General features: G+C 39.3%; 4 protein-coding genes across 18 annotated transcripts; all 4 read right to left on the bottom strand.

Moving 5' to 3' along the window:
• Positions 1–68,311: 68,311 nt before the first annotated feature.
• CYP26A1 (cytochrome P450 family 26 subfamily A member 1) lies at positions 68,312–71,490 on the bottom strand. The gene is made up of 7 exons (XM_084526464.1): positions 71,207–71,490; positions 70,777–71,001; positions 70,379–70,666; positions 70,123–70,272; positions 69,657–69,791; positions 69,300–69,452; positions 68,312–69,108 (listed from the first exon to the last, which is right to left on the bottom strand). Exons 1-7 carry the CDS (start codon positions 71,393–71,395, stop codon positions 68,767–68,769), a joined length of 1,482 nt encoding a protein of 493 aa, XP_084382590.1. The 5' UTR covers positions 71,396–71,490; the 3' UTR covers positions 68,312–68,766.
• A 3,315-nt stretch (positions 71,491–74,805) lies between these two features.
• On the bottom strand, positions 74,806–81,497 carry CYP26C1 (cytochrome P450 family 26 subfamily C member 1; the record flags this gene model as incomplete). Its single annotated transcript, XM_084526839.1, has 6 exons — positions 74,806–75,263; positions 75,359–75,853; positions 78,776–78,931; positions 80,606–80,881; positions 80,999–81,223; positions 81,306–81,497. 6 exons carry the CDS (start codon positions 81,495–81,497, stop codon positions 74,904–74,906), a joined length of 1,704 nt encoding a protein of 567 aa, XP_084382965.1. The 3' UTR covers positions 74,806–74,903.
• A 656-nt stretch (positions 81,498–82,153) lies between these two features.
• Positions 82,154–205,802, bottom strand: EXOC6 (exocyst complex component 6). 15 transcript variants are annotated; one of them, XM_084525694.1, is made up of 26 exons: positions 205,729–205,802; positions 179,113–179,169; positions 174,542–174,918; positions 155,379–155,550; positions 153,989–154,036; positions 153,792–153,882; positions 152,857–152,902; positions 145,063–145,267; positions 143,589–143,744; positions 142,517–142,585; positions 138,857–138,940; positions 138,713–138,759; positions 138,223–138,343; positions 136,196–136,267; positions 135,398–135,495; positions 134,177–134,282; positions 131,659–131,768; positions 130,538–130,649; positions 129,324–129,458; positions 125,233–125,412; positions 122,291–122,320; positions 115,525–115,666; positions 107,913–107,986; positions 84,145–84,257; positions 83,768–83,779; positions 82,154–83,298 (listed from the first exon to the last, which is right to left on the bottom strand). In XM_084525694.1, exons 3-26 carry the CDS (start codon positions 174,661–174,663, stop codon positions 83,166–83,168), a joined length of 2,478 nt encoding a protein of 825 aa, XP_084381820.1. In that variant the 5' UTR covers positions 174,664–174,918; positions 179,113–179,169; positions 205,729–205,802; the 3' UTR covers positions 82,154–83,165. The 15 variants fall into 15 exon arrangements, with proteins under 15 accessions (XP_084381820.1, XP_084381822.1, XP_084381821.1 ...); XM_084525696.1 differs by lacking the exon at positions 122,291–122,320; XM_084525695.1 differs by lacking the exon at positions 83,768–83,779.
• A 15,988-nt stretch (positions 205,803–221,790) lies between these two features.
• On the bottom strand, positions 221,791–227,069 carry HHEX (hematopoietically expressed homeobox). The gene is made up of 4 exons (XM_084526238.1): positions 226,571–227,069; positions 224,861–225,039; positions 224,644–224,694; positions 221,791–223,041 (listed from the first exon to the last, which is right to left on the bottom strand). The coding sequence occupies exons 1-4, from the start codon at positions 226,950–226,952 to the stop codon at positions 222,808–222,810; spliced, it is 846 nt and encodes a 281-aa protein (XP_084382364.1). The 5' UTR covers positions 226,953–227,069; the 3' UTR covers positions 221,791–222,807.
• Positions 227,070–244,004: the final 16,935 nt, after the last annotated feature.

The raw sequence follows: 244,004 nt of genomic DNA on the forward strand, positions 1-244,004 counted from the left end.
CCTCCTAGTTACTATAGAACATAAAATAATCTGCACTAAACTCAGGTTTATAGGCTGGAATTTCACCTTGATGTTATGGAGGACCAAAGCAGAAGCACTCTCCAGTGCTTTAAATGTAAAAAATCTGCAGCAGAACTTGAAAACAGTATTTTGTATGATAGTCACACTCTTAACTGCATTAAGATTCCTGCTGTCTTTAGAAGGATGGCAGTAACAACTGCAAGAATTAATTAGTCCTGAAAAAAAATCTGTTGTGTATTTAATGGCACACAATGCTTTTTACAGCACTGTAAAATAACCATGCACTTGTCAGGCAAAATAAAAAAAAAAAATGTTATTGATTTAATTCTGTAGAATAAGCTATAGTAAAGGTATTACATAAATGTGAAGTCCTTTTGGCAAGAAGGGGAGGCAAAAGTAGCAGTCATCCTGTCAAAAAGATAATAACACCCATATTTTTTGGTTAAGAAAGTGTCAAGCATCTTGACCTATGAATGAGAGCTCAGAGCTGGAACTAATCACTATCCAGATGGATTGTCCCTTCACTAATGATGAAATAGCACTCCAGAAATAACCAGTAATTGTGTCACCTAATGCTTGATCATCCACTATTAAAATCTGTCTCAGTCGATGCCATAAATATGACAGAAGGTAAAAATCACAGCAGCCTTATTTTCATTGTATAACAAGAAAGTGTGTTACTTGTAATGGTTGTCAAATGCACAGCATTTAACTTTAAGGAGGTATTTAAGAACAGCATTCCTCAGAAACCAATTATGAAGCAGAGTATAGATATGAGCAAGCCTCTTCACCTAGTATTTGAAGAGGGGCAGATATTGCCCCTTCTGAGTTCACTGCCTACCAGATGCCTCTTTGTATAAGTATGCATAGGCTTGATAGTTTCACTATAATTATGCAAATGACACTTAAAAACATAACTGAAAAGTTTGAGAAGCCATTCTGCCTCCCAGCTTATCCCAGTAACAAACAAAAGAAAACACATGTTCACGTGCAAGAAAATGAGAACATTATCATTTACATACAATGCTAGTCAAATCTGTAATGCAGTGTAGTGGACTGTGCATGACTCCAAAGTAGAGTAGCTTTTTACCTAGCTCACACAGCAGCAAAGATTTAGCCCTATGTAGAAACAACTTTGTGCCATGCTTGCTGAGCCCTGGCTACTTGGATGCTCACTTAGGTCATGTTGCTCCCCTTACCAGCAACTGAGGGAAACACCCTCAGGATACAGTAAAAAGGGCAGAGTATACATGTACCTAACACTCTTCCTTTCAATAGGAAACAAATTAACCCTAGGAATTCCTCCTCCTGTGAGGTTGCTTTGCCTCAGTTAATAACTCAGTTAATAATAACCTGTTGAATATAAATGTCGATGATTTTTTAACTACTCCATAAAAATACAAGATTTTTGTCTTACTATCTTCAGTACTACAACTAAGCATACATCTCTAGTTGATCTTCACCCTCAGTCTGTGGTTTGGAACATAGGAGTCACAAGTCGCACATTTTTCTGATCAAATTTTCCTTCATGCCTGGAACAGGTCTATGCCACTCTTTCCACAAGGTGTGCACTTCAAGTTTACAACCTTTTAAAGCAGGTTGGGAAGTATAGCCACACAATCAAAAAAGTCAAATCCACCCTTCATCCACAACAAAGAAGAACAGGTCACGACAGATGATCAATATTGAGTTCCTTTCTTAGTAGTCAGGAGAACAAAGTGAAATAAACTCTGTTTTTCACTTCAGCAATTCCACAGGCACTGTCATCCAAAATATTTTGGGCTGTGAGCTGATGTGCCCAGTTCAAGAGCACTCCTGTCACAATTCCTTAGTGCACAGACTCTACGTTCCACAGAGATGATTATCTGGGTCCAAAGTGACTTCTCTGTTTTGGAAAAATCTATTTGATGAAGCTGCCTTCTCTGCACCTGACTGTCCTTAAAACATGAGATGATAGCTGGCTGAAACAGCCTGGTAAAGGCTAAAGCTAGACAGGAAGCACTTTTAACAAAAATGGCTAAATAAAAGCACTATCTCACTTGCCAACAGTACATCGGAGTCCTTCTGGCTCTGACACTGTGTTATGTTCAAGAAGCAGCAGCTGCATTCTTTGATACATTCAGCTTTCCAAGAAGCATGCTATTTCTTATCAGATGCCCCTCAAATGATGGTAAATGCTTCCTATATTCACCCCAAAATCTGACCACTGAAGCAGGCTGTAAGAAGGTTAACAGCTGCTGTCACATACTTTACAACTGCACAGATTATACAAGAAAAACTCATCATGTAGCTTGAGAAAAAATCAGCACCTAAACCAACTCAGGGTAAGATAAAGAAGGCCTAAACTCACCAACACCCACAATGTTCTTGCATTTCTTCAAACAACCACAAGATGACATCCCAAGTCTCATGTGTTCACGAAGACTTTGCAGTTTCATTCCTATCCTGAATATGGTTCACATACGAACAGTAACATTATTTAGTAGTTAAGGGAAAACACAATCCCATCGAAGTCCTTTGTTGCTAAGTGTATTTAGCAAGCACAGTTGTAAATGCATTTGGGACTTACCAATTCTACAAATACATATATATAATATTATACATAAATATATGTATAAATTATATATTCTATATATAATGCAATATATATAATATATTGATATTAATTATAAATAATAAATGTATATATAGTTATATATAATATATATACAAATAGAAAGTGATTGAAAGAGAAAGGCTTGTCCCCACTGACTAGTGCTGCAGCTGTGAAAGTTTCCACTCTGTGCCACCAGATGCCTAAGTATCTACCAGCAACTTGAAAGCAGAACCAAATAGTGAGATTGCAGCACTCATTGCTGAATCTTGCGTATGTTATCTCAGCTAGTAAATAATACTCAGGGTTTTACTCTTGTGTAAAGTTGTGCGCGAAGAAAGCTGTCATGTATATATACAGGCAACTGAATTAGAAAGTAAATTCTCCAAAGGAAAAATAAAAGGGAAAAAAAATAAAAAGAGGGAACATAGACACTATGTCCACTGAGTCCAATAGCACTCTGACCACAAATCTACCCTTCAAAAAAGTTTGTCTCTTTTGTAAGCTTTTGCTATGGCCAACAGATGAAATCCGTTGACAAGTGCAAGATGAAGAACAGAGATGGGAAAACACATACGTCCTTGAAGCCACCAAAAAGCTCTGAATACACTACAGTTGCTTATGAAAGACTCCAAAGCAGTTGTATTCCTTTCCTAGCCCTAACAGGTGCCACAACTAGCAGCAAAAAGCACTGGGACACTCAGAGGTACACAGATGCCCTGAACAGAGCAGTGGGACCACCAGCCAGCTCAAAAGGGATCTACAAGTGCCAACACAGAGTAGTGAGGCATTCACTGACTTCCTTTAGGGGAGTTACTTCATCATCATTGAGGGACAATGAGCCTATAGCATCTTCCCCCTCACAGCTCAGAGCTGCAGCAAGGTGCCAGCACTCATTCGGGACCCACAGACCAAACCACCTCTCCTCCATTCTTTTCTGCATCTGTGCTGCTACCACAATAGTGGTGCTGGAGGGTGTCCCCACCAACACCCTACCAGTAAGGGCACCCTTAGCAAGGTAACAGATTCAGGCTTCAATCTTTCAGGCAGAGAAGTGAACTGAACCTCCCCTCTGACTGTACTGCTTCAAGCACAAGCCTTCACAGATACTGAATCTTTTGGCCACGACTAAGCTTAAGTGTCACACTTCTCAGCTGTAAGAAGACACAGACACTTCCAGAAAGGAGAAGATGCAGAACTAGTAGCGCCTGGTGAGTTTATATTAACCTTAAGTGCAACTGCTGTTAGGTGGTAATGAAACAATTACAGATTTGCACCTAAACTCCTCTTGGTAGTACCTCTTTAAACAGCCATGCCCTCTAATCAGATCTGCCAGTGAGAGCAAATGAAGCAATGCAGATGAGCAATATGAAACAGAAATTAAAGAAACAAAGTTGTACCCATCATCAAACAAGGAGCAATGAATAAACCAAGGTCATGCTGTTACAATGTTTGACAAAATTTTGACAATGAGAATAACCAATTAGGCCTCCTGTACAAGAAAAGATTAAGAGATCAGCACTAGCCTGAAAAGTGACAGAGTAACAAGAAAATACATCTAAAGTAAGCTACAGAGAGGTAGAGAACATAGAAATCAGATGATTTTATTCAGGGAATGTATTAAAACCATGTAAAACCATGCATGTGCACACATGAAAACTCCTTTCCCCTCAAAACCTTCAACTGAAAAGGCAAAAAAAAAAATTACAAAAGGTTAGAGAAGACATTTTAGTGCAGATTTTAACTGTTGGAACAAACCGTCAGACCATATAACTCGATAAGAACAAAAGCTAAAATACCTCCCTACATTTACATATTCGGACAACACTACAAAATGAACAAGCTCTCACACTTCACTGCATCCCGTGCTTACTGGGAGGAATCCCCAGGAAGGCATTCAACTCGGGCCACACTGCACAACTGGGAGCAGCAGGATACACTCACAGCTGTGAGAGACACCCTTCCTTGCAGAATTCCCAAGCTTTCCTGCCTTGAGTGTATATTCCGTCTTGCTACTCAGGTTATCAGATAAAATACCATGAAGACACAATTAACTAAATTCTCTAAAGACCATGGATCAGCTTCAGAGTCACCATTCTAGCAGAGTACACCTCACAGTACACTGGCAGCATTACTATTTACTCCTATTCATTACCATGCCCTCAACCAACAAAATCAGAACACCACCGACTTCTTCCTTCACACTTTTTGATTGTTTTTAGTGTATGACTATCATCTTATTTGCTTCAAACCATAGTACTATAGAGTATTGACACAAATCGTGGAGGGTATGGCCTACAGAATAGTATCTTACGCTGATTTAGACATCAAACAAGGTATTCTCAAACCAAGTCCTCAGTTAGCAAGTCCCCTTGCCCCAAAGCTCTGTTTCAGGACTTCTGGCAGACTCAGTGGACAAGAATACATCTGTCACATAGGAATGACCTTCAGAAGAATTTATTTACTCATAGGAGGACAAATATAATGGGAAAACAAAAATAAAATTAAACAGCAAAAAAGTGCTGAGCCACCAGTCCACACATACTAGACATGAGGACAAACCTTGCAAATATGTAAACTAAGCAGTCGAGATACAGAATCCTTTAAGACACTCAACAGCTACTCTAAGTGTAAAAGACAGATATAAATGTACGCTAACCCAATGAAAGCTCCAGTTTGTAGCATACCCTTAGATATCACTATCTGGGAGAAAAGCATCAGGGCTTCTGCAGCAGAATTCCAGATTTCCCAACATTCTTTTTCCTGATTTCGAGGGGAGAAGCTTTGCAGAAGTATTCTGTACATGAGTATGCTCTCCTGGATATATGAAGCCTTTGTTTTAATTAACATGCCTAACAAAAGTTTACTTCAGACAGCTGACAGTTTTCTGAAAGTTTTGTTCTGGCTGAGAATTGGTAACAGTCAATCAGTGCCCTCACTTCAGCCCCATGCTCTTTCTACTAGGGTGCAGGGAACACACTGGATTCAGCACCTCTGGGAACTCTATAGCTATTAGCTCCTACTCTAAATCTCTGACACTCCCTGGCCTGGCACAAAAGATCAACTTCAGCAGGCTTTTTTTCCACAACTATTCCCATTTTGGAGTAGAAATGAAATTTCTAAAACAATTCTGCCCACATCAGATCCACCTAACCCAAAACACATATGCTCTACCACAGAATCCATCAGCCCTCTTGGCAAAGTCTGCACAGTGTACCTGATAGTGCTAGAAAATTAAGAAAGAAAATAGACTGAAACAAGTATTTATACAATAAACAAAAGTACTGGAACACCTGGGCAGATGTTCATCCTGGTGTTCCCATACAGAGGCTTTGTCACAGGGGAGTTGTTTTAGCTCTGGAGTCTGTTTCATGCATTGAAAATCCTGAAATAAAATGGTGATGGTCCCACTGTGCTGAGAGTTTAAACACACACACACACAAAAAGTAGACAGGTAGAAGCAATCAGCTCTGAGAAAGGATTTACTTGATTTACTTCAATTGCATACGTATATGTGCTGCGTGTGTTTTTAATTAGAAATCAGATGTCTCCACTCATCTTGCTCTGATCCATGCTGTGCCAACTTAAATCCTGCCAATGAATCTGAATAGTCAAACAAACCTCTGTCCCTCCCCAAACATCCACCATTCACATTAAATAAAGCACATAACAATGGAGGGAAAATAGACCTGAAAAGAGCTTATTTCCAAATGTAAAGGTCTAACCTGAGGGTAGCTATTTTCATGTAAATCAGAATTCTTCTCGCTCATATACATAGACCAAGAATTATCTGTTCACTTAACACTCTAAACTTCTCTTATGCGATTAACAGGGAGGAGCAAATTAAAGGAAAATGGAATGGAAATCCCCCAAAGCAATAAAAGAGAAATGTAGCTCCCAAACTATCAAAAGACCCAAGAGCAAACTTTTGCATTCGAGGCAATAAGGAGAAAAAAAAAAAAAGAAAGAAAGAAAAAAGGGGTTGAAACCCCAAACACATCTGGCACAGCACAAACTAGGCCAGTCTGGCAAAATATCGAAGAGTTCTGCTGTTAGCATCAGTTCTAACTGTTGATCTGCTCTTTGTCCCTACTGGAGCACATAGGAAAGCATCTTCAATTCAGTCAGCCTTACCTTTGCTCACGTAGTAGAGATGCTGATGCAGGGTTTCTGTGAGGAAATTACCTTTAAAACACCTTCCCACAGCAACTGTTCAGCCTCTGGTCACCTGCTCCATAAAACTTCAACTATATTGCACATTTCCACTGCTGCATGTCACTTCTACCTCAAAAGCTGAGTTTCTGGTTTGGAAACAGGAATTCCCAAATGTCATTTCCAATATTTTTGGTCTGAATGCAATATATATATTATATATATATATTAATGGTGTGAAAGGAATTAAAGAGGGAAAGAAATCTATTACCCATCTGTGACAATAACATGCATGTTGGTTTTATCATAAATACTAATTTCCATGAAAAGCTGCAGAAAGCTACACAAAGTGCCTGCAGTAGTAGTAGCTCACATTTGAAGTAGGCAGAGGAACATGCAGAGGAACATGCACCCATGGGTGGCTGGAGCTGTACAGACCCAGGATTACAAACTGGAATAGTACATTGTCCCATTATCAACAACAGATGGACATACTCACACTACCTCAAATGAAATTTCAAGCTCAATGAAATTATCTTCTATTATGCATAATCCTCCTAAAATGAAGTGGTTACACTGTCCCTTCTTAGCTGATTTAGAAAAGGCCTCTCTACTGGTGTTTCTAACCCAAGTAAATTACTCTCAGCCTTGGGCAAAGTAGAAACTGTTTCAATTAGCCCATATAGACAAGGCTATGTCATGCAAACTGCCAATTTAAGTGCTACTCATTTTTTTTTTTATTTTTTTTTTTAAACTAGGATCATGCCCTAGATATTTTCCCCCAGGGACAAATATCGAAGAGTGCAGATAAGAAAATGAATATATATAAACAAATCTGACAATATAACTATATAAAAATAACAATATAAATAAATAACAAATAAATAATATAAAAAAAATCTGACATAAAAATCTGACCTACGCTATTTCCCACCCTATAAAATGTGAAAAGATTAAAGTACTTACTGTAATTTCAACCAGAAAATCATCTGGACCTTAGAAGAATGATATAAAACATTGTCAGAATATCCTGACCTGGTCTACTCTAACACTTCCTGTACTACCCAAGTTGTAAGAGAACAGTGAAAAAGCATACGGAAATAGCTGGCAGACATGACACCATAGAATGAACTCTGACATGGAAGCCAAGCGCCAACATGAAGAGATCTTGGTGAACTGTAGTCTTATTGAGTTGGCATTTTTCAGATGAGCCATTTGTAAATTGCTTTCATCTTTGTCTGCATTAAATAAGCAAGAGAATGAGTAACAGTGAAGGAATCAAAAGGAGACACAAATTAGCAGCGTATTGAATTATGCCATATGAGCTACTGCCTTGTAAAAATGTGGATGGAGTCTTCACAGAGTTTTCATGCTTTGTGATGTCACTAAAATATATATTAGGAAAAAGGTTAATAATTTACGTTTCTAGGAGGAAAAAAAAAAGCACTAGAAAATAGCAGTCTAGTAAGAATATTTATCAGAGAACATAACTGCTTCTGTGGATTGCTATCAAAGGACTCTTTCTCAAAAATCTCCTTTTCCCAAAGTCTACGTTACTATTCATCCATGACTGTAAAACAAGAAAGATCACAGCACACCAAGTTTCTCACAAATATAATACCAGTTTGACAGCTACGCCAAGAAGGAACCTGTCTGTTCTTTATGTGCAGTGCATTTCTCATGGCACAGTAAATCTGCCTGCACAGATGTCTGTATCTTCTCCATTACCACTTTTATTGTGGATAATCAGCTATTAACCATTCCTGACAGTTAAAAATAACCCCCAAACCTAAAACTTTCCTTGAGTTGCTTAGTTCCTTCAGGTAAGTACGTATCTCTGGAAGAACCATGCATGACTTCAAGAGGAGTACTTTTAACTAACAACAAAGCAAAAATGGTATGTCTCAAGGACACATAATTCATTTGCACTCAAATCCATAGGCTGACTGCCCCCATATCAAACATTCAGACATTTCATATTCAAATATTTTAGCTTTTTATTCCCAGGGCTCCACCTAAGAACATAGTGCCTTTGGTCTGGAAGCCTGGATCACTGCATTTCGTTTTATTTTTGTCAGTCATGTCTTCTCTTATGGTCCACATACCTCAAGATAAAAGCCTTAATCAACCCCTTGCTGTTTAAAATCCAATCACCATCCTGTTCGCATTATGTGTGGTAAATTTCCACTGAGCTCAGCCTGCATACGGTAAAGAGGGTCTGAACTCTAATTAGCACAGAATGCAGTGTGATACTTACTAGTATTTATTATGGCACTTAAGCAAGTATTTTTCTCAAGGGATGTATCACTCAGGCTGTGGATTCATAAGCTCCTACCTTCACTCAGAAAAACTTGGCTGCAGCCTCAGCCCTTGAGCATGTCACGCAGAGTGCATACTTCACTAAGCTTGGAGAAACCTGGGAATACCTTACAAATGGTTGTCTACAGCAAGCAATGGCTCATCTGCTAATTTTGCTCTTTCAACACACACAGTATCCTCAGTGCACTACCCTGGATGTTGGAAAGCTAACAGCAATTCCATACTGCCGTGATGGAAAGGAAAGGGAAGCATGATTATTAGACTGTGCTACATGCTCCACTAACAGGTAACTGTAGGTTTGATCTAGCTGTCAGTGGAAATGGCTAAGACCCTCCCAGAGAGGGCTGATAAATGCTTTTATATGTGTATTTTAAAATAGTATCTCCAGACTATAAGAACAGTTTATCAAATGAAATACATTCTACTTAAAAATTCCATTATATGCATTTCAAGGGAAAGAAAGACATTTCACAGAAGCAAACACACTACCAAAATGTTTCTGAGGTACAAATATCTTGTCCTCAGTTCTTTCAGAAACCGCAAACAAATAATTAGCCCTTCAGAACTCAAGAGTCTTGCAGCCTGTAGTTAATGTGATGTTACTAATGCATTTATAAACACCAGGCTCCAAAGCAAACAGTGAGATATTCCATCACAATTTAGATCTCTCATTAACTTCACCACCCTGACCAACATGCTGTCACTGGCAGAGTGTTTGACAGTTTACATTACCTGCAGACATGAGTTCGTGTCAATTCAATTAAGAAAGATTAATTCCAGAACTGACAATGCACAAATATTTTTAAATTACACCTGGTCTTGTTGGCATTGCTTACTCCAAGACTGACTTCAGAAGAGAGAACATGTCTTTAGCCTCCTGGGCAGAAAGGCAAACTAGCAGGAAGGTGAAAGAAAGAATTTATTATGAATTCAGTATTCCATTATACTGTCCAAGTCTATCCTTTTTTAATCCCTCCCTCTCCCCTCAAATAATTAAACAAGCTTATCTCTCACTGTCTGTTACAGAATGAAAGGAAACAGGGAAGATTTGATTCAAACAGCCAGTGCCAGAAAATTGTCAGAAGACATCTTTATGATCATCCTTTGCTGACTGGTTTAGACCTAAATTTGTGTACATTATTGCTTTGGAGGCACATAGATACCATGGTGATAGACACCATATGAGAATGGAGATAGATAACATTTGACATTTATCTTCATGAACAAAGGCCTGGGTAACTCCCCACTGATCGCACTTCTGATGAGTTAAGATAAATGTCACATCAGACTAAGCCATCTCACATTCTGGTGAAACACTCTTACCCTTGGCTCTGGTGTGTAATAATGATATCTAGCTTCAGTGCATATGAACATGCTTTATTAGCTAAGTATCAAGCACAGGGTGATAAGATGATTTGCTCATTGTCATCAAACAGGTCAGAAACCAGAGGAGCCAGATTTCTTAAATACTGATCCAAGGTTAATCCACCAGAACAAACTTTCTCTGAGACTTCAATGTAACAATTAACGAGTCATTGCCTGAGAAGAGCATTTAAAAAAGCAAAAACTCTCTACTACCATAGCCAAAACAGTGCCATACTCAAATATACAAACTCTGTTGAGAAAGAGTGCAGCCCCACATTATCATCAGTACTATCCTCCCCTTTTGGGACCTGAGTCATATCTTTGTGCTAAATTATACTGAACTATGCGAATGCACCAAGTTCAATGATACTAACCTTTGCTAATGTTAAACAAGGCAGATGTGTCCTTAGGATAATAGGATTGGGAATCTCTACTGAGATAAAGACTAGGAATACAAGAGGGACCAAGCATTCAGCCAGCAATGGCAAAGCCACGGAGAGGTTACATGTTCCCACCATTTTTAAGATGATGTCTGGCCCCATGAGCTGCTTCTTCTGTTCTATTGAGCCAGTTTGGTATTACAGTTCAAAAGGAAAAAAAATCTTTAATCACTTGTAAACATTCAAGATTATGATGATCAGACAAGACTTTTCTTATTTTTAAGTGCTGACTGGTTGAAAAGATGGATTGAGTGTCTTGCAAGGTACCTTAAGTTCATCAACGGTGAGTATGAGTACTTCATCACTTAAGCTAAGCAGAATGTAGCAGCTTAAAAAAAAAAAATATGTAGAAAAAAAAAAAAAAAAAAAAACACAACCAAAGTAATAATGTATTTCTAATCTCATCTAAGGTCAATGATTTTTAAGATGTGTCAAGGAAAAAAATGTTTTAAAGACTAAACCTTTTTCAAGTCACTTTGGGTTTAAAAGTCCAAAGGAAACATGCACACACAAAACAAACAACAATAAAACAACAAGCAAAAACATGAAGGAAAGAGATCTCAAATGCCACTAAGGCAGCATTTGAGTCTTTTCACAAGCTTGACAACCCCCTTACCTCACCTCCCTAGAAAAACCCTAGACAGAAAAATAAAATTAAAATATATATAACCATTCATCCATGTGGAACTACAAAAGTGGGCCTCCGTATAAACCCTAGATGCTTAGTGCATCAGGAAAACATGCTATTTGCATGCGTATTACAGTTCTCACTTATCCAACCAGTCTTTACTATAACACTCTACATCTGATCTGGTCATAAAACATATCAATGTTATTTTCACCAGATGCCATTATCCTGTCTGACCACTGCACCCACTTGTGGGCTTCCTGCTCACAATGAACGTAGACTTGACCTCGTTGACCCACTGACCTTGCCAAAACTTACAACTTCTGAAAGCCTGCTCTTCAGAGCTTTAGGCCAGGACTCCTGAATCAGAGCAAGTTTGTCCTACTGCTGTAATGTAGAATAACTGACAAATCTCTTCATGCCAACAACTTAGTAAGAACTTTTTAAGGACTTCCGAGATCCAAGCCATTTTACTCATATTGCTCCCTGCCCTGCATAGTCTGATTTTCCATGCAGAAAAGAAGTAGCTATAACGAGGAGAAAAAAAAAAAAAAAAAAAAAAAAAAAAAAAAAAAAAAGGCAACCTAAATGCAGTAGCATAAAACGTCAGAGTCTTTGGATTTAAGCCAGTTCACAGATCTTGAATTTATAGCTGAAACATGGCTTTGCCAGCCTAGTTCTTTGGTTCATTTAGTAATAGTTCTGAGACTATTAATGTACATTTCATTAACAGTTTGACAGTTTGCAGAATAGTATAACTTTTATGAAGTGGGGCTGGTGGGGGGAGCAATGCAATTATGAAATAAGCCATGAGTAGCCACTGAAGAACATGGCAGTGCTTGTCAGTTCGGGGGCCAGCTATCAGTATTCCTTGAAAGACTGCATTTTTATTTTTTTTTTAATTCATATTAGAGACAAATATCAGCTAACATTACAGGAGTAGAATGATTTATTTTATGTCCTCCTCCTCTGCAAATAATCTGTCTCTTAAGATATTTGAATTGCAAAACCTAGTGCCTACATTCTTTGCTAACTTCTCTATAACCACAGAAGAGATCAAAGTCCACTGTACTTTTCTACTTAGGGACACCAGCATCCTGAAAATGGGGGTAGCTGCCTGTGTTTGGGGACACACGTAGATCACAATGTCCATGCTCTTGCAAGCAAGTAAAAGATGTCTCAGGCTGCAACACCCTGAACTAGAAAGCACAGTGTAAACCAGGAGTAAGCACAGTGAGGTTTTCATTCTTGCTTTAGCTACATCTTTCATGACCATGACAGACACCCAGCACAGCAAGACCACTAGTAGACTAATGAGCACTTTTAACAAAAACCTACATGCTACAGACTGATTCTCCAAAAGGCTTGGGACAACCAAACAGTTTGAAGCAGAACACTATTTTTACAGCTGAAATAAATGTTGTACACGAGCGTGAAAATGGAAGAAAACTAGGAGTAAATGGAAAACTTCATAAAAGTTGCATGACAGATTAAGAAAGGGTTACAAAACAGACCAGGCATGTGTGTGCAATTAAATGCCCAGTTGCTACAGAAAGCAGCTAGAAATTAGAGTAACTACATAAAGCGGCAGAAGGGGCAAAACAAAATAATAGAAAAGGACAAGGAGAAATAAATACAAATGTCCTTCCTCCCTTTGTATCCCATTTGTTTGGCTTTTAACGTCTTTGGTTACAGCTTCACCATCTTATGTGTTTCTAACATACATAGCACAAACTTGCAGACACTACAGAAATAAATACTTAAGAGAATTACAATGCAGCATGTGGCAGATGGTGCGGTATCAGAACAAAGAAGGCACTGAAAGGCTAACACATTTAAGGTATCTTATATTTTGATTTTGGTCATGGAGGGGTGGTTTTGTTCTGACTCTTTGAAAAAAGGTATAATCTATTGCACTACGTGAGCAGTCTCTGCATCAGGCAATAGAAGACCTCCCTCTGAGATGTTTAGACCCCTCTATGTTTTCCTGAGTCAATCCAATATGACCACAGGGAAATCTAACTTCCCTAAAAGAGGGGCCATGAATGACATCAAACAGTGTATCTTACAGCCAACTTTAAAAGCAGCTATTTAAATTCTGTGTAAGCTTTATCCTAATATCAGGTTTTGATACAGGCACGTATTAGCTTTTTTTTTTGTTGTTTTTACTATTAATGAATAGCAGTGGATAACTTTTTTTTGATTACCAGTTTTTAATGCCTCCAGATATTACAAGTCTCTTAAATTAAAACTGTCCCTCCCATTTTAAACTATTTTCTCATCTGTACATCTAAGGCTAGCATCTTCCAAGAACATATGATATTTATCATCTTTTAAAAGTCCACCCTAAACTGCTTTAAAATAACCATTTTTTATTATCTTTTAATAATATAGAGAAAAATAAGTCTACCTTGCTCTTTATACTTTTCAGTTTTGCAAGGCATCATTTGCTTTTTAAATTGCAGATACTTTCTGTGTTTCTTAAACACTCCTAAGAGTCACTTGTCACCAGCCATGTTAAAATATCACACTGATTAAATAATGCAAAAAGATGTGGCTTAAAATGAAATAGGCAGGAAATTAAAAATTACATTTGACACCTCACTTTTTAACTCAAGCCATTGAAAAGGGGAAGAAAGGTTAAAACTACAAAAATTCTTTTATCTATCAAATTCATCTAAGAGACTGAAGAGGGAGACAGAAGGTGGTAGACTGTCTGCAAGTTGTACCATCACACTGTCACCTAAATTTACCAACAGGCTGTTAAAGCCTGGACTGACAAGAGAACACACAGGACAATCCAGAATGCTGTAAGCAACAGAAACAGTGGTTCAGGTGACACTACTCCCACCAGGCAAGGAGAATGTGCTCCTTTTGGCTTTGGAGCACTCTGAACCCTACGCTCAGAGCAACAGACAAAACAGTATTCCTGATCACATAGATTTCAGGCCATTTATAGGGGTAAAAAGATACTGATTTCACTGGGCAATTCTGTTCATTTTTCTGCTCTCCTAATAGAGTGCACATCTTCTGTGCCCTTTCTTGGAACTGATATGGCTTCATTTTAGGAGCAGATGAAGTGATTTCAAGTGATTCATACATCTCTTCCAACTGAAAAACACTGTCCTAACCCATTTCTTCAATAATCTCTGTCTGGTGTATTTCAATGTTATTGAAAGGCACTTCCAGAAGCTGCTGCTAAGTTCCAGCTGTTCTCATAGAAGCAGAAGTAATCAATAAAAAATACAAGAAGACTAGCTGACCTGCTCTGCCTAGAAATGTCCCACAAGAGAATCTTGAAAGGAGCTGATGCTATCTAAAATACCACAGTCATCTATGGACTAAGTAGACTAGAGGTTTAGCAAGTAGTGATGACAAATGAGCTTGTGCCCAATGAATATCAAAAAAGGTCTGGTAATTTGCTGATTACACCAGTACCAAGGGGGGTGCTCACTCATCAAAAGTATCTAAGTAACTGGGGTCCCTATCTTAACAGTAAGATTGCTTAGACACTTCTAGCAGAGCAGATGCCTATAAAAGAAACAAGTCCCCCCTGTAGAAAGCTGATACATTTTGCTGACTCACTTCATAGTCAGGTAACAAGAGGATGTAATAAACCACAACATGCTGCCTTGAACCATTAAAGCTTCACTAAGTGGAAGTACTGCCCTACCAGTTAATTGACCACAAAGACAGGTCCAAAAGGTTATGGGTGAGCTTGGCTTCCTCCTTAAGTGGAAGCCAGAGCTAGCAGGAAGCTTTCACCAGCCTCTGCTTTTTTCCTTCTGTAGGAGTTCCTCACACAGAGTTCAGGAATAGTACAGACAAATGGCTGACATCAAACAACTGCAATGGATCCATTGGATACATTTCTGTGGTGATGAACAACGAGACATGAGGCTGAAAATGAGGACATCCATTACTCTTCTTACAGTGGTGGCCAAGGGAGCTTGAACATTGCTGGGTATGGTCAGTGCTATCTACACTCAAGGTAGACATACTTAACTAATGACCGTAATTCCACTTTCTAATAGTGAAAATTATTTCAAATCTAAAATACTAACACTCTTACAGGAAAAAAAAAAAAAAAAAATAGAATAAGTAATCACCAGGACTGAGACCAGACCGGAATCAAAATCAAAATCTGTCTTGAAAGCACATAAGACAGAAGTTCAAAAACAAAGAGGAAGAAAGGCCTGTAAGAGTAAAAACACAAGAAAATAGGGCACAACTAGATGGAATAAGTCCAGCAGCTGCAATCAAGATGGGCCAAGTAGAGACAAACTGTAGGATATTGAAAACAGGATATATGCAGCCTGTGGAGAGACTCATCCCTAAAGTCTGGACAAAGAGAAGGGTAGTCATTTTGCAATAGACAGCTATGGTCAGCATTAAGCATGATGCTGTCATACAGCATAGTCACAACCGTTCAGCCTCCACCCTTCCTTTCCTTTGTTTTCCCCATTTAGACTATGGTTGAGTTTGCACCAGTAAGGTAATAGCTTAAGAAAGAAAAGGTTTTTTAAAAAACAAAACAAACAAACACCACCTATCTAGTTTAGCCTCTTTCCATATGTAGCTCCAAGCAAGACTCCTTGTTATTCTGTCAAGCAGGCATGAGTAATCTAATGAAGTCAGAAGGTGCTAGGATCAAACCACACAGCAGAATTAGTAAGACAGATGTGAAAGGTAGCTGGTCTCCTCCTGGCTTATTTACAGGAATAGCAGGAGACACCTAGACAAAGAAGACACAGAATTCTACAGAACAGGGAAGATGACACTGTATGCAGTGCATGCATTATGAGCAAATAAAATCCAACAAACTTAAGAAAACATTTCTGAGAAGTCTGAAGTTTTAACTTGTCAATGATCTTCCCTAAAAATGAGACTTCAACAGAGTGATTTTTCTTTCCCAAAGATTCAGAGACCAAACAATTTAAATGTCATCTGTGGAAAAAAAACCTCCTCTCATAACCTGTGGGTAATCAACAATTTCATGCATTAATAATGAGAGTCAACCACCACAAGCACTTCAGTGGGTGAGTAAGGCATAAGGAAAACTATCCATCAGTGGGAGATAGTATCAGCTTTTGTGTATAGGTTATCTCAGAACAGCATTACACAACCCCAGCCAGCAGATTTCTAAACACAGGAGAACAGCTTCTGCCCCACATGGCTCAAATTTTTCCTTCTGCAATTTCTTAAGATATTTCCACAACTCATTTTACAAGCCCAGAGATATATTCCTACTGCAAAATTTTTTAAATCCCCATACTTAAGTTAGGTCAGATCCCAAAAGAATTGTCTGAACACAGTTATAATACAAGGAAGAAGTCCAAATTACTGAACAAGAATCATTAATATTATTATTTGATGCATACTGTATTTCACTGATTCAAACTTCTTATCCCAAATCCATGTAATTAAATGTATCATGGCAAACACACATTCACAAAGAATCTGCTATTTGTACATAATAAAGAAATCTTATATGGCACTCCAGTTAATAGTAAAAGATCTTATCTCTAAGTCTCATTATATGGGTCATGACTAATATTAGAAAGGATTGCTGTGTCTCAAAATTGAACAACAACAAACAAGGGAGCTACAGAAGAGGGATAACAAACACAATAGACCAAAAGAGAGAAACATACATCCAAGGCACTATGTCACTGCCCTACTTCATTTATAAAAGACAGTTGGGCTAGTAATGAGCATTAATTTAGTTTACTTTTTTTTTTTTTTTTAAATGGTATGACATTATTCTAGACGTATGTCACAGTAGCTTACTTTTGTTAGTTTTACATCCAACACAACTACAAAACTGGTTAAGAAACAAAACCATTTAGGAAAGATATAAAACTCAAATAGGACACAGGGAAGATTCGTTTTAAAAACAATTTACCCAAAAATAAGTGCAAAATGAACATAAAAAGACCCATTTACATCTTGACTCTCTGTAAACGTTTAATGTGAAAAAATGTGATAATTAACGTTTCTATACTCTTATGCTTAAGGAGTCATTACAATCAGCCTTTGTTTGCTACAGAGTTGGCAGCAAGGACCTGCTGCATTTGAGAAGGGAATGTTTTAGGGTCATTTAACATTATATCACTCTCGGTGATCCAAGAGCTGCCATAATTCTGCCAAAGAGTATAGAGGGTTTCCCAGTCAAGTTTCATCCTGATTTTGATTATTGTTTATCTCTAGTCCATGTCTGAATAGTTGTAGTAAAATAGAGGAAGTTTTACTCCTGAATTTGAGGTCAGCTTGTAATGAACCATGGTTTCAATCGCATGAACAGCTGCTTCTTTTATAAGCAAAAAGGGTTCACTTACAGTTCAGGGTAACACAGTAATAATTTAAGGAACAAGGAAGCTTCTATTCATTTCTTTATTTTTTATATGTTTTTGAAACATTTTGACATCGGAGTGCCTATAGTGGACTTGTCTGAATAGAATGTAATATTGACACTATTCTTTGGAGAGAAAAAAAAAAAAGAACAAAGTGAATTTCAAAACCAGAAATACAGTAGACCTATCAATCATCGTATAAAAGACTTTTTCATTGAGAACTTTGTTTTTTGTAGCAAGAAAAACTATTATTGAACTTGTAAAACTTTGTAACTCAAGTTAAAAGGGACATAGTAAATCAGGTAGGCTCCTTGAAAATATGATGGAAAATATCTCGAAATGACAATAAACCAAACAGGGAAAATGTCCCAAAAAAAAACAAAAAACAAACAAACAAACAAAAAAAGGTATCACTAAAATTAGTGGGACATACAATTTCTCATAATTAACTAAGATCTCAACAGAAGTGTTTTCTTCCCCATCTAGTTCGCAAGTGTTCTTGATAAGCAGGAGACATTTGTATGAATTACAGAACTGAGTAACTAAAAGAAGATTAACTAGGAAATTTACATTTCCTTACTTTTGCTCATTTGTCCAACCAAGATTTGTTAATGTACTTGTAAGTTGAATGTGTTTAAGAGGTGAATTTAACAGACTTCTGGCATTTGTCATCTCAAACATATTATGGCTTCCCATTTTTGCCAAAATCCATGTTGATGCTTTTTTGTTAATCACCTTATTTGGTTTTGGCAGTGGACAAGGCACTGGACTGGAAGCCAAGAGACCCAGGCTGTATTCCTGGCACAGCTATTAACTTGTCATATGATCCCAGGTAAATCTCTGTGGGCAAGATTTCCTCATAGTGATTCTTAATCATCTAAGAAATCCTCATGGCAGCTCACTGAAGCTCATTCTTAATTTCATGTTTTAGCATTTGCTGTTCTGCATTAAGAGCTCCTTAGTCAGTCCCAGAACTTCTTAAAACTCTGTTTCACTAAACAGAGAATGCTCACTTCAGAAATTCCTTTAAGATAAAGCTGTCATCTTTTCCATTTTTGTTCTACTAAAGGTCTTAGACACCTTCATGGATATATAAGGGTTTCTCCCTTGAGAAGCAGACAAACTGGTTTGTCGTTCATGATCATGGGCTAAGCGTGAACCTGAAGATTTTTAACTTCCTCCCCAGGAATAAATAAATATTCCCGTTTCCCACTGAACATCCTTTCTTGAAGGTAGCCAGCTACTATTCCAGCTAGTATTCCAGTTATTGAATATCTGAAATAGACTAGTATCTCAATTCTTAAGACTAAAATTTAAATTGATTTCTGAAGTCTTCCTTTACTTGTCTTTTCCTTTAAATACCCATCTGTTTCCAAGAAAACAAAGAGTACCTTTAATCATATGCATAATGCAATTCAGGAACAAGCATGAATCCAGAAGTATCATGAAAACAAAGAGAATTTTGTAATAAGATTTCCCCAGAAGCTTGCAGAGACCTCATCTCAAATCAGTGCCATTCTTTGGATCAAAGCAATCTGAGCTGTTCTGAAACCGTAATGCACTTTAATTTCTATTTATTTCTTTTCTTTCTTTAGCAAGTAGCCAAGTTCAAGCATGAGTATTGCTAGCACTAGTTTCATAGATAACTAAATGTTCAATAAAGTTTAGTGGCATTGGGTTTGGTTTCTTTGTTTAGTACTTCAGTGCAATGATAGCAATGCAAATCCAAACCCAAGTGTCTGAGAGTTGTATTTTACCTAGCTGACAAAGCTATGGCAACTTCTAACTCACCTTAAGGAAGACTGACAATGAATTCTGAAACCTGAGCCCAGTTCTAGATGAGTCAATGTCAGAATTTAGGAGTAGATGGCTTCTTTATCTCCCAAGACACACTCAACAGGAGGACTAATTGATGGAGATAGACTCCCAGAAGGAAAGTAACAATAACATTAAACATTTGAAAGGGTACATGACTATCAGGTTGTGCCTTTAGTCCAGTTGTGCCTTTAGTCTGCTTCCATGGTTGAACTGTTAGTTGTCAGATAACTCAAACACGCTCTTGGCTCCTCTCTGAAGTCATTGAGGTAGGGATGAGCTAATTCAGCATTTCATGTGACCTAATTCAGAAAATATGCAGCTATTCCACTATCATATACACTGTTCTCTAAAGTTACTTTATTCAAGTCTATGCATCTCTAAGGCTTTAAAACACTTGGAAACTTGTATTTCTGAGACCTGTTGCTCTCCACATGTCCTCCTTCCTTTCTAGCAGTTGCTGTAATTCACATCTTTACCAGATGAGAAAGTAACTCACTCATCAAGGTACACTAAGCTTAGATTTCATGTTGATTAGCCCTTTTTAAAATATCACAGAAAGACTGGCAGGACACACTTCCTGCTGTACATTCAATGGCACAATACATGAGGTAGAATAAATAGCATGATGTAAGTGACCTCTCCAGGTCTCCTATCCTAGTAACAATTCTTGCCAATTCATGGAGAACAAATATATGTCACTGGATTACTGAAAGTTCCTTATTAAAAACAAATTTTCTTCCTTCATTTTCAATGGAGAAAAAGTCTTATGTTTCTAATACACAACGTTTTTTATTCTCACATCCAGCTAGATTCACTCCTATTCTTCTCCTCCCTATCATCTCATTTTTCTATTTTTGATGCTTCCTAAAGTAAAGATGACTTCCTGAAGCAAAAACACAATCAGCAAAGCATTGCTGTTGCTGCTGTCCCTTCGTTCTTGCACTATGCATTACAAACTTTCTTTTTGCTATACAAACCTAAGATAAACCTTTGGTAAAGCAGACACTCCATCCCACAGGTCTGTATGCCTCTTTTTACTTAAAATTTAGCTTTGGTATTCTTGTTTTGAACTCAAGGAATGGTGATTATGACTGCACTAATGCTCTGTGTCAATCTAGGGAATAAGGTACGGCACTTATAAGGTACACTATAAGGTACAGACGTGCAAAAGCCTTGCAAGGTAATGCAATTTTTGCTCCTGGATCTGTAAGGTTTCCAGCAGGGAAGTTGCTCAAGTCCTTATCAAATGACAAGCTGTACTTTCATTTTTCTGAACAAGGCTATCTGAATTTTGGGGTAGACAACATCCAGAGTATCAAGTGATGAACTCTTGGAAAGTAACACCAATTTTTGCTGTTTTCTGGAATAAGTAGGGAACCAGTGATTAACAGGTCTGTGTGATAAGAAACAGGTTTGTGCACAGTACATGCTTTTGGAAGTATGATTAAAGAATTCCTAATGAAACTGTATCTAGAACACTTGCATTTGAATTGAAAGACACACTTCACACTTTCACAATACTTGTGCGGCTTTAAATGTGATCCCCTTTTGACTGCTTTACCTTTGTGCTTCTATAATATTTGCTTTTAAAGGATCCTTTCATTTCCCCTCAATACACCTCATCACTGTTTGAGTCTGGATTTTCTTATGAGTTACATAACTTCTGGATTCAGAAAGTACAGGCCAAAAACTGAAGTTTAACACAACAATCTCAATGACAAGGTGAAAGAAAAGAGAACAGACATTGTATCACTAAGCTGCTTTCCATGGTAAACCACTATAGCCTACAGTTGTGTGAAAGACTGACAGTATACCCCACTCAGATTAACATGGCCTTTTCTCCCCCTCCTTATTTCAATTGCTTGTTGCATGAGATAGAAGCTGGTGAATAAATCAAACCTTTGCAGGATAACATTAAGGAAAGCTATGCTCATTTGTATCATTCCTATATTCTAGGACTGCACAAAGAATTAAAAAACATACATGTGGCTTCATGTTTGAGTTTCTGCCTGTTCAAACACAGTTATGCCAGCTGCTGTTTTCATCGTTATACACCAGGTAAGGAAAAGGCATGCAAAAAAGACATCTTCATGAAAAGATCACCAATGGCTATATAAATGGTACCTGCCTGTGCACAAGTGCAGTGGTATATTTTATTGCTAAGGTTTAGTGGTTTCTCTATGTAAAGTAGCCTTTCAAAAATTGTAGCAGTCTAGCTCCTCCTGATATGGCTTAGAAATTTGCAGAATTTATATTTTCACAAGTTCCCATGCAAGCTCATCAGCCTACAGAGAGGAATGGATCTCCCTTTTACATGATACTGACAACCCTACTCTTGTTTTGAGCTGCTGCAGAGTTTATAGGAGAAGCACTCCTAACTATGTATTTAAATTGCAAGAAAGAAAATAGGTTCCTTGTGAGCCTTTTAACTCTGTTTAGGACCAAGTAAGAACAGGAGAAAACTGAGGTATAAACTTGAAGGGTGAATATTTCCTCAGATTCCACAGCAAGAATGCTGCTTAGAGACCAAAGTATTTGAAGAAAAAACAAATGGACTTGTAAATAACAAGGATTAATAAAAATAATAATAGCAATTCCAGCAGAGCATACAAGAACAAAATTCCTTAAACTCTTCATTGCTAGGGAATGTGAATTCAGAGATTTTGACAAAGTAGCTGCTGAAACAGGAGCACAGAACTTCAACAGCCATTTAATTTCTTTTGTTTTATAAGACTCATCCATAGCTGAAGTGATTGAGTATGGTAGGAGAAGCTCTCCAAGTGATGCTAAAAGTTTATCAAGTGTTCTTGAAGCAGAAGAATTTTTGGATTAAAAGATGTTTTTCTAATTCATTTTCATAAAATGAGGTTCTTACTATTGTATTGTTTGCATGTTTTCCATTCTTCCCCATAATGTTTATTCCTGTTAATTGGATTAAGCAAATTATGAAAGCTAAGTACCAGTCTCAAGATCTCAAACTCATATATATTTCATGAATTCAAAAGGTGAGTAAAGAAGCATTCACCAGCAACATCATTGAAAGACAGTATCCTTTATTTAATAGCCACCTATTCTGCATGGCCTGCTTGTTGATTAATTTGAACACATGAAGTAACTAGCAAATAAGTACACTTTTGTCTAAACCAACTAAGGTCATGCTGCTGCTTCTTGTACTAGCAGAAAAAGCCTATGTGAGTCACAGGTGTTTTTCAACAGAGAAAAAACTGTCTGAGGCAAGGAAACCCTGTAGCACAAAATGGAGTTAGAGTATGGCTGGGAACTGGGGACACAGGACATAAATTTATAAGAAAAGAACTTTCAATAGTTAAACCATCGACAGAATGATTTGTTCACTGTGGTCAAAGATATCTCAAATCATGGAAATAACAACATGCTTCTATTTGTTGTTCATTACCCTCTAGCTAAAAAGAGGAGTAACAATTTACCTGATACCAACAGAGCAATGCAGCTCCAGCAGCAAAATTTAAACTCATAAAACCTGTGCTACAAACAGTCTGAATTTGGAGAACATAGCAGCACTTGTGACAGAGAGAACGTGGCAATTCTCTTCTTACCGAAGAATGAATGGTCAACAAGAAGTAACGATTTGCTTGCATTTAATTGCCATGCTCAAACTACAAGGCATACAAATAATCATTAATTGTAAATAATGATTTATATAATAGTTTTTCAATCTATCACTTTACCTACCAAAAAAAGATTTTTTTAAAAATGGAATTTGACTTTGTTAGCCTTGGAGTATAAGAAGTATTTAGTATTGTCTCAGTAAAATCCTTTTTCTGAAGCTGAAAGGTTCTTAAAATGCTTTCACGCTGTTAAAAGTTACTAATTGTTTCAAAAAATGAATGCACTGGCAAAAACAACAAAAAAATCCATACCTTTAAGAGTAAATTCTATCCTATTCTTAAAGCCTATAGAATACATCATTTACACTCCCATCTCTCATACAGCAATGAAAAGATTACTTCCATAAAAATAGAATCCTATGGATTATAGAAATGCATTAAATGATAATTTTAAGGTCATACATCATCTTATTTGTACACAAGGAAATCTTCCAGATGTATTTTAATGTATTAAAACTTTCAATTTTAAACAAACTTAAGTTTACATAAGAATCATATGTGTGAAGGCAGTGTAAACATACATTTGAGATCAGAATATAGGCTATGTTTAAGGAAATGATGTTTTTTGTTTTGTTTTGGTTTTTAATATCCTCTAGAAAATTCTGCCTCATAACATGCAGTGTTCTTCAGGCTTAATTTAAAGACCTCTTGAATTTTATTTATTTATTTATTTTTAAGCTAGAAGATCTTCGACTGCCTTCTTTATTAGCACAACATGGACATGAACCAAAGGCCATTTGGGTAAAGATGTATGCGAAAAGAGTCCACTCTTCCATGAAGAGAGATCTATAACTTGGCCTAAAATTCCAGACTGGAACCTTGTGAGAGAGACAGAGAAGAAGGAGATGGAATTAAAAAAAAAAAAAAAAAGGCAAATAGATATTGCCATGCAAATCAAAGGGAAAAAATTATCTCCCCTGTTACAACTCTGGAGCTTTGCAATTTCACAGGGTCTCTTGGATGGTCTTTACAAGAACACACATTCATACACGGAGAATTTATCTGCCTTGCAAGAAGGAAACTTCAGGTTCCAAAAACATCTGGAGGGACACTGTACTGTGAGCTCACATTGGAATTCAGACCATGTCACTGCATTCTACTCTCAAAGTACAAAGCATGTGTTAAGATACCAAGCAGAAGAAGCATGTATCCAACAGAGCAGGGACATTTTTTTAAACCTAAACTAACAACAGTACAAACAATATTTAGACACAACATAAAATCACACTGATACCACACAGCAGTGATAAAATGTAAGGATGAAAACAAAAGTTTAATAACATTCTATGTGTGTAAAAAGAAAGAGCATCAAGAATAGTGCTTCCATATCATGCCAAATACAGATTCTTAATGTTTTTAGAGAGCTAAACAGGAAACTCATCACTTAGAAAGGTGGAACAGACTTAAATAAATAGATGCTAATGTCTCAAACTTAATGCATGGAGTGAAAAAAATAATTAATGCACACAATGTTTGATTTCTTTTGCTTTACAGTGTTGTATGTTTCCATCCTCATAAGTTACAGCAAGCAAATCCAACTACCTTTAGTGTTAAACCAAGGAGTCAGCAGGTCACTGAAATTCCAAGTTGAAATCCACAAGAGTTAATAGAAGTTACTGCTGCCTACTTTCTCGTACCTTCAGTCACACAGATTAGTACCATTAAAAACACATTTAATACAACAGCAACACAAGAAATAGGCAATAAAACTTTGAAGAACTACAGCAGTTAGATTTCTTACCGCATCAGGGACCAAGGTGAATATACAATCCACTCTTGGCCTAGTATAAAGATTCATCAGATAGATGATGCTTTATTTATACACCTTCACTGAAGAGGAGTTTTCTTTACAGAGGTAAGACTGCAGCATGCACAATCATGTATGAGTTCATATGCACAATGAAACACATCTCAGGACCATGGAAATCCCATTAGACTGTAAAGGTTTGTGAATGAAATCCAGAGGCCCCACAGAAGGCTATCAATGATGAGCCATTTTATAGACTGGGAAACAATAATATGAATTTAAAAAACTGGATCCTGTAGCTAGAGCCACACTAACACAAGACAGACTTCTTGAATTGCATGCTTTTTCGAACCATTCTGAAAGCTTCTCTTAACAGAACCATTCACAAACTATGCTCAAGGACCTGCACTCTGCTGTTTAGAAAATCAAATCAGTTCTACCTACAACAGCAATTGCTATTATTCCGTTATGCACCAATTTTCCATTGTGCACCTATTACGCTATTATAATTTTTTAAAAAATATACCAGAAATACCAGTATTCCCATACGTTCCTATACTTTGCCCTTCCATTCTGCCTATTCTCATAAAACAGTGAACTATGAGCAAAAGATGACATTTTTACTTCTGTGGATACACTCAGGTTATCCAGACCAAAGTTCCTGCCAACATATTTCAGAAACTATTGTGTAAATTCAAGTATTGTCCCGTCACTCTGATCTGTTTTAGAGATACAAAATTACTAAACCAGGACTCAGCTATGACTTTCTTTAGGATAGTCAAGTTACATAAGGAAGAATAGAGACACTTGATGTAACTAAATACTAGCTGGAATAAATGGCAAGATTTTTTGTTTAAACAGGTCAAATCCTGTGGTCAGCATTCAGAAAAATTCAAGAGTAAGGTTAATGGGATTCCTCCCTGAACAACTAAAGCAAATTCCTCTCTCTGATACTGAAAAAAAAAAAAAAAATTCTGCAATTTCAGAGATTTGAAGCAGATCAGAACAACCGGGATATGTTTTTATCTTTTCATCTTAATATACAGCAGATTGCATTGTATTTAAAGGATGACAGTTTCTTCAAGGCTCTCTCTCAAAGTTAGGGCAGAACATGATAACATTCACCACTGCTTCAGTCACTAGTCACGCTACTTTAGTCTACATTATTTATTGGATCACAATGATCAAATCCTTCTTTTGACCCCAAACTTTGAAAAATACCACAGACTGTTAAAATACTTACAGTAAAAGCATCCATCTAATCTTTCTACTCCAGCAAAACAGAATGCTGTATCACGAATGAAAAACTGGTTTCACTGAGGCTCACTTGACATAGGAATGAACCCACTGAGTATGGAAGGTAAAGACAAAGGGTGTTAAAATAGGAGTGAAATGTTGCAAGGAGCGTTTCCCCTTAATGAATTACTGGGAGATTTGTAGCAGGCCAGCCAGGGTAAGTCTTTCAGCATGTGTATCCAGAAGTGTCATGGACTTGCTGCACTATATCGTTGCTGCCCTTTCCATGAACTGGGCAGTTTCCTTTCACCAGTTTATTTTCACTTCTATTCTGGCAGCTGTCTACAGCAGTAGACATTTATCTTAAATAATTTGCTACTTGTTGAAGAATTCATTGGGGGAGGTGGGAGGGATATAGCCATTCTTGGTGCACCATGTCATAACTGATTAAAAAGAAAATTCAATAAAGATAAAACAGATTTCCCACAGATTTTTTCCTCATTTCAGAGGAGATCTTGCACGTGTAGGAACCCTCCTCCTTTCCCCAAAACAAAACAATACTAGAACATGCTGGATTTAACTTTTCAATTATTGTATGTAACAAAATTCGTGGAAATTGTTTGCTTTTACTTAAATCCTCCAAAGCATTTTCTTTGCAGAAAAAAATCAAGAATGACCACAGTAAAAAATTAAGCCAACTAATTAAAAGAAGTATAATACAGGTTAAGGCTTTTCCTTTCTTTCTCACACTACTAACTTATTGCAGTTATTAGGCAGTCTTCAATGCAAACTGTTCAGCAGCTAACCTGAAGAGCAAAGTTTCTGGAGCAATAGATGGGACAGTGGAAATTCAAAGAGGTAAGAGCAGGATCTAATAGAGGTAAGAGCAGCATTTAATGGGGAATGTGAGTTATGTGTATAAAGCCTTAATTTTTGCATCAAGCAAAATTATCTTCTGCCCAGTTTGTAGAGTACTGTGGAGGAAAGAAGAATTGTCAATGTCAAGTGTTAATGGCAATATGGATGTTCCAAGCAGAAAGAATAGAGGGGAGAAGAAGAGGAAAGATGGGAGAAAACAAATAATTAAAACAAAACAAAACAACACTGAAACATTTCTAATCTCCTTAACAACTACAGTTCTGGGAGGCTGGCAGTGGGTGTTGTAAAGCAGTTTACAGTATGGTAATTTTTATTAAATAGGAGTTAAAGCAACATGGAAAAGAGGGAAAATAAAATTCTGTTCTTACATTGCACATACGAAACCCAGGAGATCAACTAGTATTTCAAGCACTGGTTGTTACAAATGATTTGATGAAAGACCGGTAGCTGTTAAACTTTAACGGTTTTTGAGTCTTTATACAAATTCCATAAAGTCAGAAGTTCACTGCAGCAGGTGAAAAACCAGGCAAGCCTCCCTTGCCCTCATTTTCTGTCATTTGAATGCAACAGTTTACGCTGCAAGTTTGCATACTGTAGTCCCACAATAAAGTAGGCAGAACTGTAATTCACTATTTAGAGTAGCTCATCATTCCAGACTGAGCTAGCACTAAAACTATCCATTTCACAATTGCAGAGCTAAAAAATCCATTGCTTACATAATACATTTGGTATATTTGCAGTGTGTACTGTTTCTGTTCCACTACCTCAGAAAAGTTTAAAATGCAGAAAAACAACAGGTAACATTGGAAAACAAAATATTTTCTTTTCACCATAAAGACTGAGTAATAACTAACTGGCATTCTCTAAATGGAGATTAACAGTGTTGAACCAGCTGTTCCCCATTTCACAAGTGTCTGTGTCCCAGAAGTACCCAGGACAGATACTCTTTGGAAAGTTTTACCTCCAGAGTTCAAATTCAAGTTTAAACAAAACAAGAACAAACAGAACCCACACCCCAACACCCTCCCTCCCAAAATCTCCACAACATGCAACAACACTTCCTCACCCTCCATTCATCTTCAACTACAGGTATGAATTGGTAAACAAAGTTAGTAAGAAAAAAAAAAGTAAAAAAGTTATGTGTAACACAATTATGGAAAGTGTGTTAGGAGTTATAATCAGAACCTCATCTGAAATGCCCTGATTCAGCCAAACATTTCAGCAGAAAAATGGACTTCAGATATGCGAGTCAGACTCCCTGAAGTTGCACAATACTAAACCAAGGGCTTTGACTCCAGTTAAAATCAACACCAGACAGATTTGCTCCAGTTATAATCTGTTGGTTGAAAGTTTCATGAGAATATGAATTTCCATGAGGCCTGTGCTTCAAAGAGCAGACATCTTACAAGACTTGGTAACCTTGAAAAATTTCCCTTGGAATCTTACAGCATGTGGATGCTATTTCTTATGTGCCCATTTTTCAATCCAACCTTAAATTACACTGGACCTAAACCTCTTTACTCATTATTTTTAGGGGTGTGACAGTTGGAGTACCATCTGTATTCCTCCCCTTACAATATTTAAATTTTAAATTTAAATGTGTGGTGGAAGGGCCACCGATCTGCTTCTGCTATGTTTACCTAGGACAGAGTATCTAAAAGGGAGAGGAACACCAGCACTGTGTTATAAATTCTGAAGATAATCAAAAACTTTTGACATAAGAACCAATCAACTCAGGTGATATGCTTAGCTGACCAAAAGTAGGATGAAACAATCATGTTTAGGTACTTTCAAAACTAGATGAGCTTCTGTCTTTTATTTTGCAAAGGACTATCTAATGCATCATCGTAAGTGGGGTTACCATTGGTTTGTAGCAATACAGACATGCAAGTCAAAGTGTTGATGAGACACTTATCAGTGCTTTTGAACTAAAAGCAAACTCAGACCTAATCACATACAAGGTAACAAAAAAGGTGGAGGCAGTCAGGGGCCTGCATATTAGTCAAAAGACAACATGAAATACTGTCAGAGAGCAGGTACCTAGCAAAATTTGTGCAGTCAGTGAGTCAAATCTTGCTGCTTTTCTTCAGAACTCGGCCTGATGGCCAGATTGCTACTGTAATGGTGGCTCTTGCCAAACCAACATACCATTGTCAGCTTCTCTATTCACAACTGATTCAACATAAGCTAAGGTTATGCAATATTTCACATTATATTATCAACTGCCTATAATTTTGCAAATCCTCAAATGATTAATTTGAATTCTCTCGTTCTTCTCTGCCCTGGAACAGTCTTCTGTAGAACTTCAGTGCAGTTGTACCACTGCTCCTTTAAATGAAATTAGGAAAGGAAGAATAACTTTGCCCCACCAAAACATGCAGATGACAATGCCTAGCACAATCACATTTAAGAACAAGGACTTAAAAACTCGTCTCGGCAGACCATTATTTTGTAGATGTATAAGCTCAGTATGGAGATCAAGATGAAGAATCAGTGGGTGGAGGGGAAGGCAGAAAAAAGGACCTTAGCAAAAGGATTCATGTCCACAGATTAATTACTGCTTCACCAGTGACTGAGGACAACAAACTAGATGCTGTCAGCCCAAAAACTCTGTCAGAAGTCTCTGTGGGATTGATACCTTGAAATTCCATCTTGTGGAAATACACTGATGTTGTTCACAAAGCTTTTTTCTATTCAATTTCCTTTAAAAAACAACCAGCCATCTCTTTCTTTTCCTTCATAAATCAAATCTAAACACATCAGACTGGAGACCCAAACCTAACAGACACTCTTGCACTAATTTCCCTTCACCACAGTCATACTTCACATAAAGGCTGGAGTACCCTGTCACCTTGCAGAGCTGCTCTGAAAGCAAAATGTCTTAACTGTGGTTAAGCCTTAGCATTCCAGAAGGCATTTTTGAGAAAAGTCAGTATGCATCACAGATAAGGAAGACGATTTGACCTTCAAACTCTAAACAGCAGTATGCTCCAGTTAAATGGAATAGGCAACCAACTGTCTTTGCATGCAGTTACAAAAGGAGTCTGATTTAGCAAGGCAGAAAAAGAGAGAAAGCCAAACCCAAAAAACTCTTGCATGGTTTATTTAATTAAAAACAGAACAAAAAAAAAAAAAAAAACATGTTTTTATTGTAATCTGAACAAGGCTCAGTAACTACATTCTGGGAATTAAAGATTCAAACTCTGTGTTCTTAATTTCTTTTATTTCACAGAGCCAAGCCTTTCACAGATGCTGCACGGTCTAGCAATGGTCGGAGAAGACTGAGAGCCATTAGGATACTCAGTCCTAGTCCAAATTCACAGCACTGACTCATAGTCTGGGACAAGTCACTTGACCTCCTATGCCTCAAACAGTCCAGCTGGAAAATACAGAAAGAAAAGCAGCAACCCTGAATGAGAAATAGTTATTATGACTAAGATCAGCTCCTGGATAAATCAAACATCAAATAAAATGTGTTTTCCATATGGAAGCTGCTTTCCTAATGTGGAATAAAATGTAAATGCCTGTCAATTATAATTATCTGAGAGGCAAGTGGTGAGAAAAGCAGCTCTGGGACAGGCCAACACAAAAGACTCAGCTAGGAATGAAGGACAGTTTTTGAGGTATAGAAAAATGAGAGATGGAAGATAGTCGGGCATCTGGCACCAACAGATGTGAAACCATGATTTGAGGAGGTCAGAGAAAACAATGTGTCTGAGTCAGAAAAGGTCACTTATTCAATATTCCAGCTGTAAGATGAAAGAATGCAAGTGGAGATTTTTCACAGCAGAGATCACAGATATAAGAACATCTAAAAAGTAGATTGTTATTTGAAAATGCCACTGACATATGTTTGGCCTCTCAGGCCAAACAATTTCTCATCAGCTCCCAATTTTACCTTTTCCTTCTCCCCTCTTTCACTTCTCTAAGCAGTAATCCCTGTTTTCCCAGGTTTCCCATTCCATCAAGTAATCCAGTCTTTTAACTAAATTACAATGCCCCGATCTTAATTTCAATAATAGTGCACTGCTTTAAATATTGGACCATCTCAACAATCCTGGTCTTCTACAATTCTGTTAAATACCCTAACGTCACAGATGTGCCAATACAAGGAGATGAAATATTCCCTAGGAAACAGTGGATACATTGCAGCCAGGTCCTATATTTGTACATTCACCAACAGATAGAAGTGCTGTGCATCCGAAAATGATCACTGCTGCTCTGCTGCTATAAAGACATCCTCACAGAAGCCCAAGACAGAAAGCTGTATGTTTTCTTCCCATATAGAAGATGAGCCAAGTCTACTTCCCTGTTCTGGACCACACACTAGCTGACCAGCAGTCATTCAAGATTGCTACAAGCACATCTGTGTCAAAAGCTAACCAGATCCCAAGTAGCATAAAAATGACATTTTGTCTGTTCTGTTTCTTCTTAGCTGTGCTTTCTGCATGTTTTTGTGACAGAAAACCATTCCATTAAAATACAGTGTTTTTGAGAGAAACATATTTCCCATGCTTAAGGAACAGCTAAGTGTCAGTGTCATTTCTTACTGGTATTTATGAGGTTAATATGAAGGTGAATAGGTGACAATGCAGGTAATACAGATGATTTTTAAAGAATTAATACTTTCTAGAAGCATGTAGAAAACAAAAAGCAAAGGAAAAAAGAACAACATCATCTGAACTTAGAATAGGTACTGATTCTGCAGCATTACCACAAACTTTCAGATTTACCAGCCACAACTTTATGATTTTAGAGAAAACAAGAACTACAAAAAATTCAGATGTCTATAGAATAAAACGTAGGCTGAACAGACAGTCAATGCCAGTAGTGAATTGTGAACTAAGTGAAACAGCTAGAGTCTGCGCAGCATCCAGCTACAAATTACACAGTGAATCATTTAAAGAAAGTGATTTCCTTGGACTGACTTCGTAGAGCTAGAACAAATTGTGAGCACGCTGTATAAACAGCACTATCCAGTTCAAGCTGGAAACATAACATCAGGAAGTCCATTAATATAACTGACCAAGGAAGCAACCCCTATGAAAATTGGTAGAGCTTATTCAAAACATTAAAAAGCAAACACATGCAAAACTTGAGTTTACAGAATTTACAGCACAGAGATTTTAGCAGATGACACATGGATATGCCTTGGTTTCGGTAAAGAATACCATCTTTCACAATACAATTAACCTATGTAATAAACAATATTTAAAGTCAAAAGATATTTACTCCACGTAGATTAACAAGGTATCACCACATAATCTTTCATTTCTAGTAGTCAGAGGAAGGTGGTCATTTAACATTGCTCATATACCAATCTGAGAAAAAGCTCCAAAGAAAATACAAGCATAAAGACAGGCAAGTCCGGGACCTGTATACTAAAGTTGCCAGTGGTAGAGGAGTTATCCATTAAAATGTGTTCTCAACAGAAATATATATATTTGTATATGAATACTGTTGAAACAAATTCAAATAAGTAATACAGAAAAACACAGTAGGTTAATAAAAGCAAAGTTCCTTTCTGAATATAATGGATTCATCTGAATGGAGGTAGAAGATGTGACAGATTTATTTGAAAGTGGGTAGCTGCCTGTTTTCTTCTCATTCCCACCAGACTTCTCTGAAATAAATTGTTGATGTCACTTACTACACAAGAAAAATGTGACTCTCTAAAGGTCACTCCCAGTTATTTTTTGGTCATTATAAAATTTCAAGGCCATGGCACCTAACAGAACACTCAGTTCCAAAACCACCTCTCAGCCATACAGTAGGGGTGGCTCCAGCCATCCTGAGCACAGGGATGGCTCAGCCTACTCTGAGCGTATCGGTAAGCAAGCAAATGCGGGCAGCTTAGCATAATTACTGGATATGACTGCAAGTAGAGACAATTCCCTCCAAAAATCCTGAAAATCTTGAAGTTATGGCTTGGAAAAGGACCCAAGAGTCCCTATTAGCACAGAACATTTCAAAACAGGCCCTCCACCAGAAACAAAGCTCTATGCAATTGAGCGTTGCTTTTGAGGCTCTTAAGGTGTCTTTTAGACACCTTAACAAATATGTTGCCTGCATAAATGGCACCTGAGACAGGGTGATTTTTTGCAGCTGCAAGAAAGCCTGAAAAGATGCTTTTTTTCTAATCTATATTGCGTCAGTCTGCTTTCATGGGTTCTCCCTCAGTTGTATAGATACACCTATTGACTTAGTGAAACAAACTAAAAAAAATGTTGACAAGCTCCATTTGAAACTCAACTTCTCTTCAAAAACAACTAACTGAACAAGACCGGCCACATCAGAAACCCTGCAGCAGTGACAAGGCACCAGCATTCTCACTGCAGCAAATTAGTTAATCCTCTGCAGTTTTTGCTGGGGTGGGATAACCTGCCAGGGCACAGGACAAGCCAGAAGCATTTATGGCCTACCAAGGCGGGACAAGGAGTGTCACTTTACTGAGTGGCCTCAGGCTGCTCCACAGGGTATATAAACCCATGCTGGCAGCTTTCTACAACAGTACAACTTCCAAAATACTGCAGTGAAAACTATCAGTAGCACTGAATATTTTATGGTCTGCGAAGCCACTACTGACAGTTTCTTACTTCCATATAGCCAACAGAAAATGGAGGAGAAATTAAAAAAAAAAAGGCTTTAGAAGAAAAATAGGGGAAGAGAGGGTAGCAGCTGAGTAAGCGATAGAAGAACAGAAGGCAGTGCTGAAGGCCTAAGCAACACAGTCTTGCAGTCAGCAAACAACCCAAAGAACTAGACTTGCTAACCACAACTCAGTGGGTTATCTGATCTGATGATGAGGATATGAAACATGGAACTATGCCAATTTATGGCTAATCTGCTGTCAGGGACTCTCATTTAGCAGGAAAATGGCAGTTCTTTAAGATCAAGCAAAGACCTCTCTTGACAGTATCCTTAACAGGATGTCAAAGAAAACATTTGGAAATCTCAAGGCAGACAGAACCAAGACAAACTGCGTGTTGGAATTATTACAATTTAGCATTCCCATTCTTCTCTTCCCATTGTTTTGATCGCGTTTTTCTTTACCATTCACAAGTAAGCTGCCATGTATTTGAACACTCCTGTTAAATGCTTTGGCAAGTCACCAAAAGGAATATCTCACTGCTCCTACACACCAATGGCAAAAATGAAACTACTGCAGCTTTTTGCCCATAACAGTGCAAAGTTTGACCACAATCACTGAGTCAGGACTCCAATTTACCTCTTTCCTGTTCCCTCTTAGGATCACACCAATACTACTCTATTATTTTCAGACTTGCATGCAGAGTATCAGGTTCTTACACCTTTTGGTGGGCTATCAATACAATAAACAAGTGTACTACAGTGCAAGCCCCTTCTCTGTCATCTCAGATTTTCTATTGTTTAGCCCTTAAGTAACTTAAACTCCATGTCAGCCCCCAAAGACTGGTTAATCTGGTAACCACCCAGAGTAATGCAACATTAATGAAGGAAAAGTGTGAGACTAATATTTATTCTCAAAGGATACTACTTGAAAAAGAAGCTCAAAACCTCTACTGCATTGTATGGGTAAGATTGCACTGAATTAGTGATGGTTCAACCACTTTGGAAAAAATGTACAAATTTTCCACCACTGTCATCCAGAAATATTTTAAATGTTTTTACATCAAGTCTAAACAGAACGTTTCTGAAATAACTTTAATGATTTTTCAATCTTACTTACCTTGCAAGCAGAGCCAAAAGGCCAAAATAACACTGAATATTCTCATCACCAAACGAATAGACAGTAAGAGGTTAATATCAGAAATCAACTTTTTGTTTCAGCTTTTACAGCCAACATTTAAAGTCTAAAGAAGCTTGGAAAAACTGACAGTATTTTAGGTGCTTAAATCAACAAATCACAACTTTAATATTTCTTGAAACAGTCATGCTTTCTTTCTTTTTATGTTGATACAGTGCCAGTACATCATTGTAAGCAACAAATAAAATGATTCATACAATTATAACAAGTAAGTCTACAAAATTTGTTATAACAAATAACAAATTATAATAAACAATTAGAAAGGTCTAGTAATTCAAGCTTTCACAATGAATACAAGATCAACATCAGTCTCTCTCTCATCCTAGAGCCATTTTTGTTCACTACATGATTTGATCACTCCAATTAACAGCAACCTGAATGGAAACACGGATTGTAATTATCACAAATAGTATTTTCAGTCAAAAGAATGTGAGAAATTTATTGAGAGGGTTGTGAGGCATTGGAACGGGCTGCCCAGGGAATTGGTGGAGTCACCATCCCTGAAGGTCTTTAAAAGACGTTTAGATGTTGAACTTAGCAATATGGTTTCATGGAGGACTTGTTAGTGTTAGGTCAGAGGTTGGACTCGATGATCTTGAGGTCTCTTCCAACCTAGACAATTCTGTGATTCTGTGAAATTAATATAGTATAATCTGTAGATTGGTGCTAGGTGAGTTTGACTTTTTTTTTTTTTTTTTTTTTTTTGCTGCACAGCTTTAGTAAGAAATCTGAGTGCCAAACTATAGGAAGAAAATTCTAACAAAACGTGCATCCCACTTGGTTTTTAATAGTATTTCAATTTTCTCCTTATAACTCCAAAATACTTTAAATGCACTGTGTAGCAATTTCTAAAACATTTAGAAGAACTGATAACAAAAACACCCTCAACAACTGGAGGCAAAGAATGGCTACCTTAGTATTAAAGGACTTTGGCTCAAACTATACACTGCAAAACAAATAAACAACAACAAACACTGCTTTTATCATCAGCTCAAGTTATACAGCTCTTCAGAGAAGCCATACATAGGTTGTACCCCTGTGTGGCCTTGCCTAGAGCTTTCAGGGAAGCGAGAGAACTCCCGACTAACTTGGAGCTGTGTGCGAGAGCTCCCTGCTGCTGTGCCACAGCCCGCTGCCAGGAGTTTCTCACTGCCCACATCAATAAAGGCTGCCCAGAACCTCAGTGATGATACAGCCTTCATCCTTCACCTCCAGAAACAATCCTACCACCAACCTGTCCCCACAAGTGCTGGAAGAGAAGGCACAAGATGTCACAGAAGACAGTCCTCACCTAGACCTAGAATTTTTGTACCACTCTATGATTTTTACCCAGTATAAAGGACTGATGAAAGATTTACTTGCATTTACATAAAATAGGTTATAAACAAGCCATTAAACAAGTTCTGTGGTATATCCTGATCCCTTCCTGATACCATTAATAAGAATATATTGCCATTACACTGCTTGTATTCTGGAAAATTCAATTTTTCCTTCCCTGGCTTCATCATATATCCTGAAAGTAAGAAAAAAGCTCATGCTTGCTGCAGCAAAGCTATCCCCATGAGATAAAGACCACCGACTACTGGAATAGGTGCACTCAGTTAAGATACTGCAGCCTTTTCTGATGTGGCAGAACTGTCCAAGACAATGAACAATTGCAATTGTTCAGAAAGGCTGAAATGCACTCTTTCTGAGACCATGTAGTTTTTTCCATTTAGCAGAAGCAAGAGGGAGGAAGTAGGGTTATGAGCGTTGTAACAATCACAACTCACATCACAAACTTGATCACAATCTGAATTAGAGAGATTGGCTTAGCAGTGTAGATCTTGAACTACTGCAGATGTCCACCAAATTTGACATTTCCTCATTCTCCCCTCTTTGTTGTTCACAAAGGACATGACTGCTAATTTCTTCCTTATGTTTATATCTGTTCTTTGCTGAGTAACACAACAGCGATGAATTGTTTCAATACAATTAAATGATGCCTACTGCAAAGAACACACACTTCATACAGTGACCAAATATAGCAATTTTAACCAAAAAAATCCATAAATGTGACATTTTCCTTAAAAGAGAGTTTCCGAGAGTGTTGTAATTATAAGCTCTTACACAGCATAAAGAGAAATTCAAAAATTCTGTTTCTAATGTAATAATCAGAAAATGTGATATTTAAAAAATACACATAAAATAACGTCATGGATTTATTTATTTATTTAAAACAGATGCAACAATTCTGGGAGTTATGAATCACAATTTTTGAACAGTCAGGGATGACAGACTTAAAGCAAGACTTGTTGTTTCTGATGCCAAATTTAAGTCTGAAAAAGAAATGTTGCTTATTCCCAACAGATCGAGTCTCCAGACCTACTAGAAGCAAGGAGAGAGTAGGTATAAGGAATTCCTTTTCACGGAAAAGAAACTGAATTTATTACAGGCTCTTCAGCCTGTTAAGTTTCCATATTTAAAAAGTGTCTTTGCACAAACTGTTTTAGCTGACACATTTTTATCTAATAAGTAGCTGAAAATTGCATTGACGAATTTTTCATTACTAACAGTCCTATAATTGACATACACTTGTAAAACCTGCCCAACTCAAGACTGTATCATAAGATGACATAGATTCAAACTTAAACAAATACATAAAGCCATGACCCATTTGTTTTGATATTCTGCAGTGTTCCAGACAGGGAGAAAAGCCATCACTGAAACCATGAGACATACAAGACTTCACAATTTATTAAGAAGATTAGCTGGGTTTAGTTTGTGCAGTAATGATTAGTCACTGAATATGTGTTGGTTTGAAAGCCTAAAAGGTCAGGGATCAAGGAATTATTTGGCTTAAATGTATTTAGTTCCTTTTTTCCATCTTTTAAATAGTTAAAAGTTTCTTTAAATCAAGCAGAACTTTGCAAACACGGAACTCCAAATATGTTCTGCACAGAACAACAAATGCACCTTAAATATTGCGTGTTTTTTCACTTTCCGATTATATTTGTAGAACTGCCTGCTGTGAAATGACAAAGTTCATGGTTCATCTGAACTTTTGAACTCAAGTGAGTATTTGACACAGCAAAACAATCTAAATGAACCTAACACAAAGTTTTCATAGTTTAAACCTAGCTTTCAGGCCTTTGTCTGGGGCAATTGGGTAGGAAAGTTCTTTATTGATGTTGTAAAAACTACCAGTTTAATAACAGGCAGAGAGAGTGCAGAGATCAGTGGAAAGAGCACCTTAGCATTTCTGAAATAGTGCTGGTTTGGTAGTTCATTGAACTTTACCTGACCCCATTACGAAGGCTTCCCCAGGACAAGTTGTAGCTGCATTTGTGACAAGACTGAAGCTTCCTATCTTATTTCAAATAGGCTCCAGGGCTGGGAGTTCACAGATAAAGTTAGTTTAAAAAAAAAAAAAATACTCTGCACACATGAATTCACTTGGCTCCCTACACTGCAATTTCATTTTTATGTTCAGGCTAGATTCTCTTTATTCTGGAGAAGTTGAAATATTTTTTTCCAAAGGGAAAAAAAGTTTGTCTTGACATATACCAGAATGAGAATGAGTCCTTAAAAAAAAAAAAAAAAAAAAAAAGAGAGAGAGAGAGAGAAAATAAGGTGCATTTAAGATCCTTATGGCAATGCTCCTCACAGCCGCTAAATCTTGGTCTGCTTGTATCTAACTGCTATGATCCCTTCTTAAGAGTTACTAAAAATTCTACAGAAGGAAGTCTCACTTCACACGTTACCAATTTTAGACCTACCAGCCAGCAAAACTTGGAAACTATTTTGAGGCTTTTAAAATTACTTTTAAGACCCTGGAAGATGTCCCACACTTCAAGTTCACGATCAGTTTCATAATTCACCAGCATTTATGAATGACAAAGATATCTGACCACACTAACAGTGATGATTGCATATTGCATGGGGTTCAGATGGGCCTTACAAAATCAACAGATGGGTGATGAAGCCCTACAACCATTCAGTCCTCTGTAAATCCCCAGTGAAGATAATCATACCGCACCAGAACCTTTATTTCACCATCCCATCAGACTAGCGTTGCTCAGGACTTCCCTTCCATGCAGAAGAGTGGAAAGACCAACCCAGAGATTACCTAATTATTTACTTTCAGCAGCTGTAACAATTGCAAACAATGTTAAATTTAATGTCACCTCTCCAATAAAGCTTACCAACATAGTTATATACGCTTTTACCCAGCTGAATGATACCAAGAAGACAAGCTCAAGTACCAGAAAACCCCTGAAGTATTTGCTATTCCATTATTTTCCCCCTAAACCTCTCAGGATGACCATTGCGCACCACAGCCCACTCACGCAGCTCCACTTTAAGCCTTCCACTTCATTTGTGGTGGGCAAGGCTCCCTTCCACCGCACAGGTTGTTTTTTTGGTGGGTTTTATTTATTTATTGCTTGTTTGTTTAAACCCCCTGCAAGGCGACAGCATCCTGCAGGAACGAGAAAAGGAAACGCCTGCCCCCCCGACACGTCGTGGGGCTGCGGAGAGCACGGCGGGCATCTCCTACCGCCCCCCCCCCCCCCCCCCCCCCGCCACCTGTCCGCGGAAAAATCGCTCCCCTGTACCTGCAGCAGGTGGCCCCGGTGTCTTTCACCGCTCCCTTCCAAACCCAGCACCGCCGAGCTCCGGCCACCAGCCCGGCGGCGGCGAGGGGACACGGCCACGGCGCTGTGTGTGGGGGGTGGCCCTCATGCCGCCGCCGCACCTGCCCCGCCGCGCACACCTGTGCGCCGCGCGCTGCTCCCTCAGCCCTAACGGCCGCGGCCCCCGGCCTCAACGGCTGCCCCGCTAACGGCCGCGCTGCCCCCTCACACGCGCACCCCCGCCTCAGTAACCGCGGAGCGGGGAGCGGGCTCCCTGCTGGCACGGAGGGTGGCAGTACTGGGGGCTGGAGGTGGCCTCACACCTGTGATTTCAATCCAGCCCTCCATGCTAATCAGGGGCGCCAGCAGTGATGGCAGAGCCATTTTTTTTTCCTTCTTTTTTACGGTTTTGGGACACCCCCCCACAGTGTTCTACCGTGTCCTTAAGTATGTGAAGAAACTGACAGCAACACACAGTTTGAAGGTCAGTACCCTCATTAAATTCCATACAGGGATCTGATCTACATATGACACGAACATTTTGTTCTCTCCAGTACTCATACTAATTTGAAAAAATGTAATAAAATCAGTTGAACGTCTGATTGGCTCCATGTACTCCCCATGAAGTGGAGAATTCACACCCTATATGTTCCATAAACTAGCTTGATGCTTTTTTTCAAGGGATAAAGTTACTTTTCTCCATCCACTGACATTCCAGTAGAAATGCTACCGCAAACCCAGCTCAGCCTGGACCCGCGGAGCAGCTGCACCTTGGGATCCCTCTGGGCTAGGGGTAGAAGAGTGGCCGTTGGCACCCATTTTGTGAGCCCGGGAGAAAGTTACTTCTGGCATCCGGCATGATAATGGACAGGAAAGATTTTGTTGCCAGCCCCCCTGAGGCTGCTGTTACCATCACAGTGGCAGGTGTGGATGACCAATATGTTTAATCCTTCACATCCCCTTGTTGTTCTTCTGGGAAGTTCAGAACAGTATATCAAACCCATTCCCCAACTGAAACACTGAATCCTCTGTGAGACTTAGGAAGCTGACCCTTGCTCTGTAGACCCTGTGTGTGCCCCTGCTCTCCCATTTCTTTCTAATTTGTTGTAGGACTTAGTACTGGCAACCTATTACAGAAGCATCAATCAAATCAGCTCCTAAAATGGCTTGCTAGACTGCTGTGTTGATGCATACATTTTTAAGAGATTAGGAGGGAGAAAGTTTAGAAGGGAGCAGTGCCACCGAAATAGGTTGGGGCCAGTTTTTTAGGTCTGTTTTCAGACACGGCATCTTTAATCACCCAGGATCTCCCTGCTTGGTGCTAAAGAAAGGTCAGGTCTTTGAGATAACTGGTAGATCATGTAAAAGTCATCTGCCATTTATTGTAAAAGTTGTCTTCCTGTGCATAGCTATCCATAAGCTATAAGGTAGCAAATAACTCTGCCCTCTGGGAGTCATAATTCCGGATGCTGTCTTATTAATTATTCTTCTGTTAGCATTACTGTAGGTCCTACCAATGTTGCATAAACACAGAGCAGTAAAAGTCCCTAAGTCCCTGCCCCATAGACCTCAACTGTTCCATAAAAGAGAACAAATTACAGAGAGCTTTTCAACAGAACACCAGAGCAACACTCATCAGTTTGAGGAGCAGGCGTCTCAGGACCCCAGCAGTCTGTTGATGGCAATTTTTGTGTAGGCATTGTATCTAAGGGCAATGAAGATAAATAGGTTGCACTTCTAAAGAAGTTCTTAATGACGCTTCTGCCAAATATATGGATGAAAGCACTATGGTGCTCTTTTGAAAATGTAACAAGTGGAAAATAGACACCGGCATTATTAACGGGTTAAAAATAGGAGTCGACCTTTAGATGCTGAATGAGAAGCTCAGATAAGCTATGAAACTCCTTAAAAGAAAAGACAAATCGCTTACCCTGACTTACGCTACAGAGAGAATGCTTCTGAGAGAGAGATGAGTGAAATAACAGTCTAGGAAAATAATTTTTTAGCTGTCTTTCTGAATGGAAATGAACAGGGAAAAACTGAATTAGTGAAAACCTGACAAAAATATATGTTAGAACTGAGATATGAGAGGGTGAGAATTTTATGAAAAGGTTTTAGCTGTGTAAGTATCTGGATGATATGGACCAGGAAAAAATCGGTAAGATAAATATAGTGTCATGTTCAACGCTGGTACCAACTCAAGTACCTGGTGTCACACAGGCAAAGGGGTAAGGGATTGTTACATGGAATTCAGCTGGTCAGTGGGCCAGTTCCTTCAACCAGAATCCAGCAGTTAGCATCTCCTCTTTGGCAGCTAATTGTAATGATTTGTTCTTCAAATTGGTTGTTGGCCTGAGGATTTGGATTTTCTCTACCAGTTTTGAATCATTTCAGACGGTATTAGATGTTAAAGTGTTAACACAGATAGAAATATAGACTTGGCACTCAGTTCTAGGCTATAAACTCCAGGGCTAAGACTATTATGTTTCATAACCGTAACAATGTATTTTATGTCTGGGATTTGAAAGAATGTATGTTAGGTCTGTGCTCAGATTTGTCTGAAAAATAAAACTCTGAAAAACATTGTATGGAACCTAATTATTTGGTTCCTCCCACTGATCTCATTGTACTGCTCTAACCACCAATTACACCTTTTATTTAGTTAGGTTTAATGTAACTGACTCATGCTCTAAGCACATTATTCAAAAACACAGAATCAGTATATTAAAATAAATGTAAAGAAATGCACTAAGACCTTCCACAGTTATCACTATAACTACAAAGATGCATTTTTCATACATTTAAGCCAAAGGACATTTTTTATCTTCTGTTTCTGGTATTTCCTGTACTGCTTTTATGTAATCATTACCAGCTGTATTGTTAATACAGCTCCCAGCAAATGTAGATTTCCAGCTCAAATAATTGACAGCTTTCTCCACTGACCTCATCCTCTATTGATGCATCGTCTCCAAAACACTTTCCACAGACACACTCTTGCTGTTTGCATACTCTTAACTCTTGCCTCTGGTTTCTGTATTGCCAGATTAGATTTGGGTCTCTGTCCATCCATTGTTCTGAAGCTTCTGGAAATTAATGTGTCGATGCTACTAAAGTATTATGAAATGTACATATCTTGGCCATTCTGTCATCTATCGTAAGACCATGGATTCTTGTAAAGCATCCTTTTTATGGAAGGCTCATGACTGTTGTGTCACCGACTGTCCTCTGTAATACTGCTCTTTTATTACACTCTTAACAAAATCTTAGGGATCTATATAGACCACTAAGATTTTGGTGAGATGCCAGTTGACTTTAATCAATTTGTGGTCTCCTCTATTGATTTTGTTTTGTTTGTTGCTCTCTTAATTCTAACAGGAGTATAGTTGCTCACTTAAGGACATTGCTGACCAAAGTTTGCCCTCCACATGAGTTTCAAATGGAAAAGGTAACACTGCAGTCATTTCAACCCCTCTATTTGTGGGTGGTGTCAGCACTGCCCTTTCTGTGATACATATTGCCCTGATATGCTCTTGGATAAAACCCTTAAGAATGACTTGTTGAGGTAGCCCCAGTATTTCCTCTGCCTTGTCATTCAGCAAATGTTTCCCACAAGATGCGCTTACTTCTTTTATCTGTAGTAGTGTAACTGCCTCCCCTAAGTTGTTTGCAGCAGCACCTTTTCCTTTAAGGCCTTTGGATTATAGACTTTATGTTACACATTTCACCATCCAATCATGTTTGTTTTCAAATCTGTGTGCAGTCTTTAGAAGTACTGTGTTGTTAAAAACCTCTAGCACCGATCACTGTTAACTGCTGCCTCCTTTTGCAATGAGGCATGCTGTGCTGTCTCTGGCTCTATTGCCCCAATAAACATCACATCTGTGACCTCAGTTCATTCTGTTCTATGTACCTCGGTGTTTCTCTCTTCTTGGGAAGCACATTTTTGCAGAGAGGCTTTCTTCACCTTTTGAACAGGGTTTACCATAGATTACCATGTGCTGGCAGTTTTGTTTTTAATGGGATGATTGGTACTCCATTATACACACTCCACTTCCCTTCCCTCTTGATTCAATGGGCAGTTTGTACCAAACTCTGAACTTCTTCTCTCCTTCAAGTAACATCTCCTCCAGTCAGATTCATTTATGGGCTGCTGTTTAAGCAAAATCATTCACCTGGCCTTTCTATCAAGAATAATCCAACACTTCTCCCCCCCCCACCCCCCGCCATCCCCCACCCCCAATTGATTAAAAGACCCTTCCTGATGTATGGGCAGTCTGGGCTGGACCTTTTAGTATTTAACCTGATCAAGTTACATTGTAACTTGCAGAGGAGTTGATGACCTAGAGTTCTCAATTCTTTTTATCTATTTACAGCAAAAATAAGTTCTATTTCAAAATACCTCTGCTGATATTGCAATCACAAAAAAGCAAACTTTATCCTACATGTCACAAAAAATGCAAAACAAAACAAAAAAGACACCAAATCCTTCTGTGAGCTGACCTATAAAAAGCTATAGCATGCATATGTATCATTCCTTTTCACATAACAGAATGCACTTTGATCCATCAGCTCTAAGCTGTCTTGGCACATCTGAAGCAGGACTTTGTTGTGAAGTCTTGTGCCTGTAATACAAATTACACATAGGATCAACATTTCGCCTTACAACCTATGCAGTGCCATTAAAGATAGCAAGAGTGCATTATGCCCTTCTCTAGGGACTACTACTTTCCATCTTACAAACTTCCAGTAAAATAAATGGGTTTACTCACATAAGTAAGGCAACCAGTACTCATTCTCAAATGAATGCTTTCAACAGATCTTTATGTAGACTTCACAATAGACTGACTATTGTAATATTTTTTTTTCAACAAATATCCATATTCTGCTGCTGGATTTTCTGCTTAATTTTAAATTTTCCATTTAGTATTTTAACATTTTTATACTACCCAAAATGTAAACAAAGGAAGAGGTGAAGGTGTTTCACAGACACAATTGCCTGAGGGAACTGTCAAATGTAAAATTCAGTGGAAAGCTTCAGCATGTCTCTAGTTTAACTGAGTTGAGGAATGCTGCAAAAACAGGTGTTGTCTGACACAAGCAATAATTATCTTTCACCTTGATGGATGTTAGTTTAATCTGTTTTTTACATGGTAGCTAGGTCTCAGCTGGGTTAACGCCAGAAAGCAGATGAGATGTCTTGCGTACTTTGTATATGACAATACCCCAGACAGTTTTTACTCCCCTTTTTTATTTATTACATGGAACAGTTTTAATATTTGCTGTGGTTTATCCATTAAATTTAACTCTAGACTTATTGTATGTCACACCATCAATATACATACACTTCCATTAATGGATGTTAAATGAGTTCACAGTTAAAAGCGTTGGCTTTTGAGGATGTTACTGGAAGAAAAGAGACTAATGGAGAGAATATGCTTCTAAAAAATGGATAGTTACCTATACTCATGAAGAAAAACAGCTTAAAGTACAAGGTTAGAGGAAGAAAGTTAAAAAAAAAAAAAAAGTTACATTTCCATCGCATACATGTGAAGTAGAGAAAAGAAGTGTAAATTCTATCTTTAATCTGTAATGCTTTATTACTTTCTAGTATCCAGTGATTACATTACATCCCTCATCATAGTAAGCCATTCCAAATGAGGCTACACCCTTCCTATGCCTTTGGGCAGGCTTTCTAGCCCTGTGGACACTGGAATGGTCTACAACCCATGCTAACATTAACCTTGGCACAATTTCAGGGATTCTCTTTGCATAAAGACAAACAGTTTTTAACAGTTTCTTCAAGATGTTTGGCAATAAATACAGCAAGTTCAACATAAGGCACACAGGGCCTCCTGGTTTGGCGACGTTTGCTACAGAGCTGAAGTTAAGAGATGTATGATACATCACCTCTGATGTAAGGTTTCTTGCTTGTGCTCATGCATGGTGTTACATGTTGCAATGATTTCATAGTAGTACTCCACTGGCTGGTGACTGATACCAAAATGTATATAAGTACATGCTACTTTCTGCTAGATTACATTCTTCTAATCAACTATCCTCTATTTCTTAAGAACTTCTGATAGATAGATTTTCTGAACAGCTTTATGAATCATCCACCTTCAGAAACGAGGGGAGGTCAACACATAATGGTGCTGCACTGCTTCTCTAATCTCATTCCATCTCTTAATAGATGTCACGATACAAAATTGCAGCATAACAGTAGATTTATGCACTGAAAATGATAGTTTAATGTTAGCAGCATTTGTTACCTCTGAACACATGTCCTACTTCTGCCACAGTACAGAATAGCCAGTGGTTTAAGTATACTTCTTGTAATACAGACTGCAGGTGAGAGCTATGAAGCTTGTTTATCTAGCATTAAAAATGTACTTCTATTGGGCTCTCAGCTCACAATTCTTTATTTTAAGGAGATTTATGTTGACAATTTTAAAATTTTTAATATACATTTAAAATTTTTGATATACATATGCTTCTCTACACAGTCTGGATGTCCAAAGATTCTCACTCATTTTACCTCAAGACAGTTATTATTACCCTACTGGTGTTCTGCTGTTAGGCTAAAACAATGTGAAGGACAGCACAGAGCAGAGCAGGGGATGCGACTGCCTCAAAACCTGCATTGAAAGCAGACACTAGTTTGCAGAGCTCACTGACACATAAGGAAAAATTGTCTTGAAGTGGTATTTCTGAAAGAGACCATTAAGAAGGGATTTCTAAGCTGACAAGTAAATTCTCCCATGAAAGCAAAGCATGGAAGGAACATGGATAAGTTCCTATAAAAAGTGACCAGTAAATTTGAATGCTCTATGCTAGCGGTCTAGTGGTAATTTTTGTAGCTGTGCAGTTTCCCTTACACAAAACAAGAGACAAATTGTTAGAAGAAAGACCAAAATAGTAGGCAGAAGCCTATCCATTCATCATAGAACAGGACACTACAAAAACAACAGAACCTTCACAGTTGAGGAATGAGATTTTAGTTTGGTACATCCATGCAAAGAATATAGAAGCATAGTTGAGCTACTTAGGAATCTTATTCCACATATATTTTCATTCTTTAATATTAAACTGTATATAATATTTTTGCTTTATAATACTCAGGCTTCTAGGATACAAGGATTATAGTGAAGACAGATTAAAAAAAAAATAAGTGTATGCATTTGAAGGTAACACTGTATGCATTGAATATACATGTGTAGTTTCAGAGTTGTGCATCCATTTTTTCATCTGTCAGGTTTCCATTTTAACCTGACCTTCAAACCACAAACTTTGCACAGCTCACAATGCTTGGCAGGTGATTTTACACACTACAGAAAAAAAATAAAAAGAAAAAAAAAATAAAAAGAGATGACCACGTGTGCTTAGGTATTTAATAAAAATACTTATGGATATCTTTTAATTAAAAGTGAAGAGTAAGTCTTATAACAGGTGCCCAGGAATTTCTGTGAAAGACATCATATGAAACATTGGCCAGCTTTCAATATGGAATCTGTTTCTATTTTGTCAATGTTTTTAAGATGGCATTATGATTTATTTAGTGGCAGCTGGAGATATCATTACTAACATATGTGCCCCTCCCAGGGTAAGTGTTGGAAACACTCAGCAGGCACCTCAGATACAATACTAATGTTTTTGAATGTTGCTGCAATAGACACAGAAAGTCCATATACATGTATGTATGGCAAGAGGAAAACAAACAAACAACAAAAAAACCCTCCCAACCTAAAACTGCACCCACACAGACAGAAAATAAGACAAAGCAGACGGAGTCAAGCTCATATGTAAGTTTGTGCAATAATTTCTCAGCACATTTTGTCCAAAAACTCAAGAATTTGGGGCTGTATAGACTCCTATGTCTTTAAAGAGTTTTCCTTTAAAAAAGTTGAGGTAGAAACCCAACATAAAACATAGTAACCCTACTAAGACTCTATTAGTTACAGCATAAGTTGAGGAGTTGAAAATCTATGTTGAAGTTTGTCATCCACCACAAGACTGAGCCAGTTACAAACTGAAGCATGATGAACCATATGTGAAATGAGAATAACAATGCTTACTTTCCTTATTTAGGAAAATGCAAGGAAAAAGCATTGAGACTACAGTAGTCAGGTAGTATATTCATAGTGACCACACACAGGACAGACCAATTTTAAAATATGTCTCAGACAGTGCTGCTCAGGAAGCCTCTTAGCAGTTTGGGAATGAAAGTTTGAACAGAATGATTGAGCTCTGTGTAGTCAGGGCGCAGAAGCACAGCCATACACACTGAATTAGCACATCCTCTCCACATACAGATGGCAAATGAGGAGTAAAGCTCTCATGAGCATATAAAATATTTAACTTTAGACAGCTACCAAAAAAGCCATTCAAACCCTGGTAAAATGTTGTCCTTTGCCCCAGAATGACACAAATAAAAGAGTTAACAGAACCAGTGAACTCTGAGTTAAATGTTTTAAAGAATAAGGAATAACTCAAGATAACAAGGAAATGTAGCACGAGTTCTTAAATGTTTTTAAATAAATGTTAAAGACCAAAGGAAGAAGGAAAACAAAATACTACTCAGAAATTTACTTCAGGGACCTCACAGAATATATGGTTGAAATAAGCAATCATTAAAGTTAATGAAGAGTAGAAGACCAGTGTGAGACAGATAATCTTTCATATATATTAAAACATAAAACACAAGAACACGTTGTCAATCCAATACTACTCTACACACTGTGTAAAGGAAAACTCTAAAATTCTTTATTCAAAATCAACAAAAAATCAGAATTTAAAAAAAAAATAAAAAGAATGTCAAATGTTTGTGGAAAACTCAAAGTAGTATTGCAAATTATAATTTATTTTTTTTCTCTCTTCCATTTCCTCAATAAGGCCAAGCAAAGACTTGGAAATTGGGGATTTCTGTAAGGAAAAGAGGGTAAGAAACAGCTTCCTACTGCAGGAGCAATACAGGGAGAAGCAATGTAGCCAGTCCTGGTTGCTACTGCATATTTGGGTGCATGTGCCTTGGGGAACACAGAATACTGATCCCTGCTCATGCCTTAACATAACTTGACTGTTGAATAGCAGCTGCTGAGTGAGTAGACTCAAAACTTTAGAGGCAAATACTACTAAACTTTGAGAAATTCCAGCAATGGAGTAGGTTTCCTCCTCCAGTACATCTAGATTTATGTGAATATACTGTTAGCAGTACTTTAGACTCATATAGGATAATGAGTCTCTAAGTAAATTATATTGCATTGACCAGCTTGAACGTTTTTTTTTTTTTTTTTTTGGTTCGTGGGAAGGGTGGGAGATCAGAAGGGCAGTAATGAGTTGTTTCTTCTTTATTTTTCGTTCTTTTCCTTTTCCATAATTTATAGGATTTTATTACAGATAGGGCTTAATGGTTATCAACAAACATACTACTTTTCACTTGTGAACAAAATGTTCGCTATTGGAACTGGACCAGAAGCAAGAGATTTTTCTGCTGTGCTGGTTGAAAGAACACATTCAACACACCACTGACTTTCTGTAGTCGTTAGTAGTCGTTTCTTGTCTGTAGTCAACAAGGCTAAAATGAATACAGAAGAGAACAATTAAAGCTGAACCTTAATCTGCTTAGATTTGGCAGGCTTCAAAGTAGATGACATACATTTTTTTTTTTTTTTTTTCATTCCACCCTTCCAAAAACACATACTGGAATACATAAACAAATAATCGGAAGAAATGTTGATAGCAGGCAGATGTTGTATTCAGTTTTGTGAAACAATTGGATCTGTGATCTTGGCACAGTATCTATATTTTCAGACAACAGTCTCACCCTTCCTGTGCTAATCTAATATTCAGATTTATGTTATATTTTTTATATTTTTAATTTATATTTTTAATGTGATATTACAGCTGATGAAGACTACTACCTTTTGTTTCCCACTATTTAAAGAGATGTACAGTAGTGAAGAAATCTTTTTTTAACTACAGAACCTTGTCCTAGCATAGTTTCAAAGCACCAGTCTTTAAAATACAGGCATATATACAATATTTAGAAATAAAAAAATATTTATAGCATTTATTCTGTATAGATCTCATTATAAGTTATAGATCACTCTGTGAACTGTGAAGCATTTCTTATAGGCATGATACATACCTAAAACTTGTCATTTTAAATAAGTAAATTTTAACATTTCCAATTTCTTCTGCCTGAACAGCACATTTTTACTAGAAACATACTTTGCTTACATAATTACAATATTTATCTATCTAGTTAACATCACCGGCATTTTATTGCTGAACAAAGCAGAAAAGGGGAAACATTTTTCACTTAAATGCAAAACCCCAAGTGGAAATATGCTTTCTGTTGTTGTAAAGAAGAAGCTGCAACATTACAAAAACAACACAAAGGTGTGAACCTTTTCCTGCCCTTGTCTTGCAGCTGATCTATTTAAATGGGTCATTTTGACATCCCTATGAAAGGTATGAAACTGCTGCATCAAGGAAATTGCCTATGATTAAGGGATAATGTGAAAGGATGTTTAATCTTTTTTTTTTTTTTTCAACCCTCCTAACACGTGTTAATGACCATCAAGGGTTTTTACCCTTTCTTGCTAAATGAAAGACCAGACTTTTTATTCCCTTCTAAAAAAATGACCTTAACTATTTTTCCTTGTACATTTGACAGAAATGTCACAAATACACAAACACTTGAACAAAATAGGAAGTCTGTCTGTTCGTGCTACATGACCCTAATGGCTAGCCAAAATTATTTATCTAGCAGCAATTTGTATTTTTTTGAAAGAACAATACATGTGAAAAATCAAATTACATACCTATTAAGCACACAAAATTTGTACATAGACACAACTATGTTACAAATGTGTATCAGTTATAAGAAATGATTTTACATTTATTTATTTTTTAATTTCTTATTTGGAAAATATTTAAACAAAATTAATGGAATCTACTGGTTTACTAAGGGGGCTACAAAACAAGGTGTGCTTAATTTCGTTCATGTTTTGCACGGATTCTCAATGTTCCTGATAACTTCATTAATTTTGAATTCACCCCATCATAGATCAAATGTGTATAGGCTCGCTTTGCTTACTGACAGAGTTTAGATTATCCTAAACTTATGCTTGTGATTAGTTTTATATAACTATCATATCCAATCACTTCACGTTTTTTTTAATGATTCATAGGAAAATTTTTCTTCTAAGATTTCAAGAGGACAGTAGCTCAGATCGAACATGTAAGAATCCCTTTAAAACTATTCCCCTAACAAAATCTGATTTTAAATGCTTGCATTATAAAACATTGTAATGACTGTCTTTGGATGATGACCTATCATGCACATTCAGCAACATACTGCAGGAAAAGATAAATTTTCCTTTATCAAATGTCAAAAAAAAAAAAAAAGAAAAAAAAAAAAGAAAAAAGAAACAGGAAAAGAGAAAGCTGAGTCTTGGGCCACTCTGGAAATGGATTAAGTAGTTAGTCCATTCAGGATTATGGAAAAGGAGAAATATACCTATACCACAGGAATACAGACATTAAAGGTTAGTGGTAAGCAATATGTTGTCACTGTCACAGAAATTTTATCAAGTTGAATGTTTATCTGTGCAATTATAGTATTGACATACTTCATAATTTCTTCTTTCTTTTTAGAGAACAACTAGGTCAAACAAAAATGTGCCCAAAGGCACATTTTTTTAACACAAGTAAAAATTATGTTTTTTAATTATTTACATTCAGACTGTCTATGCTATTAACTGTACTGCCTTCTACAGTAAGTGAAGCTGAGTAACGCAGGTACAAAACCTAAAGATTGCTGTTTCATACCCTTGGTCTCAAACATCTCTGAGTTTTAGAAGCAGGACATTTTAAAAGAGAACCATTCAACTCCATACTGAAGGCGTAAGACTAATATTTTGAAAACCTCTAATTCAAAGACCTGTTATCTTTACTTGACCTTATTTCCTGTCATTGGCAAGAAGTAAGCTGCTTCTATTCACTCTAATAGCCATATAGTATAACCCTTGCTGTGAACAACTGCTATTTATGCATCCCTTTGTAGAATGCTCCAATCTTGGGAAGTCATATGTCTGCCTCAGAAGGGTCATTTACAAACAGCCTCTTGTTTGACCTAAGGGATACATCACATCACCTTGCCCTGTACTTTTTACCTTGTATACTGTACTTCCTTCCTCTAATGTTTAACACTGCACAGGTGGTTTTGTGTTTCAAAACCAGGTGTCTGAGTCTAAAGTCTGAATGTTTACCTTATTATTATTAGCTGGGTTTTATAACCTATAAAAATACGGATATTTTTCTTTGAGGAAGAAAATCCTATCATTCATGGCTTCTTTCCATTTTGCAGAGAAAAGATGTTGGTGCCTTACCAGATGTATTTGTCATCTGAACAAATACGAACCCTAACCACATCCTTACTTCCTTTTCCACAACATTATTAATGATGGAATTAATAAAAAATATATATAAATACACACACACACACACAAAAAAAAAAAAAAGTACTAGGAGGTTGTATCTGAAGTACATTATTAAAAAAAAAAAAAAAAAAAAAAAAAAAAAAGCTAATATATAAATTACAGAAGGTATTTTACAACAGAGCCCAAGAAGGGAAAAATGTTGAAGCCTAATTTTTTCAATGGTATACAGACAGTTTTGTATAGGTAATTACATCTGCTTGTAGTTGTCCACAGAAGAAAAACAGACAATTCCTCTTTTCTTTCGCAATTCAGTAGTGCTTCATCTATATTCAGATAAACGTAGTATCATGAAACAATACAGAAATGACGGTATTAAAATGTACCTCAACTCCATGTAATTAGGAGAATATTAAATTTACTTGAAATATATATATATATTTTTTAACTAGGATAGACCAGCTATTACAAAGACTTTGTCAGTCAGTAAATAAAGATATTTAGTCATGAAAATTTCTTCATCAGCTTTGAAAGAATTTCATCACACAGTCTGGAAGAAACCACCAGACAATAAGCAAGTCAGAGAAGCATTTAAAAGAAAAAATAATAATAATAATATTTATCCTGCTACCACATTTTATCCCCTCTACAATGGAATAATTTTTTTTTTTAATATTTCACTAACATATTGCAAAGCTGTACCTGCTAATAATACTATCACCAATAATTGAAATGCATACAATTGCACATCTCAAATAACATTCACTAGAATATCCTTTCAGTTATGTCTTTGTCCCAGTAGGACGTATGATAAGGTTCCAAACTTGAAAACATTGATAAAATTGAATCTGTATCATTTGCTTTGACAGAAAGCAATCTCTTCTCCTCTTTTGTGTTCTGTGGTAGTCTTGAGTCAATTCTTGTATGATTTCCATTTTCTTGATATATTAAGGATCATTTTGTCTTGGGAGATTGTACAGAACTAACATAAGAAGCTCAGCTTTACTTGTGAGAATTTATAGTAAATATACCAGAGTGGATGAGACACATTATGATAGCCTGTTTTCAGAAAATAGTAGAACTTGTGGGCACAGGCAAGGCTTATGGCATACTATTTGATGCTATGCTTCAGTCCTGTCTTGAGCAGTTGGTCATTAAGGTAGAGAAAGTGTGGAGCAGAGAGAGTTGTAAGGTGGATGAAAAGTTGCTAGGGGTGAGGTGCCGAAAGGAGGAATATTTGCTTGGAGGTGCTTTACTACTGTAAGTTTTCAATTATGAAGTTTTGTGACCTATCTTGTTTTGTAATATGACAAAAAGCTTCAAGGCGAGGGTATGCACATAAAAATGATCAGAACAACACGAGAGAAACAGATGCTCATGAAGTTTAACCTAATAGAAGCTGGATGAAAAGTAATATATAAAGTACAAGAATATATTTAAAAACTTATAATGAAAGAGTAAATTAAGTTGAAGGGCTCATCAGCTGGAAACAACAGAGGGGAAAAAAAAAAAAAAAAAAAAGATCAGGAGGTATTACCTGTTCATGGAAAGACTGAGTCAACAACATGATACAGCTGTGAAAAGCCAGAAGTGATCCTGGAATATATGAGGCAAGGCATTTCCAGTGGAAATAGTCAAATAATCAGAACACTGGAGAAGGTGTTGTTCAAGCCTCATCTGGAATATTGTTCATATTAGCCCGCTTTTAAAATTATTTTTCGTTCACAATTGAATGACTGGAGAGAAGACTTGTTGTACTGACAGTATCCAGGAGATGAGAATGAAAAGGCTTGCGTAGTGCAACAGAGTGAAGGCTACTAGGATGATTCTCTATAAATACATGAAAAAAAAATATTACTCAAAATGAAACAAACAAACAAAAAATTAATGCAAGGATAAATAGATATAATCTAGCTCAGCATTTTTTTCCTGGATTTCAAAGAAGGTACTAACTGTTAGAAAAGAGACAGTCAAGAAGAACTTTCCATTAAGAACAGAAGCACCAAAAATCTTTACTGTTGTTAAGGCTGAGTTTGACGCATGTTGAGGATGGGTTTTGTGACCAGATAGTAGTTACCTGCAACAGCAGTATCAAAGAGGGTTTCTTCCAGCTCATCACTATAAAATATTGCTTATGATAAAACATACTAACTCTGATATAAAAATTACTACACCATTGCCAAAATAAAGTTATCTGTAAAATAACACCTGCAAAGTATTTACATACTCATACTGTACCTCTCAAAGCTAAAACCTAGGAACAACTGCTCTTGCTCTCACCACTTGCTTCAGCAGGTACTAAACTTGACAAGAAACATTTCACAAAGCAATAGCAATGATAGGAATATATTATGCAAAATGTTGACCCAGTTTTATTGAAAGTTCAATATGTCATTGCTTCCAAAAGAAAACATAGCTTAGGATGTGGTGGGATGTAGAAAGATCTTTTTACAGTCGATGTGAATATTTTAGTTCTATTTTTTTGTGGCATGTAATAATATTATGCTAGGGAGTTATTAATCTGTAGTGTATGACTTACTACCCCATCCTGTCTTATTTAACTCAGACCTATCATAACTCCTTTTCAGACATTGTGATTCTTTTACATTAATTGTGCTTTTCATTAAGGACTACAAAACTGGATCTCTATGTACTACATTGAAATGAAATGAACAAACCAAATAGGATATAAAGGCACTAGGAATTTATATTTTGCATCGATTCAGTCCATAACGCAGCTGTTTTCCAGATTTAACCCTCATATTCCACATTCTCCTATGACTTGATAAATCACTCTGAAAGCTTCAGGTCTATGAATATTTTTTACTCAATTCCTCTTTCCAGACAGAGATAATAAAGTGGACAATGTTTGTATTCAGACACAGAAACATTGACAGTCCATTAGGAAATCTGAGTACATCTACAGTAAGCCAGTGTCACTGCTTTTTGCCTCACACATTTTCATCAGTTTTAACTACTGTTCCCATGACCACGATGTGCATATATGCTTTCCTGTGCATTGGTCTTTAATGTCATCATAGGAAAAAATTGAACTAAGTCATGGAGGGTAAGGCTTAAGCCTTTGGGAGTACACTGTCCTGGCAGGTTAGCTTTCATTCTCTGAAATATTCTGATCTCAAAAATTAAAACCACTCATCATTAATATGTTTGGGTGTTTTCCAGTGCTACGGTAGATGTAAAAAGTACATAGAGGTAAAAACATCAGCTCCACACTTCTCTGTACCTCTCACCACCACGCTAGCCAAAATGGCAGCAACAAAATCATCATCAACATAATCAGGCTTTCATCAAAAGGCATTCAACTTTATAAAAGGTGTAGCCAAGCCCCCTCACTTTCAGACGAGCACCCCAACTCCCATGTTAGAATCTTGCCTCCTGGCCATCCCAATACATCTTCATAATTCAGAAATGAAACAACTGAGCATCAGTTTTTCTCAGTAGAACTAAGCAAGATTTTGATCTCATTATGATCTTCAGAAACTACATTGGATGTGAAAGCTTTCCAGAAATTGATCGTCCTGGTTTTGAAGTGATGTAGTTACCCCATCCGCTTCAACTTGTTTTGCTAAGGCCTTCAGCGTGGTGGAGACACCGTTCTGATATGGCACTGGGAGACCTGTGTAATGGATGAGAAGGCAAGAACAGGATAAGGAAAGCAAGAAGTTAGTCAAAATACAACAGTGTGCTCCTCAACCTGCAATTCTCCTCTAGCCAATGCATTTGGATAAATGGCCTTAGCTTCCTATAGGAACTGTTAGACTGGGGAATGAAAGCCATGCAGTTTTCCATAAATGAGAAAATAACCATGCTGTCTGTGAGACGTGATGAGTGGGAAAGGATCTTTTGATCAAAAACATATCCTACAAGTTTAGCATTGGTAACTACCGTAGTCATACAAAACTAGAGGTGGTGTTTTGTACCTAATATCCCCAAAGAAAAAAATGTTCCAAATGAAAAGCAATCTTTAACCAGCATCTCACATACCTACAGCTGCAGGTAGAGCACACTGTTTGTCTAATATCAACATGTAACATATGAACCTTCTCTTCAATTAATGTCTTCTATTACTCTTTTCAGAATGTTATGGAGAGCTGATATCCCAACCATAATTTTACATTCAGATTAAAATGTGTAAACACATTTTTCTGTGTTTTTTGTTTGTTTGTTTTTTGGTGAAGCAAGATGCAAGATAAAAAAAATGGGAAAGAGAAATAAAGTTCTACCTTCCCCAAAACAAGCCATTGACTTCATTTCTCTGCCTGATGAGGTGAAAAAATACACGAATCCAAGACAGGTGCTAGTGTCATAATTCAGTGCACTTCTGAAAGATGATGAAAGTAATAAGCAGGACAAGAGAATCTACCTAGACAATAATAGAAGAAAACACAAATGGATCTCTGGACTCAGGCAGCTAACATGAAAGACATTCTAATAACTTTCAGTGGAGAAAGCTTCATAGTAAGGGAAATCTGAGCAATTATGTTTAAGACGTTTTAGTCATATTACTGCATTGTACACCTACTAAAATATTGCCAACCATCCAGTTATGTCTCCACAGCTCTCATGCTTTTGAAGGAGAAAAATGCTTTCTGAAGGGGGGAGAAAGAGGTGAAGAGACGTCATGAAGGTGCCAAGTAAGGAATCAGCAATCCAAGGAAGGGAACTCAAGCCCCAGCTGAGCAGTCTGGGACCTACTCACAACATGTGGAAAACACTTTTCCCCGTGGCAAAGAATGGTGAAAAGGGTGCACACATTTGTCAATAGATACTGCTGCACTCCATGTCAAAGTGGTGCTATAATTGGCATCCAGCAGCCTCTGCATAAGGCCACATGGTTGGAAGAAATTGCTAAATTATTTGACTTGTAAACCCAGTTTGAAATGCTAACTGCAGAGTATTTGTCTGAGTGATAAACTCTTTAAGGAGAAACCTTTGATCTCCAGTCAAGTAAAGACCCTTAAAAGTCCTGAAGTCTGGGGTAGCCAGCCCTAAAGACCTTTGTTTGCAGCCATCACTGGAAGGGGGGGAGGGAGAAAACGCAGTGATTGCCCAGAAGTTTGGCTTTGCTTGTAAAGCTGGAGGGTGAAAGGCCGTGCAGCTCCCTTCCCTCCCCCCAGCAAAATAGGGTTATCCAGCTTTATGGTACAAGGCAGTTCTTAACTTTAAACTAGTGACTTGGGCTTACCAAAGAAGACTGCAATCTGCAAAAATTGGTTTATAGACAGTGAATTTTCTTGTTCATGAAAAAAAAAAAGGTTTTAAGATCAAATTAGAAGTGGCCTGTGGTATCCCTGAAGTGCAGCATGTTGCAATACCTTTCTGGTTCCTAGCATTGAAATGGGAAAGTTCAATCTGCAGGCCAGTTGTGATAGAAACACTTACTCACTTCATCACTGAGTTCAGATCAGCAAGGCCACAGCCACGTGTGCTGTTATTTTTTAGCATCCCTCTAACTAAAAGCAGTGATGTTAGACTGCCACTACAGTCCTCTCAGCAAAGGACAGTTGAACCATATGACCTCTCTCTTGCCACCACACAGGTAGCCTTTAGGAGATACAACAGGGAGAGTAACCTTTTCTGCCTCCAGAGCATATCCATGAATAATGTTTTTAATTTCCAAAGTATCTTGTGATAGAAGGAACTACAGGTCAAAAAAATCTGCCAGAAATTATCAGGCCCAAATTTCACTCCTCCTTCTTCCTCCTGTGTCCTTTTACCACCACAACCCCTGGACAAAAGTTCACAGCTGACTAGTAATGTCTGTAAATGGCAGATCTTTTACTGCTAGCTTTAGCCTCTGCTGAGCTCCCAAATGGGATGGTGTTGCTTGATGGGGTCATCTGTTTACTTAAAACAGAACTGGGATCAAAAGTTCATTTTCATTGACCATTAAAGGGCAATGATATATTAACAACTTCAGCCACTGCTGAGCTGGGCTGGATGTGACTCGTAGGTGACTGACACCATATGCCAGCCACTCTGTTTCATACAAGATTTATTTCATGTCCCTCTCAGAGAATTTGGAAACAACCATCTTCCATACCAATCTAGAAGATGTACCTGTGGGCAATCTCTGACACATTATTCTCCCCTTAGAGGTCACTAGTGGTTCATTACAGCACATTTACAGACATCCCACCAGCCACTTGGGTTTGTTTCGATGAATCACTAACATTCAATTTCTGACCAGCAAAGTCTTACCCATATTCCATATTTCTGGTCACAAGGAAAACACTGTTGGCCTCTCTGATAGGCTTATTACTTGTGGAGGAATAAATACCATATTCAACATTTATGAGACAGACAGAAAATAAAGGGGAGAAAAAATAGGAAAGGGGGAAAATGTAAGTCATTTCCAAGTCTTCAGACAGCAGAACTGAAAACCTGAGAAGCGTCAATTCACATTGCTTCCAAGAGGCAGACCCCTGAAAAACTGAAGAAATATGACAGTGAATGATTTTTGGTGTAAAAGCCTGAGTTAAATTATAATATAGGCTTTCAAATTATTTGACAGTGCTCAATCCAGAGTTAAGACAAATTTATACAGAAACACAAAGACTTCCTTAATCAAATAAGCAAACATACAGCTGACAGACACATCTGCTGAAGGCTCTGCATCTTCCTGTGAAAAACGCATTTTCTCTTGAAAAAAAAAATGTTGTTGTTTGTTTGTTTTCGTCATAGCTTGTTTAAACACTCAAGAGAAAGTGAGGGTCTTCCAGGCCACCAAACCACACTCTCCTCCACACATCCAGCAAGTGCACAGCTAGCTCCAAGGGGACATGGTGGGAGCCCTGTCTGCAGCTACAGCCATCAGTCATTCCCAGGCAGGGCAGCTCCTGCCATCGCCAAATCCAGGGCCTCTGGTCTTTGATGACAAATTGTAAGACCTTTTCTTAAGGGTGTTTCTCCCTTTGCTATGGTGTGTCATGACTACCCCATCCAATCCATTTGAAAATGCCAAGGAATGATGTAGATTAGTGCCAGACCCTTCTTCAACGGGAAAAAAAAAAAAAATAAAAAATAAAAATCAGAGAAACGGGAAGGGAGAAGTGCCCTGGGCAGCACCAGCACAGTTTAAGGGGCTTCTGCAACGGTCTGTAGATCACACAAGTGTCTGGTGGCACCCATTAACTGCTTTCAGCATAACAATAGCTCTTTCTCATCTCTGCCCATCCTCCCTGTCCCAGTTAAATGAGCTATTTCCCAGACAAATAAAGACTGGAGAGACTGCCTTCAGCAAGGGTAGGAGACTGGGAATTCAGATGGGAGCCTCCTGGCAGAGGTGGTAGCCAGGGCCACCCAGAGCACTGTTCTGGGCTGTGAGAGGAAAGGGAAAGCCTGTGAGTAGGAAAGCCTGCCTGCTACAGGGAGAAAAGGTGCAGGGAGCATGAGGGGACATGAAACCACATTTACCCTCTGCCCAGGGATCTGAGGGAGCACAGGGAAACCACTGGCAGCACAGTGCAGGAACAGGTACCGAGGACATGCAGGGGCCAGGGAAGGACTGGAAAGGAGGCACAGGGAGCTGACAGGGAGGTGAGGTCTCACACTGCCCCAGATCCGCTACAGGAGCAGCAGTGTGCAAGTGCCAGGTTTCTGCTCTCCCTGCTTACTGTTTCCTCAGTTTACCTGAGTCCTCTCTGTCCAAAGGTGCTGAGCAGGCAGGAGGCCCTCATCCCCTCGTGGCTGTTGTCCCCAGCTGGTGGTCTGACCTCACTCCTGTCCCTTCCCTGCTTCAGCTGCAAGGTCAGTGCATCTCTTCTGGAAGCTTCTTCTGAAATCTTTGGGCTTCCTCCAGCCTTCAGGGAAAACAAGTCTTGCTCGTAAATCAGAGGGCTCACTGAGAACATGTCCGCTGTCAGGGGAACGCTGTGGCTGTGGCACCACTTCTACCATGCACAGGGTAGAGGTAGGACATGTGGCGGCAACCTGGCACATTCTGGTTTAGTAAGACTGGCTGCCCAGTTCTGGGGAAAGTGAGAGGTAATTTTAAGTCCTGCCCAAGTCTTTGACACTGTTCTTTCCACTTCTTTCCTAAGCTCACCACTGCCCCACAATAGAGCAGGATCTTCTGAAGGGAAAGAGTCTCACACTAAAAGTATGGCTTCATAGGCCACTGCAGTGAAAATTCCGTTTTGGCAGAAATTACTCATTGCCCTCCATATACCTGATCTGGAAGATTAATGTACTGTTGTATTGTCACAAGCCAGAGAGTGCAGAGAGCTTTGGGGAAGACAGGAAAAGCATATTTGGAAGCACCTTGAGCATAGACCTCCTCAAATATAATTCTCTGCTCAAAGGTTGAAATTGATCAGCACAGGCTGATTCAGTGCCTGCCAGTAATTTCTCAGATATCTCCTCCCCAGTGCAGCTGCCAGTTACCTCACCATTACACACATACCGATTCCTCTGTATGCGAGACAAGCTTGCTCATACACGCATCTCTCTGCTCACTCTTTCAGCCAGCTGAGGCAGCAAGGAGGCCAGCTGAGGCAGGGCGTACTCAGGACATACCCTTGCAGGAGACAGTTTGCAGCACAGTTCTCCTCTTTTATCTTTCAAGTGCACTCTCTTCAATACATGTAACATTGCTGTGACTTTCCTTTTCCCTTCATGCTGTAGTACTGGTGCTGAATTTTGATGAGAGAAAAACAGGTGCATCGCATTTATTTATTTAGAAGCAAATGCAACATTCAGTAAGGACCAGATAGGTATTTTAGAGTTATGCTAGGTCAGCTCCTTCTCTCAATCCAGAATGAGTTCTCATATTTTATACGGTTAATTAAAGGAAAGACTTGCCTTGAATCTACAACCCGTGTTTTTTCTCTTAGGTATTCTGGACACTTTTGGTCTTATGCTGAAATTAACATTAGTGCTTCATATAAATTCATACAGTAGACACAGGCACAGAAAAAAAAAGTTAATTTCTTAACAGTAGCTTTCCTCTTTTATGCTTGCAATTTCAATTAACTGTTCTAAGTAACTGACAACATGGAATATAAAACATTCCTGCAACAATGTAGGTCTAACAGCAATTACGTTGATTTACTCTGGACCATGTTAAGTTCAGGGAGTAAGATAAAGAGACAGGAGTTTAAAACTTCTTTCACACTGATGTAATAAATTCAGTACATTGCTTTAAAGTTAGGGCAAAATAGCTGGTAACTGAAAGTCAAAAAAAAAACCTTGTTTTGTTTTCCACTGTGATAGAAAACAATAGATTATGGGAAAGTTCTTCAGAAGGTGATCAGAGGAAAAGTTCACCAGCATCTATCATGGACTGTGTCTCTGTGGCCTGCTGGGATAGGAGGGAGGGACATAAAGGTGTCAGCAGTTGAGCTGATACGGTAAATCACACTAGTGCTAGTAAAGTGCAATGGCAGCCTAGTGTAAATGCCTTCAGACTTCTATTTCTTTTCCGAGGTTGTGCTCAGGACACGTCCCCTCTTTGTGACCTTATCTCTGGGGCAGTGGGTTGTGCACTGGTCTCTCCTCTTTAGTTTACAAGGACTAATCCATTTGCAGGTTAATAAAAGGTGAAAAGAACAATCACCACGGAGGCACCAAAATAAACAAATAGTACCTTTGACTGATTAAGGATTCTCATTTTTCCTCACCCAGCGTGCTCTGTCCATCTCCTCTCTCTCCCCTAGTGAATACTCTAATTACAAATAATAAAAATAAAAATAAAAATAAAAATAAAAATAAAAATAAAAATAAAAATAAAAATAAAAATAAAAATAAAAATAAAAATAAAAATAAAGAATTGACACTGTGCAAAACAGGCAAATGATGATTCCATAAAATGCAGTTGGTTCCACTTTGTGGGCATGTAATTTGTCTCCATGAAATGCAGTTTTCTGTGTCTGTCTCTTTTGGAATTTCTGATCTTTTCTATAGATGCTGAGTGATAATTAGTACGTTTCAGGGATCAGCAGTCCCTCTGTCCCAGACACAGGAAAGGCTCCCTCAAAAATGACACAAACCTGAACCATTTCATTTCATACAATGATCAAAAAGGTCATGACATGCTGCTACTTCAAGCAATCTGCTGATAAGGTTAATGAACTTTATAACTGCAAGATTTATAATGCGTGCACTAGTTTGCTACAGTGCTGTAGACAGCATCATTGGCATCATCAATAATGTATATTTACTATAACTACAGACAAGGGTGCAAGAAGTTGGGACAAGAAGGATGACACCAGAGTGAAAATCACCTGTACATCATGCAGCCAGGGTGATGGAGCAGTGCTGCAATGCTGGGGCTGTTTGCCTCCCTGCACGGCACGGTGCCTTCCCCTTTGTTCCCACCCTATCTCCTTCTATTCCCGTGGAAGTTAAGACCAATTCACAAAAAGGAGGCTATTGCCAGGTCAGGGAGCATTTTCCATTTACTATGTGGTCCCCAGGCTTCCAAGGGAAACATTTGAGAGAAGCGTGGTGGTTTATGACTAGGTGGACAACGTAGACTTGCAAGAGGAAACAAAACAATCCTATTCAGGCAGGCTGGCGCTGCTATAGCTGGCAGGGCATCACCCTGTCCCCTCCTTCCTCTCCCGTGGGATACAGACAGGTTGTTAATTCAGAGGGGCCTTGGTATGAAATAAAGGCTATTAGGGCAAAGCATGCCACAGCCTTTTACTTCTTTCAGTCAATTAAGTCAGCCAGCCAAGAAAGCCAAGACCTACCATCATTCCAGTGCAAATTCAGGTCTAATCCTGAAAAGATGTTTGTTCTGCTGACATTTTATACATAAAAGCAGTATATTTCTGAGATACAGACATATTAATTTAACAATGACCTTATGCATATAATTAAAAAGCAGAAAATAAAACAACCAAGTTGGTGTTTTTCCCTCAAAATGTCGTTTCCTGGAGGAAGCTCTTTTATTTTAAGTAGCATTAACAATGACGACAACATAACCTTGGTACAAGCGTATGCATTTTATTTGCACATCCTGAACTGTCTCAGCTGTAGCTAGACCACTGCTCAGGACCTAGATCTCTGTATCAATACTGATCTTTTCAGCTCCCAGCCACTGCAAGAAGTTACTGACCTGCCTCCTACCCTAACGTGTGCAAATGGGACTGCCTTTTGGTTACTTTTATCTCTTGAAAGATCCTTTGAGGGGCCCTCAGCTCTGGAATTTATTCCCCACTTTGCTCAAAAACAGCCTCCCATAATCTTTGACCTTCTGAGTAAGCTGTGAGGCCCAAATCCAAGGATTTGTGCAGGGAGAGGCATGAGAAAAGTTGGCCATTTGTGGGTGTGGTAGGAAAGCATATTGTCAACAGCTGATTCAGTTTTTGGTTTATAATTTTCTTATGCTATGGCAGTTATCCAGTATGGCAGTGTAAGCTTAACCCGTGGAGATTTATGCTTTCTTAAATAGTCATAAAGTGAAAAACAAAAATGCATTGAAATCAACCTGTCTGTGAATGATTGTGTGTTTGTGAACAAAATGACCTTGCAAACAAGTACATAAGTCACTTTTGCTAAAACGATCCTTCTACCTTGCAAATCACCCAAGTTGTACATGTCGCTTTGGGGTACTAGCAACATCCACAAGTGAAACAACATCATAGGGACTGCTGATAAAGGAATATATAACACTTTAATTAGCTGAAAATACTTAAAATATTGCCCTGCCTATGTTACAACTGAAAGATCATCTGTAAAAATCTATTAAAACAGTACTACTATGCTGTACTACCAAAGTTCTCATCTGCCACCTTTTAAATATTTTAATCTGAGATTCATTAAAAGCTGTCTCTGCTTCTCTTACTCTTTGAATATAAACAGATATGTTAAATATTTTATTTCTAACCCACCCACGAAGTTACATTCATTTACATAACTTAATGAAAGCTGCATTATTCATTGAACTTCTCATATAACATTTTTCATAAGACATTATTAAACAAGTGAAGCAAGCCAGTCTAGTAATGAGCCTTCTCTAAACTTGCTGCCAGTTATGTTTCCTTTCTCCTAATCTATCACTCTAATGGTTGCAACTAATAAACTTTTCGAATCTTTGCTGCTAATCTGTATATGTTTTGCATTGCATGCTGGATGTATAACTTGACAGAGAATTTACAATACAAACCACCTGGCAAACAAAACTATCTGCATTAGCAAATAGCATCCAAACCTAGGCACTCTATTTTGTTACACTAGAAAAGACAACTACATGTAACACAGTACCTTTTAGCGGTAAACAAAAGTAACTAATCTGGGACTGGAACATATCCTACTGAGCAATATGTCCCAAACACAAGAACTGTGACTGTGTTTTGTAACTTTGGAAACATTACCAGAAATATATAGATTGATCTTTAGTTTCTGTAAATGTTAAGCAGAGACATAGTCCTGTATGGGATTTTATGAAAATGTCCTAGCAAAGATGCTATGTAACATTTTGAAGATAAAAAACTTCTGAAATGGGTGGCTTGCATTTAGGCTGCTTAATTCGAGAGAAGTAGTTGGATTTTCAGGGTTCCTCAGCAGCGCAGCTCTCTTTAAGACAGATAGCTTTTTTCTCTTTTTTTTTTTCTTCTTCTTTTTTTTCCCCCTTTTACTTATACCTCACAAAAGCAATTCTAATATCAAAGAAATAAAAGTATCAAGGTGTGAACCATAAGGTCCAATTTTATGCACATTGGTTTTTAACCAATTGGTTTTAACTCTTTCATCAGCATCTACACTGAAAACTTCTGTCGATGTGCAGTATTAACAAAGCAGAGCAGTATTCTCTTTTTCAAAGATAACTAGATGCTGGTTTGTAAAAACAATCAAACATCATCAACAACAAAAACAGTTTAAAAAACTTCCTATAGCTCTTAGGTAATTGCCACTTGAATGTCAAGGATAGAATATTTTACATATTGTTGAGTATTTTTCTGGGTAACCCTCCAAAGTTCATTCTAAATCAGTGACCAGAGTAAAATAAGAAAATATAAGCAATTGAAATGGATTAGAAAGAAGAGCAATCTGATTGTCATCCCCTCATTTTGCAAGGTCCAGGAAGACTCCTGAAGAAAAGACATAAAACAACATAAACTCAAAGCATCAGAAAAGTGTAAAACCTTAAGTATTATAACTTTAAAAAGGCTTAAAGTTATAATGTTCCTTCAATAGGTGCTTTTAAGAACTGAAGAGAAAAAAAAAAAATCATTTATTGGCTAAAGGTAACATTTTTATTTACATATAAATAATAATTTATTTGATCTTTTATTATTCAAACTACATACTCTTATTTCCAATAAACCTACAGCATTCAATTACAATTTTTTTTTCTTGTTTATGTAACTGTCCCCAAAAGTAAGTGTTACCTGTTCTGTCCTGAATTGGAAATACTACTGCCTTTCAATAACGAATTGATTTACCCATAACATTCCTCTGTCAGTTTACACCGAAGTCATTCTTCGATGTCATTTTGGTTCAAGAATGGATATAAATGTGCGTTATTGACACAAACCACCTCATTAAGCATTGCATGGAGGCTTCAGAAATTCTAAGTGCTGGGCTTCTGCAGGCTGGCAGGAGCTGCTGTTACTTGGGTTCAGGAGAGGCGTGTGTCACAGTAGCCTCAGAGAATTAGGACACTACAAATAAGGCATGGCTTTTTGTTCCAGGACTAAAATGTAGTACTGAGAGTACTGAGCCATGTGCCTTTTTTTTCCTGAATGAGAGAGAAACTAAAAAGCATATTTTAAATGACAGACTACTGAAGAGAAGGAATATGAAATATCCCCAAAAGGCCCAATTACAAGACAAGAGTAGTAAGTGCTCCCTGCCAGATGCAGCCCTTTGGTGTGTTTCAGTCTGTAAGTCTTGGAGCACCGGGAACATGCAACAGCACATGGCCACATTTGCGAAAGGAGCTATAGCAGGGCCCTGTTAGCATCAATGCAGGCTGAAGCAGCTGCTTCCTCTTCCTACCTCCTCTGCCTGCTGTAACACCCCAGCACAAACTACTACTCCTGCAGTCAGCTGAGAACCTGGTCTGGCTATAAAAAATAGAAGTCATAGCTTTTTGGGTAGGCAATTTTTCAGCAGGATCAGTTCCTGTATCCAGCATAACAACAGGAGTGAGGGCTGAGGGTGGACAAGCAGGTCTGCCCCTGAACAGCAGCCACAGTCCTAGCCTGTACCCACACCAGCTGCTACTGAGCAGGCAGAGCTGCATAACTTGTCCAGAGCTCACCTGAAACTGGTCTGCAGCCAGCATCCACACTCTGGAGATACAGCTGCATAGAGGAGATTAGCAAGGGTTGTAAAACCTGCTCAAGAAGTTGGGCAAATATTTTAGCAATTAACCTACGCTGAGCTCCATATTACTGCAGCTACACTGCTACCATTTTTTGGGATAGCTTGTAGCTTCACAATGCCTAAATTATACAGCAGTGACAGACCATTTAACTGCAGAGATAAATTATATGGGGGCAGTGGCTAACATAGGCTATGTTGTCATGATTTACAACAGCTGAGGATGTGCCCCCAGATGTCAAGACAAAATAGAATTAAGTGTATGATTTTTTTTCTACAAATATAGTAGCCTTGTAAACCAGAATTTAAATAAATAAATAAATAAAATGAATAGATAAATAAATAAATAAGGAAACAGAAATGTGCATATTATCTTAGGCTTACACAGTGAATTAAGTATATATTCTCCATATACCACTTAGATTCCCACTCTTCATAAAAAGCCAGTATAAACTAAAATAATCCAAATAACAACAAGCAAAGAGTTCCCACATATGAAGAACTTCAATTAAGAATAAATAAAAAAAAATCTAGGATATCAGCATCTATCAGGATTTGTAGGGTGTTGTAATGTTAATGAGGAAAATGTTAACAAGGAATACCAAAACAAGAGTCTTGATGCTTTCCAGACTCCAGGATCACCTCAAAATCAGGATCAGTTTGCAATTTTCTGCTACTGCATTGCTAATAAAGGGGGCTTAAACTGAGATTATTGATCAAATCACTGAAGAGCATAATGGTACAGGAGGTTATTATAATAAAAATTATTTAAGATTCTAAATATTGCCAAGAAGACCCAAGCACAATCTAAAATGAATGTCTCCTGTATTTAAAGACTACAAAAAAAAAAAAAAAAAAAAAAAAAAAAACCTATGAAAAAGTCTTGATAGCTACACTCATTTTTGTGTGTAAGTCATGTCTAAGGTATTACACAAGAAGTTTTTGTTTCCAGCTAGCATTTAAATACATATCAAACACATAATAGAACAAGTCCCTAAAAAAATCCAAAAACATCATATGTGCTATTAACCACCTGCAGTGATTTTGATTATCTTAACATCATCCTTAATTCTGATCTTGGGAGAAAATAATGAAAAAGTGACTTTTCCAGAAACAAACAAACAAAAGAAAAGTCTATATACTTTTATAAGTGATCATGACACCAAATTACATGAGTTTACTTTGTAGATGTTTACAGAGCCACCCTATGTTTGACTTTTGAGAGAAGACTAATAGGTGTAGTAATAGGGACAGGGGTGGGGGTGTGGTGTGTACAAAAAAAAAACTTATGGTTAAGCCAAAACAGGGGTCATGCCTAGGGCATTTTATCTGCCCTGCTTACACACCCCTGGGGAATTACATCTCAACAGTTGATTCCCTGTTAATCAATTCACATTAGTGCCTGTCTTTTAGTTTTCACTTTGCTGAATTCCAGGAAAGTTCTTAAACCAAATGCATACTCTATTTCTGCCCTATGCAGAACTGTTGCATTTTAACAAGAAATCACAGCAGATTTTATTTGCTCTAACAGCTGATAAGAGACACCTTCGTAAGTAAAGATTCATAGACTGCAGACTCAACACAGAACAAAATCCAGTGGTCTGTTTATACAAGTCTGTAGGAATATGGGAGAAGAGAACCTTTATGGATTTTTCTCCCCCCAACCTATTTTCTCTAGTTCCAGAAAAAGCCTGTTACACATTCTTCTTCTCTTTTGCTTCTTATTTACTATGTCTCAAAATTATGTGCCTGGCAAAGAGACCTCTACCACTTGCTATTATTCCATATTATTACAACAATTTACTATGCACAAGTTGGAAATATACGGGTTGGACGGGAGGGTAGGGCAGAGGTATGAGGACAGTAGAAATTGGAAACAGCTCATTCACAAAAACAGATCCAACTTCATATCCAAACACTTTAGACCTGTGTGAGATGGTTATGCTACTCTCTAGCATACAGGCAGATCTTCATACAGAGGATCTTCAAAAATAAACTTTATTATCAAACTTAAAATTCACACATTAAATGTAAGATCTAGACACAAATAATACTGAAAACATTCTCAAACAATAACCGTTTAAGTAATTTGGATGAATAGCTAGTTACCATTGTTTCAAATTCCTTTGAGAATATTTAATACATACATCATTGTGAAATGTCTTCAAACACTTATCTGGCCAGCTTTCAATAAGATTTTTAAATAGGGGAAAAATTATTTCTATAGAAATAACATTATCTAATTATGAATCAGAGATCCATAATTTTAGTGCTTGGGGAAAAAAATATCATAGCCATTTAAAATACTTAGAAGACATAAATAACTATTGTACATTTACAAGTTTAAATATTTAAAGGCCTTTGTTACTATAAAAATTACTATGTACATATTAGATGCTATATAGAAATTCATCCAGAGGCAAGTGTTGAACTCTCAGATTTGGCCGCTGAAACCTATGAATTTGGTAGGCAGATTGTCCACAGGGTACACTATGGGTCCTGTTTTCATTGTAGGAGGTCCATTCAGCAGCTGCCAGTCACAGCTCCGAGCCAGCTCCACTATAAATATTTTTAGAAGGACTTTTGCGAACTCTTTGCCCACACAGCTTCTCAAGCCCCCACCAAAAGGAATGAAACTGAACCTAGAGGAGTCCTCTGGAGATGGAGACATGAAGCGATCCGGATTAAATTCATCCTTGTTGGTAAAGAGATCTGCTACATCGTGGGTATCACAGATACTGTAAATAACGTTCCAGCCTTTTGGGATCTGGTAACCCTACCAAAAGAAGAGAGAGAAGACATGAAATGCCTTGCTGTGTTAAAGGGGCTGAAATATCAGTGTGGGACATGTTAGCGCACCTCGCCTTCCCTCCTGGCTTCCTGCAGGTCACTGTGTGGTGGGTACGCTATGTCAGTGTGCTCATAATTTTGCAGGTGATTTGAGAAGCAAGCCCAAGCCCCACTTACATTCAGCTCAAGGGTCTTGAGTGCAATTCGAAATCCTCCGGGAACAGGAGGGCTCAGCCTGAGGGTCTCTTTGATGACACAGCCGGTGTACTTCAGCTGCTCCAAGACCTCCATGTCCAACTGCTTCTCTTGGTTGGGACTGCATAGTAACCCCTAGAAAGGAAGATGCTACCATCACATTTTTGGAAGAGGCTCCCGGCAGTGCAAAATGGCTGCCCCCCTGCTAGTGGCATTCTTCTGCCACCCCTATAAGTTGGGAACCTCCTCGGTCAGGGGGAGCCCTGTCTGGAACACCTTTCCTTGGGGGGGCTGCCTACCACCCACCCCTGTGAAATGCCTCAGGGGGAAGACACACACCTTCACCTGCAGCTCTTTCCTCACTTTCTGCAGGACATCGTGATGGAGCCCAAGGAAGGCAATCAGTGAAGTGGCAGCGCTAGCGGTGGTTTCATGGCCCCCAAACAGCAGCTCCGTAGCAGACTCTTTCAGTTCCTTATTGCACAGGACAGAGGAAGGATAAAACAGGCCCCAAACGTGCTGTCTTCACTAGACCCACCCCGCTACTAATGCTGTAATTGCACCCAGGCAGGAGCCAAGGTGGGGGATGCTCACTATAGGCATGGCCTTAGTCCTGCACACCCCATCCAACAGCCTGGCTGCATCGTCCACCCAGAGGACCCCAGTGCACTGCACAAGCTGGTTTATTGCCCAGGAAGGGGCAATACCTCCTGCTCTCTCCTTCTAGCCCCACAACATAAACGTGCTGCTGACTGGGAAGACAAGCAGGTGGGAAGGGGATGGATCTGGTCCCAGGGAACCTCACCTGCATGTTGAGCTGCTCCCCGTTGCCCTGTGTGTGCTCCATCAGCAGCTGCAGTGCATCCTTGTAGCCGCCCTCGGGCTCCTTGCGGGCCATCTTGGCACGGATGTTCTCCTCGATCTTGGCGTGGATGATGTTGCGTGCCCGCAAGCCCTGGACGGGCAGTGGGGGGGCAAGGTGGGCTTTGTGCTGTGCCACCATCCCTCCCACCCACTCCCCACTGGCACGGGGAGTGCTCCCAGCCGACAGGGAGCCTTACCCGGTAGAGCCCGCTGAAGGGCACGTCGATGGGCAGGGAGAAGAGGTTGCGGATCATCTCCTCAAAGGCCTCCACCAGCTGCTGCTCACCATCGGGGCCAGCCTGGCGGGGCTGGAAGCCCAACAGGATCCTCATGGCAATGCGAAACATGAGGCGCTTCACCTCGGGGTACACCAGGAGGCAGGGCCCAGCGGCACCCAGCCACCGCGCCAGGCAGGCGCTCACCTCCTCCTGGATGACGGGCACGTAGTGCTGCAGGGCGTCCCGGGAGAAGGCCCGCATGATCACCTGCCCGGGGGGACGAGGAGGAGGAGGAGGAGGAGGAGGAAGGGGACACGGGCTCAGCCACCTTGTGCAGGGAAGCTGCCCCAGCTCCCCGCCCGCCGCCGGGGCCGTACCTTTTTGCGGTGCTTGTGCTGCCCGTTGTGGAGGTTGGAGAGGCAGCCCGAGCCCAGAATGGTGCGCACCGAGGCCGGCCACTGCACGGAGACCAGGCGGTGCTCGCCCAGCAGGATGTGCCGCACATTCTCGGCGCCCATCACCCGCACCGTGGGCCGCCCGAAGAGGTGAGTCTTGTAGATGAAGCCGTATTTCCTGCGCTTCATCTGCAGGAATTTCCGCCGCTGGTGGACGGGAGGGGTGCGAGAATAAGTATATTGGAGAGGGAAAAAATAAATAAATAAAAATAAGGCGGGGCAGCGGCTCATCCCCACCTGGGCACGGGAGCTCGGCAAAGCCGCTGCTCGCCCCCTTCCCTAGCAGCAGCAGCAGGACGAGGAGGAGGAGCCGGGGCGCTGCTCCGCTCCCCGCGGCATCGCCTCGCCTTACCTGCAGCACCATCTGCAGCGTCTCCCCGAAGAAGGGGAGCCCCATGGTGCCCGGAGGCAGCGGGAGCGGGCAACTGGGGTCGCGGCTGCTCACGCAGTACAGGTCCCAGAGCTTGACGGCGGCCAAGAAGAGCAGCAGGGGCAGCAGGAAGGTGCACAGGGCGCTGGCAAGCAGGGCGGAGAAGCCCATGGCTGGGAAGCGAGTCCAGCCCGGCCCCCCGGGAGCTCCGAGTGCGCGGGCCGGGCTCGCCGCGGGCCGCCTTTTATACCCTTCCCAGGTTGCTGCCCACCCTACCTTGGTCCGATAAATTAGTTCACCCAAAGTTCATCTTTAATTGCGGATTGGGGCCTGGCTCCTCCCCCCGAAATCTTTAACCGTTTGCTCGGCGCGGCGCATCCTGCCCGCCGCAGACAGCCGCCGGGGAAGGGAGGGAAGGGACGAGCGGTGCCGGTGGGAGCGGGCCGAGGGACGCTGCCGACAGCCGACGGCTGGGGCCGGTCGCCTCCTCCTCGGATTTATCGCCGATGTTCGCTGGAGCTCCGCAGGCTGCGCCTGGCACAGAAATGCCCCGCTCCGGAGGCAGCTACTCCCGGGCGCTGCCAGCCCGGCGCCGCCGCTCGCTGCCAGCTGCGGGGCTCTCTCGCCCGTCCTCTCGTCGCCGGCCGGGGACGGCGGGGGAGCGAGAAGCCGGAGCCGGGGGCAGCGGGGCCAGGGGGTGCCCCTGCCTGGGGCGCGGAGCTCCGGGCACAACCGCAGCGGAGCCGCCGCGTCGACGGAGGAGCCTCCTCCGCTGTCCTCTGCTTCACCTCGAAAGGGCCGGCTTGTGTTTCTGCCTGGCTGCGGAGGAAGGAGCGGCGGGCAGCAGTCCGTCTTGGCCTCCCGGTGCAGGTTCACCCGCGGGTCACCGAGGGAAAGGGAGGTGAGCGCGGAAAGGGAACACCCTGCCCTGCGCCCGGCTCCGCTGCCCGCCCTCGCCCGGGGCCGTCGGGGCTGCCGCGGCCGGGACCCCGCCTGCAGCCGCGGCACCGAGCCCGGCCGGGTCCCGCTCCCCTCCCGGGGCCGGTGGCAGGTCCCGGAGCCCGTTCGGCGGGAGGACAGCGGCGGGACAGGGCTGGGGGAGCGCTGCGGTAGCGCCGGGTCCCGCTGCAGGATGCGCCGTCCGAGGGATGCGATCGCCGGTCCCTGCGGGGCTGCAGAGGGAGGGACGGAGCCACGGACCGCTCCGTTCCGCTGCTACCAATAAACTGGCGTGCCCGCTTTTTATGCTTTTTCCTTTTTTTTTTTTTTTTTACCCTCCTTTCTTCCTCCCCGTTCCGTGTTTTTCTCTTCTCTTCTCTTCTCTTCTCTTCTCTTCTCTTCTCTTCTCTTCTCTTCTCTTCTCTTCTCTTCTCTTCTCTTCTCTTCTCTTCTCTTCTCTTCTCTTCTCTTCTCTTCTCTTCTCTTCTCTTCTCTTCTCTTCTCTTCTCTTCTCTTCTCTTCTCTTCTCTTCTCTTCTCTTCTCTTCTCTTCTCTTCTCTTCTCTTCTCTTCTCTTCTCTTCTCTTTTTTTTTTTTTTTCCCCTACCACAAACTCAATAAACGCTGGAAGCTGTGCGTGTGTTTGTGCTGGGGGGATGAGGTGTCATTTTTAATTACTACTTTTCCGACAACCAACGCGTCGGACGGGACCCTCCTTCCAACTGCGATGCTTCGCGGCGCTGCCCGGTCCCCGCAGCCCCCGGCTCCGGAGGGAGCCCCCCGGGGGCATTTCCGCGGCACCCGGGGCCCGGCGGCGCTGCCCGGGAGCGGCGGCCGCGCCCTGACCCGGCGCCCTCCCCTTGCCGGGCGCTGACCCGCTTGTGACCTACAACACGGACCGTGACATCTGCGTGAACCCGGCCGGCAACCGCGCCAAGTTCACTGTCTATCAAAATAACGAGATACGGTGGCCTGAGCACCGATAATTGCCGCAGGAAGGCTTTATTATCTCCCCAGCTGTGTATTCCGCAGCCACCGGCTCGAAAAGAATCAAATGGTAAAGAGTGAAAGGGATAATTAAAAACATCTTGGAAGGAGGTCAAGAAATTAACAGCCTAATATGAACAAACTTTGATTACAAGTAACAATTATTACACTTCATTTGTAAATGCTCGTGTTTATCTGAAAACAAAATCAGTTTCAAGTCTTTTTTTTTTTTTTTTAACCAGATTCACGTTACATTTTTCAGCGGGTGGCTGTGGGGCTCGTTAGTGCCCATGGTAATTTTTAAGTACTCTGCTGGGGGAGCCCTCCACACTCCTGCACCCGGTACTGCTGGCCCAGCCCTGCCCACGGCAGGACCCCGCATCTCCCGCGGGTCATGGCCACGCCAGCAGTGCCTGCTCATCAGAGTTAGTCATTGCCACTTGCAGCCACCGCCTACTGATTTCACCTCTGATAGCCAGAGAGATTCACCTCTCGGGACAAGGTCAGGAGGGGCAGAGGCTCTGGTTCATGACGGGGTCGAGCTGCCAACAGCACTTAACTCAGCACCGTGGTTCAACCTCTTCCAGATTTGACCTGTCACATTTGGGAGCCACATTTCTGACCCAGGTAGCACTGTGCTCACTGTGCAGCCCTGACGGCAAGAGGCAGCACATGCCCTACTGCAGTGCTCTAGTACAGACCTGGGCAGGGTGGGTTTTGGCCTGGTGCTAAAGTGGGATGTTTGGAGTGCAGGTGACAGCACTCACGTCATTTTACACGGGAGAGAAACATCCCGTGCCTCAGCAGTGCCTGGGAAGGTGCCCTCAGCCCCAGGGACCACCCATGGATGAGCTCCTGGCTTGGCACTTCCCCAGCAGGGCCAGGCAGGAGGGGCACAGTTGTCACTCGGCCAGACAGTCATTGCAGGCCCATGCCCACTCTGCCACTGTGATGATGTCCCTTCTACCACATGAGCAACACAAGCAGGAACATGGGACATGCCACCATGAAGCAGGCATACTCAGAAATGTCCATTTCCCAAATGTTTATTCCCCATAGGTCTGGTCCCTCCCCTGCTTCAGGCCGCTCCCTGACTGGAGAACACATCCTGTAGGTACCCTGCAGGGAGCTTCACGGCAGACCCCGAGCAGCAGCATGGTGCTTATGCCACTGCTACTATGATCTGGTGAACAAATGTCCTGTTTGTGCTGGCTCTAATGGGAAGTGCAGGAAAGAGATGAAATATTTACAATAAAAAACATGTTACAAACTATTATTCTAGCTACAGCTGATGCTGTGGATTAGGCAGACCTGGTTTGTGTTTTCCTACAGAGCCCCCTCTTCTCCCCCCTTTTTACATTTTCAAAAAGCCCCGGTGTGCAGGATGTTCCTCCTGCCTCTCCTACAGCACACCCATGGAAGAAGGCCATGAGACAGAAAAGCTGTGGGAGCCTTAGCTATGGGCCTGGGGATTTTCTCCCCAGGGACTTGTGTGTGGCAGGGGCTGGCTGGGCCCCCACAGGGCATGGTCCTTGCTGGCAGCTCCTGTTTTGCCCCTGCGGCTGGGGGTGAGGCTTGCCCTGGTGCTCAGGGCTGTCTGCGGGACTCTGTCTGCGGGACCCTACTCTGCAGGATATCAGGAGAGTTAAAAAATAATAATAATAATAAAAAGAAGACCTTTAGGGTCTTGCTCTGCAGTGACCCAGCCAGCCAAGGATCAGCACCACAGCTGGGGCTGAGGGCAGCACCATGGCTTAGGCCTCACTGCTGCAGCCGGGCCGCAAGGGGTGGAAGTAGAGCTGCAGCCCGTCCACGGGGTGCACAATGGGCACGGTCTGCATGGCAGGGTAGGCGGGGGTGGCCAGCTCCCAACGGGCTGTGGTGACCAGCTCGATGGCCAGCAGCTTGAGGATGGCCTGTGCCAGCTCCTTGCCGATGCAGCTCCGCGCCCCACCACCGAAGGGGATGTAGTGGAAGCGGCTGATGGCCTCTGGCCGGGTTGCACTGAAGCGGTCAGGGTCGAAGCCACCAGGGGGGCTCTGGTAGACGGCGGCTGTCTCATGCGTGTCACGGATGCTGTACATCACGCTCCAGCCCTTGGGGATCTGGTAGCCCTGTGAGGGCAGAGGAGAGGAATGTTAGGCACCTTGCGAATGGTGGCAGCCAGGGACAGCCCTCCCTCCCTTTCCTCTATGTGCATAGCACTTACATCCAGCTCGAAAGTCTGCAGCACTGTCCTGTAGCCTCCGGAGACTGGGGGCAGCACCCGCAGCACCTCCTTGATCACACAGTCCAGGTAGCGCAGGCGGCTCAGCTTCTCCAGGCTGATGTCTGAGGGGCACTGACAGGCTTGGGGCTGGGGACTGCTCTGGGGTTGTGTGGGCTCTGACAGGGCTGGGGGCTGAGGGGAGAGGCCACTGCTGGGCTCTGCCTCCTCCAGGGGGCCTGAGCACTGGCTCTGGTCCTCATGAGTATCTCTGGCCACGGCGGGGAGCTGCTTCTTGCTGTCCCTGCCCTGCGTGGGCAGGGTGTCCGGGCTGGGTCCTGCAGGGCAGCACTGGCACTGTGGGTACAGCTCATGGGACATCAGCTCCTGCCTGATTTTTTTGATCGCTGAGGGGTGCTTTAGTAGCAGGAGGATGAGAGAGGTGCTGGCACTGGCCGTCGTGAAAAAAGCAGCAAATATGAGCTCAATGGCTGATTCCTGGGAGGGAAGGAATGTGACAAGTTTGAATGTCAGTCTAAGCTGGTTGTGATTGAATTGCCTGACTGTCCTCTCCCTTCACAGGTTCTGCCCCTGGGCAGAGGGTCCTCTCCCTGCCTCTGCCCCTGCTCTCCACAGACCCGCTGACCCTCTTCCCAGCTCTCCTCCCAAGATTTACAAACCCTAACAAGAATTTTAACACACATTTTATCATACAGTGACATTCACTTTAAGCATTATGGGTTTTACCTTCATCTGCCGATTCCCTGTTGCGCCAGCTTTTGCCTCTCTGGCCAGCAGGGGTTATGAAGCATGTTTATGTATAGAAAACAGATGCACTAGCAGCTAAAATGGGCTGCATTTAATCCATCTCCAGTTATAATTGACCATTTACTTATGTGGAAGGTGACTCAAACCGACACTCAAGAGCAGGAAGTTAAAGAGTTACCCACAGCTGGGTCTGGAAGGAGAAACCAAAAGCATTGGAAAGGACACCTGATGTCTTAAGGTACCTGGAACAAAGTCTGGTAAGGTCAAGGGTCATGTAACAAGAACCGGTCTTTGCTATTCTCCCCAGCACCATATATTGACTGAACTACACGTTTTTGCCAAAGTGTAGCTCTCAAAGGCATCTTTCAGCTGAACTGAAGCCTCTGAAATAACAAGTCCCTACCGACCCCATCGCACCTCCTGCAGGCATCAGTAGGAACTTTTACATTCAAGATAGCAGACCCAGATGAAAATAAATCTCTCAGTTCCACAGCGTGCAATTAAAAGCCACCACAGTACAATGTGAGACTCTGCATTTTGAAACAATGGCCCTTATGACTCTCTGCATCAACCTCTGATGGTGCTGCCACCCCAGCTGTGACACAGCTGCTTACTTTCTATCCCAGCTGTTACAATGCCAACATGAGCCATGACAGTGAGGCTGCACCCTCCCACAGTCGGTTCTGTCCCCATGCTGCAGCCCAGCTCCCCGTCCTGTGATGCAGGACCTACAGCATTGCTGCTCAGCCACTCAGCCAGTGACAGCATGGTTATGCAGGATGCTTTTTTCTATCCTTCCAAGGTTTAAAACTTTCTAAAAAAGTAGTTTTGACAGAATGATATATTTGTAATATCCTTGATATTTCAAGGCTCTTTCTGAGTTCAGGTCACTAGTGCAAACCAAAGCATATTTAGGAAATTTTTTGAGAAAATTTTCCTCACAAATCATGCAAGGGAAAAAAAAAAAAATAAAATAAAAAAAAAAAAATTAGTAACTAGTGTCACAAATTTTGCAGTGTCTCTCAGGGTTGAATATATCCATGACTCTAGGACAGTTTTGAACTTTCTACCCAATTACACCTGCAATGGATAAGAGCTCTACAATAGCAGATAATAGAGCTATATTTGCAAGCATAGGCGTTTGATTTGCAAGTCATTTTGTTAAATGTAGGCAAGATAGAAAGTTTTATAACTGTAAAGGTACCAGACTGCACATAAATATACTGTCACTTGAACCAGCTGGCCCTAGGTCACTCCATGCTATGTTTAACAACCCTTTATTCCTACTGTTATTGTCTCACTTGTGGTCAGAGCCAGAGCCAGAATGAGAGATCGCGTAATTATCCTTGTGCAATATACATGTGAATACTAACAGAGATTAATCAAGTCTTATCAATCACATTTTGAATCCGGAAAATATTTTCAATAATTATATTATTATAAAAAATATTATAATAAATAATATAAATAAATATAATGAAGCCATTTTAAGAATATACGCTATTTCTAATTGTACTTGATAATCTCTGTAATGTCTTTCAAATACTTCAGAATTTAGAGATTACATTTTTACAAAATACATACAAAACATTTGTCTTTAGATAACTCTCCTTAAATATCTAAATAAACACTAAAACTGTGTGTCCCTTACTTTTAAACTATATTCAGCTGCTGTACCCATACAAAACTGCTTCAAAACTTGTTACATAAATGCAGCGTCATGTGTTGTTGACCGACACAGAATGACCTGGACATATGAATGATGCAGCGCTAATGACAATTTTTTCCCAGGATCTCTGGCAAAGTACTTTTCACTGGGTTTTGTCTCAGTGAGGACTGCTGGGTTCATCCCTAAGTCACAGCGACGAGTCATGTTGCATCACAGCAATCCACAAGCTACGTGATATAATTAATGAGGTGATAGGGAATGACCCAGAACTCATCGTTCCATCCCTGGGCCCATTTTGATGTACTGTCTCAGTGATTTCTGGGCTCCCAGCCCTGAGGAATACAGTGACATGATCTCCATGCCACACTGTGCTAGATGTCAGGGGTTGCCTGAGGAACACACAACTAGCCCTATGTATATCCAAGACTTTATCTGGGAGGTTACCAAGTTCAGAGCCTGAGCACAGCTTTATAACCCTAAACACACACTAAGGCAGGCTGAAGCCAGGTGGCCACAAAGAGGAAGGCAAAAGAGGTGTTTGTTTCCTCTTTAAATACCAGCTCTGTTGCAATGCAAAGACACAACCCTATGAGACCATCTGAGTAGTGCACCACCCACCACCTCTGTGCTGGCGTCAGCGCTAGGGGCTGTTTACACACCTACCCACCCTGGCACCCACTCCAGGTGAGGCTCCCATCCTCCCCAGCACTTTTCACTCTGGAGGCAGATGAGCTGCTTTTCACGCGTGCTGACACTGTGGCAAGCACACAGCTGAGCTCACTGGGCCCAGGCTGTCTTGCTCACACTGGGGATGGGCTCCTCGGGGTTGGCAAGAGGCGGGAGGGAGCCAGCAGCTCACAATGGTCCCTCCACACCGTCCTTGTCCCACCACAACTGTCTTTGTCCCAGCACAGCCCTCCTTCTTTCTCCTACCCCTCAGCCCAAGCCTCTCACAGACATCCAGTCTGAAGGGTTCTGGTTACCTTCAGCTCCTGCATGGTGAATTCTTTGCCATGCTCCTTGGCACTGTTTATTATGAAATCCAGAGCATCACTATGGTCTTCTGAGTTGGTTCTCTGCAGTTTTTCCTGTATAGCCTTCTCCATGAACTCATGTAGCATGTCCCGTGCTTTGATTCCCTGTGGGAGGCAGACACAGGTCAGGGGAGCCCTGGGAATGCCCCCCTCTCCAGAGAGACCAGGGGACCCCTTCTGTGGTCATCTTTAATCCCAGGATCTGTAACAGCAAAAATTGTTTAACCTGTTGCCCAGCCCCAAAGCCTCACAAGAGGTAGCAGCTCGGTGAGAACTGCTGCAAGTTCTTTCAGCTTTCTGTTGCTAATCAAATACAAGTCCTAGGAAACATTTGGAGAGGAAACAACAGCAGCAAGCCCACAGCACTGAATCCAGGGGGGCCTGCAGTGAACAAACTCACGGTCTTGTCAGGTCCAAAGGAAGCTTGTCCGACAGGGGGGGAAGCAGTAACTTAATAAAACTGAGTCCAGGAGGCAAGGCACATCCGACAGCAAAAAAACGAGTAGCTTTTCCAGATACATGTTAACCACACCCAACTGATCTCCGGCTGTGTTGCACTCCTGTGCAGCAAAACATTAGGAAGACCTTCGTGAGCCAACTGAAAAGCAACCTACTGCAAAGTCACAGAGTGTGGATCTGTAGCAAGAGGCCTCCTGCAAAAGCCTGGATCGGATAGTTAGGACGACCAGAAGCTGGGAAGAAGATGCAAAGGATGGGAGTTGAGTTAGGAAGGACTGGACAAAGGAAATGGGAAAGCAAGAGGAAAGACAAGAAGAGATAAAAGTAAGTTAAAGAGGTTGGTCTGGGGCCAGACAAGCTGTGGCTGACCTGAGACAGGATGGAAGCTGGAAGCTCACAGTGGTGTCAGCCTGCAGGACAAGGGGAACAAGAACTTTAATCTGGTGAGAATAGCCACAGGGAAGATGGGGGAGAGCTGGGGCTGGCCGGGTAAGGTGATCCGGTGGGGCAGAGCTCCCAGTGGAAATAAGAGATTGAACAAGAAGAGGTGGAGAGTTGGGCTGGGTGAATGGCCCAAAGCCAGGGGAGGGACAACAGATTGAAATGGGACAGGAGAGGTGGGACACAGGACCAAAACCTAGAGTGGGAGTGTGGGGAGGCAGGTAGAAAGGGGCAGGACAGCAGGGAAGAAATTGGGGGTTGTAAGAGGCAGAGGAGGCTGTCCCTCTGCCATGATCCCCTCCAGGACTCCTCACTGTCTGTCTGCTGCTGGGGGACAAGGGACCATGGACCGTAAGTGGATCTCAAGTCCTCAGCCTGCCTGAGGTGCACAGGAAGGTCCCTGCTGTGACCTTTTTCCTCATGCCCAAAAATGCCTCTGCCATGGGCAAGCATAAGTCCAGGTGGGATGAGATGGGACAGGACCAGGTGTGATGGACTAGCCAAAGCCAAAACTAGCAATGTATGTAGCAAGTGAGAAGAGGCGAGGGGCATGCTGGCAACCTCCAGAGAAGGGATCTGACAAGCCGACAGCTGCACAGCAGCAGAAAACAGAGGTTCAGGGGAGCTGGAACTCATCCTGGAGAAAAGGCTCCAGCAATGCACACGGCAGCCCTGCATTGTACTGGAGGCCATGCAGGGAGGTGCTGGAAGCAAATCAGGAGCAGGACGAGCAAAACATCAGGCCCTCAGCCCGGCACAGGTGCTGCAGCGGTCTTGGCCCTTTGTGGGTCCCCTTAGCAGGCCTGGGGACAGGGGCTCTGTGTCGCCACAGCCTGGCCCCGGCCCCCACACAAGAAGGCGCGGGGCAGGCGGCAGTACCTTGCGCAGCCCGCTGAAGGGTATGTTGAGGGGCAGGGAGAAGAGGTTCTCCACCAGCTGTTCAAAAGTTTTGGCCAGGTCCTTGAACTGCTTTTCCTCTAGGCGGAGTCCCAGCAGAATCCGAGCTGCAATGCGGAAAGTTAAGGTTTTAGCGGAGGAATAAACTGCAATGGAGCCCGGCTCCATGCACCAGCCCCGCAGCTCCCAGCTCACAACCTTCTGGATCCGCGGCAGGTAGCTCTCCAGGGCGGTGCGGCAGAACACTCTGGCCAGGATCTAGGAGCAGAAGGAGGGGGAAGAGAGGCAGGTGGTTAAAGCAGGGGACCCACATGCCACTGAGGCCCAAGCCTAGGCAGGAGGTACCACCTGGGCCGTGTGCCCTGCAAGGCTCACCTTGCGGCGCTGGCGGTGCAGGTCGCCAATGGAGCCGAGCAGGGTGTGGGAGCCCAGGATGATCTGGGTGCTCTGGGGCCACTGTGCGCTGACCAGCGTGTGCTCGCCCAGCAGGATCTTGCGGATGTTCTCGGCACCCGTCACCCGCACCACCGGGCGGCCCAGCAGGTGGGTCTTGAAGACATTGCCGTACCGCTCCCGCCGGGAGCTGTGGAAGCGGGAGCCCTGGGGACGAGCTGTGGGTTACTCCCGGGCTCCCAACCCTCCGTCCCCGTCCCGTCCCCGCACCCGCCGCCCCGCGCCTCACCTGGAGCAGCCAGTGCAGGGTCTCCCCGAAGAAGGGCCAGCCCATGGAGCCCTTGGGCAAGGGCAGGGCGCTAGCGCGGTCCCTGCTGAGGCTCCAGCGCAGCGCCCACAGGTGCCTGCACAGGGCGAGCAGCAGCGCCAGAGCCGCCAGCGCCAGCGCCGCCGCCGCGGGCCAGGAGAGCCCCGCCGGCATCCTCCTGCGGGGGCCGCCCGGGGGCCGCCCGGTCCCTGCCCCGCCGCCAGGCGAGCACCGGGGGAGGCAGCGAGCGGCCGGGCGCTCCGCCGATGGGCCCCTGCCGGCTGCCGGCCCGCCCGGCCCCGCTCGCCTCCTGCTGCCGGTTCGCCCCTCGGCCACATTTATATAGATATTGGCCACTTGCGCCCGATCCACCTTCGGAGATGACGTCTCCGCTGCATATTTAAGCAGCGCGGCCAAGTGCGGTGATTGGAGCGGGAGAGCCGGGGGGATCGATCGAGGGGGAGCGAGGATGGCGGCGGAGGGCGAGCGGGGGCGGTCGGGGCAGCTCCCCCCGGGGACGGGGGCCCCCGGAGCCCCTCTCCCGCCTCCCGCCCGGCCCCGAGGGGCGCCCCCCCGATGGCTTGGCTTGGCTCGGCTCAGCTCGACTCGGCACGGCACGGCACGGCTCGGCACGTCGCCCCCCGGCCCCGATCCCAGCCCCGGCCCCGATCCCAGCCCCGGCCCCGATCCCAGCCCCGGTCCCGGCCCCTGTCCGCCCCGCGCCCGGCCGCCCCGAGGTAAATCAGCAACGAAACCGGGACCCGGGCAGGTCCCAGCGAAACGCGGTCCTAAGGCGCGTTTTAAGGCGTGAAATTAAACACGAACACGGGTAAGGTTTATATTACTGTATTTAGACCGTCAATAACTTAAAAATACAGCGAAATGTACAGTATTTTTTACACGTTCCATTTGGTTTGTATTTGCTAGACATTCTCTTCGTGTCTAAAATAGCCAGGAGGGGACGGTGCAAAGAGACCGGCTGTGGGACAAACGCTAAATAGCGTAAATAGCTAGGATGGGGCTGGCTCTAGGAAGCGCATTCTGACAAACAGATGCGGCACGAAACCAACAGTGGCAAGTCTACTCCTTACTGCAGCCTGGGGAAAGAACCCGGGGTCTTAAAAAAGTACAGTTAGAAATGGTAACCCTGAGGAACAGAAACAAAAAAAGTCACATCATAAAGAACTCAAATGGTTATTTACATTCACAAACTCAAGATTAAACCCTTTCGGAGAATAAAGCCTATAAGTCCTAACGCTAAATAAATATCAAGTCTAATTCTCAGGTAGTTTTCAAAGGTACTAAAAATCAGAAGATTTTTTCATACCTCCAGACTACAAAATGTGGTATACAAAATTATGTCCAATCACGTTAAGGCTAGTATACATTTAATGCAGGAAAATGACAGGCAGTATCTGAAATGCAAGTATCAACGCCAAAAAAAAAAAAACCCAAACATTTAATTAGGAGTCATCCTGAAAACAGCAACTAAAGGATCATTTCTCAAATAATTCCTACCCAGAGCAAAATTTTGAACATCTTGTCTACAGACATTTAAATAATGTATTTACAGTTCAGCTGTTCCACGTACAATGCGACTGAGCTGGTTTTTATTGTACAGTCTCATTTTTCACCATTTGTTTACAATATATAAAATAGTATTCGATCCATTAAAAATACGTACAAAGAACTGTTTACTGAGGAATCTGTATACAACTAATCTACTGCATTTTTCCTTTACTTGGCCAAACAAATGTCCTAATTGATACCACTCTTTGCTTAGTAGAAATAGTGGCTAAGAAATACCTCTTGGCATGATGAGATACAGTTGATTTAGCAGGCCTATGTGTGCTGGGACATACCATTCACTAAACTCCTAAGTTGCTTTACTACAGTCTCTATTAGCTTCTGCTTGTCACGATCATTCTTCCTGAACTGAGCAAAAATGTTGTTCTTTTTGCTAGAGTCTCTCATTCTGGAGAAATAAAAAGCAAAAGATACAAACACATTGGAAACAGTTTGAAAAGAAAAAATCCATCTTTTTTTAGGTTTACTTCTGTTTCTCTTTTGATCTTTGTGCTAATAAGAACCAAAAGGTTACAAAACCTGTGGTCTTAAATTAAACTTCCACCATACAAAGTCATTTCAACAAATATTACTTCACAAATTGCATGTAAGTACTAAGCAAATATCTTTTTATCAAGTATCATTTTAGCAAGAAACAGAGTCTACCAATTGCGTTAGGAGGGAAGCAAAACAAAATTTGTACAAATCATTTGGCTCCAGGTTAAGTTCAGACTCAGTGAACGGGAGTCCTTTAGTTATCATCAAATTACCTGATACTGCTATTGCTAATCTCCAGCATCAAAGGAGTTTAAAACGAAATTTGTGAAATAAAATAAATTGAAGCAACAATACTTTGTAACAATAGCGGTGATACGTACCCTCTGTGAACCCTGCAAAACACACATTCGCGGCAGGCCAGAGAGGAAAGAAAACACCGTTAGAAAATGCCTTTGCATCCCAGCGCGCGGATCCAGCTGTATAAAACAGGCTGATGCTCGGCTGGTGGAACCGCGCCGTCCCTTGCCCCAGCCCACTCGCGGGGCGGCTGAAAGCTCGCCCTGGCTCCACGACAGCGACAGCTCCCGCATTTCTTGCCCATGCAGCGGCAGCTTAGGAAGCCGTGGCTCCGACCAGCGCTCAGGCTCAGCCAGCAGCTCTGCAGGGTCCTAAGCATTGGGCAAGCACAGCCGTGGGCTTTCAGATGCTGGGGAGGGTGGCCCCGGCCCCAGCCCCAACCTCACAGCCCCACACTTACTTCTCCAGCAGCGTGAGGGCTGTGCTCGGGTTGACCCGCAGGTATTTGGAGGTGGCCTGCCCGTAGTCAGCCAGGTAGGTGGACCAGTCCCACACCATGAAGAGGTCCAGGAGCTGGGGGGGAAACGGCAGGTGAAGGAAGCCAGTATGTAGCTGCAGCCTGGAGCCCCTGCTCTGTGGGCAGGAGGCACCGGGCCAGGCCCTAGAACCCCTGCATCCCACGCTGGTTTCTCTCCTGAGCGCCTTTCCCTCTCCCTCTGTGTGTCGGGAGGCGGCTGTGCAGGGTCAGCCCTGGGAGGGGATGCTCGTGGCTTCCCTCTCTGGTGGTCTGGGGGCTTGATACACCGTTGGCAGGTAGAAGGGGACACTCGCGGCTGGTGCTGCTCTCAGTACATTAAACCAGGGGGGCAGGTAGTCTCAATTAAGTGAATTAAACAACCCCTGCTGGACTCTCCATGGTGACTGATCTCCATGACTCAGCCCCGAGTGCTGGGCACACTTCTGGCTGAAACAAACTCAAAACACTTAAACTGGGGGGTGGGGAGTGGGGTGCGTGTGTGTCAAAAAACCTCCAAGCACAGCCCCATGTCTGGCCGCAGTTTCAGACTGGGCCTTTCATTCACGATCTTGGAGCTGCCATTCAGCACAGCAGCTCACTTTTATGAGCAGACACAATGCCTCACCTCTAGCAGCCCTCAAAGCCAATTCACCCCTCAGCCAGCCCAAACCCCTGACTCCCCCAGGACGGCCATGAGACAAACAGGCCAGGCACTGATGGGTGCAGGCAGCCCCGCTCGGTGGAGCCTTTCCCACAGCTATCTGCAGGCTGAGCCGGGGCCCCGCTCCCAGAAACATCAACGGTAGGACACCCCCAAGCTTTCCCCCCTGTGTCTGGTGCCCGGCCTCATCCTGCTGGTGCTGAGGGCTAATGTGGGCTTGTTCTCAGGCTGCCCTGTGTTAGCCAAAGCTGCTGCTACAACGAGCGTGGGGAGCCATTAGCAGCGCTATGTCCCAGCTCCAGGGGCCCAGGGTGGCTCTGCTGAGCTGGGGCCTCAGGGCAGCCCAGAGCCCCTGCTCGCCCGGAGTTGGTGCCTGGAACAGTGAGGTGGAAAAGGACTGCCTGTGACAAAACCACTCTAAGAAACTTAACAGACTGCTGCAGGTTGTATAATTTCACTGTTTAAATAAAGAATCCTTGCCACTTCAAACATTTGCTTCTGCTGCCTCTAAGCCAAACCAGAACTGTTACAGCAAGGACACACTCTGCAGCTTCAAATTTACATGGTTTCTAACTGTGTCACCTTTCTAACCCCCCCCTTATGTTCTTTTCAAATAAAGCATCTGATTTAAATTAATTACTTTATAATTAATTAATCCTCCCATATATGTAATAAAATCTTTTATGAACACGCAGTAACATTTCCTGGCTTTATAACAGACTTCTGAAATAATTATTGCTCAGTCCTTCCAAAGTCCACCAAAGACCATTAAAAACCTCAATGACACCCCTAGCTTTACATTTTCATACCCCATTTGGGTGAAAAGCATATAAAAGGCAAGGAGCCCATTTCATTTTCTATTGACTACACATCCATGATAACTGTCAAGGTCAAATACAAGCAGTTCTTTCTCATAACGTCCTTTCTCAGGATGATCACCATCAATTCTCCTATTGATCTGGAGAGAAGAGACTATGCCTTCAGTCACTAAGCAAACAGACTTGGCCTGAGCTATCACACTCTGATAACTCAGGAATTAGTGGCATTTGTGAAACCCATGGCCTCACTTGCTGCTGCATGTTACTCACCACTTATTACCTGTGTTACACCAGTCAGTAGCGCCCAGCCACAGAGGCTGTGCACTATATTCCAAAGCATGATCAAAAGAGCAGAAAGTAGGACAATCAGATGTGCAACACAAGCTGGAGAGGACAAAGCTGACAGCCACAGGAACACAGACCATGTAATCTGGAGACTTCATGTTCCCTCTCTCTCACAGAGAAGCAAATGGAATGTATTAATAAATTACTACCAACTACAATGCCATTTGTCATGGGCTCCACATGGGAGAATGCCAATGTTCTCAGCAAATCAAAGGTGAAAGATTTCATTTCTTAATCCCATTGTAACATTGATACTGATTGTGGATACATTCTAAACAACTTTTTCGGTGTCCCTTCAGCAACAAAGCCACTGATCACTGATAGTGTTGTCAAGTTCAAAGAAACTTTCTTGTCAATTTTGCATGAGTGATTTTCATATCACACTTCCAGCATCTCAATCAGCCATCTGATTGTCTTGTGGCTCTGGGACATCTTAGTGCTACTGATGGTGGGGGTGGAAGATTAGACCTAATTTGTCACCTGATCAAACACAGATAGGCATGTAGGGCTCTAAACAGACCATGCAGTCTGTTGCTTTTCAACTCGTGAGGTAAAACAATGTCCCAAGACAACATGAAGCACATTCTGTGTGCTCCAAGGCAGTCCTGGCTCTGAAGAGTGAGCACTGAAAACACTATCAGCAAGGGGGATGTGCCCAGCACTAACACAGCTCCCTCTTTTCTCCGCACTTGGTCAGAGCTGCACACAACCAGCCTCATGCTAGTAAGTCTCCTAAGTTAAAGCAGCTGTCATGACATGTGGCAGGCCACGTGAAGGACCAGGGACATGCAATCAATTGACACATGCTATCCTATCATAACTCCCTTCCCTCCTGCACACGTTTAGGGGCTACATCATGACAAATGTGCCCTGCTGCTGCAGTAAATGTGACAGAGGACCGCAGACATTGCTGAAGATTGGACTGCTGCTGTGCACAATTACATACTGTGTGTTTTGTCCCCCTTACAGCTGCAGTTCTGCACTGCAGCATATTGCTGTGTGTAATGGGCTTTGACAGCATGTACTGTACACTGTGGGTGGGCAAGAGCTGCCTGGTGTGCAGCTCCTCGGATCTGTGTCCTGGCCATTCATATCACCTGCATCTGGCTTGGCACTTGGCAGACGTACAGTCAGCACAGGCGCTTTGCGAGGGGACTGTGCTGGCAAGCAGCCACCAGCAGCCAGGACTGTCTAGCAGAAATGATAGTTCCTGGATCACCACACGTATGGGAAATAACTTCAGTCCTCCCATACGCTTCCCTTTAGTGCCGTCACGAATTTATCTTCAATCCCCCAGCCATGCTGCAGAGGCATCAACTCCACAGTCTGCTTCAACTTCTGCTGCTTTGCTCATTTACACTGTCTTCTACTATAAAAAATGTGTGCCTTATATAAAGAATATTTCTTTTAGATAAAAACAGAAAGACCTCTATTAAGCTGTGACTGTCTTGATCACAGGCGTATGATCTGGAAAACAGTCCATCCATTCAAAGACACAGACAAATATTTGGACTACTACATATAATTTGAACATAATGAAACATTGGCCTACCTAATTCTTTGGTAGATGAATATGATTTTAGTAAAGGATAAAGATATCTTGAACTTTATGTACAAAGACTCTTGAAAATAAGAACAAGAAGATACAAAAAATCTAAAAATCTTCTTTTTTTTTTTTAATTCATGCAAACAAATAGCTACACTAAATCTATCAAGAAAACTAACGCACGGCCAACTCTTCAATAGAGAATTAAAAAAAAAAAAAAAACACACAAGGTTTTCCCTATATTTTTGCTGTATTTTCATTCAAAATAGACATATATTAAAATAATCTTACAATGTGTCAGGGCCTAGGCGTGGACAATACCACAAGGAAAGGGAACAGCCTTTGGTAATATTACACAGTATTCAAGGTGAAGATATAATGGAAATATTTTGTGGATTTGGCTTGACATGCTAATGTAACTCATACTACAGAGATGTAATATGAGGGGTATGTTAAATTCCACTGAAATAAAAGAAGGTTGTAAATTTCGGAGGTTTTAAATATTGTAATTACTACTCATGCGGAAAAATAAAAATACTATTTGTATCAAGGGCAAGTCTATTTGTATAAATACTAGTTTTGCCAAAAAACGTATCAGCTACAATAAAACAAAACATTTTGGGAATATAAATTCAGGTGAGCTTGTTGCATGTTTTCTCAGTTGTAAGGTATAAGGTACAGGAGAATTTGCTCGTGCAGTGATAGCCCTTATTGTGGCAACTAAAATCAACCTGTCAGAGGCCAAATTAAAGCAGCATTTCCCCACTGCTGTTCTACCCACTAAGGTTGTTACTACTGTCACAAGAAATGAAAACATGATGTACTAGCTAGCAAGGAATAGTCCACAGTGACATGCACTGTATTAAGAGAAATACATGGACAGAGCAAATCCTGGCAATAAATATATTCCTGCCTTAAAAACTAGACAAAGTCTATAGCATAGCACATCACATTTGCACTGCTGGCTGCTATTTCTTCAGTTAGAATGTGCATTTATTGTATTTAAATTACAACAGAAAAAAATGTTTATTTTGTACATGTATCTTTCCAAACTTAATGTGTCCAGGAAATACTTCAAACTGGACAGAAATCTTTCCCTTTACCCTCAGAGTCTGGAAGCAGCGCAACCCATTAGCTGTTAGAAAGCCAGCCACTCCAACCCAAGGAGCCACCTGATTGTTCCTGTATAGCATACTTACTCTGCTATGCAGAACAATTGTGCACTTGCACTCTCTTTATCCCATAACAACCATGGAAGGTAAGAGTAAGCTAAGACAGGCAATGTTATACCTGAGAATTTTATAATGAAACAGAATATGTTTCCATAGGAGCAGGGGAACTGATTTTCAAGCCCTTCTGACAGGGAACAACTAACAAGAGTTTGCAGAGAAGTGTGTGTGTGAATCTTTACCAAGAAAGACAGGAACATGAGAAAAGCTCTACCCTCTCCAGTAGACCAGATGGAGTGTCCAATAGACTGTCCGCTTACTGACACTGACAAGGTAGATAAAGCTTAAGTGTCTTGTTGCTGCGTTACAATTGCATTTTGAGTGATACCCTAGAATACTTGGATTTTCTAACTTTCTGTACATGCCTATGTATTTTCTAAATACCTTTTGCATGTCTAATGTAAGCTTCCTCTGCTTGAAATATACACCACTTGGAAAAAAAAAGGTGTTTAAATATACTTACATAAAGCACTAGAGTGCTTTATGTAAGTATACATAAAGGCTGTTCCCTTTCTACTCTCTTACATCATGCAGATAAAATTGCTATTTTTAATCGTAAAACTTTCATTTTAAACACAATGATATTATTGTAAGACATACTAAACTACTTTTCAGTCAAAATAAGTCCCACTTCAAGGACTTGATAGCTAACGTGTTTTTTTTGTTGTTGTTGTTTTTGACACAATGCATTACAATACTGATGCCATGGGTATAAAAACATCTTGAGATTTCAGGGAAAATTTTAGGATTTTAAGATTCTGTTTCAAATGGGGCACTTGCATCTATTCTTCAAGAACTCTTGCCTTCCCCCCCATCTAAGTGATACGGCCATGTTTGTGTAGAAATTAATGGTAATCACGTCTTAGTAAAGCTTTGCCTTAATATTACCTTAAGTCCTGAGTATCTCATCTGTGTTCCTGTATTTAGGCCATCTTGTAATTACTTGAGAATGTTATGCACTGAAAACTGTTGGAATCAACCATCCGGCCCTTTCAATGCTGTTTGAACCTCTGTCACATCCTTGGCTATCATACAGATGCCCTTTCCTTTTTACTTTCAGGCAACTGTCAGGAATAATCTTGGGAGAGAATGCAACTTTGGGAACTAGCTGTCCACAGAGTCAACATTGACACAAGACAACGAAAGGGGCTTTGCAGAAAGAAATGGGGTCAGTGTCTGTTCACATTTTTCTAGTATAACCAACACTATTGGTGATGTCTAATTTAAAAGTATCAAGGTAGTTTAGTACAAGGCAGAATGGTGCTGTTATCTCTTCTGAACTATCAAGAGTGTCAGCAAAAAGCTTTGGTTGTACAAGTAGGCACCAGTGATTCAGCAGCTGGAGATAAAAATGAGAAGTTGTGCACTCAGCATCCTGCTTACCTTCCTGTGAATCCCAATATTCCATCAAAAGAAAAGTAATTCTTATAACATATAATTCTTGGTTATGTCCTTCTGGGCCCCCTCTCCTTGCTCAAAAGCAGAATATTTCTAATGCTAAACAGTTTATTAACCCCTAATCACCCTGTTACTTCTGAATTTGATTGCATGTGTAATTACCTTTTGTCAGGTACAATTTGCCTGATAAACATGTCAGAACACTTGCTGCTTCGTCTGTTGAAACAGATAAATGCTGTCTTTCCACAGCCTTGGGGCATAATTAACAGGGGGAAAAAAAGGCAGTTATAAAAACACACAGAAGCTGATTCACTCCGGCAGGAGCTCCCAGCAGGCCGCAGCCAAGGCCTATTTCGTGGCCGCTCCGCTTGCCTGAGCGCTCATTGAGTTCAGCCTGCTGTGACAGGGCAACGGGGGCAGCCCTGAAAAATGGGGATTTAAAGCACGATTCCACATGAACTTCAAAAAAAAAAAAAAAAAAAAAAAAAAAGATGATGCCTGTTTGAGGTCAGAACAAAAAACAAAAAACAAAAAACCCGAAGTGAAGCCGCAGATACTGATATTGGGCCTTGTCTGCATTACATGTTACACGCTCACGTAGACTTCTGGGATGGGACCAGTAAAGGAAAAATCAAAAGCGGATCCAAACAAAATTCAGGAAAAGCAAAGAGGGCAGGAATTTTTTTTTCCCAACATCTTTGTGGCATCCGTGGACTCTGTTGCTCCCTATAGTGTTTGCAGGTTATGCACCCACACACTATGGGGAATGCAAAAAAAGAAATCCTTACCTGACCTCTGGATAACCCAAACAGGAGATTAGCCCATTTCCAAGCAAAGCAGGTTGTCACACTGTTAGGCCAATTGCTTCTATTGACACTTTGCATAAACATCTTACACAGGGTGATCAGAAAGGACTGTTATGCCATTAACGCTCTTTTTATTTTTTTATACCTAAGCCTTACAGAATAAAGGCCTTTCTGAGTAAGGGATAACAAAAGGGTCAAAAGGTCACAAACATTCTTTTAAGTAGGTAAAAATCTGGGAAGTTTAGATTCGTTGAAAAGTGCAAATTGGAACTTTCCTGAATCCTGCGGCATTCCAGCACAGACAGCTTTCTCTAATTTTACTTCTATCGCATTCATTAATCTACCTAATTGTGCATTTTTACTTTTACTTATAAATAAGCAAAAGCTCAAATCTTAATTTTAGGAAATAGCAAACTGTCTAATCTTCTCAGCTTATCTCTGATCTAAACAGATTTAGACATTGCCATTGAAATGCTCACGGGGAACAGCGTGAAAATACAGTGAATTTTGCTTGAAGTGGTACAGCTGAACAGTCTCCTACATACAGTTTTCACCTATAATTTACACCGCCTGTGGTTTGCATTGTCTACAGAAAAATATTCTATATTTTCCTTTGTTTTCTTTTTACTTTGATCAGAGATGGAAACAATCTCCCTTTAATAGTATAAAAGCCACCTGCTGGGCATTGCAGACTACAGCTAATTGGTAAATTCTTTGAAATTTAGATATAATGGATTTTGACCTCTTTAATTAAAAAAATCCCAAAGCCTAGGACACTGCTGAGCTCTGCTAGGAAAGGATTGATGCTAACCATATACAACTACAAGCTATTACAATTTTTTTTTTTTTTTTTTTTTTAAGACAGAATACCAAAATAATATTACAATTTTTTCCTTGAGGATGCACAGCTAGAAAAAAATCACTGTGACTGCCATCTATGTATCATTTAATTTTTTTTAGATAAAATAATAACAAGTATACTAACAATACTATTATTAGTATTTGTATTGGAATTGGGAGCTAAATTGCCCCAAAGATGAATGGGACTTTTTCGTTTTAAAGACAGCAAACTCACAGAAGCCATTCACAACCATCTCACTCCTCAAAATTCCCCCCCCCCCAAAGAGCTCATATTGTACTTATAGGCACCTTCTATTCAGAAGAACAAATGAGTTTGCTGACCGAAGAGGAAACATGTCAACCAAAATTGTTATTTCGTAACTTTTGACATAGTATTAACCTTTCAGTGGAGCTATAATCTCATCTGCTTGTGAACTCTAAGGCAACACTGTCTTCCTTTTGTTAAAACACTTATTTATACTCTGCCCAGTGTAATGGGGCCATGGGCTATGACAGGGACTCAGTCTGCAGTAAGACAGCTACAAAACAAAGTTGTTTTTTTGTCTCCATTTCATGCACAAGTACACACAAATATACATTAAACAGGTATACACTTATTTCCAATGAATTAATAAACAACCCTCTATAAATAGTAAGGTAACATCCCCATTAGTTCACAAAATGTTAGCTCCCTATTTATAAAAGCATGCGCTCCATGAAAACTCTTACTAGAGTGGAACTAAAATGTTAAGGACCAGAATCAGAACTGGACAAAGACAAAGCTTGTTCACTCTAAACATTTCCATGTTGCAAAGGAACAACAGAAGTATTTTAAACATAGGTATCTAAACCTGGCTTACAAGGAAAAAAAAAAAAAAAAGACAGCATTTGCTAACTGTAGAATAACACTGCACCAACGGAATGCAATTATCACTTCATCAGTTGGTGTTCTTTACTGCTGACAAATATCTTGTTAGCCTGGTTAGCAAGTCTGCCTGCCACTTGCCAAAATATTTTGTTTTATTTACTCCTGGTGACTAATTTTGTGAACGTGGTGAATTTTAAAATCCCCCCCTACTGATCACATAACTGGAATAACACACTTTGGTTTTGTATTTCAAAGTGTAAATTGATCTCTTGATCTGTGAATGTCTCCCTATAGTTTATGCTACCTTTTTTTCTGGATTGGTAGAGCAAATGCATTTTCAAAGTGATGGTATGGGGATTTAGCTATGCAATTCCCATTAGTGTCAATGGGGGTCGCAGGCTAAATTCCTAGGCAATGCTTTGAAAACTGAGCCCCGGATTTTCAAAGGAAGGATAGTTTGTGTTAGAAAGGCAGTTTCTTTAAGTTTTTAAGCCACTGCATTAAAACGCTCCTTTTTTTAAATTATTTTTTATTTTTTAAGCACTATGCATGTACAAATTGGGTTTAAACTGGGGACATTTAAATGTTTACAAGAATGAAACAGTTTTATATTTAAATGCTTACATCTGTTTCGAATTTATAAGTGAAAATCATATCTGTCACTATCTTGAATGTTGGGTTACAATCTTTAACACATGTGCGTAACATGTAAACTCAGCGGTTATGACAGCCAAACCGCTGGGAATTGTTGTTATGCTAAGAAAAAATGAGAAGTTACTTGTTTTCAAATATATCCTTTACAACCTAAGTTCTCCCAAAGGGCAGAATACTTTCCTAAAATCTGGACCTTCAGGTACACTCTGACAGATGCCTGATCTTGTTATGTACATGAATATTTTTTGGCACTTGAAATGAACATATTCCTGCCTGCAAAATAAAATGCACACTGTTGAGGACATGTGAACAAGCTTGTTGCTGTTATCATGACTAAAACAAACACCAAGACTTCAAGCAACCAAAGATGTAACTTCCCAAGAAAGTCACTCAAGTACAGTCATTGAGGCAAATATAAATAGCTAAGTCCCAAGCAATATAGAATGTAGCAACAAGTAATAGATATTCAAAGAAGACTCGTTTGATTACGGTGTGAATGTTTATTATGAAGTGCGTTCTTCTTCATCATTAACGAATAAACTGGACTAGTAGCAAAAGAACTGTCTTTTGAGCCCAGAAACAGGCAAGTGTTTGAAAAGCAGAAGCCTGGCAGACAGTCAGGCTCCAGAGGGCACGGGCTCTGGCCAAATTGCTCCTGTCAAGCCCATCAGCCTGTACATGCAGTGCCTTTAGACAAAGCATAAAACTATGTCAGTGGTAAAATTTGTGTGGATTAAAAATTGCGTATTATGCAATATTTGGGTCCTTCACCAATTTTTTTTTTTTGTTTTTGAGCTCCTGACGCTAAGGCGTACTCCTACCAGTAGCATGCAGGGAGCAACAAGTGCAGCCCCCAAAACAGAGCTTCTGCCTCTGATGTGATCGGGACTTTGAAAATATAATTTCAGTTGTTAGAATCGTGAAGTCTTTGATATATCACAGTTAAATTTAAAGCTGTCATTTTCATTTTTCTTTTTTCGTTTTTAAACACAGACAGGTGTGTGAGTAGTGCTTGAACACGAAAACTTACCACGAACACTAGTATCTGACAAGGGAGTTTTTGCAGCACAGTTTATTTAAACTTAAATTATCAATAAACAGTTTTTTTAAATGCATGATACTTATAACAGGCTTGCTTTCAACTATTTGGTTATCTATGAAATAAGGCCTTAAATAGCATGTTACTTGGCACAGTACCTTAAACACATTTCTTGAAGACTTAAGCTATAATTTATCTCAGTTGTTCCTGTACAAATACATTTGAGGTATATTCAAAAATTTTTAAATCAAATGTCAAAGTTAACTAATTTAGAGACAGCAGGACTAGTTAAAATAATCTAACGGTGTAACTGGAATAAAACTTACACACAAAACATCCTTCACAATGTGTTGTGGAAGTGAAGACACTTGTCCTATCTGTCACATTTAAAATTTAGCAGTAGCCATGTGAGTAACCCTAGATATTGACAATCTCACCAAACATTAGGATACATATTGTACCATGGGAAGTCATTTCCTGACAACTGCTGTTTTGAACTAACTAATCCAAACTGTCCTTGCATACCTGTACACCTAATGCATAAAGTCAGGCTGTTGTACTCTGGAACTATACATCTGTAGTGGTCTGTCCAAGTATAATTGTACCTTCACGTTTAAATTTCAGTTTGATTACTTCTAGGGTTGAAGGAAGGAGTTAAAGAAACACAGTCTTGGCCCACCAATGTAAATGGATGCCTACAAGTAGACAAGTAAGCATGACACAAAGCCATGGCATCAGGCTTGCATTCACAAGGATGCAAAGATGAACCATGTTCGCCCTTTGTATGAAGTTGCAGCTTGCAAAACTGACCCAGGAAGCAGCTAACCTAGCTACTGAGAGTTAGCTATTTAGTGTCAGGATGAAATATTTCCTTTTCCTAGCTGTCAAGTTATTCCTTGCCATATTCACACTCAGACCAAAACACTAGATCGAATAACGTATCTCAGGAAAATACTGAAATTACATTGTTAAAGAGACTGAGGCTTTCAACATTACAGGAGGATATACATCAGGTCTATAAAGTTTATGAACATCTTCCTGACTGTGCAGCACATGGTCTCCACAGAGTTCAGTGATCTCCAGTGTGTACTGAAACACATCACCTCCAAAAAGGTAACTGCAGCTTTTACAGCAGGTACGGACAAATTGTTTTAATGCAACAGTTTTAGTAATTTTTGAATCTATAATTTGTTTAATTTTAAGATGTGCACAGTTCTTGAAAAGCAACAAATCTAAATTTAAAAATCATAGTGCTCAGGACTCTTCTCTTGGCCACCTGGCCAACAAAGCCTCCAGCGTTTCACATCCAAGTTAATGTAATATTCCTCTGAGGCTGTATTTGCTCTGCCTTTGGTCACTTTCAGTGACTCTGTCTCAGAGCACCACCACCATACCATCCATGTTACATAAGGTCTACACTTCAGTTTTAAAGAACATGTATAGCATACTAATGGTATTTGTAAGTGTAAAAAAATAATTATCAGCAGTAGCACAAGTAAGTTTCAACCAGAACCGAAATCTAAGGCATAACAGACAATAAACCAGCATCTTTTTTGTTTGCATCCAGGAACAAACAAAAATCCAATGCAATCCATAAGGCACAGATGCTTACAGATGTGCTCACCATGACTTTACTGTAAACAGATAATTGTTTCTTCCAAAGTAGTGCATTCAGAGTATGCTTGCATACCCACCCTTCACAGCAGATGAAGTTACATCCCTTAGGGAAAGCTATACTAGACCTGGGAACCACTGGACAAGGAATTCCACAAGCAGTAGCTCAGGAATGTAAATATAGACAAGTTAAAAGCAAAGCCAAAATCACTTGACTAAAGTTTCCTATTCTTTCCTGGACAACCTTCACTTTCTTCTTCAGCTACCACAAGTAGTTTACTTCCACATTTATATCTGTCAGATGACTCAAAATATTTTGCAAACACTGCTGCCTATATAAAATCTTGGTATCTGTTTTTTTGTTTGTTTTTCTTGCCTAGATAACTTGGTTTAGCAAAGGTCTCTGAGCCTAGTAAGTTGCAGTAACAAGAAACCTGGATAACTCAGAATTTGTTTTTGTTGGCTTTTGAAAAAGATCTTTCTTTTCCTGTTGTTATATTTACAAATGTTTTACGAAAACCCCTGTCTGCTCAATGTCAATACCTAGTATTACTTCATTTCTAAGAAACACATCTTCCAGAATTTATTCTTAGAAGCTGATCCTTTTCCTTTTCTCATCAATTCTCCGGTGACAACATTTTCTGAAAATTTTTAATCTGAAAAGTTATTTTTACAGTTGCTCCAGAAGAGAGAAAATTTCCAAACTATACACAGTATGTAATTTGTAACAGTTACTCTTCATACATTAGCCCCAATAGATCCCAATACACGTGGAACCTTGCTGGGCAGTGATGGCACAATTCAGCCTCTAATGCCTCCTGCAATCTGAAAAACTCTTCCCCTGATCTTACTTGCTACCTTGAAATGTTATCCCCTTCTGGTCAGTAATCCTGTGCTAGATTCTTTTGCTTCTTAAATGAACATTATTCTCACCCTTTATTGACTGACTGCATCTATTATCACATGTAAGCAGTGTTAATCCTCTAGTAATTAACACCCTTATTAAAGTAATTTTAACCCAAAGAAGTTTAAATCGCATTATTGGTTTTATTTAATTAAGCTATGGAGACTGTTTTACACTGTCATTTGAGTTTTCAGCTTGCCTTTTCCAACCTACCAGTTAGGCAGCTTTCCTCCATTGCCTGCCTATTTCCATTCAGGAATTATTCTGCATTACTCTGTTTCACTAGGAACTTTTTTCAAGTGTCCTCTGTGTGAATGGATGCAAGACTTTGGCACAATACTGAACAGATAACCTTCCCCCAAACTATCATCTGGATATGTGTTTCAATGACATTAGCAAAATTAGGATCAAATCTGTACTTCCATAGGACCCAATACCCTGTCAGAGCTTAAAATGAGCAAGCAACTTTTACTGTCCTCATACATGTTGAGTAAGGTAAAGTAAGTCAATTTTTAAAACTGCTTTTTTTTGTGCATCTACCGCATGTTCCTGTCTATGGGAAAGCCTCTGAAGGCCTATGTGCTCTTACAGATCTCAGGTAAGCTGCTCAATTGACATGTTTGACACAGGGTCAAAAGATGAAAACTGTCTTCTGGTTTAACTGCATCATGTTACACTGTGTACTCTGGAAGAGTGTGGGCTAATTGTGTGTCCTCCTGGAACGATTTCCTGGAGGCTTGCCACTGAAACCAGGAAAGCTGATGTTCTCTGGGGAATAAGACTACCTGACGGCTTCACGGGCTTTATACACCATTAACTGTGTACTGAAAGTCCTTTCTTTCCTTTGGGTAAAAACACCTCTTCAAACTTCTACTGTTAAAAAAAAACAAACACATAACAAAACAAAACAAAACACTGTTCTTAATGGGTCTCAGTATAAAACCGTAGAAAATGATAAACACAGAAAGAAAAAAGAATATCAACAAAGTGCATTTGTAGGCAGGAACTTATTCTCATTTTTTTCCTCTTGTCCTTCAACCAGTATCTTTAAATTCTCCCTCCCCCCTTCATCCCCTCAATCATCTACTGCTTTCATCTACTTATCTTCTGACATTTCATGTTCTCCCCCATTTCTTCACATTTCTGGTCTTACTCATTCTCCCCCCACCCAGCACTTCCTGTCATTGTGCATTGTGGGGTTTTCTAAGTTGTGCTGTTCCTTCACTAATAACGATCTAGGGGACACCCTCTCCAAGAGGGCTTTTTTTTTTTTTTTTTTTTTTTTAAAGGTTCCAAAACACTTTATCAATATTATTGAAAACAGTGCACCTTGTAAGATGACGAATTGCTTCAAACCAGACACACCTACAAGAAACATGCATTAAAAAGGTAGAAGCCACTACGATATCAAACTGTGCCTAAGAACCCAGTGCTTCAAATTGCTTATACTGTAATTAGTTCACAACATCTAGAAATCAGTTACCTAAATAACTGTATGAAATTCATTCATTTATTTTGTCATCCTATTAAGTATCTCTTGACTAACAAGAAGAAAATATGAGGGTGGTCAGTTTTCTTCTCCCAGCTTTCACTGACTGTCTGGAGGTAGTCAAACAGCCAGGAAAATACTGTTTTATTTATATTTTTGCAGTGCCGAAACACCCAGCTGAGCATCAATGTCACACTATGGTATATATTGTACAAACACATTTCAAGATATAACCTTTTGTTCTACGACACTGTGGTTCAAATGAATATACATTCATTTCCAAACGTATGGAAAGCTATGTTCCAAATGAATATGCCACATCTATGCAATCCTGCATCTATGCGAGCTTTGGAAGCCTTTTACTTATGAAGGTATTTTGTGCTTAAAAACAAAAACCAAGCCAAACCAAACCAATTCCTCAATTCCTTCCCCAATTCCTTGTTATAAAAGATTTCCTTGATTTTTCAGAATTTTACATTGCCTGTATAGTGATGGCCAAGGAATTGATGTAGAATTGATTAACTTTCTTTTTCACAGAATAAATTGTAGCAAAAGAAAAAGAGGGGGTGGGGGGCGTATTCTGCCTGCTGCCTGTGCTTGACAGATAATTTACAGAAGGAATGGAATCTAAATATGTTGATAGATGCAACTGAAAAAATATTGAAGGCAACTCTTCAGGGTTAAGGGGTTAGTAGTCTAGCCCAATATATAGTACTACATATCAGTGATACTACCTGCTTAGCTAAGGCTGGAGGATGTAAGGAGTTTGGGAGCAGAAATTATTGAATCCACTGAAGCAGCTAGGAGCCCCACAGCTCCCTGATGGGTGACTAGGGCTCATAGATGTTAAAAGAATACAAATAACAAGTAATTTGAAGGAAAACAACAGTTTTCTTCTCTTGTGTTGTTCAACTAACAATGCTCCTTCATTAGTCATAGGAACCAAATACCACCCACAGGATTCAGAGGAAGTCCTGTGGAGGTGTGGGGCTCAAAAACTGAACTCCATCCATCAGCTCAGAAAGGCTCAGACACAAAGGCAGGGATCCTGCAGTAACTGGCTGTCAGCAGGAAGACAACAGCTTGATATAATGTATTCCTAAACTTCAGGAAAGTCAGGCACCCAAATCTTCCTGTAAGCAAAGCCTTCAGTTTGCATTTATGTAATTTCCTATGGGATTAAGATAAAGGCAAGAATCAGCTGGGGAGCAAAACTGCCAGCAGAAAACTCAGAAACTCCTCATTCTACTAAATAACTTCCACTGAATAGGATATATATCAGTGACTCAAAGAAAGTGAATGTAGGAGTTAATAAATATAATAGGCAAATGGATCAATTTCTTCTAATTCAACCATGAGATTTGTTAATTGAGAAATTATTTGAAAGTCAACCCAGTTGCAACTTTCTAGTACGAGGTACTTCTGCAGAAGAATGGAAGTGTTTCCAGATAAGGCTTATTTTGTGCTTTCTTTCATAACGTCCTGGAGATACTGCAAATTAAAACTTGACTGCTTCATAAATAGTTTTCCAGACACATAGCATGCCATTTATTGAAGAAATCTAGTATTCCATTTGAGAAAACAGACCATTATGCCATTATGGAGAGGGCATAACTGGTATATGCACTTCAACTACTAAGGATATGGTTTTAATGCCATTTACATTATGATCTTGAAGAGAATTCCGGTGTAACTCAGAGATGAACTTTCTTGGAGAGAGAGGCTTTCCGCAGATATGGAGTTTTCATCATAACAGCCTTGTAGTTTTTGAGTGAATTAATTGACTCCTCTTAAACCTTGTCTTCTGATCGTTCTGATGACTAGAAAAGCTGAAAGCTGATTAATTGTGAAAGTTGGTAGTCTTCAGAAAGTGACTGAGATATGCCCACCTAAAGAGTCTTGACAGGAGCTTTTGCCCTTTTTAAATTTTATTTCTGTAATATCCACTTCGATCATCCTCTCCAGTGAAGTTTTTATTGATTTCTATGATGGTTGCATTTAGAAGCTCCAGTGCACTGCTGTAAGAAGTTAAATGTTTAATCTGCATATGATAAATGAGATCAACAAAAAACATTTCCTGTCTCAATTCTAAAAACTATAAATTCACTCAACAACAACAACAACCCCCACTTGTTCAAGAAAAGCTCATGATCTTATACAAAGGTGTTATCTGCAAGTCTCTACATCAAGCTTCATGAATTATGTCATTTTCTAAATACACAGTGCCAATTGCTTGGCAGCTCAAGTAATTCTTGCATATTTCTGGTTCAACAAGTGGAGAACTACGATAATTGTATCCCTTACATGAACTAGCATAAAGAAACAAGAAATGTTTTTATTTTTGATAACTTCCACAGTTACATGTACCTACAGTATTCTTTACTGTCAGTTAGGAAATGCCATTCATTTTAAACATTATAGCCATCACCATGAAGTCTTCTGTATATAATCTTTTCTATTTTCCTCTGGAGAAACTGTTACGGTTTTTGCTAGAGGTAGAATAATGTATCATGTAGGCAAATGGCTATATGTATATTGTTTTAGTTAGGTAAGCTATTGATAGGGCTACTGAAGTAACAGTATTTGTATACTGAGGATTTTAATCTGTTTTTCAGTTATGTCCCCTCGTTGTCAATAATCCAGGATCTAGAATGAAAACTTGGTGCAATATCACCATGTTACTTGCACTTCTCTGACGAAAAAGGGGCATTCAGAAGCTGACCTGGATACAGACTGTTTTACACTGAATTTGGTAAATGATTCAATGTCCCAAAGAACACAGATCTAATAACTGGCACGTGTCTCTTAGTTCCTGGCAGTACTGGGTAAGAACACCTACTGCCAGGAAGTGACTGACATGCCATCCTGCTTTGATTCTGAAAATCCTTATCAAGATAGTGTATTCAAAGCCATGCTTAGTTTTGACCATCCCCACTGCTAATTACCATGCATTTGTTTCCAAAGCTTCCTAATTCTTACCAGCTGGCAAATATAAATCCCATCTAAGTAATGAGCTGGTTTCTGTGTACAGAGCACTGATTGAGATCTTCCTCATGAATTTCTACACACACATCTTGTGATCTGAGCCTACCACGATTACCTACTGGCTTTACAGAATCTAGGTGAAAAGGAAAAGTCAAAACCAGGAGTTTCCACTGGGGAATATAAGTGCATACAAGCAGATTGTCATGTTTGTGAGAAGAATTCCCATTTATTTGTAAGACTACAGTACTCAGAAGACATTGTGTGCTCCCTGCAAGCTGGATAGCACACATTTACCATACAGTCATACTTGTAACTGTGTTATTTTGAACACAGGTATATATATATATATGCATGTTACCCCAATATAACACAAACTGGTGAGAAATTGAGCCTTTCAGTGTCTCTGTTCTGCTCATTGCGTGGCTCAAGACCTCCTCCTGCTTTAGTGTGGAGTCAATTTATGGAAAGGGGGACGGTCAGCAAGGGAGTTGCTTCCTTCCCCAGCAAAGTGAAGATTTGTGACCTGAAATCCAGAGAGGTGCAACTCCTGTTTTGTTGCTGTCTGAAATCTGAGCTCTTTTCTTTAGCTGAACAAGCAGCATTGCACTGAAAACTCAGAGAAGCGCAAATCCCATTACATCGCACCCCGAGGCTGGGCTTCATATTACAGATGTAACATGCTCCTCTGCTTGTTCAGAGAAGCTGGAGAATGGGTGGGGGGAGAAAGGGATCAGTAAGCATTGTGAAAGAGCCTCTGTGAAGATGAAAGTCTCAACAATCATTTCCCTCAGGAAGGGAAAGATGAAATATTCTATAATACCTGCTAATTAAAAATTCAAACTGCTGTCTTATAAAAAGAGAAGCTTACTTTTATCTTTAAACTCCGAAGTTTTTAAGACTTGCTTCTAAACATACTGTTAGGGATTTCTTCCTCTTGGAAAACCCTGATGGTCCTTCTAGTCAAGACTCTTTCATGAAGCAGGGACTAGGAGTACCTGACTCCTTTCAACGCCTAGGCACTGCATGGACTGGCAGATTGTGCAGGATGCCTTTAGAGCCCATGCCATTCAAGAATCATGTTAGAGCATTTTGGCAACAGCCTACAACTTATTCTCTGATGTCTACTTGAGAGCATTTTCCTTACAGATGGCAGGGAGCTTTGGCACGCTGCACACTGGGGGAATCAGAGAGAAGCCAGAGCTGAAATGTAGAGCTGTACTACTACAAGAAATTAAATCAAATTAAACACTGCAAACAAAACAGTGGAGAAGACCAAGCTGTCAGTCTGCCTTTAGTGGCAGACACCTCGGTGGCTGGGATTGAACTCCAGCGATCTGTTTCACAGTTTCTACCTATGAGTTGCTACTGAGTTATCAGGACAGTAACATCTCTCAGTGATGAATGAGAAACTAAGGTGTGCAGCAGAAGAAAAAGAAAGACAATATTAAGATACTAAATTTTCTCTTTGAAATAAATTTACATCTGCTGCATGCAACACCACATTTCAGAAGGTTAGCGATATTTCTCATCAACAGTACACCAGAAAATGTATTACAAATTAAGTGGAAAAGCAACCCAAGAAACTAGCAATCTAGTTTCCATTATGCTTTGGAATCAGAAGGAAATATACTATACTTTTAATTATCCAATATAATTTTTTAAAATGAATACATATTGTATATTAACAATAACTTGATCTATTGGAAACGCTTATACGCATGCTTATTTATACACAACACAAACAGAAGACTAAGAAAAATGTATGTGCTAATGCTTCCATGGTACATTATTCTGTATATTGATTGCATTGATTGTATTACAGCTTTATATATAATTACTGTCTAATTCTATCAAAATGTTAACAGAAATTGCTGCAGAAGATTGAGTATTTTCTCTCATTACCTCTCCTGAATTTATGGACCCTATCATTCACAGTCTTTAAACAGTTTCACAGACTGTAAACTCTGTATTACCACATGGGTGGAGATACTGCTGCGGTGGTCACTTAACTTGGGGATTACCAACAGCACATCGTTCTGCTTCACTTCAAAATGCTGTCCCTGTCACAGGACCAGCACTAAGGGCAACTGGAGGATATTAAAATCATATGCTTAAGTGCCAAAAGAACACAGATGAGTCAGTTCTCTTCACCCCTGCCAAAATAAGAAAATTCCACAATCATCAAACTAGATGAGTACTTGTGTGAGATTAGACAGAAGAGGAAGAAGGCCTGTTTGAATCTGGAGTAGTGCTCATGGCAGAGAGAAACACAAGAGATCACCTGTGAAGTCTAAGGTTAAAAAAAAAAAAAAAAAAAAAAAAAAAAAAGTCAAACTAAATTGGCAGCCTAAATTGCAAGTCTGCAGGCAATAATTTTATTTCAAGAATAAGCATTTATTACCTCCCAGATGGTTAAGAAGCATGAAATTTGCCCTGGGAAATCAACTATCGACACAATACAGCAGGACCTCTAAGGCTACCATTAGGTTATCATTATTGTCTACTACACACTACACTGGTTCTGCAAAGAATAAAAGCACACATTGTAACATTCAGGTCTTTTCCTCACAGCCTTTAACTGTCCAGGACATCCAGGAAACTGCCCCACATTACAGAACATACTTAGAAATTCCTAGTGTTTAGATACTAAAGAACAGATCATAACCGGGACAAAACTAATTCATGTAGGAGGCTGAGCTTCCTTGGAGACTAATTCAAGTAGGACAAACTAGCATCTGTTCACTTTTGAAGTTTAATTCCAATTGACCTAAGATTTGAAATGGTAATGAATTCCCCAAAGTTCATTCCACCTCACTTTGGGCCAGTACATTATTTACCCAGGCTCCCTATATAGTCAGTAGCGAGAGCTTATCTTCAGAGAGCAAGGCAGGTCAGCTGAGAGATGGGTCATCTTCAAGAGATGCCAAAGACCAGTTTCTTTATAGAGTCACATGCCGCTTTGATAATTGCCTTGGTGAGCTGGCTTGTACCTCAGTGGTGTTAAGTGGGGTGAAAGAGTGCACCCAAGTATGAACTCAGGTCATATGGTAAGACATGTGGCAGGAGACATGATACAATTACAGCAGCCGTACAGCACCATGAATTTATCCCAATTTTCTTAACAGCTGCTGGCTGCTTTAACTAGTGCTAAACTAGCTAGAGCTGCAAGTTTCTAGATGGTCGTGGCCACCTGATTCTTAACTAGTACAGGGAATTGTATATTGGTATTCTCCCTGTACTGAACTTCAGGTAACTCTAAGAAATTGCTGTATGTGATTCTGTGGTTCTACAGCCACTGCCTGTATTCCCAAGTCTGAACTACAAACCCATCTTACCAGCAGAGGGATGACACTACATAGCTACATATATCCTTTGGCTGCCATGCAAAAATTTGCAGTGATGCAAAAGCCAACCATGTTCTTGGCTATGCTCATTACATACTAGTCAGCATGAAGCAAATATAATGGACTCTGCCGTTTGAAGTAATTCACTTGAACAGAGCAGAGAGACTGAATATAAACTTATCCTGGATTCATTTTTTCTAGATTACTTCATGTGATATAGAAGCTTTCAAGTTCTTCAGAAATTGTGTCCACCCAACATTTTTTGTTTTGCCTGCCAAAAACATATAGCAGAGCACAGTCAAAACATAAAAGTTAGAAAGAAGTCTATGCACATAAAAGTCTTCCTCTTGGCAGCAGAAAACAGAATTGCAAATAAATGCACCATGTGTGATTAGCCAACTGCAACAGGTACATCATATATGTAAGATGCTGAGATACTATAGTTATGGGAATAGAGTAAAAATCTTTATTTACTGGTGTTTCTACAGATTACTAAGCTTCTTTAAGGAGTATGTTAAGTACAAGAGCATAAAAGGGGATAATATAAGGAGAAATAGGTGGCTCATTAAAGGGGACACTAAGTGATTGCCCCTTCATCCTTCCCAGATTCTTACAGCTTTCTGCTACTGTTCTCACTTAGAACTGTTCTCTTCTTAGAAGCAATTCTCTCTCACATAAACTGTTTCTGTTGGCTCTTCTGCATTCGTGGGAGGAAAAAGGAAGGAACTGGGCTTGCAGAGAAAAACATACTGTTCATACACTGCCTCCATGAACCATCGGGATGCAAATACCTAAGTCAATTCTTTTCAAAGCTGCTTCTCTCCCTGTGGTACATCCAAGTGTAGCTCTTCCCTCTTTTTCTTCCAAGCTAGTGGTTCCTCGTAAGCCATTTTAGTTCTTTCAGAAAATGTGCTATAATATTCTACCACCCTATCCTCATTAATCTTACACATTGTCCTGGTACAACACAGAGAGAGTAAGCTGTTGTTGAGATAACTGGCTTCCATTAGCAAGCATGTGATTGGCAGGACGATAAAGTCTTTTCCCTTGCAGGTCAGCTGCTTTTTAAGAAGAGGGCAATCCTGCTGATCCATCTTTTAGCTACAGTCTCTCACTGAGTCCCAAATCTCCTGCCTTTTAGCTTTGATACGGTTCAAGCTTTCCCCCTTGTATCAGCCCCTACCTGTCATCAGCTCCTCTGTACCAAACAGCCAGTATCAGGAGTTTGACCTCAGGGCACAGTCCGGGTGGGCAGGTAAAACCTGACCACTGGACCTACTTCCTTATCTTTCATATCCTGCAATTCATGAAGAAGTATCAAATTCAAACTAAAAAACAGAAGCATGACCTTTTATAAGAACTTTCTGAAAAAGGCTCTGTTGCCTTTCTAAGTATTCTTGAAAAGAACTGTCATCCACCCTATTAAGATAGAAATGGATCACAAATAACGAAGAGAGGAAAAACACTGCAAATCCATACTAAATGGTAAGTGTTATTTTTAATGTGTTCTTGCAATATGTATGCACTTCTGGCAGGGCATGAAAATATATAGTAAAAACAACAAAAAAGCAAATATAGTAGATCACGCACAAGCTCACATTACAACCTGGTACAGAGAGCTGCCCAGACTTTAGCTATTTATAAATTATCTGAAATCAATTAGATTCCCATGGCATACAGAGCATTCTCTATAAAGTGTTACTTGCATCAAGAGAATTCTAAATATAAGTTGCTAACATAAACTGACTGCTATCATAAGCAACATAATCCTTATTTACGTGACATGCTCAGCAGCTGGTACTTTAAACACACAAAAATATTATTTATTTCCTGTAGCAAGTATGTACACACCCTGCCCTCCTGCATAGTTGGAAATCACGTTTTCCTTGAAACAAACATAGGCTCCACAAGGATTTATAGCACTCAGGTGGATGAAAGAAATGATGCCAAAAATCTCTCAACGTCCTTTCCCTTCAACTAAATTGTTGTCGTACAAATTGGAAGATGTTTAGTCAATTCTAACACTGGCAATAAAGGGAGAATAAAACAGAATCCCAAAGAAGGTGGCTGCTAGTCAAGGCAAGACTTGTAGTAGTTTAAATCCGGCAAAGCACATCTTTACATATTGAATTTTGGAACTCTATAGTTAGCACATTAATGAATCTTATGGCCACAATCCTGTATCCTCCTCATGTAGACCAGGCTTATCCTATTGTAGATATCGTTCATTATATTATATTGCTGTGGGAATATAACATACAACTCTAACTTTGAACTTTCTCATTTAAAATACAGTTTAATTAAATCCTTTCTACTAGGAGAAACTGGAATGCTGTTGCTACAGGAATTTTCCATTCTGAAATGCCTTTTAATTATCTTACTGTGAAAAAAACATCCTAAACCATCAAAAGCAAAAATATTCTTGCTATATAAATAATTTGATACTTTATTCTTTCTGCATTTCTCTTCTTTTCTTATGACTTTGGCAGACTCATAATGGTGTTATGTGATTGCTATCGTTGGATATAGTGTCAGATTTTAGAGAGCAGGGCATAGAAATAACTACATGAAATTAAGATAAGTAGATTTCAGTCCAGAAAAACCTTCCTTTTGGCAAGAACTGTGTAGAAGTGCTTCCAATATTAGGGCATTTAAAATTATATTTTATATAGAGTAAAGATCAGAAGAATGGAATAAATCTGTTTTCTAACTGTTTAAAATAAATTTATGTAACAAGTTAAGGAAAGTAAGCACTAGATAACACCGTGCCCGATTCTACTCTCCAGGGAGCAACTTTCTAGAAAGGAGCAATTGCTCAAAATGAAATCAGGGTAACAGCACAACATGGTAACATGTATACTCTTGGGGAAAAAAAAAAAAAAAAAAAAAAAAAAAAACATCACAGGATCTTTACAAAATTGTTTGGACCAAATTTCAATGTTATATACATGCAATAGTACCACCAGTAGCACAGTGCCCCCTAACATCACACTGGAGAAAACTTTTATACTAAGCTACAGGGAATAGTGCCACTAATAACACTTCAAATAACTGCTTTTCAAAACTAATTACATGGGAATTCTAAAGCATGAAAGGTTCTTGAATTTAATAACTCCAGCACTGGTCAAAAGGGGAAATTAGTAGGATAAAAAACAACAACTAGTGTCTTACTTGTCTGAGGTCGATGAAAGCTAACTGCAGGGTGTCTCCCTGGAATCCTGGCACAGGCTCAGAACTAGCAAACACTGCAAGGAAAGGTTAAAAATATTATGGATGCAGATTTTATATTGTTTGAAATCTAACAGAAAATCAATACATGCATTATAAATGCTAGCTAGCATGAAAATGAAACTAGGTTGAAACAATCACATTACAACTAATTAACCCACCCTGTTTTAAAACAAACAAACCAACAAACAAAACCTTCCAGGAAAAATACCTTTAGGAGTACACTTACGAATTCAGCTTAAAATTCTAAACCAGTAATAAAATTACAAGCGTGAAACCCAACACATTTACATTTTCAGCCTGAGGTAAACGATTACTGAAGTATTTTGAAATAATACCAATTCCATGGCTGTCAACATATTTTTAAACACCTGCTTTTGTTATAGCATCCGCTCTATAAAACCCCACCTCTAGCCAAATAGCAATAAAAGACAGACACTAAGGTGGGAGTTAGTTTAATGTGCAGATGACAGGTGGAAAGCTCAAAGTGCTACAGTCTGAACATAATTGAAATGCCTGTTCATGCCTTTTAGCTAGCTTATTGATCAAGAACTTCTGTTCTTTTGGAACCCCAAAATAGACTCAAAATAGGAAGGCAAAGCTATCTTCAAAATACAGAAAACAGTAAAATATTAACAAAACAAGTTAGCTACTCATTTAAGTTGGGAAATTATCAGTAATTGTAAACAATTTTTTAAAAGATTTTTTTAATTTCAAGTACAATTTGATGGCAACTAAAGAAAATAAAAGCATCTACAAAGGCAGAGAAATGTCACAACTTTCTGTTACTATTAGGCAAAAACAATTACACTGAAAATTCATTAAAACTATAAATCTCCAATACACTATATCATAGTTGAACTATCAACCAGGAAATATCAGGAAGCAATGATGCAAACTTAAAAAATTGTACTACGGAGAAGGCCAGCACATCCAGGAAAGAGAAGACAACAAGTTTTCCAGCAGCCCCTTCCCTTTGTCCACATCACAGAGCTCCATTAAATCAAGACTTGAGCAATTTCCCACTTTCTTCTTTGAAAAACACATGAACGCAAGCTCAGCAAAACGTCGTAGACATTTCAGATGATTTCAGGTTGTACTCAAAAGCAGCACTTAGTACTGCTGGGATGCGATATGCCCACGTGTCCAAATGAATCTATTTCCAGACACTGTCTCTTAAATGTAAAGGGGGGAGTAAGTAAAATAGAATACATGATGACAACACTTTAAGAAGTAGATCAGGTGCAGTGGAGCACACAGTACATAATCAATAGCGTCTATTACACAATCAGAGGACTTACTCATGGACTCAGTCGAGCCCTCCAGACAGCAGCACTGCAGAAGCCTAATAACCAAACTCTAGGAAGTCATTAATTGCATAAAAAAGATGGAAAGGAAACTATCATTGATTTACTGTTTCACATAATAGAAGAAATAATGGGCAATTCAATAAATCAGCAGAATTATGCAAACCAAAATAGATTACTTGTTTATATAACACAATACAATTAATTATAGGACTCATTCTTGTGCCAAGTTGTGAATGGCAGAAGTATAAATGAGGCAGAAAATATAAATGTAAAAAAAAAAAAACAACCCCCCCACACAACAAACAAACAACGTGAAATACAGGCTCTTCAACAGTGATAAAACAACAGTCTGAATTCAGCTGTTCATTAAATCCCTAAGCTACAGAAGATGGATCTGCAATGGCAAGGACCACTCAATATACAGCCCAGGGTTTTACACTCTTCTCTAAAGACCTGTCACTGACCACCACTGGAGACAGGACACTTGGCTAAAGGAAGGTTTAGCCTCACTAGGTAGATCTCATGCTCTTGCCCCAGTCACACATTTATAACACAGACATTTGCAGAAAAACCCATTGCCTCACTTCTTCACTCAAGTAAGGTATCCTTTAAAAGAGTTTAAGTGAATTTTTCTTAGGCTCTTCAGTTTGTGCACTTAACAAAATAGATACTGCTCATCAGGTTAACATCGTCTGGAAATTATCCTAATGCATTTAATAATGCAGAATTAGTTTGCTTCCCTGCAAAGCACCTATTGCAGTGGCAGCTATAGTACAAGGAGCAAACAAGGTAACAAACTGAATTATTGTATATGCTCCTTTCTCTTTAACTACAATTTCCTTTTATAAATAAATTTACAACTCTGGGGACATTTACCATAGCATAAGAATTTATTCTCACATTTTGGTCATTTTTGACAGGTGCCTACAGTAGGATTTGTTTCATTATTACAATTTCATGAGTTCAAAGGGCAAAAAGATAATCCACTTATGGTAATGGTCAGACAGTTCAACCCCCTCAGCTCAGGGCTTTTAAGTTTTGCTAACAATTTTACAAAGCTAATTAAATGTTTTCTGCTGCACAGCATTTTAGGAAGATATTATAAGAACAGGATTAACATTCTTAATGTCTGTGTCCTAGGGGTCCCTTTCCAGATAGTAATGAAACATTGTCACATAAACGTCTTTTAAAATATTCACCCCCTACATTCATTCTAGGCTTAAAGAGGATTTGGAAGGATAGGGGGCTACTTGGTTGTTTATTTTAGTATGCATAAGGAAATTCAGGAATTTTATAATACCTGAGAGTGAAAATGCAAAGATTACCATAAAACTATCACATATAAGGGCAAATAACTAACTGCTCAGCAGTTTGAATCAAAAACCTCAGTGTTTTCAGGAAAAAAAAATGAAAATAGGCATTAGATGACTGGTGTTCAAAAGGTTTTTATTAACATCTTTTCCCGCACTTCATTAATACTGTGTAGTTCTTTTCTGTGTATAAAATACAGGATCTTTGGCAGAATGTATTGGGTATACCCAATCTCATTACTATTAAGCACAAAAATGTGCTTCCTGTAACAGCCAGGTTGGTGATTTACAGGAGGTAGGATCCAATGAAAACAACATGTAACAACACCACAATGGGCTCTGAGGTAACACATACATAAGAATGATAAATATAAATATTGAAAAGATGACTTCATTTTCTTTTGAGTACTTCATTTTGGTTCTTTCATTACATTTTGTATACAGGATGTATGTGAACTGATATATATGTGTGTTGATGGTTATCTTAAGAAAAAGCTTGGCATCTGCTAAAATGGAATTAAAGACATCTGTAGGTTGCATTGAATTTCTATGCAATTCTAGATTTATAAACCAGTCTCTTCATTTTATTCTCTCAAAACCCAGACTTTAGATACATACAATCTGTGTGTGCCTGTGCTTGTTTGGGAATTCAGTACTCACTTACTTATTTTCTGACAGATAGCTGTAGTTCAATTGCAAAAATTACAATTGGCGTCCAAATTTTGGATTAAAAGCTAAATTAGGGCAGCCTTTCCTTTAGCCTCATAGCATCAGTTCTCGATTCAAAGGCAGGACAGCAAAGCTGCAGATGTATTTTGGAATGAGGAGCAGAAAGCCAGGTGACCATCACAGTAGCCTTTATCCACTTCGCAGCCCTGCTGGAGGCTCCAGCTGTTCAAACACGCCTGGAGGGGAGCCTTGCTGAGGGAGCTGCCAGCTGGCAGGGCAGCAGCCCCCAGCGCTGCCCAGGACTTGCAGCTTACCCTCGGTCCTGTGCTGCCATATGAGACCATGGGATGAAGGATGGTCTCAAGTGAGCCAAGTTAACCTGACTTCCCAGAAGGGAGACAAGGCAGGTAAAGCAAGGGGCCTCCTCAACAGAGAGTACATGGGTCAAGATTCTCTCTTGCTCTTGGACACTGCAGCTCTCAACACAGTGTGTGACAAAGGAGGGACTGGCAGGAATCCCCAGGTGGGGCTGGTAAAGAAGGTATATTACAATTTGCTTTGTGCTAGTTCTCTGCTAGCTGATGCTGTTTCAGGATTTCTTTCACCCTCACCTATTGTCATGGCTCAAAACCTTTCCATCCTCGCACAGATTCACAGCTGGATGAAGAAGGTTGACTACTCAACTGTACCTCCTTCTGCCAATTAATCCTGTCTCACAATTCCATTACTTTAAAACAGACATAAATTACAAAAGTTAACAATAACTTTTCCAGCAATCAGAATTTCTGATCAGTTCTACTTAACTAATAAAATGCTGATGTAAGATATCTAGATCTGGATGGTGTTCTAAATTAAAGCACTATGACCACTTAACCTTAAAGTGTAAACTTTAAGGATTAAAACAAACAGAAGAAGTCTAAATTAGTATTCATATGTCAGCTTCACCCCAAAAAGATTTTTTTTCTGTGAAAGTTGAAAAAAAGTATAAAATATTTGTACCAAGAAAGAGACACATACTTTTGTATGGTTAGATCTCTTCAGCAAAACAACTTGCTGATAGTGCAGCTATAAATCATTTTGACTGAACAAGAGAAAAATATACAATAACTAATACATTTTACATAAAAACCTCATAATGTAAAATGTATTAAGTGGCTTACAGCATGTAAACGTATTAAATGTATTAAGTGGCTTACAGAATTTTACCAGTACTTTTCTGTGAAGATCAGAAAGATACAACTACAATTGCAGTTCAAAAGTACTGAAGATCAGAAGCCTGGTCGCAGTGAATTTTTGATTCCCGAACACAACTAGTACACATTCCCAAAGTCAACTCCATCACTGAAAAGCCTGTGTGCTATTATTTACAACTTGCTTCTCATAAAGTGAGATACAGAAACCCACACCTGAATTTCATCTTGAAGAAATGGCAAATGCCTCTCCTCACCGATCCATTTTCCTCCTTGGGACACTGAAATGCAATGTGCAAACAAAAGGCCATTCTCCAGCTTTTGTTCAATGGAGTCTAGTACATGCTATTTTCCTGAATACTGCTGTACGAAACCCAGTCATCATAGCAGAAGATCGGAATTGAGAAAGAATGGCGTAAAAACCAAAGGTGGAACACTGTTCTACATTACAAAATAGGTAGTGAGAGTGGAAAACATTACAATTAAAACAGGACATCCTGAAATCAAACTTAAGGCTTTTGGAACGTTTGGAAGGAACACATGAAACTGAAGAGCAGAACAAGATGATCATCACTATTCTTTTTTAAAAACATAAGATCACCTGATCTTATTCTCAAGGAAAAGTATCAGGTACTCCCAGATTTTCTGTTCTGCTTCTTAGAGTTAGGTACTTTGCACTGAAATGCAGCACAGGATAACAAAATCTCAGCGTTCACAAGATAACCTCTTGTGAACCCCTTCCACCTCCATTTCTTGGAATTCCACTCATCATTCTACCTCGTTGCTATGACTCAAGAACTTCAGCACTTACTGACTTAACAGCTCATTAACAGACTGTTGGGCTGTTTGTTGGGCTGCTGATTGCTTTTTCTGACTAGTAATCACATTTTCCTGTTTTTATTTAGGTCTCCTCCATTTCATACTAGAAAGAATAAAAATGCAACGTTAAAAATTAGAATAAATAAGTAGAATATCGCCAACAATGTTTTGAAATGCATCTTCAAATAATCGTAACTTTCTATGTTTCACATAACTTATTCGTTCAGAATGCACCCTGTCTATAACTAAAGTGTCATATCCATGTATAAAATACAGTAGAAAATTACCCAACATTTGTGAATTATTTGCACACCCTAAGCACTAATTGAAACGTCATTGTTGTATCCATTACACCCAAAGTGTCAAAGAATAAAGCTGGGGGAGGGTGATGAGCAAGAACATAAATCACAGGCGTCTCAGCCAGGCCTGGAATGTGCCTGTGACAGACCTTATGAATGAACTGCAACAGCAAAGCAGACTCTGAACATCATCTTGTGACAATCCCTTACAGATTGTAAGGCATCATTTGCTGCAACATACTATTCTGCCAAGCTGCCATCTTTAAGCTACTCAAAAGGTTTCTGTGCAAAACCATTTTTTTCTAACATGCTTTAAAAGCGTAGAAAGAATTGAAGTTTATTCTATTTGCAGTTGTACATATTTCAGGCACTAGAAAAAATAACATGGTGGTAACAAGCTTTCTCTGCTGTTATACTATTAGTTCAGAAGATAACTATGTAGTGGATGCACCAATTTGACTTGTCTAGATAAATGATTATGGTATCAGTATTATCAATGTTATGGAATTTGTTTTGCAGCTGGATTTTTTTTTTTTTTAAACCAAGAAACCACACAAATGTGCATACATACCCCTATTCACCTACTTGAAAAGAACTCTATCAAATTTGCAATGCAAAAATATATAAATTTGTACTAAAAATGTCAAAACATCTGCATACCTCTATTTGGCCAACTTGTGCAATCATGAGGCAAACTTTAACATCACAATCACAAATATTTTTTTTCAAAACAGACTGATAATCCTGTCAGGTCCTCACATTGCACTGAAAGGCCTCAAGGCTGCACAAGGAAGGACTGTCAGAAAGATGCCTGCCTTGTTGTGGAGTTTAGATGGAATGCAACAAACAGGGCAGGAGGAGGAAAGATACACTTGTAGTGAAAAAGTCACAAATGCCCTTTAACTCTATTCCCACAAGAATCCTTTATGATGCTCACTAAATTACTTGAAAACAGATTTCCAGTTTCCCATGGTGGCTGCTAATTGAGTAGTCATCAGTTTTCTCATATGCCCACACTAAACACACCTGAGGATTTGCAAAACTGCCACTTTTTAAAGCAGTCATCAAAATCATTGAGGTCTCTGCTTCAAACATATGAGGAATGATATTTTAGAAATGAATAAATAAAAAGGAAAAAAAAAAAAAAGAGTATAAGAAACTAAAGATATGAATTTTAAAAAGCCCTAGTCTGCCTTTTTGTTGCATCTCAGTCATCAACCATAAAAACCTATTCATAACCTATTCAGTCATCGACCATAAAACCTATTCATATCACAATGTTATGAAAGTAACTTCCTTAATACAGAGTATGAGCTCACCCTACGGTGGCGAGTTCCATGTAAAACATGATAAAATTAATCCTGCCTTCAGTGCTGGATTCAACCAGTTTTATGAAGTAATTCTGATGCTGTATTTTGAATAGTGAGAATAAAACAATGTCTGACATCTATTAAATGAGTACTACTACTCTAGTGAATACCCCTACTTACAGTGAGTAAGGCAATAGTTTTAGGAGAGACAAAACCTATGTAACAACACAAATAAAACTTGTATTGTAATAAATACTCCCCGGAGGGAAAACTAAATTTTACAGACTTTTGACCTTTTGGTGCACAACTATTAGACCATAATATTTATATAGTGATTTGGGGCAATTCTGTGCTAGACTATGGTCTGTTTATGGGATGTACTCATTATGATGCCATTAACAGTAACAACAGATGGACGTTTCAATCAGATACTAAAGTTTTAAAAATATATATATATAAATTTTCCCAGAAATGTTAACATAATTAATCATAAATACTTTTACAGGAGGCTGTAATGCAATAACATTAAAAGAAAAAAAAAGACAGTTTTAGCAGATAATGGAAAAAGATCACTATATAGCTTACGTTAAAGTTTTTTTTTGCAACGCTAAGACAGATATAGATAGGAATATGGAGATATCTACTTACATTCACACTGTATCACATCTAAATTAAACTGCTGAATTGCTCCCATGCTTATTTGTTTTAATTCACTGTCCAGTAGCATCTGCATTAGGGATGTTGAAAGATGCTGGCAGGCTGACATGCAAGCTGTCTGTGCCACTTTTCCCTAGTAGAAAGAGCAACAGGTTTTAAGATAGAAACAAATGTTATGTCAGTAAAGAACGTCTTATCTGATTTGAATTTATTATACAGCCAAAGTCTTAATGATGCAGGACTTAGGTTAGAAGAGGAATGATCACACTTCTTGTTATTTCTTTGGCCCATTAGCTTCATTTCTATTAAATCAATTAGGGAGCTAAATTAAATGTATGTTAAACAATCAAACAATCACTGATACTTCTTGCAGAAATCCAACAGTCTTTAAGAATACAAAGACATTTCCCAACATGGAAGAGCATAATAACAATGTAAGCTGCAGAAGCATGAGAGTGGATTTTTATTTTTATTTTTATTTTTTAACCCAAACAAAATGAAAGCAGGAATGTAAATCAACATGCCACATATTCTTAACAACAGTCATAAATAAATAAATAAATAAACGTGTGTATATATATAAACCAAAACCATTGCTTTCAGTTGGGGCATTTCTCATTACAGCTTGTGCCACTTAATTACTTGAATTCCATCTCAAAGGTTGTTGCTAAATTATTTTAAATATTCATGCTTATCCATCATCTTTCAGGTGCTTAATAAATCAGTGCTGTCGGTAATCAACAACTTGCAAAATGAAATGCAGCCCTCTGCTGTACAAAATAGAAATAATTCTCTAATCACAGTTTAGCAAGTAAAGTTTTTTCATCTTTTTACAATGTATATGTAATTGAGACAAATAATTTTCCAAACCAGAGACCAATAAAACAAATCCCCCAAATCAGATGTTAATTTGATAAATTACTAACAATTTCATACAGAAAATCAGAAAAATATAGAAGTTCTACCAGAGAAGAAAAATCAGTTAAGACCAGATACCTGATTAGATGGCAACATGCTATTCATAGCACTGCGATCTTTAAGAGCAGAGACACCTTGCAAATGCAATTATATGAATTTCTGTCTCTGTAGTTTCATGTATTTAAACCACGCTTTTCAATTGACATATGTTACGGTATACATGGAACCAAAAGTAACTATTAACATGTTTATATGAAAGAAATCGTAATTATGTAATCCACCTACTGGACTACAAACCACTACTGTTTTCCTTATATCCATCAGCAAAGTGATGACACCTATTCTCTAAAGCAATGGTTCCCCAACTGTTTTCTGCAAGGTCAGGATGATCAATTCACTACTGACTCAGAGAAACACATATAAGCAATGAAAAATGGGAAGGACTGACAGCAGTTCACTTTTCCAGAAGTTTGGAAAATTCTGCTCTAACATCTGAAGAGCCCAACCTTCCCCTTAATAAGACAACCTGTACGTAGCATTGTATATTCATGTACATGTATACATATTGCAGAAACCACATTTCTCCATAAACATTGTGTACTTTAAAAATCCATGCTTTGTTAAAGCATAATAAAATGTAGACAATACAATGTAAAATGTTCATTCTCTTCATATGTCAAACAGAAACATTAAAGGGCTTTTGCTAATACCTCTTTGGCATTAAGACACCTTGAACTGTTAGAAGCTTTATATCTAAAATGAGATGTCAGTTTCTTAATTGAACATCTCAGAAAAGCAAATAACATTTTTGACCAAAATAGATGAACTGACAACAAAGAATGTAAGAAACAATGCAAGAACAGCATGCTTAAAAGTCTCCCAAACCCAATGTTAATTACAGTGGGAGACATGCAGCTCTATTCCCCAAGCAGAACAATATCAATATGAATGGAAAAAAAAAAAAAAAAAAAGCCCAAAAAATGGGGGGGGAAGAGGGAAGGAGAGAAAAAGGGGGTGAAGAGGGGAATTAATGGGCCACAGTTCATTTAATTACAATGTAGTAGGTTTGAAATACTTAATGGAAATGTCATTTTGATTTAATGGAACAACTAGTGCATCTCCGTTTAATGTACTGCTCCATCAAATCAGCTCCATGTCCTATTTATGCTGCCACTATAATGTAATAAAAGTTCAACCAGATTGATAGGTTGTCAAGAAAAAAATTAACATTTAATTTGTTTTATATGCAAATGATGTTTACTCCCTCCCCTGTTATTATAAGTAAAAGACAGAATTTTATCTTTCTGACAAACATCTGTAGGTAGTTTCTACAATCTGGCAAATATCAATAGTACTGGAGCACAAGAAATAATGGTTACAATACAGAAATGACATGGTAAAAGTCACTTGGACTTTAAAGAAGTATCAATACATGAACATTTAATGCTTCTTTTAAATTTTCATAAGATGGAAACATCCTAACATTTAAACTATTTCCAACTATGCAACTTGAACTACAGGCTTATTGTTCACAAGGTATATCAACAAATAATAGAAGTTTACTATGCATAGTTTATACTTGATATATCACTTGATTTTTGTAAGACTAGAGGAAAAAATGAAGCTAAACCTATCAACCTAAATGCTGAATTTTAACTCAGAAAAATACAGATTTTACTGTTATCCTCCTCAAAATTCAGGGCTTCCCAGAGCAAAATATGCTGGATGTACAACATACCAAAAATAATTAAATTCAAATTTGGTTGACAAATGAGTTCCAGTTAAAATCTCTTTCCAAATTTCCATCTTTCCCCAATTAATCAATTACTTGCCATTTTTCATAATGCATTCATTTTCATAATGCAGGAAATTTAATGATCTATGAACATAAAAAGAACATGTTTCTTTTCCAGAATGAAACAAATCTCAGTTTTAAAACATTCATAATTTTTATCTTTTTATTTTTAAGAGGGGGTGGCTGTGGCTACTGTATGAAGCAATTAAATACCTATATTCAGTAGCATGCAGAGATTCAGGATGCTTCTCACATTCGTTCCAGTTTTGCCTCCCATTTGGGAAACACTACTATTATCTCTGCTCTGCCTATGTTAATTGCTGCTATCTACAAAACCTATTCTTCCACTCAATCAATGTAAAGTTTAAGAAACAAGGACCCTATTCTATAAGCAGAAACACCTGCGAACAGTAAGTAAGGCAACTGTTTTTTAACCCCGTCTTCACATTTTGCTGAAATACAAGTTTGTAAAAAAAGAAACCCCTTAGACAAACTGCTTATATTTCAAAGGAGCTTGTAAAGAGAATCTGCTGACATATTAAATCCTTTTTTATAGGACCCAAAAGCTTTTCTCCTAAGAACAATTGCAGTAAAGAGACATTTGGCTCCTAGGAAATTCCCAAAGGGTCAGCCATATGCATCCTTCCATGGCACCTTCATGGTGCTGCTTTCTAAGACCCACGCTAGCCGTCTCAAAAGCAGCTTTCATCATTCACTATGGTGTCAGTCAATATGATTTATGGACTGCATTCAACAAAGTCAAAGCATATAGAATGAGAAATATGACTACAATCTGCTAATTTGTTTTGTATTGAGCCAGTTACGAGTCAAAGACCTGATGTCAGGCTGAGACCAGCAACACAATTAACCGTCCAGTGACAGATTCATCCATCCTCCCTGCCAGGCTGTGCCAATCAAAGACAGCATGAAGCGGCATTTGGAGAAATCAGGGAAAAAACCACCATTCACTAAGTAGCCTGTGAAGGCTTTTGATTGACAGTTTTTGAATATAGCTGCAGAAAACCACCACCCCTTCACCCTCACTGCAAGCTGTGAAATTGGGCTTTTGCTGTCAATCACAGAAACAATAAAATAACACAAACTGCCATCCTCAGCATAAAAGGAGATAACAAAACTTATCTGTTAAAACTAAGAAGTTAAGCTTAGGAATTAATTTAACATTATGAAATGACAAATAATTAAAAAAAGACTTTCTGAAACTGGACAAAAAACAACACCCAATCCTTAAACATACAGATTTCATCAGTTATAATAACTGGTAAGTGCATAGATTTTGTAATCTTTGCTTTATCTGCTTCTTTGCTGCTTATAGCAGCCCACACATTGCATATGCATATGATAACAGTTGGACTTGATGATCTTAAAGGTCTTTCCCAACCTAAATGATTCTATGATTCTAATAACTAAAGCAAGAATAAAATACAATTTTTGAACTATTGATAAAAAAACAAGTATATTCAAAATCACAAATAGAGTTTAAGACTCAATTTTACTTCTAATCTCCACATTCTAATGAAAACAGTCAAAAAATACCTAATTGAAAGTAATTTGTAATTTTAACTTTTCACTGGTCATTCATTTTCTCTTTCAGAGTTGTCCAATACTAACTTTGTACTGACAAAGCATGTAAATTGTGTCTGGAATAAAAGTTCAGATCATTCTAAACTTCAGTTAAAAACCCTTATATACCCTCTATAATTTCAAATTAACTTATCTAAAACAAGAGGTATGATTACTCATGCCTCATTTAGCTGTTTACTTCCAACACTAGTTTAGGCCCATTGTTTTTGTTTGTTTGTTTGTTTGTTTGTTTGTTTTGTTTTGTTTTTCCCCGTCTGAGCCAAGAAAGGTTTTGAAATGTGAAGGTTTGTTTCCTCTTTTCCTATTCTCAGAAGAACTCTGCCTAATACAGTTTTTTACTGCAGTGATGATGAGACAGGTGGAATTTCCCACAATCTACTAAAGCAAGTGTGTAAAGTTAGGAAAAAAAGATCATAAGCTACTCACTGAACTGAGTTTTCTTTGATTAGTGAAACGTGTACTACGTCTTTCAATAAAGCCAGCTAAACTCTTCCTGACAGGGAAGGTGGCACAGGAACTAGCTTTAAAGAAGCTGCTGTATGGAAACCACATCCTCTCTATTATTTGGAGTGGTAAATTAACTGGAAAGAGATGAGAACAGCCCTAGAGGCACAGACAGAAAGACTAAAATAAAACCATAGCTGGAATTCACTCTTACTGGGTCACATACTAGAACTGCTTCAGCAGTGACTCCCAGCCACAGCACTTCAGCTCCAGTGTCCCAGCCTCTGTAAGACAAGGAGGCAAGTTCCTCAAGGCACTGCTGACTTTCTAATGAGATCACCAATCTTAAGACCACCCCATCAGAAATAAAGGAAAACTGAGCACACTACTAAGGACCTTTAATGTTGGAAATTGGTACTTAATTTCTAACAACTTTCCTTAAAGCACACTCTTCTGATGACACTGTAGAGGAAGCATGCTAGTTGGTGCGATAGGCTCTATCCAGGCTGAGTAACTGAATTAAGCTTTGGTTTTATCTGATGTAAAATACCAGGATAAATTTAGGTGCAAACTAAAAATCCTGAGAAAACATTATAACCATCCAAAATTAAAAGGAAAAAAAGCTAACGTAGTATAATTTTATATACATCCAACGTATTTTTTTGGCAGTCAGGAACAGGATTTGCTACTTAATGTATGCTAGTCAGCTTTAAAGACATTCTCTACACACTCTGACACAAGGTACTTTGGATCCACTTCCAACTTCCTTGGAAATCAGGACACCAAGATTCCCTTCTACTGTTTTTGGCATCTAGTCTAAGAGTGCTGTCCTGTTAGAAAATAGTCCAGATGTCTGGCTACCATTGATAAAACATTCTAATCCACACCACACACAAATATAATAACTGAAGCTTTCTAATGCTACTCTTGAAAATTACTGAAAAATACAGCAAGGAGTCCTAGACAATAACACTGGTACTACTGTTGGGTTTTTTTGTTTGTTTGTTTGTTATTTTCCCTTTTGATTGATATGTTTTATTTTACTTCTAAATTGTTTTAACATAAATTGAAGGTTTTAATTAATAGAATAAAATGACTGCTTCGTATTTGCCCACCTCTTACACATCTATTTGAAGTGTATGCTTTACTGAATGCAGAGAATAGATCTGTGGAACAGTTAGATACTGAGTTTCAAAGCTTTTGCTCCAGTCTTTACCCTTAATCTAAAACACACAATGTCTTGAGTTAATTATTTCTTCCCTGAGGAGATGTAATTTTAACTGTAAAAATATGAATCCCCACACTGTGTATGGTAATGCCTTATACATTTATTCACTTAAATAGTGAATGGCACAGTGTACATTTGTTCAATTAAGCAGCATACAGCAATAAGATTCAAACACATCAGAGCTGATAAACCAGAACTCTATATTCACAGAAAACTACTAAAAGTAACTATATGAATTTCAACATTTTCATTATAATTAAAATGCTTATGCCAAATGAATTGATGACCTAAAAATAATCAGAACTTGGAAGAATTTTTAAATGTAATTCATCATCTTCTAAACAAATATATATTTGGGCATACACATTCCCTTGACCTCTGACAGATGTAGCAGAGGAACAATGGAACTTTCACTGATTCTTTGTTTTGTCACTCCACCTCTATTCTGTATGCATGCCTTATAGCTGCATTTTGATACCTGACCTCACTTCCAAAAGGTTTCAGCCTCCTCTAAATGATCTCATTTGGGATGCAATGCACACCCCACCACCCTTCTGCAAGGTTTTTAGGGCTCCTGCCCTTCAAGTGCATGAAAACTCAGCGTTAGTCGTTAACCTGATTCCTGCATGCAATCACACAAGGTACACAGCAAGTCATCAGCAAAACAGAAATATCTTTTTATGAAATGATTAAAAATTGAAGCAATAAGCCTGCAGGCAGTTCATAGTTTTTCAGATCACATGCTTTTTCTTCATCTTTCATCTACTTACCGACATAGCTGCATGGTCATTGTTGTTATTCTGAGAAGGAAACCAGTAAGGCAATCAAAACAAAAAAAATTAAGATGTACTGTCAACATCCAAAAAAAAAAAAAAAAAAAAAAAAAAAAAAGAATAAAAAATTGGTAGTAATAAAAGGTAAGGAAAAGTTTCAAAAAATAACAATTATATCTACATAATTCATTTTTTCTTTAAAAAAAAAGAAAAACAAAAGAACTTTTATAGTATTTTGTCAAGGCCCAACAAAGAGATTATAATTGAAGTAATAATAACTCAATAATAAAATGTTTTTCTGTAATAAGGACAAGTATGCCAAAATACCAAATTAGCAATCCTTCAAATTAGGAAACATCTGTTGATATGCCTTTCCAGAAAGTTTTCATTACCACAAATAATCAATTCCAAAATACTTTGGTTTTAAAATAAATGCCATGCTTACTGTCTTGGCCTATAGAGACTATCTGTACATTATTAACGTATTTCACACAAAATTTAGAATGGCTTAGGACAGTACTAATCTAAATGTAACACAATGCATTAATATTTTTTTAACATAAAGAAAAAGGTACTATAACTGGAAGATTAAATAAATGTATTTTCTTTCCCCAAACTGACACTAAAGCACAGTGCATAAATACAGAGAAGAAAAATTATGATATAAAACTTGAAAGAAAAAACATTTGGAGGTGTAAGACGTTTCTAGCAATTCCATGTGTCTACATTTCTACAGAAATAATTCTGTATAGACCCATGTGGGAGCACAAAAGGAGACATCCCCATGTGTTTACACAGCTTACACATACATCTCAAACAAGACAGGACTCTAATGGCAGGAATTTGACAACAGCCAAACAATTGTTAAAGAACATAGCCTAACACTTTTACCATAAGACTAGATTTTGAAACAGTATCAAAGAGAATGTGAGTAACCCTTGAATGAGACTATGGAGAATGAATGCAGCAAAGTAGTGCCCCAAGCCCTAGCACTATAGCACAATTGGATCCACTATGGTAGTAAGAGAAGAGGTTCCTCTACTTGTCCCACTCTTTTCTTTAGTAAAATTACAACCAGTGGTCAGAACTTTTGTTCTTTGATTTCTGATTACAGGCATGGTTCTGAAGAACTATTTTGCTGTTTCTGCCAGCAATACAAAAATTGTTATAGAAATGACACTGTGACATCCTTATTCTGTTAATGAAAATGAATACTAAAATTATTCTAAATTTTAACTGTGCCATATGCTAATCTAGTTTTGCCTATGACTCCACAGCACTTAATGTTTTCCTGAATTATGGAACCTACTTCTGAGCTTGCCACAGAAAATATCTTTAATGAAAATAATGAAAATTAGAATCACCAAAATTAAACTGTATGCACATTTTCATATAATCTTCACAGCTCATGCACAACAACATTTATAGGACTGTATTTTTCTACAATCTGCCAAGCCAGAACAGTAAGTGATGCACGGTATAAGTCAAGTTAGAAGAACCCTCTTGCCAGAGCAGACTAGTCAATTGTACAGCCCCAGCCTGTTACCTGGCCAGAGTTCGAAATTATAGAATAACCTCCTCATAGGAACTAGTTTTCTCAAAAGTTTGGCTTGTGTCCCAAGGCGCTTATTTATATTCCCTTCATGCTTTTCAAGTCCTAATGCCATAGTAGCATCTTCACAACCCTCCTAACAAACTATCTCATTCAAGGAAACCACATTTTCATTTCAGCTCATAGAAGAACATTATTTCTGTCTGGGCCCCATTTTAGAACAGGTATATCACAACATACAGTCATGATAAACCTCTTTACATCTTTCTCTAGAAGCTGTACATCATTGTTCACAGCTGCTATATGCATATGGCCATTGAGGAGCAATGCCATTTGTTCAAAGAGTGACAAAAAGTGACAGTGAAATTAACTAACAAACATGCTATTCTTTATTAAAAAAAATGCTTGACTTACTTGGCATGAAAGTACATGCCTCATACTTCCATTCACATAAACATTATGTGATACATTTTGAGTTGGTTATATCTTTGAGTAATTAAAAAAAATAGACTAAAGAATCACAACCACTTAACATGATTTAGAAGACCTGAGAAGCCTGCTATGCCAGCAACTTCAAACTTTGCTGCGCAAATAAATAAATTATATTTTATTTCCACTCTGGAGCCTCAAAACATTCTATGCATTGAGAACTAATTCCTGATAGGCACTGCATGTGGGTAAAGCAATCAGACATCAGTGTGACGGTAGCAGCCAAGGACAAGCTGATGAAAAGCAGATGCAGCTCAAAAGACTTACTAAAGTTACTCCATACTTACAAAGGTATAAACTATTATGATGATAACTCAAATTAGAAATTGTCTTTTTTATCTTAAAGCAAGGGGAAATCAGACAACAGAATATAACAATGAACACACAAAACAGGTTGCCAATGCCCTTTTACCTAGAACAAAGTGACAAAGAATATATTTGAATAAGAACAAGGACTTGGTTCAAGGAAGCTCATTTAACAAGAATCAAATGACTATTTAACTAAAAACAACTTTGGAGAACCAGAATATTCTGCACAATTGCAGGACTTACACCAATTCGGTGTCCTTTAAATCAATGAATGTGTATACAGAACTGTACACAGAAGGCCTGTTGAGGGCTAGCTCGCTCTAGAAAACCACCTATTTACAAATTGTTTTGTAAATTAGCTGTTGTTACAACTATTACTAAAGTATTCAGAAGCATTTTTCTAATTATGATAGATAAGCATCATCAACATAGTGAAACATCTGAAAACACGTCTGTATTGAAAATACTGGAAAATTAATCTGCTAGCATGTATGCAATTCAAAAATCACATATTTGTTCAAAACATCAGTATTTTAAAATAAAATAAAGCTACAATGGCTTGAAATTAAACGTATTTTTCAACACTTACAGGTAAATGAGTAAAAACTTGAAATGTGCTTCTTAAAAAGTTAATAAGGTCCATTAAGTATCCACTGGCTCTTCCATCTGATTCAGACATTGTCCAATCATAGTCAGCAATTTGAATAAATTCATCTATTTTTTGGTTAAGTTTTGTATATATTTCTCCTTCTGCAGCATGCCTTGCATCCTGAAAACAAATAAATAGTGCACAATTGTCAGAATTCTAAAATACTACTAGAACATAAATAGTTCTCATCAGTTAAACTTAAGTCTTGTATTTTTCTCTGATACAAGGTTTACTTACCCTATCTAAAAAAGAGAATAACAAAAGAACGTAGTTATTTTATCTGTTATGGCAGGAGGTCCGGCAATCATAGGATTTTTATGTAATTAATTTAATGCTGTATATCTGAAGAATACACATCATTTTTCACCCTCCCGTACATATCCTGATCATAACACACTGATGCAGACCACTCCCCTACTTCCTCATGCTCCTTTTTGTTCTGCCACTATCTAGATCCTGCTTTTGTGCCGGTCAACGTAGAAATGATCTGATCAGAGATAACATCTAGCATTTACTGTGAAGCAAGATTATGATGCTATCTGCCTGATTTGTTTAGGACAGATCCTCCTAGAAGCATGGGATCTACCTACAGATGCTTGATAAAGTGTATCTTGCTGGAAAGGAATGTTTTTGCCAGACTGGAATTTAATGATACTGGAAAAATTCCATACTGTGATTCAAGCTCAGGGTGAAACTTTCTTCAGTGATCTTGAGAAACAAATCAATAAAGAGGTTTAATTTTAAATGAACTGGTCAGTTGCTGAGGGTTTTTAGAGAGGAAAAATAGGTTGGGTACACTGAAGCAACATAAAAGTGGATAAAATTCCCATTGCAAGTTTCCTCTAAGATAAACCAGCCCAAAATCATGGCAGTTCAGACAAGGTGTAGATAAGAAAAGAAAAAGGAAAGAAAAAAAAAAAAAAAAAAAAAAGGAAAAATCAAAAGGCCCTGAGCCTAAAGGTGGCACCAAAGGTATGCACCAAATTCAATTTTCTGCCAGGCTCCAGGCTGTGAGGCATTTCAGGAGGAAGTGAGCAAGCATATGGTCCTGCCATGTAACAATATCAAGGTATGGTTCACTAAAAATGGCACTTTAATGCCAAACCAACTTGTAAAAGTTTCCACTAAACAGCTCTCCTCTAACACATATGAAAATGTCTCAAACAAAGAAGTACGTTGATATTCACAGTTTTATAGATGGCTATTAATGTAACAGCTTCAATTAAAGATAATTCTTTGTTCAAAGTTTCTAATTAATGATGTTTCAACAGTCTATAAGAACAAGGCTAGCAAATACATCTGCTTAAATTTAGTGAGATTACTTGGTTTATAAAACAAACAAAACCCAAGTCATTTATGGAGTGGCTGTATCATCTTCAACAGTTAACTGGTTCTACTAAATGGCAACAATAAGACCAGCCCATTGGTTTTTGTTTCTGGAAGCCTGGTTTTGGCTACTTTATTTTGCTTTGGTTATTGGGTTACAACAGCAGCACTGTGCTGCCAACACTTTAAGCAAGGAATGTTGTACACTGTTCCCTGAGAAAACTGTGAACAGATTAGAAACCCAGAAATTACTTCTGAAAAGCAGCACTGTGAATCCCATGCACGATAAAGAGTGAATTAGCAGTAGGAGATGACTCCAAGAAGCAGATGCAGAGGAAGTATTCCATCTCTTAACTTGATGACAGAATTGCATCAAAAACTGCTTTCAAGAGACAAAGAAACATAATGGTATCCACATTTGCAGTCAGTCATCCAAAGCTGGAAAGTGTAGCTGTAAATACTGAAAGCTACACAATTGTTTAATTTGATAAAAATAAACTAGCATTTTTTTATTATTATTATTTCCTTCTAGCACCATTAAACAATGCTTGGAGAATTTGAATGGCATTTTAAAATGACATCTTATATACAATAATAACATGGGAAAAACAGTTCTCTAATATAGTAGCAATGAAATAGGTCTGAGGGTTTCTATTAAAAAAGTACAGTGTAGATGTATTTGTAAGATCATCTCATGGAATGTAAATCTGATCAACACTGCTAATAAAAGGAAATTTTTGATCACTCAAGAAAGAATGGATGTGACATGATTTGCTACCAGGAGATGAATTTAATAACTGCATAGCATACCAAACTCCATGAGGTGCTAGCTGGGGAACCACATGTAGTTTTTCATTAAGATAGAAAGGGAAGAAAAAGGAAAGAGATAGGAGAGAAAAAAGGGGAGAAAAGGGAAAGAGATAGGAGAGAAAACAGAAAAAATTTCTTATGTTTGTCACTGTTCACTCTGTACTTTGCCACAGTGCCTAGGCCCTATGCTCACTAAATACATGTATAATATTCTGTGATTCTCTCCAATGAAACTTAAATAGTTTTTAGTAGAGTTAGCATAACTTATAGCATAAGCAATAAGCACAAAATGTAATGCAAACTTTAAACTGCATTTATCAGATGAAATTCAAAGACAAAGAACATTTTACCTTTCAATGAAATTAGACTATGGCTGCATTAAGCATTTTGCTTTGACTGTTAAAAAGAGCTTGAGCTGACCTTACAAGAAAATATCCATATACACGCAAATTAAAATATACACATACACTACTGGTATATAACAAAAAAACTACTCAGCCTATACCTACAACATAGGTCAACATTTAGTAAAACCATACTAGCAGGACAATGGTAACCTAGCTACAGCTACTAAGTCAGAACCCTTCTGCCTTGCCTTGTTCATTAAACCCTTTGAAAAAAAAAAAAAAAGTTAATGGAAAAATTATTGCATGTCAACTGGAAATATGAACTGCATGGCAATGTTGGTGTTACCTCACCCACCTTTAAAATGTATACCAGAGGAGATACTATAGTAGGATAGGGTACATATTGTACCAAGAGAAAAAAAATAATAGGTGCAGAAAACAGAGCTACTCTAAATAGGATTAATTCTCCTTATCCCATCTTTAAAAAACAACACATACACATTAAAGTTTAAGTTACAGCTGCTTTTTTATGTTTTTTGTTTGTTTGTTTGTTTTGTTTTTAAATGTTTTATTTCTCCTCCAAAAATTTCTACATAAAAGTCCCAAGTGATTAAGAAGATAATGCACTGGCTGAACATGGTGACTAACGAATGCACTAACTGGACAATGTGACTTATAGAGGATTATTCTTCTGTAGGAATCTTTTCTTCAGAAAGAAACCCCTAAGTCCATCCATCCCTCCTGACACACACACATTTGCTTCTATTCTAAACCAAAAAAGCTACTTGGATAGACAATCATATATAGATTTGCTTTCTGAATATACAATACTGAATATAATCTCAACCACTTGATCATGTAGATATAAGTGTTTTGGAATAAATGTTCTTCAATTTGTTCCCCTTCCTACTTAGAATAGCTCTTATTATTTAAAGATAAAAAAATACTACAGCTTCTTTGTAGATAATTATACATTAAAATAATTACTTATATTTACCCCTACATATTCTATTTTAATGACCATTACTGCACATACAAATTTAAAGGACATATAAATGAAATATGAATTCTAAAAAGAATTGAATAATTTATGCTTTGTATAACATTCTTAATACTGCTTTTATATTATCATTACATAGTCTGAAAATATACTACAAATATTTCTATTGTAGAATAAAAACAACCAAATATTACAAACATTTCAGATTACAGTTGCTGTTTTTGCCTGATTCCATTCAGAAATGGAAGATGTTACATTGCTTGGAGCTTAATCTACTGAAAGATTTTTTAACGTAGTAAAAGATGCATCTGTAAAAATGGGATGCGCTTCTCATATAATGACATATTTCAGATAATATTGATAACATAAAAAGGTGTTTATCTGCTCAGTGTTATAAATTAAGTCTTAACAGTTCAGGTTTTTTTTGATGTTCAAAATGAATAAATGTGCAGCTTTCCCCTCATTCCCTTTTATTTTAAAAAACATTAAAATCACTATAAATTAATTAACTTTTCACATGGTCATGTAACAGATGACATAAACTATACCTTAAATGTAGAAAGTCCATAAAGTCTTGCAGTGTGAACAGTCACTTGTGAAATGTTTGTAATGTTAGATATAAAATCCTCAAGGTATTTACAGGCTTGTTCCAGGTGGGTTGTGTTTATGATGATTTGAACAAGCTGCAAGAAACAAACAGTTATTATATAAAGCCTTTTTCCCTTTGCCATTTTTTTTAATAAAAGGGTAGTTCTAAAAGTTAATTACAGTATTTCAAGTTACCAGCTATTAACTGGCAATTTTTAAGTTATCTTTCAAATACCATTAAGGAGCAATACCACAGTTTACATACAAATGATGCCATTTTCAAAATGAAGACTGCAGACATTTACTCAGTGAAATGAATCCAACTGATAATTCAGATTTAAAAAAGGGAAAATAAAATACAATATATTGCCAAAATAAAAACAATAACTTGTACCACAAAAACAAGTAAACAAACAACAAAACAAACACAATTACTGCAATTAAAAAAAAAAAAAAACAAAACACAATGCATAAAGAAGTTAGGAAACTTCAAAAATAAGGTTGCCAACTCCCCAAACCCCCAAATAGTAACAATCCTGCTTTTGATATAAATATATGATATAGATATTGATATACATAATATAAATCTTTTTACAAGAAGGACCTTTATTCACATTCAGTTCACAAATTAGACAACACAGATAATGCATAGTAACTGACATAACAGTATGTCAGTACCTGCTGTCTCCTGACCTTGTATGTGCCTGCAGTGAATATTTATAGAGTGATTTGCTATTTCTCCCTTTTTTTTTTTTTAAAGGGAAAAATAAATTTGGCAATGTCCTGATAAGTGCTAGACAGAAGCAGAACACAAGAATTGAGTCCTGTATACAAGCAAAGTGGTAAGAGTTTTCAGGTAATTTCTTGCAACCCCCTGTTTATCATACAGGAGACAAAGCTCTTTCATTGTCACCTAACTCTCAGTAAGCATCCTTATGTAAATATACTTCCAACTAGACCCAACGCTGTATCTTATTTTTTTTATTTATCTATGTAGTAGATATTGACAATTCTTCATACTTCTCTCACCTTTTAAAAATGTCATCTCTAAAGAAAACACAACTTGCTTTTATTACACAATCTGAATTCTATATTATATCAAAATTCACAAGAATAGTTTTAGCACTAATTTTCTTATAAAAGCACAGTTTTGAGTGTGTATTTTAAAACTTACCTCTGTTAAACCTATATGAGGCTTCTTAATTAGGTTCTGTAAACAACTACTTAGAGTTCTGGTGAGCAGCAAATTTGTAGATTTTCTGAGCATATCATCTATTTCTGTTGAGCTGAAAAAAACATGTAGTATAACTCTGCTGTACATGACAACACGTGTAAGTAAAACTTATTTTCTTCCTTGCAAAGAGAACTTTTCATGTTCAGAATTACCATATGCATTGAATATCTGGTTGCTTCAAATCGTCTGTGTTCTAACACACAAAACACCTCTTTAACTTACCAAATTATCCATTAACTAAATTTCAATGTTGAAGCAAAACTTGTTATTTTTAGATTTTGGACATGTTTATTGACACAGCAGTTAGGACAGAGTAATTTGTGTTTTTTAATGAGTTACCACAGAGGTCAACATGTGCCAATTAGTACGTGTAAATTATAAACTGAATCAATTAAGAATGTGTGAAAGCGAGTCATTTACATCTTTAACAGTGTAGAAGTGGGTGAGCAGCCACAAATACCACCCAGATTTCAGATCTACAATGTTATTTTACGTAATTAAAATTGAGCTTCTGAGGTGCACAAGAGTAAACACGATGGGAGAATTGTGATGTTTTCCTTCAGAAAAAGGTGGAAAAGAAGAGGGAATTAGCATGCAGGCAGCAGTTCATTGCAAGAGAAATCATCACTAAGAAAACTCAAAGCTCTACAGAGGGAAAGCTAGATTGAAGTAATCAGGGGTTCTACACAATTATTTCTGAAATGATCAGTATAAACGCATATTTTCAAAATCTTACAGGGTTTGTTAAAGAAAAAATCTCCAGATTATTTGAATTAGCCAGTAGTGTTTAAAAAGCCCCAGCACTGCTTTAGAGTATTCACCATGCCAAGCTACCTTCACCTACACACACAGCATACATACGCACACGTAAACATATGAAATATGTTATAGCATTGGAAATCACAGATTAAATATAAAAAATGTATACATGTAAATTATTAAATAAGCACAACAAGAAAGTACCCAGGAAAATGTATTTTCAATTTAATATGTATTGTTAGTTCACCTGGAAGTTATAGGTTACTTTATACCCATTCACATTCGTCAGACTTAAAGCTTACCTGCGGTGAAGTGACTCTGAAAATTTAAGGCTTGCATAAATAAATTCCTTAACCTGGATATAAATCTGAGGCACTGACTGAGACATTGGGAGCTTCTTTGGAAAGGATTGCTGTAAAAATAAAAGACAATGCTATCTTATACTTCAAATTCTAATTCTAAGGTGAGATTGGCATTAAACACAACAACTGGAAAACCACTTAACACTATCAATGTTTTAATCTCTTATGCTTTTATGTTTTTCATCAAATATAAACAGTGGTATGTGTTGAGCTAACTTCTGAATCTTTTAAATAGCTTAGAAGCAAAATATATTATCACTTATTTTAATTGCAATAAAGTTTAGAGACAGTAGGTAGTTTAAGATCCCTCTGTAGAAAGCAATTTACAAACACATTAGAAAACAGTCTGAATAGACAAGATATAGACTTAAGTGTGATGAGAGGCTCAAAAAAATGCTTATTGTTTGACAAGGGAAATAGGAAAAAAAATCAGAAGTTGTCCAATGTGTCTGAGATATTCAAAGCATCTTAAGAATGTTTAGACATATATTTACCTCTAGATGATTCACAAAATTTTAACATAATTTGGATTCTTTTCATTAATTTAGATGAACACATGGGAAATACTAGTCATCTGCAGTAATAAAATTACACTTCTCATTTCATTTTTAAAGTTGATATTGCATTTGGATGAACAAAAAAAAACTCAACTATGTTTACACATACAAAACAGGTATTTCGTTATTGAATATATAATTTTTTAAATCTGCAAAACAATTTCCTGTTTATTACAGAAAGATCATAATCCAAGAGAAAAATAATTAACAATCTGTATCATCCCAGGAGAATTCTATTTCTCTAAATAAGAGAGTAAATCAACAGCAGCTCAATGTTTTTATATTAAAAAACAAAACATAAAAAACAAAACAAAGGTTTTTATATTAAAAAAAACTTTCCACCCTTCTAACCAGTGCTCCTTATTTAAAATTACATGATGTGACATGTATGTGGTATAAGTGCATGCGTTTGTGTCATTCAACAGTGATAGAAAACATTTTTAACGATAAAATTGACTTCAGATATATGTGCATCTGATTCAAGCAATGCATTTTTACGATAAAACAAGAGCAATTGTATTCAACTATAAAGATCTTCACGGTGTTCTAACAGCAGTGCTTGAGCATCAACCTTCATACAGTCAACAATCTAGGAGAAGCAATTTGTTGTGCAATCCTGTACAGTGTCTAGTCAATACAGAAGGACATAACATTCTTTCAGTCAACAGATTCTTATAGTAACCAGCAAGAAAATAAAAAAGAAAGAAAAAAGAAAAAAAAAAAAAAAAAAGAAAAGCCAATTGTTTCATTTCTGAATGTGGACAGGGAGTAAAGTGCAGACATTAGATTATATAATCAAACCATGAGAGTTTGGCACATTCCATCTTTAGATTTCTGAACAGTGGAGTGCAGAAAAGAATTTTTTGTCTAGTCAGATTGGATTTGGTATATTAAATATTTACTCTTGTTCTGGTTTCAGTTCTGCTTAATGTGCTGCAAGCAACTCCTATAATAAACTTACTTGTAAAGCTCTGAATTTGATTCATCCTAATATATAATGCAATATTAGACATTTCATCTCTTTTTATATTAATTGTAGAGAAATACACATTTTCAGAAGTGAAATTCATTTTAATCTGTAATAGGCGTCACAGATGCATCAAAATGGAATTAGTCCTTTGGGGTGTCTACATGTATTCTTCTCTATGAACTGCTGAATCACGGACTTAATATCTCTTTATTTTTGCAGATGTCTGTAGTGATGGATCTTGAATAAACCAGTTTCCCTCTACACCAGTTACTCCAATTGTCATGTGGTTCTTATATTTAGATCCCCTCTGCAGACTCCACCATGTGTCTAATACTACTTGATAAGTACTACCAAAACCATATTTAGAAAGCAGAACTTACTAGCCATCTTTCCGTGAAAGCATATTTTAGTGACAGAATGGCTGATGCTATGAAAGAATATCCTACTGGGATGCCAGTAGAGCAGAATTATTTACAGTTTCTTTGTGTCTGCTTTGTCCCACATGCCGAAACACAAATAATTAATTTACAAAGTGAAATAAAGAAGTTGCTGTCTCTCATAGATCCTTGTTTATCATTACTTGTACTTTTGCAATGTTATAATATATAATATACTGTTGGGTTACAAAACCCAATGTCTTGCAACAAAATTTAAGTTAAGTAATTAAAGGCAGATTGTATTAGTTAAACCATATTATTAATTTGTTTACAAAACAATAGGTTTCATTATTCATTCATGCATCAGAACAAATGACTAAAGCTTTAATTTTCATATTTATTACTAGATAATTACATTCAGAGAAGGTGATTTAGCCTCTTAATCTACCTAGCTTTTCAAATTTTAATTATTTTTTAATTATAAACATCATTACAGTCCTATGAGTCCCTAATTGGATTTTGGCAAACTTTAATAACATAAAACTTTTCCTTACCTTATCAAGTTCTGGATCTTGAAAAGGAAATTTGCTTATAACTATTTTGTATTCCTCTTCATTTGCTACAGGAATAGGGCTGTAGTTGTCTGCTTCAAAAATATCCCTGGTGAATTTGTTGGTAAAGTGGAAAAAAAAATGGGATGTGTAATTTATTTATAATACTTTCCAGAGTTAAAATACGTAAATTAATATAAATTTTACTACCACAAAATGTTATGAATTGGGATCATTCTAATATCAGAAATCCAAACTATTTTTAGAGTAAATTGAAAGTATCTTTTATATGATAACTCTTTAAACCATGTATTATCACAGAGCAAAAATAGCTGAAAACATTTTACTATGTGTGTCTTTAATACAGTAAAGGAACTTTAATACAGTAAAGGAACTTTAGATCAACTAGTCAACTTCAAGGAAAACCATAATGAGATGTTTGTTAATTATGGTAGCCTACACTTAGCCTACACTAAAGGAGATATATCTCACTTCACATCTCACATCTCACTTCAGTAGATAGAGTCAACAGGGATGATTCAGAGAACTTTACACAAATGGACACAGCTTTACTGAAGTATCCTCTGGACTTCTCTGCTAGTCCATTGACTATATTAGGTGTCTAAAGAGCTTGAGAATCTTAAGTGGTCAAGTTCATTTTAAGGTTTTCTGCACTATGATATAACATCTTTTATGGTAAACAACATCTGCATATTTAGACATCATACCCTATCTGCAAACAGGCTTTTGAGTACAGTTCCAGGCTACTCTATTCCCAGACTTAAGTCGCTTGGTCAACCAAGCGACTGCAAGGAAGAGGTGGAAACCCAAGTGCATTAAAAGAACATGATGATGTACTGGCAATGTCAGGACTCTTGTCAGGGAGATACACATATCAGTTAACTTTAAACGTTAAGATAACCTAAATTAGGAACCTAATGGCCTATAGCAATTGCCTGGCTAGGTTGATTAGGTTCCTAACGAAGAAAAACAGGTGTCCTTCTCTTTGGTGACTCTCCAATCAAGTCCCAAATAAGGAGGGTTCCTTCTCCCCATTAACCATAAAAACAGTCCTCAATGGTTTCTCCCTAAAGATTAGCTACTTAATTAGTTCATATAGACTCAATCAATTTTTCCAGACTTAAAAACTCTATCAAGAAAACTTCAAGAAAAAAACAATAGATGCAATATGAAAAGCATAATTAATTATTTTGAAATACTAACCTGAACAATCCAGACCACTTTTTAAGAAGTGTTTCATTGTACTGGTCTCTTATCTCAAATAAAAGATCAAAGAGTCGATTCACAGGAAAACCGTAGCCCTGAGGTAAAAAAAAATAAATAATAATAATAATAATAATAATAATAAAGATGGAAGATTCAAGAAATAATACATTCATTCTATCACATCACTTCAAAAATCTGCGATGAGACTCATCATTCAATCTTATCCCTTCTATAAAACAAATTATTCTACTGTAAATACACCATTGCAATTAGAAGATTACATATTAAGTTTTTAGTAAATATTTTATGCCATGCTTTCAGTTTTCAAGCAGAAATTTGTCCCATTTTTCTGTAACATTTAAGTTCCTATTTATGCAAAAATTTATCTTCTTCATCAGCCTGTTAAACACTGCAAGAATACTTTTTAATGATGTTTATCTGGTCTTCTAGTTACACAGTTAACAGTAGCTGGAATGCTAATTCTTGCTTAAGATCAGAAGTAAAACATTGTCAAAAGACAAAAACGTAAAAAAATTACAAAGCTAACAATGATTTTGCATGCATATGAATAACTAGATGCTAGCTGGATAGCCCAGAATGCATACACAAAGTTAGTAATAGTGAAGAGGTGGAACAAGGGCAAGAAATATAAAAATATAATTAATTATTTAAAATATTGTGTTATTGTGTACTTGATTCATATATGTGACTAAAAGATCCAAAGCACTGTATTTACACATAAAAGCAAAAAAATGAGTCTATGAATTTCAGTTAAATTACTAATATAATACCTACCTGCAAAGTATCAGCAAATACTACAATGAGATTCTTTAATTCCAGAACAAGATCAGGATCACTGCAATATGACTGAAAGAGAGAAAATCTGGTTTTGTTAAAATGGTTTTAGATAGTGGACATATGTTTTCAAAGAACATTAGCACAGAAGGTTAAAGTCTCCATTTACCTAACTGACTGCCTTGTTGAAAAACAACTTATGCTAACTTATCTTTACCTAGTGTAGTTATATAAAAGCCTTTGCTCAATTTCTTATGTGAAATTATATATCAGCAGTACAAAGCTCAGAAAAAGTAAACTAAAATATGAGATGCAATAAAAATTAGTGTTGAGCTGAGATTCAAAAACAGCAAATTACATTTATTGTAATGGAATATAAGCATATATCAAAATGCTTTGCTAAATTAACATCAGAGATTTCCATAAGAATTTCTTTTGAACACTAAAAGCCTGGGTCTAACTAGTGCTAACACCTCAGACAGTTTCCCAGATGTAAGGGCAAAACCCTTTAAAAATACTTTCTCAGTATTTACTCAAATTACAGATTTGATGAAAAAAGGTCAGACATTAAATTCTTTAGTCGACTAAATGACTGAAACTTGATTTTTACCTTAACTTCATTACTTTCAATAATGGATAAAGTACAAAAATACTTATTTTTATACAATTTAAAGCATCATGGTAGTGTAAAATTGGTTAGAGACTGTTTTTGACTGTTTCAGCTTTCTTTAATTTTTGCTCTGAGTCTACTTAAATAAAGTAAGGGTTTCGTTTGCAACACCTTATAGGACAACACATATTTATCTAAACATTATTCTGTACTGGGATGATGTTAGAAAGAGACTGTCATAGAATTGATTTTGATAGGAGTTATGTGTTTTAAGAAGAAATAACGATCAACTACATCAATGACATTACATGGAAGAGTTCTTAAATTAGAGATTACATTACTGCTTAAAGTACTGTACTCTTAAATAGTTCTATAAATCTGTATGCAGCCAACTAACCTGCAAAGTATTTGGATTAAAAAAAAATACATGAATATCTCTTAATTTATCCCAATCCTCTGAAATGAATTAAGAAGTCATTAGACCATCTCATATAACACTGATCAGTAAAGTTACTGTGATAAAACTATAGCTGCAATCTGAATTTTTACCCAGTTTTTCTAAGTATATATGGATAGTAAAATATTCCTCAAATTAAAGTAAAATTGTACTAAAAATAACGTTCTATTAAGAAACCACTACTGGCAAACTTTAAAAAAGATAAAGATAAAACTTTTCTACTTTTTCTGATAGCAAATATTATGTCAAACCAGCCCTTACTGGTAAACTCAAGCAATTCACTATCAAGTCAGTCTCAGTGAACAATGGTATTCCATTGATTTTCACTGAGGAATAAGAAATAGCACACAGTATCATTTGAGCTGGAATAGAAATGTAACTTTAGGAGGTACCCTATGAATATAGTGAAATGCTCAGCTGACACGAAATTACATTCTAACATCCTGAAGATTTTTCTTTTACTTCAACATAAACATATTACTAGTATAGCACTGAAGAGATAGCTCCAAGGGTTTTGCTGGTGGAGTTTATTTTGGAAACACAGCATTTGGAATGATAATTAGGAACTATTTCCTGGTGGTGCTTTCAGTGCTGAACTATTCAATCTGATCTAATGAAGAGGTCAGTTGAGACTAATGAGGAAGGATTGCAATAATAACAGCAGATTAACTCTGCATATTCTAAACTGCTGGACTAAGAGAACGTTTGGAAGACCCAGTGAGTTGTAAATCAGTGAAGGATTATGCAAATAGCCCATGGCTGTGGATCACAGCCTGATACTGTTGGTAAAAAACAAAAGCTTGGCAGGCTCCCTCCCATATCTGAGCAATTTTTAATCACAAGGAAAAGAAAACATGAGAGAGGTGTAATTTTTCACTTTCTTATTATCTCAGCTTTATACACACAGAATTCTTGGATAAAAGGTTTTAAACTGAAATAGTGATAAATCTTTTCACTTACTGAATGCGTTCTAAGAACAGCAATGATCTTTGAAAGGGCCATGTTCCAGAGTTCATCAGTGTATGTTCTAGTTACCAGTCCTTGGGTTACGTGTAAAATGTGGTCTTCTACTACAAAGAAACTAAAATAAAGCAATACTTAAATTGTCTTTTAACATTAGCGCAAACTCTTTCGCACACGAGTATAGTCAAACCCTTTCCCACTGGAGCAGTAACACTTCGGTAGGTTTGGTGTTCCGCTTTGCCCTGCACAAGTCAAACTGTAAAAAGCTTGTTTTGTGCCCCCTGGAGCCCAGGGTGCTGGAGGGTCCCTGTGGGGCACCATACTGGTAGGATATGAATGCTTTTCATTGCTCAGATTCAGCTACCAACACCCACATGATTTGTGCAGAAACTGAATCTTACAGAAGTTTTTGGACAATGGGAGAAAAAATGGTAAATTAAGAATCAGTATAGCAAATCTGAAATAAATCTCCATTTAGAAAACTTACCCTACAATCTGGCTGAAGTATCTTCTATAGCCTTCTACTGTTTCATGCTTACAGTGAAAAAAAAAAAAAAAAGGATTAAGAATAAAAATACCATTAATTATTAGGTACAACGTAATTCAATGCAAAAAATAAAGTATTGGTTACCATGCTTGATTGCGGCTGCAGAACTAATCTTGCTTGTTTCCTTCTTTGCTTTCTGTAGTAATTTTCAAATATTTCTCCATCACCCTAAAAGAGGACAAAAATAGGTAAAACAAGAACATTTTTTCAGTATTACAAGACACTTTTTTACAATAATGGTAGAATTCTCTGTCTTAAACTAAGCCACATATTTTGCATTTGTTCCACATAGAGACTTCCAGCTGACATCAAGGAAGTTTTGCATGCATGAAATATATAGATTACTTTAAAAAAAGTGCAGTCTACACAATGTATCATAAAGAAAAAAAAAAAGCTTATATCTATTGTATTTCATCATACAGTATTGGACATTTTAAGCAATATTTACGTTTTAAACCATAGCCTTCTGACTATAGTAATGCTAATAGATACGGCATATTACCTGTTGTTCTATAACTGAAACTCTATGCCTCTTAAAATGGTTCTTTAGGTTATTCAAGAAACTGACTGCATTGCTAAGCTAAGTTACAATGCTGTTTCTGTGTTTATATGATACATCTGAATGCAAGAGCTTTGACAGAGCACAACAGAGTTACTGAGTATTTGCTTATTCTCTTTGGAATTACTAAATATACTGACAATGGATGTGGATTTTTCTTCTATCACAGTCCTCAAAATACAACACCCTCTGTGCCTAATGATTACATTGTGAGGAATTCAAGTGACATCCAAACCATCTCATTAAAATGACCATTCAGTAGAAACCATCTGTCCATTTGAAATCAGTGCTACGTTCACTTATCTACCTACTGAATGCAATGTAATTTGTATGCAAGCAGAATAACGCAGCTTAGTATATTCAAGGTTGTTTTTTACATCATGAGCCTAATTATTATGCCTGTGCTATTTAGAATTCCATTACTTGGACTTCCAAAAAATCTTCAAAAATATATATATTTGAATCAAAATATTACAGAGACTGAATGCTACTGTAATGCTACAGCATTACTTACCTCTTTTATAAGACGTAACAAAGAAATATTAATTTTAATATTTTAAGTTCATAACGAGTATTTTGTCATATTTAGAAATAATGCAAACCTAGCAAAATATAAAAGTAAAAAAAAAAAAGAAACTTTGTTTAAAAATAAACCCACTGTAAATGAGATGCATATTTTACAGGACACTTTCTACTACAGGAGAAGTTTAGTCTGATGTAATTCATACTAACACATACTTATCAGACATGCTAAACAGTCATTTCCAGCCCAAATATTCAACACAGTTTTCAGATGCACAAAGACATTATTTAATTCTAATCCCAATGCCAAATTTCTACTCAGTCCTGACAGAAGCTTCTCAAGTGAAAAAGACTAGGTGCTCTTCTCAAATCCACACCAAATACTGAGATGTAAAATATATCATGAATAATTATACACTACGCTATCTTATGCAATCAAGATCAGCAATTCAGGCATAACAACTATTTTAAACATATGCTCTAAAGCAATCAGTAGAGTACAGCAACTATTCTGGTGATTCATGCACTAAATAAACAAAGGAAAGCCAAGATAAAATATACCTAAATAATGTATTTCTTTTGCCCAGCTTCCAAAAGTTTATGCGTTTATATCAACAGAAATAATAAATCAGTTAATGCTAGGTTATACATTGTAAGAATACATATATCAAATATATGCTCATATATCAAATGTTTCACACCATAGTTACATTTATTTTATACTAACATAGCATTTAGTTAAAAGGTACTATTGCATACAAAAGGGTATGCAATTACCCTTTTAATTTCAGTAAAAATTAAATATACAGCATTTCACATAATGATACTGTTATATATAATTCTATATTGCTTAAATATACAGTCTCAGTGTAAAGACTGCCCTATCAAAAATACGACTCCTTCCACCACCAAAAGGAGTAATGGAGAAAAATGGGTAACGAAGAGACTAAATTTCACTAAGACATAATAATGAGAGTGACAAGTATACAACTGAAATTATACAGGATGTCTCTCACATTTAAAACCCAGAAATATACAGTCATAATGGGCCATATAAACTGTCTCTCACTTTATGCTTCTCAGACACATCACAGGAAGTTGCAAGAAACTGAAAATTAGTAAGTACAACATAAGCTGCTGTGAAATAAAAGTTTCTTCCCATCTGAACAACTAGCAAATATTTCAGTCAGTCTTATTTAACTATGGATTTTTTTTTCTATATAAGAAATTCACCTTTTAATTTTTTTTTTAATAATCTCATCATTCTACTGTACAGAAGTTAAGCAGTGTAAAGAAGCTTAGTTGTCAATAAATACAAGTTCATTTTTGGTCTGTATGTATCTTGTAAAAAATTGTAGGTACTCATTTTGAGATATAAAAAGGAGTAGAAAACTTTTGTTCTATGTTAAAAGAATATTTTCTACAGCTTTGTAGGAGAGAGAGAATTCACTAAGAAGGTGATGTTTGCTGTGAGATAAGTCTTTGATATACTAGTGTAATGAATTTTGTATAAACTCTCCTTTGCTGTTATCATAAAGTTTTGTAAACTCCAAAAAAAAATGTTTTACAATAGGAGCTAAAAGAGAAGGAATCCAGGAAGTGGTTAACGCACATCTCTTGATATTGTTACCATGGCTTATTAATTGGATGATGTTGGCAGGAAAGACAGAAACCCTATTCTGAAGACATCAAAAAGCCTTTTTTCTAAGGGGCTAAGGACTTTTAACATCAGAGAACACTCCAAAGTTGTTTTCTGCCTCCAGTAAATTTGCAAGCTGGCAAACGTTCTTTCTCTGCAAACCCAAAGAGCATATCCTTAGATCAAGGACCCAACATCACGATCCTTGACACAGTGAAGACCATAATCATATATTACTTTTAAATGTCACCTATCAATTTTATTTCCTGTTGCTTTATTACACTAAAGGAAGAATATGCAAAAGTTAGCTGTCTACTTTATATTACTCATGTTATTTCATACTTATTCCCTCTGTAGAAATAAATGGTCTTCTCTTTTATAACAGTTCTGGCAGCCTGTCCTTCTGTTCCTTTTCACTGAGATGAATAATTGCTGATGTAATTATGGATACTTTTGTTTGTATTCCTTCTTTATGAAAAATGTGAAATAACACTAAAAATTATTTTAAGATAAAGCTTTCATGTTACACAGCTGCAAGTGTTCCACAGGAAGACTCTAACCCAGGCTGAATAGTCAAAGCCAGGTCCAACTGAAATTGTAGCATTAGCAATACTCAGAAGTATTTCATCTATACGCCCTTAGCATTTTTTTCTGTATGTAGAAAAAATTAGAATGAATATTCCTGTGTTTTGCAATATTGATCGTCTCCCCCCAATCATTCAGGTAACATGGAACACTAGGGGTACCTGCAAAAATGGTGACATCAATATTAAAACAGACACTTATTTTACCATATTACTAAAACCACTTACATAATTAGTAAGTCTTCCTGTGTGTCCTTTATAATGCATATAAAATAAAATATGCAGTCATGCCCTGTGTCCATGGTATATACATTTCATCTGGTTCATCCAGAACTACAACTACTGGAAGAAATATGCTTGCTTGCAAAAAATAATAATAAAGAAGAATGTTCAACTTGAAAAAAAAAAAAAAGTAAAAGGTCTTTTAAAGTCATACATACCAAAACAGAGTAAATGTGCAAACACCTATAGACTGGAGAAAAGTCTACAAGATCTTGAGCAGTTAAAACCTGAGGAAAGGAAAAAGTTATAAATCTTAAAAAGCATATAATCTGCAAAATGTGACACAATACCAATAGAAATCGCCCACTTACTACATACTTGGTAAGACATCTTACCGGAAAGGAAATGTCCCTAACTTTCAAATTCAGTCTTAGTGCCCTCATCTTTAAAACTGTCTGATTTGGCTTCTTTAATATTTGGAAATATTTAAGGAAGAACTGATCAGTTAGTAGGGTGAGAAGTTAACAGACTGATATATATAAGTTTCAAGTGAATATGGAAATACATTGGGGTTGACAAAAGCCAAATTGGGTCCAGCAAAATTAACCATGTTGACAGGTTTTATGGCTATAAAAGCTGCTGTTTTGACACAAAGTGGTAGAATTAGTTTGTACTAATGACTTGAAGAGCCACCGAATCAGTCTTTTTGCCAGTAATTCAGAACCCAAAAAGACTGTTCTAACACAGAAGAGTAAATTAACTGCTTGACTTCCCCCTCTCTTTTTTTACAGTATTAGATTTTATTTGTGTTATGAAAACATTATTTTCACAGCATTTTCCACCATTTAGATTTATTTCCACCTTAGATTTAAAGGTCTAAATATTTACCATTTTATTCAAATTATGGATATTAAGTGTTCTGAAAAGCTTCTAAGACAAGCTGAAGTCCTGAACAAAGAACTGCTGGCTTTAGCAACAGAGGAAAATTCTACTGGGCCCAATAACCTTTTAAGTGAACAGGTACTATATAATATCACTTGCAGTTTGATTCCTGAATAATTAAAATTTCTATTTGATTGAATGTTCCCAAACATGATACTAAAGCTGTCATTCATACAATTAATATTTTGCGTTTTCCCCCTAAAATGTTGATCCCGTCTGGTGTCCCTTGAAAGTGTTCTCTTGTCCCTTCTAACATTACTCCATCTATAGACAGCAGACTCCAAGTTTTGTTCAATAAAACTACAAAATCCACTTTAAATAAGATGTACTGATTTAATAAAACATCACCTCTTCTTCATGTTCATCATCTTCTTCAAATGTTCGCTTCAATGTAATTTCGTTCTTGGATTCCAAAATTCTGCTTCTAGCTAAATGCATATTCCGACCATAGTTTACGTTATTCTGCTTCTGAAGAGTGGTACTAAAGGTTTTCTGCTGTTGTGCCTGTTTTAAAAGTAGTACCAATTGAGAGGGATGTAATGCAAATTCCATCATTGATGAGTATATGCTATGCCATGAAAAACAGGTGGTGATATTGAATACAAATCAGGGTAACTGCAGAATGTGTGCTCTCAACCTATACTGCTGATTTTGTCCTTAGTTAGTTTCAGGTGGTGAACTCTAGTTCCAAATTCATCAGAACAGCTATTTTTTGTATGTTTTTTCCCAAATCCCCAGAATGTAGTAGAAAAAAAAATTACAAAGTCATCTTCACAACTTTCCCAATCAAACTACAAGCACAGAATCAAAATTCAAATCTTCATACAGTTATCATAACATAACTTTCCAGCTATTTGTTTGCTGTTTTCAGTTAAGCCCTAGCAAACAGTCAGCTGCAGAAGTCAAATGCACTATGTTGTCTGTATTGTTGAAAGAAATGCACCAAGGTAGCACTGTATAATCTTGTATTTAAGTGTGGAGAGATGCTCTTTTCCTCGGGTATGGCACGGGACAATACAATATCCAGTATCCAAACAACCTTGTTGAGAGACACAGTTAAGTTTCATTTATACTAATCAACACTGCATTTTACAAGAATTTTGTTTCTGAAAGACAAAACAAAATTCTAAAAATCTTAGATGACAAAATGGCAACCTAACATGAACTCTGCTCAGCAAGAAGTCAAGTTAAAACTTGACTTGCTCTCCAAGTAATTTTTAAAAGCATTAACTGCTTGCCCAGAACTTGCCCTGCACCAGTGCTTTTATGCGGCAGAGTATTTTGTGACAGAACAGGCAATGGCTCCATCTGTCCAAATCTCATCCTGGCTCTCTCCTCAGTTCTCTTCCCTCTTACCATGCCTCTGAAGGATAATATGCCAATAATATACCCTGTATTAGTAGCACTTCAGAAAGAACTGGGCGGTAATCTCAACGCATCATTTAGTCTTATTCATCCTTGCAGGCTGGCCAGATGTGCTACTCTGTTTTGGTGCAGTAGCTGAGTTACAGACTTCCTAGGAGCTGACTACTCAAAGCATTTCACAATTTTATGATTTATTTATTTATTTATTGCAACTTAAGATACACAGCACTTTCCCTTCCCTTCCAAGGGAGGAAAATACTTCTTGTCTAGAACACAGACACAAATCTGAAAGGAAAAACTGAATGCTACTGAGGGGTAATGCTGCTGCCTCCTGTATTAGACACAGACTGCTGGAATTGTGAACTTCACATCCAGAGGAAGAAACTACATGAGATGTCAGCATCTTTGTTTTGCAGCTTTAGGTCAGTTTTCAAATCATCCTGTTAGGCAGACTTACCTGCTTCATTGCAGTTTCCCCAATTCTGTCAGAATGCTTTCGAATGCTCTCTAAGAAATCCTTGAGATCAGACATAGAAATTTCTTTTATTTCTTCACGTAGTTTTGGAAGATTTTCTATCATTATCTGGCAAAAACGGTATTGGCTAACTCTAGGAAGATACAGATTTTCTAGCTGTTCCATTGTCTTTAAAGCAGAGTAGTACCTACAAAGAGATTAAAAGCAAATTATATAGCTTTCTTATCAAATTTTAATAAAACATTGTTTATTAGATATAGCATATCAATATTATACATGCAATCAATAAGCATCTCATGAAATTACTGTGTTCTTAGAAAAATGAGTAATGTGAAACAAAAGGTCGTCCATACAGTTTTCATTTGGAAAAAACAAACAAACAAACATCAGAGTAACTCAGTCAAGTCAAGATTTTAAATGGACTTCTACATAGCTCTTCTAATCAATATATTCCTAATACCACATGTAGAAACTTGTGGAACAGAGGCATTAAAGTTTTAACAACTCTCTCTCCTTTTAGATTGATTTTTTGTTGTTGTTTAAATTAATTTTTGGTTTTGAAACACAAATTGCCAATCATTTAACACTGCAGTATATGTACCAAACAACAAAAACAATCTTGGAAAAGTGTGCCTGCATGCATGTAATTTATTTAGGTGTATGTGAACACACACACACACATCCATACCCACTCTCCTTCCACCATCTGTAGCTCGAAAAGACATGCATAACTTATCTTAAGCAACATTTTTTCCAGCAGTCTAACATATTTTGCTATAAGTCATGCATCTAATTTACTGTTCTGACAAAATACAGTATGCCCCACCAACAAAATGACTGCTTTGAACAAGCTTTAAGGTCAGAAGGTTTTCCAAACGAAAAACAACAAAGATTGTATAATTTACAGTGTTCTTCAGTGTTCTATTAGCCTACAGACTATTCATAGCAGAAATACAGAAGATGTGGCCTGAAAGAGGGGAAAAAGGAAAACACCAAGAAATATTTCTTCTCGTGTCCATAAATTATGAAGATAGGTAACTGTAGGGGAAAGAGTGAAACAGGCTATACTGAAATTGGTTGTCTACACACAAAATATCATGATAAAGTATTTTTTCATTTATCTTTTTCATAATAAAGTTATTTAAATGAAATTATGGAGCATTTCAGGAAAAATGAAAATAACTTGTATCCATCACATAAAATAAATGATACTGAAAATGCTGTACTGACAACAGGATCTGAACTCCCAGTAAATTGTAACAGAACATTTTATATGAATATTGCACAAGATTATTACTTTTAGTCCAGAGAGTTTAGTATGTCTGCATATTATCTGTAGATAGGACAGCAATTATCTGTAGATGTGAATTTTCCTTTACACAGCATTCTTAGTCCGGGAGGCTTTTAAAAAAACGCATTTATTTTGGCCTATTATAATGGATTAAAGTGAACCAATGTCTTCTAGCTTGGTATTGAATGGGAAAAGGAGAAAAACCGAGATCAAACTCAGTTAACTTGCTGTTTAGTTCCAAACCTTTCCAAAAATGCCAAGCGATGTACTTAGCCCAGTTTTAGCTTTTTGTATTACAACCTTGGCTCCTTTTTCTTTTTGAAGTCCTACACAATCAGTAATGCAAAACTACTGAATCATTTTGAAAGGGTAAAACAGAATATCTGCAAAGTTCATTGAAAATGTTCAAGAGAAACTGGAAATGTGTACTTTTTCAGTTGTGGTTCATCTGGATAGATAGACTTTATAGATAGAATAGGTCTTCATGTTCAAACTGAAATAAAATTCAAGCTGATGGTTTCCCTTCCACAGACAAGCAATAGTAAGTTGTTAATAGTTCAGTTCTGACTTAATGGTTCATTCTGAAATAAACACTTTTTTTTTTGTTTTTAATTTTCTCAGTCAATGCATTTCTAAGCTAAGCTAACAATTCAGCATAGGCAGAGGATGTGAAAAACCTTCTCTTTTATTCTAGAACACAACTGCTTTCAGGAGACTGCAAATAAAGAGGTTTCAAGTGTAAATTAGGTGCTTTTGTTTATTATGTGCTTGGTTTATATAAAATATACATAAGGCAACAGGAATGTTGCAGATAAGAATGGATCTGGGGGTATTATGTGTGTGGGTTTTGTTGTTTTGTGTTTTTTGTGTGTTTTTTTTTTAAATAGCAAATGACTAAGAGGGGCCACATGGTGAGATTTCTGGGGAATAAAACCATAATAGCATCAAAATCGTATAAAAGGTTTGTATTTAAATTATACAGATCAGCTTATCAGAACACTGTTAGTTCATCTGGAAGGTTTTGACTGCTGTCTCCAAGCTCAGAATTAACATAATCCACTTTAAATCCATTCTAGAGTCGCTTACTAATTATATATATATGGAGCTCAAGACCTTGCCCTTTTAGCATCTGTTCAGATAAAGCACTGAAGTCTTATTAATTTGAAGGTCACTTGCAGGTCAGGATTTAAACTAAAAAGTTTTGCATATCATACAAATACATCATTCCATGAAATATTTTCCTTTAAAAACATTCCATAGATTTAACTCAATGCTGAAGATTTTTACATTATATCATACATTATCATATAAAGGTGAAGACTGTCCATTTAAATATAAATGAGAAGCATTTTCAGTGTTATTTTTGTCATATAAATGTAGCAGTCACCTATCTATTCTTCTGAGCTAATCTTGTAAGAATATGTTTTCCAAAACAAATCTTACAAGTTTTGAAACCGAAGATAGAAGTTTGAAACAACAATGGAGATCATACAATAAGACTGTACTGAACTGATCCATCTTGTCATTACTGCCAGAACACTGTAAAATTGATTGATCAGACCTTTAATAACATCTCCACTATAAAAATGGAAACTTCTAAAATCAGCAAAAAGTGGGACTGAAAAACAAACAAACAAAACCAGGAGATTTTTTTAACAGTGGAGTGTCATTTGGAGGCAGATATGAGAATTACTGTAACTTACTAAAAAAGCTCCACGTTAAATAGAGCAGTCAAGAACTGACACAGGATGGGAGCAAGATGAATTCAAAGGCTGTGTATTTCACTGAGGAGAAAGCATTTGCGTGCAAATATTTGTGTACAGAAATGTACTGTCATGTAACTAAAACTTCCCATTAAAAAAAAAAAAAGAAAAGAAAAGAAGAGATAATCTTGAAATTCTCACTTTAATTTTATTAAGAAACAGAAAGAATCTACAAAGAAAAAGATGTTATCTGAATTGTGTGCTTCCTTCGGAGACAAATACTATATATCCCTCTTATTACATTTCCATTGATTAAATACTCAATATTTTTTGTTCTCTATCAAAACAAAATAAATTTAAGGGAGTTGATTAGAATTTTTCAGTAATAAGAGTCAAATTCACACATTGAAAATGCAATTGAAAATATGTCACCTTTCACTACACAAACAACTTTTTTATTTCTAGTTGTCTTATAGTTGTCTTTATAATTCAACACCTGATTTTTAAGGTTCTCCAGCATACTAATGTTAAAAGTTGCCCAAAGGATAACCAAATTAGAAGATCAAGGCACCGCTATTCTGAAACTTCTGGATAGTGACTCAAAAGTTCAGTATTTCCAAAAATCATATGGAAGACCTCCTGTGTGAAAAAAAAAAAAAAAAAAAAAAAAAAAAAAAAAAAAACAAGTTCTATGGAATACATTTTTCATCCATAATGATGTGGTAGGTGTCCATTCTTTAAAACAGTAATTATCAAACAAATAATATTATGAAGATGGTGAGAAAGAATGCAGCTTTCAGCACAGTAACGAATGCCTATTTTTAGGGTGTTTCTTTTGTTGTTATTGTTGTAGTTATTGTTCTGTTTTGTTGTGGGGAAGGGGGTTGCCAGAAGCAGGATGCCACTGGGCATTGATATGCAGTTGGTAAAGTCCAGTGCTTCATTTTGACATCACTCCAAAACAATGCAGAAAAACAAATGAGCATCGCTTTTTATCTGCTCTATCTTCCCTTGTCATACAGATATGAGAACCAAGTTATACATGTATAAACTATGAAATTTCCCTATTTGTATTCTCCATGTCTTAACATTTATTTGAATGCATGGAATGTTTATGCAGAGAAAGGTTGCATGATTCTTAGTGAGCCTTAGTAACCTAAAAGACTAAATAAGTCTGTCTTTTCCACAGTTCAGAAGAAGGTATAGCAAGGTCAGAAAATAAACCCAAGCTTTTCAGGGCAAAAAGCTCAGTCTGAAAGACCATAGTCGTTCCCAGAACAGACTGAAGAAGATTCAGCAACAACCTTTGCAGATTTAATCATTTAATTATTTTCATTTTGTGTTGGGAGTGTTTGTTTGTTTGTTGTTTTTAGTAATACTTACTGTGAAAGAATTTTTGCAAAAACACCAGTTTTAACGATTCCAATTAGACTGGTCATTCACAATCACTTGAAGCAGCTCTTTCCAGTGAAATGTATCAAAATGAGAGCTCTTTCCAGTGAAATGTATCAAAACCCAAACACACGGGCCATGCCAACAGAACTATATGAAATATGTAATGACCTTATCTCTGACTTAAAACTAAAGGAAGTTCACTAGGTGTTCTGAAGAGCAGTGGACAAACCACGCCTCTCCCTTGTGCTTCCTCCTCTAAGACTTTAAACCCTCCATAAATCTTTCCAGCCAACTGTGTCTGTTTAGAGCAGATTCCTCAATTATTTCCTCTCAACTATAGTTCTTGTCAACTTGTGTTATGCATGGCTCAGGAAACAGATAAATAGGATACAGATTCTTTCACCTCTAGGTCATCAGTTCAAACATAGCCCATGTTGGTAGTGACCAGAAGTTGCTACCAATCGATGACTCTTTGGACTCCTCAGTAAAACTTCATTCTGTCTGCATAAAGCAGAATGTGTTCCAGACCCCAAATCCCACATTATCTTGAGAGGTGGCCATCAAGAAAAAAAGAAATGGAATTCCAATTTTTATTGTAGAACAACTATTCCCTAAAATATAGAACATCCACACTTTCTTCTTCCCTTTTTCCAAATATTAGAAAGGCTAGTTTGACTCATAGTGTCACATTTAAAGAAAATGGAATAATGAAATTATATTCTAAAAGGCTCAAACAAACTCAAAAGAAAAGAGGTCTTCCCTCCCCCCCCCCCCCTTTTTTTAAACCAATGAAAGCTTTGCTGCATTCACAAATCTCAGTGAAAGCTTATGTGAAAAATTATGTTTGTCCAAAATAAACACTCCTATAATTTTGTTATGTCAGGCATTGTGAATGCTTGTATCTCTGACTCTTCCAAGAAAGCCTCACAGCAGAACTTAGGAAGGGCAGTTTTGAAATTCCTTGTACCTGTACACATCAGCTGTGAAATCTTAGCACTAATGCTCTGCATGTCCTTGTCACTGCTGAACCACTTAGTGATAAAGACCAGGACACATTCACCCTTTGGATTTGTTGCCTGGTAAGCCACAAGGAAATTATCATTTGAATTAATTGCAAGTTCTATGAAATATCCACCTCTAGGCTGTATTATAGAAAATTGTAAGTCACAGGCAAAGTAGTGACCATACCGTAGCTAATGAGATCTATCTGAGCTGGAGCAGTAGCCTGCAGCACAGTCTAAACCTTCTGTACTCCATGTGATTTCAAGGCATGGTACATCAAAGCTATGGCATCTCCCCTTTCCCTTAGATCTTTTTATGGTATGACAAGGACATGTCCAAACCCCTCAATTCAGTGTATCATCATTTGGCTTGCAACATTTAAGATTTCCAGTCTAGCAACTCCTTCCACAGGAAAATTATGAATGAATCTTTTAAATAATGGAAATTTAGTTTTAGATTTAACAAATACTGATGCTTTTCAGAAAGCCCATCAAATATCAGTGAACTCTAACTGCAAATCTATTTTGTAAACAGAGTGAAAACGTTAAAAGCCATCTGCCATTTTATCTCACTGAAGTGATCTCTCCACGATGATGTTAGGAATTATCATTTCCCTCACAATTTTAAAGCCAGAATGTTGTTTATTTTGCCCGACAGATCAGTGGAATGGTAGAATGTAGACCTTGATCCTAGTGTTTCCAAATTTTCAACGTGCAAGAAGCAGCACACTCTGCAGACCACCTTGCACAAGGCAGCAGGAAGTGGTGCAGCTCAGGCAGCACACCCTGCACTACATTCTCCAAGCAGACTAGCAGGGGCACCGGACTGTTTACATCCTTTTGCTGAGCTGCTCCAAAAATCACTGCAACGGCATGCTGCCAGCTACTTCAAGCAAACGTCAAGCCAGTGTTTTGCTCAGAAGACCTTGTGTATAGTAGTCAAGCTGGTGAGATCTACCACACTGGGTCCTATCCAGCAAGTTTTGATTGTAATGTGATACAGCAAAAGCCATAGCTATTAGTTTCTCCTCAAAGCACTCGTATTTCTGCAGAAAACCTCCTCCACAGTATGTGTGTACAAGTGTCACATACCACATTAATTGATGACGAAGATGTATCAGATTTGCTACAGTGCTGCTGATTAATCTGGTGCATAGATCTGATCCATTTTGGACATGTCTGCACACAGGCTTTCGAGCTGATTTACTCATACACAAAGGCAATTGTTTAGGATATTTAAGTGTCCAGCAGTATGACAAGAGATGTTGCCTATTGAGACCACAGAAATCCAAACACACAGTCAAAAAGTACTTCCAGATTGCACTGCATACATCTGACTATGCACAAATGGTTCTAAATGGAGACAGTTAGATCCAGACAGACTTGTTAACAGGAGCTCCCTGCAGTGGTGCCAGGAGCACACAGAGGCGATGACAATGACCGCAAATCCAGCAGGGAAGAGAAAGAGCAATCAGTGTGACTGGGGCTGCATGAAGCGCACCAAGGGACAAAGTGGCAATGATCCTGTAGAAAGCAGGAAGAAGAAAAAGAAGAAGCTGTATTCCTGGGGTGTGCGTGCATGAGGTACAAGGTGGCAGCAGCAGCCCTGTGGGACAGGATGACAGCTGCAGGGAGGCAGGGGCAGACAAGAGGCTGGGGAGAGAGAACTGGGAATAAAGGGGTACAGCTGCAACGAGCGGCGCTCAGAGAAAACGGAAAATGAAGACACAACAGAGGAAGGTGCAACTGGTGAGGTACCAGTCAAAAAAAACCCTATAATACAATTTTATTTTTATCATAGAATTTTATTTTTCATTATGGTTTTGATTATGTTTGTTTGTTTGTTTGTTTTCCCTTTTCAACACTGATGAAAAAACACAACACTTTCTGCACTTCATTCTCATAGTTCTACATACACAAAAAATTAGCACAGATACCAGACAGATCTGAGGAAAAATATATGGAATAAAATGTCCTTTTTTCTTGGATTATAATTTTGATTTAAATATATTATGATAAATTAAGCAGATATTAATGTACACTGCAAAGGTCTTTACTCCCTAACAGTTGTGGTGTTCTTGCATTTTAAACTGTTTCAAGTATTAAAAAATACCTTCTATGTCACATTTTATAAACTTATTTTCACTGCATTTAATGCTTTTTTAACTAAACATTACTTTTCATGGCAATTGTTAAGGTCCCAGAAGTCTTTATTTAGTATAACATTTGTCCACTTGTACTGACATTCTTGAAACATAGACAAGATATGAAAAGACTATTCATACCACACTACAGGACTTAGAAAATTGACTTGTCCGCACTAGTTTTTGCTAATCTACCGGTTTATTTACAAATATATTTTGCTAAGAAAAATAAATTCACTCACCTTTTTACATTCATCTGTTCTTTTAATTTGCTGTACATTTCCAGCACTGCATAAAAACAAGCAGATTAACCCATGGATCTTATTGTGGCTTTAGTTAATAAAAAAAAAAAAGGCAACGTATACTGTAAAGAACAAAATAAACCACAGAAAAGGATACGCTAAATTTGCCTTAGTCGATTCCTGCTACAATAGAAATGTAGTAAAACTAGCAAAACAAAACAAAAAAAAATCTAGAAAGCAGCTAAGGCAAATAAAAATGCCAATATCTTAACAGCTTTCAAATGAAAAAACAATTAAGATTAAACAGAATAGTAGACACTACATCATTTGTTCACTTGTTATGCACCATAACTTCAACTGTATTACAAGTCTATGTCCTGTCTCCATTAAATGGCAACAGTACCATCTACTGTAACCATAGCAAGTCAGCAACAAGACTTAACGAAGAAAAGTTCTCAAATCTGTTTTACGCTAATATTACAAACATTATAGAGCTAGGTGTAACCCTACAATATCACCTTTCTAAAACACTTTTTAGAGCCCTTATGATTTATTAAAAAAAAAAGACTGCAATGACACAGACAAAAGATGTTCAAATGGACTCATCAGTATTTTTCACAGAACTCAAACAGTAAAAAAATTAAGCAACAAATTTATTGTTTACCATATTAAAAGTATGACTGCATTTGAAGCTGTATGTGGCTACATTGTTTGCATCATTTATATCTGTCTCAATGTCTTCTCACAAAGTGACATAATTACCCTATGTCAAACACTGTAAAGTTGCGGAATCTACATGCAGACAGCTTTCTAAAACCCAGCAATCCTTCTGCTAAACTGGATGTTACAAGAACACAACTTAAAAATAAAATTCTTTTGCACTTTGGCTATTTTGACTTACTTTTTGCCATCGTATTCAGCTATCTGGCACTCACCTGGTAGACACAACTGTAGTTTTTCCACAACTGTTGTAATATTCCGTTGTTGAACTCTACATCGGATGATTTCCTCTGTTTGGGCTATCACCTTGGAGTGTTGTTTTTTTAAAAGAAAATTACAATTAAATTATGCAAATAAACTTAATTTGCTACAAATACTCATAATGCCCATATAGGAAGCACCATTTTCTCACCTCTTTCCCAGCATCCTGAAGCCTTCGGTTGGTATCAGTAACTTGGACCTTAAAAATAATTTCACCTTTGTTAGACAAATATGCATATATTGCCCTGATGTGACTGCTCACCCTTGTAATCAGATCATGCTTCATGAGAAACTTAGAACAAAGAAATGCAAATTCAAATTAACTCTACAGCTTGAACTTGAACTTTTGATCGCAAAGGGCTTTTGTTAACTTCAATTACTTATGACAGTTCTTTCTAACAGATTCTGTGGCAAACTTCTCAAATTTACTTGGGATTTTTGAACTTTCCTTGTTTCTGTAGGTCTGTCAAACAATTCAAATCATTGACCCAATTGACCACTGGTCCCTTTTTGATAACCTCAATGAGCTCTATGGGCCATTCATTGTCTGTAAGAAATGGTGATTGCATTTTATGGTAATTAAACATTCATACTTTGCTGAATGCAAACACTGGGTGGTTGATTAACATCAAACGTGGAAATCTCCAAACCACAGCAACATTTTAATGCTGCAGGTGCAGGCAAAGCTCGACCTCAGATTTTCCCACATAGTAAGTGACTCATTAGGTCATCATAATAAGGAAGCACATTCTAGTTTATTAAAAATCTCATTAATTTCTGAACAAAGATGCTCAATGACCTCATTGACGCTGTATTTGGTCTCTTGTTATCTGAATATCCTTTATATAATGCTCTTCTAATCATAACCTCTGATGAACTATGCTCATTCTGTCTGGTGTGCATATTTTGCTCTCAAAAGTGTAAAGAGAGCTAAAAGGGACGGATCTCATAATTCACTATCCTCCATTCTGATTTGTGAGTAAATCTTAGTTCTCATTTCTAAAGAAAACTGCTAACTCCACCTACTCTCCTACTCATTTCCAGAGTAAATAAAATGTATTTTTCATGAATAATTGCAGCGTTTTTATTTTTCCATTAAAGATTTGAAACCTTCTAAGGTCTGACATATAAACACATGATCAGAAAAAGCAGGCCTACAAAAGCAATACTGGTTTTGCCGATACTTTAGCATTTGTTGTTCTTTACCATGTGAGAAAGCCTTTAAGAAATGGCAAAAATAATTTTGGTAACATGTTCCAAAAACATACATTAAAAACAAAACAAAACAAAACAAAACAAAACAAAACAAACACAGAATTGGACCTAATAACATATTCAGCTTTATAAATGTATTACTGGATCAGACAACACAGTCCTTGTCACAAGTCCCACGTAATCCACTTTAAAAACAAACAGAACTGTTGGAAATACCAGGGTGTATGTGATAGCCATGAAAATACTATTCTTCAGTAGAAAAGTCAAGTCCCTTTTCCTTGAATTCAAAGACAATGATACAAAACACTGAGAAACTAGTTCCTTACCTTTAATTTTTCTGCGTCAGCCCTAACTTTAAGAAGTTCTGTAATAGCATCCACAAAGCCCTGATGGTGAAAATTGCACATCTTTTCTATCTCCCTGTCATGGTTACGTATGCAGGCGTCTAGTTTTTCCATAAACCTCTGATGTGCATTTGGCTGGTCATCATATACAGACCTGTTAAATACAAGTAAGAAAATCAGAGTTTACTTTCCCACCCACCAGTTAAGTGCAGTATGCAAGAATCTTTATTGAAATATCTCTAAAATACACAAAAGCATGCAAACTTGATGTTATGGTACCATCATTTGTGATGCACTCCACCAAAATCAGCATTAAAACAAACAGATAGTGCAAAACTGAGAACAGAACCCAGCCCTTATGGCATTAATCCAGGTGCTTAACCAGTTACATCATGGTTGACCTGAGCCTCACTGGTCTGTTGTTTATGCCCTAATGCTCAAATAAGGGTACAAAAGATTCAGTTTCTCTGACCACTTCAAATAGCATGGATCACTTTTCCATCAAACTCCACTATTTCTTCAGTATAAACTGAAGAAATGTATAACATACATGTATATGTATATACAAGAAATGTATAACATACAAATTTGCTTTTCTAGTACTCCTAACAGCAGTTATCCAGCAGCGCCAGTGTTGGGTACTCGCAGACAGCGTGACCCGAGCAGTGTGCTGCTATGGCCAGATGCCCAGCCACCCTGTTCCCCTCCCATCCTCCAGCCCCCTCAAAACATGTCCTAAAGGAAAATCATGATATGCGCATGCCTAAGGCTGCTACCTATATGGGATCTAACTTTCAGGAATGGCTAAAATGATGTCTTTTGATTTATTTTACTGATTGGTTGAGTGCTAAACATAGAAACCTCAAGTGGGAAATATGACTCCAGAAGTTACCAGTGTAGCCTGTTGAGCTGCATCAGAAATAGAAAGCTGCAGGGAAAAATACTCAAGCATGAGAAAGAGCAAAGACAACTGTGGGCAATTTAAAGCTTTAGACTTAGTAGAAGAAGCAAAAAAGGGGTATTACAGAGAACTGCATTCCGTAACTGCAACTCCTAACCCTATACCTAACCCTTTCCCAAGAAGGAACCCTAATACAATTGAACCTGAACACCAAAACATATCCCTAACCGTAACCAAATGCTACCTCTAACACTAACTCTTAACCCTAATGCAAGCACTAACCTAAACACTCACACTAACCCCTAACTTTAACCATAATCCTAATCTGCTACCCTGGAAATCAAAGGTATGAAGTCTCCTAAGAAAGTGAGCAATTCAAAACAAAACAAAAAAAAAAACACAGGAGATTGAAGACCTCAAAAATGCCGTTGTTTTTTTTTTTTAGCCTTTAATTTCTCTCCAAAATTGCAAAGATTTCTCCATAAATGTAGAATAAATAAATAGTAACATGAGGGAATAAAATGGGAAAAAGGTTGAAGTTCCAAAGGTCTCACTGCTGCTTGTGGGAGACTTCAGTCTGAAGTTCAAAAACCAGGCAACAGTAAGCAAAAGTCTCTAAAACTCTCAAGGACAGGGAAAGGACTTCCCTTCTGGTCTTCTTGCAGAAGTATGACTTCCCATAGTCAAGATCCTCTTTTCTAACCAGACCAGCTGGGCTCCACCAAGGTCTGGGGTCATCACCACCTGGTTCAACAAACCTATGGCTGAGTGTCTGCTAAGAACTTGACCTTTCAAGGAAGACTGAAAAGAGACTGTAACTAGATTCTTGATGCTTTTTTAGTTCCTTCTGACCTTGGGCAACATATTGAGAGAAGCAATTGAAGTTAGAGAAATAAGAAAGGTAATACGTTGTCCCACATGGTGAAGGAAGAAAGACAGTTCCAGACAGCCTGCTTGCTCTAAATATTTTCTCATTATCCATGCAATAAAATATTCCGGTTTGTCTGATAAATCAACCCCTAAAAGTTGCGAGGATTATTCTCCTTTGCTTCTGATAGGAAAAGAAGGCTAGCACGCTGAAAGGCAGGCTCTTTCCTCCTAAGAGCACCAGTGGAAAATCCAAAGTTGTTGACCCATGAAATGAATCACAAAGGGGGAAAAAAATGCCCCTCACCCTTTCCACTGCTGCAGTTTGAAATGACAGCTGGAAGGAGCAAAAGTGTCACAGCCAGCCTCGCTCCCCGAGGTTCCTGGCAGGCTGCCTGACAGGAACACCTCATGGCTGCCCAGGGCAGCCGCGGTGCAAAGGGCTGGGCTGGAAGATGGAAGCGACCCGCACCTGCGGCCTACTGCGGCCCAGAGGGGGGAGGAAGCTGCAAGCCGCATGGCACTGGGTGAACCCTCGCTGGGCAAGCTGATGTTTTGCATCTGGAGAAATTGGGAGAGACACGTGGACTACACTGCCTCTAAAGATATGGGAAAGGGGTGAGGAAAAAGGTTCAACAAGCGATGTTGGAGTGCTCCAAAACAGCACAAGCTGGTTATGTGAGCTCTGCTCTGGCTCTACAAGAAAAGGGTGAGAGGTGTCGAAACCTGCAGGGTGGGCAGAGAGGGACACCTGCCTTCCTGCAGAGCACCAATTCTGGAGAAGAAATAAAAAGATTAGGAGGACCAGAGGCATCAGATAGTGCCCTCACAGATATTGTGCATGCATGAGCTCCCCCAGAATGTGCTAAAGCGGAACAAGCAAAAAGCTCTCTTTATTACTGCTGCCTTAAGCCTTTTAACAGCAGGAGGAGTCTCAAAGTTTAGGTCTCCTTCCAGTGTTCTCAAAAAATAAAATAAAATCAAAAAGGCCAAAAAAAAGAGGTATCATTATCACAAAAATAGGGGACTTCTCTCTAGCACTGTGTACTCAGTTGTCAACATATTTGTAAGTGTAAACAGTAAAACACAGTAGACTAAATATACCTAAAACGAGAACAAGACAGTAAAAAGATGGAGGAAGGGGAACTCCACAGCTGCGTTTGTACCACCAAAGTTTCTGCTTATGGTGGCAGCAACACACTGTCTTTTTGGACCTTGTTATTGCCTGGTGACTGCAGTACATAAAATTAATATATAAAAGGTCAGATGTATTATCAAAATATTTAATTCAAAACCATACAGTAAGTGTTTAATGTCAGGAAACAATATCAGTACACTGACTTAACCACAAGATTACTCTGCCTTATTAAAATAAGGGTAACTATTTTATGTTCTACATTATACTGCTTACTGGAAGGATACTAACAAAATTATGACCTAAATGATAATCTGTGATCTAAACCAATAGTTTAATGGAGTCCCTTAAGATTCACTAATGGTATAAATTCCATATTAATTCCAAATGTAAATAGCTCCACCTTGTGGGAAGAGTAACAAATCAACCCTCTTCAGCACACGAAGGAAAAAAATCCTGAGAACTGCCTACTTTTAAAGAAATAAATCACAGTATTTAGGAAAAAAAAATCATACTTTGTATCACAATTCCCTGATATCCATGATAAGTAAGAAAATGAATTAAAACGCTCCCTAACTTTCTCAGTACTCTGCACTCTTAGGACACTATACACATGCTACTTCAGAGGCTTAGAAAGAAGTCTGACCTAAAGCAGCAGTATTTAAGAAGTGTACACGTACTTGAGAGAGCCGTGCCACCTCTGGCCATGAACAGAAATTACACTTTTTCTCAAAACTGGAAATAAAACTGAGGAATGCATGCCTGATTTACCCCGTAGCTAACCCTACTACAGTGCGGTTTATTTTTGCTCCTGAAGTTTATTTGCTGCGCACACATTTCAAAATTGACCTTGATGTAGCTAAATAATTACGAACTTTGAATAATTATTTGAAAGTTATGGCACTGCAAGCAATTCCAATAATAATTCTGTGCTTTTCAGTTCAACTCTAAAGAGAAATCACCATGTGCATTTGGGCAATGCGCAAGCTGCCAGGACAGGGCAGGTGCTACCTTCACTCTCAACAGATGGGGCAAGCTGGGCACCCAGGAAGAGCACAAGCAGAGGCGAAGGATGTTCTGTTAATGAGTGTAGCAGGTTATTTGCTCCCAGAATTCTGACTATAGACAGAGATTATTTCTGAATCATCCCAATAACTGGACAATATGAGTCGTATCTATTTGGCAACAGGTAAATACAAGATAGTGCAAAAAGTACTCAAAAGATGGGAAAAAAAAATAAATAAATAAACCAGAGAAAGACAGACTTGGAAGGCAGCTTAAAAAATTGGTTCTAAATATTATATCGAGGTAGAGCTTAGTACAGTGCAGTAGTAAAGCTTTCTGTAATAGTTCAATGCTCACAAAGATTAAAAAAAATATGTAAAGAGGGAGAAAGATCTCTCTCTCCCTCACTGACTCCATGATATTGCAATAGGGTTATTTTTGCCCAGGTCTTTTCTTACCAGCTGGACTGAAGGGAGAATGATGAGCATAAACATACTTGAACTCAGGTCTCAAATAAATGATGGGAAAAAACAAACAAACAAACACATATGCAATCATTTACTATTAAAATCAAAAAAGGTTACTGGACACTTTAATGATAACCATAAAACAACTTCTTAATTTCATTTTTAAACTGAAGCACACTAAGAAAAATATTTAGTACGTCTCATTTTTTTGTTTGTTTACCTGCAAAAATCTACTTCAACACCAGAGGGCACCATTCCACACACAAAAATAACATCTGCTGAGTAAGCAAAAAGGCTAATTTCCAGAGAGCTAAAATTCAGCAAAGAACTGTTAACATCCAACCTCCCATGAATTCCACCTGACCCTTTATGATATATAACCCTCATATTATCCATTCCATTATAATGACAATTTCCATCATATGCGTTGTCACTTTGAGCTGCTATCACAGATCTCTTCACAGATGGTTACAGTACAGCTTCAAAAACCCATTTCGGCTAGAGATGCACATAGATCATTTCTGTCAATGCAGCCAGGATGTGAGCCATTAAATGCCCAACTGCAAAGTGGATTAAAAAAAGGTCAGCATTTCACTAATGTGGGGAAAAAAAAAAAAAAAAAAAAAGCAAGAAAAAAAAAAAAGCTACAGGCCAAAGAAAAATAATGATTAATTTAATACATTGACTGGACTAGTGGAAAGGTAGGCAAATAGATTAGGAAGTGTAAAAGGAGAAGAGTTTAAAAATATTTTTGAGAAATCAGCCAATACACCAAATTTCCTTTTCACCCCTCCCATCAGTCTCTATGTCATCTTCCTACTAGAAAATGTGGATAATCAGAAACCTGAAAACAACTTTCACTGTCATCTACCTGGTGGGAGTTTAGCTTGGAAGAGTGAATTGCAAGAGTAATCAGAATGAGAAATGAGATAGTTTTGTCCTTTTTATCTATGGCAATAGATGTAACTAAAAAAAATGGCAATAGATGTAACTAAAAAAAATGGTAGCCAGAACTACTCAACTACTCATTGTTCAGGTAAAAATGAACTCAAAAAGGAAAAACAAGCTAACAAAAAAAAAAAAAAAAAAAAAAGAGACAGTGAAAGAGAGAAAGAGAAGTTCCAGTCATTCATAAGCAAATAATGATTCAGAAGACAATGTGACTTCCTGGTTGGTGGTAAATAATTGTCTATGAAAAATCATTATTAACACAGTCAAATAGACAAACATCTACCTTGGGTTGCAAAATTTAAAAAAGCATTATTTCTCCAAGTTTTTTGTTTTTGTTTGTTTGTTGGCTGGTTGATTGGTTTGCTTTACATGGGTGATGATTTGATTTTTAATTACAACCTATATTCAGGAGAAATCTCTGAGCTTATGCAGCATTACCGGAAGTTTTTCGAGTGCACAATTCTCTTCCTAGTAATGAAATTACTTATAATAACATGTTCTAACAGCAGCAAAGATTCTCAAAAGAGGTAGTTTATTTAAAAAATAGCAAATACAGATATCAGAAAAGAGAGAAAATCTCATCTATCTTTTTAGGGGACAAATTACAGACTATGAAAATATATGGATGAGTTTGATGAGCAACAGAACTCCGGGAGCAAACCAAAGGCTGAAACACATCTGCACGCATTACAAGTGCTCAAGTATGAAATGCATTGGGACACTCAAATATTTTCAGTTCTTATTTTGACCTACAACAAGCCCACTCCAGCAGAAACATGATGCTTTCCCTCACTTCTCCATCCATTGTTGTGAGCTGAAATGCCCAGGCCAGTGGGTAAGCAGCACAGAGAAAACAACAGTTCTACTTCTCCAGACACCAAGTTTTCTGCACTCCATTTCTGTCCCATTCAGAAGGTGGTGAGGATGCAAACTGAAAATGCTGATGTTAGTAATAATTCATAAAGTTGGGGTAAATGTGAGGAGCGGGACTTAAGCAGAGAAAGATGTGACTGAAGTTCCCCAGCAGGGACAGTGCGGTGGTTTGGAAGGCAGCAGCCCCTCACGGATGACATGCCTCCTTCCACCATTTTCACAGCGGCCAGCCCATCCTGTCCTGTCCCATTTCTGGGAAGAATTGCAGGTTCCCCACCCCTGCCTGCATTGCCACAAAGTCTTTCATTTCCTGATTACACAAGACACATGAAGCAATTAAAAACTGTATACACACATTCCTTGCTGTGTACTGATAACCATTAGGTAGGTGCCACATCCCCATGAGTGCTGTAACAATAATGGGAATTACACACATCTGCACAATAGGCATACACGTTTGACAGGGAACGTAAGCCTAATCATGCAACTTCCAGAACTGCAAAGGATGCAACAGAAAAACGTTCATGCGTAGAGCTTCAGACTTACAAGTGTAGGGGAAAAATAAATTTTGAAGTGATTAAAGTGAGTAGTTAAACCAAGGCACACAAAAAAAAATTAAAAAAAATAACAGCCCTCAAATGAACAAACTGTGCTTGTGAAAAATCATGCTTTTAGAATTAATATCTTGCTACCAATGCTAATTTTGAAAGGAGGCCAGATAAGTTCCCAACTAGCTCCCACATACACATTGCAAGAGGCATTCAAGTAGATGAGAAAGAGAGAAACTGAATAAAGATACATAATAACACTTAATAATAATAAGTCAAATTTGCATGATGAGTTCAGTGGAATCTATGCAAGTGCAAAAAACTGACCATGCAAATTAAGATCCTGCCCTTAGAATAGAACTGTCATTTTGACTCTAACCATGGCATCCCTAAGCACGATATTGTATCACATATTCAATTGAAGCTGCAATTTCACAGGAAACACTGCAGAAATTTCCTTTGTCCTGCAATATACAAAGATATTTTCTGTTTACACAAACTGCAAACTTTGTATGGATTTTTCCATGGAGTAATTTCATATAGGTTGCTGCATACACCCTTAAAAAGCTTTATAAAATAATGTCCAGGTGTTTCCTGTAATTCAACTAGAGTTATGGTAATAAGCACATTTCTTAGAACCTAAGCAGACTTTCTACGCCAGACACTACCTAGGGTCCAGTTCTGCCATCCTTATTTATAACTACCTCTCACCACTCTATTTAAAAGATCATGTTACATGCCAGAACAATGCACAACCAAAGCTATGGCCTAATCAGAGAAAAGATTTTATTAATCTTAGTTTAGCTGGTATGCTTTACTTGCCTGGTTTTCCTGTATGTGCAGTTTCTGTGAATTGTTCTCACTAATAGTATCCTGTTTCTATGAGCAGGAAAGGGCTGAGTACAGTTTGTTAGTTAACATTACTTCCTATAACCAGGGTCCATATTCTGTAGTAGCAACACTACGGCAGTCATTGTTCATTCTGGATAAGCAATGTAGGACGCTGATGGCTGTTAATGGACATCCTCTGCAGTGAAACATGAACTGATAATCAGCAAACCCAGATTTGCAATAGACTTCCTCCTTCCTGTTTTTACACTGCTGACCAAGGAGATGCCTCTTCCTGCTAAGCCTTTGTGCTACTTACTGATGTATGAAGCAAGAAACTGAAAAACAAGTGCTGTACTACTATTTTTTTCCAAATTTGTGTTGTAATAGTAGATTAAAAAACAGCAAAGAAAGTGCCAGCCCCACTCACTTCGGTAATAGCTATTGACACATAACAGAATGCCAAGTCTGGTCATCTGCTTCATGTGCCTAAACGAATACAGCAGACATAGGTGGAACCAACGCTATTTCATAGCAAATAAAATAGGCAACTCAAGTCCATAAAGCAATATTCTTATTTTCCCTTCTTATTTCCCCAGACTGTAACATAAATTGCTCCATTTTAGGAGCAAACAGAGATTCATCTAGAAATGAAAAGTTTAGCTTCTAAGTTGGTTTTTAAAGATCTGATCAGACTTCTATTCTGTATGGTCCAAAAATAGCCATCTATTACAATCTACAACTGATCTGCTTTCTTCATCTGCGACACTTTAGACATAACCTTCAAGATAAATACATACCAATTGTTTCTGTACAGACCTTGTGAGATATATGAAGGTTCAACAGAACATTTAAGGTAACAAAGGCCCACAGACATAACTAGGATGTCTAGGTTATTTACTTCAATTGGCTTTGTATATCAACACCACACAGATGTAAATATATTATTTTAGGAATCAAGAAGTTTCAGATTTAATAAAATATCCAATAATTGAAGTTTTACACACAATTGTGTTAAGAATGTATTATTTTCAGTCCAGGGCAAGCCAGGTAACAGGATGCATTCTTTCTATAAAAATAAAATGATTTTTCTCACACAAATCCAGTCTGTATTACATATTCTTGTCTCCCAGGACCACTGAAGAAAATGGAAGATGACTTTTAATTCTCAGTTTAATTCAAAAGCCCAACTAAAATTAACAGAGCTTCTCTCTGCTGAGTAGCAAGTAAAAGCATATGTTAACTGACTTGTACTAGTATTTGTTAAATTGATTCTATGAAACTTACTCCAATAGTCCATCTGCTTGACAAACAGACTAAATGGCAGAAAAAAATGTCCATTCCTTTGAGAAAGATAAAGCCGACAACTCACTGATGACACATTTCAAAAGGAGGGAGTGCATATTGGCTACCTGCTTACAATTCCCTAAAGTCATAAAACAAAACAAACATAATATAAAACAATTATGTTAACTTCAGCTTGAAATTAACCTAAGAACAAAACTGAAAACACTGCCTCGCCGATATCAATGGGGTAGAGATAGTTCAAAGGCACCCTAAGCATAAGGAAGTTGGCAAACTGTGAAAGTCCCAGAGACAGCTGCTACCAACAGAAACATCCAATGTTCTGTAATAGAAAGGAGAGTAGAGGGTATTAATATTCAAGTATGTGATACTTGAAAGTGCAAACACTTCTTTTTGAAGTTGAAGCGTCCCAAGCGCCCCTAGATATATGTACTACAGCATATGCATTCTTAGTTTTGTATTGCTCTGATTCATGGGACAATTGCAAGAATTACACTCACTTGTAGTTTTGCAAGTAAATTACTTTCTCTGAGACAGTGAAAATCCCACTCAGTTTTAGAGCTGAACACCCTTCTTAAAATCTGATGCTATGAACAGGGGAAAAAAGAAAAGTCCCTGTCCTTGCCATCTCTGCAGGCTCCCAGTACAGAACTGTTCAAAGACATCTTTTAGGTCCTCTTCGTCAAACCCAAGTCTTCCCACCAGTGCTGATGCACTCCAAAAGCTGCTTCTTTCCTTCTTAACACCTCCATCAGCGATTAAGTTCGATGCCAGTTTGGTATGACTGGCAAAGGCTGAGGCACAGCCAGCCTCCAGCACAGATCATTAACTCCTTCCTGTACAGGACACAACTGGCCAGGCATACAAGCAATTCCTTAGCAGACGTGGACAGGATGAGGAAAAGATGCGTTGCTGAGCACACCTGAAGATGAACATAAAATTGAACATGATGTCATTGTTTTGCCAAGGTCTGTGGTGACAGGGATTAGGCTTGGGCATTTCATCCACCGTCAGATAATAGCCAGAAAGACTGGCAACAGCTAGGTTTTTTAACTAGCCATAGCAAGCCCTTAAGTAAGATAATATCTAATTTGATTGCTTGATGCTGATTCAAAATTAGCTTGATGTTTTTGAACAAGTTAGTACTGAATATTTTACTACAGCCCATAGAAATAGTTTCCTATTTGCAAATCTACGTTTGGCATTATTTAAGAAAGACTAGTCCTCACAGATTTTTATGAACTTCTTTTAGTAGTATAATCCATAAAACACAACATGACAAAACTTGCTTAACTGCAGTTGCTCTAACTTTTATGTGCAAATGGTCCAGAACTTACTGGTCAAAAATAGGCTTATGTTTAATTGAATTATGCTAGCACTCCTCAGGTAGACATCTGTATTGAGGAAATTGCAAAGTCGCAGAGCAACGATTCAGAAATGCACACAGAAAGCTAGGGTACAGCGTATGCCACTGGCTTCTAAGGAAAAAAATGCAGGAAATTACCCACATGACTGACATTCATGCAGGATGTAAAATTAATGCGTTTCCTATAGGACAGGTCTAAAATCTGGGTTGACAGACTTCAGCTTGAGGAATGTGAAGAAACTACATGAATAACAGTTAGCTTTCCTGAATGTACCTGATATTACAACAAGTAAGCCATTCGTATGATAGGAAGGTTACATTTAGATGCAACACAATAATACAAACTACATCAGCCGCCTAGTAAGTACACCATTCTGGATCTCTCAGCAGATGATGTCTTTATTTTAAAAGCTTTCATGTATTTTGAAATACGTCTCCTAAACATGGGAAAAATTTCAAGCTCTTTGGTAATGCTCATGAAATTGCAGAGATCTATGTCAGAAGTATTCTCCACACGGGTTACTAGTTAGTTTAAAACTTCATTTGGCAGTTGTCCATTTGGAAACCACTGTAAGAACTGAGTCAGAAGCTGATGCATAAGCATTTAAAAAGATCAAGATAGCCTGACTTGCAGACATTTTTCATGACAGACTTAATCAGCATCAACCCTAAAGATTTTTTTACAAATGCAATGCAATGCAAAGCAGATATTAACCACAAACAGTTTCAGCCGTTGTAAAAAGTGAAGTACTGTGCTGAAACTTGCAAGAATGGAAGTGAATCCTCACCTTTTTCTAAGATCTTTTTTTTTTTTTTTTTTTTTTTTGCCACCAGTGGCAAATCTGAAGAATTTCTGAAATATCAGACTAGCTTACAGAAAAAAAAAAAGGCAGTACTTCCACTGAATATATAAATGTCAAAATAATTAGCCTAGAGCATACAGTATTCTTACACTGTTTTGATGCTATATAGTGGGCTAGTGATAATATATATATATGTATATATTATTCCTTTATAAAAATACACACAGCGATAGATTTGTTCACATAGACAGTGGCTTTATCTGAGTCTTGCCTTTCAATATGAATATTTGGAATATCACCAAATCCTGCACCAAGTGACAAAACTGCAACAGACAGGCTACAAGCAAGCCACCAGTTTTTCAGGATACGCTTTCTCAATGATCAGGCTATTCTCCTTGCTCTATAGCACCCAGTTGCAACATACAAGATAGCTATTATAATAAAGATAAATCGATATATACATATACAAGAGAACATCCTATGACCTGATCCAGAAATCCCTACAGCTGACACAGAAGGAATTGCTAGTTCCTTTGGGCTACCATGCAACTTCATTTTGAAAAGGAATGAAACAAATTAATCTGAAAACAGCCCACAATTTGAAGACAGACTATTAACAAAGTTACAGAGTGACTTTTGAACCATAAAAATAGCTTGTAATACCTAAAACATTAATTATCATATTATTTTAAATTGAAATACATTATTAAACCATATAAGTTCTGTTTCAAAACAAGGGACTCAGAGATCAATATGTTTACTCTGCCTTTAAAAGAAGACTAAGCTGTTGGCAAGGAACAGATGTGAATTGCTGCCTTATAGTCCAAAAACAAAATTATGAGGACATGGAAAAATGCCTGTGGATAATCATACCTGACAAATATGACCACAAGGCAAAAATGAGGGCAACCACATTTTGCCATTGGATAACCACATCACAAATCCCAGCAGTCTGTAGGCAAGCATTCAGAAAAAATATTTCGCAGCCTGCGACTGTGTTGATGTTGTTTTGTCTTCCCACATTTAGAAAAATCATTCATACTGCTTATGCTACTGCTACCTGTACTGCTAAAAACACAGAGTCACATAAGTAAACTATACCTACCAGTAAATCATGTACGCTCTCAGTAAATCATGTTGACGATTCAGAGCATCCTGTCATATGCTATATATTTAGGCACTTCATTTACTTGGCTTTGAACAGGCCCCTCAATGGATATAGGAATATCTCTGAAATACAAATTACAGACCCCAGTCTGGGCAAAGTGTCTGCAGTTGCACTGTGTACCATGACTTAGTAAAAGCAGAATTAGTTTCTCTTCATATTTCTACCTCTAAATTTTCTTAGAAATCTTGATCAAGGAAGGACAAAACAGCCTTGCTTGCACCATTTTGCTACTCTTGCTTTCTTGATTTATTCCTCAAATGATGCCTTACTGCCTTACTGGAGCATGCTTTTTTTTTTTTTTTTGCTTTAGCTTTCCTGCAAAACAAAAACAGAAGTTCAGGATGAGTAGTTTTTTCATTAATGGCTTCTAACACTTCACCCATATTCTTTAACAAAGCTTGCAACAAATCTGTATTCTACCTCCAAACTCTGTTCAACCCATACTACAAAAAGAGCATCAGGCAGAAGTGATTTTGCTTCACAGCTAGGCAGCTCCGTTGCCATTATCAGAGCAAGGCAGTGTTAGGTCTGTGGAAGGTCACCACAGCCTCTTGCAGCACCAGGCAGAAAAGCAGCAATGTAACGGCTGTGTCAGTGCCGTGCCTGGAGCCTCAGATAATATGCCAGCAACGTCTTCCTACAAAGCCCCCCAATAACTCAGTCAAGAAGTTTCATGGCCAGCACAATTTACAGCAACTGAGAAGATCTACTGAGGCAACAGCTTTGTGATGATGGATTTCAGGAAGAGGGTGAGAGAAAAGTTGCTTGCAAGCAGTTTTACACTGACTTAGGAGGAGTACTTCTGAGCTGCAATTATGGGTGGAAGCCACAGAGAACATCCTGCTTCCATCCCATATAGCAATGACATAGCACCTCTTTATCAACTTTACCTATCTACAAAATTCCCATCACTGATTCCCCCATAATTTTTAAATTTTACTTTGCATTAGTTGCTTAGCCTACTGCTTGCAGGTCTGGAGGCACTCCTTTGACAGGCTGTATGGGGCCCCCAGAACACCGCAAACTCAGTGACGCGAAGGATGAGATGAAAAAATAAGCCTGCTCTCTGCTTGTGCTAGACATTGCCAAGTTAGAGTTAAGAGTTAATTCATACATTTTTAGAAAAGGACTTTGAAATATTACACATTACCACAAGCTGAAAAAGACTCTTCAGTACAGTACATCAGGACATTGCTGGAACAGTACTGTCTGCTCTGTTTGACCTCTGTGGACCTACATATCACTAACCAGCAGATAAGGTCAGTTATTTTCTTCTGAATATAATTGATCTTATTAATTATCCTTGTGCGTCCAACAGAGTATTCAAGAAGTATGAAGACACTCTTAAAAATTGGCTGTTGAAATCTTAATATGTATTCCTATGAAGCTCAGTAGGGCCTAAGATTTTTTTGTTATTAACTTTTGGATTATTTTTTTTCTGAGGGGAACAGGGGTATTGCTTTTCACCGTGTTTTTCACCTTTTCCTTTGTATATTCGAATATTCACTGACATCTCTTCCTGGTTTTGCAAAGCCCAATAGTACGTATAAGAAAGGAATTATAAGATATTAACACATTATATAAAAATGTGAGAGTGACAAGCCTTTAACAGGTGTTGTCATTAACCACGTTTAGTTAGCCATTAAAGCTAGAAAAATGTTAAGATGTTGATAAAGCAGTCACAGAGTCTGCGGGAGGAAAAAAAAAATCCTGGCCTGCTATATACACAGTTTACCTTGTTAATGAAAAGTATGTTGTACAGTTGATTTACATCTCATTTGTAAGGACTCTGTGTATGCCGCTATATTTAGAGATGCAAGTTAAGTGCCAGCAATTTGAAAGCTGTAAGTTCATCCACTTAATACTTAAAATAAATAAAAATCAAATATAATCTCTGCATTTGATATCTAAAAAAGTTGCACAATTTTTAGGAGCTAATGGTCCTAAATAGTAAGTAATCCCAGCTCTCCCTTTGCTCCTTCTGTGAAGGACCTGTGTTTCCCATTCCTATACATAGGTGCATCTCAGTACTATAAATCACCTGCAGGATCAATGGTCTTTATCTGTCAGTAACACATAAAATACCCTCAGCAATAGATACATCAATACCCTACACACAAGTGCTGTTGCTGTTCCAGCAGGACAGGAAATGCTACACTAGCAGAGACATCTACACCAAGCGAGCAAACAGAACAGTGAAGAAAAATAGGAGCAGAAGCACGTTTCCATGGAACCCACATATGGCCCCAAAAAAATAAAATAAAATAAAATAAAAATTACACTTCCTTGTAAAGCATTAGGAAGATATTAAGATTGCGATAGGAACAATTCAGGATAAGTCAGATCTTGCACATTCTATGATCTTCAGCATTAAGTATTACCTCACACTGCTTATCCAAAGCGCACACCTCTATTGTTCTGCTATTTTTAAAACGTATGTTGGTGCTTCATTTCATGTCATGATGCTATAAATATTCTCCCAGCATTACAGACCAAGAATTACTAAAATGTTCCATTTCACACAATGAAATGGATGTAACTTCAGTCATTACATGACACAACTGGTATGAATGAATTCCGTGACGGAAATCAATGGATCACTTGATGTGGTAGGCTTAGGCAACTGCACGTGGAATTACTAAACTCATTTATCTGGTTTATATTGTTTAACAAGTAAAAGCTGTATCTTGTGCAGAAAATAATGCTCCATTTTATGTTCAAGCTTTTGTTTATTGAAATAGATCTTGAAATTAGATTTGAGATTTTAGACTTTTCAGTTTCACACAGCAACTCACAAATTTTAACAAACAGCTGAGCAGACAGACAGTTTTGATTTCAAACGCGTCTCTTTCTATAAAAAAGCAGAATATTTCTGTGATGTCAGCTGGACTTCTTTCAAAACACTGAGCCAGATGTAAATGTTCTTTAGCTTGATTTATGGGTTTGTAAATAAGCACTAGCTGCTAAATCAGACCAATGTATGCTTTTCTAAAAATTCTGAAAGTCACCAATGCAAAGCTACATTTCTGAAAAGCCATGAAGATAACAAGATGTATTTATATCAATATGCACATATTATTTATTTGTTTATATATATAATATATATATTATATTTATATATATATTATATATATATATATATAAACTGGAAGGACAAAAGCATATAAAAACCAAGAATCTAAATATTTATATTTGTAAAAACTGGAAATATATTTTAGATGTATAACACAAAATAAGAGACTCATATCGCTCCTTCCTCATTTCATGTCTCTCCCCTATCCATGCCTGTGGTTCCCAAATGTGCCTTCTTCCACTGTTCAGCCCGGTTCTCTGCATGTCCTTTGCATAAGGACACATTGCACATCTGATATAAGCTCTGTATTGGAGACTGTAGTGAAACTGCACTTAGATTAATATTTTGTTACTAAGTTTTGTTTTGTTTTGGTGTGGGTATTTTTGCAGACATCAGCTTCAATGTGCCTGGGCTTGCTAGCTCAAACATGGCTAGATTGCCTCCAGGCCCAACTCAAGTCTGAGAACATCTCAGCTGCTGTCTCTCAGCCTGAGCTCACAGATGAAGCTCCGTGTGACGCCCAGCTTCAGTGCCCCACGTGCACCCCTTGTACTGGCTGTGTTGAAGAAACAGTAAGGGGGGACCACAGCAGCGCTAGTGATGTCTGGTCCGCTCCAACACACTCCCCGGTTGGGCTGCTCAGGGGCTGATTAGCCCCAGCCCCACACCAGTCCCCTGCCCACAAACTCCCCTGGACCCCTCGTCACTGGAGGACCTACTGCAGACACGTCACAACATCATTCGCTGTGAAGCGCAAAATGACCCATTTCACGGGCAATGGATATTTTTCTTCCATAAGTTCTCCGCAAAAGGTTCCCCAGCCTCCCACCCCGTGTCTGCCCCCTCCTGCACTCTCCAGTACATGCTCTCCAGGGAAAATCAACAACCTGTGCTCGCCACCCTGCACACGCTGACACCACAAACCGCTTTTTCCAGTTCCCTGCGCACAAGATCTCCATATCTTCCCAAAGGGATACTGTGCAAACTTGCAGCCATCTCCTCCTTGTTTGGCTGGTGCCCGGGCTCTTCCACTTCAGAGGGCTCTGACCAGCGGGCTGCCAGCACAGCCGCGGGGTGAAAACCCCTGTGCCCCCTGCACCTTCCCCATACCCTGCTTCACTCCCTCCAGGCCTGGCAGCAGCGAGCCTCTCTCCCACGGGACAGAGCTAAACCTCTTCTTTGACACGCATCCCACGCCATTTGCCAGTGTGGCATCGAAAAGGGACAAGCCAACGAGCTCGCGGCACTCGGAAAGCGCTCTGGACGCTGTCAAGTCCCCAGGACGCGGAAACTGTCCAGGGTGGCAGATTTCAGCCGGCGGTTTCCGTCTGCGCCCGGTTAGAAAGGGCTGCACGCAGAGGCGCCTCGCAGCAACGCAGCCACCACCCAAAACGAGGGCTCGGCCCGGCTCCCAGCGCAGACCCGCACACGGAGAAGCGCCCCGCACCTCCCTGCCCCCGGAGACCCCATCACACAGCGGGGCCGCCCCAGCCCCGGCCCCTGCTGGAGATACCGGCCGGGGGCGGGGGCACGGCGGCCGCCTCGGCCCTGCCCGCCGCCCTCCTGTCAGCGCAGCCCGCCCGGGGCTGCCCGCGGCCGCCCCAGCGCCGCTCCCTGTCCGCGCCGCGGCCCCCTCGCTCTCAGCCGCCGCTCTCGGCGGAGGCGCTGCGGGCGGCCCCGCGGGGTCTCTGGGGACGAGCTGTCAGAGCCGGGCCGCGCCGGGCCGGGCCGTGGCTGGCCGGGCGGCGTGGGGCGAGCTGAGGGCCCTCGGCCTGCGGCGTTGCCGCGGCCCCCGCCGCCCCTCACCTCAGGGTGGGTCCCACGCAGGCCGTGTCGGTGCTCTCGATCTCCTGCAGGATCCGATCATGCTCGGGGAGGCTGTCCGCCATCTTGGATGGGAGGGACCCGCCGGCCGCGCCGCTGCGGGAGGCGCCGGGGAGGGACCGAGGGCGGAGGCGGCCACGGAGCCCGGCGGGGGGCACCGGTAGCCGCGACCCGCCTCCTGCTCCCCGCCGCCCGGCACGGCTCCTCGGTGCCCCGCAGCCCTCGTCAGAAGGGCTCTGCCAGGCTCCGAGGGTACCCTCGGCAGAGCCCCCCCATCGCCTGGGCTCGCCCGGCAGTGCTGCGCGGCTCAGACCAACGCCCTGCCGCAGCCCCTCACGGAGGGATCTGCCTGAGGGCTCTGCCTCACCAGGAGCTCCCAGGAGCTGCCCTCGCTGTGCTAGGATGCTAGAGACGAAGCCTTGCAGACTCAATAAAGGCCTTTTTTTCCCCTGTGGGCTAGCTCTGGTCTGTTTCTCGGGGATTGGTCTATTTCATTATTTACCCCTTTGGGTCTCTGAGCTTCCACTGCTCCCCTGAGTGCACTTCTGGTGCAGTGCCTTGCTGCCTTCCACTCGCTTTTCTGCTTCACTAGGAGCTGGCACATCGTTTCCTGCGTTGGTACGGCTGTCTTCTGCTGTCCTTGGGCACGTGTACAATAAAGCCTCGTTTTTCAATGAAGTGGGAATAGCTCATCTTCTATTTAAATTATGCACTTTGTGGTTTGTGGCCGAAGATGAGCGAGTCCTTGGGTTTTGCATGCTCAGGAAACAGGATACACCTGCTTTCTGGGCAAAGTTATCTGCACGCAAGCGGGAAGCCAACTGAAAGAAATAGGCCCACCGTGTAAAACTCCAGGGTGACATACGGCTGCTTCGCCAGTGAGAAACTGACAACCGTTCACAGCCATGAGTGCATCTAAGTCTAGACACCAGCCAGCTACAATGGTGTTTGCCACCTTTCCAATTACTGTAATCAAACTCTTCACCCCCCCCTGCCCTGGTGTGACTTCACCTGGATGCTAGTTAACAAAGGGCACTGGAGGCTGCGTACGTCTTGTCTATGCTTGTGGTTTTAACCTGTGCAATGTTGATTCAGCTGAATTTATTGATGACACCTACTAAGACAACAACTATTCAAAATACAGACAAGTGCCTACAGAGTGTGTGCTGCAGAACTAAAACAGGAAAAATCCCACAGGCTACTAATGTGGTATTTCCTTCAAGAAATCACTCAAATGCAGTAATAACCGCCCCCCCCCCCCCCTTTCTTTTCAGTCAAATTACTTAACTAATAGATTGACACATACATTTTTTCAGGGTAAATTAAATTTTCTTTCTTTAGCCTGGTAGTCACTGCAACCTGATGCCTACAGTCCCAGGCAGGCTATTTTTAAAACTCATCTACAGCTACTAACAACATACTTAGGCACATTACATCATAATCTTTTATATGTTACTTTTTTTGTAGGAATGAATATGCAAAAGATTTTTTTTTTCAGTTGCACTTTTTATTAATTTAATCAATCACTTTTTAATTAGGTTGTTTCCATAAGCTGTAAAAGAAAAAAAGTTAAAATCTTCAGATATTTACAAACATCAATAGTAAAGATTTACTTTAAGTACCATCTTGAGTGATTGAAAAGAAAGTCACATTTATTACAAATTAAGAACAAGCAATTATTTTAAAATGTACCATGTAAAAAAAAAAATGCTTAAAAAAAAAAGTGTTTTTTTCCCCCTCATTTTCAGGTTTAAGTGTATTTATTTATTTATTTATTTATTTTTAATTTATAGAGAACCCACAGCCAGACTTCTGTAGACAAAAAGCTTTGTCCCAGTAAAGACTTGCATAGATGCCCTTGTTTTGTATTTTTTCATACAGAGCCAATAACACCAAAATTAAATTCCACTGTCCTGTAGATTTCAGTGTCAGGAAAATAAAGTTGCTGATATATCAGGCTGACTGAAAGGATAGCTAAAGAATGGAAGAAATCCATCATTAACAATATAGTAGTATCTAAATGATGCATACCTTAGGGTGGTTCCAAGAGGCAGCTCAAAGGACTGGATCTCAGCAAGGGCATTTTCATATATCTGATCTTTGTTTTCTTCCAGATACTGCTCTGACATATTTGACTTGCTTTTCCTTGCCATAGATCAGCATTAAACCACTCTAACTTTAGGAGAGGACTTTTATTCTGATTGTTATCGTTGACTAAGTGACTCCACAGTCAGCAGAACCAGGCATGAAAAAACAGATCCTGCGCTAACCTCGTGACTCTTGAGGACTTTGTGTCCAAGAATGGTGCACAGCTGCTGTTTTCCTGTCTCTGCTGGTAACGTTTGCTTCGTCTGCAGTACCCAGGCCACCACAGTCATTTTTATGTATGTGTTTTAACAGGAAATTTTCTGGCAAAAAAAAATAATATTTCTACATCATTGTAATAGTTCACCAGTAATAAGTATTAAGCCTGGAATCTAGCCAGTTTGAAAACACAATTTTAAAGTTATTTCGAACACTAGGTATCAATACTCAATTTCTCTGTTAAGTATTATGTGATTAAAAATGGTATTCTTAAAAAAAATAAATGTATTTTTCCATTTGCTGTATAAAAAGCCTGCACATATAAAAAATTTGCTGAATTTGGAGCAGGTTTATGGACCTTGTTAAGAACACTGGAAAATCAGAGAAACTTTTATGTTCTCACCTTTTTCATTCTTAGTATTAGCACATGCTATTTATATTATAAGCGTGTAAAATATTCTGATATAACCATAGATTTTATATGAGTGTGTGCCTTTATGCAATAAATCATACCATTACTACACATTACCTGCTTGGAAACCTGAAAAAAAAAGTGTGTGGAGAAACTCCTACAAATATTCAGAGCAGTGCTAGGCTCAAATAATGACCATTATGATAATGGTAAAGAAAATACCTTTTATAACTGCCACCAAATATTTTAATTTCAGGCAGTTATTTCAAACATGAGACTAGAGTTCTATAGCTTTCATTATAAACAACATTTTTGGAAGCCAAATTCTATAGCATGTGGCATAGTTAGCATTATTATGTTAGATTATTTTTGATATTTCAAAAGTTTTAATCAACATTATCTCAGTAGAGTGCCTGACAAAATCAGTATGAGTCTTAACGCTAAGGGTTCAGTCAAGAGTTAAATGCGGGAAAATATAAATTACTCATTTCTGACCAGGGCAATGTATTGTGCCCAGCAGGAACACTGAGGAGGTGAGTTCACTTCAGTAGCAGGTGGCAGGGAGCTCTAATGACTACAATGAGTTATGTGCTTACAAATCTGAAAAGCATTCCCTGGAACAAGCTTCTTTAATCACCCGTTTATTTTTAAATAAAATTTAAGCAATTATTCTGTTGGCATTAATAGCCAATAATTTTATATCTTTTGTGTTCCAAAAGGAGGTATGAGCCAGTTTTACACCTTTAGCAAGAAACAGGTGCCTGTGATTGACCCATCCAGCCACTGGATGTCACACAAATGCAGATGAAAGGATACTGTAACTATGCAGCCTAATCTTAACAGACACCAGGTTAAAAATTAATCTATCAATTTGGGGGGTGACCATGTGAAAATAAAATTTAATATCTGCAAGAATTATTACATTTAATAAGCTTGGTATCTGACTTGTACACTCACTTGTTCAGGTTCTGCCATTCATGCCATGTTTCTGACTGAAAGATAAATTCTGAAAGAAATCACAGTACTACAACTTCCTCTGGCTTTTACCCCATCCTTACCAGTCTTATCACCACAACTAAATGCTGGCTATTTTTAGGAGCTTCCTTGCAACCATCTTGTCTTTGCAGCTAAGAGGAGGTTACTGGTTACACCTGAAGTAAAGTCACTGATTACCAGTGAATTAATTTCCTGCATGTGATGCAATCCAGATTCATGAAAACTAACAGCCTGCTGCAGTGGTGCCTTATCAGTCTGTGCTGTAGACTTGTTGTAGGCATTCTACAGGCCATCAGCTGTCTTCTGAAAAGCACAGTGTGGGGCAATGGCACCAAGCTCTCAGCACCTCATGTACCTGAGCAGGCTCTCTAGATTCTGCCTGTAGAGAGAGGAGAAAGATGAGGTCCTCTAAAGTGCAAGGTATGTCACCCAGATTAATCTCTGCACTAACTTTTGTCCCACAGGAGCCTGATCGCTTCACTCGTCTTCAATCCAGTTCCCTTTAACACAAAATGTGACTGATTACATTGTTTCCCCCAAGGGGCACTTGAATTGATCAACTCTTGCCAATATGTATGTGATTATTTTGCAAAGCTTGGTCAACTAGATAGTTTAACTAACTCCTAGGTCAGATGTCCTGGAGGGAAGCACAGAGTTGGATGGTGAGGACATTTAACATTTACCTCCTGGTGCCAAAGTTTATTTTGGGGCAAGCTTTTCAATAATTTCAATAAATTTCAATAACAGACTTCTAAGGATATTGTTCTTTTCAAATAACTTGGCTATTATTACAGTGTGCCTACCAATTTTTATCTGGATTAACACTGTTTATTCCCTGTTACAGTGGCTCATGATAACATGGCATGGGATAGGAGAAAGTATATCTGCAGCCACTGCGGCAGAGCACAGGAAAGCCAGGTAAATCCTCAATACCTTGGATACTTACACCCATACATCATGACTTGCGAGAAAAACAGGATACAGCAATAGGAGCATGATAGAGTGTTCTTGTGAACATTTTTGTGTGATTTTAAGTGAGTTTGATACTTGCATAGAATTTGGGTACTTTTTCTTCTCCCTTCTTTCCCAAAAACTCACACAGAAGCTTACTTTAAAAGTAAACCAACTAAAATAAACAGTACTCATTCTGTTGTGACAACACCATAGGTATCACAGTTCCTGTAAATATATAAGTTAATTAACAATAAAATAGAATCACCCCTGGCCCAGCTACTTGGCTCACTGGAGTGATTTACACCCATATCAAAACATTGTTAGATGATGAAATGTGGAGAAGGATATTGCATGTAGTGGTGGGTCTGTAGCTGACCACAGATCCATGGGCAGGAGTCCATGAAGGCCAATACATGCACAAGCCTGTCCTGCTACAGGTGATCCTGCCTCTGCCAGCTGTCCAGCCTGCTGCCTTCTCTCCATTCCTGGCTGCTGCTGCTCCCCATCTTTCTCTCAGAAGCCAGCTATTGCTTAGAGATGCCCAGAGTCAATGGATTTCAGTCATATGTGACCTTTTCTTTTTTGCAGCTGAGTTATACACAGCGTGTGCAGAAGCTGCAGTTAAAGACTGTCAGCAAAGATAGTGCTAAGTGTTTAACTTTCTATTTTTTTTTTTAATGGACTTCACCCACCATGCTGAAAGGAATTACCATTTCTGGGACATCATACTTGTACTAGCTGAAATTTATCCTGGCCAAGGGGTTTGGGAAAACATTCATGTGCTAGAAGCACTATGGTGACTGAAAATCTGACATCACTGAAACTGAATTGGTATGGTGTCTCTACATAAAACATCTCTTAAGCAAGCATCTGATAAAATGTATTCCTTTATAGTTCCTGACTTTCCCAATCACTGGATACTGCTAGTGTATTACATACCAGCAGGGAAATGACTGGTTTTTTTTTTCAGAATACTTAAGTGAATTATGCATCCTGAATTATAGCAAAAATCTGTAAATACATGGCTTTTTGTTTAACTTCCAATGGATTCAAAAATTGGATAGTGTATATAAAAATTTTCACTTATAGACTTTGGAAATAACATTCTATTGCACATTTGTATCTGTATTTTTATAACAAATTACTCAAAACAATATACATCTCTCCTGCTAGGAGGGCCGTGCATCACTAACTACTTCTGACATTTCATTGACATCTGACAAGTGCCTAAAAATGTCAAGAAAGATTCTCATCTGGTGCTGATGTTATCTTTGTAGAAGACAATTAAGCCATTGAGACTATTGATTCAATAAAGGCAGTTCTGGCTGACAGCTAGAGGAGCATTGGCTTCATCATACTTAGGGCACTTACCAGTGCCTTTACGGAGCAGGTGTTGGTTAAAATCCCGAGCCAAAAGCTGCCCCCAGAAGCATGGGAAGCCTTGCTTCCTCATAGGCAGGCACTAGCTTTGTTAGTGACATGGAGCAAGTTAGAAATTGAAATGACATTCAAGGCTAGGACCTGGTGCCTGATGGACACATCACTGGAGATGACCAAGTGACCTCTGCTTGGCAAGGTGCTCTGTCAGCTGGGCTGCAGTGACACTGTGCCTCTGCTGAGCCTGTCCTCGCTGCAAAGCTTAGCACTGCAACTGAAACCACCGGGAACAACTCACTCAGAAGCTTGAGCATTTTTATCATTGGCCTATATTCCTTAAATACTTTGGGGAAAAGTAATCCCTTGTCTGAACTCTTGGATCCCTTCAGCTAACAATTAATTAAACTAGATGTCTCTCAGGCATTTTCCATCTCTCAGGTTCCTATTTCAGTTTAGTTAAAATTCCACCTAAGTCATTTAAGTGAAATAATTTCCCTTAAAAAAAAAAAAAAAAAAGAGAAAAGAAAAGAAAAAAGACAAATGATCACAAAGAACACACCAGTTCTCCGTGGGTCAGGCTTCTGCTTTTTCTGCATTCTCCACTCTTGCTTCACTGCTGTTTGTAAGAAAGGATAATTACCATTAGCAAACCACTACATGATGTCTGGTATTTTAATTACCCTATTAGTTAGACCTGGCCAGAAGAAATCTTCAGAACTACTGTTTACTGAAGAGCCTGGTTACACCAGTGATCACAACATGGCTACTGCTAGAGTTAGCAACGATCAATCAGAAATGTTGGAAGAAGTGTCTTAAGTTAGCTGTATCTGCCATTTAGCTAACATGTTTTATATTACTGTGAAAAATAATACAAAACAAAACAAAAAAAAAGCATAACTAGTATTATACTTCAAGAGAAAAACTTTTTTTTTTCCTAGTAAATGAAGGCAGAAATAATTCCTTGCAGTATCAGACAAGAGTAGCAGCATCCTGGTATTATCTCCTAGTTATATTCAATTAACATGGAAGGTTAAACCTTGTAAATCAACAATATTAGCTCTGAAAAGGACGACTTGTTTTTTAAGAACATTCCAGTCTGCAAACACTTTTTCCAGTGAAAACTGAGCAATTACAATAAGACTCTGTTTTGGTAAGAAAATAGGAAATGATGCTAAACAAAAGGGAATGTTTATTTAGAAATTCCAAGGCCGTTAATTTATATTAAGAAACTGTTTGTGCTCAGAGACTAATCAAAAGGTGATGTGAATCATTGATCACAAAAGGACTTCATAGATAAGGAACAAGTGCAGTGCTGGATGATTGTATTATATATTAACAACTTTCATGAGCAGCTTTTGCTGATTCATTTGGCAGGAAGTGAGCTGCCAAGAGAGATTTCTAGGGAAGGAACAATCAACAATATTTTCATATAAAATAACCTCCAGTTACTGTATTGTTCTCACAACATTTGATAATGAATGCTTTCCTGTTTAAGAAAAAACCATAAATCACAAAAACAAAGGCAGATCTGGTTTAGTGTTACATGGCTAAAAATACACACGCAGCCTGGCAAAGTAAGAGGAGGGTCTGATCAATTCAGAAATTGGAAAGCTGGTAAACGCTCCCTGTGAAATCACTGCACAGCTGGAAATTAACAATATAGTATCCGCTATTCTTTTCCAAGGGGGGGAAAAAAATAAAAATCTGTCCTGTTATCTACCTTCTCATTAGGAAGTTCATTGGACACAGCATGGCTGGGGTTTACTCTGGAAAGCAGGGCTTGGTTTCCGTACAGGACACCAGCACCTCTGTGCATACCAGAGCTGACCTCTGGGAGTGGGGCTTGTAGCACATAGGGAGGCTGTTGTAAAGGACAGGGAAGCCCAATGGTTTGAATATTGCACTCTAGCGAGTCCACAGTGGTCAACGTGCTGAGTCCAAAAGTCCTGTGCAATCCAGCCCGTGCAAAGGAGGTTTTGCCCATGATGGCAGCAGTAGTCATTTAGATCTCATAAACTCTTTCACAGGTATCACCAATGCAAACAGACAAGAAAAAATGCCTATAATGAATCTTAGTATCTTAATTATAGCTTGATGTATGGCAGACTGATCCAGGAAGCAACTGTAACTCAGATTCCCCCAAAAAACACACAGGAGCATGTGGTGAAGAGAGGAAGGGAGAGAGAGAGAGCGTGTGCCAAGGAGCCCAGTAGAGTACAAGATGCTGCAGTATCTAACAGGTGGTCAGTCTCCTTTGCTTTCACAGGAAAATTCTTAAAGGGAAAAGACATATAGAAACCAAACTAGTCTGTAGAGCTAATTTTGTTTTTAAGTCATTGGGCTGAGAAAAAACAAACAAACAGAAACCAAACAAACAAAACAAACAAACAAAAAAAAAAAAACACACAGATGTGCTTGTTCTGCTCTTGCTGGATACCAATTAGATGTTATTCACGACTATTTGTATCTCTCTTTAACACAGACTTCCCTGCTACTAGATTTTCTACAGAACTTGTCCTTAAATGCATAGTAACTAACCAGGGGAATATTTAAGAAGAAATCCTTATCAGAGAGAGTAATAAATATTTATAAAAATTAAGAAGGAAAAAATAAATTCCAAGTTATCAACCATAGGTTTTGATTCAGCACTGCACCTTGCAGGGTTTTGGAACAGCATTTTTTTTTTTTCCATCGTAAAACACATAGCACTTCTCTGACTCAGGAAACAATTACAAGGCAATATGAAAATACAGTAATGCAAAGGAAAACTGCCATGAAATACAGAGTTCCACCAATTTTACAACAAAGGACCACCTGAGAATGTACTGACAATCAAAATGCTGTCATTCAAAATTATTTTAAAAATTCCAAGGAAAACATTTTAAGATTAATTTTACAGCATCTTGAAATGTTGTGATAGGTCAGCAAAGTTAATTAAAATAAGCAGGTCCTAAAATCAAGATATAGATCATGTGATTAACGTAAATATAGGCTTCAGAAAAAGGTTTAAAGCACCAGACAGTGATAATGCAATGAAATAAATACACTCTCACCTCTCCCAGTTGATCTCATCATGAGAACACAGACATCACATCTCTCAGTAAAAATACATCGTAAGATTTTGGCTGTTCTGATAACATAGCTCATCTAAATGACAGATTAACCAACGTGAAGCTACAGTCTGCCTAACCGGCACTGCAAGAATGATGAGTTTGACTAATTAATCATGGCAAAAAGCAGACAGTGGGAGCCTCAGAAATTCCTGACTTGAGAATTAGTTGTTAATAACATAAAACATTCGAGTCCATTCACATGTAAATGCCGTGATTTAGCATGACACTGAGTATACCTATAAAGAAATACAATACACAAAATTGCAGACCAACAAATTACATTCTACATTGTAAACAGATTTTGATAATTGAAAAGCTATGATTTTAAGTCCAAATGATTATTTAAATTTTCCCCTTTATATAGATTTCAGAAAATATGTATTCAATGGAATTAATTAACAACAAATGCAGAGGTATAACAACTCCTTGTCTCCATTTATCCAGGAAAGATGAAAAAGATTTGTGGGCTTTGTTAAGAGTGAAACAAAGCATTTATCAATTCAGGAATTACATTAGATAACAAGAGGAACATATTGAAAGTGTTGGTAGGCATTAATTCCTCCATTCACTAGCTACAGATACATTTATAAGACAAACTAACAAAAGAGACTTGCAAGATGTAATCCATGGAAAATAAGATAATAATAATAATAAACCTTCACCAGTACTGGACAAGTTTACATTTGCACTGCATGTAGTGTCAGTAAAGAAATTAGAAGGCAAACAATTATCTGACTTAAAATAGATAATAATTAAGATTACTTATATTTTCTCACCTATTACTTCATTACTAGTGGAAAATAGAGTTCCACAATGAGGACATAATATTTGTTTGTTTGTTTTTTAACAAGTAGAAGTGAAATAAATGAAATAAATGGTGAATCTGTATGTATGGTATATTAATGTATATCATAATTTTAGGTAGTGTTTTTTTTTTGTTTGTTTGTTTGTTTGTTTTTTGTTTTTAACTACTAACAGGCATTGGAGAAATGTTTAAATGTTTAACTGTGGTGGTTGTCACTTTCTAAAACAAACTTTGACTTGCTTCATAGATTTCAAGTAAAGGAGAAATGTGTCTTCCATAATTAATTTTCTTAGTGAGTAGCAATGCATGGAGATGCTGCCCCATAGGGAGGGATGGGGGAGGAAGACTTACATTAGCCATTGCCTGCCACCCCTCTCCCCCATCTACATAAGCTTTACATTTATGGTTCCTTTTTTCTCCCAAAGGCCACATGTAGTTTTCAGAGGTTATGAACCTAACTGCGTAAATTTTGTCAACTGAAACTTCTCTTGCAATCTCTCCCCCCCATTTTTCTTAAAAATCTTAGGGGAAAATTTGCTCACTACAGGTACAAAATAATTAGGGCTTCAGATTCTTTTTATTTATTTATTTATGCTTTGATTACAAATTTGCTTTCAAAAGACACACAGGTGTTTTCCTCACCTTGTACAGGCCACTGGCAGTTTGCAGCCCACCACAGACTGCTGGCCAGGCACCATAGGAAGGAAAACCACCCCAGAGCTGCTGCACCCTTAACTCTGAATTTCCCTGGTTTTGTGTGTTTAAGCCAGACACTTAATGATTTTTTAAATGTAGGTTTTGAGTTTGAACAGTACTTTAAGTACTAAACTGTCTCCTTAGTGTTTGGAGGGGATTAAGTTCGGAGTTCATTGTGTTGTCTGTCATTTTAAAAAGATTAGATAGTTTAGTTCGGCTCCTACCGGCAACGTGAAAGTCTCCGTATTTATTGACTGTCTGGAGTCATTATCAAAGCTCCCAAAACCAATCGACACCTTGTAAACAAAAATCCCATTATTTTAGTGATCCTGATAAGATTTACATTGTATCTGCATTTTTGTTATGATTGATTGAAAAGTTAGAGATATTGTTAGTGTAACAGGTTTTGTAACAAAGGATTACAAATTCAATTAACAAATTAAGCTTCACACTGATTTGGAAAACTCAAATGAATGTGACTCATCCTGGCCTATATCTGATGCAACTTGTAGTTTGGGGCTTGGATCAGAAAAATTCTGAGAAATGCTTCAAATTTTCTTCCAGGAAAAAGATCCTCTAAGAAGAAGGAAATAATATTCTACACTTGGGAATTTTCTTGTGACAATTCATGAACTAAGAAAAAATATTACATGAAGGAGCTTGAAGTACTAAAATAGTACATTATAGGCATGTAGTAGGAAAGCTGTGTGCTACTAGACTACTGTTATATAGTTTTTAATTTGTATGAACTGCTTATTCTTCAAATAACTTTATTTCAAAGTTTAATTGGAGACCCAAAATTCAGAGACATCCTCAAGAAATGACTGAAGTGTTTTGATTGGTTTTAAGAAGTGACAAAGCCAAATGACAAGGCTGTCAACTGAACAATCCATGTTTGTAACTAGTACCCTGATAAGCAGTCCAGCATGAATCAGAAATTATAAATACAGCAGTGTATTTCTGAAACAGGATGATGTATTTCATTTAGTTAATTAAAATGTGATCCACCATTGAATTATGAAGTATAACTGACAAGCTAAGCAATTTCAATTTAATTTGCGAATTTTGGCATTTTATTTATTTATTTTTATAACCACACTGTCATGGAAATTTTTTATTTTATTTCTTATTTTTTAACCATGATCCAGAAAGGAAGCAAGTTAAAGTCTTTTAGGGGAAGTGAGGTTTTTCTTAGACTTACTAGCTGGCTAAGAAAAAAAATTCTGAATACACAGCTTATGCTGAACACGTCATGTAGGGTTCTGACATAGACTGGTTTTAAGAAAAAAACAGTTCCTGTTAGATTTCAACTCTCGTTGTGAAACAAGTCATTTTCTATAGTGATCCTTTTAGTGAACTTATGTTTGCTGACATTTGCTAAATACTTGCTACTGCAGATGTTAATCGAATTGTGTTAATAAATCAGTTTGTTAAAACCTTGCATGTTTGACAGTGCAAAGGTATCCTGTAATCTATGACAAAAGAATCAATAGAAACACATGAAAACATTACCACTGTGGGACGATATTGATTTTTGTCTTAGAAACACTTACTTAGCTCCTGAACCAAATAATTAAAATCAATGGAAAGTCTCCCATTGACTCCACTGGGTTTGGGGTCAGATTTCTAGACTGATAAATCTTGATGCAGGTACTGTTTCACAAGTTTGTAGGCATAGAGCAGAATGAGGTCCTGATCCAAACTGACAATTTCCAGACATGCCTGTGATGCAAATAACAGTAACCACCCCCTCCTGGGGAGGGCTACTACATTTTTATCCTCACAAACATTCATTCACCTGGAACTGTATCCCAAGGATAATTTTAGTATAGATTTCTCTCAATTGTAATTCTACTGCATGTTTTCTTAGGAAATACAGATTAGACGGTAGCTTGTGTATCTTAGTTCTTCAAACTGAAATCCTCCCCCATTTGTTCGTATTTTAACACAATGCTTTAAGTAGTGCCCTTTCCCACTAGAATAATTTCTCAAAGAATTTATAACCTTTAAGGTAAAGGTCTGCATAATGGGATTATAACCATAACAACTACACAATAGCATCATTAAAGGCACTTCAGTTACATTTACTTTCCCAGTGCTTGAATTTATTGCTACACTGTAAAGTCTCTATTCATAAAAAAAATACATTTAGCTCAATTTATAGAGCTGACTTTGCCTGAGAGAGATTAGAACTAAAATGATTTGAGATAGAATCAAAGAATTCCATCTTTTTAATGAGTCTGTTAAAGGCAGGAGCACCTAATACAAATATTTAACTCTGTTGTTGAACACTACTGACGAAGTCATCAAGAGGAAATTTATAGGGAGCTCTAAAGTCACTTGACAATGATTTTCTTGGGTTATGACTTCTCAAATTGCTGTTTATTGCCAATAGCACTACATTTCAACATAAATAGGATTCATGGGATTAGTGCACTGTCCTGGTAAAGATGTTTAATCTTCACTTTGAATGAGCTATGGTAATTGAACCCTTTTATTTTTGTGTAAGAAGTGCCTTTAAACAAGGTTAGCTATTTTTATACTCACTGATGAATCACCAGCTCAAAAATCTTTTTGGTCAGATGCCAGGCTTGCCTTATTACTAGCTGTTCTTAGTAAATATAATGCATGAAGTGATGGGGGGGAATTGGTGAAGACAAAATGGTATTGTTACTTAATGTTCTAATACGAAAGAAGACATTAACCAGCACTGCTTAAAATACTTCAGCATCAATAGGATTAAAATGTGTAAAGAAAAGAAAATCCGTTGGCCCCTAAGTATCATATCTGGTCAGTTTAGTGTTTAAAATGCCACTTTCACTTTTTATTATTAGGTTGATCAACTATTTTTGTGAATGGACTGAAGCACGGCAACCTTAGTAGGGAGTTTGAGACAAGACTCTAAGGTCTGGGATGAGTCCAACTCTTCTGAAACTCTTTTCAAGAAGAGTTGAAGAAAGCTTATGCTTCACAATGTGATGTGCTTTGTCAGAGCCCAAACAATTCCTAATCTTCCAGATAAAATAACTGAACGAGGTTCCCTGCTTGTTACTTCATCCTTCCTACCGGTTCGAAAATGACAAGCATTTTAAAATCACTCTAAACAGTTCAGTACAACTCACTGCTTCTTATGGTTAGAGTCTCTTAAAGCCTCATGCCACAGGTAGTAGTCAACATCTTTGGGATGGGCTCAGGAGCATTTTTGCTGTGCCTTTCACTTCTCTTTCCTTGGCTCCAGGGGTCATTGCAGCACCGTTTGCAGGCCAATTTCCTGAGAGGATGAGCACACCACACCTCTAAGCACAACCTATCCTTTAGGTAAGGTATGCCTTTTGGGAGGGGACAGGGAGGAGGGAATTAAAGAGGTAAATGATACTGGGTTAACATTTGCTGGTTTCAGCTTCTGAATTCTGGAACCTTATTTTTGTTCATTTTAGTTACTTCACAGTCAGAGTACAGTGACATCTATTTCACTAAGACATCAGAGGCTACACCTATAGACCTGGCTACACACAGCAGGGCTGGGACCTTTTCTAGGGCTATGTGGGCAAATGGCACAGCACAGCTCCCATCCACACAGCCAAACAAACTCTGTTGTGTAACAGGATAGGAACCAGCCGGTGGCCTCTGCCATGCCCTGAGATATGCCCAGGCTTTGCAATGAGGATAGCTGGTTGTTACAGGCAAATCACTAGAATGACAGACAATAAAATTAAGACATTGCTGCCACACGCCCTCTCCCTGGTTTTGTCCATACAGATGCAGCCAGACAGATGTCCATCCATGGGTGCTGTGATCGGTTTGGAGTCTCAATTGCACCAGAAATGGCAGCATGACCACTGTCCCCCACCACAACAAAGTTTTCAAAGGATCTGAAGGCCATAGAAACTCATTGACAGGCACCATTTCCCAAAGAGCAATGCAGGGAGGATTTGCTGAGGATGTACCCTCACAACCCTTTGCCCTAACAATCCTACCAGGTCAAGAGCTTTCACAAGGTCCCAGCACAAAGTAATGGGGCTCTCCTCACTTAAAAACACTGCAGAATCTAGTCAAACAAAAGTTTTTCCCAATTATGTTTAAAATTCCCTCATCACAGAGAGAGAAGCCTGTGAGGCAGGCAGCGGGAAGGGGGGCAGCAGTGGCATCTCAGCTCCCTGCTCTCCCGCTGGAGAAGCCAGGCCTCCACAGTGGCTACCACTGTACATCCCCAGGCCTGGGCAGGGGGTGACTCAGGGAAGAGCTTGGGAATTGTGTGGTTCTTCCTGTTGGGTATCTTCCTAGAAGTTCTCATTTTGTACATGAAGACAAGTTCTTGTTTTCCATATTGAGAAAAAAAAAAAAAGATTTTTTTGTCACTTCTTATTTCTATCACGAGGAACAATGATGTAATGCCTTCTGATTTTTTGTGACTGCCAGTAAGCTGCTGAACAACTTTTGGATGCCTTTAGAAGTGTGCCTTCTTGCTTCTAATGATCCCTGAAGTTAACATGCAAATTCATAAATATTAAGACACCAGATAAATATGAAAGCATTCATCATTCCTTCCTTCTTTTGGGAAATGATCTCATTTGCTTTTCCCTTATTCAAATTTACAGATTTTGAGACAATAAAATTCAGATTTGTAGGCCAATGATCTAATTTGGTTCATTCTTGTTAATGTTAATTCTTAAGTTTCTCAGGAAGGCAACATGGAAGCTCTTTATGAAATTCTGAAATGCCTGGTTAGGAAAGTAGAAATGTCATATTTCTGATCTTCACTTCCCCTATGATGTCTTGTGACAACTCCACCTATGTTAGGGTGCAGCTACAATCTTCTCTGCCAAAACCATGTAACAACATTTTTGAAAACTGGTGAATGAGTGTTAAAATTCATCCAAAGCATTTCACAAATACAGAAATAGTCTCTGGAGAAAAATATTCAGATTGCATTAGTAATATATCTGATAGCCAGTACCACTCCTTACCTATTTAAGATCTTTTTTTTTTTTCCATAACAATCCTTACAAAAATCTGGTTACTCTACCTAGTTTTCTAGTTAATCTACCTAGTTTTAAGACAGCTGAACCAGTGATATGCTAGCAACGATTGATGCAATCATGAGTCATGACTACAGGTTCAATTTTTTTTCAGAAAAATTCTTTCCCCCTATATGCCACAGTACATAGAATCTTAATTCGCAAACTCCAAAAACAGAAGTACACATTTTCAAATACATTAAAGCAACTGTTGTTAAGAAAGAATCTGGTCAACTTTCCGCAGGTTAGAAGGAGTGGATTTTAGCAACCAGGTTAGGGTATGTACATGGATCAGACGTCTTTTAGACAAGACCAGGACTATTCCACTCTGCTGAAGTCCCTTAGTGGTAAGGTAGGTGCATATTTTAGTTAAACAACTTTAATATCATACTTGAGCTCAGGTGTGCAAGGGGACACAGCTGGTATCTCATTCCTGGAGAGATAAAGAGTCCTATACAGAATATAATGAAGCATAACAAAAAAAAAAAAAAAAAAAAAAAAAAAAAAAACAATTAAGACCTTTCAGGCTGGTACACTTTGCATCTTCTTTCTGCTAAGGGCATGGTAAAGCAGACCTGATGGGATATTCCCCATTGAATTTGCTGGTTAATTTAAGAGTCACTCACTCATTGACAAGTGTCAAGAATTCAGAGATGAAGAGAATTAGTTATCTCTACCTGCAGCATTTATGCAGTTAGCCAAGGCTAGCCCATTCACCTAGTCACTCATATTTAAAGTGCTGAGAGGTAAGAGGTCACTAGACACTCCCAATTCCTAGAGGTCTAGACAGGCTGTAAAGAAAGGAGTGTATAGGCTTTTAGAGAGTCAGAAGCATCCTACTGACAAGCTAGAAGTACAGAGACCTACTCCAATGTGAGAACAATCCCTATCTTCCCCCCAGAAACCAAACCAACCAACCAGATTTCTACCTCAATCCCTCAAAACAGCTCTAAAAGACTTTGAAAGCATGGTTAAGGTGAAGAACATGTGTGCTACCAACAGAAACTCTTTTTTTAACATAAAAAAAAAAAAAAGTTTTCACACATCAGATTTTACACAATCATATAGGGCATAGATATCCTTTTTTATATTAGTCATTAAGAACAGAACTGGTCAGTATAAACAAAATACGTAGTTCACCAAGTGAAGACTTAAAGACATGAATTTACTCTGATAAGGATTACTATCAAGTTCTGTAAAACCATGCAGCTAAATCTGAACTACTCAAAGCTGTTCTATGTTCAATATTGAATCAGGTTTTAGAAATATAGCTGCATTGGATTAACTAGTGGATATTCTGACAACTGTGCTTGGATAATACATCTTATCGCACCCAACAACAGCTTGCATGTTTTCAAAAGCCTTATGTCAATTAAATACAATGTCATAACAACACAATAACTGGTTATCATACCTGCCTTTGGCAAACATTCTTTTAAGAACTATAAACATGCCAAGTGCTGTAAGCATCTTCTTACTCCAACTTCTTTACTTACTCAGCTGCCAGGTTTCTTAGAAATTCCAAAGCAGCCAGAAATGATTGCAGTTCCTAGTTTCTGCTTATATAGTAATAATAAAAAAATACATTTTTAATGTCCAAACATCTTAAAGTTCAAGGTAATTAATCATTGATTCTTAAAACTTATTGTAATGAAAATGCCTTTGAGTTCAACTTCAGATGTTCTTCTTTGTTGTACATGGTCTTTTTGAAGACCACTTAATACAAAAGAATTGAGTATCACAGAAAAAAAATAAAAGTAGAATAGCAAAGTATCTGTATCACCATAATGTATTTACTGTATGTACATAATGTATTTAATGTACTGTATGTACATAACGTATTTAATGTATGTAGTTATTATTCAAAAGACAACTTGTGTAATAAAAAGGAAAAATGACTGCATTTCAGTGAGTACAAAGTTACTTAAAAATGAGCTGTCATTTGCTTAAGAATAATTTTAAAAGACTGAACTTCTGTTAAGCACAATCAAGAAGCCAATATATAAATGAATTGCAGTATAATTGATAGTAAAGTTTTCACTTTTTTAAACTGGCATCTGACAGCTGCTCAGGCAGCTGTGATGAATTTTCTCCTATGAATCCCATTACTTGCAAAGCTTTCTTTTACAGAGTATTTTGTTGTTGACTATACTGCAAATAGCTTTGTTTGTATGGTTTCCATCTCTAAGAGCAAGTATGCCAAATACAGGATTAAGTGTTTTATTTTGCGTGCTTATTTAGCCCCTTCAGAAATTTGACTCCTGAAATCTTGCAACATTTTCAAAGTGCCAAGTGATGAAGAGGAATAACATGTTATGAACTTTTTATCCATGCTTACTATCTATAATGGGCGTCATAGGACTTGATGTAGCCTTAATGCAATGCATGATGAGGGTTCTTGTAACACTGAAGAATCAGCACCTAGCCCTGTGCTATACTTACTCTACTCATTTTCGTACATGAAGGGTCTAAAGAGGAAAAATCCTTCCTTAAAACTGTCAAGTGAATTGATTGACCATTCCCTAGCCTAACAAGCATGATCTTCAGATTGTTAACTGGGGTTGATTAGATCTGTGGCTACCATTCCGATAGAGTCATAATCCATCTCTCAAATACACCTTGCTCTTGTGCATCTGGTAATAACAGTTCTGTACATGGTGAAGAATCGGAGTGGGTCACCAGCAACTGAACAGGTGAGATACCAAACTGATTCACAGGGTCACAATCTCTAAGTTTGGAGTGGTCAGAGTCAAATCCTTCCTTCCCTGCTCAAATACAGAGCCAGATGTACGATATATAATCACACTACCCAGTAAGCCACGCTGCTAAATAAAAGCACAACAATGTTTATTGAACAAAATTTGCTAACTTGTACGTCTCAAAGGGAAAAAGTGATAATATGAATGTCTTAATGAAAATAGTAAACCTTCAGTAACTCCCTGTAAAATCACCACTGAAGATGGACTATTCCACACATCACTTTCCCTGTTAGCAGGTCAGGAGTGACACAACCAGTGCTGTTGAGGACTGCAACAATATGTGTATCCAGAAACAAACAAGATAGCTTGTTCTCCAGCAGGTTAAAACAAGATATTGATTTGGAAAACAAAAACAAATCCTGCATTTATTTAAACATGACAGCGTTTTGTTGTTACTCTGCAAGAGCCTGTGTTTCCAAATCACTCAAATGATCTCCATACCTTCTGAGCATCACAGAACCATGAATGAACATACTGTTACCCTCTTGGGTAAGGAAATGTCAACTATTTCATGGGTGGGATATTGGGTAAACTATTTAATAAAATAAGTGTATGCTTCAATGTTAAACTAGAGGTAAAGCAGAAAATTGAATACAGATTTCCCAAATCCCATCTCAGTACCTTCAACACAGTAACACCCAACCTTTGCAGAAATGAGTGCCTCTGATTTATTTCTGGTACTTCCAGATTCTGATGGGGCTGGAAGTATTCCAACAAAAAAAAAAAAAAAAAAAGGAAGCAGAGAAGAGTTTAAAAAAATAGAAACAAATACAAGCCTAACCAAACTTCTTTACAGCCTCAACTGTGGTTTAAATTGAGGACAAGTCTGTATAATAATTTTTTCAAAGCAAGTCAATATTTGCATAAAAATATGTGATGTGATATAAATTTCCTTTAAATTATATAGGTTAATAACTACACCTAAAAATGGAAAGGAGAAAGCAGTTTTAGAAGTCAGACACTTACATGTTCAATCTTAGTGCTAAACATAGTTTTATGAAGAAATTATTGCCCAAGAATTTAGACTGGCTGACCAGGACACAAGTTTCCTGGCCCTTCCCTAAACTGGACAAAGGAATGACAATGCAATAAAATAAGTTGCTTTTCTTGATAACATTGTCTTCTGGTTTGACATTCTCTGAACTAACTGCCAGGTCAGACAAGCACTGCTCCTAGTGCAAGAAAAGGGGCATGAAACTATGGTAGAGAACAAAGAGTGGTACAATGCTTTTCAGCAACAGATACCTGTCAAAGCAAAGAATCTAATGCCAAACCACATTAAATGAGGAAAATTTGGACACAGATCAAGGTGTGTGTTTTTTTTTTTTGTTTTGTTTTGTTTTTTGACTGTAGAGAGGAAGAAGGATCTCTCTCCTTTGTTTATATTTGCCTGGAGAAATTTTCCAGACTATTATCATCACAGCTGTGGGACTAGTATCAACACAGTTGTATTCTTCTGAGCAGCTAAGACATCTATGGAATAAAGAAACTCATCTCTGACAGAATCATTAATGCAAATCAGACACAGAGTGAGACTGTGATTCCACTATTAGACTATCTAGTAGGATAAGTTCAGACCTGATCAGGCATAGAAACATCTTGGTTAATCAGCTACGTTTATCCTTAAAAAATAAAATAAAATAAATAATAATAATAGATAATAACTTGAAGAACGACTGTGTGCAATGTTTTGTGTCACGGAGCCCTGCATTTCCAATCAGGTACAAGATTCCCTAAAAACAGATTTACCACCTATTGAAACCCCAGCCAAAAATTTACACACTTAGTATAGAAGCTTGTCTGCATCCTACAGTGTAATTGCTTCACCTTCCAGAAGGCAACAATTTGCCAAGGTAGGTGTTGTTTATCAGTTTAGCACCAGGCTCCCAAAAAGATGAAAACAGTTTGTGGTAAATATAATAGCTGGCAGTCTGAACAATAGCAATTAGGACAACAGCCTAAATCCTGTGGTGTCTCTGGAAAATGTGTGAACAGTCTTGCTAGTCTGCTGATAAGAAGTTTAAATTAACATGCATTAGTATCTCTGGGAGTCCTAGAGCAACCCCAAGCCAAGAAACTGTTAAACTGGTGGTTCTTCTGCCTTGTTGATTTTAGCTGGATTTAAACAGAACTTTAAAGGTGACGCCACGTTACATGCTTTCCTTAGCTAGGACACAACGTGTGTGTGTGAGGAGCGAGGGTCTGGGAGAGAGAGGAAAAAAAGAACGGACAGAAATAATTCTATAGTTTTAAGTCTCACCTTAATTGGAAAAGTGAATCTTTTAACTCAAATGATAAGGATTTTCATGCTCCCTAGAGTCCATAAGCCACAGACTGTCAAGAGAGGTGGACCCATCAGACATCTCCAGTGGCACATACAATACCAGCACCTACTTGAACATCTAAGATTTTGTACATATATATTAATTGCTATAGACAAGAACAACATCTATAGTTGCAAACAGCTGGAAAATATCAACCTTATCTAGACAATAATCGCTAACACCCCATTTTCACCCACTGCCCTTCCCAAAAAGGCAGTTGAGTGCGTTTTTAGGGTGGTGTGATGTTCCACAAAGCAGAACTATGCAAAACTTCCAGTTTTTGCAGTGCAAATATGTACGTGTGAAATGTTACATGGCTGATTAGTATCTATAAACTTGATTCAGAGCACTGATTATCTATATTGACTAACAAAAACCAGATTCCCACCACCACCATAGTGAAAAGAAAATAATTCTTCCTAAGGTAACAGCATGCATTTTCTTACTGCAAAATACTATTATTTTCAAAGTTTGGAGCAGTATGACAGTTTTGGAGGTAGATTCCCAAGTTTCACTTTTGGTACATAACCAAACTGAAAGAGAAAGGGAGGAAAGTTCAGCTTCTTTAATAAGTAGTTTTGAGAGATTTCTTGTTTTCCATCTGGCAGCAACAGTGTGTTCACAACAAAGCTCTGAAAAATGTTCAAAAATGCAGCACAGAGCCGTATATCCTATACCTTTCAGAATTTCCATTAGCTCTAATAAGTGACTGGTAGGGCCTATACAACCTCTCTTGTGGAAAATGTGGTGGGAGGCAGGAACTGACAAGCAGGAAGGCACAACGAAATGCCTCTCAGGGTTTCCCTGGCATACCAAGGCGGGCTGGAAAACACTGGAATAAGAACTGGATTATTTCATCTCTCTGAAGGACTGACAGGAAGGGGTCTGCCAGAAGCTCCAGTCATCCATCCCTACAGGTTTGGCCTCAGGGGCCCCTTCCTTCAGCACAAGGGCTCTGCTCAGGTCACAACACTGACTGGCTGCCCCAGCAGTTGTTTGATGGGATTTGGAGTAATCTCTTAATCTTGTTCATTGGCCCATAGAGCAGTTAAAATAATGAGGAAAAAAAAAAAAAAAAAAAAAAAAAAAAAAAAAAAAAAAAGCACTTTCTGGCCACATTCTGTTAATAACATGTTATTTCACAAGGAGACAATAAGAGAGTAGACACATTTTACTGCTGAATAACTTTTTTTTTTTTAATAGTACTAGCAGATTTTAGTAAATAGAGAATGTGTTACATCATGGATTTGAGGGCGGATACTGGCATAAACTTCGTATTCTCAGCTTTGCGTCAATCACGTGGTTAAAACATGCACCAGAAGCACGTGGGAAGGGGCAGAAACACACCCAAAGCTGCAGCTTCCCTGACTGGCAAGCAGATCTCAGGCTCTGCAATGGACAGACATCTATCAGCCACCATGAAACCAGCTCATATTGAGTAAAAGGGCCAATACAGTTAAGTTAGATACTGCATGGGGCGTGGAAGAGGGTGGTACTGAAAACCAGAGTCAGAGCAGAGAAGAAGTATTACTGCACAGTTTGAATAGGCTTCCTGTGGCTGCCCACGAAGACTAACATCTGGCAATGCAGCCTGTTATACTGAAGAGGGAACTCCTTTATCAGGGTTACAGAAAATAGAAACCACCACAAAGGTAGGAGAGCAGGTTCATAAGCCCTAGCCAACATCTTACAAGAACTGCTGATCTTGTTACAGTCTTGGACACCATACCTTAAGCTTATTTAACACATGATTATATAGATAACTATCTATCATTTGAGATTTGCTCAAATAGCTACCAGCCTAAAGCATATGGATTCAAATTTTTAGCGTGTTTTTATAATGCAAGCAGGCATCACAGTAGTTTACACCAAGTGAATCCCAGTTGGGTTTGATTTTTGTTTTTTTGGTTGTACAAGTACTATTTTGTTTTTCATCATGGTTTACATAGTAAAAACAGGCAAACCATGTCACTTTTAAAAAAGTGATAAATTTAAAAACAAGAAGTGAAACTGTGCAGATACCTGAAACTACACCAATTCTGCTAGCTTTGCTACACTACCAACAGAAATAGTTCTGTCCTGTTTAGATAGACTTTGTTTTGCTACATGACTGCATATGCAGCGAAGTGATATCAAGTCCTGAGGGTCCACTCCTTTGATGAGTTAAGCACACAAAGGCCCACATTTTGATGCAATCTGATATCATATATTTAAGTCCTAGACAAACTGCAACTGTGAGGAAGTGATAAACAGAACTTCCTGCACAAAGCTGCCTGAGATAACACTTTCCATGGACTGGAAAAAAAGAGACATGATTGCTACAGAACTAAAAGGGAACTGTTCTGCTCTTAATAAATAACCCTTTCTTTTTCACGTGGCTATTGCAAAAGCCTAAGCACAAGTGACTAAGATTCAGTAAGCAGTAAAGCGGTGCTACTCATATATTTCTGAAATGATTCTTTGAGGAACTACAGCAAATTCTTTGCTCTTCAGAGGCATATGCTCCTGAAGTCTTTATGCTGCAGCTAGAGAAATGTAACTCAGAAACCTTGCAGCTAGCAATGGTTTTACTTCAATTTTTAAAAGAAATTCTTAAGAAATCTAAACACAAAATATTTAGTCAAATAGAAGAATAAGGAGTAATTGTTTAAAGAATAAGACTATTTTCTCCAATGAGGGAAGAATCCTATAGAAAACATGACTTCTCATGGAATTGCCTTTCAATTTTTCATCAACATCAACTCAAAATATATTACATTTCTTGGAGTTTAAGTTATTCACCAAGTAATCTCAAAATATTTGAGAAGTCAGTTTTTCCTCCCAGTAGAACTTGTGGGGAAGTGAGCTTCAAATGTAAGTACTTAACGTGCACCAAAAGCCTTCTTGAATTAGGATTGAACATATTTTTAAATATTATAATGTTTCTCCATACATAAGCTGACAGACAAAATAAACTACGGAAATTAAAGGTGCACAACACATGCAATTTTTAAACATCAATAATTCATAAGAGAAAAAAAGAGTAGCACTTGCAAAATAGACTTGCTCATTGACACACACACAAAAAGGCAAATCACTGAAGCCTTGGAAAGATTCCACAGGGACTTCTACTATGCAGGCTTTTACTTTAACCTCATGCAGTGGGGTTCTTGAACCGGCCCTGACTCTGCATCCTTGTTCTGAAACCAGAAGGCCTCCAGGCTCATGACATTTCAACCTGATTTGGTAAGAAAAGAGTCTTTGTGAACTTTTGCCTTGGAACCATGACTCTTCCTCTCACATTTTGTCCTGTGCATGTCTTGCTATATTTTCAGCTTACATTCTTTTTCAAAAACACAGATGGTATAACCAGTCAGGAGAGAAGCAATTGCAGTACATTAAAAAGGAATCAAGTGCTACCAGTTGTTGAAGAGTTCTAAAACTTCTGCTTCTGTTGCAAATTTATGAAGTAATAGGGGAAATATAATGACAGATTAAATGAACATAACAGCTCTGTGGTTATATTCTCAGAGATTTGCCCTGCGTTGTGTTTCTTAACATATATAGAGCCCTAACATCATTTCTTCCGGTCCCTTTGGACCCCACATATTGCAGATCAGACCTAAACATGACTGTGAACCATGCAGTGAGCTTACGATCAGGGCTGTGTTAAAGATGTCATTAGCATGTCTGTGCTGAGCCCAGGGCAAACCTAGCCAGAGCTACGTAGTGCTCTGATTTAGTCCGTGAAATACAAATCTAAAGCAAATATATTTTTTTTTTCCCTTAAAAAAAAAAAAAAAAACCTTTTTTAGCAGTCTCTTAATTGGATCATTTTACAAGTCTGGGTTAGAGCACAGCCACAGAAGCAATCTGTGTGCGGGGCAGGAAGGAGAAGAGAATCAGATTTGTCTCTGAAGAAATTGTAAATGAAAACACAGCCCAGAGATTGCTGATGACTATGCAGTCAGAGTAGCTTATTGCAGAAAATACCAGGCCTGAAACTGTGGTCTTTCACATGCACAATACATTCACCATAACAGGAGATTATTATTTTTCTGGATAACCTCTTTGCACTTGAGCAAAGCAGCAAGTGCTATGGATTACTATGGTCTTCTTATGCTTTGAGAGAAAATAACTGCTGTGGTGACAGCAAGAGGTAGGGAAAAGAGCTTTAAATGAATGAGAAAATAAATACATTTTGCCAGTTTTGTCCTACTTCCATTGTTTCTACAATACCTTGAAAATTAGAGATGATCACTTGTAAAGTCATTCAAAATTGATTGCTTTCCCTTTAACCTAATACATTTACTAATTTTGATCACTTGTACATTCTCACCCCTTAGAGTGATTCTTCCTGCAGGTAAACTAATGTAATCAGTTAGATAGTGATCAGTTAGCGATTTGTATTTTTCAGCTGTAAATTACTCAGTAACAATTACTTCATGAACGCATGGGTTACACGTTCATTTGGGAATTACAGTAGAAAGTTATTGAAAAAAAGCATTTTTATAATAATCAGAACAAGCTTTAGTCTCATTATAGTAAATATTGCTTTCGAGATAACTTAGTACAACATTTGAGTGACAAGTTTATAGGTACTAAGATTGCTCAGTGATAGGCAGCTTAGAAAAAAATAGAATAGGTAGCAGACCAAACTAGAAGTAGCAAATGCTCTCAGTCTCCTCCTCTTTTAACATGAATACAATTGAAATTCTTCACAGTGGCAGTAATCTCATAATGGGCTTGAGCTCTTTATCTTCTCTATGAATGAATTATTGATTTTTCAATTGCAAAAACAAGCCTACAAAGCAGACACTTGTGACTATACAAAGAGTGCTCATCTGATGTGATTCAGTGGACAGAGAAGTCTTGTGCGTCAGCAACTGATTCTTAAAACAAATAAAATGTCACTTAAATAGTGTAAAAAAACAAACAAAAAACTATTTGATTTTTTTTTTTTTTACAAAAAAAAAAAAAACAACTTTGCAAATGGGACACTGTGCCAACTTCGCTCTGCACAACAAACCTCAAGAAGCTTCTCCTGGGAATGTTTACATTGTGTTTCTATCCAGCCCTCATATTTGCTTTGAATTGTGACAACAGTTTGACCATTTTCATGTTAAAAGCTTCCTGCCTTTGTCGTGAAAGGAGCTTTTCATCAATATCTGTAGACAACAGTCAAAACAGGAATTTGTGAATACTGCTGCAAACTTCACAGAGGTTCTACCTGTGAACCTTATGCCCCAGTACCAACCCTACATCCCCACCTCTATCCACATCCTCAGCATATTCTGGTACCCTATATCCTACAAAGAGGGAAACAAGAGGGCAATGGGGCCCAAATCCCAATACTGCTGCCCACCTGGGAAGAGGCAGGAGCCAAGCAGGAGGTACTGCACAAGTCTGAATATGACAGGCCAAAGAGAGACAGGGAGGAAAGCACAAAGAGGGACCTGATGTGGAAGGACAGGTGGAGAAAGGCTCTGCTAGGAATTATCTCCAAAACTCCTGTCTCGTACCGCTGGCCATTTTGGTCAGCATTCATAGGTAAGGTTTTTCCTTTGGATATAGCCTGACTGAGAATTTTAGAATGAACTGTGAGATCTGTCCCACTGATATTAATTGCATATTTCAGAGCCCTAGAGAATGTTGGAGAAATGCTAATAATACAAAGCCAGCTATGGTGTCAGCTACAGAAGGTTTTCATGTATATAAATCTTTTGGAAAATACTATTTATTATTTATTTTCTGTTCTAATATGTAGAGTAAGAATTTCTACAAGGGTGCTCAGGTCCCATTAGAGTGTGAAAGATAACCAGTACAAAACATTTTAAAGAGGTTTTTAACATACATAAATACATTCACATACATGTCTATGTATCTTTATGGGAAGTCAATATATGTGTATGAGTTTCTCCACATCTGAGATTTTTTTTTAAATATATTTAACATTAACTATTTTCACCACTGACTCCCAAGTCAAATAAATTATTTCTGTCAAAGGAACTTGAAATATGTTGTCTTCTACCTATAAGAAATTCTACCTAAAGATGAAACTATGCATAAGACTGAAGCAGAAGTTACAATATCTTTCCCTGGAAGAAGTCTCAAAAATTCAAAGCAACAAAAAGAAATCAGAAAGGATGATTCGCATTTTAGATTGTTTTAGTTGAGTAACGAATAGACTGAACTTCCTTTTTTTTTTTTTTTGGAGCCTAGTCAAATAACAATTATGCAAAGTGTACAATTCTAAACAGCTAATTAAACAGCAACCCCAAATCTTTACAGCTGAATAAGCTGCTTAAAAAAAAGCCAGAAACCCTAACTGTGCCTTCTGCAAAACTTGTTAAAGAAAGCTATGATCAGCTGCTCTAGTGATGCATCTCTCCACCCATTTCACCTGTGCAAAAAAAATAACATCTACAGGATTCAGTGTATTTTCCTATCAGTGCACTTTCCATCTGAAGCTCTCAGGGGAGATGCTCTATTTTCTAATGCAAACCATCAAGAAAATAAAAGAATAATGCTAACAACTGTGGTACAACCTGGCTCTCCAGTATCTTGATTCAGAATGAAAGCTTAACCTGATTACATCATACCAAAGAAAGAGGAAAATCTTAACCTTTTCCAAATGTCATTTTAAAATAACCTTCAAGTTGAGTGTACTTTCTTCTTATCAGATATGTACAGAAACAAGAATAAAAAAATAAGTTTGAGAATGATTCATGTACTTTGATAGCTACAAAGCAAAAGAGTTTTTTAAACATTGTCGAAGTAAACTAGTCACCTGGGATCATGCAGTTTTCTGGGATCATGCAGTTTTAGAAGAGCTACTCAGCACAGTGGAAAAGCATTCTCCAAGACCAATTCATTTGTCTACAATTCATAAGCTGTGATTTTGATGTTACTACAGACTTGCTCTGGTACAACTGAAGCAGCAGCACGGGTTATTTTAATGGCTATTTGAAATATTCTGGATCCTCTGGACATTGATCTGACAGTTGTCATTTATTTAAAGTTCAGCAAAAAGCTACCAAGTGTTACTATAAGAGGCATCTTCCAGTAGTTTTTACTCCCCCTCCACCCCCGACCCCGCATTCCCTCCCCCCCATGATCAGTTCTCATTCAAGCACCACATTAGCCCAGTCACAGAAGGTTAGTCCCTCAACAGTGTAATTGAATGCCTTTAGCTATTCCTTATACACGTTAATGGATGCACTTAACTATGAAAAAACTCCCACCATTACCCACCAGAACTGTTTTAGCACAAGTGGCACCCGCTATAGTTTTTTTCCAGACATGGAACTGTTTCTCTTTATGGCTCCGATTATTGTAGATAGGTGTATTTAGAGTCGAATGCTGAACAAAAGGCAGCAGGAACCACAGCAAACAGTTACGTAAAGGATACGTGTTTTCTGACAAAACACTTTAAGGGAACTATTTGACACTTTCAGAAGAAAAAAACCTTAGGGCTTACTCTTACTTATTTCATTATGTCCATTAACAACTTGTTTGGATTTGGACACTTTCTTATTAAATCCAAAATACCAATTTCATTTTCAGAAGTCTAACATTTGTGCAATTTTTTATTCGTATTTGCATGTGTTTAATGGTGCATTACTTTATGATGCATGTTACCTGTTACTGATGGGTTTTATATTTCTAAAAATCAAAACAAGAAATCATAAAGTAGTTCAGTAATGAAAAAGTAATACTTTTCAAGTTTTATGATGGAAATGTTACTTTGTGTAATGGAAGCTAATATGAGATTTGTACTTTTGCAGCCAGCAATGCTGACTCAAGTACTTAGCATGTATTACCCCTGTTATCTGGGATTGGGGTCCTCAACAGTAGAGAAAACTATGTGAGACATTCTTCAGGCTGTGTTTGACTTACTTCACTACATCTCCAGGGTGTTAAGTGAAGTCTGTCACTATCCCAGAAAAGTTCTTTAACTCCATGGTTTTCACAAACTTATATATCCCCATTATCTTCCAGTTCACTAGGGAATTACAGAAGACCTCAGCTGAGTCACAGCATTTAATGAGTTTATGCAGGGCACAGGGATGAAGTGCCAAGTTTTCTCCTCCCCTGAAAGGCCATTACTCAAGCCTGGATACAAAGATGACCGTGTCAGAGTATAACCTGGGTATATTTCCCTTCTGCTAGCTCAAGCTCTTCACCAGAAAAAGATTGACTGCAATTTCTGCAAATCATTGTGTCCTGAACATGGTGGGTCACTGATTTTCAGGTAACCCCTAACTTTCATCATAGATAAAAGTTCAGTGTTAAGGCACATGGTTAGCTGAAACATTATGAAGCTATGTGCCACAAAGAGCTCACTGATGTTACTTACCTGGAGGAGAATTGCTGAAACTTAGGTTTCCCAATAAACTTTAGGCAATGTAAATTCATGCTGTGACTGAAAGGAGCAGCCCTGCTACTACTCAGAGGCATGCTCTTGCTGCATTGCTCCTCTGAGCATGAGCAGTCATGAAACCACGTGGCCGGTTAGTTCAGGGAACTTCAGCTGAAAATTAACCTCAAAAATACAAATAAAGCGGTTAGTTTTCACTAGCATGAGTTTTCACAAAGCGTATGGGAAGAGAAGGACCAGAAAAACCCTTTTGTATGCAACCTGTCTTAAAGTGATGGGAGAACCATTGGAAGGGGACTGTGAGCTATCACAGGCTAGTAGAAGTGTTTGAAAAAATTTTGAACTGGACTCTTCAGAAATAGTGTGTTGGCCATATGCTTCTGTGCTGCTTCCTGCTGAGGATGGTGAAGAGCTCAGCAAAGCTTACAAACAGCTCCTTGGCAGGTATTATCATTCCTGTTTTACAGGAATGAAGTAACAGTCAGCTTCGGTCAATTATGTGAATGAAAAAGCATGTTCGTGGAAGATACAGATAAAATAAACACCGATCCTTTATTCCCACCTCTATGTTAATTAATAAATCAATTGTGACCAACATGCGGAACATTAAGAAATGTCCCTCTGAGCATTTGCTAGCAAATTAGGCAAATGAGCAGCTGTGTAGCCACAGCAGTGCTCGCACAGCTGCACAGAGAGAACAGCACGCTATACAGGAGTGGGATCAGTGGGACTGCACATCTTGCTGGGGTGGGTGGCCTGTAAGCCTGGAGAGAACGAGGTAGTAATAGAGAAGGGTAGGAAACTCAGGAGAGACATAAGGTAGGAATTAGCCATGGACAAAAACCCCAACAGATTTTAACAGCAGGTTTTGAGGGTGAGGTGTGTTCACAACCCTACAAAGGATCTTGCTGGTTATGAGATGCAGGAGGGAGTTACCAAGTATCGTGAGGTCCCTAGCAAGTGAAGAAGAGTGTGCATTGCCCCATGTGCCTACTACTAAGTTATCACTCCCAGCTGAAGGAGGGGAGAACACCAGCCAACTAAAATGTTATTGGAGGTGGAAGAGGTATTTTATTATGTTTTAAAAAACACACATCATGTAAGTAGTTCTCTTGAGCTTTATGGAGATTATGGAGAAAGTGATGTTCTACTTCTTTGTATTGAATACTAAAAATCAGAATAACACAAAATTTAGCATGGTAACCTTGCTCTTCTGACTTTCTTTTACATCACTTTGGATTGACACAAATGATGGCACAAGCTGTAGGCAATGGATATTCAAACCTCACCTGTTTACACTGCAGATGCCAGTTGGCTGTTAAGTATTTTTAACTTGTGGTTTTATAGCCTCCACTACAACAAATGAACAAAAAGCCTTTGTCCTTCAAACTATGAAGACTAAAGGCTTAACACAGCTCTCTGAGGTAGCAAGATCTGATGAGCACACAGCAGATGGGTCTACCAAGTAAGATTTGGTATGTACTGACTCATTTTCACCTGTCTTATGTATTAACAGTGATTTTAAATTTGTTTGTTTTAAAGAGAAGTCATTGCTACCTAGAGAGTACTAAACTATTTTCACCTCTCCAAGATTTCCAGTTGTAATCCAGTTATTTATAACATACACTTAGTTTTTAAGACATCCAACCTCTTCCTTCAGAAAGCTTCAAATGAGCCAGGTTTCATTCCTCCAGACTTTCAGCAATTTTTACTACTTACTTCAAAAAAAAAAAACAAAAACCTATCACATACAAGACGGACTTGGGCTGAACTGAGGCAACTAAATCTAAGAGTTGCTATTCAGCTCTTTCCCCTCACATTGGGGGTATATCTTGAGTGATTTTATTTCCCTGGCATTTACCACTTGCTATGCATAAAAGTGCCCAACATGAGCACTTAAGGGCCCATCACCTGCCTAAAGACATCTTAAATACCTGGCCTTGCTAATTATCAAGCCAATTATATACAAAGGCTTTTTTTCTTCCCCCCCCCCCTCCCCCCCCCCCGAAGCATTTCTAACCACTAACAGAGGAGCTGTTTTATTGAGTCAGGAAGTCAAGAGGCTCTCTGTGAGGAGGACATGGCAGGGCAACAGCGGTTGCAGTTGCAGAGGAGGATGGGGATGCTGCCACAGGACAGGTTTGCAGGCTCTGACAAAGCCTTGTATTGAGTCTCCTGCATTCAACTCATGCAGAGGAACTCATGGGGGGCATGTAGCTCTGTGGTCAGTCCTGCTCTGCCTCAGCAGAGCCCCAGGAGAGGCAATTGGGTGTGCAGCAGTGACAAGGATGGGACAAACTTTCTGAAAAAGAACAGTGGTCTGGGCAGACATCAGTTCAGTTCTTCATTACTTCCTAGACTCCAAGGGAACACCAGTCTAGAGATCCTAATCAAGGAAACATCTGGATATCCAATTTAATACCTTTCCCAACCAACTGCCATGCCAACTGCTTCCTCTCAATTCCTATACCAGGACATGCTTTAAACTGACCCATGACATTTAGACAAAATAAGGCCATAAAAGGGAGCTGAGCAATGTTAAAACCATTCACCAAGCGTGAATTTCTATTGGAAGTGACACGTGTTCAGAGGACTTTTCCCAGACAGGAACAGGAGCTGGAAACTGGGGCTCCAACATCTTGTCACAGAGCTTAGCAGCTGCTCTTTCATTAATCTTCCCCCTGCACGTATTTCTGACACAGGTATGGCTTAACACGTACTAGCAAACATTGGGAGAGAAGTCACAACAGAATACATATTGGAACCCTATAACATGAAAACATGCCGGAAGAATAATAATTTAAAATGTGATTTTATCCTCTGAGTTTTCCAGAGCTGCTTGAACTGGAACTTTTACAGACATTCAGTACATCCTGATTTCAGATGCATTAGCACAAATGCAGGGAAGAAAGAAAAAAATAAGAAGAAAAACTCCAAGAAACAGTGGAGGAGCTTCATACTTCCACAGCTCTAACTAAGACCTTAATATAATAACCCTCTGAAGAGCATTCTGAGGCCACACTTAGGGAACACTTAAAAGATCCAACACAACCAGACTGCTTCAGGTAGGAGTGCCTCCTACATACCATAAACAATATACATGTATTAAAGGCAACTTCCTTAAATCTTTGCTGGAAAGCCATTTATGTCATAGTTACAGGCATTTCCCCCAGTGTTTTCATCTCTGCTCTTTCAACCTTTGATAGTGCGGGAAGGAAATCAGACAACTTGTGGATATTGCTGCTACCCTTCAGTTCTACTGATAATAGTTGTGGAAACATACACATAAGAACAACTTCCTGAATGAAACAATATTTAGCACGTATAGAAGCTTTTGTTCTTGTTGCTTAGAGGATACATAGTTTTACACAATTATAGTGATTTTTACATGACCACAAGGAGCACCGCTAGGATGCATGAATATTCTTTGAAAAAATAAAAGAGAATCAGCCAAATAAAGTGTTTTTTTGTTGTTGTTCTCTCTCTCTCCCCCTACCCCCCAACAGAAAGGACAAACAGATACACACTAGCTCCATTTTTCTTAAGCCAGTTGTATCATAACAGGAAGTGTTACTCATTCTAAATTTGATGTTGAATTATTTTTCAAAAACTCAGACAAGCAGTGGACAGAACATTTCCCCCTTTTTTATTTCATAATTTTGAGTAGATTTTTCAGGAGAAGAAACCAATGCATCCGCCAGCTGAAACACGTTCAGTTGCAGGAGTGAAAATACAGGGCTTCAATTTTCCTACCCCAAGAATTATAGAAAATCTGCATGATTTGGTTTGACTCAAGCATTAAAAGAAGAGAAATTTTGGAGTCATGAAAATAAGTGTGTGTTTTTTCCTCTTTGTTTGTTTTTAATTAAAGTAACTTAAGTTTCCTTAAGTGATTGGGCTTTATATTCTTGTAAGAGAACAATAACCTGAGAAATAAAAACGGGCACGTTACCAAATGTAGTAAATACCAAAAATTCACATAAGCAAGTATCCCCCAGCAGATATCTGCTATGGTAGATAATGAAGAAAAAGAGTAAGAACAAAGCAATAATGAAAGAACAAGGCAAGTTTAAACAGTTTCTTACAACTGTATACACTTACCTATGTCTTTAACCATAAATGTTAAAAGACAACAAGGACCTCACTATTGCTCATCTCAGGACTTCAGAATGAAGGCAAAGAAGCAAACTGGGTGGGAGGAAGTAAATTAAGTAAGAACAAAGAGATAACAGGTGTTTCTTATTTTTGTTCATGGTAGGTGAGTAGTAGGCTTGTCATTTCCTGAGACAGAATTCAGACCATGATTTCTAAGAAATCATGGGGTTTGTAACTTTATTAAACTTTATTTAGCTTTTTCTTTCTCTGTGTTGGAACATGAATAAATTATTAGATACTCTATTTCATCTGCATTGTATATTTAGCAATTTTGTTTTCTAGGGTATGTGGTTCTGACTTTGCACTTATTATTGTAAAGTGCTATCATTTTATGTCTCTAATTTTAAACCAATACAAAATTGGTATTACTGATGTTTCATAACAGGTTTAAAGACCACAACATCTTCCCCTTCCAAGTCACTGTTTAACATAGTTATCCAATTCATCTGAACAGGATTGGGTCTGACATTGAATGGAAAAAAAAAAAAAAGCATACTGCTTTCCCAGAATTTTGTAGGTATTAGTATCTTAAATGTAGTCATTAAACTCATCTAACTTTATATGCTTTAGTAGAACAGCAAAGAATTTCTGCTCTGGCTGGAAAGGTTAAGGGAAGTCTTCAGCATCCTGTATCAGACATGGTAAATTTTTGTACCTGTACAAAGATGGTAATTTCCTTTGCTTTGTACACCTTACATAGCTATTCACCCTAATTCCTGGTTTGAATTAGTACCATCTAATATAAAAAAAAAAAAAAAAAAAAAAAAAAAGAAATTCAGCAGAAATTATACCTGTGGGTTTCTATCTATAGTGTTTCAAGGTATTTTATGCCGTATCATAAGACTGCTAGACCTCACCATGCAACAAAACAAATGTGTTTTATTTCATTTATTTCAGCCTAAGATGGTAAGTATGCAATTGTGTCTATTTCTCAGTCCTTCCAGGTGTCTGTCTGTCAGAACATTTGCAAGATAATGGCATGTGGGGAGAAGCGTCTCTCAGTGTTTAAGGCAAAGTAAAAATAACTCCTCTTCATTAAGAGTTGACTTTACAGCATGAACAAATCTGAATGTGTTTTTGTTTTTGTTTTTTGTTTGTTTTGTTTTGTTTTTAATTGAGATCTGTAAAACAGACCAATTTTACTGTTTCTGAGTATTCCCGAGATTATAATCTTAATTTAAAATTTACTGTTTGTCTCTCAAGGAATGTCTCTTCCTTTGATTTTCTGACTAGCAGACTGAGCTGTGCTATAACAGGAGTGAGACATCACTGATGTTCCACACATTTCTAGGAGCAGGCAATGATGGCTTTGTCCAACACTGGACAAAGAATTTTATTCATAGGTTTGGTGTATGTGGTTAATCAATTCTAAATACTTCTGAAGATCTCATCCTAGTCAGGGTATTTCATTTGCTGTTTTGCTCTGTTAGGTGAGTAAATAGAGACTTGTTTTTTTTGTTTTGTTTTGTTTTGGTTTGGTTTTGGTGCTGCTCTTGCCACAGCTAGGTAGTTGAGAAAATAACACACTGGACAGCCAATATGAATATGCTGGCCTGTCAGCTAATAAATATGCCACCAGCAGCAGTATACACCATGGGAGTATGTTCTGGTCCTTTCTACCTCATGAAAAATCATTCTGATGTCAACAGTACATCTGACATTAGGAAAAAGAGAAGCCTGGAAGAGCTGGGCATGGTCTTTGCAGGGTCAGAGTGAAATTGTTCCTGGTGTATTTACACCAGAAGGATAAATGATGAGAGGAGAAGACAAGATTTTAAAGAAGAATATCGTGCTGATGCATAAAAGAGTGATAGTTAAGTGGCCATAAGCATGTCTAGGTTGGCAGTAGAAGACTCTTAAGCAGAGCAGAGATACTTCAGTTCAGCCTCAGGGTTGTGTGGGAGATTGTAGGGGACAAGGAGTGGAAAAAGTAGCTGCAAGACTTTAATGCAGTTCCTTTCACCCGCCCCAGTGATCTATAGAAGGAGAAACTGTGAGAAAAGAAGACTAAATTTGACGAGTCAGGAGAGTTCTTCCTGTCCTTGGTTTCTGAGCTTCTTTGGGTGCCTCCACACACATTGTTGTCCCCTTGTAATGTTGGCCAGGGCAACCCTCAGAACTGTATACGTGAACAAGAGCACCTTCAGGATGCTAGAGGACTTCAAAGCAAAATCATCACCATCTCTGCTAACTGTGTTAAAACTATGACTCCCCTCTCCAGGAAGGTCAGGAAATGGAGAAAATAACACTTGTTCTTCAGATCACACAGGTTCTTATTTGTATTATGATTCTTCTAGTCCTTTATCTTTACATTTTGTCATTTTTCTTCAACAGTTTTGCATTACAGAATCTCTGGACTCTCTTTTAAATGAAAGCTCAGATTATCACACAACAGCAATAACTAAGTCTGAAAATGAAATCTAAAATAAGATTTTAAATGCAGTAAACAATGCGACACGAGGAGTTGGCAACACCTTTGCTGTGCCACTCTGGGCAACTCTGTGCCTCTTTGCTCCCTTTCCACTGAGTAGACAGATGCCAGAGAGGCAGCTCTCTGTGTATCAACCTCACACATGAAAGCTGCTGAGAAGGTGAGATCACAGAGACCTTTGCTTTGGTGTCATCATCCTGGAAAGAAAAAAGTACTAAATCAAAGGCGTCAGGTCTTTCATGTGAATAAAGAGCTGATCCCACAAGCTTGGAGGCCTCTGCTGGCTGGCACTGCCGAGCCCTTGAGAGCTGACTTCACACCAGCTCAGCAAAGAAAAGGTGCTGTGCCAGTGGTCTCAGGGGTTGGTGCTACCTCAGCAGGTTCACATGAAGTTGTTATTCACCAGGATAGCAGAACTTCTAACTTCAACCCATTGCACGGTTATTTTGGCCTTGATAGTGGCCCAGCCAATTAAGTTGTATTAGAGAACTAGTAGCACCACCGGGTAGACCTACATGTAGGGCACGGGAACAGCACAGTTACCCAGACTTGTCAAATACACACCACACAGGTTGGCATGGGCAGAGAAGCTCTTTTTACAGCTTATAGAAGCACAGGCGACTCCTTTCCCAGCTGGAGGAGCACAGCAGGGCTGGTCCCCAGAGGATCCTTTTGCCTCTTGCCAGGCCTTGCAGGCAGGACAGCTTGCTGCCACCTCCACGCTACTGCCACCGCATCCAGCAAGGGCAGAGCCTCTGTGCCCCTGGGGACAGCACAGAGGGCGGAAGGGTGGGCCTAGGGAAGGAAGGAGTGGGTGGACTGCAAGTAGGCACAGACACGTCTGACTCTCCTTCCACCTTCTAGTGGGGCTTATTGGGGAAATTGTTTTGTTTGCCCACCATTTGCTCTTCCTGAAGCAAAAGGAAAAATTAAAGCTGAAATCGTCACTGGTTGCAGTCAAGAGTTATCGTGCTTTCAAGGCAGTGATGGCTGGATGTTGTCAGCAAGAAACAGAGACAAGTGGCAACTAAAGTTCTTAAAAAAGGTTGTGTTGTCAGGTTTGGGACATCTCAACAAAACATAAATTCTCTGGGCTGGCATTGTTTTTCCTTCTATTTTATGGGGAAAAGGGATCATTTATACCTGTGAAATAAAAAGCAGTTTTAAGTCTAATCAGCTAATTTTCCATGTACTTTCTCTACCAAAAACCAGTCACCAAAGGTAAATTCTCATTTTATTCATGCAGATACTGGCATTGGCTTCCACAGAGGCAACTACATAAAAAGGAAGAAGAATGGGCAGGATGAGATGTGCCCTTTGCATATCAGTGGACTGACTGTCCTTGTAATTCTGGAGGGACAAATTTCAGGCTTGACCTGAAAGTCTGCAGATCATTTCATTTAAGTAACTGTAAAATGTGCAATGCTTCCTAAATATACACATATTTCGTATTTATAATGGAGTTGCTACACTGACCGTGGGGTCTCTCACATAGCTAATTTGCTAATTATCCAATATAGTTTCAATTGGTCCTCCAAGAAATCCTTCATCTGCCAGTGCAGGTTAGTGACTGAATATTGGATGTCAGAGTAGCACTTCTTCCTCATACTGCATTTGGCTTTTCATTACTGCTTTACCAATTCTGATAAAACTAGTAAAGCTTTCTGCAAGCAGAGCCTGATGAAGTGAAAGATATCACAGGAGAAATGGAAATCCCCAGGTCTTATATTTTTTCCTCCTCCAGCTTTCACAGCTTTCCTCACTGTGCTGTAGCTCCTGCAGTAGGTCAGTGATACAAGTCACTTTTAAAAGAAGGGAATGAATCAGGAAGTAATGTTAAACAGTTTTGCTTCAGTTATAACAAGACTTGATGTAATTTGGACTTTCTAGAGGAGTATAACATGGCATTTGCACAGTATAGCTTGAGAATCTGCACTGTTCCAGACAAGTTTTCCTTAAGTAACTCAGAGTATACAAGTGTAACATTCTTGCGATAAAAATGGGTCAATGCCTCTGCAAACACCTGTGTGTTTTGTAAGAGCAGTCACACAACAACAGAAGACAGGGATTCACAAACTCTGTCTGCCTAGAAGCACTGGCACTGCATGAGGCGCTCCTGCAGCAGTTGTTGCACGCATGTCACAGTGGATGTGTGTCCAAGAAAGGAATTTGTGTTATCAAAGAGGGATTGTAAATCATCTGCAGAATAGGAAGCTCCTGGAAGAGTGGCTGTGTCACCAGAGTGATGACTCACGGTATGAGACAGGGCTGCCTTATTACACATAGAAGACTTGTCACAGCAAATGGCTGAAAATCCAAGTGGCTTCAAGTGTGAACACAGAGCATGGGCAGGAAAGGGTTGGTCCCCTGCCTCCTGCCCAGAGACTGGGGGAGAACCAAACACCATGGAGACACAGAACTCTTGGAGCAGTGGGGATTGCATTTGGAAAGCTGCTCTTAACTTTTTAAGCCTTCTTAACACGCATACACAAAAAAAAAAAAAAAAAAAAAAAAAAAAAAAAACCATTGGGAAATGTTCTCCATAGCAGAGATAAGCAATTAAAATTGACAGAGATGCGTGCTAGCTGTATGTAGTTTAACTAGTCTTAGTGATGCATGAGATACTTGCACTATACTTTGCAACCAAGAAGCAAGACAGATACATTAAGTTTTATATTATGGTAACACAAAGGTATTTGGTTTGGTCTTTTTAGGGAGAAAACAGGTACGCATTTTTTTCATTCTTCTGTTGTCTTCATTATGTATTAAAAAAGAAAATATTAAATGAGACAGTTAGAACTTTATGTGGTATTCAAAGCAAGTTTCTTGAAAATCTGTTTTGGCATTGTTAACTTTTATAATGGGATTTAAGGGGATGCTGGAGAAATCTGTCATGTTAAATAAAAGATAGCGAACAAAACAATCACAAAGTGGCCCTATCATATTAAATTGGCTGCAGTGCCATGTACACACACTCAACTTCACTGCCTTAGACAGGTTCTCCTTCTGTTAACACAAACCCCTAAATGGCAGCTATACCAATAAGATCAAGCTGGATCCACTTCATACCTGAGCTTAGGTCTCCTCAGACAAAGCAGGTGGCTTTCATAGCCTCAAACACATCTACAGATGGGCCTGCAGGTAAATCAGCTTTTCCCATAGGAAAAGGCAAGTAATATGGTAGAAACCAGTAGGACTACTGATATTTTCAATGTAGATCTTCTGAGCCCACTGTGCTGGCACTGGTATAGGCATGCTGTAAGGCTGGGGTCAGGGTTCTAGGTTGCTCATTCCCACAACCCCACCTGGGTAACAGTTCAGAGCTAGAGAATCCTCAGGAACCAGCTTATCTGACCAGCAGAGGCCATATAATTTCATCCATTTCAGCATTTGTCAGTTTGAAAACCTTTTTTATTTTTTCTTGCTACCTCTTTGCAAAAATAATTGCCCAAGCAAAAATAAATAAATACATATGGAGAAGGAACAGAAAATAAGGGAAGAAATGGAGGCCCAGTCATAGTTTAACTCCAGCTTCAGCTACCTTGACAGCAATAGTGCAGTGTTTAGATAACTTTTGGCCACCCAGTCAGTTTAAGTTATTTTTGTACCATCAAAACCTGGTTTATAGTCTGGAACTTATCTACTATAATAGAGCCAAATGAACTTTAAAGATCAACCTATTATAAAATGACTAAAAACAAAGGTTTTAAGGAAATGACAACTGACCCCTCTCCATAGCAGCACAGTGCTACAAGAGACAGCTGTAATGGCATAAATGGGTGGTTTATCAGCTTTCTGCCAGGGACTGACAAAATCACGTCAAATGAGGCATTAAAGCCCTGGTTTTGAAAACTGTGATAAATACCAGCTAATCTACTGACATAATATATATTGAGTTAAATATTTAGTTTTGCATTAAATCTAAATCCAACATTAGAGCATTTCCTCTTGATTAAAAAGGGTAAAATGTAGATGTTATTTTATGCTCCAGTTCCCACGTCTAATTAATGCTCAGCATTCTGAGCCATTTCTGACATTACAAATGTATTAGCAAACATGCCAAGGAAAGGGGGGAGACACAAGGGAAACAAGTGCAAAATCTATATGCTTAATTCATATTTCTCCATTTGCAGTAGCTAATATGTTATTGCAGAGACTATTTGCAGACACTTGCCCTACCAGTGAACAGCTAACTTCCCTGATTGCTTATATAAACAGTCTTCTAGATCTGGAGACAGACGTTGTAGGAGAGCACATAGCTAATTTAATTTTAGTATAATTAGGAATTAAAAGCAGGGCATTAATAGATTCACAGTAAATGTTGGCTAGGCAATATAAGCATTATACAATAGGACTATTAAGAGATTTAATATTTGAGAGTGATCATATAAAAAGGTTTGCAAGAAAGTTTATTGTCTTGGGAATAAGATATACCTAATTAGAGAAAAGATTATGGCTGAGATAAAACACTTCATTGAATTGTATATTCTTAATGGGCATGAGAAAAGCCTGCTTAAAAATTTATTTATATTTATAGGGTATTTTATTATCTACTTAGATCTAGAAATAGAATGAGGCAAATCCTCATGAATCTCTGAAATATATCCATTTGTTCTGCATTATATTCTCAGCATTATGCATAAGCTGATTCTCACAAAGCAGCTATTTGAGAAATGAGTTTTATTATCAAGTACTATGACTGTTAAACGCTTGTTGTAGTTTGAAATATGCTACACCATAATTACTCATTTTGTTGAGAACATTTTAGAAAGCTTATATGAAACCTGTGGCTGTGTGTGACAGTGTGAGCTCAACTGAAAGAAATTGAACAAAACACAAAATAAGTAATCACCTACCACCTTAATTTCAGGTGATTTATTGATTTGGGAAAAAGTCTCTGTAGTTTGACACTCCTAGCTAAGTCTGTCACAAAAATCGTAGTATGTACATCCTGAGGGATTTGGTATATCTCACCATACCAGAGAAATAGATCTTCATACTATAGAATAAACACAGAAGAAATAAATAAACAGTAAGGAGAGCTGTAAAATAAATAAAACAACTAAGGAGAGCTGTAAAACTGGACGTCAGAATTGACTAGTTTTTATATTCAAGAAAATTACACCCTGACTCTTCCCCACCCACCCCCCACCATCCTGTTCTGCAAAGGATTCTCTCAAGTGGGCCCATCCGGGGAAGGTGGTTGCACACACAGGTGATATTCTGATACAACTCACTCTTTAGGTTAGTAGTTGCTTTTATTTTCTTTCCTCAGTGTCTTATCTCAAAACCACAAAGACCAAAGAACCATAGTTCAGAAAAGTTCTGCAAATACCTGGCCCTGGACACTTTCCTGAGTTGGCTATTCCCAGAGTGTGTCTGTGCAAGGCTTCTGTTGCTCAGAGCCCTGCTTGTAGAGAGCTTCCAAGTGCTGATTTCCACCAGGATGGGTGTCCTGGCCTGCTTACACAGCAGGAGATCAACCTGTTGTTGATAGCAGCTATCATCAATAAATGCATTTGTGTCTGTGTTAAAAATGGTCTGATTGTTCCTGTACACAAATCACAACCAAATTTGCCATCATTCCAGAAAGTGCAACGGTAAAGCAAGTTGCTCTGTCTCTCTCTTCTGAGAATGGGTTTGTGCTACTTAAGCCTGAGAGCTTTTAGTGCCATTTTGGACAGATAGGTTGATCACAGTAACGCTGATGTAACTGACTTGACAATACAAGCAAGTCACAGAGTAGTTCTACACATCTCTTGCTGCTCCTCTCCAGTTCCAAAGTCAATGCACTGGAAGGGCACTGGAAGGCTGAGACATCCCCCTCACCACACCCTAACATGACAATAGCCAATGTAAAAATAAATTTTAAAAAATCAACCAAAAAAAACAAAACCAAACAAACAAACAAAAAAAAAACAGATCCTTAATACTTTTGTAGTCTGAAAGACCTAAATCCTAAAATCCTAAATCAACATTGTGTTACTGATAAGTGCTTAACATCTTTTTCATGCCATAGCTTTGTGTTACAGTATAAAATATCTTCTGGTACTTACTCTAACATAAAGAAATACCCCCCATTAATGGCCAAGAACTTGGTGTAGGCCTTGTGATTTACATTGCTGTCTTAACCTTAGAATGTAACTCTGGTGGTTTCATTTGCCTTGCACTTTGTATTTCAATTGGGTACCTTAAAATCTAGGTAACAGACATACAGGTAGCTCAGGAGCTACTGAGGTGTGGGAACTTAGTTTCTACATATAACTATTGAAAGATACTAATTTTATTACCTGAGATGTTTGGAGGCACGTGCTCTGAAGTTGGTTTAGCAGTACCTTTCCTCATCAGTGCTGTGTTCTTTTGTTTCTTCTTCCTGTTTCAACAGTCATGTTTGACTCCAGAGAGATGTAAGGATGTAAGTGATACATGGATTGGCACAGAACCAAATGAGATGTCAGTGGGAATATCCATCCCCCAAAGCCTTGTCCTACTGAATTTGTTTTAAATTAATTCTTAACTTCTAACATCTACCTCTAATCTTTTGTGGAGGGAAAAAAAAAAAAAAAAAAAAAAAAAAAAAAGCAGCCATTTCTCCTAAATGTCTCATTCTGGAACTTGATTCATAACCTTTGGTTACATCTTTGTACTGAGAGACAAGCATGTCTGGATCCTCTTAAGAGTTCATCAGGTTCTTGTGACTGAAGTCACATTGCTTTCAAGAATGATGAAATTCATCCCAGACTCCTCATTCTGACGGGAAGGTGGCTATCTTTCTATGAACTCATCCAAAACCAAAACAAATAAACAAACAAAACAAACCACAAAGAAGCAGAATTCTTGCCAGTTGGGTTTTGGAAAGAGTATCTCACATTCCTGTATAACCACTGACTGATCATTTACCTTTTCTGTGACAGTCATCCTGCAAACATGAGAAGGTGTTAAATTGGAAGAACTTGCTCATGTGAAATGCATAAAATGCCACACATTACAAGCAACACCTATGTCAGGACTGCACATACTGTTGCACACAGAATCTGGATGATGGTACACAAAGCTCTCTATCAGCAACTTCCAAACTAGCAACATCAGGTACAAGATGAGGTGTCTTTGTTACTCAGAAATCTCCGTTATCACTGGTACCTTGTATTGCCATGTTGGCTTCTGTAACATATTCACAACATGGGGCTTCTTCCTTCCACAGGGATGACAAATGCTGTCTCTACTTACATTTATCCTTATAACAACCTGTTTTCTGCCACCCAAAAAACTTCTAACATTTATAGTTGGAGCAACTTTAATACCAAGAAACTGTTTTTTCTTCCATCTTCCACTCTGTTGTTAAGGTTTGGATATTTAGACAAAGCCTTAAAATATTTAGAAGTTTACAGATCACTTAAGCAAACATAAAAACTTATTTCATATCCTTATTCATCTTTACATACCTGGTAGATGTTTGTCATTCAAGACATGAGCAAGAGCTTGTTCAGATGCTAAAAATATCACATGTTTACACTTGTAAATCACCATTAGCAAATGATTTTCCTAATGCTTCAAACAATATAGTAGCAAAGTGCAGCTGCTTCAGCCAGAATGGTATTTTAGTGATTTTTAAGAACTTAATGAGATCAGGTAATTGACTAGTGAAGCTAAAAATTTTACCTTCAATTAAACAATCAACAGCTCCGTACATCAACATAATCATCTTCGTCCCTCCACCTCCCCGTTACCAAATCAATATGTGGGTAGCAGTTGTCTAAGAAACCACTTCCTCTGTGCTTCTAAACCAGCATTCAGGACCCATTTTAAAGCATTTATTCAATTAGTATGGTGTAATTTGCAAATAATGGAAAGTATGTAGTAATGCAGATTCCATAAGCAACTAAGGAAAAATAAGGCCTTAATTCATTTGTTGTTTAACAACATTATTTATCCTACATTCGTTCTGGTGCTACCAACAAATAACTTAATACTCTACTTTTTAAAGTATCAGGATTTGTGTTTAAATTGGCAGTGCCAGCTGTATTGATTACATATAGGAAATAAGGCTGCACAGGTTGTATTAATGAATCATGGAATTGATAGTTCAGGAGACAGTCATGAGGCAAAAGTATTAGATTAAAAAAAAAAAATGCACACGGATACAAAATAATTTTGTCAAGAAACCACTTCCAAGGGCTATATTACAACACAGCATTTTAATTCTGGAGTGTTGAGTTTTGAATCAAAACTGCTGCCCCCAACCACAACTGTGAGTGCAAAATATTTATTTCTAGAAGCACAGGGAACTTCTGCAATCTTGCAAAAGATTCTGAAACTGAGCACACTTACACCGCTGTGTGTTACCCTCCGAGGAGTGCTGGTGTTGTGTTACCTGCAGGCATGTGTAGCAGAACTTTCTTTATCAAAAACTTTCGTTTCCATCTGCAAGCAGTATATGTTTTCTTACAGGAAAAAAAAAAAAAAAAAAAAAAGCCAATGGTTAAAAATGGAGAAAAACTGCAGTGCAGTGTGGAGATGCTAAATGTGAGTTTCCAATGTATGTTTTTTAAATTAGGTCATAAGTATATTCTACTATATGCTAATACTCACCTCCTGAGCTCCCTGTATGTCCTGACCACCCAGACACTCCCAAAAGTGCAGGAGGATGCAGCTGGTGGAGCAAACCAGCACTCAGCATGAACAGAGTTCGTTATGAGAATAGCACTGGCAGCAAGCAGGTGTCTTTTATTCAGCTATTGCAGCATCAGTACCATCTTTTCTTACTACAGTATGGGAAACTGAATAACATGAAAGCTATTTATATGCAATTTTGACCAAGATTTTCAAAAGTGACTTGATTTGGTTCGACCCTAAACCTCCCAAAAAGAGCTGAATCAAGGGGGCCTGGTTGTCAGGAAGTGCCACGAGTCTCCAGCCTGCTGAGCGAGGCGAGCCCCATAGTGCAGCCTGCCGAGAGTGTGGCTGCTTCTGCTGCCGTCAGGCACTGCCTGCTGCCCCCACTGAATTATTTTTGGCTGCTTCACCAAGAACAGGATGCTCCTAAAGGAGTGCGGGATTTACAGCACCAAGGAGGCAATGTTGTACTAAGTGCAACATCAGTGACAGAGCCAACACTGCCTGGATCAGCCTCCAGGGCCTGAACCAGGGAGCTGGGCTTAGCTCCATTGGGTGGACCCCATCCACTGCTTCCTAGGGTTGTTCCCAAATCTCCCCAGGGTGGAAAACCACAACCTGGTCCCTGCTGCCCACACAGTTTGGCATAATGTTTCCTGATAGTCACCAGGCAAAACAAACCAAGTCAGTGCAGACCTTTTCCTCAAAGTTAGTTATATTACACTAACTTGGGCTGTTTTCATTCAGGGTGGGCCTGGAAAGGACTCCCCTGGCAGAAGCAAAGAGTTTTGGTGACAGACCTGGGAGGGCAAATCCCCAGAGAGTAACCTCTGCTGCTGGCCCAGCCTTTTGCAGAACTGTCTTTCTGTGCTTTAGGTTTGCTACAGGCCTCAGCTGCTCTCTGATTGACTCCGTGTGCAAGGTTAGGAGGTCTTTTGGCTGGGTAGGAGGGTTCCTTCTTACACAGAGAAGGAAGTGGAAGAACTGATGTGTATAAAGCAAAGTTACCTCTTCCCCTTTTAATCTGTGATCTTTATCCTGATATGTGCAGCAAGTCATTCAGATAAATTGCATTGTAGTGGGCAGTCCTGACTCATTTTAAAAGAGTTGTACCCTCATGTGGGTGTACCCCAGGATAAACACTCACTTTTAGTACGTCTAGACTAGGATATAAGTTGTGTTTTTAAAGATACTAGCTAACGTGGCTCAACTAACACGTTCTGAAACCTTGCATAGATAGGACAAGTCAAATGCTAAAAGGTGTTAAAAAGTGTTTGCTAAGTCATTCTAAAAATACAACTTCTATACCTGTCTAGACAATGCCAGAATACTTTTTAAAATGACACACAATGCTCATGGGAAGTCTCACTGCAACAGCCAAAGAGAATTGTAACACAGGAAACAATCATAAGAAGTTTCTCCACATAGGTCTTCAAAGCAATGACACAAATTGACATGTAGAGAATCCTCTAAGGCGTTGTCTAGACAATAGGAGAAAAAAGATCCTGTTTCAGTAGATTTAGTTCAGTCAGATCCTATATCTTTTCAAAAGCAAACCTATTAAAAGTCTTGAGATCATGTTCTGCTCAGTTTTATTAGGTCTGGAGTCCAGACGGACAATAACTCAGCCTGCTAAAGTCATATTAAAGGTATTGAATAGTCTACGTGCTGTCAGATAGGATTTTTAGTCCTTAAATAAGATTGATTGAATTATTTCTCCTGGAAATGGCCCTTTCCCTAAAGCAGATGAGATCCTAGCTCGTTTTCCATGCTCATTCACTCTTGCCCCAATGCATTTGCTTAAGTTGTACCAATGACAGCGAAGTTCAATATGTCTTTACCATCAGTATTTCCAGTTGGGTGTGAGCACCAGCTCATTTTGTACAGGACACCAGACAGCAATTGGTTTTGATTCTGACTTCATTTTGCAGCAAACTCAGAGAAAGCCCTCAATCTAATCTATTCCTTTAAACAGCTATTTTAAACTGTCTAGCCCACATGCACATACACATTCACATTGTAAAAATTGTCATCTTCTACAGAGTCAACAGATAAGTTCTTAGTCATTAATGTACATCCTTACACTGTTTTGCTTCTACCAAGCTGACTGGAGAGTGAACAAATTAGAGTAAAGTGTTTCCCAGAATTGTACTGGCATCTTTGACATCTTAAACAATACTTTCAGGAAAGCTTTTTTTTTTTTTTTTTTTTTTTTTTTTTTCCTTTAAGGGGCAAGGGAAAAAGTAATTACAACAAGCATGAGCCCAGCCTCTAATGCCAGGTCTTTTTTATATGGTAGAGAAAACAAAACAAAAAACAAAAACAAAAACAAACAAAAAACAACAACAACAACAAAAAAGTCAATTAGTTCTATTTATTATTAAGGCTTTATGGGTGGGTATCAGTCTGGTAGGAAAAAAATCTACATTTCAATTAGCCCCATTACGGATGATGTCTTTATGACATGGGTGTGTACCTGACTGTCAGGGAAAAATTTAGGAGTCACCAACCCAAATGAAAGCATACACTAAATAGTAATTCACTTGTATAACTCCAAGTGACCAAATTAACACCGTCTCAGCTTGGCTTGCTTGTTCTTAGTAGTCATTTACCAATAGCTCTCGAACAATGGAGTTGTAAAATAGAGCCACTTAAGTTATCATGATGAGTTCTTTTCACAGCTGTGTCAAATTTTTTTTTTTTTGGCCTTGGGGTGCACCACCTGAAACATTTCAAAAAAATACATTGATTTTTCTTTTTTAAATAAAGGCCTGAAGTCAACAAAGCCCACGAGTCAGAATAATGCTGAAGCTCCACATTCAGTAAAGGCTCTTCAGTAAGCACTTGCTGTCACCTTCAGTACTGGCCAAAATATTTTTGTCCTTATTAAGCCCAAAGCACCATTATACATTAGCTAGAGGTTGATTTGAATAAGATCAGCATGCTCCAACCTGCCCTTGGTTCTTATTTCAGGTTTTCAGCATTGTCTTGAAACTTTCTCTCGTGCTAAAATGATGTCTTTACAATCTAATCTTTATATAGATATATTTTTCTACTCTCTCTCTCTCCCCTCTCTCTCTATACATGTAGCTGAAAGACAGTAATACCATGCACAGATTTTTTGTCCTCTGAGAAGCCACCTGATAGCAGATTTCATGGGGGCCTACTATAATTTATTGGTGTCCACTAAACTCAGTGGTAAACCCTCCATTAATCCTGGATGAACAGAGGCAGGTTCTTTTCTGCGAGAGCAAACAATTAGGCGCCCTAAGTTATTATTTCCTATTATTGTGCAATAAAAGAGGCTCTGGCCATTTCATTAGAAAGGATTAGAGTGTCCCGGACTGCAAACATCGTGCAACCACTTTCCTCCTCCCCCCGCCGCACACCGCGGAAGCACTCGAGGCTCCCCCGGGGACGGCCACCGGGCTGCCCCACGTGTGTCCGGCCGCTGGGCGCACCCAGCCCCGCACATGGGCGGCCTCCGGGCTTTTGGGGCCGGGACACTCTGGGCCCTGGGTCCCCCCGGCGCTGCCCCCGGCCCCAGCAGCCCGGGCATCCCCCGCAGTGGACGGCTATGCCCGGGCCGAACACGGTGGCCCCCGCAGGCCCGCAGCCGCGGTGTTTAAGGAGTCAAAGTACATAGGCAGCTGGGTCGATACCCTATTAGGCTAGAAACAGTTGTGCATATCAAAGGCCGACGAACCTAATGACTAAAAATATAAGTACCTGACCCGGAGGATTAATCACACACTGTCAAGCTGAAATCGGTGCAATTCTTCCAATCATTAACGTTTTGCTTACAAAAATGTGCTTTTCTGTTTGTTTTTCTGCTAAATGATAACCATTTTCAAGTTGAATCTGCTGATAAAAAGAGTCGAAAACAAGACGGGAGTTGTGCTGTAAAGGTCAGACGTGCTAGTTCGGCATGAAATAGCCAACAGGCAAACAAATACGAAAAAGCAGGGTGGCACGGAAGGGGCTCGAAGCTTTGGCCGAACGGTGTAAAGTGCCTTGGCTGCTTTTCTCCCGCCGAGAAGCGCGTCACGAGAGCCGGGCAGAGCCGCCCGCAACCCCACGCGGGTCCCCATGTGTTTCGCCCACCTGCCGCCGAGCCGTGAGCCCCCCGCGGGGGGTAGCGAGGGCATTGGCACAGCCTGGGTGGCGGCCTTGTTGTCACCTGCCCCGACACCCTGCAAATCCACATCCCCGGCCCGGCGGCTGCCGGGGGAGGCATCCGCGCTGCCCACCCGCGGGGAGCTGCCGTGCGCGCAGCATCCCGGGGCTCCGCTCGGCACCGATGGGGTCTCCTCCGGGTCCTACGCCCTTGGCACTGGGGGTGACCGCAGCCTGCCCCCCCACACCCGGGGTGTGTGTGTGGGGGATGTCTTTTTAGGTCTTAAAATCCTAAAACTCATCTCGGGCCACTCCGCTTCGCAGAACGCGCGGCCGCTCCAGCGAGGCGCGACCCCGTTCAGACGCAACCCGGACCGGTCCCGTGCCTCCATCCCCTGCTCCCTGAGATCCTTCCCCGGTACCGAGACCCCCCGGGACTGCCAGGGAGGGGCCCGTGCCCCCTGCTTTCCATGCTCCTTCCCGCGCCCCCGGGCCGGCGGCATTTCGGAGAAAAGCCGATGAATAACCACTATTGACTCAGGCAGGTCAGCGGCTGCCCCGGCTGGGGTCGATGCCCGGCCCCGAGCAGAGCCCGCTCCTCCTCCAGCCCTTGTCCCCCCCCCGGGTTCCCAGCCGGGACCCGCACGCACCCCTCCGGAGGCTTAGCCCGCCCCGCAGCTCGCCCGCCGAGCAGCTGCAAAACAGCAACGAAGCACTGACCCCACGCGGGACACGACGGGCACGAGGGACCAGCCACCGGCACGGCACTGGGGGGAAAAACCCGATCACAGCTTCCCCGGGCACTGCTGGGGAGGAATGGGGATTCTGCTGCCAGAAACTGGATGGCGTGTGGTGCAGAGTTTAGTTTTATTTCACAGATGAGTCCATCAAAAATTAAATACCAGTTTTTGCCTTTTTTTTCTTTCTTTTAACATTGAACAAATATGTACAAAATATGAACAATATGAGGTATAAAACCGTAAGACTTTTAAAGCAAACTAGTATGTACAAAAGCAGATATGTATACAATAGGCATTATCTTCCCTCTGCTCTGTGCCCCTTTTATCCCCTGCAGCTGATGCCAGGTTCCCTCCTGCAGCAGGGCACTATCACTCCTTGCATTTTCTTCTCAAATATAAAATCTGGAAAAAACAGTGCTAGATATTTTTCAAGGAGAAAAATACTTTTTTTTTTTTTTTTCTGCAAATGGAACCATCCAGACTGCAGGGCAAAGTCCTCAATAATTTGAGGAGGCACATTTATCTCATGCAAGAGCAAAAATGGATCTGTCCAAAGACTCCACCTGATAAAGAGAGGGATGTCTCAGTAGAGAGCACCACGGCAGGTAAAAGAGTATGAGCATAAGGCACTTGTCGGGATGGTTGAATCCCTCTGTATTTCACAGAACATATTTCTCTGCTTGCAAAGGGTGTTTAAATTAATCTATTTAAACTACATTTGTTTACACTTACAATGGGCTTAGTCCTGCAATCTGTACTCACTTCCATGCTAGCCAGAGATGAGTTCTGCCTGATCCCTAACAGCAGCTGATCCAGACCCCCAGCAAGTAAGGATGGGATGCAGTACTATGTTCCAGTTAGGACATCAATTAATGTACAAATATATCTTACAAATTAAATACAAACCACGGATCTGTTCCTTTAACCAAAGTAGAGATCTGCCAAAAATGGACTGTTTGCAGAAAATACGTCTTGCTTTCTCTGCTTATTATAAAACGAGTCTATCTGTTGTTTCTTTTTCTTCCAGTGGAATGCTGAAAGTCTTCTCCTGTAGCAAAATACTCTTTCAAACCAGCCCCCGGTAAAGTGCAAGCCGAGCTAGGGTCCACTTTCTGCATGGGGCTGTTAGTGGGAAGGGTTGTAAAAGCCTTTGTCGCCTTCAATGTCCACTTCTTGATCAGAGTCGTCGGAGACATCTGACTCCAGGTCCTCCTGTGAGGCAGGCGAGGGGGTGTACTGTGAGCCGTCCAAGGACACCTCCTTGCCCTTCTGCTCGGGGCTCGGGCAGCTCTCTGGCCTTTGGTCACTGTGACTGTCAGCACCTTCCACTTCTTCCTTCTTGGTGGCTTGGGGGTTCTCCTGCAGGGAAAGAAACCTGCTTGATACAGAAATACGTGCCACGGTGCCAGGAGGCCTGAGGGGCTGCACCGAAAGGGAAAACCACCATGGGTTTCCTCAGACCCTGCAGGGAAGGGCAGGTGTCCCGCTGCTGACCTGGCCTCCTGCCCACACTCCCACCCTGCAAGTAGCACCGGCCGGCCGGGGGCTCGGCCGCACGCGGGGCTCAGCTCTGATCCCGCGCCCCGGCAGCCACAGGGGACACTGCCGCAAATGAGGCTCCTTGGCGATGGTAATCACAGCCACTTCAAAAGACTGGGGCTACTGGAGCCCAGGAACCTCTGAACTTTTGTCTTTAGCAAAGCAAATGTTTATTATGAGTTTACAAACACGGACACACAGCTTCTTCCTCCCCTGATCTTTCCTTAATTACACCCAACGGCAAAAGGAGGGAGGCCGAGTCCATCAGTGGTCCGAAAGTAAACGGTAATGAAGCTGTGAGGCTAAACCTCGACATTAAAATACACACCACTGAAAACAAAACCAGCCCCCACAAAGCCAGAGCCCTGCTTCCAGGCAGGAGTAGCCCTGTGTCGGTAGCCACCTGGGGAGCCTCGTCCCCTACGGGGCATGAAATGACACTCCTAAGCAAAGAGAAAGCAGGCAGAGACACACACCCATGACACATTTGTGTGGGCTCGGAGAAATGGATGTGACTGAACAAAAAGGAGGAAATGACTTAAAATGGCTGAGGTCCCAAGTGAGCTCTCCGGACATTGCGGAGGGGTCAGGTCCCGCCAAGGAGCGAAGAGATTGTGTTCAAAGTCAACAGAGGTACTGAGGTGAAACCCCGTGAAAGGCCACAGAATAAATATTCTAGAACTTGTCACTGTGATTAATTTTCTGTTCTCTTGATATTAAAGGCTGATTTTCCAGTGAGACTCGTCAGTCCTGTCACGCTCACTGTATCAGGGACTTTTCACAGATCTCTGAGCTGAGGGGCCCCGACCCTGGTGAGCAGGGCAGGATCCGGCCCTCTGGGCTGTGCGGGCAGATTTATATCCACTTGAGCACAACTTGTTGCGGGAAGGGAAACCGCTTCAACCACTCAGTTCACGCACTGTAACTATTCGTAAACAAAAAGTAAAAGCGACTTAATGTTCCATACCGCTCCTCAAAACTAACAAGGCGTTTGTACTTGCCTCTCCCAGCATTTGCAGAATAAATCGCCTTGTGTTTATTAAGAGAGGGTGATTTAGAAAGCCGGTAAATATTCTCCTCCAAAACAACTGCCTAAGTAATTTACTGACAATCACTTATCTTCTCCACGTTAATTGGATAAACAACATATGGGTTTACAAAACAATTAGCGTGGAGTTTTAATAGGCGGTGTGTGAAAGCCGGGCATAATTGATATAGGAACTACATTAGGAGCTTTTAACATTAGTGCTGCCTGAATGAGCCCTCATGGATTCCAGCATGACTATTTGTCTTTTTAATCAAGGTGAAGAGGTTAAACAGCCTTTCAGATGACTTCTGCATACAACCTGGAATAGGCGAGCACGGGTGTAAGATAAGACAATTAAAATACTTATTTCTATAGAAACGGAAACATCCCTGTACCTGCTTTAGACGCCTCCATTTGGCTCTGCGATTCTGAAACCACGTTTTGACCTGAACAACAAAACGAGAGAAAAGGCACAGGGTAGTCGGGGAGCAACGGGAGCCTCACCCAAGTTGTGGAGAGAGAAGTGAGTGCTGGTCCCCAGAGGAGGGGAGCTGGGGACATCAGGGCAGGGGCAGGGGCAGGAGCAGGGGCTGTTGTGCAGCATGGCCTCACCTGCCTCTCACTGAGCTGCAGCATCTTGGCCAGGCGCTTCCTCTCTGGCGGCGAGAGGTATTTCTGCGTCTCAAACTTCTTCTCAAGCTCGATGGTCTGGTCATTGGAGAAGCGGACCTGTCCCCCTTTCCTCTTGTGCAGCGGCCGCTGGATGAAGGGGCTCCACAGCAGCGGCTTCCCTTCAGAGAGAGGCACACACAGCGCCGCCGTCACTGCTGGGCCCCGCTGCCGGCTGTCCCGAGGCTGGGCCCAGGGGCTCGGTGGGGCTGCGCCCAGCCTTGCCCTGCTCCTGTCCATGCCCCTGACTCAGCCTCCCCCCAGATTTCGCCTCCTCTGATTTTTCGCCTCTGCCAAACGGAGACCAGTTAAAGCCACTCCGCGGGCTTTGGCAACGTTTCCGTCAATGTGTTTCCTGTTGGTCTATCTCGCAAAGAAAAGAGTGAGAAGAAGAAGAAAAAAAAAAAAAAAAAAAAAAAAGACCTTTGCTTCCTTCTGCTCTCTTACTAAGACGTCCCCAAAAGAGCGCTGGGGTCGGGTGCGGCTGTGGAGGCACCACCAGCAGCCCCAGCGGCTTGGGGCAAGCAGTGCCTGGAGCCCCCCGGGGCTGGGGGCTAGTGGGGTGGCCCCGGGACCCGCACCGGGCTGGGGCTCCCCAGAGGCCGGCTGGAGCCACGGGGGAAGGCGACACAGAGGGGGCCCGGCCCCGCCACCAAGCTGCGGCCGCATCCCGGGCCCGGCGGCTCCGGCCAGTGCCCCTGAGTCACCGTGTTTGTCTTTCTGTCTTGCTGCCTGCAGCCTTTGAAATTCGCTGCATTGTTTTTCAAGATTTTGCTTGCGTCAGGCTTTAGTAATTCTGGTGCAAAACAGACTCAAAAAAATAGGAAGCAACTGGTTATTTTAGCTGTCATAAAGTCACATCCCACACAGAGGAAATGAACAATATCAGAAAAACGGATCCCGGCTATCAGAAGTCGAGTGTTTCCTGAATTTGTCTGTATTGAGGATGTCGATAAAGTAATCAGCAACGTGCACGACTCCCGGGGAAGAGCCTGCTTCAGGCGGCCAGGAAAACACTTAACAGCTTCTGAAACCAGATTTACTCCTATCGAGAGCTCAAGGTTTCCTGTATGAACGGAAAGGGTCAGCCTCTTTCACTGCACAGCCGCGGTGAGTCAGGTCCAGTTTTGCAATCCCCCCGAACAAGTGCGGCGACCCGGGCCGGGGCGGCGCTGGGCTCGGCCCCCGCAGCGGGGACCTTGCCCCCGGCCCGGGCCGAGCGGGGGCCGCCGGGGCCGCCCCCAGGCGCGGGGGAGCCGCGGGGGCCCGGCGAGCGGAGCCCCGGCCCCGCCGGCTGTTTTTCAAGTCATCCGCAGGAAAGGGCTCAGATCTGCGCTGCGATCTCCCAGCACAATTAAAACTCCCCACCAAAACCACACGCGACATTACTAAGGACACTCGCAGAGTCACTTGGTTGAAGGAAAACAAATCTGAGTCACCGCGGCCGCGCACTGTGGTCTCGCTCCCAGCGCCGGAGCGCGGCGCTTCTTTAATTTACAGTAAATCAGACGGAGACGGAGGGAGGCCGGGGAGGCACGGAGGGAGCGCGGGAGGGCGGCGGGGCCAGGAGGGGCCGGGGGCAGCTTCCCGTGCCTTGTCCCGTGTTGGACGGGAGGGGCCGGGACGGGCCGGGGCGGGGGGGCCGTGGCTTACCCAGGGGGTCCTGCCGGATCAGGGCGTGCGTGTAGTCGCCGACGGCGCGGGGGAAGGAGTAGAGGGGCCCGGCGTAGGCGCCGGCGCCGTAGGTGGCGGCGAGGTGGTGGGAGAAGGCCGGGTGGACGGGGGTCGGCTCGTAGACGGGGGTCCGGTACGGGGCCACCAGGCTGGTGAAGGACGAGTTGGGCGACGGCAGCGTCGGCGGCGGCGGGGCGGGCAGGGAGTGGGGGGCCGGGGCGGCGGCGGGGCCGCGGCCCAGGATGTCCTCGATGTAGAAGGGCGTGGGGTGCGCGGGCTGCAGCAGCGGCGTGGGCGCGTACAGCGGGACGCCGACGCCCAGGGCCGCCGTCGGCGCCGCGCCCGGGGGCTGGTACTGCATGGCCCGGCCACCCCGCCGCCCGCGCCCCCCGCGCCGCCCCGGCCACCCCTGCCCAGAGCCGGCCCTGAGCGCCGCGGCCGGGAGCTGGCACCGCCGCCGCGGCTTTCTCTGGGCTCGGGTTACCCTCCGATAGGTTTCTATTGGCGCGGGGCGGAGCCCGCGTGGTCTCTGTCCCCTTCCTGCCACGGCTCCGTCTAGCCAATGAGCCCGGCCAGGGAAGGGGGAAACCACCCCCCGCCGGCAAACGCTCCCCCCCCCCGCCCGCCCGCCTCCCCGCAGCAAACGCCCCGCGGCGCCGATCCGCGGGACGGGCCCCGACGGCACCGCGCGGGGGCACCGAGGCCGGGGGAACCCGGCGCGCTCCGACGGCACCGGGCCGGGGATCGGCGTCGCCCCCCCGGCTGGATGCGGGGAGACCCCGCGGGGAAGAGCCCTCCGCACCCGGGATGAGGGGGGAGGCGGGCAGCGGGGGGTGAGCGGCTGCGGTGTCCCCGGTCCCCCCCCGTTTCCCCCTCCGCGCTCAGCGGAACCCGGGAGGGGCCCCGCGCTGTCTCTCCCTGTGGCTGCGGGGACCGGGAATGGGGCAGGGAGGGCACGGCCGCCGAGCGGGGGCCACGCGTGGGCGGGGGACTGCGGCGGGGCCCTGTCCCGTCCCCCCGAGAGCCCGGCGGGGCGCGGAGCGGGGCGGCGCGATTTCCTGCTCGGAGCCTCGCCGGGCACCGACGGCGCGACGCCGGCCGGCACACAGCGGGGCGGCGCGGGGGCTGCGGGAGCCCCCCGACGGGGCGGGCGCGGCGCCGGGCCCCGGCTTTCCGACAGCCCCGAAGGGAAGCAGGCGCCGAGGCCGCGCCGGGCGGCCGGTCGCCCTCCTTTCCTCCAGCAGCGCCACCTGGACACCGGCGATTTTCGTTTCCAAAAACCCGCGGCGTGCTTCCTCCTGCACCACCGCCTCTCGGGGTGTGGGGGGGGGGGTAACGGGACGGGACTGGACGTGAGCGCTCACCGCATGCCGGCGGCTCCCGGCCCCTCGCCGGGGGCAGCGACCCCCGCCCGCCCCGGCCCCCCTCGGCACTCGGCCCGACGGCGGCTGCGGTGCCGGTGCCTTCCCCGTGGGAGCGCGGGCGGCAGGTGCCCGCCGGGCCGCTGGCCCTCCTCCTCCCCCAGACCCCTCCAGGCTGGTGACAGCGAGCGCAGAAGGCTGTTAAGGAATAGCAGGTGCTGGTTTAACAGTTCGTATTCTCGCTTTTTTTTTTTTTTTTCTCCAAAATAATAATAAAAAAAGGTCTCCAGTTCAAACCCACGAAGATCTTAATAACTAAGAGGCTCAGAGCAAGACGAAAGGGTGTTGGTGAAATGGAAATATATATATTTTTAATAATATAGGGAGGTTGTTTTTTTTTTCTTTACATTGTTAACAAATGCCAAAACTCACCTTTAAAGCGTGGTCTCGTGTCTTGTAAATATCAGGTACACGTAAAGTGAGCTGACAGTTTTGATTATTTTTTCTCTCCGTGCTCAGTCTCCCAGGCATTGCTCTTTCCAAAGGGGTTTAGCTAATGTTTTCATCTGGAAGTGTTGGATTTGCAGCTTGATTTACTTAATAAATGTACAGTAAACCGATGACCCGTTGCCCTCTGGAATAACGATGTGCATGATATGAGGCAGTGGCGTAGAGGGCCTCCACAATATTTTACAAGCTGTCGATTCAAAATCCTGAGAACAAGTTTAAGCAAAAAGGAAAAAAAAAATGTTTTGCCATATTATTAGGAAACAAATAAATAGAGGAAGAGATTATTCTTTTCTGACTTTTATACAAGCAATAGGCCTTGTTAAAAGGAAGTTTTAATGGCACAGTTATTACATTCCACTACCACTGCATAATCCCTAACAAGAAAAATGAAGCACTTAATTTTGCAGTTGTGCAGCACCGCCCCTTTCAAATTCAATTGTTAGACCTTAGCCTTCCTCCTTCCACGGGTTGGAGACTATTAAATCCGCATTCATGAAATGTCACATTTATTGAACTACATAATTTTTTAATATCACTAGTGCAGGTTTTATAGTTGATTTTATTGTTTTTATGGCCATTCGGGGCTCTAAAACCCGGATTTTTTCAATGTTGTCCTTATAATTTTTTTCACACAGTCAGAACTAATAAAATAGAACAGTTGTGACTTTTTAATGCAAGGGGTCTCGGAGTTTCAATATTTTCACTCTGCTGGATACTAAAACCAATAAAAATACATGAGATTTTAATTATTTTCTGGATTAAATAAAACCTTTTTTCCCTTTCTTTTGGAACACGCATTCTGTTTGTAGTTTCTGTTGTGAGGGAGATAGTGCAGCTCCAGGTAAGAAGCACGGTACCAGGATCTCTGCGGCGATGGGCATTTAGAACAAGGGCTTGGAGGCACCGCAAGCTCCGCGCAAGTGCTGCGGGATTTCTGGTCTTTCTTCGCCAGGTTCCCTCTGCGAAGCACTCCAGTCCATCTGAGAAAGCTCGAGAGAGAGAGAGAAAAAAAAATACATACCCCCCTTTCCTGATTAAAAAACCTTTCCCCTTAATTTTCTTGGAATGCACTCGAAACACCCCCGAGTTTTGTCGCTAAGCTGGGAGCTGCCGGGGGGCGGCGGGGAGGGATGCGAGCATCCCCGCGCCGGCAAGGGCTCAGCCCAAAGGGATCGGCTGCAGAACTCATTATTTGCTGTAATAACTTTCGGGGCCCTGTCCTCCCGTTCGCTCTCCGTGAAATCCCCTGCCTTCGAGAAGCAAAAGGAACCAAAAAAAAAAAAAAAAAAAAAAAAAAAAAAAAAAAAAAAGGAAAGAAATTGAAAAAAAAAATTATATAAAAAATAATAAAATAAAAAAAGAGAGAAAAAGAAAAAAAAAGAGAGAGAAAAAAATGAAAGAGAGAAAGAGAGAGAGAGAGAAAGAGAGAAAAAGAGAGAGAGAAAGAGAGAAAAAGAGAGAAAAAGAAAGAAAAGCAGGGACCCGACCTGCTCCAGACGGTCCCTGCTACCCTCCCCGACCCCAATGCTGCCCGGGGCTCCGGCTCGGGGGGTCCGGGACGATCCGAAGGGGCCGGTAGGGGTCTGGGGGGCCGGTAGGGGACCCCCGCCGGCCACCGCGGACCCCTCCCGCTGTGGCGGTGCTGGGGGCGGCCCGGGGAGGCGCTCAGGTGCACACAGCGCCGGGGCGAAGGGGACCAGGTGGTGCTAGAAAGAAAAAGGGAACAGAACGGAACAGGGCAGAAGAGAACAAACAAACAGACAAAACGAAAACCAAGCAAATAAACAAAAAAACAAACGTCGGAAAATCAGGAAATGGACGCAGGGGCTCCCCAAACCAGCGGCATATGCGAGGCGTTATTTTCCACCGCATGCCCCTGGTTATCTGCCGCAACGCCACACAGAGGTTCCTGATTCCCGCGCGGTCATGCCAGGCTATAAACCACCTCTTCGATGTTTAAGGGCAACGAGTCCTGAAGCCCAGAACTCTCTGCTTGCTTCACAGGTTCTCTTACCACTAGCATATTTTTTTGTCATGGCACCTGCCCAGTTTCTGCTTTCAAAAATGGGAGTTTTGCCCATAACAGCACCCTCTGGGACTCTGCAGACCTCAGGAGAGTTACACCAGAGATTATTTGTTCCTAGCTGAAATAACTGCTTGTGGCTGTACACAAATAGATAGTGATCCAGCAGAGTCCATCTTTTACCAGCCAGTGTGGGCTACCAGGAGAGTCATCTGCTAATGCTAGCTGGCGCTTTCCAAGAGGATCCAGCCTGCAGCCATTCCATCCCTTCCCATTACTGAAAGTATTTCAAGACTCTTCCAAGAGAGGTGAGGCCACAGCATTGAACATCATCCAAGGAGGAAATAGAAGGGAGTTCACCTCTCTGATTTTCCTAGCGCCGTCGAAGCCAGACTGCTCCAGACAGAGGCACTGCACGTTGCGAGGTGATGTCAGTCAGTGCTGCTGTCTTCCAGATAAGTCATCTGTTAGATATTCACTTCTTACATCCTCCTCCTCCTCACCATCCTGATTTGATTTACTAAGTGCACTGCAACCATAGCGAAAACTAAGGCAGGTCACTTTCTAAAGAATTCATTAGATGTAGCTGAACAAGACAAATCTTGGTCTGAAAAGGGCTGGACAACATGTGAACTGTTATTATAGGCAGAGCTGGCAGGGGCTTATCATTTTCCATCCTACATCCCTATGTTCATCTGATTATGATTTTGCCAAATCTAAATAATTCAGGTGGAAAAAAAAAATCTGAAATCTGTTCTGGGGGAATCTGCCTCATGCTGAGTACCTTTAAGGTTTCAGCAAAACTGCCTCAGCTGTTTCTGAGTATAAGGTTATAGGAAATCAGATTCTTTTGCCAGCATTTAGGTATCCTTGCCTTGTACTGAAAACCTGTGGTGCTCCACCACTAGGGAAACTTCAGGAGATGAAAGCGTCCAGCAGAAAGTCAGCCAGGGGTTGCTTCTTTGGTTCTTCTTTTGATCTTCCACCTGGGGCTGTAGTTTACAGTCACACAAAATGATCCCAAACCTCTGTAGAGAGACACCAATGCCTCTGTAAGGTTTTGGGCCTGACTTGGCTCTCCAATGACTCAAAGAGCTCTTCTTGCTTGGCGCTGAGTATTTGTGGGTATGAGACATGTTGCTAGCAGTGTGCCCTTTTCCTATATGCTGCTGTCACCATCTCTGTGGAAAATATAATAATAATAAAAAAGGCACAGAATAGCTTTAATGGTGCTTTAGAGTCTTGTCAAAGATTTCCAAGCCAACATATGCCAGAACCTCCAGGGAGCACATGGGTAAGGTGCTTCCATTTCCTCTAGCCCCCAGTATTATTATGTTAATACCTCTTCTGGGACACCTTGACTCTGCAAAGTGGGATATGCAACATTTATGGCTCTGTGGTGGAAGGAAGGAACACATGGCCCCATACAATAAACATACCCTAATACCTCTTTCTTTCTGGACTGGGCTGTCCTAGCAAGTACAGTGATACCAGCTTCTCGAAACCAGAGTTTAAATCTAATTCAGCTCAGTGTGACATAATTCACCAGTTTTCTTCTGAATTGCAAAAAAGCATCCTATGAAACTCTGTTTAATCTTTAATGTTTTTTGGAATGCAATTTCCTAACCCTTCCTTGGCCCAAACAGTTTCTTATCTGACCGTTATGAGAATGTGGTGAACAATGCTATGAAAAACAAAGCAATATATTATTCCTTACAGGCTCATATTTCCTATATATCTGCCACCACAAAACATGCACTATTCTGGATCCTGCCTATGAGTGCAATTGAAAGCTCCTTGGTTAATTATATTTATTTGGGGTGATGGCAAGAGTAACATGTTAAAACTTCTCTATATTCTTATGTGTTGGCTACACACCTCAAGATTACACCCAAAAACACATATAATTCCCAGGGGCTAGATTCTCTCTCACATCTTGCACAATCATTTACGTAAGTGCAAACTGAACATAAAATGCTGCTAACACAGACTACTGGCTACTGTACACCCACTCTGTGTTGATGTAAATGACTCTAACAAGATAGCAGACAATGGAGAATCTGCCTAAACTACAGTGATGACAAAACACCTTTTTTTTTTTTTTTTAACAGCATAATCAGAATACAGAATATTGTACATTTCAAACAGGACTTGTGCAGCAAGATTGTACATTGCAAGAGTTCCAGCGGGTCCAAAGTACACACGGCTAAATTTGATGTCAGTAGGAATTAGGTATGAATGGGGAGTGTTACTTAGTTATTTTTGTTAATGTTTTCCAGAGCTTACACATTCACTCTACATTTTTTAGCAAACTTTATCATTTTGGCATCATAAAATCAATCCCTAGGTAGGTTTGTTTTATCTGGAGCAGATACATGCATGCAGTTGTTAATAGTCAAATATAGAAGCTTACAAGAACAATCTAGCTAACAATTAATGGCTGTTGAACTGCGGAATTAGAAGGATGGATCTGAAATCTGTCCTCATCTGAAAAATAGACTGCTAGACTCCCAGGTCCAGAAGCTCTTCAAAGGCTTCATTTCCATGGGTAGGAGCCAAAATCTTGAGTAGAGTTGGCGGTAAAAGGCCAGCAGAGGAATTGCCTTAGAGACAAATTCAGAACTTGTGTAATGGTTTTGGAGTCCATTGAAGCTGATGATCTTCAGAGGCAAATCATGTAGCTTTTCATAACAGCGCGACAGAATTTGCCTTGACGGTTGCATATGGAAATACCATGTAAAGTACTATATTAAATGGCAGAAATAAAAGGAAGAATCATTATCATGCCAGTATATCCTGCTAGTTCATGCCAGAGGAGGCAGGAGAGTTACTGCTAGGTCTGATGACAGTATGGGGTCTCCCGCTAGTGGCAAAATCTCAGTGTCACAGAACACTAATGGCACTTTCACCTGCCCCAGGAATATTGGCACCCACTGAATAGGACTTCTGCTTTGGGACGAGGACTTGGGAGGATGCCACAGCTCCTGAAAGAGCAGCCAACATGGCCTTCACATGGAGCTTGCTCCTCTCAAGTAGAATTTGGGAACACCAACTTCTGAATTGCCCAGCTCTGCCAACAACTCCATCTTGGGCCCAGGCAATGCTATCATGGAGTGGAGAGGAAACCCACATGATTTAGTATGCAAAGCAGAAAAATCTGATACTTTCCCCAGTCAAAGAAAGATGGTAGTGGTTCCATTCTATGTGTGGAATATAGAAGTGATTGACATCCAACCTGGAACGTTTTGTTGTTTTCTGTGTTTGGAAAGCATGCATCTTTTAATAAAAAGAGCCTCATATCAGTTCTGTATCTGCTGTTGGCTGTCTAAGCAGATGTGAGCTCGAGCTGGCTCAGAAAAAGGTGTAGGTGAGCATCCTGAGTGGGCTTTTGCTGTGTCCGGTTTCATTCACCGTCTGCAGCAGTAATCCCCTGTTAGGCAAGAAACTTTGCATCTCTTCAGCATTTGGAATTAAGGGAACACTTTTGCAAAATGGCAACCTTTGCTGCTCTCGGTTAGTTTATTTCATAGCCTTTCTTTGTTTGTTTGTTGCTATGTTTGTTTCCCTTCTCTGGAGCCTGGTTGGAAACTTTATCTTGATTGAGCTGTTGTGTTTCTACAGTATGCTTCTCCATGTCAGCAGTGCTGGTTGGAGAAACCTGTTGAAATGCTTGTGCAGCCGAGTGGAGCTCTCCTGGCAGACGTGCAGTCAGGCTGATAGCAGGGTGTGTGGTACCACATACACTTACTGTTGAATGGAAACTGGGACAGCAATATACACTGGGATGGCAATATCTACAGCACAACCCGTACTGATTATAATACTTTTTGTAAAGGCAAAACAAAAACTAAATCACACTTGGCATGAAAATTAATACACTGATATAAAATCTGTCTGTCAGACCTTATGTATGAAAGATTCCAGTTCTTTTCTAATACTTCAAGAATTGGGTTTAACTAGTTTTTCAGAACAGCTGCTCTTTGTCAATCCTTCCATAGTTTGACCATCTCATAATCTTACCTCATCCTGGTATTGAGGCCTGAAACTGTAGGTGCAGACATTGGAGTTTAAGTGTTGCAGAATCTAAACCATAGCCCAGAGGTTTTCTTGAACCCAAACTATAACCTCTGAGTAAAACCTGATGCAGATGCTAATCCAAAATTTGATCTCTGGCCATAGTTTATTGTAAAATGTTTGCTCAAAAAAAAAAAAAAAAAAAAAAAAAAAAACCTGCAGCAAAATTACTATAAAACAACCCAAATAGGTAGCTGAAGAGTATCCTCAGCAGCCAGCTGATAGCTGCTGAGAAGAGGCAGCAGGACTTAAACCCAGAGCTTATTGTTACATCCTCATAGATGCTTGCATGCTGTTCAGTTGCTGAATTATCGGACTAATTCAGAGACATTTAAAGTACATGTTTCTGCAGCCACGTTTTTTGGATCAAGCACATGCATGAAATGCCTGGAGAAGAAGCACCACATCGGGTCCCCACATTGTTCCTCTTCCTAGCACATTTAACAAATCCCCATGGTTCGAAAGTGTGTCCTCTTCTACGGACTCTGAGGAAAGGATAGGCAATGACATTTGCTGGGATCATTCATAAAATGAGTAGTGAGAAATGTTAAGCTTATTGGTCACATGCCTATCCATGTGGTTGTTCACATGTCAAGGTACAGCCAAAGATACAATCTGCATGTGAACAAACACAGGATTTTAAAAATCTGTTCAGACTCACTGGATACACAGAGCATCTGGGGAGAAGATGCAGAAGGTAGACTGCTCACCAGGACAGAGACTTCAGAGACTTGCAGATGGTGGAAAAGTCTCACTAATAATAGAATGAAAATAGACCAAAATCTCTCATACGATATTATTAACATATACTAGAAATTAACTGGAAAAAAAAAAAATCTTTCTTTTAGAAGATCTGATTTTACACTGTCCTCTGTATAGTTGTGTTTTAAGCTTATGTAATCTGACTTTGTGAAGTTTAAACAATATCAGTAATTTTCTTAAAAGCTTAATGTAGATTAAAATTTCAGGGTTAACTAAAACAATCTAACCATTTTAAATTGAGAGTAGAGGTAGCTCACAGTTATTTACTGAAGAACTTCTGACAGCCTGGGAGGAACTGGTCAGGAACTACCAGACTTTTGCCATTACTTTTCCTTCCAGTAGATTTGTTCCTGAAGGAAGGAGTATTCTTCTGCAGCTTCTGATGCATCGAAAATCTGACCGTAAATCAAGGCAGATTTAATTGGCCTGTGATTACAGAATCATGTCAGAACTGCCTACATCTGAAGATAATGTGCCTCAACCAAGCTCTTCATTTCTGTAGCTTCCCAAGCTGCTTTTCTATTGGTTTTCTCTCATTCAGATTACATCACATTTCATATCAGGACAGAATCCGCTGGGAGACATGACCTTGCTCTGTATGTATCCTTCATAGCACCCATTTGACACCTGTAAAATATTAAACTGTTAGAATGTATGATAAAGTCAGTTAGTCCAGATAAGTGTGTGCTACAGACAAACCAGCTTGTTTGGTAGACAGCACCATGGCCTGTCAAAATCTCCCTGTATATCACTGAAGAATAAATTCCTAAAGAGTCAGGATGCTCTAGATAAACAGAAAATCACAGAAACTAGCAGAAGGAAAAAAGTCTGCTGCACCACGTATACTCTTCAAAACCACGGTGCAGTTACATTTGTTCTAACTCATCTTTCATGTTCTGCCCATCGCTTTTTCATTCCATGCTGCAGTTCTATTTCCTAGTTTTCTTCATACTTAGTTTATTATATGGGCTTTGGAAACTGCAGTCACCCTGTCTACATGTTTCAGGACATAAATAGGTTCTTAAGAGTACACAGAAAGCTATGGATAAAGCCTAAACAGAACTAATTTACATATCTGCCTGCACCTTAACTTGGACGCAGGGGTGTGCTTTCTTCAGAGAATGCCTGAACCAAGGTCGAGGTCTTGCCAGCATTGCCACAGACCAGAGCATGGGACACAAACAGTGCTGCTCTCTGCTTTTGGGACTGGCAGAGCAACAACCCCAATGAGCCTTTCTGCTGGCCATGAGTAGGTGGCTCGAGTGGCCCCCAGCACACAGGAGCCCTTCTTTAGGGTGGGCAATGTTACTAATGACTGTGCCCACACCTCTCACCACAGGATGAGAGCACCATAACCTATACTCCTGGCAAATGCACCGGAGACCTTGAAAGGCCGGGTCAAACGCATACATCTGGCAGGGCTGTGGATGATGAAGTACTGTTATTACATTTTATTTCTGCTAAGCTCGTCGTTACTTACATTACCCTCTTGCACCACACCAACCTAGTGCCTCTCATTCCTGCAGGTTTATGCTTAAAACATTATATAACAGTTATTATGTCATCTTATTCCTGAAGTGTTGATTAGCAAATTCTACATAGTCAGCTCTTTATGCTTTTTCTCATCAGCTAGTTCTTCCAAGCATAGAGCTACAGTTGGCTCTTCTTCTCTGAACTTCCTCCAGCTTGTCTTCCTGGTAACGAGGTGCAGAGAACTTCGCTCACCTTTTCCAGATGCTATCTCGCCTCAGTTCCAAGAAGAGAGGCTCGCTCTCTCTTCCCTGTGGTGTGTCTCTACTGAGAGCCTCAAAACATATTGAATTTTTTTAACCATTGTATCACCTAGCTAACTCAAATGCAAATGCAGAGGCCCTCCTTGCATGGAGCACTAGTCAGAACATCTTCTTCACCCAGACAGAAAGGGAAGACCGCAGACCTTGCTTTTCTTACAAAAATTGTCATTTTTGTAGGGAGTTCTGATTGTTTTCTGACTCTGCGCTAGTCGGGTAAATTGGTTTATTTATGACAGGGAGAGGAATGATAGGAAGTACTAACTAACCCTGTACTAGTGGTCAGAGTAACAGAAAAACAAAGCTGGTTTCCATTTCTCCACACTGAGACTGATTTTCCATTGTCATACCACATTATCTTCCCATTTAAGTCTGCCCATGTAATTCTGTTGTGCATCCTGTAATTCTGTTTTAGCGGGTTTAAAACAAACAAAAGGAAGTACTTTTTCACACAGTGCATAATTAAATTGTGGAACTCGTTGCCATGGGAAGCTCTGGATGCCAAAAGTACAAATGGGTTCAGAAAGGGAGAAGACAAATTAATGGAGGATAGGTACATTGATGAGTATTAAACATAGTGGCTTGCTTACAATGTTTGGCTCAGGAAGCCCTTACGCTGCTGTTTGATGAAAGCAGGAAAGGATTTCTCTATCAGTGCCTGTTTCTCACACAGTTCCCCTCAGTTACCTCGTCTAGTCACTGCCAGGAAGAAGATACTGGCCTTAATGATCTCTCTTAATATGGAAGCTCTAATGTTCTTCTCCTAATGCGAGACACAGATGTCAACAAATGCCTGTTAAATTGAAAGAGTTATTTTTAAGCTGAATGTTGACTCCAGCACCTCGGAATTCCTCTTTGGACATTTTTATCAGATCTGATCCAGCTGACATTAATACCTGGAGTTTACAGCAAAGTGTATTACTGAAATCAGGTATCTTAAGGTTTCAGGACTGCTAGGTTTGTTGGTGCAGCCAACGTTTGGTTTTGCAGATAGTATTGGTTGGATCAACTTTGTTGGGGACTGATGGCAAGAGGAAACCTGTTATCTGTGCTGTGAGAGTTGTATCTGCTCTTGGAGCTCTCTCCCCTCCCTGGAGCACCACTGAACAAACGCTTCCACCGGCCAACATGGTGCCATCTCTTCTTGTTGACTTTGCTCTGTATTTGCTGATTTATCAGTCTCTCCTCAGACTTCTCAGTTTGTCTAAACCGAAGAATGAAATGAGCACAGCCAGGCACATACACTCAGAAATGAGGAGGCAGCAGGCCAGTGAGGGAGGGACTGGGCCCTGGCCCCACAGTTGCTGCTCTCGCCTGGGTGGAGAGCCTCACCCCACAGGCTGCACCAGTCTCCCCAGTCCAGGAGAGGGAAAACTGGCCCACAGCTCTGACATCATCCTTAGTCGCTTTCATATCTTGTTCTGTGTGTTTGGCCACAAAGTATGCAGCTTGATTTTATCTGTGTTGCTTTGTCATTTAGGTCTCTCTCTGTATCATTCAGAATGACAGAATTTCCTTTTGGTCACTGCTTTGTTTCCCTACTTTTCCTGCATCAGCTCTGACTGTGTGCTAACTGCCTTATTTACTGCAGATAAATTCACTAAGGAAATGTAATGAATAAGAATCAAGTGATTTATTTGTAGTGTGAAGAAAGCCATGTATGTTTATCTCCATTATGTTTGTTACAATGCATGTGGTTAAAGGCCAGAAAACGGTCTGTTGGCTAAGGGCCTACCTCACTGGGAAGTTAATGGAAATGCAAGATCAAATGAAGTAGCTCAATTCTCTCTTTGCCAACAGAAGCCCTGAAGTACAAGGCAGTTCCTTGAATTTTTAAGATATTTTTTTTCAGATGCTTTGGTTGCAAGAGGAAGGCCTGACTGCTTAATCTGACCGAACTACCTATCTGCTACTCCAGCTCCATCACGTAGTACTACATCTTCAGCATCTCCTGTGTTATTAATGCAAATTTGCTAACTGTTGGTATAGCTACTTGACTCATATGGTGGTAGACTCTACAGAGTGAAAGCTTAAATCCAAGTCAAGCACTGGGAGCAGCTCTGGTTCTCTCTTCTTCCCTGAGCACATGCACTACTGGGATGGTGAACAGGAACTCCCAGCAAGAGATGCAGCAGTGACTACTGCAGCACTGTGCTGCCAGACAGGGAGGGAAGAAGACCATGGTCCAGCAACTCTGGACTGGAAAACGGGGACCAGGACAACTAACCACTGCCACAGCATACTGCTGGATCTCAGGTCATCTCATCTCTCTGTGCCTGTCACCTGCTCCCCAGCCAGTTTTTTAGACTATATTGTTCTAGAGGTATGGTCTATACAGTGTCCTGTTCAGGGAACTCTAGGAGTGCCCATAATTTTCAAAATCATTTTTACACACACAGTGATCCAAATATTCAAGTTATCAAGCCTTGTTTTACCAAGAAGTTAAGATGCCCCCATGAAAAATTATGATCTATCTTTTCTCTCTCAGTAAGTTAACATACCAGTCCTCAGTTTTTCCAGTGTCAATTTTTCTTGCCTACACAGACTGGGGTGCACTACACATGGTACAGAATATTCCCTATAAATAATAGGTTAAAATAAACAGCTGACCCAAGCCTAAAGGCAAAGAGCTAGTCCTGGACAACGGGCAAGATAATCAAGGAATAACTAACACAGATAATCAGCAAATCAGTCAAATGAATTGATTTGGCTTTGGCTGGCGTCCCTGTTTCTGCCTGAAAGCTTCAGTGAAATCCAAATAAGTGGCAGTTATCTTACTGTCTCTTCCTGTTATCTGACTCTAATGACAGCAGGGGAGAGAGAGGGAAATCATGTCTTTGAACAGGATCATGGCCTTTCCTTTAAAGTAAATACTACATCAAAATGGAAACTGCCTGAAGAATGAGCCTGCCTTGGCCTAGTGCTGAGCAGAATAATATATTAAATCCAGACAATATTGGATTCTTGCAATGGCTTCTGCACCTTCACTACAAATAGACACACAGAAAATCAGAAAGTTGTATTTATAATGACCTGAAGGTGGCTAACAATGCAGCGTGAGGTAGTTGTGAAGAGTCAAAATGCAGCCAAGGCATCTGTATTTTATGTTTCAATAAATGTCTTTAACATTAAAAAGTACAATATGAAAATTCAAAGTGAATTATCCTTATCCAAGATTCATCTACGCACTTGTAGCATCCAATTCAAAATCACGATCTCCTTGGTTTTCTGCAGAGTGGTCAGAGAGAAACAAGAATGGCACCTAGCGCTGAATTACCCTCTGAGGTTTACATCTCTATCCACCTTCAGACAGAGCAGAGAATGACTGGGTTCTCATTTAGGTACCACAGAGAACATCAGCAGGGTGTTCCTGCAGGGTGATCCTGAAGCCAAACTATTTCGTTAAAACAAACAAACAAAACCAACAACAAACAAAACCCATATCAAATATTCATTCTTACACCACAGTTTAAAACAGTCTGCCTAAGGTCCTCCATCCTTCCTTTGAGTACTGGTTCCTGAAGAAACAATGACATGTTCCAACTTTGTAGTGTTACGGCACTACTGTCATTAGGTTTGAAGATACTATTTTAGGCACTTTTCCAAGGTCTCTAACATTTTGAGTGTTCTTTCATATTTTCAAAAGATTGTACCCAGATGGATAGATGGCACTGAGGGGTGGAGAGATATAGATCATAAAAACAATACAATTTAAAAAGATTAAATAGTTTTTGAATACTTTCAGCTCTGGAAGGTTCACATTCATTTCCTTAATAATTATGCTTTTTAATGAGAGGAGGAGAGGAGACATTATATTGTATATCCAAGATCTGTTTCAACATATTATTCTGAAAAAGTTACTGACAAAATTGAGAAGATGGTGGCCAACATTTTTGCATATTATACTTATACTTAGCATTTTGTTTCATTTTACTTCTAGAACTTTAAAAATGTTTTGACTCTGATTTGCTGGAAAGAAAATGAGCTGAAAGTGAGGTTTCAACCTGGACTGTTTTTCACAGCATTAGAAAATAAAAATGGAAATGCTGGAAAATGAAATGCAGTCTAAAAATGTTCAGAGACAATTAAATATAATAGAAAGAAAGCACCTATCACTTAACTGAATTTTCGCTGCTAAAGCAGTTTTATGTTTACTATCCACAGGTACTAACATTTATGATAGTAACCTTTATAGAGTCAATTTAATTATCTTTATCTTATTACAAATAATAAATTTAGTTGTCCTACAATGAAAATCAATTGTCAACATAAGCTATGGTTAACATCTAATAAAACAGCCCTCTGTAAATCCATGATTAATAAGATTGGCTTCTGTATTAACTAACAGACATCATAAAATTTCCTTCCTTGCATTAATCTGTATATTCAAGGTTCATCCTGTTGGACTGAGTTTCCTAAAATAAACTGTTACAGTGAATGAGCAAGATTTTGGCGCCTACCATTACTGTTATAACCATTTTAATATATATCTATAGCCGAATGGTTTCAAAATTAATGTCGTATTTTAATTAAGTCATAGAAGATGCTGGCTATAATGAATAAGCAATTCACTTCTTTGTTTCCTTTAGTCTCTGAACATAACACTAACGTCATTTATGTTAGTTTTGAGGGTTAGTGAAAGCTGAAACATGTAAAAACAATTTCCCCAAACAGCCTTTACATACTACAGTAGTTCAGTTACTTCAGTGTCAACAACAAGATTGGTATCTAATCCCTCAGGAATATCTTAATAAGATATTAACAATCTGTCTTAACAATTTACTTTCAAAGTGGAAGTGGTGGTCCTCAAATTCATCATGAAGTTATGTTCCTGAAGATAGGGGACATATACTGTGTGAATTTGTGTGCCCTATTTTCTAGGCTTAGTAGGCTCTCCTTTCTGTAATAAAAGTTATGCCTAAGGATACTGTGGCACGATCTAGTGGCCACTACCATCAGCACTAGCTTCAACAGATATTGGATATTCAACAGATATTGTAACAGCAGAACAATAAAATCCTACCTATCCTGAAAGATCCGAAAGTCATTTTACAAATGACTTTTTTTTACAATTTTTTTGAAAAATTTTACAGTTACTTTACAAAGAAACAGAAGTAGATATGCTTGAAATACCTGTAAAACAACATGCAGAATTAGGAAAAACTGCTAGGATTGCCTAGCCAAGTCCTAAATGTCATGAAATCTTTAGTGGCCATAGAGCAAAGAAAGCCCTGGATATTTTATTCTTTAAAGCATCGTTATCAAGTTAGTATGTACCTGGGAAAATAGGAAATTTGATTCTTCACCTTATAACTTTTATATAAATCAAGTGACTGCAGTAGGATTACCCCCATATAAAACTGTACACGTGCAGAGGGGAAACCAGTAGTTTGAGAAGCAGCAATCATTATTATTACTCAAATGGCTCGGGAGAAGAAAAAGATAAGCATCTTTCCACATATTTAATCTGTTTTGTTTAGTATTTGTTGTCATAAACACTAAAAGAAAATAATAACAAAAATAGTAGCAAAGAAATTATTATTCACTTTGAAAATTGTTGTTAACTAGGCTAAAAAAGATTTTCCTTTCAATTAACTTCTGCCAATGAAAATACAATTCTTTATCACATAAAAAATATCTTCATCCCGTACTGCTCTGAACACTGCCAGAATTATAGTTGAAACTTATTAACAATTGAAAATAATTATAGCTAGAAAGATTTGAAAAGTATTTTATTTCTATGTAAACCATTTATTTCATTTTTATGTTTTGGTCATTTTTTAAAAAAGAAAATATACTAGTTAAGTACGAAGTTTCAGTTATTGTGTCTCTTTCTTTGAATTACAATAGTTAGGTTATGAATAGACCAAGAAAGTCCCCAAAATGTTTCAAGTGTAACTAATGAAGTTAAAGAAACATTTACAGAGGTTTAATATTCTGGATAGAAAAAGAAACAATCCAGTTAATCTCCATTATTATACAAAATCTAATTTTGTGCCACCTGAAGGCTGATGGTTTTTCCATGAAGTACTAGAAATAGTTCTCTCTGATATTGTTTGCAACAGGACAAGCATGCAAATTATTGAACATTATTTTCAGTACTCTCATAAAAATGACAACTTGTTCCTGTCTTTTTTGCTGAAAAGAGAATGTTAGACCAAGCATTTGCTCCTTTTTAATCCATCAGAAGAACACTTACCTAGTGATAACGTGGTCTCATTTTAGTACCTGGGCCCTTTAGGAACCAAAGAAATCAAACATTATTTTAGAATTCTTCTGAAGGTAGTGATCTAAATATTCACTTAGCTGCACTGTGTTCGATCTGACTCATGGACTTTTAACATTTTTAAGATTGAATTTATTTGAAAATAAAAATCTGCTGTGGATTGGGTTTGGTTTCAACCTACAATAACAGCCTGCTTTGCTAGGTGGTCTAGATCTCACCTATAACACTGTCATATAAAGCCTACTAATGCAAAACCTGGCATGATTTATTTTTATTTAAGTTTATAAAGCAACTGTGTGGGTGGGCAGATAGTTTATAGAACATAGCCCTCTACCATAAAAGTCATTTCTAACAGGAAAAAGAAAAGTAGTAGTCAAATGGTTGTTGGTTGTAAACACTTGTTTAAAAAGTGTGTATTTACCAACTGTATATTTTAGAATCTTTTTTTTTTCTCCTATTTTTAATGCTCTAGAACATTAGAGCTCATTTTTTCCCCTCCAACACTTGATGGAAAAGGAATTTCAGTATTTAGCTTTATTTTTCCAGCTCTAACTTTAATTTTTCTTTTATCACTCCCAGAGAGTTACAGACTTCCCTCTTGTTTCCTCTATTCATTTAAGAGATGATTATTGGGATGACTGATGCTTAACAGAAAAAAAGAAAGGTA

Source organism: Aythya ferina, assembly GCF_964211825.1.
Source record: "Aythya ferina genome assembly, chromosome: 7".
Taxonomy (NCBI): domain Eukaryota; kingdom Metazoa; phylum Chordata; class Aves; order Anseriformes; family Anatidae; genus Aythya; species Aythya ferina.

What these genes read in the sequence shown, in the direction of transcription:
- CYP26A1 (XM_084526464.1), bottom strand. Translation starts at nt 71,395, where the DNA reads ATGGGCTTCTCCGCCCTGCTTGCCAGCGCCCTGTGCACCTTCCTGCTG. An exon ending in CCTTCAGCGGGCTCTACCGG is followed by an intron (nt 70,273 to 70,378) that starts GTAAGGCTCCCT and finishes CTGCCCGTCCAG; the next exon opens with GGCTTGCGGGCACGCAACAT. An exon ending in GGGAGCAGCTCAACATGCAG is followed by an intron (nt 69,792 to 70,122) that starts GTGAGGTTCCCT and finishes CTGTGCAATAAG; the next exon opens with GAACTGAAAGAGTCTGCTAC.
- EXOC6 (XM_084525684.1), bottom strand. Translation starts at nt 174,663, where the DNA reads ATGGCAAGGAAAAGCAAGTCAAATATGTCAGAGCAGTATCTGGAAGAA. An exon ending in TTCAGGATGCTGGGAAAGAG is followed by an intron (nt 153,883 to 153,988) that starts GTGAGAAAATGG and finishes CAACACTCCAAG; the next exon opens with GTGATAGCCCAAACAGAGGA. An exon ending in ATGACCATGCAGCTATGTCG is followed by an intron (nt 115,667 to 122,290) that starts GTAAGTAGATGA and finishes TCTTTCTACTAG; the next exon opens with GGAAAAGTGGCACAGACAGC.
- HHEX (XM_084526238.1), bottom strand. Translation starts at nt 226,952, where the DNA reads ATGCAGTACCAGCCCCCGGGCGCGGCGCCGACGGCGGCCCTGGGCGTC. An exon ending in TGCAGCTCAGTGAGAGGCAG is followed by an intron (nt 224,695 to 224,860) that starts GTGAGGCCATGC and finishes TTTGTTGTTCAG; the next exon opens with GTCAAAACGTGGTTTCAGAA. An exon ending in AATGGAGGCGTCTAAAGCAG is followed by an intron (nt 223,042 to 224,643) that starts GTACAGGGATGT and finishes CTTTCCCTGCAG; the next exon opens with GAGAACCCCCAAGCCACCAA.